General features: G+C 49.9%; 2 protein-coding genes and 2 long non-coding RNA genes across 6 annotated transcripts; all 4 read left to right on the forward strand.

The window, feature by feature from the left end:
• Positions 1-2,781: 2,781 nt before the first annotated feature.
• Positions 2,782-52,908, forward strand: GALNT13 (polypeptide N-acetylgalactosaminyltransferase 13). Of its 3 annotated transcripts, XR_011680459.1 has the most exons (14): positions 2,783-3,347; positions 11,819-11,918; positions 12,642-12,871; positions 15,110-15,278; positions 19,312-19,478; positions 21,180-21,387; positions 23,177-23,347; positions 29,714-29,831; positions 35,737-35,917; positions 38,016-38,155; positions 40,840-40,938; positions 42,850-42,984; positions 50,961-51,494; positions 51,550-52,908. XR_011680459.1 is itself a non-coding variant. In XM_071435529.1 (13 exons), exons 3-13 carry the CDS (start codon positions 12,730-12,732, stop codon positions 43,405-43,407), a joined length of 1,629 nt encoding a protein of 542 aa, XP_071291630.1. In that variant the 5' UTR covers positions 2,782-3,347; positions 11,819-11,918; positions 12,642-12,729; the 3' UTR covers positions 43,408-46,627. The 3 variants fall into 3 exon arrangements, 2 of the variants coding, with proteins under 2 accessions (XP_071291630.1, XP_071291629.1); XM_071435529.1 differs by lacking the exons at positions 50,961-51,494; positions 51,550-52,908 and adding an exon at positions 43,309-46,627 and having other exon boundaries at positions 2,782-3,347; XM_071435528.1 differs by having other exon boundaries at positions 50,961-52,908.
• Positions 52,909-56,483: 3,575 nt separating this feature from the next.
• On the forward strand, positions 56,484-92,373 carry KCNJ3 (potassium inwardly rectifying channel subfamily J member 3). Its single transcript, XM_071435531.1, has 3 exons — positions 56,484-57,742; positions 62,452-62,668; positions 88,612-92,373. Exons 1-3 carry the CDS (start codon positions 57,065-57,067, stop codon positions 89,196-89,198), a joined length of 1,482 nt encoding a protein of 493 aa, XP_071291632.1. The 5' UTR covers positions 56,484-57,064; the 3' UTR covers positions 89,199-92,373.
• LOC139593961 (uncharacterized) lies at positions 62,682-68,234 on the forward strand. Its single transcript, XR_011680460.1, has 2 exons — positions 62,682-63,796; positions 63,855-68,234. It is a non-coding gene; the product is annotated as an uncharacterized lncRNA (long non-coding RNA).
• A 17,952-nt stretch (positions 92,374-110,325) lies between the features above and the next one.
• On the forward strand, positions 110,326-123,351 carry LOC139593448 (uncharacterized). The gene is made up of 3 exons (XR_011680303.1): positions 110,326-110,456; positions 111,381-111,483; positions 122,248-123,351. It is a non-coding gene; the product is annotated as an uncharacterized lncRNA (long non-coding RNA).
• Positions 123,352-287,364: the final 164,013 nt, after the last annotated feature.

Below are 287,364 nucleotides of genomic sequence, written 5' to 3' on the forward strand. Positions count from 1 at the left end.
TTTCAACTCTCCAGCTGGGATTGGAAGTTCTCTTTGGGAGAGAGGAGGAAAAATTCCAAGGGAATATGAGGGGAAAGGGGAGGAACCTTTCCAGGGCTTGGACATCTCCTCCTCTCTCCCGATTTTCTCCTGCTTTCCTTTGCTGTGGATTGGCCAGGGATTCAGTGAGATCTGAAAAATGAATGAATCCTAAATCCTGGAATTATGTTGGAGCCTGGCACGTGGAAATCTGGAATTAGAGGAAAAGTTCTGGGACTGCCAGGCTTAAAATTTAGCATTTTAAATTAGTATTTTCAATTAGCATTTTCCAGCTAATTTTGGGGTTTGCTGTTCTCTCTCTGCTGTTTCCAAAGGCTCCATGGAATTTTCTTGCACACAATTATAAGAGAGCTTTTTGGGGAATATTTAATTTTATTTTGCCGTTTCCTGGAAGTTTTTAATTCCAGCAAAACTTGGATTTTTCTGTACAAAATCCACTCCCCCTCTCCACTCATCCAAGGCCTTTATAGGCGGGAAATTTCTTTTCCCAACTAAAACCCTCCTTTTTCCTTGCTGGGAAACCCAGGAATTTAAAGATCCCTTTGCTTTCGGGCACCAGGAGTGGTGTCCTGGTTCTCACCTCCCAAAATCCCGGAATGCTTTGGAAGGGCCCTCCCAGCTCAGCCATTCCAGGATTTTTCCATGAGTAAAAGGGAAGGATTTTCCTGCTGCTCTTCCAGAGGGCTGGGGTTGGGATGAAATCCACCATTCCCCCATGGAATTCTGCTGGTTTGCCCAAAGGCAGGGCAAAAACTCGGAGGAGTTTTTCAGGATGTGCTGGGGAGAGAGAGAGAGAGGTCCCTAAATAATTTATTAAATATTTTAATTAGTGGAAAATGCCTTTATTGCTTATTTTATAAGGGGGAAAAAAGCTTTTATTGCTTGTTATACAAGGGAAAAATGCTTTTATTGCTTATTTTACAAAGGGAAAAAACCTTTTATGAATTACTTTATGAAGAAGAAAAAAAGGATTTATTCCTTATTTTATTAAGGAAAAAATGCTTTTATTCCCTATTTTATAAAGGGAAAAATGCATTTATTGCTGACTTTATAAAGAAAAAAATCTTTTTATGACTTATTTTATAAGGAAAAAATCATTTTATCTCTTGTTTTATAAGGAAAAATGTTTTTATTGCTTACTTTATACACAAAAATGCTTTTATTGCTTTTTTTATAAGGACGAAAAGGTTTTTATTACTTAATTTTTAAGGGGAAAATGGTTTTTATTGCTTATTTCTTATGGTGGAAATATTTTAATTAATTTTTTTTTTTTAAGGAGAAATTTTTTTTTTAGCGCTTCTGTTTTTGGATGAGGAACAAAATCCCAAGTGCCAGGACGTTTCTTGTGTCAAATAATTTCTGTTTGGGCATTTGGTGTTCATTAAAAAGAAATATCTTTCCTAATTCTAACATAATTAAGAAATTATTATTATCAATAATAATAATAATAATAATAATAATAATAATAATAATAATAATAATGTTTTTATTTAATTCTCAGCAACCAAACATGGGGAATCTGGAGTTTCTGGCACTGCTGGACAGACAGGAGAGGGAGAGGAGGGCAGGGATCCCTGGAAAACCTCTCTGGAGCTGGGCTGGGAGAGCTGGGAATGCTCCCCTGGAGAAGGGAAGGATCCAGGCAGAGCTCAGAGCCCCTGGCAGGGCCTGAAGGGGCTCCAGGAGAGCTGCAGAGGGACTGGGGACAAGGGATGGAGGGACAGGAGCCAGGGAATGGCTGCCAGTGCCAGAGGGCAGGGCTGGATGGGACACTGGGAATTGGGAATTCCTGGCTGGGCTGGGATTGCCAGAGCAGCTGGGGCTGCCCCTGGATCCCTGGCAGTGCCCAAGGCCAGGCTGGAGCAGCCTGGGATGGGGAAGGTCTCCAAGTCCGTGACAGGATGGATTGGGATGGGCTTTAAGGTCCCTTCCCACCCAACCCATCCCGGGATTCTGGGATTTGTCCAGGAATCCCTGACAGAAACGCTCCGGTCTGGGCAGGCTTTGCCCCGCTCCTCCTGCACAGAGCGATGAGCAGCATTTATCATTTGGTTTTCTTTTCCTTGAGAGTGAATCTCCCTTCCAAAAAAAGTGAGGGAATTCCACCCAGATGCCGGCAGGAGAGCTGGAGCCCCTGGGCCTGAGGGTTGGGAATCCGGAATGGCCCCGCGGGACGGGAGCGGCCCTGGGGATGGAAACTGCTCTGGTGCGGGCCTGGAATCAGCAGATGTGCCCCAGCGCCCGTGCCTGCTCCCCTGGGCTCCCCATGGCACTCCCTGGGCTCCCCTCGGCCCCTCCAGCCTTCCCCATCTCTCCTCAGCACCCCATCCCAGCCTTCCCCATCTCTCCTCAGCACCCCATCCCACATTTCCCCATCCCAGCCTTCCCCATCTCTCCTCAGCACCCCATCCCACGTCCTCCTATCCCCTGCTCTTCTCACCCCTCCCTCACGCATCCCTCTGCTCTCCTCCTCACTGCTTCCCACACTGTCCCACCTCCCTCAGCGTCCCAACCTTTCCTCGCTCCCCTCGGCCCCCGATGCCCTCTCCATCCCAGCCCTTCCTCGCTCCCCTCGGCCCCCGATCCCCTCTCCATCCCAGCCTTTCCTCGGCCCCCACCCCGGCCCCCGATCCCCTCTCCATCCCCGCTGCCTCCTCTCCCTCCCCATCCCCGCCTCCCCGCCCGCGCCGCCTCCCCGCCCGCGCCGCCTCCGCCCCTTCCCTCCGTGCGCGATTCGTGAGGCCGGAGCCGCCCCCGGCACCTGCCCGGCCCTCCCTCCCCATCCCTCCCTCCTCCTCCTCATCCTCTCCCATCGCTCCCCGCTGCCCCCGGGCCCAGCCGCAGCATCGCGGGAGCCGCGGCCATTGCGGCCGAGGCGGGGCCGCTCCCGCTCTGCCCCGGCCATGAGGAGGAGGAGGAGGGCGGCGGCTCGGAGCTGAGCCCCCCGCGGGCCGAGCTGAGCCCCCGCCGGAGGCTGAGAGCCCCTGGACGCTGCTGAGAGCCCCTGGACGCTGCTGAGAGCCCCCAGAACTGGCGAGTCTGACCCCCCCGGACACTGCTGAGCCCCCGGGCTGGAGCTGCTGAACGTCTCCGGACACTGCTGAGACCCCTCGGACGCAGCTGAACCCCGGGACTGGAGGTGCTGGATCCCTCAGGACAGTGCTGAGAACCCCAGGATCCTGCTGACCCCTCGGACTCACGGGGCTGAGCCCCCCAGGATCCTGCTGACCCCTCGGACTCACGGGGCTGAGCCCCTCGGACACTGCTGAGCCCCCCGGGCCGGTTCTGAGCTCGGGGCTCCGCCGCAGGTGAGGCCGGGAGGGTCCGTGCCGGGCTCCCCTCGCTCCTTCAGCCCCGGCTCCGTTATCTCGAGGGCTCCCCTGGCTCCCGGCTCCGTTCTCCCGAGGGGTCCCCCGGCTCCGCTCCCCCCGCTGTCCCTGATCCCGGGACTGTCCCTGATCCCGGCTTTCCCGGGAGCTTTGGTTAATCCGGGCTCAGCCGGGCTGGGCCAGCGGAGTGTGAGCAGCCCTGAGCCAGCCCCGGCGCCGGGCTCTGCTCAGGAGCTCCCCAAGGAAGCTCCGCTGGGCCGCGAGGGAGCGTCCAAATATCCCTGGAAAACCGCGCGGAGGCTGCCGGAGCGGCGGGTTATCCATTTCATCCCTGGGTTTTCCTGGAACAGAGCTTAGGGATGCCAGGGTTCCCTGCAAGAACGTTTTGGGTTCTGGATTTCACCCCTAGGTTTCCCTGGAATCGTGTTTGGGGCTGCCAGGATTCCCTGGAATCGTGTTTGGGGCTGCTAGGATTCCCTGGAATAGCGCTCAGGGCTGTCGATTTCAGCTGTGGGTTTCCCTGGAATGATGTTTTGGGCTGTCAGGCTTCCCTGGAATAGCAATTTGGGCTGTCAGGATTCCATGGAGTAGCGCTCAGGGCTATGGATTTCAGCCGTAGGTTTCCCTGGAATGACGTTTTGGACTGTCAGATTTCTCTGCAATAGCAGTTTGGGCTGTCGATTTCAGCTGCTCGTTTCCCTGGAATCGCTTTTGGAGCTGTCAGGTTTTCTCTGGAATGATGTTTTGGACTGCCAGGATTCCCTGGAATCACATTTGGGGCTGTCGGGTCTCCCTGGAATGATGTTTTGGGCTGTCAGGATTCCCTGGAATCACATTTGGGGCTGTCAGGATTTCTCTGGAATGATGTTTTGGACTGTCAGGATTCCCTGGAATCACATTTGGGGCTGTCAGGATTTCTCTGGAATGATGTTTTGGACTGCCAGGATTCCCTGGAATCACATTTGGGGCTGTCAGGATTTCTCTGGAATGATGTTATGGGCTGCCAGGATTCCCTGGAATCGCGTTTGGGGCTGTCAGATTTCTCTGGAATGTCTTGTGATTTCTCTGGAATGATACCTGGGGCTGCCAGGATTCCCTGGAATCAGGGCTGTGGCTCTTCCAGCCGCAGGTTTCCCTGGAAGTGTCTCAGCCTGGCTGCTTCCCGGTTTTCCCGGTGGTTTTTCCCAGTGCTTGCACAGATCAAGATTCCGGGATGATTCCACTTAAATTCCATTTAAATTCCACTTAAATTCCTCCTGCGTGGAAATAAGGATAGAAACAGCCTGCACTGCTGGAAATGGGATTTGGCTCGGCTGTTAAAAGCTGGGATTTTCCCAGAAAATCCTAAAGTTGGGATGCCAGCTGCTTTCCCAGGAATTGGGGAAAAGCCCCTTCCGAGCTGACAGAAAATCGAGTTTATTTTCCATTTATTTTCCGCTTTTTTCATTAGAAATTGAGTCGGTCTGAATGGATAAAGAGAAAATAACTGGTAAAAGCTGTTTTTTGGTCAGAAAATAAGGGCTGGAATTTAATTGGGTGCTGGGAATAGGGGGAGGAAAGATTAACAGGAGATTAAGGCACGCTGGGAATGATGGAGGCAAAGATTATTTTAACTCTTGGTGGCTGCTGGGCTTTGAGGGGGGAGATGAGGCCTTAAAACTTGAGTTTTTAAGGTATTTTTAGGTTATATTTAGGTGGGTTTTATGTGTTTTTGGTATTTTTAAAATTTTCCTCTTGTGCTGCACATTTGGTGTTTTGTGTTACCAATGAAACCATGCTTTAGGAAAATACCAGTATAAAAATCTGTTTTTCTTGTTTAAAAAAATCTAATTTTCTTGAGTAAAACCTTCATTTTTTGGCTAAAAATCTGTTTTTCTTGTGTAAAAACCCCATTTTTTTTGAGTAAAACCCTCCTTTAATTGTGTAAAAAAACCTGCTTTTCTTGTGCAAAAAAATAAGGGGTTTTCTTGTCTAAAAATCTGCTTTGCTTGTGCAAAAAAAAAAAAGTGATATTATTATTTAAAAATCTGCTTTCCTTGTGCAAAAAAAAGTGATATTATTATTTAAAAATCTGCTTTACTTGTGCAACAAAAAAGTGATATTATTATTTAAAAATCTGCTTTCCTTGTGCAAAAAAAAGGTGATATTATTATTTAAAAATCTGCTTTCCTTGTGCAAAAAAGGGTGATATTATTGTTTAAAAATCTTTGGGGTTTTTTGGGTCAAAATCTGCTTTTCTTATGTAAAAAGCTGCTTTTTTTGAAGGAAAAAATCTGCTTTTTTTTTTTTTTTTCCTCCCAGTGAACGATCCCACACGGTTCTGGGGTTTTCTGGCTGTTCCCACCTTCTTCCCACCTGCTCCAGAAACAGCTCCTGGTTTTTAGGAATGAGAGCTGCCAGAGCTCTCCCCACCATCTGCACCCCCAGGGCCCCATTCCGTAGGAAATTTGGGCTGCTTCGAATGTGGGAATGTGTGGAGAGGGGTGGAGTTCCTTCCTCCTCATGTTCAGTGCGGTTTTGGGTTTGTAGGGGATGCAGGGATCAATCCCCACTGGTTTGGGAAATGACAAGAAAATCGTGGAGGAAAAGTGGAATTGCCTGCAAAGAAGGAATTGGGAATCTCTCCTTTATTTTTTTTAAATGTTAGGAAATTCCAGAGGTGGTTTGTCCATCGGGTGAATCCAAGGAAAACTTTGCCTGGGAATGTGGGAGATGGAGCTCCACATGCCTGCACCTTCATGGACATGGGAAAATATGTTTGGGTTTTTCGATGCTTTATTTTGAAGCCCCACAGAGTGAGAGCCGATCAATCCCAACAATTCTGCTTCCCTCAGGGAGCAGGAGATGAGGCAGGAATAAACCAGGGATGGACACAGGAGATCCCAGTCCTTTTGTGAGGATGAGTTTGGAGCGGGAGCCAGCGGGGTTTAAACAATTCCTTGCTTGTCATGGGGGCTTTTGGTGCTCAGAGATTTGGGGTCTCTCCCGATCTGTTGGATGGGAAAAAGGGAGGGAATTCTGCTTGGGCACAGCTTTGTGGGGCCATCCTGTGCTCCTCAGATCCCAGAATGCTGGAAAGGGACCCCCAGGATCACTGATGCACCCCCACAGTCCCTGACATTCCTGCCTGACATTCCTGCAGCTCCGGCAGCCTCGGGAATCTGCATTCCCTGATTTCCCTGCTCCTTGGGCCACTTGGGCTCTCTGCAGCATTTCCTGGGGCTGGAGGATCTGGAAAACCTCGCCGGGGGGATGTGCCTGATGCAGAATTCCCAGCTTTCCCTCTGATAAATTACAGGAATATTTCTCACAGATGTCCACAAAAAAATTTGGGTTCACAGTGGGGTGTGAATGGCAAAGCAGGAGATCCTTGTGTTGGAGGAGCTGGAAAACTCCTGCAGGGGGGATGTGCCAGTGCCACTCAGTGCTCTGCATTTCCCTGGAATGTGGGAGCTCTCCCAGCTCTGGAATGGGAACAAGCAGAGGCAGCTGATCAGCCTTGAGGAGGCTCCTGCAAAGGGACAAATCCTGGGAGAGGTGGAGGTTTGGGAGTGGGAGATGCCAGGACTGCCTGGGAACGAGGGATTTGGGAAGTTGGTGAGCAAAGTGCTGCAATTTGCTTTTCTAGGTGGGCTGTGTTTGAGGGAAAGATCTGGAAGAAGCAGTGGGAGGGGAATTTTGAGCTTTTAACATATAGGAAAGGGGGTTGTCCTCCAGTAGTTGGGAGTTAATTCCCAAATTTTTTGTTGTTCCAGAGGATGTGTGGCTGCTCCATCCCTGCAAGTGTCCAGGGCTGGGTTGGATGGGGCTTGGAGCACCCTGGGATAGCAAAAGCTGTCCCTGCCCATGGATTAATATCCCTTCCCATCCAAACCATTCCATGGCTCTGCGACATTCCATTAAGATTTAGGGGGTTTCAAATCTTTATTTGAATTTTCTGCAGCTTTTCGGTGCTTTGCACCTGCACAGCCCCAGGACTTTAAAGGAGGAATCAACCCAGGTGAGCTCTTCCCAAATTTCCCACCTTGTGGCTCTGGAGCTGCTGGGAATGTGGGAGGATGGAACTGGGGGAGCCTGGAATTGTGTGGCTGTGCCTGAACAAAGTCCCCCAGAGGTTTTCCTCCCCAGGTCTGGGATGAGAGGAATTAATGAGGCTTTTCCACTTCAATTCCTGAGTCACAGGAATGAATTCCCAAGGGAAGAATGGGGCTATTAATAAATTTCAGGAGAGGAGAGAGGCAGAAAAAATGGAATTCTTGAGACACAAAACACTGCGTGCCTCTGACTAAAGGTACCTGATTGCTTTTATTTCCTTTTCCCCCCCTATTTTTATTCCTTGCTAAATGTGCAAGAGCTTCCCTGATCTTGGAGTTTGACAGTTCTGCCATTAAAAGTTCTTCCTTATCCATGAATTAATGAGCTGCTCATGGAATTAAATGATGAGTTTTGGAGAGGGTGTTTTATTTTCAGGTTTGCTCAGAACAGTGTGGCCCCTAAAATCCAATTTTAAGTTGGAAAGGGGGAGTTTCAAACCTTCCTGGCCAAATTTTTTTGTGGTGAATCCCAGGACAGCTGTGAGAAATAATCTTTTAATTTATCAGAGGAGAAAGCTGGGAATTCTGCATCAGGATTCTGCCTTTCTTAGGTGGAAAAATGTATTTGTGAGTGATTTAATTCCCGCTTGGGAATTTCTCCTGGTGAGCTTCCTGAGCCCTGTGTGTCTCTGCCTGACCAGGGCAGCCTGGAAGCCTTAAACCCTTCTTGCTGTGGGGTTTTGGGGGAGTTTCCCCCCAGATTTCCTAAAAATTCCAGGAAAAATTCAAATTCTGCTGCTGTGGGCTGGGTGCTCATGGGCAGGAGCATCCCTGAGTGTCAGGTGCTGCTTTAGATTTGCCAGCAGGGATTGAAAGCTGGCTGAGCTGCTCCTAAACCTCTGGAATTCTGCTCTCTGGGATCCATGGCAGCAGGGGTTGAAACCTGGAATAAATGCTCCCAAATCTCAGGAATTCTGCTCTTTGGGATCCATGGCAGCAGGGGTTGAAACCTGGCTGAGCTGCTCCCAAACCTCTGGAATTTTGCTCTCTGGGATCCATGGCAGCAGGGGTTGAAACTTGGATTAAATGCTTCTAAACCTCTGGAATTCTGCTCTCTGGGATCCATGGCAGCAGGGGTTGAAACCTGGATTTAAGTGCTCCTAAATCTCTGGAATTCTGCTCTCTGGGATCCATGGCAGCAGGGGTTGAAACCTGGATTTAAGTGCTCCTAAATCTCTGGAATTCTGCTCTCTGGGATCCATGGCAGCAGGGGTTGAAACCTGGGTTAAGTGCTCCCAAACCTCTGGAATTCTGCTCTCCGGGATCCATGGCAGAGCAGTATCCAAGACCATCCCAAGGATCCAATTCCTGCTTCCAGCCCAGATCCTTTTGGTGGGAGAGGAGCTGTGGGTGAGGTGAGAGCTGCTGGATTTGGGCTCTCAGTGGGCTGTGAAGGGCCCTCGTGGCAAATAGGAGATTCCCTGGAAAACTGACAGTGGAAAGGCAGGAATTCAGCTCTGGAGTGGGAGCAGGAGGTGGTTCCATCCATTCCCCAAACAGCACAAACAGGAGCAGATTCCCAGGGATGTTCTGGATTCCATTTCCATGGCTGAGCTGCAGAGAGAGCCCTGCTGAGCTCTCATCCCCTGGGAGAGCCAGGCTGGATTTTGGGATGATTTTACTCCTCTTCCTCCATCCTTTGGCTGTGAGCAGGGGACAGGAGGGGTGTCCTTGGCATTCTCCTGTGGGAATGGGTTCCTGGGGGAGCTGGGAGCCCCTTGGAGCAGGGAAAACAGATCCCTGAGCGTGATCCCAAAGCTCCTGCAGGCTGGGAGCTGGACAGACTGGGGGCACTGGGCAGCCTGGGGGCTTGGGCAGACCCTGGTACCCAGGGCAGCATCCCCTCTGTTGCCAGGCAACCGCTGGGATGTGCAGCTGGCTGGAGCTGCTGCAGATGTGGCCACATCTGGCAAGGGAGCAGGGGAAATCCCTGTCCCATCCTGAGCCTGCTCCTGTCTCAGGCCTTGGGTTAAGCTGAGCTTTACCAGGCCCAGCTCATGGAATCCCTCCTTAGGGCTTAGGGTGGCGTTAAAAGCAGTTTTGGCTCTGGTTTTGGCTCTGGTTTGGGTTTCATTCCATGAAAATGGGAATATTTAGGTTGGGAACAATGCTTCCCTGGTAATAACATGGATTTTGTGTCCTTCCTTATCCAAGCACAGGGGTGTGGGCACTTAGGTTTGGTATTCCTGGGAATGCAGGTGGCCAAGGAAGGTTGGAGTCTTGCAGGTTTGTGAGGTGACACTGGGCTCAGAGCAGTTCTGGGGTTAATGAGGAAGATTTAATCACATGTCAGGGATGCAGCTGAACTCTGAAATTCCAACTCTGCTGAATCAGTCAAGGAGCTGGGTGAGAAACTGGCCAACTCCTCTGCTTTGCTTTGGGATTTTCTTTGGGAATTTCCACGGCCAGGTCATTCCTGTCCTGCTGAGGATTAGGACACTTCATCCGTGATGAGCCTGAGGAGTGCCAGAGGATTAAGGAGCAGCTCAGGGCTCAGCTGAGCCGGATTTACAGCAAGTGCCCATTTGGGAATGAAGGGCTTTGACCTCCTGGAATGAGGTCAGAAGGGCTGGGAGAGCTGGGAATGTTCCCCTGGAGAAGGGAAGGCTCCAGGCAGAGCTCAGAGCCCCTGGCAGGGCCTGAAGGGGCTCCAGGAGAGCTGGAGAGGGACTGGGGACAAGGGATGGAGGGACAGGAGCCAGGGAATGGCTGCCAGTGCCAGAGGGCAGGGATGGATGGGACATTGGGAATTGGGAATTCCTGGCTGGGCTGGGATTCCCAGAGCAGCTGGGGCTGCCCCTGGATCCCTGGCAGTGCCCAAGGCCAGGTTGGAGCAGCCTGGGACAGTGGGAGGTGGCCCTGGGGGTGGAATGGGATAATCCTTAATGCCCCTTTCCACCTAAACCAGTCTGGAATTCTGTGATTCCCCAAAATTCTGCTGAGTTTCTTCTGAACACACTTTTATTTCCTACCCCCACTCTGTGCTGCTGTAATTTCCACATTTTCAGCCCATGAGAGAGTCAGAAATTACCCCAAGTTTCACTAAAGAATTGAATCACCAGAAATGGTGGGAAAATACAGCTCAAGGATTTTTTTTTGAGCTGTATTTTTGGGGACTTTTGCTGTATCCATGTTTATTTTACCTTGCAGGGGTATTGGGAATGGGAATGAAGAGATTTTCAGGGAGCAGTGATGGATTCTGTGTCTCTGAGCCTCAAAAAATTCAATATTGGTCATTCTGGGCATGGCCTGGCTGTGGGGATAACCAGGGGCTGGGGGGGAGAAAATCCTGAACAATTTACAGGAGAAAATCCTGAACAATTTACAGGAGAAAATCCTGAACAATTGGTTTATACCCACAAAAATGTGAGGTTTTTAATCCAGGGTTGGAGTCTGGAATTGCCATCCACTTGGATTTGCAGCCTCCATAATTCCCCCCAGCACTGTGTGGGGTCAGCCCCAGGAAATGCTGGCAGGTTCCTCGGTTTGCCTCCTGTTTCCTATCCCCAAATCCTGCTTTTCCTGCTCCCAGCCCTGCAGGGTTTGGGGCAGGAATTTCCCTCTGCCTTGCTGCAGGATAATGGGGTAAAGTTGGGTTTATTCCAGGAAGAGGCAGCTCAGAACCTGTGGGTTTTTCCCTTCCTCCTCTTCCCGCAAACCTTGTTATGCTAAATTTCAGTTAAAATAAAACTTATTTTGGGGAACAGTCTTCCTTGTGGAGGTTTGGAGGAGGGGATTTGATGGAATCCCAGAATCTTGGGATGTTTTGGGGTAGAAGTGACCTTAAAGCTCATCCTGTTCCATGGGCAGGGAATCCTTCCCTGATCCCAAATTGCTCCAGGCCCTTCCAGCCTTGGACACTTCCCAGGATGGAGCATCCACAGTTTTGCTGGGAAATTTGGGTTTTTCTTCCTTGTTTTTTTCCTATAGTGAATCTGTTCTCTGTGACCACTGTGGAAATGGATTGTGTTGCCCTGGAACAGCAATTCCTGAAATTTTAAATCAGTGTCCTGGGAATCCCTCAGCAGGAAGAGCCATTGGTTGATATTTAGGACAGATGGAAATTGTTATTAATGAGGAGTCCATGCAGAAATGCTGCAAGAATAATTAAATAAATAATTTATTTAATTTATTTAAATCATTCCAGCTCTTCCATCCCTTTGGCTCAGATGAAAATGAATTAAAATGGGATGGAAAATGGAAAGATCCCACTTGGGAATGAGGAGCTGAGGTGGGGAGGATAAGGAAGTTAAAATGTGCATAAAACTGAGGAGGAATTTTTAATTATAAGAAATTTCTTTATGTTTTAGGAAATATGGAAAAGTGATGGGATATTCTTCTCTTTTTCTATTCCAGACACTTGGAGAATTATCCAGTGGTTCAGTGCTGAGGGAATTCTGTGGGAGCATGGCTGGAGCAGGACACGGAGTCTGGGCACGGAATGCAGGCAGTGATGGTGAGTGGGGGTCATTAATTACAGAGCTCTAATTACTGATTGCAGCCACAGTGGGGGGGGGAGGTGAGCATGGCATTCTGGAATGGTTTGGATGGGAAGGGACCTGAAATCCCATTTATCCCATCCACCCAGGGACACCTTCCCCATCCCAGGGTGCTCCAGCCTGGCCCTGAGCACTGCCAGGGATCCAGGGACAGCCCCAGCTGCTCTGGCAATCCCAGCCCAGGCAGGAATTCCCAATTCCCAATGTCCCATCCATCCCTGCCCTCTGGCACTGGCAGCCATTCCGTGGCTCCTGTCCCTCCATCCCTTGTCCCCAGTCCCTCTCCAGCTCTCCTGGAGCCCCTTCAGGCCCTGCCAGGGGCTCTGAGCTCTGCCTGGAGCCTTCCCTTCTCCAGGGGAACATTCCCAGCTCTCCCAGCCTGGCTCCACCCTTTGGAGAGCTGGGTATGGAGGCCTCACCTTTAGCTTTGTTTTCCAAACTCCCTAATTCAGGCAGGAGCCCAAACCCACCCTGGGTCAGTGACTCTGCTGCCTTTTCCAAGGGATCTTTGGTGCTCACCAGGTGGAGTCTGAAATATTTTGGCAGGACAAAAATTCAAATACTGAGAAATACAAAATCATTATTTGAGGCAAACAATCATTTCAGTGTCAAACAATGTTGAGTACAAGGATGAATATCCATGAATCCATGAGGATCTGCTGCCTTTCCTCTGCCTGCAGTGGGCAGCTGCTCCCTGCCTGCCTGGTGGGTCGGTGCCGTGGCACTGTGAGCCCGCTGTGCTGCTGCTGCTGCTGGGTGCCAGGAGCCATGAGGAGGTTTGGCTACTGCCGGGTGGTGCTGGCCACCTCGCTGCTCTGGGTGCTGCTGGACGTGTTCCTGCTGCTCTACTTCAGCGAGTGCAACAAGTGTGACGAGAGCAAGGAGCGCTCCCTGCTGCCCGCCCTGCGCGGTGAGTGCTGCGCCGGCCCCTCCCGCCTCATCCCTGTCACCATCCATCCATCCATCCATCCATCATCCATCTATCTATCCATCCATCTATCCATCTATCCATCTATCCATCCATCATCCATCCATCCATCATCCATCCATCCATCTATCCATCTATCCATCTATCCATCTATCCATCCATCATCCATCCATCATCCATCCATCATCCATCCATCATCCATCCATCATCCATCCATCCTCCATCCATCCATCCATCCATCATCCATCCATCATCCATCCATCCATCATCCATCATCCATCCATCCATCATCCATCCATCCATCCATCATCCATCCATCCATCATCCATCCATCCATCCATCCATCTATCCATCCATCATCCATCCATCCATCCATCATCCATCCATCCATCCATCATCCATCCATCCATCCATCCATCATCCATCCATCCATCCATCATCCATCCATCCATCCATCCATCCATCTATCCATCCATCATCCATCCATCCATCCATCCATCATCCATCCATCATCCATCTATCCATCCATCATCCATCCATCATCCATCCATCCATCCATCATCCATCCATCATCCATCCATCATCCATCCATCATCCATCCATCCATCCATCATCCATCCATCCATCCATCATCCATCCATCCATCCATCCATCCTCCATCCATCCTCCATCCATCCATCCATCCATCCATCCATCATCCATCCATCATCCATCCATCCATCCATCTATCTATCCATCCATCCATCATCCATCCATCCATCATCCATCCATCCATCCATCCATCATCCATCCATCCATCATCCATCCATCCATCATCCATCCATCCATCCATCCATCCATCCATCCATCATCCATCCATCATCCATCCATCATCCATCCATCATCCATCCATCCATCCATCATCCATCCATCATCCATCCATCCATCCATCTATCTATCCATCCATCCATCATCCATCCATCCATCATCCATCCATCCATCCATCCATCCATCATCCATCCATCCATCATCCATCCATCCATCATCCATCCATCCATCCATCCATCCATCCATCCATCATCCATCCATCATCCATCCATCATCCATCCATCATCCATCCATCATCCATCCATCATCCATCCATCCATCCATCCATCCATCCATCCATCATCCATCCATCATCCATCCATCATCCATCCATCCATCCATCCATCCATCCATCCATCCATCATCCATCCATCCATCATCCATCCATCCATCCATCCTCCAGGGGGGCATCTCGGGGTGCTAAAGGAACTGACACGGCTGATCCCTGTCACCATCCATCCATCATCCATCCATCCATCCATCCATCATCCATCCATCATCCATCCATCCATCATCCATCCATCCATCATCCATCCATCCATCCATCCATCCATCCATCATCCATCCATCATCCATCTATCCATCCATCATCCATCCATCCATCCATCCATCCATCCATCCTCCTCCAGGGGGGATATCGGGGTGCTAAAGGAACCGACACGGCACAGGGGATGTGCAGACATAATCAAAACAAATGCGCCTTTGTTGAATGACCACTGCAAAATGTGATAGAGGGATTAAGCTAGAGAGAAAGAGAGAGAAAGATAGAGAGAGAGAAAGATAAGATAGAGAAAGAGAGAGAGAGAGAAAGAGAAAGATAGAAAGAGAGAGAGAGAGAAAGAGAGAGATATGGGGCTCCCCTTTATCTTCAGGAGGCCTTTGCTGGCTCACAAGAACAGCACAGAATGCCTTTCCTACAAGGAAATCCCAGGATCTGCAGGATTTAGGGCTGCTTTGGTGTTGTCTGAGTTTGTGTTTTATGGGATGGTTGGGGTTAAATTGGACCTTAAATCCCATTCCAGGGGCAGGTATGCCTCCCACTAGCCCAGGTTGCTCCAAGCCCTGTCCAGCCTGGCTTGGGACATTGCAGGGATCCAGGAACAGCCTCAGCTTCTCTGAGAAACTGAGGCTGCCCCTGGGTCCATGGAAGTGTCCAAGGCCAGCTTGGAGCCACCTGGGATAGTGGAAGGGAACAAATCCAGGGGGTTCAGTCACCTTGGATGTTCTTGGATGCAGACAGGGATGAAAGCTCCCAGTGGAGCAGGGAGGATGGGGGTTGGATTTCCAGCATTGCTTGTGGAAAAGCAGCAGCTTCCCTAAGGATGAACCCAGTTCCCAGGGGCTCACAGCACCTTTTGCCCTTTGGTTTCCCAGCCGTTATTTCCCGGAACCAGGAGGGCCCAGGGGAGATGGGCAGGGCCGTGCTCATCCCCAAGGAGGAGCAGGAGAAGATGAAGGAGCTGTTCAAGATCAACCAGTTCAACCTGCTGGCCAGTGACCGCATCGCGCTGAACCGCAGCCTGCCCGACGTGCGGCTGGACGGGTGAGGGGCTGGGCTGGCAACGGGGTGGGACACCATTCTGGGGGGGAATGGGGCTGGGAACCCATTCTGGGCTGGGAACGGGGCTGGGACCCCATTCTGGGGGGGAACGGGGCTGGGAGCCCAGCCTGGGGGGGAACGGGGCTGGGAGCCCAGCCTGGGGGGGAATGGGGCTGGGACCCCATTCTGGGCTGGGAACGGGGCTGGGACCCCATTCTGGGCTGGGAATGGGGCTGGGAACCCATTCTGGGGGGGAACGGGGCTGGGACCCCATTCTGGGCTGGGAACGGGGCTGGGACCCCAGCCTGGGGGAGAACGGGGCTGGGACCCCATTCTGGGCTGGCAACGGGGTGGGACATCATTCTGGGGGGGAACGGGGCTGGGAGCCCATTCTGGGCTGGGAACAGGGCTGGGACCCCATTCTGGGCTGGGAACGGGGCTGGGACCCCATTCTGGGCTGGGAACGGGGCTGGGACCCCATTCTGGGCTGGGAACGGGGCTGGGACCCCAGCCTGGGGGGGAACGGGGCTGGGACCCCATTCTGGGCTGGGAACAGGGCTGGGACCCCAGCCTGGGGAAGGAGCAGGAGCTGGAGCCCGATCCTGGGCTGGGCTGGGGACTGGAACCCCCATCCTGGGAATGGGAGGACAGGGTGGAATGGGGGCTGAAATCCCATGCTGGCAATGAGGGGATTGGGGTGTTCGGGGAACATAAATCCCATCCCAGGAATGCCAGGTATTGAGATGGGCTGAGGGCTTGAAGTCCCATCCCAGGAATCCTGGGGATTGGGATGGGATGGGGCCTGAAATCCCATCCCAGGAATCCTGGGGATTGGGATGGGATGGGGCCTGAAATCCCATCCCAGGAATCCCAGGGATTGGGATGGGATGGGGGCTGAAATCCCATCCCTCCCAGCCCTGCCATGGCAAAGTCACCTCCCACCATCCCAGACTGCTCCAGCCTGGCCTTGGGCACTGCCAGGGATCCAGGGGCAGCCCCAGCTGCTCTGGGAATCCCAGCCCAGCCAGGAATTCCCAATTCCCAATGTCCCATCCATCCCTGCCCTCTGGCACTGGGAGCCATTCCCTGGCTCCTGTCCCTCCATCCCTTGTCCCCAGTCCCTCTGCAGCTCTCCTGGAGCCCCTTCAGGCCCTGCCAGGGGCTCTGAGCTCTGCCTGGATCCTTCCCTTCTCCAGGGGAGCATTCCCAGCTCTCCCAGCCTGGCTCCAGGGTCAGTGGGATTCTGTGGGAATGGGATTCCTCATCAGGACCCCCGGAATTCCCCATCCCATTGCTGCATCCAAGCAGGACTGGCTCCCATTGCACCCCTGCCCTGGGGCTGATGGTTTAATTCCAGCTGATCCATGGGATCTCACACACAGAGTTTCATTTCATTCCCTTTCCATCCTGGGTTTTCTGTCAGGGCATGTCCCTGGATTTCCAAGGTCCTGTTGGAAATGGCCAAGCTGGAGATTTTAATCAGAGGCAGCTCTAATTAGGAGCTATTGATAGACCTTAAACCCAGCTTAACTCACCAGGGAAATGCCTCATTTCATTCCCAAGGATTTTCTCCAGCGAGGGAAGAAATCCATCCTCAATCTCTTCTGGATGAGTGAGGCTGCAAGTGCTATTCCATGGATTGCTGGAGCATCCTAATTGGATTTTCTCCTGGAGATTGCAGCTGGAATTGGCTCCTGGGTGTGTTCAGTGCTTGGGAACATCCAGGGCTGAGCAGAAACTTTGGGATTTCTGGAACAGCTGCCAGGGTTAAACACGGAGCTGGAGTTTTGTGGGGATTCTCCAAAGGAAAAAACACTGGGATGTGATCCTGGGTGGGGGAAAGGGCTTGGGATGGAGCAGTGCAGGGGTGGCAGTGGATGTGTGGGAAAACTCCCTGTAACTGGGAAAATCCTTCCCTCAGATTCGTGTTTCAGGGCAGGAATTCTTGATTGGATTTTGAGGTGGGACCAAAATTTGTCATTCCTGAAATTCAGCCCTTAGGGGAGGGAAAACTGGTTTATTTTGGGATAGCCACACCTGATGCATTTGTTCTCCACCAGGAGCTGGGATTTTTGGATTTGGGATTTTTCCAGCTCTTTAGTCGTGGTGGATAAAAAATTCCTTCCTCAGAGAGTGGGGAGATGCTGGCCCAGCTTTCCCAGGAAAGCAGAGCCAAGGCCAGGCTGGAGCAGCCTGGGACAGAGGGAGGTGTCCCTGCCCCTTGCAGGACTGGGATTCCAGGTCCTTCCAGCCCATCCTGGGATTCCCTGATCTCATGGATCAGTGATGGCGTTTCTGGCACTCCATGGAATATCCCTGGAATGTTTTTCATGGGCATGGACACCCTGGGATTGTTGCAGTTCTCCTTTATTCTGAGAACATGTGAAAATTTCCCTTCCAGAAGCACAGTCCTTGCTCCCCCTCCCATGTTTTCCACGTGGGCTGCAGCTGCCTTTGGAGCAGCCGTTTGCATGGGAGATATAATTGGAAAAGAGGAGCTGTCAGCTCCTTAATTAGTGTGAAAATCACGGAAAACAGATTTTCCTCCCTGGCAGCCTCGGAGGGGCCCCCAAGACATCCCTGGATGGAGAAAAAAAAACAGGTTATATTTAAGGAAAATTGTTCCAAAGGGGATTTTTAAATTTCCTTTATTCCTGGTTTCAAGGGGCTTGGAATTGCAGGAAATGCTGGAGCAGTTTGGATAAAATTCCAGATAAACTCAGAGTTATTTTGCATGGATTTTTTTTTTCCAAGGGTGAATTTTCAGGCTGCCTTGGAAGGGCCCTCACCTCCTTCCCATGGTATCTTCTCTTAGAGAATCTGCAGGAAATCTGGGATCCCACCTTTCCCACAGGCCTCTGGAAATGGGGTTTGGGAGGGGGAATTTGAAGGCTTTGGTGTGCATGGATTAACTTTGAACATCCTTGGCTATTTCCCATTTTTAAAGGACGTGCAGGTGCCCCACGCTGCTGGCTTTCCCAGAAATACCCTCAAAAATGGAATGGTGCTTGGTTCAGCTGGCAGGGTTTGGTCCTCGAGTGGGAATTTGGGAAAGCAGGCGGGATTTAAACATTCCTAGGGATCAGTCCTGGGTCAGCTCTGCCTTTCCTTGGCAGTTCATGCCAGGCCATTCCCCGTGTGCTCCAAACCTCCCTGGGGCCAAATCCACCTGGGAATGGCTGTACCTGGAATTCCTGATCAAACAGCTCAGGGCTGGAGTCAGATCCCTGCGGTTGAGCTCGGTCCTTGCAGGGAATGTCAGGAATGGGAGAGTGAGATGAGCCCCTTCTCCAGCTGTGTCATGCTCAGAGCAGCTGGAATTCCAATCTCTGGGCCTCCAGTTTGTTCCTTAATTCATCCCATCAGCTTGAAATGTGGCAGGTTCCCCTTGGAGCAGAGCCATGGCTGCTTCCCGGGCCCTTTTCCATCCTGCCTCAGAGCCACTGGAATTCCAGTCTCTGGAGCTCCACTTTGCCTCCTTAATTCCTATAATTTCGAACCCCCTGGATGTGGAACCTCCCCCTTGGAGCAGAGCCATGGCTGCTTCCAGGGCCCTTTTCCATCCTGCTTCAGAGCATTTGGAATTCCAATCTCTGGAGCTCCACTTTTCCCCTTTAATTCCCCACCATCCTGAGCTGTCTGGATGTGGAAGGTCCCCCTTGGAGCAGAGCCATGGCTGCTTCCAGGGCCCTTTTCCATCCTGCCTCATCCTCAGAGCATTTGGAATTCCAGTCTCTGGATCTCCACTTTGCCCCTTTAATTCATTCCTATAATTTCGAACCCCCTGGATGTGGAACCTCCCCCTTGGAGCAGAGCCTTGGCTGCTTCCAAGCCCCTTTTCCATCCCCCCTCAGAGCCCCTGGCATTCCAGTTTCTGGGATTTTGCCCCTGTGATTCCTGCCCCATCCCCAGGAGTGGCAGCAGTGCCGCGGTGCCTCCCAAGCCCCGTTTCCATGCCGGGAGGGCAGGGATCCCCTCCGGGCTGTCCCTGCTGTGGGGCTGAGCCCTTTCCCTGTTCCCCGGGTGTTTCGGGCAGGTGCAAGAGCAAGGTGTACCCGGAGGAGCTGCCCAACACCAGCGTGGTGATCGTGTTCCACAACGAGGCGTGGAGCACGCTGCTCAGGACCATCCACAGCGTGCTGGAGCGCTCCCCGCCGCGCCTGCTGGCCGAGATCCTCCTGGTGGACGATGCCAGCGAGAGAGGTGGGGCTGCCACACCCCATCCCATCCCATCCCACAGCCCCATCCCATCCCACAGCCCATCCCATCCCATCCCACAGTCCAGCCCATCCCATCCCACAGCCCATCCCATCCCACTTCCCACAGCCCATCCCATCCCACAGCCCATCCCATCCCATCCCACAGCCCATCCCATCCCACAGCCCATCCCATCCCATCCCACAGCCCATCCCATCCCACAGCCCCCATCCCATCCCACAGCCCCCATCCCACAGCCCCCATCCCATCCCACAGCCCCCATCCCATCCCACAGCCCCCATCCCATCCCACAGCCCAGCCCATCCCACAGCCCAGCCCATCCCACAGCACACCTCATCCCACAGCCCATCCCATCCCACAGCCCCCATCCCATCCCACAGCCCATCCCATCACATACCCAATCCCATCCCATCCCATCCCACAGCCCACAGCCCATCCCCTGCTCCCAGGGTGGCTCCTGCAGCTCAGGCAGGGCTCAGAGTGTGGTTCTCACCCAGCTCGTCCCAGCAGTGGTGGGTTCTAGAGGGGGGGTGGAAAAAATTCATGGAATTTCCAGGGTGGTTTGGTTTGGAGGAGATCTTTAAAGGACACCTAATCCAGCCCCTCACCATGGCTGGGACATCTCCCACCATCCCAGGCTGCTCCAGCCGGGCCTTGGGCACTGCCAGGGATCCAGGGGCAGCCCCAGCTGCTCTGGGAATCCCAGCCCAGCCAGGAATTCCCAATTCCCAATGTCCCATCCATCCCTGCCCTCTGGCACTGGGAGCCATTCCCTGGCTCCTGTCCCTCCATCCCTTGTCCCCAGTCCCTCTCCAGCTCTTCTGGAGCCCCTCCAGGCCCTGGATCAGATCCAGCTCAGTAAATCTGATGTTTTTGGAAAGGCCAATCCTTTCCTTCCTGTCTCTCCACCCTCCTCATTCCATGCTTCAGATTTTCCTGAATATCCCCACTAAATCATTCCCATAGAATCCCAGAATGGTTTGGCTTGGAAGGGACCATCTCATTCTAACTCTGCCTTTATTGCTCCTCCTTGTGCTTTGTTTCCTTCATTCTTCACTTTTTTTTTTTTTTTTGCCTTTTCATTTCTGTTTTGACCCCAGACTTTAAAAAGCAAACTCTGCCTGTGGAACGGGGAGTCCCTGAAAAAGGAATCCCATCAAGTTCCTTAAAAGGAATCAGTGGAATGAGAAAGGATCCTGGAGCTGCCCAATGAGTGCTGATGGCAAACTCAACCCTGCAGCCACTCCATCCTTCAGTTCTGCCCCATGGAGCATTAATTGAACCCTAATTACTCCCTGGATTTCCCTGCTCATTAAGTGACTTAATGATTCCCCGTGCCAGAAGGTGGAGGAGGATTTGAGCCAAGTGATTCCTATTTTTCCTAAAAGCATGCAAAGAGCTCCAATGGGGAAATCCGTCAAAAAAAGCCAATTTTTTTTATTGAACCGGCAGCAAATTGCCGAAAATGTCTTTGTTTTGTGGTTGCTGGTTCATCCAAGGAACTGATTGTGCTTTACTTAAAATTCCTGAGCTATTATCCTGAAATCAGGGAATGCTTTGGCTTGGAAGCGACCTTAAAGCCCACCCCCACCTCAGGTGCTCCAAGCAGGGAGCTTCTGTGACCACCTCGGAATGAAACCTCCCTAAAAATCCCGTTTTCCTTCTGTCTGCCCCCAATTCTGGCAGAGTTTTTGAAGGCCTCCCTGGAGAATTACGTGAAGAAGCTGGGGGTGCCCGTCAGGATCCTGCGGATGGAGCAGAGGTCGGGGCTGATCCGGGCGCGGCTCCGAGGGGCGGCGGCTGCCAAGGGCCAGGTGATCACGTTCCTGGATGCCCACTGCGAGTGCACCCTGGGCTGGCTGGAGCCGCTGCTGGCCAGGATCAAGGAGGACAGGTGAGGGGTTCCCAGCTCCAGAGGCTGGGATCTGCTCCAGGCCCTTCCCTGGGGCAGATTAAAAAAAAAAACAAAAAAAACCCCAAAAACCAAAAAACCAAAAAAATATCAAAAAACCCCCAACAAACCAAAAACCAAAAACCAAACAAACAAACAAAAAAACAAACCAAAAAACAAAACAAAACAAAACAAAAAAACCCCCAAACCAAAAAACAAACAAAAAAAAAACCCCAAAAAAACAAAACAAAAAAAACCAAAAAAAACCAACCAAACAAAAAACCCCACCAGGAATTAAAAGGATTCCCTGAGCTGGAATGAACGTAACGTAATTGAATATTTTTCAAATTCGCTGCTGTTTGTATCAAAATCTCATTCCTGAGTAAATGTGGGAGCAGCTTTCCAAAGGTCTGGATCTCTCCCATTCAAAGGAAGCTTTCTCCCTGTTTTTTACCAGGAACAACTTCTCTCTCTGACCCCCTGAACTCATGGAAATTCGCACCCTTTTTATTCCTTCTCTTTTCTTGTTTTCCCTTTTTTCTCCTTTTTCCCCATCTTTTCTTCCCCCTTTCCCCTCTGTTCCTCCCCTTTTCCCTCCTTTTTTCCTTCTTCCCCTCCTTTTTCCTCTTCCTTATTTCCCTCCATTTCCCTCTTCCCCCTGATTTTCGGTATTATTCTCCTTTTCCTTTTTCCCCTTCCCTCCCTTTGCCTTCTTTCCCTTCTTCCTCCCCTTTGCTCCCTTTCCCCTTCTCCCTTTTTCTTCCTTGTTCTCCCTTTCCCCCCTTTTTTCCCTCCTTCCCCTACCTTTACTCTGTTTTCCCTCTCCTTTACCCCCTTTTCTTTCCCTTTCCCTCTTTTTCCCCTCCTATTTTCCCTCTTTCTTCTCCCTCCTCCTTCCCCTCTTTTCCCCTTTTCCCTCAGTTTATTTCCCCCTTTTTCTTCCCCTTTTTCTTTACTTCCCCCCTTTTTTCCTCCCATTCCTCCCTCTTTCCCACCTTTTTCCTTCTCTTTTTTCCCCTCCTTTTTCCCCTTTTCCCCTTCTCCCTCAATTTATCCCCCCCTTTTCCCCCCTTTTTCTCCCTCTTTTCCTTCTTTTCTCCCCTTTTCCTCCCATTCCTCCCCCTTTCCCACCTTTTCTCTTCTCTTTTTCCCCATCTATTTTTTCTCCCTTTTTTTCCCTCTTTTCCCCTTGTCCCTCAATTTATTCCCCCCTTTTTCTCCCCCCTTTTTCCTCCTTTTCTCCCCCTTTTCCCCCTCTTTTACTCCCATTCCTCTCCCTTTCCCACCTTTTTCCTTCTCTTTTTCCTCCTTTCTTTCCTGTCATCCCTCCCTCGTTTCCCCTTCTCCCTCATTCAATTCCCCCCTTTTCTCCCCCCTTTTCCCTCCTTTTCTTTCCCTTTTCCCCCTCTTTTCCTCCCATTCCTCACCCTTTCCCACTTTTTCCCTTCTCTTTTCCTCCTCCCATTTTTCCCCTTTCCCCCTCTTTTCCCCTTCTCCCTCATTCTCCCCTTTTTCTCCCTCCTTTTCTTTTACTCCCATTCCTCCCCCTTTCCCACCTTTTTCCGTCTTTTTCCTCTCCTATTTTCCCCCTTTCTTCCCCCTCTTTCCTCTCTCTTTTCCTCCCATTCCTCCCCCTTTCCCACCTTTTTCCTTCTCCTTTCCCTCTCCTATTTTCCCCCCTTTTTCCCCATCTTCTCCCCTTCTCCCTCATTCTATTCCCCCCTCTTTCCCCCTTCCCTCCCACCATGCCCAAACACCCCCATAACCCCCAAATTCCCATTTTTCCCCCCAGGAAAACAGTGGTGTGTCCCATCATCGACGTGATCAGCGACGACACCTTCGAGTACATGGCGGGCTCGGACATGACCTACGGGGGCTTCAACTGGAAGCTGAATTTCCGCTGGTACCCGGTGCCCCAGAGGGAGATGGACCGCAGGAAAGGGGACAGGACCCTGCCTGTCAGGTCAGTGCCCCCCTTCTCCCAAAAATCCCCACCCCAGATCCCAAAATTCCGCTGCAGGATCACAGGCAGAATGGCAGGGAAAGCCCAAACCCCAGCGTGGCCTTGCGAGCTTGGGCCAACCCCGTCCTGTCCTCTTCCCAAAGGATTCCAAAGATTTAGGAATTCCAAAGATTTAGGAATTCCAAAGATTCCTGCCTGCTCAGCTCCCCCTGTTCATTTGCTGCAAACAGGTTTTTAGTACCAGCAGATATTCCAAAGGATTTCGAGCATTATCGAGCTTTGAACCTCATTGATTTGCACTTAACCCGATCCCGACCTCTTCCACTTCCAAAGGTTCAGGAATTCCAAAGATTCCTGCCTGTTTAGCTCCCTCTGTTCATTTGCTGCAAACAGGTTTTTATTCCCATTTTTTGGGGGGGGGATTTAAGGCAGATATTCCAAAAGATTTCTAAGCATTTTTGAGCTTTGATTTGCCCTTAACTTCCATGCCATCCTCTTCCCAACAGTCAGGAATTCCAAAGATTTCTGCCTGTTCCTTTTGTTAATTTGCTGTTAATGGATTTTTATTCCTGTTTTTTGGAATTTAAGGCAGATATTCCAAAGGATTTCTGAGCATTTTTGAGCTTTGAACCTCAGTGTTTTGCACTTAACCCCATCCCATCCTCTTCCAAAGGTTCAGGAATTCCAAAGATTTCTGCCTGTTCCTTTTGTTAATTTGCTGTTAATTAAGGATTTTTATTCCTGTTTTTTGGGATTTAAGGTAGATATTCCAAAGGATTTCTGAGCATTTTTGAGCTTTGAACCTCAGTGTTTTGCACTTAACCCCATCCCATCCTCTTCCAAAGGTTCACGAATTCCAAAGATTTCTGCCTGTTCAGCTCCCTCTGTTCATTTGCTGCAAACAGATTTTTATTCCCATTTTTGAGAATTTAAGGCAGATATTCCAAAAGATTTCTGAGCATTTTTGAACTTTGAACCCCAGTGATTTGCACTTAACCCCATCCCGTCCTCTTCCAACAGTTAGGAATTCCAGAGATTTCTGCCTGTTGATCTCCTTTTGTTAATTTGCTGTTAATGGATTTTTATTCCTTTTTTTTTTTTTGGGGATTTAAGGCAGATATTCCAAAGAATTTCTGAGCATTTTTGAGTTTTGAACCTCATTGATTTGCATTTAACCCCATCCCGTCCTCTTCCACTTCCAAAGGTTCAGGAATTCCAAAGATTCCTGCCTGTTCAGCTCTCTCTGTTCATTTGCTGAAAACAGATTTTTATTCCCTTTTTTTTTTTGGAATTTAAGGCAGATTTTCCAAAATATTTCTGAGCATTTTTGAGTTTTGAACCTCAGTGATTTGCACTTAACTCCATCCCGTCCTCTTCCACTTCCAAATGTTCAGGAATTCCAGAGATTTCTCCCTGTTGATCTCCTTTTGTTAATTTGCTGTTAATGGATTTTTATTCCTGTTTTTTTGGGGATTTAAGGCAGATGTTCCAAAGGATTTCTGAGCATTTTTGAGTTTTGAACCTCATTGATTTGCACTTAACCCCATCCCATCCTCTTCCACTTCCCAATGTTCAGGAATTCCAAAGATTCCTGCCTGTTCAGCTCCCTCAGTTCATTTGCTGCAAACAGGTTTTTATTCCCATTTTTTTTTTGGAATTTAAGGCAAATATTCCAAAAGATTTCTGAGCATTTTTGAGCTTTGATTTGCCCTTACTTCCATGCCATCCTCTTCCCAACAGTCAGGAATTCCAAAGATTTCTGCCTGTTGATCTCCCTTTGTTAATTTGCTGTTAATGAATTTTTATTTGCATTTTTTTGGAATTTAAGGCAGATATTCCAAAGGATTTCTGAGCATTTTTGAGCTTTGAACCTCAGTGTTTTGCACTTAACCCCATCCCATCCTCTTCCAAAGGTTCAGAAATTCCAAAGATTCCTGCCTGTTCAGCTCCCTCTGTTAATTTGCTGCAAACAGATTTTTATTCCCATTTTTTCAGAATTTAAGGCAGATATTCCAAAAGATTTCTGAGCATTTTTGAGTTTTGAACCTCAGTGATTTGCACTTAACCCCATCCCGTCCTCTTCCCAATGTTCAGGAATTCCAAAGATTCCTGCCTGTTCAGTTCCCTCTGTTAAATTCCGAAAAAATGGGAATAAAAATCTGTTTGCAGCAAATTAAGGCAGATATTCCAAAGGATTTCTGAGCATTTTTGAGCTTTGAACCTCAGTGATCTGTGCTTAACCCCATCCCATCCTCTTCCAATGGTTCAGGAATTCCAAAGATTCCTGCCTGTTCAGCTCCCTCTGTTAATTTGCTGCAAACAGATTTTTATTCCCGTTTTTTCAGAATTTAAGGCAGATATTCCAAAGGATTTCTGAGCATTTTTGAGTTTTGAACCACAGTGTTTTGCACTTAACCCCATCCCATCCTCTTCCCAATGTTCAGGAATTCCAAAGATTTCTGCCTGTTCAGCTCCCTCTGTTAATTTGCTGCAAATGCATTTTATTCCTGTTTTTTTGGGATTTAAATGCCCATTTTTTTTTTTGGAATTTAAGGCAGATATTCTAAAGGATTTCTGAGCATTTTTGAGCACTGAACCCCAGTGAATTTGCAGTTAAATTCCTGGTTTATTGCTTGGAAAATGGGATTGATAACGGAGCAGCACCCTGAGGGAAAAATGATCCAAGAGCATGTCCTGACCTCTTCCATTTAATTGCTGGAATCACAGAGTGGAACAAAACCTCTTCCAAAATTGCAAATGGAGCTGAAAAGGGAACAAATGGAATAAATTCCTGGCCATGGGATGTTTGCTCAGCTTCCTGCAAAATTCCAAAGGAGACCAAAAAAGGGTTCCCGAGTGGATGGAATGGATTTAAATCTGGGGAGGGGGAAGAATTCCAGCCTGCAGGTGGAGGGAGGGACAGCTCAGGGATCAGTCCAGGCAAGGAAGGGATGGAAGGGCAGGAAAAACCTTCCAAAATTGCTTTCAAAATTCCCATTTCTGTCCCTGATTGTCCTGGCAAGGCTGGAATCGGGGAAGGGCGGATTTGGGGTTTATTCCCAGGATTTGGGGTTTGTTCCCAGGATTTGGGGTTTGTTCCCAGGAAAAGCCAGCAGGCCCTGGCTGTCAGAGCCAAGGGAATCGTTTTCCTCCTGATCCAAGATTTCCTTTCCAGGCCAGCAGCTCTTGATTAAAGCTCAGGTGTGCATGGAAATTGGGAAAATGAATTTTCCTAACGAGCTGCAGGGCCTGGCTGAGCTCCATCCATCCATCCTTATTTCCTTACCTTGAAATGGAGCTGGGCTCGAAATTCATCCCAGCTCAGACACTGAATTGACTCTTAAAACTGATAAAGAAAAAAAAAATGGGGTTTTTAAAATTCCTTTCTTTTTTCTCATCAGTTTTTTGGCTGGAATTTTGGGGGATTCTCTGGATAAAGTGGGAGCTGGGAAGCAAAGGAGGCAGAGGGACAAATGTCACCTGTGCCACAATGGTCACAAAGAACTGAGAGTGAAGGGTTGGTGCTTTAGGCTGGATTAAGTCCAAAATCTCAGGTTTTAGTCCAGGAATTTCAGTTTTGGTGTCAGAGAATCCCAAAATCGTGGGCATTTCCAGGCTCGGTGCAGCCCATTTTTGTGGGTATTTCCATGCTCTTCCCTCAGTTTTTGAAGCTGAAGGCACTCCAGGCTGGGATTAGAAATACTAAAAATACGGATTGTGGTGCAGGAAATGTTTTGTATAAATTAGGGATCAAATCCTAGGAAAAAGGCAAGATAAACAAATAGGGAAAAGGCAAGATGAAATATCAGGAATGTGTCCAGATCATGGCATTCCCTGGGCTGGAAGGGACCCTCGAGGACCATCAATCCAACCCCTGGCCCTGCAAGACATCTCCAAAATCCCCCCCTGTGCCTGGGAACATCTTCCAAATGCTCCTGGAACTCTGGATATTATAAATATGTTACTTATTATCTTGATATTATATTAATATCTTGATTGTGAATAATTAAACCCGGAGTTGATTGCAGTTAATTAGCCCTGCCTGGGTGATGAACAGCAGAGATTGATGTTGATCCTGGTGCCCATCCTTCATTCCCAGATATACCCACAGAGGTCTGGTTTAGTGGGATTTTGTGCTGCTGGAGCCTTTTGGATGCCCAGGATGGGATTCCTTGGGAAAAGCAGGATGAGGTGATGCCATGGGGAGCCCTTTGCCATCCCTCTTCCTCTCCCATCATGAAATCCTGGCATGGGCTCTGGCTTGGCTGGGGTGCAGCAAACCTGGGATTGCTCCCATTTTTCTGTGCAGGAATGGGAATCCTGAGTCAATCACAGCAATTCCCAGGAGGAGCTGTCAGGTGATTCCACAGGGAAAAGATGCAGAACTGAGGAAAAAAATTTTATTTTTACAGTTTAAAAACCACTTTAAGGCCTTTGGCCTTCCCGATATTTTGATGGAGAGGGTTTTGGTGGAGGGGATTTTCCAAGGGAAGCTCTGCAGGTCTGGTTGTGTCCCATTAAATTCACATCCCAGGGAACAATCCTGCCTGCTGCATTCCCCTTATCCCAGGAGCTGGGCTGGGGATCGGGGCAGGAGTCACTGAATTTTCCAGGGTGAAACTCAGCACTCCCAGGTTTGTTAGGGAGGGGTTTGGGAGGTGTTTGGTTCCAGAAAGCAAAGGAGATTTGGGGTCCTTAGCAATGATCCAGGTCTGTGTGTCCAGTTCAGTTTCATCCTTCAAAACTTGCTCAAGGCTCAGTCTTGGAAAAAATGGGGAATTGTGTGTCAAGAAAAGAGTGTCTGCACCCATGGGAGGGAAGAAGGAGGAATGGGAATGTTTGGATTGGGAGGGACCTGAAATCCCATCCCATTTCACCCAGGGACACCTTCCCCATCCCAGATTGCTCCAGCCTGGCCTTGGGCACTGCCAGGGATCCAGGGGCAGCCCCAGCTGCTCTGGGAATCCCATCCCAGCCAGGAATTCCCAATTCCCAGTGTCCCATCCATCCCTGCCCTCTGGCACTGGGAGCCATTCCCTGGCTCCTGTCCCTCCATCCCTTGTCCCCAGTCCCTCTCCAGCTCTCCTGGAGCCCCTCCAGGCCCTGCCAGGGGCTCTGAGCTCTGCCTGGAGCCTTCCCTTCTCCAGGGGAACATTCCCAGCTCTCCCAGCCTGGCTCCAGCCCTGCAGCAGCTCCAGAGCCTCGTCCCAAGGGTCACTGCCCCAAATCCCACAGGTTTAGGGCTGCTGGGACCCAGCAGAGGGGCTGGGATGGGCAGAGCCCCCACACCCCTTTGGCTGTGCTGGGACATCTCAGAGGAAAGCTGGGTTTGGGATTGAGCTGGGCTGGGCATTCCCTGGCATTCCCATTTCCAGGGAAATTCAGCCGTCCCCTGGGATTGCCTGTTTGTAAGGATTTCTAATCCTCTTAGCTGAGATTTTCCTGCTCCTTTGATGCCGTTTTGGGCTCCCCCTGAGGCAAAGCCCAGCCGTGAAACTCCTCCCAAATCCATTCCCGATTGGATTCGAGCTGCTGCTCACTCAGGAGGCCCAAATCCCACCCAATTTACCCTCACAGTTCTCCTGAAATAATGCATGGAAGTGGGAGTGTGGCTGGGCTGGGGTCCGTGGATGCTAGGGAAGAACAGGAAAATCTCGTCAGAATTTTCTTTATTTCTCCCTGCAGTGTGGCTGGGCCTGCACTCCATGGATTTTGGAGAAGAGCAGGAAAAATCCATTCCAAATTATCTTTATTGCTCCTGGGAGTGTAGCTGAGCCCAAGGCTCCATGGATTTTGGGGAAGAGCAGGGAAATCCAGTCAAAATTCTCTTTTCATAGCTCCTATTTGTTTTCCATAGAATTCCTGTGTGGTAAAATGGGCTGCAAATTCCACAGTGTCCTTCAAAAAGTATTTTTTCCCCCCATTTAACTCCTCCCAAGCATTCCTGATTGGATTTGAGCTGCTGCTCACTCAGGATGCCCAAACCTCACCCAATTTTCCCTCACAATTCCCCTGAAATAATCCATGGAAATGGGAGTAGTGTGGCTGGGCCCAGCTCCATGGATTTTGGGGAAGAGCAGAGAAATCCAGTTAAAATTGTATTTATTTTTCCTTGGGGTGTGGCTGGGCCTGAGATCCATGGATTTGGGGGATGAGCAGGGAAAATCCAGTTAAAATTCTCCTTTTCTACTTGTTTTCAGTAGAATTCCTGTGTAGTGAAATGTGCTGTAAATTCCAGAGTGTCCTTTAAAAGGTCTTTTTTTCTTTTTTCTTTTCTCTTTCCTTTCTCCCTTTTTTTTTCTTTTTTAATTTCCTTTTCTTTTCTGTTTTCCTTTGTTTTTTTTTTCCTGTTTGTTTCCCACCCAGGACCCCAACTATGGCTGGTGGCCTGTTTTCTATTGACAGGAACTACTTTGAAGAGATAGGAACTTACGATGCAGGAATGGATATCTGGGGTGGCGAGAATCTTGAAATGTCCTTTAGGGTAATTCCTGTTTTCCTTCCTTTTCTTCCCACCCCCAACCCCAAAAATCCTCCTTTTGTGCTCTCATTTCTTCAGGGAGCTCCTGCTTTAGCTGGCCTGCAAGTCATGAGCTAAATGGAATTTTTAAAATTCGGGGGAGCCTCATTGGGTGTTTTGGGATTTTTTTGCTGCGTGGAATATTTTAGCATTGAGGGTTTTAATCCCTCCAAAATTCCATATATTTTGGTCATTCCTTCATGGAAGAAATGAGGTGCCCAGCGGAAATTTGATATGAATTTACATTGAAAAATAAAATTAAAAATACGTTTTAAGACACTTTGGGAACGGTGACATCATGGACTTGCAAGTTCCAGCTGGAATTCTGGGTCTGTGCCAGGGAAATTCCTATCCTGCAGAAAATGCTGATATTCCTGCTGGGGTAGGGGTGAGCCACACCCCAGGGAAATGCATCCAGTCACTGCCCTTGGGATAGAAAAATGGGAAACTGAGGCTTGGCTGAGGAATGGTTGGGAGGGATGGTGGGAATGGCTTGGAACTCCTGGGATGTGTCCCAGTTTCTGGATTTGGTGATGGGAATAACGCCCAGGATCCCTCTGGTGCCCACAGCACATCCTGGCAATGCCCTTTCCCCCCTTTTCCTGTCTTTTCCATTCAGCCAGGAATGTTTTCCTTGCCAGGGACCCCTTGAAGTTTTTTAGGGAACAGACTTTTCCAGGGAAGATCAGCTGGGACTTTGAAAGCTTTCCCAGGCCATTCCTCTGAACTTCAATTGTTCCCTTTGCAGGAAAATCAAAGGGTTCCGTTCCTCCCCTGAGCCTGGATGGTTCCAATGAGGAGATTCCCACTTTTTTTGCTGTTTTAAATCCTAAAATTCCTCCTGGGGTGTGCCAAGGCCCCTGTGCAGGAATTCTTTTCCATGGTTTTCCATGTTCCACAGGAGATCCCTGCAGCAGGGAGTGCCAGGCACTGTTAAACCATTCCAAATGTGCCTTTCCACCCTAAACCAGTGAATCAATGGGGGCAGGGATAGGAATAAATGGAGATATTGCCATGGGAAGGCCAGGGAATCACCTGGTGCTGTTCATTTGGATTAATTAGATTAATTCCTAATTAATTGGGATTAATTCCTTTTCTGGAAGGAAAACCAACTGAAAATCCAGGGATATTTTGTGTGACTTTGTCAGGGACATGAAAGGGTTCAAATCCCAGCTGAGGGAACAAATCCATGGGAGAATGAGGGCCAGGAGAGCTGAAGGATCAGGGAGGTTCCTCCAGCTCCAAAGCTTTTTGCAGCTTTTCCCTTTTCCAGTGGGGTTTGGGAATTTCTCCTGTCAGGAGAGCTCTGGGGGCAATTCCTGCTGTGGGACAGGGCTGGGATTGCAGGGAGGCACAGGGGAGTTCCTGGAGCTGTTCCTGCACCCAGGATTGTGTCACCAAAGGGAGAGGGGAAATCTGCGACTGGTTCAGAGTAATAAAATAAATCCCCAAAAAATAAATCCCCAAAAATAAAATAAACCCAGCCATTCCCCCCATGTTTTGTGAATTCCTGAATCTTCATAAATGTCACCCAGTGCCTTTGCTTGCCCTGGATCGTGTCTGTCTCATCTGCATCCAGCTCCAACATTATCCCAAAGAATAATTAAGATTTCCAGCTTTTTTTGCTCTCAGGGGCATTTCCAGGAGGAGCATCCATGGGGTATAATTTGATTATTTTGGGAAGATCCATGTTTTTTCTTTTAGCTGCTTCTTGTTGCTGATGGGTCTTTAATGAGTCCTTTTAGGAATGTCTTTTAATTGGGGGAAGAATGATGACAATTCCTGGCAGGAATCTCTTACAGCTCCAGGGGTTTGCTTTAGTCAAGGAAAATCTGATTTATTCCTAAACTTTATTTTTATTTCTGGAATTACTGAAATTTTTAGTTTCCTGTTAAATTCTCCAAGTGGTTTTATCCCACTTGGAGAATGCCCTGAAAACTTGATGCTCTGAAAGGATTTCCTATGGGAAATATTTTACTATTGATGATCTGTCCATCAGAAAAAAAAATAAAAATCCTATGAGATTATTCCTTAGGATTCCTTAGGTTGGGAAAGGGAATGTGAGCTCTGGGTGGGGTAGGATGGGGTTTATTTGGGATTTCTGGCACTGCTGGAAGTGCAGGAAGGACAGGGGAAAAGGGATTTCTCTGGATTTTCCTGCTGGAGCAGCCTGGGACAGTGGGAGTGTCCCTGGATGGGTTGGGATGGGATTTAATGTCCCTTCCCACCCAAACCATTCCAGAATTCCCTGGCTCCCTGGGGTCACCACAGCAAGGGGTGAACGCATCCCATAGCCTGTGAGGGGAGCAGATCCCCGAAACCCCACAATTCTTAGGCAGGATGGGAACTTTTGGGAAGCAGTCACATTCCCAGGGAGTGTCCCAGAAAGGTTGGTTTGTTGGGATTTAAAAAAAATATTGAAAAATATCCCTTTTCCTAAGAAAAAAAAAAGGGATATTTTCCTTTCCCCCACATCCCATCCCAGCTGGCACAGGGAGCAGATTGCTCCAAGGAGAGCCAAAAACGGGCTGGAAAAGTGTCCAGGAGCAGAGATTTTTAAAAGTGGTGCTGTGGGAGGAATTCCCTGCCAGCTGGAATGGGAGACCAGCAGGGGAATGCTGGGATTTGGGATGGAGGGTGCCTCAAATTGGGTGCCCAGTTATCCCCAGGTTGCTCCAGGGGCATATCCGTGGTGAATATTTGGGATTTATTCCCTGGTGTGTATTTGGGGTTATTCTCAGATTTCTCCATGAACGCATCCTTGGGGTATATTTGGGATTTATTCCACACTCCCAGGTTGCTCTGGGAATACATCCCTGGAGTATATTTGGGGTTATCCCATGGTATTATTTGGGGTTGTTCCATGGAATTATTTGGGGTTGTTCTGTGCTCCCAGGTTGCTCCATGAGGTGAATATTTGGGATTTATTCCCTGGTGTGTATTTGGGGTTATTCCCTGGTGTGTATTTGGGGTTATTCCCTGGAGTTATTTGGGGTTATTCCATGGTATTATTTGGGGTTATTCCATGAGCACATCCCTGGAGTTTATTTGGGGTTATTCCATGCTCCCAGGTTGCTCCATGAGCACATGCTAGGTGAATATTTGGGATTTATTCTCTGGGGTGTATTTGGGGTTATTCCCTGGAGTTATTTGGGGTTATTCCCTGGAATTATTTGGGGTTATTCCATGGAGTCATTTGGGGTTATTCCATGGAGTTATTTGGGATTATTCCCTGGTGTATATTTGGGGTTATTCCCTGGAATTATTTGGGGTTATTCCCTGGGGTTATTCCCTGGTGTATATTTGGGGTTATTCCATGGAGTTATTTGGGGTTATTCCATGGTATTATTTGGGATTATTCCATGAGCACATCCCTGGAGTTTATTTGGTGTTATTCCATGCTCCCAGGTTGCTCCATGAGCACATGCTGGGTGAATATTTGGGATTTATTCTCTGGGGTGTATTTGGGGTTATTCCATGGAGTTATTTGGGGTTATTCCCTGGAATTATTTGGGGTTATTCCATGGAGTCATTTGGGGTTATTCCGTGCTCCCAGGTTGCTCCATAGGCACATCCCAGGTGTATATTTGGGATTTTTCCATGTTCCCTCTGGAATTCCTTGGCACCCCTGATCCTGAAGTTCCCCCTGAGTCCCTGAGCAGTTAACACAGGGATGTTTCACTGCTGATCCCACAGATCCCATCCCTCCTCATTCCCATGGAATTCTGGAAATGGAGGGAGCCCTAATTAGCTAAATCTGCCTTGGTTGCCATGGGAACTCGGGTCTGTGTCAAGGAGCTTTAATTCCAAGATTCCACCGGAGCTCCTGTTCAAAACTCCCTAAAAACTCAGAGATTTAACACCAGGAGGAGCCTGGAAGCGAAAGAATTGTAATAAAATAATTGAAATGAAAAGTTGAAATAATTAAAATATTTGAAATGAATAATTGAAATTTAAAAATGGAAAGAAATACTTGAAATAAGTAATTGAAATAAAAAAAACCAACTAAAATGAACTAGATAATTGAAATAATTAAAATAAAATATTTAAATTAATTAAAATAAAGAATTAAATAATTTGGGTCCTTCTGGCTCCTTAGGAGGGGACTAAAACCCCGCCAGAGGTGGAGTCCCATCCCCAAGGATTTAAAAGCTGTGGAATGAGGACATGGATCAGTGTGGATGTGGTTAACATTGGACTCAATGTTCTTGGAAGTCTTTTCCAAGCTAAATAATTCCAGGATTCCCAGCATTTCTCACTCCGTAGGGATCCAGCAGCAGAATTCGTTACTTTATTTAACCCCAAAGTTCCAAATTCCAGCATTCCAGCACGTTTTAGATTATCCCTAGCATGGATTTCCCTTGGAGAGGGAAAATTTCCATCTGGGAAAAGTCCCCCACATTGCCTTCTTCATTTATTATGGAATTCACCAGCACGTGAGGTGGAGGGCACACCCTGAATTCCTGGGTTTCATCTCTGGGGGGTCTGGGATGTGCTTCCTTGTGTCCCTGGGTGTCCCAGCATTCCTGGGAATGCTGGGGCTTTCCTCAGGATGGCCATGGATGGGATTCTGCCTGGAAAAATTTCTGTAAATATATATATAAAACGTAATTATATAAAAATAGAAATCTATTATAATATATAGTCTATGTTTATATATACATGTATAATATGTATACCTAACTGTATATCAAAATAGATGGAAAGATGATATATTTGAGTGTGTAGGTAGAAGTTCTGCTCTGTTCCTTTGGATATTATGGAATCCTGGAAAATCCACGCCCTCCATGAATCCATTAGGGAATGACGCCTTTCCCAGCAGGATGTGCTCCAAGGGACAAATCCAAGTGACCCATTCCCAGCATTTCCACTCTGGGAGCTCTGGGGAAGAGCAGGAAAAATCCAGTCAAAATTGTCTTTATTGCTCCTTGGAGTGGGGCTGGGCCCGAGCTCTGTGGATTTTGGGGAAGAGCAGGAAAACCCAGTTAAAATTCTCCTTTTCTAGTTGTTTTCCATAGAATTCCTGTGTGGAGGAATCTGGGTGTGTCCTGTCCTTCTCCTTCTTCTTCTTGGCCTCCATTTTCTGGGTGATGTTGGCACTTTTGGATTGGTTTAGAGTAGAAGCTCAGTGTCTAACACAGGTGATGGGTATTGGGAAGTCATTGTAAATATTGTACAGGTAGTTTTTAGTATAAAAAGATAACACAGCCCCAGGGCAGGCAGAGTGCCTCTGTCTGTCCTGCTGAGCAGACCTGGGCAGGTCAGAGAAAGAATTTTATAGATAAGGAACAATAACCAACCTTGAGACCGAGAACTGAAGAGCTCTGACTCCTTCTTGGAGCACCAGGCTGGGAAAAGAGAATTTCTGACACATCTGGGGGTCCCTGGGAGCAGCCAGAGCCCTGAGAATCTACGTGTGCTTTATTTATAATATTTTCCAGTACCCATCACCTATGGTAGACACTCTGTCTCTACTCTTAAACCAATCTTGAAGTGTCACCATCACAGCAGAAGATGGAGGACAAGAAGAAGAAGGACAGGACACACCCAGATTCCTCCATCTTGCCTCTTGAACCCCCATTCTAAATCCCCAAAATTCTTGGAAGTCTTTCGAGTAGAGTGATAGTTCATTTGTCACTTTTTCACCCTGTGACAAATTCACTATCATTCTACTCAAACCCTTGTGGCTTGTAACTCCTCACACAAAGTTGGGAATTGTTTCCATGGGTTAAAATCCAAGGCACAGGTGTCTGTGACTCCGTGCCAAGGTCTCTGAGCCCCTGCTGGGGTCTGGAGCCCTCCAGGGCAGCCAGAGGGATGTCCTGGGCCCTGCCCAGTGTCCTGCAGGCTGGCCCCATTCCCGTTGCAGATCTGGCAGTGTGGAGGCTCCCTGGAGATCGTCACCTGCTCCCACGTGGGACACGTGTTCCGCAAGGCCACCCCCTACACCTTCCCCGGGGGCACCGGCCACGTCATCAACAAGAACAACCGCAGGCTGGCCGAGGTCTGGATGGACGAGTTCAAGGATTTCTTCTACATCATCTCCCCGGGTACGGCTGGGTTTGGGGTCCTCTGGAGGTCTGGAGGGCTTCCTGAAAAAAGGGAGCTGGGAATGGGAGGTGTCATGGAGTTGTCTGGGTTGGAAAAGTTCTCTGAGGTCTTTGAGTCCAACCATCCCCAGCACTGCCCCATGTCCCCAGTGCCACATGCACAGGGCCCTGAAATCCCTGCAGGGATGGGGGCTCCACCTGAGCACCTTTTCCTGAAGGAATTGCCCCAAAATCCACCCTGAGCTGCCCTGGGCCAGCCTGAGGCCGTTCCCTCTGCTCCTGTCCCTGTGCCCTGGGAGCAGAGCCCGACCCCCCCGGCTGTGCCCTCCTGGCAGGGAATTCCAGAGAGGGAAAAGATCCCTGGGGATCCTCCTTGGCTCCAGCCTGAGCCCCTGCCCAGCTCCCTCAGGGATTCTGCAGCCCCTGCCCAGCTCCCTCAGGGATTCTGCAGCCCCTTCCCAGCTCCCTCAGGGATTCTGCAGCCCCTGCCCAGCTCCCTCAGGGATTCTGCAGCCCCTTCCCAGCTCCCTCAGGGATTCTGCAGCCCCTGCCCAACTCCCTCAGGGATTCTGCAGCCCCTGCCCAGCTCCCTCAGGGATTCTGCAGCCCCTGCCCAGCTCCCTCAGGGATTCTGCAGCCCCTGCCCAGCTCCCTCAGGGATTCTGCAGCCCCTGCCCAGCTCCCTCAGGGATTCTGCAGCCCCTGCCCAGCTCCGTTCCCTTCCCTGGCCCCGCTCCAGCCCCTCAGGGTCTCCCTTGCCGTGAGGGGAAAACCAAAAAGTGGGAGAAAAATGTGAGGGGAAAAAAAAGTGTGGGAAGTTTATGGAGGGCTCTGCTGCTGAGCTTTTCCCTCCTAGATCCTCCTTTGCTCCAGGCTGAGCCCCTTCCCAGCTCCCTCAGGGATTCTGCAGCCCCTTCCCAGCTCCATTCCTTTCCCTGGACATGCTCCAGCCCCTGATCTCTTTCCATGTTATTAATATCTGCATTAATTAATAGATAAAATATAATGAGGTTTTTCCCCGGCGTTGAGAAGCAAATGGAGGAGAAAGGGAAATAAAATGAAAGTTTTCATGGAAATTCTCCATAAAAAGAAGTAGGAAATCACAGATTTTTTTTTTTTTTAATAGGGCCTTCCTAAATATAAAAGATATTTTAAAATATTTTTAATCTGCTTTTTGATCCTTTTCCTTTCCTATTAATGAAGAAAATGGAGATCTCTGGATAATTCTCTGAGAGAACAAAGGAATTTGCTTGTTGGTAATGAGGGCTCTGTTGTCTGGCACAGCCTCATCCCCCAGCTCCTCTGGGAGCTGATTCATCCCATTCCTGAGCTGAGATCCCAGGAGAGAGGAGCCAGGGGCTGCTCCCTGTGGGAAGTAGACTTCTCAGCATAATTAGGGGCACACCTCACAATTACATCCAAAATTAAATGTCTGGAGAGATCTGATTCCCTGGGAAAACAGAATTCTGCTGGAGGAGAGCTCAGCTCTAATTTTTAGGATATTGAGCCTATTTTTAATTGGTGCCTACTCCTGTTTTTGTGTGGATAACAGGAAAATCTTTATTTGTGCTGAGATGAGTCAGGAGCCAGAGTTTTTAATAAAGCCAAGCTGGATTTATGAAAACCATTCCAGGGGGTGGTGAAGGTGGATTGTGGAGATGTTTCCATCAGGAAAGCCCTGCAGGGGAGCTGGGGATGGGTCTGGGATTTTCCCCAGATGTTTTATGGGCTCTTGTGTCACCATTCCAGGGGGTGGTGAAGGTGGATCATGGAGACATTTCCTTCAGGAAAGCCCTGCAGGGAAGCTGGGGCAGCTCTGGGATTTTCCCCAAATGTTTGGTGGGCTCTTGTCTCCCTATTTCAGGATTGGTGAAGGTGGATCGTGGAGACGTTTCCATCAGGAAAGCCCTGTAGGGGAGCTGGGGCAGCTCTGGGATTTTGCCCAAATGTTTGGTGGGCTCTTGTCTCCCTATTTCAGGATTGGTGAAGGTGGATTATGGGGACGTTTCCTTCAGGAAAGCCCCGCAGTGGAGCTGGGGCAGCTCTGGGATTTTCCCCAAGCTGGGATGTTTGATGGGCTGTTCTCTCCCCATTCCAGGGGTGGTGAAGGTGGATTATGGGGACGTTTCTGTCAGGAAAGCCCTGCGGGAGAGGCTGGGCTGCAAACCCTTCTCCTGGTACCTGGAGAACGTGTACCCCGACTCGCAGATCCCGCGGCGCTACTACTCCCTGGGAGAGGTACTGGAACTCACTGTGGGATGGGATGGGATGGGATGGGATGGGATGGGATGGGATGGGATGGGATGGGATGGGATGGGAATGGAGGGTAACGGGCAGGGCAGCCATCCAGGAGGCAGGAAAGCAGGAAAGAAAGGAAAGCAGGAAAGAAAAGAAAGCAGGGTTTGCACGAAACCAGGAGTGGAGGAAACCAGGAATGAAAGGAAATCAATCCGTGCAGGAAGACAGGAATGAAAGGAAATTAATCTATACAGGAAAACAGGAGTAGAGGAAACCAGGAATTAAAAGAAATCAATCCATGCAGGAAGCCAGGAATAGAGGAAACCAGGAATTAAAGGAAATCAATCCATGCAGGAAACCAGGAATGAAAGGAAATCAATCTGTACAGGAAACCAGGAGTAGAGGAAAACAGGAATTAAAAGAAATCAGTCCATGCAGGAAACCAGGAATAGAGGAAACCAGGAATGAAAGTAAATCAATCCATGCAGGAAACCAGGAATGAAAGGAAATCAATCCGTACAGGAAACCAGGAATAGAGGAAACCAGGAATGAAAGGAAATCAATCCATGCAGGAAACCAGGAATGAAAGGAAATAAATCCATGCAGGAAACCAGGAATGAAAGGAAATCAATCCATGTAGGAAACCCTAAATGGGTCCCACAAACCCTCCATGGGTCCCACAAACCAGTAAGTAAAGCAGGAACTGGAAACCAGTAAGGGAAGGAAACCAGTAACTACAACAGAGCAGGAAGTCTAGGAAAGCAGGAAAACCAAGAAATAAAGGAAACCAGTCAGAACTGGAAACCAGTAAGGAAAGGAAAGGAACCTTACAGGTAACCAGTGACTGCAGCAAACCAGCAAGTAAAGAAAACCAGTAAATCCAGGACACCAAGAAGTGCAGCAAACCAGTAGTACTGGAAACCAGTAAGTAAAAGAATTCAGGAAAGCAGGAAACCAGCAAACAAAGGGAGCAAGGAGTACAGGAAAGCAGTGAGTAAAGGAAAACCCGGTAGTACAGGAAACAGTAAGAACTGGAAAGCTGTTAGTAAGGAATACTAACAGATACCAAAAACCAGCAAGTGCAGGAATCCAGTAAGTGCCACAAACCAGTAAGGAAAGAAACCAGTAAGTGCAGGAATCCAGTAATGTAGAAAATCAGTAAAACCAGGAGGTGTCCAGAGCCAATGGATCCATTCCCAAGGAGATGAGGTGGCTTTGGAGCCAAGACTCAGGTCCTGGAGTTCCCTCTTATTCCTCTCAATTTCTTATTTCTCTTTATTTCCATTTTTTAAAGTCCTTTTTAAGGAGAAGTTGCTGTTCCAAACATATTCCCTCTCCTTAAAAATCTCCCTTTAAATCAAGTGTCTATTCCAAATGTTCACGAGGCGAATTTATCTCCCAAGTGGAGCAGGAGATTGGAAAAGTGAAGTTTGGAATTAATATTTTGACACAATGAATATGCAGCCCTTGAGGGAAACCTTCCATCATCATTAATTGCTTTGAAAGAGACTAGAAATGGCTTTTTTTGAAATTTTTTTAAAGAAATGTTTGTTCACTGAATGTTTTCCAGCCTGGAGCTGAGGGTCACAGTCATTCCTGGTAATCACCAGGTTCTGGGACCACCAGGAGCTGGAATTTCTTTGAAATTCAACAAATTCACGGTTAAAAACATTACATTGAGTTGTGCCTGCACTGCCTTTTAAAAGCTCTGGAATGGGTTGATTTGAGATGATGGAATAACAATCAAAGGATTTGGTGATGGAATAACAATGCTGGAATAACGCTCTGAGGAACAAATGGCTTTTTTTGACATCCAGGGAAGTGATTTCCCTCTGAAATTTGCCACTGTAGGCAGGAATAAAAGGCACTGGAGGATTCCAGGTTTAATCCTGCCAAAATAAAGGGAAACGGGGGTTTCCAGCAAGGAAAGGACTTGTCTAAGGAATGTCAAACAAAGTGGGATTGTGGCACATTGTCAGGCTGGAAAATGGGATGAGAAAGGCAGAAAGAAGTGATTAAAACACCTGATGTGTGCAGTGTGGCCTCAGTTCCCATGGAAACAGCAGCTCAGGCAGGAGCTGGGAATTAAAGCCCTGCTTGGCTGTTCCAGTGGAGCAGGAAAAGGGAATTGCAGCCTTAAAGCCCAGGGAGCAGCAGAGAAATGGGGGATTTTTAAGGCATTGGAAGTGCGTTTTTTGGACATTTTCCTGCCTTGCCGAAGAGATTTGGGCAGGATTTGATCCATCCAAGCTGGAGCAGCATCATTAGGCCATAAATGATCCACATCCTGCCCTGGATGGCTCCTCCTGGGCTCAAATCCAAGGGAAAATGGTATAAATCAAAGGTGAGGAGCACCAGGCCTCAAAGGGCATTCCCCAAGTGGATGTTTTGTTGTTTTCTGGGACAAACTGGGAGAAAAAGAGTGGAGATTTTGACAGACTTGGGATAATCACCCTGAATTCCCTCATGGCTAAACATGGAATAGTGAGAGGTGTCCCTGGCCATGGATGAGCTTTGGGGCTGTTTCCAACCCAGACCATTCCCTGACTATTTGGGAATGTGATCTGTTCACAAATTGCCATTTTCCGCACAAATCTGGCGGGTTCCAGGAAATATTTTAAGGAATATTTCACCTCTTTAAGGAATTCCTCTTTAAGGAATTTTCACCTCTTTCCTTTTTCCAGATTAGGAATGTTGAAACCAACCAGTGCTTGGACAACATGGGCCGCAAGGAGAATGAGAAAGTGGGATTTTTCAACTGCCATGGCATGGGAGGGAACCAGGTAAATAAAACCAGGGAAAAGTGGCTTATTTGTCCAAGAATTCCTTTGGAATATTTTAAATATCTGTTTCAATTCTATTTTAGATTTTGTGTGAAAGTAATAGCGAAATAATCAATGAAAATTCCAAAATACATTCAGTTTCGAGCTGAAGGATTTTAAGAGGACTCAGCCCCTTTTTTTTTCAGTTTTAGCTCCAGATTTTGGGGGAATATTGGTGCACATCCATGGGAAGTCTCCCAGTGAATATATTGAATAGAATCCTGCTGTCATTTAATAATAAATTAAACATTCCAGACATGAACTTCAGGAAGTGTGATCAGGAATTTGAATTTATTTTCATAAAAATGAAATGGGCATAATCCATAAACGTAGCTGAATCCATCTGTTCTGAACGTGTGCAGGAAAATAAATATCCAGGATATTCATGGAAGTTCTTTAGTGGAATTCCAATGGTGGGGGCCTGGGGAGTTTCATTTGGAGGAACTGGAAAGGGAGTAGAAGAGTGGATGGAATTCTTGGTCTTGTGACCAACAACTCTGGGTTAATTAGAACAAAATTTGCATATTCCAGTGGATATTCAAATTAGCATGGCTGCTCCAGATGGGGTTTGGGATGTAAATTATAATTAAGGGACTTCTAAGCATATTTTAAATTAACTCTATTTTAATTAATTAGAGTTTATTATTTATGTATAGAATTTTCCAGGGGTGGTGCCAGCCTGGCACGGTCACAATTCCCTGGTAGCCCTGGTGTTCCAGACACCTGCTCCTGGCCACATTCCTGCTGGGAAAGGCTGGGATGCTCCGTGTTCCCATCCCTGATTTATCCTGAAGGTTCATCCCAGCTCCTGCCATCTCCTCCTGTCACTTCCTCCATCCTCACTGGAGCTTGGCCTCATTTCCCTGCTTTTTGGCTGGGAGAACCTTTCCCATCCCCTGACTTCCCATGGATTTCTCCAAGGGAGACCCTTTCTCTTCCCCTGAATTCCTGTGGATTTCTCCAGGGGAAAACCTTTCCCTTCCCTTGAATTCTGATGGATTCCTCTAGTGGAAAACCTTTCCCTTCCTCTGAATTCCCATGGATTTCTCCAATGGAGACCCTTTCCTTTCCCCTGAATTCCCATGGATTTCTCCAAGGGAGAACCTTTCCCTTCCCATGAATTCCCATGGAATTCTCTAAGGGAGAACGTTTCCCTGAATTCCCATGGATTCCTCCAGTGGAAAACCTTTCCCTTCCCCCGGATTCCCATGGATTTCTCCAAGGGAGAACCTTTCCCTGAATTCCCGTGGATTTCTCCAGTGCAAAATCTTTCCCTGAATTCCCATGGATTCCTCCAGTGGAAAACCTTTCCCTTCCCATGAATTCCTTTGGATTCCTCCAGTGGAAAACCTTTCCCTTCCCATGAGTTTTCTTGGATTCCTCCAGTGGAAAACCTTTCCCTTCCCCTGAACTCCCATGGATTTCTCCAGGGGAAAACCTTTCCCTTCCTCTGGATTCCCATGGATTTCTCCAAGGAAGAACCTTTCCCTTCCCATGAATTCCCAGGGAATTCTCTAAGGGAGAATGTTCCCCTGAATTCCCGTGGATTTCTCCAGTGGAAAACCTTTCCCTTTCCCTGAACTCCCATGGATTCCTCCAGTGGAAAACCTTTCCCTTCCCATGAATTCCCTTGGATTCCTCCAGTGGAAAACCTTTCCCTTCCTCTGAATTCCCATGGATTTCTCCAGGGGAAAACCTTCCCCTTCCCATGGATTCCCATGGATTTCTCCAGTGGAGAATCTTTCTCTTCCCCTGAATTCCCATGGATTCTCCGATGAAAGGCTCCAACTTTCCAGCCCGGGCTCCCTCCCAGGGCTGGGCTTGGGGTTCCCAGCCCTTTCCCAGCCCTTTCCCAGCCCCTCTGTGTTCCAGGTGTTTTCCTACACGGCGGACAAGGAGATCCGCACGGACGACCTGTGCCTGGACGTGTCGCGGCTCAACGGCCCCGTCCTCATGCTCAAGTGCCACCACCTGAGGGGCAACCAGCTCTGGGAGTACGATGCTGAGGTACCCGGGCCTGGGGGTGGTTCTGGCACAATCCCAGCATCCCTGGGGCTGGAAAAGCATTCCAGGGTCATGGTGTCTCCCAAGCTGTGCCCACCCTGTCCCCAGCCCAGAGCCCTGAGTGCCACCTCCAGGAATTCCTGGGACACCTGCAGGGATGGGCACTGCAAACCTCCCTGGGCAGCTGCAATCCCTGAGCCCCCTTTGCATGGGGAAATTCCTGCTGGTGTCCACTCACACGGAGGTTCCAATTCCCAGCCAGCTCCTGGGGAAATCCTCCTGGGATTCACCCAATTCCATCTCACTTTGACCAATTCCCATTCACAGGGATTTCCATTCACACCGAGTGCCACCTCCAGGAATTCCTGGGACACCTGCAGGGATGGGCACTGCAAACCCCCCTGGGCAGCCCCTGCCAAGGCCTGAACCCCCTTCCTGTGGTATTTGTGGGGTTCCCCAGATGGAGGAGGAAAGAATGAATCCGACTCCGTGTTCTTAGAAGGCTAATTTATTATTTTATGTTATTTATATTGATGTTATTTATGTAATTTATATTATATAAAGGAACACTATACTAAAACTGTACAAAACTACACTAAAGAATGCAGAAAGGATACAGACAGAAGGCTGAAAAGATAATAATGATAATAAAAGGCTGAAAAGATAATAAAGATAATAATAAAGATAATAATAATAATAATAATGATAAAAGATAATAATGAAAAGATAATAATAATGGAAACTGGTGACTCTCTCCAGAGCCCTGACACAGCTGGGCCATAATTGGCCAATAAATAAAAACAATTCACATGGAACCAAGGAAACAATGACCATTTGGTAGACAGTGTCCAACCCACATCCCAAAGCAGCAAAACACGGGAGAAGCAAATCAGATAATTATTGTTTTCATTTTTTCTCCGAGGCTTCTCAGCTTCCCAGGAGAAAATCGGGGGCAAAGAGATTTTTCCAGAAAATATGACAGTGTCACCCTTTCCATGGGGAAATTCCTGCTGGTGTCCACCCTGAGGCTGGAAAAGCCCTCCCAGGTCATCAGGTCCAAGCTGTGCCCCATCCCCACCTTGTCCCCAGCCCAGCTACATCCAGGAATTCCTTGGGCACCTCCACCCTTCCTGCATGGAAGGCTGGAATTCTTCCAATAAAATACACACAGGGAATGTGCTGGTTTTTCCCTTAAACTGAGCAGAATTTCCCAGGAATTGTGTAAATCCCAGCTCGGCCATGAGGTGGAGCTCCTAAAACAGGAATACTCCATGGTTTTATGGCATCTCCAAGGACTGGCTGCTTGTTCTCCTGGAAAACATCCCATTGCATTCCCTGTCCCTGGATTTACTGAGCAAAGCTTTTTATTGCCAATTTTCCTTGGAATATTCAGATTTCAGCTGCCCATTTTCCCTTTCATTTCATTATTGCCATTATTATATATTTGTTAGTGTATTATTAACCTCCAAACATTCCTAATATCCAGGAATTTTTTCCCAAGAAAACAACCAGTTGTGATATTCCAATTTTTTTTCCCAAGAGAAACAATTACAGGGTATTTCCTGGATCCCTTGTATTCATTAATTTAATTTTCCAGTGGAATTACACTGATTTTTCCTTACCTTGCTTATTTAGGCATTGCATGGAGGAATTTTGAGTGGTTTTTAGGAATTTTTAGGAATTCTGGCTTGGCAATGGACAACATGGCCACAGCTGGACATGAAATAATCCTAAAAAGGGGTTTCTCTGACGGATTTTCATGGAATTTTCTATGATTTCCTGCTACTATTTTTATAATTTTCTAATTTAATTTGTGGTATTTAAATACTGAATAGATTCCAGGCTCCCACACCTGGTGATTCCCATTGTGACATCTGGAGAAACCTCTGGATGTGGAGAAGGATGAGATCCTGGGACGTGACATGCACGAAGGGATCCAGGGAAAAAATGAAGTTGGAAATGTGTCACAGCTGATGGGAAAGGAGTTTAATTCCTTGTGGAAGGGTGGTGATGTCAGAGTTTGTTCCTGAAAAGCTCCTCAGCATTTATTCCTGACAGATCCCTCAGGGTTTATTCCAAGGCTGCCGGAGCTCCAGGAGTGTTTGGACAAGGCTCTCAGGGACAGGATGGGCTTGTGGGATATCCTGGCAGGGCCAAGGTTTGGATCTGTGATCCCTGTGGATCCCTCCCCGCTCAGAATTCCATGATTTTTTTTCCTGGATAATTGCCACTGTTTGTCCCCAGTCGCGGTGTCCCTGCAAAGTTGTGGAATTTCCATCCAGGGAGAGCTGAGGGGCTGCACAAAAAATGTTCCTTGGATCACTGACTCCGCTTTCCTTCTGTCTTCCCTTCCCTCAGTATTTTGGGAAATGGGAGTATAGCTTTGAGGTAAGTCTGGTGCAATCCCTGTGCCAAATCCCAATCCCTGGAATAGCTCCTGTAGCAGTTCCCTCACTCAGAGCTTCTCCATAGCTGCTGCTCCAACATTCCAGAGCTTCCCTCTCCCTGAGCCAGCCTGGGAGAGCTGGGAATGTTCCCCTGGAGAAAAGAAGGATGCAGGAAAACCTCAGAGCCCCTGGCAGGGCCTGAAGGGGCTCCAGGAGAGCTGGAGAGGGACTGGGGACAAGGGATGGAGGGACAGGAGCCAGGGAATGGCTGCCAGTGCCAGAGGGCAGGCATGGATGGAACACTGGGAATTGGGAATTCCTGGCTGGGCTGGGATTCCCAGGGAAGCTGGGGCTGTCCCTGGATCCCTGGAGGTGTCCCAGGTCAGGTTGGACACTGGGGCTCGGAGCAGCCATGGCAGGGGTGGATGGGATGGGATTTAAGGTCTTTCCACCCAAACCATCCCATGAATCCACATACCAAGAAAAGCCTGCTCAGATTCCCACACTGATGTTTATCCCCATGTGAGGAATCTGCCACCTTTGGATATTTCATATCCTGTGAACAGCAGAGAGAGAATTCCAAGTCCTGTACTGATGGACCTGTGCTCTCCCTGGAAGGGCTGATGGACAGCAGGGAACAGGGAGTGCTGTCCCTGCCCGTGACTCCAAGTGACATTTTAGGGACACTGGGCTCTGGTATTTTTAGTGGCTCCTTTATCTTCATGTCACTTTTTCCATTCCCAAGCCAAAAACATGGAAAAGGAACGGGGGAGGGATGTGGGAAGCGCATTCCACCTTTAGAGAATTTAGAGAAGTGTAAGCTCCCCTTCATCTCACCCCACCTGGAATTGGCACTGGAAAGGAACAGCTGGAATTGTGGGGAAAAAAACCAAAAAAAACCACAAAAACAAACCACAAAAACAAACCCCAATGTTTAATGAATTCTGGTTTTAATTGGATAATTCCCAAATGGGGTTTAGGGTGGTTTGTGCAGGAAAAACCCCATCTGTGCTCATATTTTTCCAGTGGGGAATCACAGCCATCCAAGGGGCTGGAGAGGCAGGATTGAGAGCTGTGTTCCAACATGGATCTTGGGAATGGGCTCAAGAGCAGGGAGGAAATTTTGGGATATTTGTGCAGAACAAAACCCAACTCTCCCTGGATCTTCCCAATGGGGAATTGCAGCAATCCAAGGTTAGGGAGAAGAGGACTGGGAGCCACAATCCACTCTGGATCATGGGAATGCTCTCAAAAGCAAGGTGGAAGTTTTGGGATATTTCTGCTGGGAAAACCCCATCTGTGGATCTTTCCAGCAGGGAATAGCAATCCAAGTGTAGGGAGAAGGGGATTGGGAGCCACCATCTGGATCATGGGAATGCTCTCAAGAGCATGGTGGAAGTTTTGGGATATTTCTAGGAAAACCCCATCTATGCCTGGGTCTTCCCAGCAGGGAGCAGTCCCAATCCAAGGGGTTGGAGGAGCAGGACTGGGAGCCACAATCTGGTCTGGATCATGGGAATGCTCTCAAGAGCAAGGTGGAAGTTCTGGGATATTTCTATCCAATAGAAAATTGGATAGAAATATCCCAAATATGTGGATCTGTGGATTGCAAGAGGGTCTTCTCAGCAGGGAATTGCAGCAATCCAAGGGTAGGGAGAATGAGCTACAGTGCACTCTGGATCATGGGAATTGCTCTCAAGAGCAAGGTGGAAGTTTGGGGATATTTCTTGGAAAACCCCATCTGTGGATCTTCCCAGCAGGGAATTGCAGCAATCCAAGGGCAGGGAGAAGGGGATTGGGAGCCACAGTCTGGATCATGGGAATGCTCTCAAAAGCAAGGTGGAAGTTTTGGGATATTTCTAGGAAAACCCCATCTGTGGATCTTTCCAGCAGGGAATAGCAATCCAAGGGTAGGGAGAAGGGGATTTGGAGCCACAGTCTGGATCATGGGAATGCTGTCAAGAGCAAGGTGGAAGTTTGGGGATATTTCTAGGAAAACGCCATCTGTGGATCTTCCCAGTGGGGAATAGCAATCCAAGGGTAGGGAGAAAGGGATTGGGAGCTACAGTCTGGATCACGGGAACGCTCTCCAGAGCAGGGAGGAGATTTTGTGTGCCATTCAACCCCACGAATTCCCCTCCGCCCATCCCCGCCTGTCCCCGGCGCGTTCCCATCCCGCTCTCCGTGAACAATTCCCGGTTTTCCGCGCCGCTCCCGCTTTTCCAGAGGCGCACGTTCCTGCACATCATCACGCAGTCGTGCCTGACGCTGGGCAGGGTGGAGGACGGCTCCCAGGGCCCCACGGTGGAGGCCTGCGACGGGAGCGCCCTGCAGACCTGGAGCCTCAGGAATTACTCCCGCCTGGAAGTCTTTAGGAAGGTTTACTCCAGCCCCACTGATTACTTCCTGTAGGGCCGTCGGGACTGGGAGGAGAGCTGGGATGTGGTAAGGAATTGCCAGGGAATCTTCCTGCTCCAGGCTCTGCTGGAGGAGCCCGGTGGAGTTTCTGTCTTGTTTTAGTTTTGGGTGGAATTTTTTGCACTTTTGAAATTTTTTTTTTTTTTTTTTTGGCGGTTTCGCCGCTGTTCGTTTTTCATGGAATTCATAGATCTTCATGGAATGTTTCGAGGGAATTTTACGAGAATTTTTGAAACGCTTTTTCACACAGTTTTTCATCGTTCCATGCGATATTCCATGGAATTTTCCATTAAATTTTCATGGATCTTTTGTAGAATTTTCATATAATTTTCTAACACTTTTTTCATATAATTGTCGTACAATTATTTCATAGAATTTTCATACAATTATTTCATAGAATTTTCTTACAATTATTTCACAGAATTTTCATACAGTTATTTCATAAAACTTTCTTACAATTATTTCATAGAATTTTCATACAATTATTTCATAAAATTTTCTTACAATTATTTCACAGAATTTTCATACAGTTATTTCGTATAGTTTTTCATGGAGTTTTCATAGAATGTTGATATAATTTTTTGTAGAATTTTAATATAATTTTGATAGAATTTTCATAAAATCTCATGTTTTTCCCATCGAATTTTCATATAATTTAATATAATTTTTCATATCGATTTTTTCCTATAAAACAAGACAGAAGAGGATTTTATAGCTGTATGATAGAAAAGATGCTTAGTGTTAGCTCTTGTAGTTTTTAATAGTTATTAGTTACTAGTAATTATTAGTCTTAGTTATTGTTAGTTTTAATTGATTTTGGATGAATTAAACTCCCTTGATCTCTTGCTGTCACCATGATTGTTCCAATCTGCAGGAGCTGAAGATTTGGTTCCTATTCCAGGACATAAAACTAATTCCAGTTGCAAAATATTTTCTCAAAAAGGTTCCACTTTTCCTAGGATTATCCACAGACTTTTCCTAGAATTTTCCTAGAATTTGGTTTTTTAATAGATTTTTTTTCCTGTACTTTTCATGGAATTCTTCCCATTCAGTGGAGTAGCACAAGGAGATGGGTGGTAGGAAAACCAAATTCCTTGTTGGAATTTCCCACCAGTTTAGTTGGAACACTAGGAAAAAGGTCTTTCTTTATATCTATATATATTTAATTTTTTATATATATGTGTATTTATTTTGTAATTTTTTATTTCTATATAAAATTAAAATATATAGAACTATAATAGTTATAAATTTACACTCGTAAACACCCATATATTTATTATGTAATGTATAAGCATAACGCTGTATTTTTCAGTAAATATAACATTATATAGAAATATCATAAATAATGAACATAAATGGTGTTTATGAGCCCTGAGAGCATCAGACTCTTCTGAAAATAATTCCTGATTTTCCTTCAGTTAGGAGTATTATTATTTTATTTTATTTTAATTTATATTTTATATTATTGGGTGCTATATTATTAGTATATTATTTTATAAATCACATCTTTTATATTATTCTAGATTATATTATATAATCTATTTTTAGTCCCTTAAATTTTGTATTCTATACTATTTTTTATATTTGGTTATATTGTACATAACATATAGTAATCTATATTATTTAATATTTTTATATTCTTTATAATCTTATATTTTATATTAATTTATATCATTTTTTCTATAATTTATTTAATTTATATATTTTTTTTAATATTATATCAATATTTATCCTCCTGGGTGAGCCCAAGACCTCAAGCATCTCCCACCATTCCAGCCCCTCTATCCCTGAGGAGATCCCAAGGTTTGACATCAGCCTGGGCTGTTTGGGATGAATTTTGGGATTAATTCTTCCTTTCCTGAGAGCTCCAGGATTTTCCTGCCCAGCCTGGTTTTCCCTGTTTGTTCCCTTGCCATAAAATCAAGCTCTGCTCCAGTGGATGATCTGCAGACAGGATTTCCACCCTGAAGCTCCCCATTCCCAGGGTTCTTGGGAGAGCTGGGAATGCTCCCCTGGAGAAGGGAAGGATCCAGGCAGAGCTCAGAGCCCCTGGCAGGGCCTGAAGGGGCTCCAGGAGAGCTGGAGAGGGACTGGGGACAAGGGATGGAGGGACAGGAGCCAGGGAATGGCTGCCAGTGCCAGAGGGCAGGCATGGATGGGACATTGGGAATTGGGAATTCCCAGCTGGGAGGGTGGGGAAGCCCTGGCACAATCCCAGGGGATGGTGGTGGGAACGCTCCCAGCAGCTCAGCTGGGACTGAACCTCTCTGGTGTTACTTAAGGACAGAGTTTCCTGTTTAACTTCCTGGGATTTCTCTGGGAATTTGTTCTCCCTGTGGAAAAGGTGGTGTTTTATTCCCTCCTGTTCGTTTTGTGTCTTCCTAATTCTCCCATCCCACAGAAATGGGGTGGGATCAGAGGAGGTGTCCCAAGAAGGGAACAGCAGCATTTCCGTGGAATACTGAGCAAATACGTTTCCATCAGCAACAAAAAATTCCTGCTGTGGTCCCAGACATTCCACGTATCCATGGCTGTGGAGACCAAACTCCTCCATCCAGCAGCTGTGCCTTGGGAATACAAGATTTCCTTGGAATTCCCTTCCCTTTGCTGAGGGGTTTGTTGGGGCTGTCCTGAGGGGTGGTGGGGCTGTCCTGGAGCTCCAGCAGATTTGCTCCAGTGGCCAAACCTGGCCTGGAATGCCGGGAAATTGCAATTTCCCAGGTGGAATTCTGTGGTGGTGTTCACAGGGGTCCCATGATGAGGAAAGAGATGAGAATCTTGACTCTGTGTTTCAGAAGCGATTGATTATTTTATGATAAATATTATATTAAAATGATATATTAAAAGTATACTAAAAGAATAGAAGAAAGGATTGCATCAGAAAGCTTGCAAGGAAAGGAATGGAACGATAATAAAATCTTGTGACTGACCAGAGAGTCCGAGACAGCTGGGCTGTGATTGGCCATGAATTAGAAACAACCACATGAGCCCAATCCCAGATGCACCTGTTGCACTCCACAGCAGCAGATAATTTTGTTTTTCTTTTCCTCTGAGGCCTCTCAGCTTCTCAGGAGAAAAATCCCGGCAAAGGGATTTTTCGGAAAACATGGCGGCTGCAGAATTCCAGTGGGACGCTGTGTTTTCAGCAGGAATTCTCTGTCCCCCCTCTTGCAGAAGCTCACCCTGAGGCACCTGAACAGCAACCAGTGCCTGGCGGAGCCGTCGGACGAGGACCGGCTGGTGCCCACCGTGCGCGACTGCGGCGGCGGCCGCGCCCAGCAGTGGCTGCTGCGCAACATGACCCTGCCGGCGTGATTCCCACCGCATCCCGCTGCTCCCGCTGCTCCCGGCAGAGTCACCGGGGGCTCCTGGGGCCGCCCTGCCCTTGGGACTCTCCAGGGGATCCAGGATCTGCTGGGGCCGATGGCAGCGGGCTCCAGGTCCCAGAGGCAGCAGCTGGCCCTGGAGAAGCTGGGGTAGGGAGGCGTTGCTGTCACTGCAGAGATTCCAGAGCCATCAGCTGACCTGGGAGGAGTTGGGATATGGAGGCATTGCTGTTACTGCAGAGACATCATCTGACCTTGGAGAAGTCGGAATAGGGAGGTTTTGCGTCACTCCACAGGCACCAGTTAACCTTGGAGAAGCTGGGATAGGGAGGCGTTGCTGTTACTGCAGAGATTCCAGAGACATCATCTGACCCTAGAGAAGGTGGGGTAGGGAGGCATTGCTGTCACTCCAGAGCCATCATCTGACCTTGGAGAAGGTGGGGTAGGGAGGTGTCGCTGTTACTCCAGAGATTCCAGAGGTATCAGCTGACCTTGGAGAAGGTGGGGTAGGGAGGTGTCGCTGTCACTCCAGAGATTCCAGAGGTATCAGTTGACCTTGGAGGAGGTGGGATATGGAGGCATTGCTGTCACTCCAGAGATTCCAGAGCCATCAGCTGACCTGGGAGAAGCTGGGATAGGGAGGTGTCACTGTTACTCCAGAGGCAGCAGCTGGCCCTGGAGAAGGTGGATAGGGTGGTGTCACTGTCACTCCAGAGATTCCAGAGGTATCAGCTGACCTGGGAGGAGTTGGGATATGGAGGTGTTGCTGTCACTCCAGAGACATCATCTGACCTTGGAGAAGTCAGGATAGGGAGGTTTTGCTGTCACTCCAGAGGCACCAGTTGACCTTGGAGAAGTTGGGATATGGAGGCGTTGCTGTCACTCCAGAGATTCCAGAGGCACCTTGGAGAAGCTGGGCTATGGAGGTGTCGCTGTCCCACGTCCCCAGGGAGAGGTGGCCCAGCCTGAGGGCCCTGTGGCCCCAGCTGGCACTGGGAGCCATCCGGGGAGGTGTGGTCCGAGCTGCTGGGATGTGCTGGGCTCTCCTGGAGGAAATCCTGGGGGATCTCGGCTGTTCTCTCGTGCCCAGTGGGATTTGACAGCACCAGAGCGTCCTGGGTTGTGCTGGGATAAAACAGGACCCAGCGTTGGGAAAACCAGGCCAAGAGTGCACCTCAGCAGGAATTCCAAGAGATGAGGCCGCAGGAGACGCGCGGATGCCGAGGGGAAGGAGTGACACCCGTGGGACCTCAGGGTGGCATGGGGGGAGCTGTCCCCTCCTTCCATGGGAATGGAGCTGGACCTGGGGCTCGGGGGACACCTGGAAGGACCAAAACTGAGACCTCTGGAGCTCGGAGGGTCTCCATCCCTCCATGCCAACACATCCATGAGTCCCTGCACCCAGCTCTGTCCCCGGATCCGCTCCCAGCTCTGCCTCCAGGCGTTCCCTGGAATCACAGGGGCTCCTTTCTGGTTTCAGGAATTTGGGGGCTCAGTCCTTGCGTGGGTGTGGCTGTTCCCAATGTTCCCAAAGCGCTGCTGGCCCTCAGGAGCTGCTCCCTGCTGGCATGTGGGGACAGGGACATTCCTGTGGGAGCCACCCCAAATGCGGCTGTGGCCCTCTGGGCTGGGATTTTGGGAATTCTCACTGCCCAGAGGGTTCAGGAGACTGAAATCCCAGGGCAGCGGGATCCCAGCACGGGTAAGTGGGGAAATGTTTCCCAGGATTTCCCTCACAATTCCCCAGAAATCTCTGTAAATGCACTGGGTCATTAAAAATGCTGGTATTTTCTGTATCTGCTCTGCTGGTTCTGGATTCATCCTGGGGTTTATGGATGGTGTAAATGACAGAGGAGATTTGCTGGACACTGAGCATTAAAGGGGAAGCAGGAAGGGAGTTCAGCTGGGACAGGGATTGCTGGGCATTCATGGAGCTGGAATATCCTGGATTAACTTGTATTGGGGTTCATCTCTAGCCTCCTGCTCATCCCCCAAAAATACAAAATGTGGTTTAAAAGATCCCCCAAAAAGGGAGAGGTTCTGTTCTGCTTCGTTAAAAGAGCAGGAAAACGTCAGGATGAAGTTTAAACAGGAATTTCCATGCAGGGGAAGAGGAATCCATTATTTATTTCACCTCCTTCCCGAGGGCTTTGGCCACAGCGCAGCCCTGGGTGGTTCTGGGGTGGGAAGGAGGAGGTGGGGAATGAGCTGGGGACAGGGACAGGGCGGTGCCACCTCCCTGTGGAGCACCCCTGGCTCCAGAGGGGGACAGCTCCACATTCCCAGCGCTGCCCTGTCCCTTCCCAAGGCTCCTTGACATCAGAGCTGGAGCTGTTCACAAAACCAGGATTTTATAAATAGAATTTCTATATTAATACATAATTCTGTAATTCATCCTACACTGCTGCAGTGCCCTTCAATCAACCAAATCACAAAAGGACTAATTAACGACTCATTTAATGAGATTCCCCACATCCAGAGTTGCTTCCTTGTCCAAAAACCATGGAAAAAGCCCAACTAAAATCCCTTTTCTCAGTAATTCCCTGCTCCAGGTTGTCCCTGCAGGTGTCTGGGGGGTTGGAGCTGCAGGTGACACCAAACCCTGGTGCGGCCCAGCCTCCCCTGCTGGTAATTAAAGCCTTTAGAGGTAATTAACTGTTCCTGTTAATGATGGGCTGCGGAGCCTGGGAATGAATCACCCAATAATCCCTTTGGGAGGGATGAATGCAGGCATGGAGGTATTTCCCCTTTTTTTTTGGAATTTCTCAGAAATGTTAATAATTAGGATTGACAGAAAATTACAGTGAGGGAACCAACCTCCATCTCATTTCCCTGATTTATCCCTTTCTTTTTTTGGGCATTTATTTAAGGGATTTAGGGATTCATCCAGAGGGATATTAGGATATTTTTTAGGTCAGGAATATCCTGGTGCTGGTGCCGTGACTGCCTGCTCCAACTCCCATTTCAAACTGGAAATGATTTTTCCAAGGAAAAACAGCAGGATCTGCCCTCAGATCCACATCCAAGCAGTGGGATTGGCAGAGACAGGTTTGGGAATGTATCTGTTCATTCAGGGAACACATCATGAATTTCATCATTTCATTTGTCATCGTCCCCACATCAGCTAAAGCCTGGGAAAGCCTCCAGGTGCTGAAATCAGGGAATTGCAGGTAAGAAATGGAATTACAGGGAAAGGAGCCCCAGAGGGAGCTCCTGCCCAGGTGAGTTTAAATGGATCTAAACACAAACCTCGGGCCTGGGATGGGAAAGCTGGGATGGCAGCAGGCAGGGGAAGGTTGGGTTTGTGGGATAATCGGCACAGGGAGGACGTGGAGCTGCTGGAGAGTCCAGAGGAGCCATGGAGCCAGGCTGGGAGAGCTGGGAATGCTCCCGTGGAGAAGGGAAGGGTCCAGGCAGAGCTCAGAGCCCCTGGCAGGGCCTGAAGGGGCTCCAGGAGAGCTGGAGAGGGACTGGGGACAAGGCATGGAGGGACAGGAGCCAGGGAATGGCTGCCAGTGCCAGAGGGCAGGGATGGGTGGGACATTGGGAATTGGGAATTCCTCCCTGGGCTGGGATTGCCAGAGCAGCTGTGGCTGCCCCTGCATCCCTGGCAGTGCCCAAGGCCAGGCTGGAACACCCTGGGATGGTGGAAATGTCCCTGCCATGGCAGGATCAGCTGGGAATTCCATCATTCCAGGGGAACGGCTCTGCCAGGGCTGCCTGGAGCAGCCTCCTGTCCCCAGGACCCTCTGGGGGACGCTGTTCCATGTCCACCACTCCTTTCCCACTGCCACTATTCCCTCATCCCACCCTGGCTGGCAGAACATGCTGGCAGTGCTGGGAATCTGCTCATGCCCCTAAAAGCAAGGAGGATTTTAATTGCAGTAATTACAGGGAATGGCTCCCCTTGGATTGTCACTGTCACATTGGGATGGATCACAGGGAATCTTTGCCCAATTCCAGCTCAGGGAGAGGCCTCTGGGAAGACAGGAGGGATGGAGGAAGGAGAAATAGGAGAGGGGAAGCTGGCAGGGCTGCTGGATCTGTGAGCCAGGAGGGTTCTGGCAGCATGGCCAGAGTTTGGGATGAATTCCATGCAAAATTTCCTTTAATTGGGTGGGAAAATTAACAGGCATTGTGTCAATCACAGGAAAAAAGGCTGGGGAACAGGAGAAGTTGGGAATAGAAAACAGAAAAGTGAGAAACTAAAAAACTAAATTAATTTTCTGAAAAAAAAAACAAAAACCAAACAGCTTGAATGGAAATGCAGTGGCCAGAAAAAGTCCTTGGGAATCTGTTCTAAGGAAGATGAAGGGATAATAGTTAAAATATGAGGTGTGGCTGGGCTTTATCCCATGGTCAAAGTTGCCGATCCAAGTTTTTTCTGGAGCTGCTGGCAGCAGTCCTGGAGCAGGAGTGGGTGAGGAGCACCCTTGGATCCAGCCTGGCCCTTTGGAGCATCAGCAGCCCCCTTCCCACCCAAACTGCTCCATGATTCCCTGGATTTATCCACATTTTGGGGCTGGTTTCCTGCTTCCCACCGGTCCTGGATCAGGGCTGAGCTCTGTGGCTTCTCTCAGGGGAATTTTTCCCAGGTGGAAGGGGCTGTGTCCCCTCTGTGTCCTGCAGTGCTGCCTGGCTGCTGTGGGGATCTAAACAGCTCAAAAACTTAAAATCAAATGTAATGAAGGTAAAAATGGGATGGGATGGAATGGAATAGAATGGAATAGAATAGAATAAAATAGAATAGAATGAAGAATAAAAGGAAGAATAAGAATTAAAATGGAATAGAAAACAAAAATAAATGAATAGAATAGAATAGAATAGAATAGAATAGAATAGAATAGAATAGAATAGAATAGAATAGAAGTGCCCGACCTCCTCGGCCCCTCCTGGTTGGTTCTGTGGGATCTGGAGCCGCTCCGAGGGAGGAGGAGGGATGGAGGCCGGGGGAGGATGCTGGGGAGAGAGGAAGATGCGGAGGAGGAGGAGGAGGATGATGCCGGGGGAAGTGAAGGATGCTGAGGATGAAGATGCGGAGCGCACCGAGGCTGCGGAGGGCGGGGTGTACGCGGGGTCGCTGAGGCGCGCAGGGGCACGGGGGGTGCGGGCGGGCGCAGGGGCGGTGCGGAGGGCGGTGCTCGGGGGGTGTCGCTGCGCGGGGCGGTGCGGAGGGCGGTGCGGGATCCAGGGGCGGTGCGCGGGGCGGTGCTCGGGGGGTGTCGCTGCGCGGGGCGGTGCGGAGGGCGGTGCGGGATCCAGGGGCGGTGCTCGGGGCGGTGCTCGGGGCGGTGCTCGGGGCGGTGCTCGGGGCGGTGCTCGGGGCGGTGCTCGGGGCGGTGCTCGGGGCGGTGCTCGGGGGGTGTCGCTGCGCGGGGCGGTGCCGCCCTGCCCGGGGCCGCTGCCGGCGGCTCCGCGTGGGAGGCGGCGGCGCCGGGCGGAGGCTCCGCGGCCGCGGCGCGGCGGGGCCGGGCGGGCTGCGCGGGGCTGCGCGGGGGATGCGGAGCTGAGCGGGGCTGCGCGGAGCTGCGCGGGTGTTGTGGCTGCGCGGATCTTGCCGGCTGAGCGGGGTGTTGTGGCTGCGCGGAGCTGTGCGGGTGTTGTGGCTGCGCGGGTTTTGCCGGCTGCGCGGATCTTTCCGGCTGCGCGGGGTGTCGGTGTCGGTGTCTGCGCGGGTTTTGCCGGCTGTGCGGATCTTTCCGGCTGCGCGGGGTGTCGGTGTCGGTGGCTGTGCGGATCTTTCCGGCTGCGCGGGGTGTCGGTGTCGGTGTCTGCGCGGATCTTTCCGGCTGCGCGGGGTGTCGGTGTCGGTGTCTGCGCGGGTTTTGCCGGCTGTGCGGATCTTTCCGGCTGCGCGGGGTGTCGGTGTCGGTGGCTGCGCGGGTTTTGCCGGCTGTGCGGAGCTGCGCGGACCGTGCGGGCTGCGCGGCGCTGCGCGGGGCTGCGCGGAGCATGTCGGCGCTGCGGCGCAAGCTGGGCGATGAGTACCAGGTGGTGAGCACCTCGGCCAGCGGCGGAGGCCTCCCGCCCCCGCGCAGCGCCCCGCGCGGGAAGCGCCAGCGCTTCGTGGACAAGAACGGGCGCTGCAACGTGCAGCACGGCAACCTGGGCGGCGAGACCAGCCGCTACCTGTCCGACCTCTTCACCACGCTGGTGGACCTCAAGTGGCGCTGGAACCTGTTCATCTTCATCCTCACCTACACCGTGGCCTGGCTCTTCATGGCCTCCATGTGGTGGGTGATCGCCTACATGCGCGGGGACCTCAACAAGGCGCACGACGACAGCTACACCCCGTGCGTGGCCAACGTGTACAACTTCCCCTCCGCCTTCCTCTTCTTCATCGAGACCGAGGCCACCATCGGCTACGGCTACCGCTACATCACCGACAAGTGCCCCGAGGGCATCATCCTCTTCCTCTTCCAGTCCATCCTGGGCTCCATCGTGGACGCCTTCCTGATCGGCTGCATGTTCATCAAGATGTCCCAGCCCAAGAAGAGGGCGGAGACGCTGATGTTCAGCGAGCACGCCGCCATCTCCATGCGCGACGGAAAGCTCACGCTCATGTTCCGCGTGGGCAACCTCCGCAACAGCCACATGGTGTCCGCCCAGATCCGCTGCAAGCTGCTCAAGGTGGGTGCTCCGGGGGCACCGGGGGGAAATTCCCTCCTGGAAAGGCGCCCGGGGCAGTGGGGGAGTCCCCATCCCACGTGGAGGTGGCGCTTGGGGATGTGGGGGTCTTGGTAGTGCTGGGAATGGTTGGGGTGGTTGGACTCGATGGTCTTGGGTGGCTTTTCCAGCCTCAGTAATTCCATGGAGGCTCAGGAAGTGCTGGGTATGGTTGGGTTCCATGGTCCTGGGTGGCTTTTCCAACCTCAGTAATTCCATGGAGGCTCAGGAAGTGCTGGGTATGGTTGGGTTCCATGGCCTTGGGTGGCTTTTCCATCCTCAATGATTTCATGGGTTCCCTGGCAGTGCTGGGAATTGTTGGATTCCTTGCTCTTGGGGGGGGCTTTTCCAACCTCAGTAATTCCATGGAGGCCCAGGTACTGCTGGGAATGGTCGGATTCCATGGTCCGGGGGGGGTTTTCCAACCTCAGTAATTCTGTGAGGGTTTTGGCAGTGCTGGGGATGATTGGACTCCGTGGTCCTGGGGGGCTTTTCCCACCTAAATTCCATGGTTCTGTGACAGAACCGTGGCCCCACTGCCGCTTCCCCGGGGACATCCCAGCCCCTCTCCGTGTCCCTTGGAGGTCCCTCGCTCCTGCCCGTGGCTGTCCCCTCGTCCCGGGGGCTTGGAGCAGCCCGGTCCATGGAATGTGGCCCTGCCTGTGGCCGGGGGTCGGACTGGCTGATCCCAGATCGTGTTTTGGGTCCTGCCGCTGTCCCAGCATCCCTGCCCTGTTTTCCTGGCGCAGGGAACATCTCCTGGAGCCTCGGGCTGCGGGCTCAGCCATCAGCAGCGCATTCCCAGCCTCCTCGGAGATAATTCCTACATTCAGCGCAGGATTGGGATGGGTATTTATAGATTCCTATAAAATGCTCCGTTTCCCTGACAAGGAAATCAAATCCTTTATAGCTCCGAGCCTTCCGTGAGCCGGGAAGGAGAAAGCTCCGGGCATAATCCAGAGCTTTTTGGGCAGGCTGAACTTTATTGACGTGAGCTCCAAGGAAAGCGGAGTGCCAGGGTTAAAGCTGGAGCATCCCTGACCCCGGAGCATCCCTGCCCCGGAGCATCCCTGCCCCGGAGGGCTGGGAGAGCCGGCGCTGGTCCGAGGCTCGCCCGGCGGCCGCGGATCCAGAGGGGATCGGGAATGGGAGTCGGGAATGGGGATGGGGATGGGGATGGAGCCGGTGGGAGGAAGGAGCCGGCTCGGGGGGGGTTTGGTGCACGCGGAGCATCCCACAGGGACCCCCGGGAATCGGGATACCTGCAGGGGGGCTGGGCAGGGAATGGGGAGTCCTGTCCTTGGGATGGGTGTCCTGCAGGGAATGGGGAGTCCTGTCCTTGGGATGGGTGTCCTGCAAGGAATGGGGGTGTCCTGTCCTTGGGATGGGTGTCCTGCAGGGAATGGGGGTGTCCTGTCCTGTCCTTGGGATGGGTGTCCTGCAGGGAATGGGGAGTCCTGTCCTTGGGATGGGTGTCCTGCAGGGAATGGGGGTATCCTGTCCTGTCCTTGGGATGGGTGTCCTGCAGGGAATGGGGGTGTCCTTCAGGGAATGGGGTGTCCTGCAAGGAATGGGGAGTCCTGTCCTTGGGATGGGTGTCCTGCAAGGAATGGGGGTGTCCTGTCCTTGGGATGGGTGTCCTGCAGGGAATGGGGAGTCCTGTCCTTGGGATGGGTGTCCTGCAGGGAATGGGGGTGTCCTGTCCTGTCCTTGGGATGGGTGTCCTGCAGGGAATGGGGGTGTCCTGTCCTGTCCTTGGGATGGGTGTCCTGCAGGGAATGGGGGTGTCCTTCAGGGAATGGGGTGTCCTGCAGGGAATTGAGGTATCCTGTCCTTTGGGGCAATGTCCTCCAGGGAATAGGGTGTCCTGCAGGGAATGGGGAGTCCTGTCCTTGGGATGGGTGTCCTGTCCATTGGAAGGGTGTCCTGCAGGGATTTAGGGTGTCCTGCAGGGATTTAGGATATCCTTCAGGGAATGGGAGTGTCCTGGTGGGATTTAGGATATCCTGGTGAGATTGGGGCTGTCCTGCAGGGATTTAGGATATCCTGTAGGGAATGGGGATGTCCTGTCCTTGGGATGAGTGTCCCGTGTCCTCCCAGATCCCCGTGTCCTGTTCTCCCAAATCCCTGTGTCCTGTTCTCCCAAATCCCTGTGTCCTGTTCTCCCAAATCCCTGTTTCCCGTGTGATTTCAGGATCAGGACTGGCCCAGTGTTGGGGTCCCCTGAACCTTGAGGGAGTCTGTGCCTCAAAGAGGGAAAGAATTCCTAAAAATCTCCCCAAATAACCCTTTAATACCTTTAAAATGATGGAATATAATTTATAAATATTATAAATATTACTTATAAATATTATTTATAAGGATAAATGTATAAAATAGCATTAAAACATAATAGCATGGATTTATGTAATATGCAATCATAAATATTTATATTTAACAATATATAATTCATACGGTTTATTTTAAAGTATTTAATAATGTGTAAATATATATTTGCATACTCTACCAATATATTTAAATAATTTCATATGTTTCAAGCTATAAAAGATCAAAAATGAGTAATTTCCAGTTCAGCATTTGAAAATTGCTCCTTTTTTTTCGGCTCTGGAAGTCCCAGAGGAGGAATTTTAAAAGATGGAGATTTAAACTTAGTGTGGCTCCAAAAGAATTGCCTGGATTTGAATTATGGGAAAAGAAAGGTTTGTGCTTGGAAGGGAAGCAGAGCCAGGCCAGGTCTCCTGGGGAAAAAAAAAAGGAAGGGGGAAAAAATGAAAAAAGGGATAATTAGAAGGAAAAAATGGGGGAAGAGCAAAATAAAAGGGAAAAGTAAAATGAAAAAAGCAGGGGAAAGGAAAATGGAAGGGAAAATAAGATTAAAAATAAAACTAAAAAGGGGAAAAAGGGAAATAAAAGGAAAAAATCAAAGAAAAAAGGAAAATAAAAGGCATGGGAAAATAAAAGGGGGAAAGGGTAAAAAAAATACAAAAAAATGTAATAAAAGAAAAAGGGATGTAGAGGAGAAAGGGAAAATAAAAGGGACCCACAAGGGGGAGAATAAGAGGAAAACTAAAAAAAAATGAGGGAAAGGGAAAATAAACGGAACAAATTAAAAGGAAATAAAAGGAAAAAAGGGAAAAGGAAAACAAAAAAAGAAGGGGAAGGGGAGAAAAGGAAAAAGGGGAGGGGGGGGAAGAAAACCAATAAATTGGAAAACAAGGAGGGAAAAGGAGGAACAAAGAGGAGCCAGGGGCTGCAGCAGGGAGAGCCAGGCCTGGCCGGTGTTCCCAGCTTTGGGGCACAGGGATGTGGAATTCAGGAATTCAGGAATTCCTCCCAGAGCTCCTGCCAGGCTGGCTCCCACCTGTGCCAGCCCCCGGGGTCAGGTCTCCTTTGGGAAGGGTTTTTGTTATGGAAAAGGTGCTTTTCCTGCAGAGCTGGGGGGAACTGGCAATCCCAGTCCATAGGGGAAATATTCCTTCATTTTTCCTGCTGAGCTCAGGCCAGGAGCAAAAGCAACCCCACAGCCTCAAAGTGGGAAATCTGTGCCAAGCCTCTTTGGATGTAATAGGAGTTTTGGGATGGATTTTTGGGATCCGAAGGAGCTTGGATGTCACTCAGAATTCCTGAGCTTTTCCCCCCTTGTCAGTTGGAGCAAAAGAGTCGCTCTGGGTTCATTCCTTAGCAAAATGTTCCCTCTGGAATTGCCTGGGGTTGGATTCTTCCCGGGGCTTGGGGAGGTGTAAAATTAAACTTGGTTTCTCTGGATTTGAGCTCTGGAATTCCATCTGAATTCCCTGGGAGCAGCTGGGAGTGTGTGACATCCCAGCTGGATCTGGGAACACCTGGATCCCTGCAGCTGTCCCACAGCAGGGCTGGGAGGGATGTGCTGGATCCCTGGGAATTCCAGGGACAGGGAGGGCAGCGCTGGTGCTGTGGGAATTTAACCTGCAGCTGGGAAAGGTATTTGCTAATATTCCTAATATTTCGTAATATTGCATATTAGGAAAGATTTATCCATGGGAAGGGAAAGGAAGGTCAGGCACTGGCACAGCTGCCCAGGGCAGGGGTGGAGCCCCATTCCTGCAGGGATTGTAAAGCCTGGGATGGAGCCCCATTCCTGCAGGGATTGCAGAGCCTGGGATGGAGCCCCATTCCTGCAGGGATTGTGGAACCTGGGATGGAGCCCCATTCCTGCAGGGATTGTGGAACCTGGGATGGAGCCCCATTCCTGCAGGGATTGTGGAACCTGGGATGGAGCCCCATTCCTGCAGGGATTGTAAAGCCTGGGATGGAGCCCCATTCCTGCAGGGATTGCAGAGCCTGGGATGGAGCCCCATTCCTGCAGGGATTGTAAAGCCATGGATGTGGCACCTGGGGACCTGGGGCAGTGCTGGGAATGGTTGGGAATTGATCTTGGAGGCCTTTTCCAACCCAGACTTTCTGGGATTGCACCATTTCCTTCCCTCCCCCTGAAGCTCACCCCATTTCCCTGGGGGTCCCCAAACTCCCGATTCCACCTGGTGAAATCCCGGAATCCTGGAACGTTCAGGCAGGAAGGGCTCTCGATCCCATCCCATGTGCAGGGACTCTGCTCTCCCAGGCTGCCCCAAGCCCTGTCCCAGCTCCCCTGGGCACTCCCAGCAGCTCCAATGTCCCCTCCTTGTCCCCCGCAGTCCCGGCAGACCCCGGAGGGAGAATTCCTGCCCCTGGACCAGCTGGAGCTGGACGTGGGCTTCAGCACGGGGGCTGACCAGCTCTTCCTGGTGTCCCCCCTGACCATCTGCCACGTCATCGACTCCAAGAGCCCCTTCTACGACCTGTCCCAGCGCAGCATGCACACGGAGCAGTTCGAGATCGTCGTCATCCTCGAGGGCATCGTGGAGACCACGGGTGAGTGCGCCCGGCCTGGCTGGGGTTCCCTGCAGGACCCGCACAACTCGGGGTTCCCCTGGCTCCTGGCATGGCTGGAGAGCTGGGGGGCAGCTGGAGATGGGCTTTGCTGCAGAGGGGTGTTGGTGTTGGGGTGTCTCTCCAGAGGGATGGATTTTGGCACTGGGGCTCTCTCCAGGGGGATGGATTTTGGTGTTCTCTCAAAGGAGATGGATTTTGGGGCTCTCTCCAAGGGGATGGATTTTGGGGCTCTCTCCAAGGAGATGGATTTTTGGGGCTCTCTCCAAGGAGATGGATTTTGGGGCTCTCTCCAAGAGGATGGATTTTGGTGCTAGGGCTCTCTCCAAGGAGTTGGATTTTGGTGTTCTCTCAAAGGAGATGGATTTTGGGGCTCTCTCCAAGGAGATGGATTTTGGTGCTGGACTCTCTCCAGGGTAATGGATTTTGGGGGTCTCTCCAGGGTAATGAATTTTGAGGCTCTCTCCAGGGGGATGCATTTTGGCACTGGTGCTCTGTCCAAGAGGATGGCTTTTGGGGCTCTCTCCAAGGAGATGGATTTTGGCACTGGTGCTCTGGGTTTGGATTTTGGTGTTCTCTCAGAGGAGATGGATTTTGGGGCTCTCTCCAAGGAGATGGATTTTGGCACTGGGGCTCTCTCCAAGGAGATGGATTTTGGGGCTCTCTCCAAGGAGATGGATTTTGGCACTGGTGCTCTGGGTTTGGATTTTGGTGTTCTCTCAGAGGAGATGGATTTTGGGGCTCTCTCCAAGGAGATGGATTTTGGCACTGGGGCTCTCTCCAAGGAGATGGATTTTGGGGCTCTCTCCAAGGAGATGGATTTTGGCACTGGGGCTCTCTCCAAGGGGATGGATTTTTGGGGTTCTCTCCAGGGTAATGAATTTTGGGGCTCTCTCCAGGGGATGGATTTTGGCACTGGTGCTCTGGAGATGGATTTTGGTGCTCTGCAGGTGGAGGGATTTTGGCACTGGTGCTCTGAGGATGGATTTTGGTGCTCTCTCCAACGAGATGGATTTTTTTGCTCTCCAGGGGGATGGATTTTGGCACTGGGGCTCTCTCCAAGAGGATGGATTTTGGGGCTCTCTCCAGGGCATGGACTTTGGTGCTGAGGTCTCTCCAAGGGGATGGATTTTGGGGCTCTCTCCAGGGCATGGATTTTGGTGCTGAGGTCTCTCCAGGGGGATGGATTTTGGGGCTCTCCCAGGATGTGGGGTTGGGGATGTGGAGCTCCTGGCTGGGATGTGGTGCTCCTGCACTTCCCAGCTGCTGCCAGGCACAGGGAATGTCCAGGACAGGGAATGTCCAGGGTACCTTTGATCCATCTGGGGCCGTGTTGTGGAGTCTCAGTGTTCCCACCCTGCTCCCCCAGGACAGGAGACCAGAGCCCAGAGAGAGGAAGGTGAACCCTCTGTATGCTTCCCTAAAAACTCCTTGATATTCCTCTAAAAACTCCCTGATGTTTCCCTAAAACCCCCCAGATACTTCCCTAAAAACCCCAGATCTTTGCCTACCAACCCCCTGATAGTTCCCTAAAATCTCTTTGAAATTCCTCTAAAAACTCCTTGGTGTTTTCATAAAGACTCCCTGATGTCTCTATGAAAAATTCCTGACATTTCCCTAAAAAACTCCCTGATGTTTCCCTAAAAAACTGATATTTCTCAAAGAAATTCCTGATATTTCCATAAAAACTCCCTGAGATTTCCCCTGAACCGCCCTGATATTTCCCTAAAAATTTCCTGATACTTCCTTAAAAACCTCCTGGTATTTCCCTCAAAACTCCTTGATACTTCCCTAAAAAAAAAAACCCTGATATTTTCATAAAGACTTCCTGATATTTTCCCAGAACTCCTGGATACTTCCCTAAAAGCTCCCTGATATTTCCCTATAAACTCCCTGACATTTCCCTAAATCCCCCTTGCACTTCCCTAAAGTCTCCTTGATATTTCCCTCTAAACTCCCTGCTATTTCCCTAAAAATTTTGTGATATTGCCATAAAAATTCCCTGGAAAAGCTCATGGAAAACTTCCAGGCCTGACCTGCAGACCAGACCTTGTTTTAATTCCTCAAAAAATTAATTCCAAAAAAAATGAGGGAAGAAAAGCTCTTTTGTAAATAACTCTTGGAATTTTAAACCCCGGCTTTGTTTTGGGAAATATTATTAACCTGGAAATTATACAGGGAATGGGAAAAAAAACCAAAAAAAACAAAAAAAAACAAAAAAAAAAAGGCAATTTCTGAGTCTTTAAAGCATAACTGGGATAAGGTTCCAAATGTTGTGACCTACTTTTGGGAGCTGAGCTGAAAATTGGGCAAAATAGAGCAAAATGTGCTGGATCTGGATAACACAGGAGGGAATGAAAGGGTTGGGAAAATCTTCCAGAGGGAGCAAAGGGAGGAGGAGGAGGAGAGGGCAGGGCTGGGTTTGAGGGATGGGAGAACTCATCCAGGGATGCTGGGGTTTTTAGGGAAGAGGGGACACCCCTGTGGGTTTAAACCCTGCAGAAATTCCAGATTCTCCTCTCGGTTCCAGGCTTTTCCCAGCAAATGCTGCATTTCCCCTCCCATCCTTCCCCTGGCAGCCCAAAGCTCTGGAAAAGCAGAGGTTTTCCTGTGGGAACCTGCAGTGATCCACGAGCAAACTCTGGCATCCTTGCACATAAATGGGCATTAAATGTTGGGAATAACGGGATGCATTTTGTATGGGCCACATCCCTGGATGCCTCTGGGAAGGGAAAAATGGTATTAATTTGGGGATTTGGAGAGGTTGAGTGTGGTACTGGGAATGTGACCCTGGAGCTGGGATGAAGGCCTGGGAGGATCAGCCTCAGCTTTGACAGGATCTGTAAAAAGCTTAAAAATTTACAAATCCCATTTTTTCTCTCTCTTTGTGGAATAATTTGGAGGGAATTCAGCTGGAGCACCTTGTCCAGACCCTGCTGTGGGCAGGAAAGGTTGGAGCAGATGATCCATGAGGTCAGCCTGGCCTTGGTCACTTCAGGGGTGGGATAAGAGATGGGAATTAAAGGGAATTAAAGGCACTGGCAGGACCAGCATTCAGGGATGTGTTTCTCCCTCTCCATTTTACATTATTTCTAATAATCAAGGATTTAGGAATCCAAATATCCATGGTTTGAGTTGGCTTTGCTGTGGATTTGGAGCCTCCAGGTTGGCTCCAGCAGGTGCTTGTAAGGAATTTTTTCCTGTTAACTTTCCTTCCTTTAATCACTGAAGGATCCCATTTCCTTCCCATTTCCCAGGTCATTCCCATTCCATTCCTCCTTTAATCATATAAAGATCATGTTTCCTTCCATTTCCCAGGTTATCCCCATTCCATTCCTCCTTTAGTCATGGAAGGATCCTGTTCCCTTCCCATTTCCCAGGTCATTCCCATTCCATTCCTCCTTTAATCATGGAAGGATCCTGTTTCCTTCCCATTTCCCAGGTTATTCCCATTCCATTCCTCTCCCTTCTCCCTGTGCTGCAAATCCCTTCCAGATTACAGCCAGGGTCAGAAGTGCTGGGTGTTTCTTCTTCCAATATTTACCATAATCAAGGATTTAGGAATGTGAATATCCATGGTTTGAGTTGGCTTTGCTGTGGATTTGGAGCCTCCAGGTTGGCTCCAGCAGGTGCTTGTGAGCAATTTTTTCCTGTTAACTTTCCTTCCTTTAATCACTGAAGGATCCTCTTTCCTTCCATTTCCCAGGTCATTCCCATTCCATTCCTCCTTTAATCATGGAAGGATCCTGTTTCCTTCCCATTTCCCAGGTCATCCCCATTCCATTCCTCTCCCTTCTCCCTGTGCTGCAAATCCCTCCCAGATTACAGCCAGGGTCAGAAGTGCTGGGTGTTTCTGCCTCCAATATTGACCATAAACAGGGATTTAGGAATGTGAATATCCATGGTTTGAGTTGGCTTTGCTGTGGATTTGGAGCCTCCAGGTTGGCTCCAGCAGGTGCTTGTGAGGAATTTTTTCCTGTTAACTTTCCTTCCTTTAATCACTGAAGGATCCCATTTCCTTCCCATTTCCCAGGTCATTCCCATTCCATTCCTCCTTTAATCACTGAAGGATCCTGTTTCCTTCCATTTTCCCAGGTCATTCCCATTCCATTCCTCCTTTAATCATATAAAGATCCTGTTTCCTTCCATTTTCCCAGGTCATTCCCATTCCATTCCTCCTTTAATCATATAAAGATCCTGTTTCCTTCCCGTTTCCCAGGTCATTCCCATTCCATTCCTCCTTTAATCATGGAAGGATCCTGTTTCCTTCCCATTTCCCAGGTTATTCCCATTCCATTCCTCCTTTAATCACTGAAGGATCCCATTTCCTTCCCATTTCCCAGATCATTCCCATTCCATTCCTCCTTTAATCATGGAAGGATCCTGTTTCCTTCCCATTTCCCAGGTCATTCCCATTCCATTCCTCTCCCTTCTCCCTGTGCTGCAAATCCCTCCCAGGTTACAGCCAGGATCAGAAGTGCTGGGTGTTTCTCCCTCCAATATTGACCATAAGCAGGGATTTAGGAATGGGAGTACCCATGGTTTGAGGCCCCTCTCTCTTTTCCTGTGGATTTGCAGCCTCCTGGTTGGCTCCAGCTTGGGAGGAGTTTTTTTTTCCTTTCCCTGCTTTAATCCTTGCCTTGGATCAGCTCCAGCCCTGGGGGGTTTGGCCAATGAGGAAATATTCCCAATAAATCTGGGTGCAGAGGCACTGGAGGGGTTTGGGGAGATTCCTGCTGCTCAGTGCCACCTGCCTGATGGAAATTCCCATTTCTGACACGGGATCCAGACAGTTTCATCCTGCCTGGATGGAGCTCAGTGCAACTGGAATTTTGGGAAACATCCACATCCCTTCCTGCTGTCCTTACACTCGCTGGTCCCAGGCTTTGGGCTGTTGGGAGGAAAATATTTGGAGGAAAACACGTGGGAAGTGGATCCAGCCAATTCCTGCAGGGAGGAGGGAAGCTGGGAGCTCCTGAATTCCCTGAGAGCTCCTGGTCCTTCCTGAATTCCCTGGGAGCTCCTGATCCTTTCTGGAATTCCTTGGGAGTCCTGATCCTTCCTGAATTCCCTGAGAGCTCCTGAACCCTTCTGGAGTTCCCTGAGAGCTCCTGATCCTTTCTGGAATTCCTTGGGAGCTCCTGGTCCTTACTGAAATTCCCTGAGAGCTCCTGAACCTTCCTGGAGTTCCCTGAGAGCTCCTGGTCCTTCCTGAATTCCCTGGGAGCTTCCTGGAGTTCCTCCCTGGTTTAGGGAAGTGTCTCCTCTGGGATTTTTTAGGAGGGGTCCCGGCCCAGGATGGTGGAGGTGATTCCTTGGGATGGTTTTAACTAAAGGTGGGAATATTTAGATGGATATTGGGGGGAAGGAATTCCTGGCTGGGAGGGTGGGGAGGGCTAGGCTGGAATTCCCAGAGCAGCTGTGGGATCCAGGGAAAAGGAAAGAAAAAAGGGAAAGGGAAAGAAAAAATGGAAAGGGGAAAGAAAAAAGGGAAAGGGGGAATAGGGAAAGGGGAAAGGAAAAGGAAAAGGGAAGGGAAAAGGAAAAAGGGAAGAGGGAAAGGAGCTCACTGGCATCACCCATGGGGAAAGGGAGAAGGGAGCCCTGGATCCCTGGCAGTGCCCAGGGCCAGGCTGGAGCAGCCTGGGACAGTGGGAAGCGTTGGGGATGGGATGGGATGGGATGGGATGGGATGGGATGGGATTTTAGGTCCCTTCCAACCCAAACCATTCCATGGTTCCATGACCTCAAATTCCTGCATGGGGAGTGCCCTGAGTTGCTGCCAGCCCCCAGGAGCTGGAGGAGCCCCACTCTGCACTGGGATTGTTCCCAGGTTTTGGAGCCTTTCCCAGTGGAGATGCTCCAATGGAGCTGGTGACAATTCCTGAGGGTCAGTGCTGATCGTTCCAGGTTTTTTTTTGGATATCTCTTCCACCCCTACATTTTGGATATTTGGATATCCCATTCCACCCTACAATTACTAGGATAACCTGGAATTGGGAAGAACATCCCAAGGGTTTATTTCCCAAACCTTTTGTCCTCCTTTCCCATTGCTGGCATGGAGAATTGGAAGCTCCTTTGTCAGCAGAGCCTTCCTGGTGCCGTTCCTGTGCAGAATTTGACTTTCATCCTGGATTTTCCTGCTGGGATTTGCCTCTGGATGTGTTTGGGATTATGTAACCCTTTATAATTTTGTGTTATCCTGCAATTTATTGATAAGCTGCTAAAACTCCTGAAAAAATGAGCCATTAATAGGAATCTGAAGCAGACAAAACCCTGCAGGAATGGTTTGTGCATCCGTTTTCCAAACCCATTAAATTTATTTTGGAAACCTCTTCCCGTGATTTGCTGATTAAAGGAACTCCACAGCCTGCCAGGCTTTTTAATTAAAGAAATAGGGATGGCATCAAAGGCCTTTTCCTCTGGTTTTGCTTTTAAAAACATGAAAAAACTGGAATTCTGGAATCACAGGAAGGGTTCTCTGAGATCCATGGGGGTGAGCTCAGAACGCAGCAACTTGAGGGAACAAAGAGCTGGGACAGCTCTGAAAATTACCAGGATTCTGATGATTCCATTGAAAATGGGATTTTTTTTTTCTTGGATGTCTGTTCTGAGGGTCAGTGAGAAACCTCAATACAAATTCAGCACCTTTAAAGAACATAAAATATGGGAATTCTGGAATGGTTTGGGTTGGAAGGGACCTTTAAAGGTCAATTTATTTGTGTTTTTTAATCTTTCCATTCAGATTTTGGGATTTTTTTGTGTGTGTGTTGGATGGGAGGGCGACAGGAAAAGAGGACTCAGCACTTCACATGTTGACAGCAGCTTTGAAATTGCATTTATTTTATTTTAAACATTTTTAAGCCCAGCCTGAGCATGGTAAAATATCCCTTTAAAACTCTCAGGGCCGAACATCCCTCAGATCTTTTCCCAGTGCTGCCGTTATAGGAAATCTGTCAGTGGAAAATCCAATATTTTTTGGTCATGTGGACAGACACGTTTGGCCCTGGCAGAGCTGGGATTTCCTGGGATTGGGACCTTCAGCTCCAGCTTCCCTCTGCCCCCCTGGAGCTGCTGGGCTGGGAAAGGGGGGAAAAGGGATTTTTACAGCTGAGGAATGTGCTGGGGAAATGCAGGGATGTGTTTGGTGGGAGAGGAGAGTTTGGAACAACAAATCCCCGGTGTCAGTGTAGGACACGAAACAACACACCATGGACATGCTGCTCTTTTCAAGGTAAAAGGGACTTTTTAATTTCTGACTCCAACATTTATGGATTTCCAAAAGCACCAGTGGATTGGAGGGTGACAGTGGCACCTCTCCAATGACACTGGACAAACCAACAGCCCATCACATTTCTCCTCCTCCATGAAAGAATGCCAAACAATGAGTTATTTACATAAAGTGTGTGAGAAAGTTCATGACAAAAATATAAACACCAGCAGGCTCAGAAAATCCTAAAGAATCCAAACACACCCTGGAGGTGTCCCGGGCCAGTCTGGAGCCCTGGGACAGTGGGAGGTGTCCCTGCCATGGCAGGGCTGGGATGGGGTGGGATTTGGGGTCCCTCCCAAGCCAGAGCAGCCTGGGAGCCTGGGATCCATCCCTTACATCACTTTTGTCTGGGGTAACGCTGGCTCCTCCTGCCTGAGGCACAATTCCCCAAATCCCCCTGCATCAGGCCTTCCTGCCCCTCTTCTTCTCCCTCAGATCTCTCTGGAGGCCCAGGAGAGAAAACTGGGAGTGATTTTCACCTGGAGCTGGGCAGGAGCTTCCCTCTTCCCTTTTATCCCTTTTCCCTTTTTCTTCCCTTTTTCCTTTTTTTTCCCTTTTTCCTTTTTTTTTTTCCCTTTTTTCTCTTTTCCCTTTTTTCCCTCTTCCCTTTTCTTCCCTTTTTCCTTATTTTTCCTTATTTTTCCCTTATTTTTCCTTTTTTTCCCCCTTTTTCCCCTTTTTCCCCCTTTTTCCCCTTTTCCCCCTTTTCCCCCCTTTTCCCCCTTTTCCCCCTTTTCCCCCTTTTCCCCCTTTTTCCCCTTTTTCCCCCTTTTTCCCCTTTTTCCCCCTTTTTCCCCTTTTTCCCCTTTTTCCCCTTTTTCCCCCTTCTTCCCCTTCTTCCCCTTCTTCCCCTTCTTCCCTTCTTCCCCTTCTTCCCCTTCTTCCCCTTCTTCCCCTTCTTCCCCTTCTTCCCCTTTCACATTTTCTTCCCCTTTCCCCTTGTTTTCCTCTCCCCTTTTTTTCCTCTCCCCTTTTTTTCCTCTCCCTTTTTTTTTCTCTCCCTTTTTTCCCTTTTCCCTTTTTTTCCCTTTTCCCTTTTTTTCCCTTTTCCCTTTTTTCCCTTTCCCTCTCCCCGTGGATGATCCCTGCGAGCAGGGGCTGAGCTGAAATCACAGCAGTCTCTGCCAAAATTCCCCCGCTCACAGCCTGATCAGGCAGGATTCCTTCTGCTCGAGCAGCCTCCTTGTGCTGAGCTGCTGCTCCCACAGCCTCTGGAGCTCCCTGTGGAGCCCCATTTTTCCAGGGATTGCTGTGGGAGGCTGAGCTGGAATGATGATTTTGGGAGCACCAAAACTCCATCTCTGCTGAGGCTCTGCACCTGCTGCCAGGAGCTGGGGAGCAGAGCAGGAAAAGGGGAATATTCCAGCTCCTGCTGGAGCGGGGGTTTGGGAATGCTGGGGTGGGGAAAGGGGAAGGCAGAGGGCTGGGATTTGTCCTGGAGCGCGGGGATGTGGGGATGCTGCTGGCTGAATACAGCCCCAGGCTGCTCCTCCTGGAGAAACTGATGGACAGATAAAACCCTCAGGGCTCCAGTGGGCTGATTCACAGCATCCTGGAATGCCTTGGCATGGAAGGACTCAAATCCCATCCCATTCCATGGCCAGGGACACCTCCCACTATCCCAGGTCACCCAGCCTGGCCTTGGGCACTGCCAGGGATCCAGGGGCAGCCCCAGCTGCTCTGGGAATGTGACCCAGGGCCTGCCCACCCTCCCAGCCAGGAATTCCTTCCCAATATCCCACCTAAATCTTCCTAAATCCTTCCATGTGAAGCCATTCCCTCCCGTCCCTGTCCCTGAATCCTTCACTGTACTGTACTGCAATCCGAGCCATTTTTTCTCTGTAGCACCTCCTGCCCACTCCTTATTTACCTCCTGGATCCTCTGGCAGTGCAGCTTTCCCTGGATATTTGCCCTCAGTGAGTTATGGCTGCTGCTGCCAGAGGTTTTTGCAGCAGCCCACGGGTCCCTGCTCAGTGTTTTTTATTTATTTATTGTTTCAATGGCCCTGCAGCAGCTCCGTGCCTCGGGCAGGTGTGCTGCTCCAGGAATGCCCAGCTGCCTTTTCCATGGATACCTGTTCCTTGGCCTGGATATTCTGCTGTTTGTTATTCTTTATTTCCAGCTCTGCACAACAGGGCGGGGGGGAGGGTGTTAAATATTAAATATTCCAGCTCCCTCCCACCTCCTCCTCACAGGCTCGCTCTCCTGAGGGATCCTGGCTTGGGAATGACCTTGAGCTGCTCCAGGGGAGGTTTGGGTTGGATATTTGGGAACATTTCTTCATGGGTAGGGCTGTCCAGGCCTGGCACACAGTCCCCATCCCTGGGGGGGTTTCACAGCCCCTGGACGTTGGCACAGGGGCAGTGCTGGGGATGGTTGGGCTCAATGCTCTGAGAGGCTTTTCCAGCCTAAACCCCTTCTGGAACTCCACAATTCCAGCTGAACTGGCCTTCCCAGGGGCACTTGGTGCAATCCCTGAGCAGCCATGCTCAATGTCTCCTTTTGGAAAGGCACAGACCCCTGAGCTCTCTTCCAGGTTAACTCTGGCTTTCTTCTGCCTTTGGAGGGTTTGGAACCCCTGGAATTCTCTGGGGAGCAGGATGTGCTGTGGGGCAAGGAGCACAAGAAACTCCCTGCAGGGGTGGGGGCTCCACCTGAGCACCTTTTCCTGCAGGAATCGCCCCCAAAATCCACCCTGAGCTGCCCTGGGCCAGCCTGAGGCCGTTCCCTCTGCTCCTGTCCCTGTGCCCTGGGAGCAGAGCCCGACCCCCCCGGCTGTGCCCTCCTGGCAGGGAATTCCAGAGAGGGAAAAGATCCCTGGGGATCCTCCTTGGCTCCAGCCTGAGCCCCTGCCCAGCTCCCTCAGGGATTCTGCAGCCCCTGCCCAGCTCCCTCAGGGATTCTGCAGCCCCTGCCCAGCTCCCTCAGGGATTCTGCAGCCCCTTTCCAGCCCCCATTTCCCCTCCAGCCCCTGCCCAGCTCCCTCAGGGATTCTCCAGCCCCTTCCCAGCCCCATTTCCCCTCCAGCCCCTCTCTCCCATCCCACCCCAGCCCTTCCTGGGGGCTCATCCTAAGGGAAGAACCCAAGCCTGGCCTTGTTGTTTTCCCAGTCTGACACTTTGCAGCCAGGTTTGTCCCAGCTGGGCACTCCCAGTTTACAGGTGACATAAACCAGTTGTAGTTCAGGCCTTGCTTTGCACCTGCTGTTGGTTCTTGGGGTGATTTGAAGGTGAGGTTTAAGAGGAAAGTGCTGGTTTAGCTGCTGGTGTGTTACACAATCCAGGCTGCACCGAGGCTGCTGTGAGCTCAGTGATGATAAAAGTGGTTGGCAGGAGAAGGGGGAGAGGCCTGGCGTGGGTAAAACGCTGGGACATTCCAGGACAGTCATCAAAAACGTCAGGAGGGAATTGGGAATTCATGGAGGGGAAAGCTGTGCTCGGGCTGGAGAGAGCCTGGAGGGCTGGGGGCTGCCTCTGCCTCCCTTCCCTGTGCTCCAGGCTGGTTTTGGGGGGGTTTGTGGGGTTTAGGGAGCAGGGGCAGGAGCAAGGGGTGAGGGGCAGCAGCCCTGCCCACTACTGGCTGATCCTTCCTGGGGAATGGAGACAGAGCCTGCCTGTCACAGGCATCTTTTAGGAGAAATCCTTTCCTTAGGGATTTTTCCTCCTGGGAAGCTGAGAGGCCTCAGGAACAAAATGTACCCAATGGTTATCTGCTGCTGTGGGATGCAACAGGAACAAAATGCAAACAATGGTTATCTGCTGCTGTGGGATGCAACAGGTGCATCTGGGATTGGGCTCATGGGGTTGTTTCTAATTCATGGCCAATCACAGTCTGTCTGAGCCACAAGCTTTTGTTATCATTCCTATTCTATTCTTAGCCAGCCTTCTGATGAAATCCTTTCTTCTATTCTTTTAGTACAGTTTTAATGTAATATATATCATAAAATAATGTATCAAGCCTTCTGAAACATGGAGTCAGATCCTCGTCTCTTCCCTCATCCTGGCTCCCCTGTGAGCACCACCACAGCTGCCCCTTTTTATTGAGCCCCGAGTGCCCTTGGAGGCAGCCAGGGGGGATCATCGTGTGCTGTGCCCTGAGTGCATCTGGGAGCCCAAACCAAGCCCATTAGTGACCTTAGTGACAGGGCTCCAAAGGTTTGGAGCTGTCTGTGCCATTCCAGCACCGGGAGAGGCTCTGGCGATGCTGGGAACAGCTCCCTCCTCTAATTGCAATATTTATTACAGGCTCCTTGTCCTTGCTTTCCAGCCTTAGTGACTCTCTGCAGCTCCTGAGCAAATCCCAGAGCTCCCAGCAGGGCAGGCTCAGCCCCTGTGCTGGGGATGAACCCCAAATCTGGATTTCACACCCAGTCTGGGATGGGGCTCCAGGAGCAGGCAACTGGATCAGGTGTCCAGGTGCCTCTGGAGTCAGGGACCTGCAGGAAAGGGGGGGTTCTGCCCCTCTGCCCCTGTGCTCAGGTGAGAGCCCACCTGCAGAGCTGCCCCAGCCCTGGGCTCCCACAGCAGAGGGACCTGGAGCTGCTGCAGAGAGCCCAGAGGAGCCATGGAGCTGCTGCAGGGCTGGAGCCCCTCTGCTCTGGGGCCAGGCTGGGAGAGCTGGGAATGCTCCCCTGGAGAAGGGAAGGATCCAGGGAGGGCTCAGAGCCCCTGGCAGGGCCCAAAGGGGCTCCAGGAGAGCTGGAGAGGGACTGGGGACAAGGGATGGAGGGACAGGAGCCAGGGAATGGCTCCCAGTGCCAGAGGGCAGGGATGGATGGGACACTGGGAATTGGGAATTCCTGGCTGGGAGTGAGGAGAGGCCCTGGCCCAGGTGCCCAGGGAAGCTGTGGCTGCCCCTGCATTCAGCACTGACAGGATTAAAACAAGAAAAACAACAAGGAAACAAACAATTGTGCCCCCAGACAGGCAAATGCTCCATGGAGTCAATTTTATGCAGAGATTTATTGGCTGTGGTCAGCCCTCACCTGTGTGAGTGCAGCCCGGGCTGGAATCACCCTGTGCTTACCCAGCCCCTGGATCTGCTCTGTGCCTCTGCCCTGCCCCTCCTGCTGGAATTCCTGCTGTTGTTATGCATTTATTCCATTTATTGCCTGCAAGGATTCGTTCTGCTCAGGCTTTGTCAGAAGGGATAATGATTCAAGGAGCCACTGTGTGACAAGGACAAGAGGGAATGGCTTTTAACTGCAGGACTGGGTGGGGGGGATTTAGCTGGGATATTGGGAAGGAATTCCTGGCTGGGAGGGTGGGGAGGCCCTGACACACATTCCCAGAGCAGCTGGGGCTGCCCCTGGAAGTGTCCAAGGCACCCTGGGACAATGGGAGGTGTCCAGAGGTGGATGGGATGGGATTTAGGGCTCCTTCCCAGCCCATACCATGTTCTGGGATTGGTGGCAGTGATGACTTCGGGATGCTGAGAGGTCCCACAGCTGCTCTGGGGTGGGTCAGGCAGCCCAATCCCCTCAGGAATCACCTCCTGCTGCTGCACTGGGGAAAGCTGAGCCCGAGGTGCAGAGATGAATGGAGCAGCAATGTTCCTGCTGAGGTTTCCTCTGCTCGTTAAGATATTGATCTGTGGCTGCAGGCCCTCCCCCGGGCCACAGCTCCGGGATAAATAACCCGGGACAGGCGGCACTGATTGTGATGTAGGAGCTGGCTCTGTGGCCCAGGGAGGGTCTCTCCATCCTCCTGCTCTCTGTGCCCCGGGTTTGGCTCCCCAGGGGCTGGAGTTGGGCACGTGTGGGGCTGGCCGTGGCTTCTGGATGTTTTTTGGATCGCTGTAAGTAAGAATAAGAATGTTTGGATTGTTAGGAATAGAAATGTTTAAATTGAAAATATGTTGTGAGTGCAAGGGTAACAAAGATCAGGGAATCAGGATCATGGGTTGGGTTGGAAGGACCTTAAAGCCCCTCCAGTGCCACCCCTGCCATGGCAGGGACACCTCCCACTGTCCCAGGTGCTCCCAGCCCCAGTGTCCAGCCTGGCCTGGGGCACTGCCAGGGATCCAGGGGCAGCCCCAGCTGCTCTGGGAATCCCAGCCCAGGATCCCTGTGAGTGATCCATCCCTTTTCATCCCACAGCATTACTCTGCCCATCTTTTTCCCCGTGGTGCTGAGCACATTCCCCGTATCCCTCTGGAGCCTTTGCTGCTCCTCCTCGTGCTCCAGACACTTTAAATTCCCGGGGCAGGGAGCTGGGGGTGGGATTTCCCCCAGTGGAACATTGCTGACTCCGTGTTCAGAGCTCTGTGTGATGGAGGAGCTGGCATTTCTATTGAATATTGCCCACGATTTCCCTGCCCGTGGCTGCTGCTCAGCAGCCAGACCCGCGCAGGGCTGGGAAAATAGGAAAAAATCGTGGAAAACTCGGAAAAATTCATGGAAAACTCGGAAAAATCCAGGGAGTGCTTTGTGTCAAGGACCTCAGCCAGAAAAAAAAAGGGGATTTTGCCTTTTTTTTTTTTTTTAAACTGGAAGAGGTTAAGAATTTAAAAGCTGCATGAAAAACATGCCTGGAGTTGTGGCCTGGTCCATGATGGCTGTGAAAGCATCCCAGATTTGCACTGTAGGTGGGATATTGGGAAGGACTTCCTGGCTCTGAGGATGCTGGAGCCCTGGAATAGAATTCCCAGGGAAGCTGTGGCTGCCCCTGGATCCCTGGAATGGTCCAAAGCTGGGCCGGAGCAGCCTGGGAGGATGGGAGGTGTCCCTGCCATGGCAGGGGTGGCCTGGGATGGGATTTGGGGTCCCTGCCCACGCTGGGGTTGGTGTCCGTGTGTCTGTACTGCCCCGGTGGGAAGGTGTCTGCAGGAGCAGCGCTTGGGGAATGCATTCCCTGGCTGCTGGGGCGCTGAGGCAGCAGCTGAGCTCACCTGGTAATTAATTCATCAGCAGAACTGCCTGGAATTAGAGCCGTGCTCTGAGAGAGGCTCCTAATTGGGAGTTAATGGCTCATTAGTGCTGAGCAGATCAGCCTGAGCACCCCGACAACACAAACAAAGCAATTAATGATGTTCGGGGAGTGGGCTCCACCCTGGCAGCGCCGCTGCTGGCCCCGGGAGCACCGAGGTGGGGCTGGGCTCTGGGGGTGCTGCTGCCGAGGGAATTCCCTTTGGAATGCCCTTTGGAATTCCCTTTGGAACGCCCTTTGGGGCTGTGGGAGGGCTGGGATGGTGCCGTGGGGTGGCTCTGGCTTCCTGCTTTGGGGCTTGCTCAGCCCAAACTGGCACCTGGGAATGATGAGGTTGGGAAAAGATGGGGAAATGAGCAGCAGGGGCTCCTACTCGGAAAGCTTTAAGAATGGAAATCACGGAATTTCAGGTTGGGTTGGGTGGGAAGGGATCTTAGAGCCCACCCCTGACCCTTCCCACTATCCCAGGGTGCTCCAAGTGCTGTCCAGCCTGGTCTTGGACACTTGCAGAGAGGAAAAGGGGCTCCAGGAGAGCTGGAGAGGGACCTGGGACAAGAAGGGACAGGAGCCAGGGAATGGCTGCCAGTGCCAGAGGGCAGGGATGGATGGGACATTGGGAATTGGGAATTCCTGGCTGGGAGGGGGGATGCCCTGGCACAGGTGATTCCATGGGTGGCCCTGGATCCCTGGCAGTGTCCAGGGCCAGGCTGGGTCTGGAGCAGCCTGGGACAGTGGAGGGTCCCTGCCACGGCAGGGCTGGAATGGGATGGGGTTTAAGGTCCCTTCCCACCCAAACCGGGCTGTGAAGGTGTGGCAGCACCTCTGCAGCCCACCGGGATTTTTCCTGGAAGCAAAGCAGGGCCCTGACATGTGGGATGGGAAAAGGCAAAGAGCCCTAGCCAGAACTGCCAGTGTCATAAACACCAAACGCTTCTGAAACCTGCAGGAAATAAAAGGAATCGTTTTCCCTAAAATGGCAAAAATGCTCCAGACTTGGAGGCTTTTAAGCCAGCCTGGGGAGAGCTAAATCAGCACGATGGGGATGGCAGGCAAGGCTGGGATGTAAAATTAGAAACCCCTGGCAGGCATGTGGGTATTTGTGCAGCTCAGGCTGGGATGTGGCAGATTGATCCTCCTGGGAATAAGGAGCTGCTGGATGGTATCACATCCTTGGGGATGGGGGCCCTAATGAATGCAGGGTTTGGGATCAGATTGATCCTCCTGGGAATAAGGAGCTGCTGGATGGTATCACATCCCAGGAATGGGAACCCTAATGAATGCAGGGTTTGGGATCAGATTGATCCTCCTGGGAATAAGGAGCTGCTGGATGGTATCACACCCTCAGGAATGGGGGCCCTAATTCACCCCCTGACTGTGGGCTGGGGTTGGGATCGCTTCCCTCTCTCCCTCCCTCCTGCAGGAAATGATCTCCCTGTGCCACCCTGGGATCTGAACCACGGGGAGGGAGCAGCACCCAGCCCCTCTGAGCCTCCCCTTCCTCTGCTGCAAGAGGTGTAGGGTCTGTGGGATTTGGGGATCCTTGTCCCAGGTGTTCTGGGATGTGGGCTCCCCTCGGGAGAGGTGTGAGGGTGCTGAGGATGGAGGAGCAGCTGGGAGGTGCTGAGCACCTGGGGGGGCAGGAAAATGTGTCACCAAGGGGGAGAATCCAACATGGAACTGCTGAGGGTGTGGAGGGGCTGTTGGGGAGTTTTTTTCCTAGGGGAAAAGGTTTTCCAGGTTTTCCAAGTGGGGGAGGTCCCAGTGAGATCCCTGCTCACTGCAGGGGAAGGGGGTACTGCCCCAGCCCTGGGAGTGTTCCAGGCCAGGCTGGAGCAGCCTGGGACAGAGGGAGGTGTCCCTGCCCATGGCAGGGGGTGGGATGGGATGGGATTTACTGTCCTTCCCGACCCAAACCACGCTGGGAGTCTGTCGTTCCATGGTATTTGCATAGATTTGTATATCTATGGCCCAGCAAGCAGTGTGTGGATTCCTGAAGAGCCTCTTGCAGCCCCAAATCCCAGCTGGCAGGGCTGACAGCGCTGATCCTCCCTTTCCTGGGAGTCTGTGTGCTCCTGGTGTCGGGCAGGGAGTGTTTGCCAGCCCCTCCTGCCAGCTGTGTGCCACAATCCGTGTTTGGTTCACAGATGTGGTGTTCCAGCTGTGCACAGCTCTGAGGCACGGGACAGGAGCTGTTCCAGCCTGGGAGGTGCTGGGGATGGCAACGGGGATGTTCCCAGTGCCAGACAGATGGATGCAGGTGAGGAGCTGGGAAAGATGCTCAGAGCCAGCCTCAGCAGCTGTCTGGGCATAGAGGAGCGGAAGGATCCCCCAGAACAGGAGTTTGGGGTTGGCAGGGCTGCTGATCCCTTTGGCAGGCTCTGGGAGGGGTTATCCCCTGCATCCAGCCCTGGGAATGCAGGAGTGCAGCCTCTGCTCTCCAGGGGTTTTGGGTATTGGGGGATGTTGGTTTATAAATATTGGGTTTAAATATGAGGGGCTGCTGAGTGAGGTTTGCATGGAATTGTGGAGTATCAGAGCTGGGAGGGAGCCACAGCATCATGGATCCAACCCCTGTCCCTGCACAGACACCCCAAAATCCCACCCTGGCATCCCTGGAGTGCTGTCCCAAGCCTCCTGGAGCTGTTGGGAATGTGCCCATTCCCTGGGGAGCCTGGGCAGTGCCAGCACCCTCTGGGGAAGAGCCTTGCCCTGATCTCCATGCCAGCCCCCTCTGGCACAGCCCCAGCTGTTTTCCCTCTCCCATGATGGATTTGGGGGGGTCTCCCCCTGAATTCCTTGGCCAAGCTGAGGCTGGAGGAGAGGAGCAGGAATCACAGAGCAGCTGTGTTGGAAGCAGTTCTGGGCATGAATTGATGGCCTCAAAATGTTTTAAGAGACTCAACAAATCCATCCCTGTGTTAAACCAGCAGCACTAAATCCTGAGAGGTTATTCCCAAACACAGCTCCATGCTGCCTTCTGTAAATCATGAAATCCCAGACTGGTTTGGGTGGAAAGGGACCCTAAACTCACCCTGCAGGGACACCTTCCCCTGTCCCAGGGTGCTCCAAGCCCCATCCAACCCTGGACACTGCCAGGGGTGGGGATTCCACACCTTCTCTGGGCGATCAGAGGCAGATGATCCCTCTCTGTACCAGCCCTGACGTTGTTACAGATTATTTTCAGCTCAGAAAGTGGCTGCTGACTCTGTGTTCTATTTAAATCAGTCTCCCAGCCATCCTTTTGCCATGGGGTGGCTGCAGGCAGGGATGCTGGCGTGGAGCAGCAGAGCTGCCTCTGGCAGCACTCAGGCATCATCCCCAGATCCTGGAGCCCAGGAATGCTCTGCCTGTGTGGCCCTGTGTCCAGCCCAGTGAATTGTCCCTTTCCACGTGAGGAGAGCTGGATTTTCCATCCAGGAAGGCGTCTCTGGATCCCTCAGGGTGTTTTTGGGGCTGCAGAGGGAAGCTCTATTTTGGTGCTGAGCCCATATGGCCGGGTGGGTGTTTGGAGGAGTGGCTGTGAGAGGGGAGGGCTGGGCTCAGCCTCACAATGAAAATGTTCTCGTCTGGAGAGCAGAAATTATTGTAAATATCTTTTTTTTTCCCCCCCCTTTTCTCACTGGTCCCCAGACTTCCCTCAGCTGTTGCTCTGACCTCCCAGTCTCCTGGGATTTAACAGAACATTCCTTTCTCCCCGTGCCTCTTCCCCACCATTCCCAACATCGAGCTACAAATGAATCCCCTCATTTCCAGCTGCACTTTGGAGCCCAAATTCCATGAAAAGCAGAACCAGCTCTTTTTTTTTTTTTTTTTAGGAAAATCCCTGTGAGACCATGGAGCCCAAGCATTCCCAGACTGCCCAGGCCACCACTGCCCCATGTCCCCACATCCACAGGGCTTTGGAATTCCTCCAGGGATGGGGACTGCCAGGCTGGACAGCCCTTTCCATGAAGGAGTTTTTCCCTTGCACAGATTCCCAGAGAAGCTGTGGCTGTCCTTGGATCCCTGGAATTAACCCAGGCCAGGTTGGACAGTCTTGGAGCAGCCTGGGACAGTGGAAGGTGTCCCTGCCCCTGGCAGGGGTGGATTGGGATCATCCTTAATGTCCCTTCCCACCCAAAGCAGTCTGGAATTATCTGTCTAGCATAAGGAATGTTTCCATAGGAATGTTTCCATAGGGCTGTGCTGTCAGGAAAATCTGGGGATATTTGGGGCTGACGGGAGCTCTGGAGAGCATCCACTGCATTTTTCCAGGGCATGGATGGGCAATTCCAGCTTTTATGCAAACCCCACTTTACCCATGTGCCCAGCTGCTGGGAATATCCCCAGCCAAGGAGAGGGGATCCATTCCCATCCCATTCCCGCCCCTTTCCCCTGCCCTTGCTGTCAGGAGCTGCGTGGGGCAGGCAGTGAAATGCTGCCCTTCTGGTGCTGCTGAGTCAGTCCCAGGCGGGTGGGAGGCAGTGATGCAGACCTGGGAGGGTGGCAGATGGCTCTGGGAAAGGAGCCTGCTCCCAGGAAGGAGCTGCAGGGGCTGGCATGGCCCTGACGCATTCCGGGGAACGGGAGCGGAGCCTGGGCTTGGGATTAAAAAAAAAAAAAAAAAAAAAAATCAGGAGGGGCTAAAAATAGCAGGGCAGATTTCTCAGCCAGGATTAATTATTGCGTGGAATGTGTGTTATTGCAGGGAATGTCTGATCCAGATAACTGCTCCTGCCTCTGCTTTTCCAAAAGGATCAACAGCCCTGCTCCAGGCCTGGAGGCTGCCAAACTTTCATTTTCCCCTCTTGTTTTGGTACCAAATTAAGGAGGTTCCTGACATGCCAGTATCCCCTTGCATCCCTGGATGTGGGAGCAGGAGCAGGACATGCTTTCCTGTGCTGCTTCCATGGGATTTTGGAAACCTGCTGTGATTTGGGCGAAGGATGGTCCTGGCAAACACCAGGATGAGCTGCTGAGGGTGCCAGGGAAATCTAGGGGTGTGAGGATCAAAAAGTGCTCCTGGAAGAGGCCTGGCTGATAAGGAGAATACCTTTAGTGTCATGGCTCTTGTTTAAATGTCAGGAATGCTCCGTGAGGACAGTGGGAATAACGCAGGAGGTATTTATGGAACGGAGATAAACAACGTGGCTGGACTGAGGAGCAGGGCAGGAGCCTGGATTGCTCCCCAGGGTGAGGAGAAATAAAGTATTTGGGATAAAACCATGTCTGACTGACAGGAGTGTGGTCTGGAGCCACGGGAGCATGGGATCATGGAATGGTTTGGGTTGGAAGGGATCTTGGAGATCATCTTGGCTCCCTTTTGCACACAGACTTTGTGTGTTAAATCTGTGTGTGTTGGAATTCCCAGGGATTCAAATTCCCAGAGCAGCTGGGGCTGCCCCTGGATCCCTGGAAGTGTCCAAGGCCAGGCTGGACAGGGCTTGGGACAATGGAAGGTGTCCCTGCCCATGGGTTGGAATTAGATGGGCTTTAATCATCTTCCAACCCAGATAATCCTGGGATTCTGTGGTATTTGCATGGATTTATAAAGGGTTTTTGTGGTTGGTACCTTTAGGATGCATTTTGTGTCTTCCATTTCAGGAAATGCTGTATTTTTTTTCCTCTTTAACCAAAGTGAGTTTTTATGAAAAAATTCCCTCAGCATCCTCACAGGGAGCAATTCCCAGTTCCCAATGTCCCATCCATCCCTGCCCTCTGGCACTGGGAGCCATTCCCTGGCTCCTGTCCCTCCATCCCTTGTCCCCAGTCCCTCTGCAGCTCTCCTGGAGCCCCTTCAGGCCCTGCCAGGGGCTCTGAGCTCTGCCTGGATCCTTCCCTTCTCCAGGGGAACATCCCCAGCTCCCTGGCCACGACTGCCAGAACATTCTGGAGCACTCCAAGCCATCATCACTTTAATCAGGGACCAGCCTTGCGCTGGTGCTGGGGAAATGTGAGTGCCAGAAATAGCTGCTGCTGCTGCTGTTCCCAGGGAGCTGGAGGTGCTGGAGCTGCAGCCCCACGCTGTCTGTGCTGCTCAGGAGCTCTCCCAAAGGGCTGTGCCCTTCCCAGTCTGCCAGCTGAACTGCCATGGAAAAGCAGGGGGACAGGGAGAGCCTGGGAGCTGAAACCCTCCTGGGTTTGGGGGCTGAGCCCCACTGGTGCCCCCATTTTCTGGCTGATTGCAGATCTCAGCCATCTGTTGAGGTGTTGGGAGAGGGTCCCCAGGACGAGGTGAGAGATGAGAATTTGACTTCATGGTCTCAGAAGGCTGATTATTAGATTATATTATATTATATTATATTATATTATATTATATTATATTATATTATATTATATTATATTATATTATATTATATTATATTTATTATATCATATCTTATTATATCATATCTTATTATATCATATCTTATTATATCATATCTTATTATATCATATCTTATTATATCATCTCTTATTATATCATATCAATCATATAAATGCTATACTAAAACTATACTAAACTATAGAGGAAGGATACATCAGAAAGCTAGAAAGGAATGAATAATAAAAACCTGTGACTGACCAGAGTCCCTACTGGGGTCTGGCATTGGTCATTAATTAAAAGCAATTCACATGGAACCAATCAAAGACGCACTTGTTGGTGAGCAACCTCCAGATCACATTCCAAAAGCAATCAGATAATTGTTGTTTACATTTCTTTTCTGAGGCTTCTCAGGAGAAAAATCCTGGGCAAAGAAGATTTTTCAGAAAATATCATGGTAACAATCTGTCACCGTTGCAGATGTGCATATCAGGATATCCTGTTTATCAGTTACCCCATTTATCAGTTTTCCTCAGATAAATGGGATGAACCAGCTGCTGTCCCTGTATTTGGGGTGAAGCTGTGGCTGCCCCTGCATCCCTGGAACCATCCCAGGCCAGGCTGGATGGGGCTTGGAGCAGCCTGGGATGGTGTCCCTGCCCATGGCAGGGGTGGGATGAATCCTGATTTCTGATCCTTGATTTCCCCTCTGACCCAGACCATGCCAAGATTCCATCATTTCCCCTGCTCTCCTGGAAGAGGAGAGGTTGCTGTGGGAATCCTTTTCCCTGCAGCAGCAAGTCCTCCCTCAGTCCTACAAGAGCAAAGGGCAAATGTTGTATGTCTCTATATCAAGTCCCAACCAGGCTTTACTCTTCCCTTCATGGGCCTTAAATTACAGTTCTGAATTAGCTCAGTTATCGGGAATTCATCAGACTTTGCAGTGTGATTAATTTTTCACTGGTATTTTGGAAGTTTTACAGGTAGGCTGCAGGTTTAAGGCAGATCATCAGCACAAAGTGCACAGGGAGGAGCCCCTGGCTCAGCTCTGGGGGTTTTAACCTGCAGGACAGGAGCTCTTCCTAAGGAAAAAGGTAAAAACCTGACAAAAAGAAGGATGCTTGTGCCTTTTGGCCAGGAATTCCTGCTGGAATTCCTTCCTCTTCCTCCCAATGCTAGGACACAGAGATGCCCTTTTGTGACCCCGTGCTGCTGAGTCGCTGTAATTCCCAATTAATGCCCCCTTTCCCCACTGATGAGGATGAACTTTTCCCCATTGGGAAGGACAGCCGGCGTGTCCCTGTGTCCAGCTAACTGCATTCCAACGGCTGAAGGTGACATTTCTGGCATTCCTTTGGAGAGGGAAAGAGCCAGGGAACCTTTGGGTGCCAGAATTGCCTCTGCAGCCTCTCCCAGGGCAGGGGGAAGCTGTTAAAAGCTGATTAATGATCTGTGATTTCCCAGGCAGCGGCCAACCTCGGGGATCAAATGGGATAAATAACAGGGCTGGGATTCTTTTCAAGACAATTTATGATGAGCTCTAGAAAACAGCCAGCTCCATCTGGGCCCTTTAGAAATTTGGAAGTAATTGGAGGATTATTAGAGGGTGGAATTAGTCGAAGCATTTATTTACGGCTTTTTTTTTTTGGCCTCCATCTGCCCCCTCATTAATCTGGGAATGCAGCAATGAGCTGGGCTGACAGCGAGTCACAGAATCGTGGAATGGCTTGGGAATGCCAAATCCCCATTTTAGGGATGGGGCAGCCACAGCTCCTCTGGGTTCCCCACATGCACAAAAAGCATTCCCTGGTTTTGAAGCTATGGAGAAGGGGTTTATTTGATATAATAATATTTATTATTTTGGGGTATTTCTACTGGAATTGTTGTACCTGCTCAGGTGGGATGTGTGTGCAGGCAGAGCTTTGCTGGTTCCCTGAGCCCTGAGCCCTCGGTGAGGGGGGCTGAGCTGGGAGCAGGGAACAAAACACTCCAAAGCCTTTTCCTTTGACAAACACTGCTTAATTCCATAATAAATAATTCCACTGCAGGCAGCTCCCAAGCTGGAGCTGGGAATTTATCCTGCAAATGGATATTAATCCTGGGGAGAACTTGGGAAGATGGGAGCAGGCCCGTGGTCGGGGTGGAGGCCTCAGAGCAGCGCAGGCCGCGGGCCCTGCTGAGGGGGAACTCCTGAGGGGAAAAAGCTCAAAAAATGAAAACCCTTCCATGCCCACAGCAGGAATGGAACACTGGGAGCCAGGAGGGAGAGATATCCATGAGGAAAATTCATGGACAATAATCCTGAGGTGGTTAGCAGAAGGGTTGGCAGAGGTGGGGCGCATGCAACTGATCCTACTCTCTCTGTGGGAAAACATGGAAATGTTCTTGGATTTGGGCTTGGATGGAGCCCCTCTGCTCCCTGAGCCAGGCTGGGAGAGCTGGGAATGCTCCCCTGGAGAGGGGAAGGCTCCAGGCAGAGCTCAGAGCCCCTGGCAGGGCCTGAAGGGGCTCCAGGAGAGCTGGAGAGGGACTGGGGACAAGGGATGGAGGGACAGGAGCCAGGGAATGGCTCCCAGTGCCAGAGGGCAGGGATGGGTGGGACATTGGGAATTGGGAATTCCTGGCTGGGCTGGGATTGCCAGAGCAGCTGGGGCTGCCCCTGGATCCCTGGCAGTGCCCAAGGCCAGGATGGCACCCTGGGATGGTGGGAGGTGTCCCTGCCCATGCCAGGGATGGGATGGGATGGGATGGTTTTGTTTTTAAGATCCCTTCCCACCCAAACCATTGTGGGGTTCTGTTGTTGCTGGAATACAAGTGTGGAACAGCAGAACAACAGTGAGAGCTCAGAGCTGGGGCTGAGGCGTTGCTGAGAGAACAGAACACAAAGGAAAAGCTGGAAAATGCAGCAGAGCTGGAAGAAAAGCTGGGAATTGATTTCCCGTCCTGGCCTTGGTAGCAAGTCTCAGCACTGTCTGCTGGCTGACACGTATTCTCAAGAACGTTGGGAATATTGGCTGCTGCTCTTCACCCTGAGAGGCTCTTAAATAATTTGTGCCCTTGGGTTTGTTGGGAAGGAGATAAATGGATCTGAAAGACAAATGATATTCCTGCAGAGATTTGCCCCTCCAGTGAGCTGGTATGGGAATGAGACAGAATTTGTGGCTGATTTTCCTGAGATTCTGCTGATGAATTTTTCCATGGTAATAGTGGGTACAGAATTCCTCCTTGGAAAGCCTGCTGGGAGAGGCAGGACCATGGGGCAGGAGGTGGAAATAGCCCTTGGGACATTGCCATGGGATTGCCTGGGATGGGAATGGGGATGCACATGGGACAGGGGATGGGAATGCTGGTGCAGATGATGATGGGGATTGGGATTTGAATGGGAATTTGGGTGGGGATGAGAATGGGAATGCAGGTGGATCTGGGTCTGGAGATGTGGGTGCAGAAGGGGATGGGAATGTGGATGTGGATGCAGACACAGAAGGGGATGGGAATGCAGATGCTGACAGGGGTGTGGATGCAGACTGGGATGGGAATTTGGATGGGAATGTGAGTGTGAATGGATCTCTGTCTGGAGATGTGGATCTGATAGGGGATAAGGATGTGGATGGGATGGGAATGCTGACAGGGATGGGAATGCAGATGTGGATATGAAAATAGGTGTGAATGGGAATTGGGATGGGGATGGGATTGCAGATAGGTCTGGAGATGCAGATGCAGATGTGGATGGGGATGCAGATGTGGATGGGGATGCAGATGTGGATGGGGATACAGATGTGGAATCCCACGTTCAATCCCTAAGGAAGACCTAGTCAGAGTCAGGGCTGAGGCTCAGGAGGGGAAGCTCTGGGATCTGCTGCTGAAGCTGCTGCTGAGCAGCTGCAGAGCGAGGGGCACAGGTGGAAGAGGAACTCACTCAAATTGCCATTTCTCTCAGAATTGCAGGTTTTTCCTAAGCCTTTTAGGAATGGGTTTGCTTCCACTCCACTTCATAAACAGGAGCACCTGGGCTCTGGGTGAAAATTCACTGGGAAGTACAAAATATGTCCTGGGTGAGGCTGTGGGATGGCTCTGGCTGTGCTCCTGCAGATGGGAGGCCTCCCTGGCAGTGGGAGCAGCATCCAGTGCTAAAACCCCTGGATTCATATTTTCCTCCCAAGAGATAAAGTGGAAAACAGAGTTTTGTCTTGTGATCAGCAGCAAGACCAGCACTGATTCCATCAGCAGTAGCATGAGGTGGGATAAACTGGAATTTTCCTGGCCGTGTGTCACATTCCATCCCACTCCCCCCGCTGCAGCCCCGCTGTTGTTTTTCCTGTGCCTTCCCAAGTTCCTTTCCTTTTCTCCTGGCTCCTGGTGAGCCAGGCAGGGGATGTGTTTGCAGAGGTGGATGGAGCTTCCTGAAATCCAAATGTCACATTTCCACTTGGCTGCGTGAGGAGCAAATGGCAGCGTAAATCTATTTGCAGATTTCTACAGAGAGTGGTTAAAAATAATAACAATAATAATAATGATAATACTAATCATGATGAAAAAAAGCAGGATTTCTTCTGGAAGCCTCCAGCAATCCATGAGCATCATCTCCCTCTGATTTCCAGGGGTCACCAGGGTGGCCAGGTCTGGTGCTTGGGGGGACTTTACTCCGTGGTGGGAGGAAGAGGAAGGGCAGTGTTGTGCCTATTAGTCATGGATTTTATTCCCTGTTAATCTTTTGGAGCTGGATCCCAGCCTGGCCGCGATGGATGTGGGAGCAGGTTGCTGGTGAGGCCTTTGAGGAGGAATAAATGTATTTTGTGGGACTTGTTGATGGGTTGGAGTGTGCTGATGAGGGGCTGGTTTTGTGTGCGTTCATGGATATGAGGGAAATGTGGAATGACTTGGGAAGACTTTAGGATCTGACAAGTCCCATTTGCCCTTGCAGCTCCTGCTGCTTCAGTCCCAGGGTTCTCAGGTAGCCCTGATGCCCCTTTGGCAGCAGCACCTTCAGAAAGGGTCTGTAAATGTAGGTGGAATTCTTCAGTTCTGCCCCATCCACTGGTGTTGGATCCTTTCCCCTTGGGAATGACAATTTAACAGCTGTAGAATCCTAAAATCATGGAATCCTTAGGGTTAGAAAAGACCTTTAAAGACATCAAGTCCAACCATCATGCCACTGGCCCACCTGCCCAGGTGCCACATCCACAGGGCTTTGAAATCCCTCCAGGGATGGGGACTCCACTGCTGCCTTGGACAACCCTTTCCATGAAGGAATTTTCCCTAATATCCAACCAAACCTCCCCTGGTGCATCATTTCCTCCAAACAAGGACAGGCCAATCCTTTTTTTTTTTTATTTTTAAATACATTTAAACCCCTAAAATCCATTTCATGGAATTGCTGAAGGATTTCTTTGCATCCCCAGTTTCCTGGGACTGCTGGAAGCTTTTCCTCCCTTCTCCTTGCAGGGATGACGTGCCAAGCCAGGACATCCTACACGGAGGACGAGGTGCTCTGGGGCCACCGCTTCTTCCCGGTGATCTCCTTGGAGGAAGGGTTCTTCAAGGTGGATTATTCCCAGTTCCACGCCACCTTCGAGGTGCCCACCCCGCCCTACAGCGTGAAGGAGCAGGAGGAGATGCTCCTCATGTCCTCGCCCCTGATCCCGCCCGCCGTCAGCAACAGCAAGGAGAGGAACAACTCTGTGGAGTGCCTGGATGGGCTCGACGAGGTGGGCACAAAGCTGCCCTCAAAACTGCAGAAAATCACCGGGAGGGACGACTTCCCAAAAAAACTGCTCAGGATGAGCTCCACCACCTCGGAGAAGGCCTACAGCATGGGCGACCTGCCCATGAAACTCCAGCGCATCAGCTCGGTGCCCGGCAACTCCGAGGAGAAACTGGGCTCTAAGACCACGAAGATGATGTCGGATCCCATGAGCCAGTCGGTGGCAGAGCTGCCCCCCAAGCTGCAGAAGCTCTCGGGGGGCGGCGGCAGGATGGAGGGGAACCTCCCGCCCAAACTGCGCAAAATGAATTCCGACCGCTTCACATAACACGGCCGGGACTGCCAGGAGGGCAGCGGGGGCTGCCGGGGGCTCGGGGCCGCCCAGGGGCCGGGGTGGGCTCGGGGGAGCCGGGGTGGGCTCGGGGCTCCAGGAGCTGGGGGCGTCCCGCGGGCTTCCGAGCGAGGGCCGCGTCCTCGGCGCGTCCGGTCCCAGCGCATGCAATAACCGTGTGCAATCTCTGCATCTAGTCCGTGGCATGACCTCTCCTGTATTTATACTCTGTACCCCGAAAAACACCCAGAGGGGCCTCCCTGCCCCTGCATTCCCCAGGGAATAGGGACAACACGGAGTGGGGAACGTGCAGGGGGAGCCGAACTTGAGTTGAAAGCGTTTGGGGTTTGTTTTTTCCCCTGCCGTGGGTCGTGATTTGCTCACCCAAGTTGTTTGCTGCATGTGGGTTTTTTTCCTCCAAGGAGGTGTTTTAGTTCACCTTTCACATCAAATCTGCTTGCCTTAAATCCACTGCTGGTTTCTAGTTTGCTTTCAGGTTTTTTTTTTGGGGGGGGGTGATTGTTCCCTGTGTCAAACCCACAAGGAAAAATACTGGGGGGAAAAAATAAAAATCTGTATTTCATCAGGCTTTGTTTAGAAAAGAAACTTGTGTTTTTAAGCCTGGGGCAAAGTGATAAATAAATTACTCGAGTTCACACTTTAGGTACAATTAGTAATGTTTTTATAAAATCTTTGTGATTTATACGTGGAAGAAAATCAGCAGGATGTACTTGATTTCTCTGGTTGCTGAAACAGCCTACCATGAAAAAAGCTGAATGTACCCGTGGTGCCAAGCAGGCTCTTCTCTTGGAAAAACTGCACCCCAAAAGCAGAGCCCCAGTTCCCCAAGTCCCTCTGGGCCTGGATTTCCCTGCCAGGCAGGGCAGGGTGCTCCCAAGCCTTGTTCCTCACTGCTTTTTGTGGTGAAAGTGCTGTTTGACCTTGTTTGAGCTGCAGGTCACCCCTGGGGCTCCAGAGTGAGCCAAAGCTTGGATGAATGTTGAAGTGCTGGGGTTGATCCCTCGGTGCCTGTGTTTGGGTTTCCTCTGTCCACTGGATCAAGGCAGGGTGGGCCCTGTGATGAGGCCTGGAGGTGATGGAGAACCTCCCCAAAATCCAGAGGGTTGAGGTGCCCGTGGAGCCCTGGGCTGTATTTGGGGCCTTTCCAGAGGCTGCTTGGAGGAGGTTTGGGATAGATGGAGGGATGGGTGGGACAGGCACCCCAGCAGGAGCAGGGCTCTGAGTGCCATCCCCTGGGTGAAACCCTTGGGATCACATCCAGGTGCTCCCGGGTGTGGCAGGGGAACGTCCCTGATTGGGCACCTCTGGCTCCCCCTGCAGCCATGCCAGCATTGCTGGATAATTAATGACAGAGCTGATGGGTTTTGAGGAAAAAATTGGGATTTTAGAGATGCTGGCATGGAATGAGGACTTGGAAGCCCAGCACTGCTGGAGCTGGCTCAGCCACCAGTGTCCCTGGAAGTGTCAATGTGTGACTGTCACTGTATTCCTGAGGATGCTGCACAATTCCCAGAGTTCCTTCCCATAGTTATCCTGAGCTTACTCTTATTCTTTTCTTATTCTGTTCTAATTCTATTGTTTTCCTTAAGCTAGTTTGTTTCTTAATTCTTATTCTTATTCTTATTCTAATCTGTTCTTATTCTTCCTCCTATTCTATTCTACTATTCTATTCTATTCTATTCTATTCTATTCTATTCTATTCTATTCTATTCTATTCTATTCATTTTTGTTTTCTATCCCATTTTAATTCTTATTCTTCCTTTTATTCTTCCTCCTATTCTATTCTATTCTATTCTATTCTATTCTATTCTATTCTATTCTATTCTATTCTATTCTATTCATTTTTGCTTTCTATTCCATTTTAATTCTTTTTCTTCCTTTTATTCTTCCTCCTATTCTATTCTATTCTATTCTATTCTATTCTATTCTATTCTATTCATTTTTGTTTTCTATTCCATTTTAATTCTTATTCTTCCTTTTATTCTTCATTCTATTCTATTCTATTCTATTCTATTCTATTCATTTATTTTTGTTTTCTATTCCATTCTAATTCTCATTCTTCCTTTTATTCTTCCTTCTATTCTATTCTATTCTATTCTATTCTATTCTATTCTATTCTAATTATTTTTCTTTATTCTATTATTATTCTTAACCCATTACTATTCCATCCTTTATTCTGTTCTTACTCTATTCTTTATTCCTATTCCATTCTTTTTCTGTCCTATTTTATTCTATTTTCTATCCTACTTTATTTTATTCTAATCTCTTACTCTATTCTATTTCCTATTCTTATTCTAGATCTATTTTTATTCTTATTCTCTTCTTAATATATTCTATTTCCTATTCTTATTCTTGAGGTAGCCTTGTTCTAGTCTATATTAATTCTAATTCTATTTTGGTTTTAATTTCTAATTTGAATTCTGTTCTATTTTCTCTATTCTATTCTATTCTATCCTATCCTATCCTATTCATTTTCTCTTTTCCATATCCTATCCCATTTTATTCCATTGTATTTCCTGACTCTGGCACAGCAGCCCAGGTGCAATTTGGGGTTCCCCAGGGGTTTCTCCACAAATGGAAAACATCCCAGGGAGAAGAGCTGGAGGTGGGAAAAACCCTCCAAAAACCCCCTGGAAGTGGGGCAAAAACTGGAAAAGGAGCCCCCTTTAATGCAATAAAAACATCAAGTTGGGATCAACTGGAAAATTCTGATTTTTAAATGAAAATGTGCCAAAAAAGCAAATATTAAGGGAATTATTGCAGTGGTAAAACCCAGTCTGGGTGCTGGGGGAGCCAGGGTTGTTGGATTTTCAATCCATCCCTGCTGGATGCAGAATTCCCAAAGTTTGTGGCCGGGATTGAGGTACAAGAACAGACACCTGTCCATATTTATTTATTTTAGGGATTTCCTCGTGTTCATACTTCATTTTTATGGTGTGCTCACTTTATTTTAATTTATTTATGAACATCTGAACCCAGCCCTTGCTTCTGCTCATTAAAAAGGACTGTAATTAACAATGATTGATTGATTGGTTGATTGGTTGATTGCACAGCCGGTCTGTGTTCTCTCCTGCTGAATTCCCGCTTGGATTCTCCTGGAAATTGTAAATATTTCAATTACAATTAAAGAAATAAAAGAAATAAAAGCGTTTTTGGGCATGAAGTGTCTCTCTGGATAAATGTTCAAGTCTGGTTTGAGTTCTACAGTGAAACCAAGTCTTGGATGAAGGCTGCAAAGCTCGGCTTTATCTCCAGCTTTGTTAAACTGGCCCAAACTGGGGTGGTTTTAAGGCATTTGTCACTTGTCCCCCCCTTTTGTCACTTTAATAAAATTACCAATAATAAACTCCTCAATTTCCTCCTCTCACCTTTGGGGCAGGGCAAAAATCAAAGTCTCTCTGCTCTAAAAAGTAGCAAAAAATAAAAATTGGGTTGGGTTGAGCTGCATTTTGAGGTCTTTGAATTCCTTTGGGAAAGGCCTTTCCCTGTCCATGGAAAAGTGGGAATTTTCCTTAGGATCATCCACATTCAGCCCCAGGAATCAACCAGAGCTGGCAGATCCCGGCCAGACAATCCTCTGGGCTTTTCAGGGAAATTCAGGGTCAAAGTTGGGGCTTGAGGGGAAATTTCAGTGCTGGGCACCAGCACTTGGGGAGCAAAATAAGAATAATAAAAATAAATTGAATAAACTATTAAATAGAAATAGAAATAGAATACTGTATAAATATAAATATAATTTATTAATAATATAACATATAATATCTATATATAGTAGTAATAATAATACAATAATAATACAATAACAAACATTAGAAACACCCAATAATAATAATGCTAATACATAATCAGGTACATTAGAAAATATGTTAAATATAATAAAATATATATAAAAATATTAAAGTCATAAATATAAAATAAAAATATAAATAATATATATAAAATAATAATATATAACAATTCTGTAATCTAGGATATTAATAAATATATAATAAAATGTATTAGTAAATTATTAATAATAAAATTTACTTTATATAATATATATTATATATGAAATTATACATTTACTATATTATTAGATTATTATTAAAATATTATTCATAAAATATGTTAGTAAATCTAAAATGAAACATATTTAAATATGTAATAAAATATAGATAATAATAGATATAATGAATAATATGTAATAAATATATAGAAAAATAAATATATGAGACTGTATTAATAGATACTAAAATATATTAGTAAATATATAATGAAATATATTAACAATGTATAGAATGTATATAATAAAGTATATTAGTAAATATATAATGAAATTGAATAATACATATGTAATAAAATATAAGAAAATATATACAAGAGTATATGAAGTAAAATATAAATATGAAAAATTATATAATAGACTATATTAATACATTAATTAAAATATATAATTAAACATATAACAAAACATTATTAAATATTTAATAAAATACTGATAATATATAAAATAGATATAATAATATATATAATAAATGTAAATGTAATAAATATACAGAAAAATAAATATAATAATATATAAAACTATTCCTCCCATTTTTTAATTTTTCCCTCAGAGCAAAAGCACAAAACTCACAGGGATATTATTGACTTGCCAGGGAAAACTGATTCTGCTGCCACAGAATTTCACTGGGATGGAAGTTGGAAGATGGGAAAAAGGGAAAATGATCCCACCATAAAATAGCAACGACACTGGGCAGGGGCTCAGGCTGGAGCCAAGGAGGATCCCCAGGGATCTTTTCCCTCTCTGGAATTCCCTGCCAGGAGGGCACAGCCGGGGGGTCGGGCTCTGCTCCCAGGGCACAGGGACAGGAGCAGAGGGAACGGCCTCAGGCTGGCCCAGGGCAGCTCAGGGTGGATTTTGGGGCGATTCCTGCAGGAAAAGGTGCTCAGGTGGAGCCCCCATCCCTGCATGGATGTCACAGCCCTGTGCATGTGGCACTGGGGACAGGGGCAGTGCTGGGGATGGTTGGGCTCTGTGGTCTTGGAAGGCTTTCCCAGCCTAAACCCTGCATGTGGGGTTCTCTCTGTGGGATCTCCTCAGGGATTTTCCTTGTCCTTAATTTACTAAAAAATATGGATATTGATCTAGTACCGATACCCAGCTGTGACGGTCAGAAACTCTCTAACAGTTTAAAGTTAGAAAGTGAATGTTTATTGTGGGATAGCTCCCAAATACACAGCACAATTTACAGGTGATCACAGAGCCCTTTTATCTATACAAGTATTGAATGCCCAAAATACAAACATATATTAATAACGTTGGTACATCCCATTCCAATGGTAATTAGTTCAAAAGCCATTAAGCATGCCTAGTTTGTTCCTTGAAATGGGTCAGTGGTCCCTTTCATGGGGAGGGGTCCCAAAATGAGGAAGTAAATGAAGTCTTCCTCATTCTGACCTTTCTACATTTTCAATACAAATATGAGAAATGAACCCTTGGTAGAACTCCCATTCCTGTCCTCAGTTGGTTTCAGAACAGAGGAATTTGTCTTATGTTCCTACAATTGTCTGATGTTCCTAAAAGCCATTTATCAGTTCCTGTATTCTTCATTATAAACCCTGCTAACCAAACATTGTGCTGACAAGCAATCAATTATTAGTTAACTACTAACTCTTAACTTCATTAAGGCCTCCCCATTTATTTCAATTAACTCCAATAAAGCTTATCTCTAAATAAAATCCTAGCTCCTCTAAAATCTGTAATCCCTTAAAGTTTATGTCTCATCCTTGCCCTCACCAACTGACAACAAAATCCTCCTGCTCCATCCCACAGCTCAGCTGCATCACCCACCAGGAATGCTGGGGTGAGCTGCAGATGGAAACACCTTTTCCCAATTTTCCCCACCTTTTCCCAATTTTCCCAACCTTTTCCCACCTTTCCCCGCCTTTCCCCTCGGTGCTGCTCACAGGGGCTGCTCCAGGGCTGCAATGCGCGGTATCCAGGGCCCGTGCGCGGATCTCTGTTTCCATGGCGATGGAGCACGGGAGCCGTTCGGGTCCCGGTGCCTCCCGCTCCTCCTTTCCCGCAGGTCTCCCTCATCCACGCTGAAAATCCAACACCCAATTCCCCACAGGTCACTGTAGGACACGGAACAGCACAATGTGGACTCGCTGCTCTTCCTAAGGTTAAAAAGGGAAGTTTATTTTTTTACTCTGACATTTATAGGTTTCCAAAAGCGCCTGTGGATTGGAGGGTGACAGTGGCACCTCTCCAATGACACTGGACAAACCATCAGTCCATCACATTTCTCCTCCTCCATAAAAGAATGCCAAACAATGAGTTATTTACATAGAGTGTGTGAGAACTTTGTTACAAGAATGGAAAACATCAGAAGGCTCAGAAAATCTCAAAAAAACAGGGCAGCACCCACAGATCACCTGCGGAGATCCATGGAGGAAACCATGGGATGCATCCATGGAAAATCCCTCTGGCAGCACCTCATGAGGAAGCTCTGGGCTGTGCCAGCACAGAGAACAGTTCCCCAGTCCTGGTGGCAGGAATTCCTGTGAGGAATAGGGAACAAAGGAAAGCCAAGGTGTTTTCCAATGTTAGTCCTGTGGAACAAGAATGATCCCATTACCAGGGACAGATCAGGAGCTGGAAAATCCAGAGGTGCCCTAGGCAGCCAGGAAAGGAGGCTAGGGAGGCAGGAGGCTCCAAACCTGGAATATTATTTGGGAGAGAATTGAATTTAAAAAAGGATGTATTTCCAAAATATTGCCCTTTTGTCCTCAGCTCCAGGATCCCCCAGTTCTGGTTTGGCTCCCATATCCATGGGAGAGCCCAGTGGGAGCTCTGCACCCACCAGGAGAGCTCTGGAGTCAGGAGATGGTGAAATGGGAATATTATCAAACCCTTCCACCTGGAACCACTGCTGGGAGCTGAAGTCATTCCCAGCATCCAAAATCCTGGAACAGAAATTTTTCTCCAATAAAATCCAAATTATCATCCTCTTACCATGCCACGATTCACACCCCAGCTGACAGGGCCTCATCACCCCTCTCCTGAACCTTTAACATCCCAAACTCCTGTTTGGGTGCCTCTTTCCCCGTGGGGAGTTTGGGATCAGTCACTCCCAGGGGCTGAGAATTGTGAGGGATGAGGGGACCCCACCCCAGGGCTGCCCACGGTTCCTCCCGGCTCCGTTTGCTTTTAAAGTCTTCAAACAGCAACACCCGATCCCCAAGGATCTGGGAAGGCCAAAGCTGGGGACAAACTGCTTAGTCCCAGCAATTCTAAAATGTTCCTGCTCCCATGGGGTGCTCTGGATGGAACCTGCCCCGTCCTGAAGATTCCAGAGCATCATTCCAAATAAAACAGACCACAAGGGATGACTTCAGGTTGTCATTCCTCCCCAGAGTGACCTCGAGCTGAACATCTGAAATATTTATCCTGCTTTACCTGAGACATTCTTGCCAAATCCTGAAAACCTGATGGAAAATCCTGCTTCCAGCAGGAGACAATGCTTGGGAAAGGTGTTTTGATTCCTTTTTTTTTTAATTAGTCATTTCCAGCAGTACAAACCTCCTGGGTTTTATTCCCCTTTTCCCCTCCATTCAGGAGTGGCTCTGTTTCTGTACAACACTTCCCACACAGCCCTGCTCCTGGCAGAGCTGGGATGCTGCATTGCATTCCAGGCTTTTTCCAGGATATTTTGGAAGTGGAGGCTGTACGAGCGCGGAGGAGAATTTCCAGCACTTGCTAAATCACGCACTAAAAAAAGATGAATCCAGCCCAAAGTCACCCTTTGGAATGAGATCCTTGGGATTTCAACCAGAGGAACGGACATTCATATGGAATCTGCTCCCAAAGGAGGAAGAAATGAGGGAACAGTCATGTGTTACCCTGGGAGCTCTGTGGAATTGTGATCCAACTCCCCATGGAATGCAGCCCTTCCTGGGAGTGGGGCAGGGATTCTGGCATGGATGGTTCTCCAAACAACCTGTGGGATAATAAACCTTAAATAATAACAAATGCATCAGAAATCGAGGATTTCACCAAAGAAACCTTTGGGTTTTGTCTTCAGAGAGAGGAAAACTCCGACAGCAGGGAGGCCAATCTGTCTGGGACTGATATTCCTAAACAAATAAATTTGTGTTTATTTTCCACCCAGCTCTGGTTCTTTGACCCATTTTTGGGTGAAAAAGCAATTTGAATACTCCCATTCTTCCACATATATTAAACATCAATTCAATCTATAGAACTCATCATATTTCTCCTCCTTTCCCCTCCCTCTTAGGGCAAAACAACCCCCAGTTTGTACATTTGATCTCTTCCCAACTGCTCCTTCCCTATCCCTCATTTTCTCCTCCTCCTGCCGTTAATTTTCCGAGCGTTTCTGCAATGGAGCCCTGGAGAAGCGGCTGCAGCAGAGCCCGGGTCCCGTTTCTATAGAGACAGAGCTGCCTGCATCCCGGGAAGCCTTGGGAAAACAGGGAAAAGGAGCAGGACAACGGCAGCGCCACCCAAAGCTCCTCCGGGGCCCCTCCAGCCTTGATTAAATCCGCTGGATAATTGGAACCCACGGCCATTTGGGGCTTGGAGCCGGCTCGAATTAGGGAATGAGGGTTTGGAAAGGGGATTTGCTGCTGGACTCCCACTGCTCCCAGCACAGAGGCACCGCGTCCCAGCTTTCCCCTCCTCCTCCTTCCCTGGCCCCGATCCCAGGTTTTCTGTCCTGCTGTTCCCTCCATCCCTTATCCCAGGTTTTCTGTCCTGCTGTTCCCTCCATCCCATATCCCAGGTTTCTGTCCTGCTGTTCCCTCCATCCCTTATCCCAGGTTTTCTGTCCTGCTGTTCCCTCCATCCCCTATCCCAGGTTTTCTGTCTTGCTGTTCCCTCCATCCCTTATCCCAGGTTTTCTGTCTTGCTGTTCCCTCCATCCCCTATCCCAGGTTTTCTGTCCTGCTGTTCCCTCCATCCCTTATCCCAGGTTTTCCCCTCTGCTGTTCCCTGGATCCCCTATCCCAGGTTTTCTGTCCTGCTGTTCCCTCCATCCCTTATCCCAGGTTTTCTGTCCTGCTGTTCCCTCCATCCCCTATCCCAGGTTTTCCCTCCTGCTGTTCCCTCCATCCCTTATCCCAGGTTTTCTGTCCTGCTGTTCCCTCCATCCCCTATCCCAGGTTTTCCCTCCTGCTGTTCCCTCCATCCCTTATCCCAGGTTTTCCCCTCTGCTGTTCCCTGGATCCCCTATCCCAGGTTTTCTGTCCTGCTGTTCCCTCCATCCCCTATCCCAGGTTTTCCCCTCTGCTGTTCCCTGGATCCCCTATCCCAGATTTTCCCTCCTGCTGTTCCCTCCATCCCTTATCCCAGATTTTCCCTCCTGCTGTTCCCTCCATCCCTTATCCCAGATTTTCCCTCCTGCTGTTCCCTCCATCCCCTATCCCAGGTTTTCTGTCCTGCTGTTCCCTCTATCCCCTATCCCAGGTTTTCTGTCCTGCTGTTCCCTCCATCCCCTATCCCAGGTTTTCCCTCCTGCTGTTCCCTCCATCCCCATATCCCAGGTTTTCTGTCCTGCTGCTCCCTCTATCCCATATCCCAGGTTTCTGTCCTGCTGTGCCCTCTGTCCCATAGATCTGTAGCCATGATCTTTTATGGAAAATCCTTTCCTTAGGATTTTTCCTCCTGAGAAGCTGAGAGGCCTCAGGAGCAAAATGTAATCAATGGTTATCTGCTGCTGTGGAATGCAACAGGTGCAGCTGGGATTGGGCTCATGGGGTTGTTTCTAATTCATGGCCAATCACAGCCCAGCTGGCTCAGGCTCTCTGTCTGAGCCACAAACCTTTGTTATTCATTCTTTCCTTTTCTATTCTTAGGCAGCCTTCTGATGGAATCCTTTCTTCTATCCTTTTAGTATAGTTTTAATATAATATATATCATAAAATAATCAATCATCCTTGTGAAACATGGGGTCAGATCCTCGTCTCTCCCCTCACCCTGGGACCCCTGTGAGCACCACCATAGGCAGGGATTTCTGGGTTGGGGCTCAGCAGGATCCCAAATCCAGGCTGGCTCTTGCATCCCAAGCCAGGGTTTCCATCCACAGTTTCATGGACACACCAGGACAAAGGAATTCCCAGGGATGGTTCAGCAGCAGAGCCTAAGGAAAGGGAATATGGGATCCAGCTGGATCAGGAGACTCCCCTGGAACCCACTGGAATTAGAACCCAGGGATGGAGAGTAGCACTGGCTGTGACCACCACCAGAAATGCATTTACCCACAAAATCCCAAAATGTCACCAAAAAACCTGTGTGTGGAATCCCAGACTGGTTTGGGTTGAAAAGAGCCTGAAACCTCTACCCATATCAACCCCAGCACCTCCCACTGCCCCAGGCTGCTCCAGCCTGGCCTTGGATAATCCCAGGGATCCAGGGGCAGCCACAGCTGCTCTGGGAATTCCAGCCCAGCCAGGAATTCCCAATTCCCATTGAGAGGAATGGTGGATTTGTCTTTCCAAAGCAGCTCTGGGGCTGCTGGCAGGTAAAACCAGCACTGAGGGATAAAGGAAACCATGGGAAGGATTCCACTGATTGACGAATGGGAAAAAAAAGAGATTTGCTTTTACAAATAAAACCTAGGTTGGCTGATAAATTAAATTGGATATTGAGAGGTTAAAGAAACAATGGAGATAAAGACCCCCTAAATTCCATAAGAACTAAAGATGAAAAGGGAGGGTTGTACATTAGAGGGGAATCTCTGGGATCAGGTGTTCTGGGAAGTCTGAACCTCTCAGGTACCTCAGAAATGGGGAAAGAGAGAAGGGAAATGCAGCTGGGAAATTGGGATAAACAGGAGGCTGCACCCTCCAAAAATGTGAGAGACCCCAGGGGATGCCCCATGGCCTCTCCCTTGATTGGAATAAAGCCAGAAAGGGGCTCCTCTCTCTCCTTTTTGGACACAAACCTCTGGTGTTTGTGGATTGATTTTCCCAACAAAAGTGAGAGGAATGGTGGATTTGCCTTTCCAAAGCAGCTGTGGGGCTGCTGGGAGGTAAAACCAGCACTGAGGGATAAAGAAAACCATGGGAAGGATTCCACTGATTGATAAATGGGAAAAGAGATATTTGCTTTTACAAATAAACTTTAGGTTTGCTGATAAATGAAATTGGATATTGAAAGACGAAAAAAACAATGGAGAAGGAAAACGCCTAAATTCCATAAGAATTAAAAATGAAAAGGGAGGGTTATACATTAGAGGGAAATCTCTGGGATCAGGTGTTCTGGGAAGTCTGAACCTCTCAGGTACCTCAGAAATGGGGAAAGAGAGAGGGAAATTCGGATAAAAAGGGAGGCTGTGTCCTCCAGAAATTGGAGAGACCCCAGGGGTACCCCATGGCCTCTCCCTTTACTGGAATAAAGCCAGAAAGGGGCTCCTCTCTCTCCTGTTTGGGCACAAACCTCTGGTGTTTGTGGATTGATTTTCCTGACACCAATATCTCCCTCCCTATCCCCCTGGCAGTTCAAGGCCATTACTGTGGAACGGGAGAGGAAATCCACCCCAGGCAAACCAGCTCACCTTTGCCACCTGCAATTCCCACAAATCACCTGAGCCCAGACGGCACCGAGTGGGGGCTTGGATGGAGAGCCTTGAATGTGAGAGCTCCTGGAGACCCCTAAATCCCGCCCTGTGGCAAAGATTTACTTCCCAGGGCTCTGCCAGAGCCCGGCTGAGGCTCAGCAGGGATTTGCAGGTGATTCACCTCCTCCATAGAGTCTGCCCTGGGGAATGCGGTCACACCCCTGCAGTTCCCTTGCAGAGCAAGGATTTATCAGGGAATGGCTCCGGATCCCCAATTCCCCGGCAGGGATGGGATGTGGTTTATGGGCAGCACTTCAGCAAGCCCGGTTCAAGGATATTTCAAAAGCCACGGGCAGCAGGGGAGTGTCTTTCCCACAGCCAAGGAGCTGCTGTGGCCATAATTCAGATTATTGTTTAGAAAAGAGCAGAGGAGGCAGTGCTGGGGTCACTGTGGCACTGCCACACCCCCGAAACGTCATTGAAATCCTTCTGTAAGGGACAATAAATGCCAGAGTTGGTGCGGGCTGCCCACACGGATACAGCTCCCACTAATTAGCTGCCACCAATCAGCAGCACGTGCCCTTTAATGAGTGCTGGCCCTTCCCCTGCGCCTCCAGCGCCCACCTGCAGCCAGCAGAGCTTTGCCACCTGTCTGGGGAAAAAAAGCACAAAACTACCCTGCAAGGAGGTGGGAATTGGCAGGGATGGTGCAGGGATCACCAGGGATATTGCAGGAATTGCCAGGGATGGTGCAGGAACTGCCAGGGATGGTGCAGGAATGCCCAGGGACGGTGCAGGAATGGCCAGGGATGGTGCAGGAATGGCCAGGGATGGTGCAGGAACTGCCAGGGATGGTGCAGGAATGCCCAGGGATGGTGCAGGAATGGCCAGGGACGGTGCAGGAATGCCCAGGGGTTTTCAGGAATTGCCAGGGATGGTGCAGGAATTGCCAGGGATGGTGCAGGAATTGCCAGGGATGGTGCAGGAACGGCCAGGGATGGTGCAGGAATGCCCAGGGATGGTGCAGGAATGCCCAGGGATGGTGCAGGAGTTCAGTCCAGCTCTGGCCTCAGGGTGTTCTGGAGGCTGGAATGGGCAGGAACAGCCCCAGGGGCTGAGATTTGCAGCTGGAGGGAGCAGCTGGGAAAATGGATGAACCCAGGAATGGGGTGGGTTGGGAGGGATCTTAAATCCCATCCCACCCCACTGTCCCAGCCTGCTCCAGCCTGGTCTGGGACACTTCCAGGGATCCAGGGGCATCCATGGAATGACCTGGGCCAGGGCCTGCCCACCCTCCCAGCCAGGAATTCCCAATTCCCAATGTCCCACCCATCCCTGCCCTCTGGCACTGGCAGCCATTCCCTGGCTCCTGTCCCTCCATCCCTTGTCCCCAGTCCCTCTGCAGCTCTCCTGGAGCCCCTTCAGGCCCTGCCAGGGGCTCTGAGCTCTGCCTGGAGCCTTCCCTTCTCCAGGGGAGCATTCCCAGCTCTCCCAGGCTATTCCACAGCCATCCCATGGAAAGCTGCAGCAGACACCTCCAAGCTCGGGAACGGGGCCGCAGCTTTTCCATCCAAAATCCCAGCAATTTTCTCCCAGGCCAGCGGCCAGGGCACGTGGGAGGGAAGTTCTGGAGCTGCAGGGTTATTCGCAGCCCCGGCCCCGCTCTGCTGTTCCTGGGGAAGGGAGCGGAGCAGAATTCCCGGCGCTGGCAGCGGAGCCGTTCCCGGAGATCCCGTCCGGTTGCCATGGAAACAACCTTGCCTGGAAAGGGCATCTCCGCATCCCGGAGCCACTGCAGAGGCCTTGGGAAGCCCTGCCCGGGCGGGCACAGCAGCGTCCCCGACCCCTGCCCCAAAACCTGCCTCGAAATCCTCTGCTGGGCCCCATCGCTGGCACCCCTGGTGCTCCTGTACCTTCCCAGGATCCCAAATCCCCACCAGAGCAGGGCTGGCAGTGCCTCTGTCCCTTCCCAGGATCCCAAATCCCTCTCAGAGCAGGGCTGGCAGTGCCTCTGTCCCTTCCCAGGATCCCAAACCCCCCAAATCCCTCCCAGAGCAGGGCTGGCAGTGCCTCTGTGCCTTCCCAGGATCCCAAATCCCCCAAATCCCTCCCAGGGCAGGGCTGGCAGCGCCTCTGTCCCTTCCCAGGATCCCAAATCCCCCAAATCCCCACCAGGGCAGGGCTGGCAGTGCCTCTGTGCCTTCCCAAGATCCCAAATCCCCCAAATCCCTCCCAGGGCAGGGCTGGCAGTGCCTCTGTCCCTTCCCAGGTGCCCAAATCCCCCAGAGCAGCCCCGGGAAGCCCGGCTCCATCTGGCACAGGTGGGAATGTTTAATGAAGGATTTTTTTAGCTGCTCCACACACCTTGGAGCAGGTGGGCAGGGATGGGCTCCAGGCCCGGGGCCCTGCAGGATGGGCTGCATTCCATGGACACCTTCTGGAAAAGGGCAGGAAATGTCTGCACTCAGCATTCCCAGGCTCCCTGGCAGCTTTCATCCCAAACATCCCCACTAATTTATATTGTCAGGAAATCAATCCACAAACACCAGAGGTTTGTGCCCAAACAGGAGCCAGAGGAGTCCTTTGGCTTTATTCCAATCAAGGCAGAGGCCATGGGGCATCCCCTGGGGTCTCCCACATTTTTGGAGGGTGCAGCCTCCTGTTTATCCCAATTTCCCAGCTGCATTTCCCTTCTCTCTTTCCCCATTTCTGAGGTACCTGAGAGGTTCAGACTTCCCAAAACACCTGATCCCAGAGATTTCCCAAAGATTCCCCTCTAATGTACAACCCTCCCTTTTCATTTTTAATTCTTATGGAATTTAGGGGGTCTTCTCCATTCTTTCTTTCATCTCTCAATGTCCAATTTCATTTATCAGCAAACTTAAAGTTTATTTGTAAAGGCAAATCTCTTTTTCCATGCATCAATCAGTGGAATCCTTCCCATGGTTTCCTTTATCCCTCAGTGCTGGTTTTACCTCCCAGCAGCCCCACAGCTGCTTTGGAAAGGCAAATCCACCATTCCTCTCAATATTAACTCATGCCATTGTTCCTGGGTGTTTATGCAGAGATGTACAAAAATGTCACCTTAAAGCTCTCTCTGTTTCTGAGGCTGGTGTGTTTTTAAAACAAGGTTTTTAAGGAAATGACATTAAATAAATGGGAAGGGCTGTCAGAGGCAGCAAAGCTCCAGCCTTGCTCTGCTCCCATTGCTCAGCCTTGGGTGGATCCATTTGTTCTGCCCTGCCCTTTCCAGGCTGTGGTGAGGAACAGGGAGCTGCCCTTGGAACTGGGATTCACTGTAATCCCCTGGCAGGATCACAGGACATTCCCTGAGAACCTCACTGCTGAGAGGAATGGTGGATTTGCCTTTCCAAAGCAGCTCTGGGGCTGCTGGGAGGTGAAACCAGCACTGGGAGATGAAAGAAACCATGGGAAGGATTCCACTGATTGATGCATGGAAAAAGAGATTTGCTTTTACAAATAAACTCTAGATTGCTGATAAACGAAATTGGACATTGAGAGATGAAAGAAACAATGGGGAAAACCCCTAAATTCCATAAGAATTAAAAATGAAAAGGGAGGGTTGTACATTAGAGGGGAATCTCTGGGATCAGGTGTTCTGGGAAGTCTGAACCTCTCAGGTACCTCAGAAATGGGGAAAGTGAGAGGGAAATGCAGCTGGGAAATTGGGATAAACAGGAGGCTGCACCCTCCAAAAATGTGAGAGACCCCAGTGGAAATGCCCCATGGCCTCTCCCTTGATTGGAATAAAGTTCCAGGACTCCTCTGGCTCCTTTTTGGGCACAAACCTCTGGTGTTTGTGGATTGATTTTCCCAGCACTGGGGACATCTGGGAGTCATCACTGGAAGAGCCCCGAGTGCCACCACTGCTGCTCCCCAGAGAGCCCCAAATGTGGCCAGGAAAGTTCCTCCTCCCCAGGGCCATGCCTCAGACTCTGGGATCATTAGGGCAAGGTGCTAAAAAACAAACCAGGAAGCAGAAAAAACACTCAGCAGCCCTTAAATGAGAGTGCCTTAATTAAGCAAAGAAAGCGATTATTATTAGAAGCTCGTTTCTTATTTATAAGCAGCAGCAAATGTTAATAAGGGGAAAGTCAGCAGTTGCTTAATGAAACCCAAAGCAGCTGGGTCAAAGCACAGAGTGCAAGGAAAAATAAAACTCCAGCAGCTCCTGAACAGCAGGGATTTCAAATTTGGCTTGCAACGAGGAGGAGGCAAAGCTGCAGAGCTCAGAAGGGCGAGATGGCCACCCCAGGAAGGGCTGGGATCTGCTGGGAGAGCCAGGCTGGAGCCACTGCTGGGCTCACACCCAGCAGCCCTGAGGCTGGAAAATTCCAGAATCCCTGAGGCTGGAAAAGCCCTCCAGGGTCACCAAACCCATCCTGAGCCCCTGCAGGAACACCAAACCCATCCTGTGCCCCCTCTCCAGGGTCTCCAAACCCATCCTGTGCCCCCTCCCCAGCCCAGAGCACCAAGTGACTCCATTCTCAGACTCCACTCTCAGTTTTTTGCTGCTTTTCTATTTCCAGTTGTCAAAACTTTTAGGGAAATGTGTTTTTAGGAATTACCAAATCTAAAGATTATTTTTTCCCCCCCTCCCCAAACCAGAAATACCTGGATCAGCTGAGGGGGAGCTGGGAAGGGGCTGCAGAATCCCTGAGGGAGCTGGGCAGGGGCTCGGCCTGGAGCAAAGGAGGATCCAGGAGGGAAAAGCTCAGCAGCAGAGCCCTCCATAAACTTCCCACACTTTTTTTTCCCCTCATATTTTCTCCCACTTTTTGATTTTCCCCTCACGGCAAGGGAGACCCTGAGGGGCTGGAGCGGGGCCAGGGAAGGGAACGGAGCTGGGAAGGGGCTGCAGAATCCCTGAGGGAGCTGGGAAGGGGCTGCAGAATCCCTGAGGGAGCTGGGCAGGGGCTGCAGAATCCCTGAGGGAGCTGGGAAGGGGCTCGGCCTGGAGAAAAGGAGGATCCAAAGGGAAAAGCTCTGCAGTGGAACCTTCCCCAAACTTCCCACACTTTTTTTCCTCTCACATTTTCTCCCACTTTTTGATTTTCCCCTCATGGCAAGGGAGATCCTGAGGGGCTGGAGCGGGGCCAGGGAAGGGAACAGAGCTGGGAAGGGGTTGGAGAATCCCTGAGGGAGCTGGGAAGGGGCTGCAGAATCCCTGAGGGAGCTGGGCAGGGGCTGCAGAATCCCTGAGGGAGCTGGGAAGGGGCTCAGGCCGGGGCAGGGGCTCAGGCCAGCACTGAGGTCACCCCCAGAGTGTCCCCAGAGCCCTGCAGGGCAGCCAGGCTGGAGCAGGGATGGGGAGAGGCCTCTGCCCTCAAAGCTGATCTCCAGTAAGGCAGATTTTCCCTGCTTTGTGCAGGGCTGGCAATTATCTGCTTGACCACGAAATTACAGGCTGTTAGGGATCATTTTATTCATCTGATAATTACAAGATTAACCAAAGCTCTCTGTCTAGCAAGGGTTCATCTTGCACATGGGGTGGGCTGGAGCTCATTAGCTGGAACTGGCTGGTGTTAATTTAAAGGACAATAGCCCTGTACACCCTGAAAAAAAAAAAAGCCCAAATTTTCTCTCCAGCACCCATTACCTGCATTTTTCCATGGCAAAGTGGCTCTGCCCGGGGTAAATACCAGCCCAGGGTTTGAGCTGAGCTCTGTGCAGCCCCTGCAGGCTTGGGGAGCCTCAAAACACAAACCCTAAATGGGGAAGGGCACAGAAACCCTACAGGAGGAAGGACACACAGAAACCCTACAGGGGGAAGGGCACACACAAACCCTAAATGGAGAAGGCACAGAAACCCTACAGGAGGAAGGGCACAGAAATCCTTAATGGGGAAGGGCACAGAGAAACCCTACAGGGGGAAGGGCACAGAAATCCTACATGGGGAAGGGCACAGAAATCCTACATGGGGAAGGGCACAGAAATCCTACATGGGGAAGGGCACAGAAATCCTACATGGGGAAGGGCACAGAAATCCTACATGGGGAAGGGCACAGAAATCCTACATGGGGAAGGGCACAGAAATCCTACATGGGGAAGGGCACAGAAATCCTACATGGGGAAGGGCACAGAAATCCTACATGGGGAAGGGCACAGAAATCCTACATGGGGAAGGGCACAGAAATCCTACATGGGGAAGGGCACAGAAATCCTACATGGGGAAGGGCACAGAAATCCTACATGGGGAAGGGCACAGAAATCCTACATGGGGAAGGGCACAGAAATCCTACATGGGGAAGGGCACAGAAATCCTACATGGGGAAGGGCACAGAAATCCTACATGGGGAAGGGCACAGAAATCCTACATGGGGAAGGGCACAGAAATCCTACATGGGGAAGGGCACAGAAATCCTACATGGGGAAGGGCACAGAAATCCTACATGGGGAAGGCACAGAAATCCTACATGGGGAAGGGCACAGAAATCCTACATGGGGAAGGGCACAGAAATCCTACATGGGGAAGGGCACAGAAATCCTACATGGGGAAGGGCACAGAAATCCTACATGGGGAAGGGCACAGAAATCCTACATGGGGAAGGGCACAGAAATCCTACATGGGGAAGGGCACAGAAATCCTACATGGGGAAGGGCACAGAAATCCTACATGGGGAAGGGCACAGAAATCCTACATGGGGAAGGCACAGAAATCCTACATGGGGAAGGGCACAGAAATCCTACATGGGGAAGGGCACAGAAATCCTACATGGGGAAGGGCACAGAAATCCTACATGGGGAAGGGCACAGAAATCCTACATGGGGAAGGGCACAGAAATCCTACATGGGGAAGGGCACAGAAATCCTACATGGGGAAGGGCACAGAAATCCTACATGGGGAAGGCACAGAAATCCTAAATGGGGAAGGCACACAGAAACCCTACAGGGGGAAGACACACACACAAACCCTACAGGGGGAAGACACACACAGAAATCCTAAATGGGGAAGACACACACAAACCCTACAGGGGGAAGGGCACACACAAACCCTACATGGGGAAGGGCACACACAAACCCTACATGGGGAAGGGCACACAGAAATCCTAAATGGGGAAGACACACACAAACCCTACAGGGGGAAGGGCACAGAAATCCTAAATGGGGAAGACACAGACAAACCCTACATGGGGAAGGGCACACACAAACCCTACACGGGGAAGGGCACAGCGTGGAAAGCTGTGGATTTCCAAGGTGATGGAGGAGGAGGAGGAGGGCTCTGCCCTGTGTTTTCCAAGAGTGTCCAGAGCACTCCTGTCCCCACCGCCAGGGCCCTGCAGCTCCATCAGCCCCTGCTCCCCTCCCATTCCTTCCAGGTGAGCCCAAGGTGAGCAGGATGGGGCTCAGCAGGACAGGGAACACCTGGGGACACCAGCAGAGCCTCAGGAGCTCTGGGAGGCTGCCCTGGAGGGTCCCTGCAGGCTGGGATGGGCAGGAGGATCCCAGCCCAGTCCCAGAGCCAGCACCCAGCTGGGGATGCAGCTGCAGGAGCTCTGAGCATCCCATGGGATCAGAATTGTTTGGGTTCTCAGCCCAGCCTGCTGATTGTGGCTCCCACTTGCACCTGGGCCTGGCAGCAGATATTCCAGAGAAGCTGTTTTGGCTTGGAGTGCTTCCATGTGCTACAAAATGACAAGGCTGGGCCGTTTTTAGGAGCTCTGCATGGGCAGAGTTGTGATGGTGTTCCCAGGGGTCCCAGGGTGAGGGGAGAGACGAGGATCTGACTCCATGTTTCACAAGGCTGATTCATTATTTTATGATATATATTATATTAAAACTATACTAAAAGAATAGAAGAAAGGATTCCATCAGAAGGCTGCCTAAGAATAGAAAAGGAAAGAATGAGTAACAAAGGCTTGTGGCTCGGCTCTCTGTCCAAGCCAGCTGGGCTGTGATTGGCCATTAATTAGAAACAACCCCATGAGCCCAATCCCAGACCCACCTGTTGCATTCCACAGCAGCAGATAACCATTGGGTACATTTTGTTCCTGAGGCCTCTCAGCTTCTCAGGAGGAAAAATCCTAAGGAAAGGATTTTCCATAAAAGATGTCTGTGACACAGAGCGAGCCATTCGTCACCACAGGCTGGGGGATTGACAGGGCCAGGCACATTTTCCTGGTCCCAGAGGCTGGGGATGCTCAGGGGTTTGAATCATCCCCCCTGGCCTGGCTGTCCCTGCCTCTCCAGCGCTGCTGAAGCCGTCCCCAGGCAGGGTGGCTGCACCAGGAGCCTGGCACACGCACATCCCATCCCAGGGGTGGGAAGGGACAGGGCTGGGCTCAAACCCTGCCCGGGCAGCCCTGCCCGGCCCTCCCGGGGCTGTGGGACCGGCAGGGACATCCCGGGGCTGTGGGACAGCCCCCAGGAGCTGCAGATCACAGCCCAGCTCCAGCCCCGCCCCGGGCACACAAACCCGTTCCCAAAACACCAGTGCCACATCCCTGTGTCCCACAGGGACCCCACACATCCCACAGATAACCCCACAGACATCCCAGATATCCCACACATCCCTGCACCCCACAGGCACCCCACAGATCCCTGCACCCCACAGATAACCCCACACATCCTACAGATACCCCAGACATCCCTGCATCCCACAGGCACCCCACACATCCCACAGATAACCCCACAGACATCCCAGATATCCCACAGGCACCCCACAGATCCCTGCACCCCACAGATAACCCCACACATCCTACAGATACCCCACACATCCCTGCATCCCATGGGCACCCCACAGATACCCCACAGATCTCTGCCCCCCACACCCACCTGTGTCCCAGGCCAGCAGCAAGGACAATTCCCAAAGGGAGCCGGGGCCATCCCAAACCTCCCTCCCAGGACAGCTCCCCCTGGGCCTCCTAATGAGGAGCAGGGTGCCCCTAATTAGCACTCCAGCTAATTAGCCCATGAGCTGTAAGCCTTTCCTGGCCTGGCAGGAGGAGTTTGGGTACTGGGGTACACAAAGCTTTGGGACCAGAAGAGATTTGATAAACAAAGTGCCTTGGCAAGAGCAAACAGAACTTGGAGGATTAAATCAAGATTCAGAGAAGATTCAATCACACAGATTTACCTGAAAAAGAAAATGGCATCAAACTCTGCAAGCAAGAGATGTTGTAAAATGCATAAGTTTGTTTCTTAACCCAGTCACTGTGGTAAAACATTACTGGCCTCCCTAAAATACAACATATGCATTTGTATCCCACGATAAATGGGATTCTCTGACCCTCTCAGCGAGTCCTGGTCTCTCTCCATCACCAACACCTGGGGTGGTGCTGTCACTGCAGCCCTGCCCACCCTTCCCCCGGGCAGGTTCTGCACCATCCCAAATGATTTCCCTGGCCCTGCTCTCCTTCTGTCCCCAGAGCAGCTGCATGTGCCAGCCCAGCCCCAGGGAACAGCGCCAGGAGCCTGGCACACACACACAGCACACAGCCCACATCCAAAATCCCACAGCCCAGGAGATGGAAACACAACAGGCTGGGCTGGGAGGAGGAGGGAGGTGGAGAGAGATGGAAGGAGGAAGGAACTGGAAGGAGGAACAAGGTGGAAGGAGGTGGAATGAGGATGCTCAGTGGAAGGAGATAGAAGGAGGAGGGAAGGAGATGGAAGGAGATGAAAGGAGGAGGAAGATGGAAGGAGGAACAAGGTGGAAGGAGATGGAGGGAGGTGGAGGGAGATGGAGGGAGACGGAGGGAGACAGAGGGAGATGGAAGGAGGTGGAAGGAGGTGGAAGGAGGTGGAGGGAGGTGGAGGGAGGTGGAGGGAGATGGAAGGAGATGGAGGGAGATGGAGGGAGATGGAAGGAGATGGAGGGAGGTGGAGGGAGGTGGAAGGAGACGGAGGGAGACGGAGGGAGACGGAGGGAGATGATGGAGGGAGGTGGAGGGAGGTGGAGGGAGGTGGAGGGAGGTGGAGGGAGGTGGAAGGAGGTGGAGGGAGATGGAGGGAGGTGGAGGGAGATGGAGGGAGGTGGAAGGAGATGGAAGGAGATGGAAGGAGATGGAGGGAGATGGAAGGAGGAACAAGGTGGAGGGAGATGGAGGGAGGTGGAAGGAGATGCTCGGTGCTCTCTGGCTGAAGGTGGGCAGGGCCTGACCCCTCCCTGGTGCCAGGGTCTGTCCCCACCCTGCAGGGCCTCCCGGGTCACACACGTGTGGCACTTGGGGCCATGGAGAGCAGGGATTCAGGGGGAGCTGGGTGCATCCCTGCCCTCAGAATGTTCTGGAACAATCCAGCCCGCTGGATCCATCGCTGCTGGGAGCCAGGGGATGGCTGGCCTTGGGGCCAGCCTGAACGATGCCATCCCTGCTGTGTTCCCTGCACTCCTGCTGTGGGAAGCTGATTGCTGAGCTGCACCTCGGAGCTCAGGCAGGGGAGGGGTGTGCAGTGCTCCTGACGTGCTTTTCCTGCCGGGCCACAGCTCCATTCTGCTCCATGAAGCATCCCTGGGTGACTCAGCTGTTCAGGCCTCTGCTGCCAGCCCCTCCGCGTGCACACACCAATTAAACAGCCTCCTGAGCACTCCTTTGGAGCTGACAAGTCATTAATGAAACACTTTCCTGTCTCCAAGTGTTCCCTCCAGGGAGAACAGCCTGGGATGGGGCTGGCAGGAGAAAATTCGAGCCCTGAGAAGAGCTAAGCCACGAACTTGTGAAAGATCTAAACACCATCAGGTATTTATAACTCTGTCCCTCATTACCTATGGATGAGCATAAAAGGTTTTTACCTCCAGAGAGGGGCTTTGCATATGGATGAAGCACAGAGAAAGGAGCCAAGCCCTGTTCCCTCAGGAGAGCAGCACTGCGAGTGCCTTTCCGTGTTAGGGCTGCTGTGACGTGTGCCCTCATACATAATGCACATCATTCCCACCCTAAATATAGCCCTGCTCCCTGGGAGCTGCCACGGGACTGAGATCCAGGGGTGCCAGGGTGGCCTCTCCTGGAGCTGCTGCCCCCTGGGCTGGGCTGGGGGTCCTGGGGCCATTGGGATGTGGAGCTGCAGCCCCCCCTGGGCTGGGCTGGGGGTCCTGGGGCCATTGGGATGTGGAGCTGCACTCCCTGGGCTGGGCTGGGATGGGCTGGGGGTCCTGGGGCCATTGGGATGTGGAGCTGCAGCCCCCTGGAGCAGCCCTGCCCGGGGTGGAGGTCCCAGAGCTGCAGGGGCTGGGACACTGAGGGTCCCACTGGGCCCCCTTCACTGGAGGCACAGGGTGGGAAGGAGCTGAAGGACAGCCTGGGGGTCCCATCCCATCCCATCCCATCCCATCCCATCCCATCCCATCCCATCCCATCCCATCCCATCCCATCCCATCCCATCCCATCCCATCCCATCCCATCCCATCCTGCTGCTGCATTCCCACCCCTGCCACACCAGGGATGCAGCTGTGGGGTTCAAGGACCCTTTTTGCCCTCTATCCCAGACTGGATTGGGTTGGAAGGGGCATTAAACACATCTCCTTCCACCCCTCCATGGGCAGGGAAAGGAACCTTCCAGCCACGCTGGAAAGCACCTTTAATTGGGCTTTCTCTGCCCCTTTAATTGGGCTTTTTGTGCCCCTTTAATTGGGCTTTCTCTGCCCCTTAAATTGGGCTTTTTGTGCCCCTTAAATTCGGCTTTCTCTGCCCCTTAAATTGGGCTTTTTGTGCCCCTTAAATCAGGCTTTCTGTGCCCCTCAAATCAGGCTTTCTGTGCCCTCCAAATTGGGCTTTTTGTGCCCCTTAAATTTGGCTTTCTGTGCCCCCCAAATTGGGCTTTCTGTGCCCTTTAAATTGGGCTTTTTGTGCCCCTTAAATTGGGCTTTCTGTGCCCCCCAAATTGGGCTTTCTGTGCCCCTTAAATCGGGCTTTTTGTGCCCCTTAAATCGGGCTTTCTGTGCCCCTCAAATCGGGCTTTCTGTGCCCCCCAAATTGGGCTTTCTGTGCCCCCAAATTGGGCTTTCTGTGCCCCCAAATTGGGCTTTCTGTGCTCCCCAAATCGGGCTTTCTGTGCTCCCCAAATCGGGCTTTCTCTGCCCCTCAAATTGGGCTTTCTGTGCCCCTCAAATTGGGCTTTCTGTGCCCCTCAAATCGGGCTTTCTGTGCCCCCCAAATCGGGCTTTCTCTGCCCCTCAAATCGGGCTCTCTGTGCCCCCCAAACTGGGCTTTCTGTGCCCCGAAATGGGAGAGCAGGACCCAGAGCAAGGCGAGCCTGCTGAGAGCTGCCAGCCCAGGGGATGGTGCCCTCCTGGGGCAGCCTGGGCTCTGCTCTGGCTGAGCCCCAAGGCCCTGGCACAGCTCCCAGGCGCTCTTTGCCAGGAGCAGCAGCCGTGCTGGGCCCTGTTTCCCTCCCCAGCAGCTCCCCCGAGCAGCCCCAGCCCAGGTGCTGGAGGTTCCTCAGCCTGGGGGAGCCTCCAGCTCTGCACAGGAGGGACACAGAGCTCAGGGAAATGCTGGATTTTCACCTGTGCCATGGAAGGGTTTGCTCTTCCTCTCTGCGCTGGGAAGAAGTTATTTAATTATTTAAATATTTAAGTGTTTAAACGAAATTAAATTAATTATCCAATTAATTAAATTTTATTAATAATTGTTTAATATGGTAAAATCTTCCTGCTCTGAAACAACTCTTGGGGTTGGTTTGGGAAAAGCTCCTCTTGTGCTGAGGGAGCTGAGCAGATCCCAATCCCATTTTCACCCTGCTAACTCCTTGTTCCTGTTTATCACCAGCCCTGGCATTAACCAGGTGATGGATGAGCACACTCTGCTCTTCGGTGGGAATATGTGCAGGGAATGCTTGGATAATTACCTGTGAGAAGAGCAGAGCCTCCTGAGCTGGGCTTTAAACGAGCTGAGGGACTGGAACGGTTCTCTCTTTAATTAAACTCCTGACAGATCCCATATTTCACCTCTCTGTTAGCCTTGGCCCTCTCCAAGCTTGTCAGGAGCCCCTGATTCCAAGGGCTGAGGAACAAGAACATCCTGGGTGGAGCTGCGGCCTTGTGACCCTCCAGTGACTCCATTTTCCTCCCAAAATCAGGGAATTGCAGAGCCCAGCTTCCCCAGGGAGCAGTGGGAGGTGATCCCTCCCAGCCTGGATCCACCCCAGCAGGGAAATCATTCCCCAGTTTCAGAGGCCCAGGGAACGCTGGTTTTCACAGGGAATTTTCACAGGATCCCCTGTGCATTGGGATTCCCTTCATTCTCCAGCCTCCCCATCCTCTTCCAGGAGAAGGAAATCAGCTGCTGATGGTTTGCTCCTCCTCCTCCTCTTAAAATGTTTCCTGAGGCTCCCAGATATTTGGGAGGCAACATGACTAAAAATGGAAGCAAGGTTGCTCCTCCAGGTGTTGTTCTCAGTCCCACCAAAATCTTAAATAAGCAGAGGAAAATTTATCCATACACATTCCATAGAATCCTAAAACCTCAGGATGTTTGGGTTGGAAAGGACCTTAAACCTCATCCAGTGCCACTCCTGCCATGGCTGGGACACCTCCCACTGTCCCAGGCTGCTCCAAGCCCTGTCCAGCCTGCCCTGGGACACTGCCAGGGATGGGGAATCCTCCCAAAGCTCTCCTAAATCCTATCAAAAGTGATTTTCCGTAATTAAAATATTTAAGTGGTTTTCCATAATTTAAATATTAAAGGGGTTTCCCATAATTTAAATATTAAAGGGATTTTCAATAATTTAATTATTAAACTGTCCTCTTCAGCCTCATGGTGGGTGCATCAGTAGAACACCTTCCACTGTCCCAGGCTGCTCCAAGCCCTGTCCAGCCTGGCCTTGGGCACTGACAGGGAATGGGGAATCCTCCCAAAGCTCTCCTAAAACCTATCAAAAGTGAATTTCCATAATTTAGATATTAATGGGGTTTCCCATAATTTAAATATTAAAGGGATTTCCCATAATTATAATTTTAAAGTGGTTTTCCATAATTTAAATATTAAAGGGGTTTTCCATAATTTAAATATTAAAGGGATTTCCCACAATTAAAATATTAAAGGGATTTCCATAATTAATTAAAATATTAAAGGTATTTTCCATAATTTAAATATTTAAGGGGTTTCCCACAATTTAAATATTAAAGAAAATTTCCATAATTAAAATATTAAAGGGATTTTCCATAATTTAAATATTAAAGAGATTTTCCATAATTAAAATATTAAAGCAATTTTCCATAATTAAAATATTAAAGATGTTTTCCATAATTTAAATATTAAAGGGATTTCCCATAATTTAAAGTGTCCTCTTCAGCTTCATGGTGGCTGCATCAGTAGAACATCAACAGGTCTGGCCTTGGCTCCCTTTGCTGAGCAGCAGGGTGATGGACAGCACAGCAAACACGTTTTCCTTGGCTGGGGGAATCCCTGCTTTCCTTGCACTCCCTGCAATCAGTGGGGTCTGTTTAAGGAGCAGAACCATCCCTGATGATGCCCTTGCCTTGCTTGGGGTGTCATCAATGGCAGGGCCAGAGAGCCAAGGCCAGACCTAAACCATCCCTGGCCTGTGCCAAACCCAGCTCAGCCATTGCTGGGCAGAGCAATCAGAGCCTCATTTTTCCAGGGGAAAACCAGCTCCAGGTTTTTCTGCTTCCCTTTAAGCAAAACAGCCCAGCCTGGAATGGGGCCAGGCAGAGGGACCCGGTGCCAGCAGCGAGAGCCAGGCACAGGGTGGGGCTGTGCCTCCCAATCTGGAGAGCACCAATTAGCACTCCAAACACGCTAATGAGGCAATTCATGGAGGAAAAGCAATAATCAATCAAGTCCCAATCACAGAGAGATTGCTCTGCTGAATAACAGCAAAGTTCCATATGCAGGTGGAAAAACTGAGGGGAAAAAACTGAGGGGAAAAACTGAGGAGGTTGGAGTCGGGCTGGGAGAGCTGGGAATGTTCCCCTGGAGAGGGAAAAGGATCCAGGGAAACCTCAGAGACCTTCCAGGGCCCAAAGGGGCTCCAGGAGAGCTGGAGAGGGGCTGGGGACAAGGGATGGAGGGACAGGAGCCAGGGAATGGCACAGGCAGGAGGAGCAGAATCCGAGCCTGGGATGTTCCTGGGATCTGCTCCCACCCCCTGCTCTGCCCTGTCCCCAGGTCTGGAACTTCCTCTCCCAGAGAAGGAGTAGTTTTCCTGTAGTGAGGAATATCGATGGATCTCATCTGACTGTGCCCAAAATAACCTCTCCAATGTGCTGAGCGTGGATTTTCTGTCAGGAACTGGAGCAGGGATTGCACTGAGCCCCACTTTGGGCACAGGGAACTCACAGCTCACCCCAATCCCATGGGCAGGGCTGGATCCCAGGGTCCCAGCTGGCTCCAGGCCACCCAACCCAGTGTGGAACCCCCCAGGGCAGGCACAGGCACAGCCTGGGGCCAGGAGTGCTCCAGAAACCCCTTTGAATCCCGGCTGAAATCCACATTTCCCCATGACAGGGAGTGTGGGGAAGCTCTCAGTCAGGATTTCCCTCCCAAGCCAGGCTCCAGGGTGCAGCTTTCACTGCCTAAGCCAAGCTTTGGGTGCTGCATCCATTGGAATGAGGCCTCAGAGGCTCAGGGAAGAAGGGGGAGATCCCATTTTTTATGGGGTGGTGGCAGAGCAGGAGGTGTTTGATTGCTGGGTTTGTCACATCCAGCTGATCTCCTTTTCCACAGGGATTGTTTCCAGGGAGGGCCCAGGGATGCACAGGCCCAGCTATTGTCTCCTCAAACCAGAATCCTGGAGTGATTGGGGTGGAAGGGACCTAAAATCCCATCCCATTCCATGGGCAGGACAACTCCCAAAGTGTCCCAGGCTGCTCCAAACCATGGCCAGCCTGGCCTTGGGCACTGCCAGGCAGGGATGGGACAGAAAATCTGGAATTTTGCTGTGTAATAAACACTCCTGATAGGGAACAGCCCTTCCAGCACCACTGAATCCCTCAGGTGGCTGGAGAAAACCAGGGTAAAACACAAACCTGACTGAAGCCTCCCCTCTGGAAGGCCTCTGCCACCATTCGTGGGTTTTTTCTTGAAGAGAAGGGGAGAAAACCAGGGTAAAATACAAACCTGACAGAACCCCCTCTCTCTGAAAGGCTTTGCCACCATTCCTGGGTTTTTTCCTGGAGAAAAGCAGGGAAAAACACAAACCTGACAGAACCCAATCTCTGAAAGGCTCTGCCACCATTCATGGGGTTTTTTCCTGAAGGGGAGAAAACCAAGGTAAAATACAAACCTGACAGAATCCCCCTCTCTGAAAGGCTCTGCCACCATTCCTGGGGTTTTTTTCCAGGAGAAAACCAGGGTAAAACACAAACCTGACAGAACCCACTCCTCTTAAAGGCTCTGCCACCATTCCTGGGGTTTTTTCCTGGAGAAAACCAGGGTAAAACACAAACCTGACTGAAGCCCCCTCTGAAAGGACTCTGCCACCATTCCTGGTTTTTTTCCCTGAAGGGAAGGGGAGAAAATCAGGGTAAAACACAAACCTGACTGAACCCACTCCTCTTAAAGGCTCTGCCGCCATTCCTGGTTTTTTTTTTCCTGGAGAAAACCAGGATAAAACACAAACCTGACAGAACCCAATCTCTGAAAGGCCTTGCCACCATTCCTGGGTTTTTTTCCTGGAGAAAACCAGGGTAAAACACAAACCTGACAGAACCCACTCCTCTTAAAGGCTCTGCCGCCATTCCTGGGTTTTTTTTCCTGGAGAAAACCAGGATAAAACACAAACCTGACAGAACCCAATCTCTGAAAGGCCTTGCCACCATTCCTGGGGTTTTTTCCTGCAGGGAAGGGGGACAAAAATCTGGTTTTGTTCTCGCTGGCTGTCCCACGTGCTGGAGGAGCAGCTGACCCTAAGGCACGGAGGCAGCTATTTCTGGGCTGTAATTAAACATGGGCAGAGGGGGAGGCACAAAAGCAGCACCATCTGCCACCCTCGTGGCACGGAAATAGAGCTGGAGCTGCCGCCCCTTTTGTCCTTCCCACAGGATTTTGTCCTTCCCCAGGATCCCAAGGGTTTCTGGAGCACTCCTGTGTTACTGTTATGTTTCTTGGAAAAATCTCTTTGCTAAGATTTCTCCTTTTGGGAAGCTGAGAAACTTCAGGGGAAAAGGAAAACAATATCATCTCGTTTATTTCTCTTGTGTTTTACTGCTTTAAACTGTGGTTTAGAGATTGTTTATTCAGCAGGTAATTGTTTTATTGGTTTCATGTGAATTTGTTTTTACTCATTGGCCAATAACAGCCAAGCTGTGTCAGACTCTAAAAAAAAAGTCACGAGTTTTTCATTAATGTCTTTCTAACCTTCTTTTGGTATCCTTTCTGTATTCTTTAGTACAGTTAATTTAGTATTATTTAATATAATATAAATCATATTTTAAAAATATTTAAAATAATTATTTAAATAATATTTATAAGCAATTATAATTTAATAAATAAATTAATTAAATAAATAATTAATAATTTACATTTATAAATAATTAAATTATAAATAATTTAATTAATTTTTTATAATATAAAATATATTTATAATAATTTAAATAAACAATTAAATAAATAAATAGTAAATTCTTAATTATTCAATAAATAAATACTATTTAATGAATAAAATAAATTTAAATATAATAATATTTAAATTAATATTTTAAAATAATAAATTAATTTTTTAAAATTAATATAATAATATATTATTTACATATAATATAAATAATATATATTATTATATACTTAAGCATATTATCAATATAAAAATAATGGATATAATTATATATTATATATAATTTAAATAATATATAATTATATATATATTTAATAATTTGAATAATTATATATTAGTATTTATTTAAATAATTAAATTAGCCTTCTAAGAACATAAAGTAAAATTCACCACTTCCTTCCTAGCACGAGGCACCTCTCAAATACCACACTCCTGGCCCCAGGCTGTGCCTGTGCCTGCCCTGGGGAGTTCACACTGGGTTGGGTGGCCTGGAGCCAGCTGGGACCCTGGGATCCAGCCCTGCCCATGGGATTGGGGTGAGCTTTGCCCACAGTGGGGCTCAGTGAAATCCCTGCTCCAGTTCCTGACAGAAAATCCATGCTCAGCACATTGGAGAGGTTATTTTGGGCACAGTCAGATGAGATCCATCGATATTCCTCACTACAGGAAAGCTATATTTGGCCAACTACAACACTGCAGAGCAGACTCAAATCCCAGGATTTTGGGGTGTTTTCGGGTTGAGGTGCTGGCTCTGCTCCCCTCCCATCCCAGGCAGAGGGAGGGCTGTGAGTCCTTGCTCCAGGTGGGACAGGACTGAGCAGGGACTGTCCCAGCTCCCACAGCCCTGCTGCCTGCCTTTGGCATTGTCTTTCCCATTTCCCCATCCCGGATTGCTCTGAATTCCAGCAGGATGGGGCAGTGCCCTGGGACAAGGGAGCTGGGATGGGAGCGTGCCATGAGCTGGGCACTGCTCTCCAAGATCTCTGTTCTCCTGGTGGAAATAAAATAAAACCACATTAAAGTGGTTTCCAGCAAAGGATCCTCCTTAAAGTGCCCTCTGGGACCAGAGCAGCTTCCAAGGGGAAACTCCTGATTTTGGGACAAAGGGGCTGGAGAGGGGAGGGCACTGCGCCACCCCCAGCACCTGTGGAGTGCCCAGGGAAGGGGGTCCAGATTCAGGGAAGGGTCTGGATGGTCAGAGAAGGGTCTGGTTTCAGGGAAGGGTCTGGATGGTCAGAGAAGGGTCTGGATTCAGGGAAGGGTCTGGATTGGTCAGGGAAGGGTCTGGATTCAGGGAAGGGGCTGGATTCAGGGAAGGGGCTGGATTGCCCAGGGAAGGGTTTGGATTGCCCAGGGAAGGGTCTGGGAGCTGGAGCAGCCTTCCATGAGGCTGGGCTTGAGGGCAGAGGAGGCAGAGCCTCCACTCCCCATAAATTCCTTTGGAGAGTCACTGGAAGGTCCTGCAGGAGCTGGAAAAGCAGAGCTGGGGCTGGGCTCATCAGCTGATGGATGAGGTGCATCCCATGGATATCCCCACACCAGGACACAGATCCCCCATGGAAGAAATGTCCCCAGATTCATGAAATGCCCTGCTGGAGTCCCTGCCAGGCCCTGGGGGTGCTCCTGACTGCCTTGGCACCTCTGCTGTGCCCGTCCCTGCCACCCATCCACTGCCACCCTGGAGCTGGGACTGCTGGCCACGGATAAGGATCCAGAAATAGCCCAGCACCAAGCATGTGATGGCCACAAATCATTGCAGAGCTGCTCTTGAGCACCTCAGATAAAGGAGCTGCCAGGAAATGTGGGGCTGCTGCAATTCCATCCAATAATGGAGGGAAAATTAACCTTTAATGTGGGGTAAGGCCAATACCCCACAGCCAAGGCACGCCTTAGGTGCTTCCAGGGGAAGATTTGTCCTGGGTGATGTTTTTGCCACCCTGGGCTGTCAGCAGGGGCTCTGGGAATGGGGTGACGTTCCCTGGGCTTGTGTTTCTGCTCTGGAGGAGCACAGCTGTTTTCAAATGTCAGAGAAAACCTGAAAATGTAGAACTGGAAGGCAGCCTGAGAAGAGAGGAGTTACCTGGGGTTAAATGTGGTTTCCACCCTTCAGACAGGTCCTGGTGAGGCCAGGGGGCCTTGGTGGGGCCAAATCCATGTGGAGTCAATGGAAACTGAGTGGTTTGCAGAGAACAAGAACTGTTCTTGCTTTTTAGAAAGTCTGGAGTCACAGATGGGTTTTGTTTGGGGTGACCTTCAAAATCACCCCAATTCCCCCCTGCCATGGCTGGGACACCTTCCACCATCCCAGGGTGTTCCAGCCTGGCCTTGGGCACTGCCAGGGATCCAGGGGCAGCCCCAGCTGCTCTGGGAATCCCAGCCCAGCCAGGAATTCCCAATTCCCAATGTCCCATCCATGCCTGCCCTCTGGCACTGGCAGCCATTCCCTGGCTCCTGTCCCTCCATCCCTTGTCCCCAGTCCCTCTCCAGCTCTCCTGGAGCCCCTTCAGGCCCTGCCAGGGGCTCTGAGCTCTGCCTGGAGAGACCCTGCAGAACAAAAATCCCATTTTTAGGACACCTAGAGGGAGGAATATGCCATTTTTAAGTTGTTCCAACAGAACAAATGTAACTTTCAGCTACAACCACTAAAACTATTTATTGTGCCAAGGAGTTCCCCACCAGGACCAGGTTTCCAAGGGGCTGGCACAGAATTCCCAGCTCTGGAACCCCCCTGGAACTCAGGGTACCCAACCCAGCCCAGGAGAGTCCCAGCCCCACACCCAGCATCCTCTGGAAGGGCTGGACAAATCCCAGCCCCTGCACACCAAGGGCTGCTGGAGTTCGTTCTGTGGCTGCTGGAATTGAGGACATCCAGCACTGTGTGCCAGGTTCCTCCTGCCAGGAATTCCATAATCGCTGTCACCAGGCACTGGTGGCATTGAGGGGACACCAAGGGGACACCAAGGGGACAATGTCCCTGTGAAGGCAGAGTGGATTGTTCTGGGAATTATTTATAGAAATATATTCTTATATGTATCTATAAATAACATCATATTATATTAATATATAGCATATATTATATAAACACATAATATAAAAATAATATATAATAATATACAAAATAATAGAATTATACAAAATATTTATATTTATATTCATATTCATATTTATAGAAATAATTATATTTATAATAATTATTATAATAATATTCAACATGTATATTTTAATAATTATTAATCTTATTAAATAATTAATAATAATTAATACAAAACCATATGTTTGTACTATATTTATATTTTATAATTATATATTTATACTATATTAATATTAACATTAATATGTATGCTATATTTATATTTATATTTATATTCATATTTATAGAAATAATTATATTTATAATAATTATTATTATTATATTCAACCATGTATATTTTAATAATTATTAATCTTATTACCTATAATTAATAAGAATTAATACAATAACATATATTTGTACTATATTTATATTTATATTTCTATATTTATACTATATTCATCATTATATTTATAGTTATAGGTATACTATATTTATATTTATATTAATATTCATTGTCGGGGCAGAGACAGACAGCTGGCATCTCTGGACATCGGGAACGATGTGCTGAGTTCCCACAATTCATATTTATAGAAATAATTATATTTATAATAATTATTATAATAATATTCAACCATGTATATTTTAATAATTATTATTCTTATTACTTGTAATTAATAATAATTAATACAATAACATATATTTGTACTATATTTATATTTATATTTTATATTTATACTATATTTATACTATATTTATACTATATTTATATTTATATTTATATTTATGTTTATGTTTATTTAAGTTTATAGTCACATTTATATTTATGTTTATGTTCATATTTATATTTATGTTTATGCTCATATTATATTATATAAATCCTAGACGGAAAAACCCCACAAAATTAAATTTCTTCTATCAGGTAACCCAAGAGGCTTCCAAGGACTGACAGAACAAACCCAGGCACCAGAGATTCACAGGAATGATTGTAGGGCACAGAATGGGTTGTGTTGGAAGGGACACTGAGAATTACCCAGTGCCACCCTGGGGACATCTCCCGCTGTCCCAGGCGCTCCAAGCCCCAGTGTCCAGCCTGGCCTTGGGCACTGCCAGGGATCCAGGGGCAGCCCCAGCTGCTCTGGGCATCCCAGCCCAGCCAGGAGTTCCCAGTTCCCAAATCCCATCCATCCCTGCCCTCTGGCACTTTCAGACCATCAGCCCCGGTCCCGTTGCCACAGGAAATAACGATAAAAATGACAAATAAGGATCAAAGTGGTAAATGGTGAGCCCGGGCAGGCTGAGCGCTCATTGCTGGGATTAGAGCTCCCCTCAGTGGGATGCAGGGAGGGCACAGCCCCAGTCACCGTCCGGCCCGGCCTCGGACACCTCCGGGGATGGCACAGCTTCCTCCAGGGCGCACTCCGTGAAAATTCCTGTTGGGAATAGCCTGTGGAATGCACCCCGAGCATCCCCGTGCGGATTCCTGCTGGGAGACACAAGATTCAGGGGGAGAAAAGTGTCTAACAGCCAATATTGCAAAGAGGGAGATCAGTCAGGGAGGAATCCAGCGGTGCCAGGAGCTGCTCCCGGCCTGGAGCTGGGCTGGAACCCCGGGAATGGAGCCTGGAGTCCTGGAGCAGCTCAGAGCCACACAAAACAGCAGTCAAGGAAATCTGGGAAAAGCCTGATCTGGGTGCTCCGAGTGCAGTTCTCCAGCTCTGGGTGGATGTCACCCTGATTTTTTAAGATTTTCTGAGCCTTCTGATGTTTCCATTCTTGTAACGAACTTTGTCACACACTTTATGTAAATAACTTATTGTTTCACATTCTTTTATGGAATTAAAAAAATGATAAACTGTTGGTTTGTCCAGTGTCATTGGAGAGGTGGCACTTCCACCCTCCAATCCACTGGCACTTTTAGAAATCTGTAAATGTTAAAGTCAAAAAACAAACTTCCCTTTTTACCTTAAAAACAGCAGCGTGTCCACATTGTGTTGTTTCGTGTGAGAGGTGGATGTTGGCCTCCACAAACCTGTACCCGGGGGGTTTAGGGTGGATATGAGGAAAGGAGTTTCCATGGGAAGGGCTGGAAGGCACTGCAAGGCAGTGGGAACATTCAGGGAATGTGTGGATGTGACACCTGGGGACACGGGGCAGTGGTGAATGCTGCGGGCGGTGGCTGCACTTGATGGCCCCAAAAGGCTTCTCCAACCTGAGCAATTCCCTGATTTTGTAATGCAGCATTTTCCAAGGAAGCCTCAAGCAAGGAACCTGTCCCAGCTGTGCTCGTGTTTCCTCCACCCTTCTGAGCAGATCCATCCCCTCCTGGGCAGGAATATCCCCAGGCAGGAGCTTCTCCATAAACCAGGTGCAGGCAGGTGGCACAGGAGCAAACCCAGAGCTGCCAGCAGGGCCCAGTCTGTGTGTCCTGCTACCCTGTCCCAGCCACATTCCCATCAGGAACGTTCCTGGGCAAAGCCAGCAGGACAGAGCCAATCCTGAGCTGGACAGAGCCAGTGCCAGAGCTGGACAGAGCTAATCCTGAGCTGGACAGAGCTGGACAGAGCCAATCCTGATCTGGACAGAGCCAATCCTGAGCTGGACAGAGCTGGACAGAGCCAATCCTGAGCTGGACAGAGCCAGTGCCAGAGCTGGACAAAGACAAAGGCAGAGATGGACAGAGACAATCCCAGAGCTGGACAAAGACAAAGGCAGAGCTGGACAAAGCCAATCCTGAGCTGGACAGAGCCAGTCCTGAGCTGGACAAAGGCAATGCCAGAGCTTTGCCACATCTTTGGCTGAGGGCAGGCAATTCCCAGCCTGGGGTCTGGGTGGGCTCAGCCCCCAGGGCCCCTCCTTGCTGTTCCCCTGCCCTGCATCCATCACTGTTGGTTCTTGGTTATTAATTACACGATAACACCCAAACCCGTGGAGAAGAGGAAGGAGAAGGAGAAGGAGGAGAAGGAGCAGCCTCCACCCAAAAACCTCCACCTTGCTCTCTATCTATTCCTGTATTCCAAACCCTTAAACTCTGAGTTTCCCACCCTGTGATATCACACACTTCTATCCAAACTGCACACCCACAATCCCAGTTCCACCATTCCATTTTGGAAGCTTCCCCACGGCCTCAGGTCAATGCAGTGTTCTCCTGGGGGGCAGTGCCTGCCAGCACAGAGAGGCTGAAATTCCCAGCACAGAAAATCTGAAATTCCCAGCACAGAGAGTCTGAAATTCCCAGCATCCAGAACTCCAACATATCACCTTCCATGGATCAGGAGCTGTTTGTGGCCTCTGACAGGTGGCTCCTGCAGGTCCCATCCCAGGTTTTTGTTATCCTGGCAGTCCCTGGGCACACATTCATTGGGATTTCCACCTGGGCCACCCCAGCCCAGGGGAGTTTCCTCACCTGCTTGTCCCAGCACTCACCTGAGCTCTGGGCCTGTGTCACTGCAGCTGCAGCTCAGGGCTTGCCTCCAAACTGCAGCAGGGAGCTCAGCATCCCCAGCCATGCAGTCCCAGGCAGTTTTGGTGACAATTTCTTGGATATTCTTTTAATTCTGGCTGAACAGTTCCTTCTAAATGAGCAGAAGAGGCCTGAGAGTGAGCAGGGCAGGAGGAGGAGGAGGAGAGAGGAGTTAATTCAGGGCAGTAATGAGACATCCCTGGGCTAATCACAAACGTGGGGATGTCCCTGCCCCATGTGCTGGAGTGGGATCACTCTAATGTCCCTCACAGGTCACTCCATGGCTGCTTTCCCAGAGGTCTGTCCCTCCTGTCCCCCTCCCTGGGGTCTCCAAGGGTTCTTACTGGGATTGAACAAATCCAAGGTTTTGTTTCCTTTCCCTGGGGAAAGGAAATTGCTGCCCAGGGGAGAGGAGGTGGGAGAGTGAAGGGAAAAACTGCCCCAGCCCTAGGGGAGCCAAGAGCAGGACAGGGACAGAGCCCAGAGGAGCCAGGAGCTGTTCCAGGGCTGGAGCCCCTCTGGAGCCAGGCTGGGAGAGCTGGGAATGTTCCCCTGGAGAAGGGAAGGATCCAGGCAGAGCTCAGAGCCCCTGGCAGGGCCTGAAGGGGCTCCAGGAGAGCTGGAGAGGGACTGGGGACAAGGGATGGAGGGACAGGAGCCAGGGAATGGCTGCCAGTGCCAGAGGGCAGGGATGGGTGGGACATTGGGAATTGGGAATTCCTGGCTGGGCTGGGATTCCCAGAGCAGCTGGGGCTGCCCCTGGATCCCTGGCAGTGCCCCGGGCCAGGCTGGAGCACCCTGGGACAGTGGGAGGTGTCACTGCCATGGCAAGGGTGGATGGGATGGGATTTAAGGTCCTTCCAACCCAAACCACTCTGAGATTCCAGACTTTCTCCTGTAATTGATTTTTTTCTCTAAGGAAAGCCCAACAAGCAGCTTAGGAAGAATCCATGAGTGGCTGGACACAGCCATTCCCACCTTTAAAACAATTTCCTGTTGTCACATCCCCCTCAAAACTCCCCAGCAAGCTGCTGAATGAGACCAAAAACTTTTCCAGACAATGCCTCTGAGATGATCAAATTAGAGCAGGAGAAAATATTTTCCCTGGCGAACAAATATTGAAATTTGTTTGAAATACACCATTTCCACAACGATGCCATTTGAGTTAATTACTTTACTGTAAATGTACCTCTTAAATAATTGCTAAACCTCAAGAAATGCTTTCAATAATTGACGGAGTTTTCCGAGGGAAAAATGGTGTTATTAAATCCAAATTAAATGCACATTTGAGACACTTCAGTAGAGTGCTGCCAGAGCAGAGCTTTTCATGCTGTATGAGGAATAACTTTGGGAATTAATGGCAGGAAACCTTCACTCTGCAGCCATCCATGAGCATCTCCTTCCCCGTTTTTCCTAATTCCCACGCAAATCCCAGCATTTTGGGGAATACCCGGAGGTCTGGGAGCAGTCCCAGGTGTGGATGTTCAGCACCACCTCAGGGGGGTCAAACCCTGCCCTGGGCTGGGTTTTTAGGGGTTGTTTCCATCCAGAACTGGGTGGAAATTCGGGAGAGCCAGTGTCCCTCCGAGGGGAGCCCTGGTGGGGCAGCAGGAGCCCCCAGCCCCAGGGCCAGCCCTGTGTCCCCTCCCAGCCGGGTCCCAAATGAGACAGAGCAAAAACTCTCCAGAGTAGAAATCTGTTTTAAGTGAAATGTACATTTTTGAGTTAAGTCTGTAGTTTGAAGCCTGTAGTCTGTAACCTGATGCAAGGCCAAGGCTCAGGGATTCAATGAAGGACAGAGATAAGGGGGGCAGACAGAGGGTGATAGAGAGAGACAGAGACTGCTGTGAGAGCAGGCCAAGCTGACCTAGGAGTTCTTTCTGATAAAGAAGAACTAGAGGCAAATGTCACACAAAATTCATAACAATGAATATGTATGAACCTATTTTGAAATTGTATGCATTTGTATTTGAGAGGGGGATAAAAAGGGACCCAAAGTTCCCCAAGGTACACATGTCATTTTAGGGGAACGATTCCCACCTGCATCCAGCGCTGTAATGAATATACCGGCTTTACAACTTTCACCAAAGTTGTGGAGTTTTGATTATGTCCCCAAAACACCAAGGAGAAGCTGAGCTGTAACTGAGCTCATCTGGAGCAGAGCAGCGATTTCCACAGCCCAGATTTCCCCTGCCCATCCCTGCAGGACGAGGGGTTCGCTCCAAGGAGCCCCAGCCCTCCCAGGGCATCCCCAGCTGATCAGAGCCCGACCTTGGCCTTGTCCCCGAGCACTGCAGGATGGTCAGGATAGCTCAGTCCCTGTGGGAGACAGAGTGCCCAATACCCCCTCAGCTCTCAGCCGTGGCCACCCTTGGCAAGCTCAGTGATTCCAGCTCTTTAGTGATTCCAGCTCTCTCAGGATTCCAGCTCTTTAGTGATTCCAGCTCTTTAGTGACTCCCAGCTCTTTAGTGATTCCAGCTCTTTAGTGATTCCCAGCTCTCTCAGGGTTCCAGCTCTTTAGTGATTCCCAGCTCTTTAGTGATTCTCAGCTCTCTCAGGGTTCCAGCTCTTTAGTGATTCCAGCTCTTTAGTGATTCCCAGCTCTCTCAGGATTCCAGCTCTTTAGTGATTCTCAGCTCTCTCAGGATTCCAGCTCTTTAGTGATTCCAGCTCTTTAGTGATTCCCAGCTCTCTCAGGGTTCCAGCTCTTTAGTGATTCCCAGCTCTTTAGTGATTCTCAGCTCTTTAGTGATTCCAGCTCTTTAGTGATTCCCAGCTCTCTCAGGGTTCCAGCTCTTTAGTGATTCCAGCTCTTTAGTGATTCCCAGCTCTCTCAGGATTCCAGCTCTTTAGTGATTCCCAGCTCTCTCAGGATTCCAGCTCTTTAGTGATTCCAGCTCTTTAGTGATTCCCAGCTCTCTCAGGATTCCAGCTCTTTAGTGATTCCCAGCTCTCTCAGGATTCCAGCTCTTTAGTGATTCCCAGCTCTCTCAGGATTCCAGCTCTTTAGTGATTCTCAGCTCCCTCAGGATTCCAGCTCTTTAGTGATTCCCAGCTCTCTCAGGATTCCAGCTCTTTAGTGATTCCCAGCTCTTTAGTGATTCCAGCTCTTTAGTGATTCCCAGCTCTCTCAGGATTCCAGCTCTTTAGTGATTCCAGCTCTTTAGTGATTCCCAGCTCTCTCAGGATTCCAGCTCTTTAGTGATTCCAGCTCTTTAGTGATTCCCAGCTCTCTCAGGATTCCAGCTCTTTAGTGATTCTCAGCTCTCTCAGGGTTCCAGCTCTTTGTTGCTCGCTGGGGCGCCTTTGGCTGGGGCAGAAGCAGACAGGAGAGAGGAGAAGGAGAGGTCCTGGCGTTCCACAGCCATGGTTTATTGAGGGATCTGTGAAGGGTTCCATGACAGCTCTTCTCCTGCCAAATGGGCTCAAACAGCCCCTTTTTATAGGGTATAGGGGGATCCAAACTTGTCCAATAGTGAGGGTCAGGGAAAAGGTGACTTATGGGGTTACAGAGATAAGCTATGGGGCGAGACAGAAGACAGGAGCTTATTTTGCTGCCTCATCATCACTCAGCAGTTCCTGCTGTTGAGTCTCAATCCTCCATGGAGCTCTGGAAACACCCAACCCCACCCAGCACCCCCCAAATCACCCCGAAGCGATCCCTATGCCTTGGCAGAGGCGCGATGTTTAATTCCAGGCACAGCCCAGCCAGCAGCACTAGAGGGAAGCATTTCCCCACGCTGCCGGGACCCGGAGCTGCTGGAACCAGCAAACCCCAGCAGCAGAAAGGTCCCCGTGCTATCAAACTCTGCTAATCAACGGCAATTAACGAGCGAGCCGCAATCAGCCGCCCCCGACAAAGGCAGCGAGCGGATAACGAGCGGATATTTGGCTGAAATTCGGTGTGCGGAGGGTGGCAGCGCCTCCCCGAGCCGGCCTTACTCCAAAGGGGACACGGAGTGCCGAGCTCGGCCGGGTCAGGCTGTCCTTCAGCCCCCGAAATGCGGGGCTCTGTTACCTCCATCGAGCCGCTGGGGATCCGCTCCAGCCGCTAATTACGGCCGTTAATTACATCACCAGAGAGAGACAGCACTCGGCGCTTCTGATGGGGAGGAAAAAGGGCTTTGAACGCCTCTTCCCACAGGCGGGACGAAAACCCTTCCGAAATTCCTTAGCAAAGGTCCAGCGGCTCGGTCCTGCCCAGCACAACCTGGTGCGCCAGAAAACGGGGATAGAGTTGGAAAAGGGCTAAAGAAAGGAGATCTCCATTAATTCGAGGCGTTTGTGGCCACAGAGGGGCGGGTGATGAGCTCTGCAGGGAGGGGGATGGAGGTGGAGGTGCGCTGGGGTGGCGCGGCTGCATCCCATATCCCACATGCCACATCCCGTATCCCATATCCCGCATTCCATATCCTGCATCCCATATCCCGCATCCCATATCCCACATGCCACATCCCGTATCCCATATCCCGCATTCCATATCCTGTATCCCACATCCCACATGCCACATCCCGTATCCCATATCCCGCATTCCATATCCTGCATCCCATATCCCACATGCCACATCCCATATCCCATATCCCGCATTCCATATCCTGTATCCCATATCCCACATGCCACATCCCATATCCCATATCCCGCATTCCATATCCTGTATCCCATAGCTCACATGCAGCATCCCATATCCTGCATCCCACATCCCACATCCCACATGCCACATCCCGTATCCCATATCCCACATTCCATATCCTGTATCCCATATCCCACATGCAACATCCCATATCCCATATCCCGCATTCCATATCCTGTATCCCATATCCCACATGCAACATCCCATATCCCATATCCCACATCCCATATCCTGCATCCCATATCCCACATGCCACATCCCATATCCCATATCCCGCATCTTGCACGCCACATCCCATATCCTGCATCCCATATCCTGCATCCCCTATCCCACACCTTGCATGCCACACCCCATATCCTGCATCCCATATCCCACATGCCACATCCCATATCCTGCATCCCATATCCCGTATCCTATATCCTGCATCCCATACTCCACATCCCGCATCCCATATCCCACATATCTCGTATCCTGTATCCTGCATCCCATATCCCACATGTGACATCCCATATCCCGTATCCCACATCTTGTATCCTGCATCCCATATCCCACATGCCATGTCCCATATCTCACATCTCACATCCCGTATTCCACATCCCACATCTCATATCCTGCATCCCACATCCCATATCCCACATTCCACATCCTATATCACTCATCCCACATCCCATATCTTCTATGCCACATCCTGCATCTCCTATCCCATATCCCACATCCCATATAACATATCCCACATGCCATATAACATATCCCATATAACATATCCTACAGTCCATATCCCACATCCCATATCCCACATCCCATATCCCACATTCCATATCCCACATCCCATATAACATATCTTACATTCCATATCCCACATTCCATATCCCACATCCCATATAACATATCCATATAACATATCCCATATCCCATATAACATATCCCACATCCTATATCCGGCATTCCATATCCCACATCCCACATTTCACATTCCGCATCCCATATCCCACAGCCCATATCCCGCATCCCATATCCCGCATCCCATATCTCATCTCCTATATCCCGCACCCAGGCCGTTCCCGGAGCCGCTGGTAGATGGAGCTGCAGCCCCAGGAATGCGGGCTCGGGCTCAGCCCCGCTCCCTGCAGCCCGAGCGTCCTTCAGGATCGCTTTTATGGGAATTCATGGAGGCCCGGGAGAGATATCCCTACAGGGAAAAGCGGGGCTGCTCCCCGGAGTTCAATAATGCCTGGGGGCAGATACCCCGGGATGGGGGCAGATACCCCGGGATGGGGGCAGATACCCCGGGATGGGGGCAGCGTTCCTGGGAAGTGCCCACCCCATCCCACAGCAGCCTCCCCAGCCCACCCTGACCCTGTGATCCCAGTGCTGGGCATCACTGCCATCCCAAAGGAAGGAATTGCAGACCCGGCTCTCCCAGCACTGGGCGCGTGGAATTTGTGGATCCCCCAGAATCAGTGAATTCACAAATCCCCAGGAATCAATAAATTCATGGATCTCCAGTTATCAGGGAATTCATGGATCCCAGCAATCAATAAATTCATGGATCCCCAGTTATCAGTGAATTCATGGATCTCCAGGAATCAATAAATTCATGGATCCCAGGAATAAGTAAATTCACAAATCCCCAGGAATCAATACATTCATGGATCCCAGCAATCAGTGAATTCATGGATCTCCAGGAATCAATAAATTCATGGATCCCCAGTTATCAGTAAATCCATGGATCCCAGCAATCAGTGAATTCACAAATCCCCAGGAATCAATAAATCCATGGATCCCAGCAATCAGTGAATTCACAAATCCCCAGGAATCAATAAATCCATGGATCCCCCAGAATCAGTGAATGCACAAATCCCCAGGAATCAATAAATTCATGGATCCCCAGCAATCATTGAATTCACAGGCCTGCTGGGATCAGTGAATTCACAGATCCAGAGGGAGAGATGGAATTTTGGGAAGGAATCCTTCCCTGTGAGGGAGATGAGGCCCCGGCACAGATTCCCAGAGCAGCTGGGGCTGCCCCTGGATCCCTGGAGTGCCCAAGGCCAGGCTGGAGCACCCAGGGACAGTGGGAGGTGTCCCTGCCATGGCAGGGCTGGGTGGGGTGGGATGATCCTTCCTGTCCCTTCCACCCCAAACCATTCCAGGATTTGATCATCCTTCCCTCTCCGAGGAAGCAGCACCTCAGGACTTCTCCATGAATGAATAAAAAATAGCAACACAAACCCTGATTCCTGGCTCTTCCCAGCTCCTCCAAGCTAAAAATTCTCCGGAGCCCCCCAGACAGGCTGGGATGGATCCAGAGCACCCAGGATTCGTTCCTGCCGGGAATATCCCTTTGAACACAGCCCTAATTGTGAACAATTCCCAGTTTCCCCTGCCAGAGCTCGGCAGCAGCAGCAGCAGCTCCGGGGAGCTCGGGAATGCTGCTCGGCACAGGGCTCGTCAGATTTTTAATTATTATTAATTTTTTAAACGGGTCCTTTTGGCTATCAGAAAGAGCCAGCTGGGTGGGGTAAACCCGCGCTGCAAGGACCTGCTGGGTTTTTGTTGCTCTTTCTGACAAAAGCCAGGCAGGTTTCCCAGGAAAACCTTCCGAGCTCTGCCCCTAAACCTGGAGCATCCCTGGATTTGTGTCCCAGGCCCAAAATGTGCAGGGAGAGGGAAACAGCACCAAAAAAAAAAAAAAAAATCCCAAATAAATGCCCCTGTTTCCTCTGTATAGAAAAGTGCTGGGGTGTAAAACCCTTCCCGAGATCCATGATGTATTTCTGATGGAATATTTGCTTCAGATGCTACAGATTTAAGAAAAAAAAACAACAAAAAAAACCCCCAAACAAAACAAAAACCAAACCAACCAACAAAACAAAAAAAAAAACAAACACACACACACACAAAAAAAACCAACCAAAAAAGCTCCTTCTAAAAGAGCAAAACAAATCCAAAGTTGTAAAGTTGTTTTGCAGATTTTCAAGGCATTTGAGAATCACGACTTCTGTGCAAAAACTGAAAATGAAAAAATGACTGAAAGCTCGGAGTTTCAGCACTGGACTGGGAGCTCTGCTCCCAAAATCCACCCTGGAGGAAGGGCATGGAGGCCCCGCATGTCGGATCCTGGCTCCCCACCTGCACCCAGGTTCACTTTGGGAATATTTCCCTGGAATTTTCTGACCCAGGGATGGGGGTTAATGCTCCTCCTTGGAGGCACAGGAGCTTCTCCATTTCCCCCAGGGGCTCATTGCTGGTTTCCAGCTCTGTGGAGCCTGCGTGTTTTAGCCGAAAGTTTCCAGCACTGAGTGGGAGCAAATAAATTAAAAAAATAAAAATTAAAAAAAAAAGGGTGAAATCAGATAATTTAAGCTAATTTTAAAAAAATAATGAGAAATATAAACCGAAGCTGCCCAGCCCTGTGCAGCTCTCGGGCTGCAGCCTGCCTGTCCTTACTCCTGTGGTAATTCCTTCCTTCCTGCCAGCCCCAGATCAAGGGGAGCAGCCACCCCAGAGACACCTGAGCCATCCTCATCCCTCCTTTGGAGCCTCCCAGCCCCGGGGAGCCCCGATCCCACCCGCGCCCGGCCCCAAGGGAAGCCCCAAGGGCGGCTTTAACAGCCCCGTGCGGGGCAGGTTTGTCCTGCAGCCCGGGAAGGGCAGGGGGGCAGATCCCAGCCTGGGCTCGGGGCTGGGATCTGGGGACAGGTCCCGATTTTGGGGTCAGGGCTGGGATCTGGGGACAGGTCCCAATTTTGGAGTTGGGGTTGGACTCTGGGATCAGGTCCTGATTTTGGGATCGGGACCGGGTTTTGGGGACCCGGGGCCAGGTCCCGATTTTGGGGTTGGCATTGGGATTTGTGGACCCGGGGCCAGGTCCCGGTTTTGGGGTCGGCGTTGGGATTTGTGGAGCCGGGGCCAGGTCCCGGTTTTGGGGTCGGGCCGGGCTCTGGGGAGCCGGCCAGCAGCACTAGGTGGCATTGTGAGACCGGCGGCCGCCCAGCCCCAAATTAGTGACAATTATCCCTCCTGCGCCGCTCTCTGCCATGGAACCGGTTCCTTATAGCCTGCAGGATAAATTCTATAGGGTGCCTGCCTCAGTCAGGGCTGTTCCTTCCCAGGCTCTCCCTTCCCAGCTTTCACCTCAATCTGTCATCCAGATTTGACACTGCCTCGTTCCAACAGTGCTCAGGAATGACATGTATATAATGTGGAATATTGTGCACATTTACAGCCAGCGCTTTTGCCCCTTCAAACATTGCTCATTGCTGGGTTCTGGCAGCCGCCGTGCTGGAGAGAAAATAAAATTACCGGGGAAAAAAAAAATAAAAATAAAACCAACCAAACAAACCGAACCCGCCACAACAGAGGGTTCTGTTCTGATCATCGGGAAGGAAAACTTTGATTTGGGTGCTGGGCAGAGCGGGGTTGGATTTTCGGGGCTTTGGGGCTCGGAATGGTCCGGCAGCTCGGGGCTAATTAAAGAGGAGCTGCACGGCGCTCGGCGAGCTCCCCGAGCTGGCTGCTTTACGATTCTCTTCCATTAACACTCCGGATTATAAATCAAATTAACTGGCATTTCTATTAATAATAAAAAAAAGAAAGAAAGAAAGAAAAGGAATCCTTTCAGGAGAGCGCCCAGCCCGGCGGGCCGAGCCCCTTTTCCCGGGGAGGATGAATCCCATTCCAGCTTTGTTGCCACCAGCACCCTCCTCCCACCCTCTCGGAGCAATCAGGGAGGACGGGCGATTTCTCCCTTGAAGAAAACAAAACAAAAAAGTCCCAATTACTCGGGGATGACTTCCCGGCTGGGCTCAGGGAGCCCCGCGCTGATCCCGGCTGCTTCCAGCGGGAATTCGGCAGCAGCAGCAGCAGCAGTCCCTGCCTGCCCGAGCCGGACGCACGAAAACACACAAATATCCCTGAGCACACAGCGCTCCCAAAGCCTCTCGCCGCCCCAGCCCTGCGGCTTCACGGGGATTTTAAATCAAGGCTCTTTTCCCCTTCTCCCCCATCCCGGAGCCGCTCAGCCGCGTTCGCGGGCTGTGGATTCCTTTGGGATGGGTTTTCTTTCCTTTGTGTGTTTTGGGCTGGAATTTGGGATCTGATCCCGCAAGCACTGCCGCTTGGAGCTGGGAAATGGGACGGGGGACAACGCGGAGTTAAATCTTTGGAATAAACTTGGGAGCGATGGAGCTGGAGTGGGGAGAGAGAAATTCCTGCCTAAGGCTGCTCCCGTGAAGGAAAACCCGGGCTAGAGCCGAGCTCCTGGCACAGGGAGCACATCCAGCCCGGATTCGGGAGGAATTATCGGAGGAAAACCCCCGGAGCTCAGATTTATTGTCACTGTCTGAGAGCAAAACGGCAAAAGCAGATTGTCACTGGGCTAACGACTGCACTGCCAGGAGAAATAAAGATCCCTCTTCCAGGGACGCTTGTTTTTGCTGGGTATGTCCCCGCAGAGCTCAGCACGGCGAGGGAGATTTCAAACGGAAATCTCTGCCTAAATTCTGCCTAAATCCCCTCTTTTAGTCATGAATGTGAATTCTCAGGGCCGCAGGCCGGGAAGCGGCGGCGGGAGCGCTGCTCCAGCCCCGCAGGCGCTGCCTCGGCCGGATCCCCCCGGGAACACCGAACCCGGGGCTCCCCGCCCTCCCCGCTGCTCCCGGACCCGCGGTCCCATCCGAACCCAGCCCACCCCCAGCTCGGGGGATTCGCTTTCTGTTCCAGAGGATCCGCGAGCATTTCAGCCCTGGCTGGGCAAGAGAGCCCGGCCAGAACTTTCCCCCTTTTCCCAGCACGGCTGGCGCTCTCCCTGCAGGGAAAAACGATCCAGCGCCTCTCGAACCCCCCCAGCCCAGCTCTTGAAAATCGGACAATAAAATTTGCGTTGTTTATGGAAAATAAACAACCTCTCGGACAATAAAAATTGGGTTGTTTATGGAAAATAAACAACCTCTCAGGGAGGGGTGTGTGCCAGGCCAGGGCTGCTCCTGCGGGATCCCGATCCCAGCCCCGAACAGCCCCAAAAGGGCTCAGCAGCTGCCCCTGCTCCAGTGGCCCTTCCCCAGCGCCTGATTTTCCAAGGAATTGCCGCGGCCGGGACTATTATCAGGACTATTATCAGGACTATTATCAGGACTATTATCAGGACTATTATCAGGACTATTATCAGGACTATTATCAGGACTATTATCAGGACTATTATCAGCCGGGCACGTGGCTCTCCCGGCTGGCCAGAGCTTCCCGGGGAGCCAGGGAGGGAAAAGGGAGCGGGAGCGGCTCCGCAGGGCCCCGGGGACGGGGCTGGATCCAGCCCATCATCCTGGAAACCCGGGAGAAGGGGTGGGGGACAGGACCCTTCCCGCTCGGGGCTCATCGGCGGCTGTTGCTGGCCACAGCACGGATGGATCGGCTGTGACTGCCCGAGCTCCGGGAGCGCTGCACATCCGAGTCCCCTCCTGCTGCCTTCGGAGAGCAGCGCCAGGCACGGGCATCTCATCCCTCCCAAATTATTTCTTTTTTCCTCCCCCACCTGCTCTGGGCTGCAGGGAAGGAGCGGGCACGGGTGGATTGGTCCCGGCTGAGCTGGGCAGGGAATTATTGGCACTGCGAGCGTGGAAGGGCCCTCTGGCAGCTCTGCGCTCTCCGTTAGAAACTTTGTTCTGCTTCAAAATAACAGGGGGGGCTCAGGGAGGGATGGAGGGGGGTGGGACACAGGAATCCTCACTTAGGAAAAGCCACAGATCCTTGAGAACTTCCCCAAATTGTCCTTTTAGTGTAAAAGCTTGAAATTCCCGAAGACTCCTCCACAACAGGAATACCTGAGCTGGAATCCTTCAAAAACAAACCCCGAGGAAGGCAGGGATGTGCAGCTTGCAATTCCTTATTCCAGGAATGCTACTGCTAAAAATCCCAAATTAGCTCCTAAAAATCCCAAATCCCATCTCCCCTCTGGATCAGCCGGGAAATCATTCCTACAGATGCCAATTATGTCCCACCACCCTTCACCAGTGCCACTTTTGGGACCCCTTGGGGAGAGGGTGGCCGGAGCCACAGCAGAGGTTCAGCCACAGCAATAAATACACCCGGAATATCTATGGAATATCTATGAAATATCCATGGGATATCTATGGAATATCCATGGGATATCCACGGAATATCCGTGTCTTGCCACAGGCAGCACATCCCCAGATCCAGGCACAGAGTTTAAGGGAAAAAGGGATTTTTGTTTTTTTTTTTTTTTTTATTTGCAGGGCCGCCGCCCTCCAGGAATGAGGATCCAGGGAGGATCCAGGGAACAAACCCCCCTCGCCCGTGGCAGCCCCGGCGGAGCGCCCTGCCATCACCATGGCAACCGCGAGCCAATTACAGCAATTAACATTCCCGCGGAGCTGGCCCTCATCAGCGGCAGCCGCGCTCCTCCATCTCCTCATTTCTCCCTCCAAGCTGGCTCTGGAGCTGCAGCAGCACCGAGCCTGGGATGGTCCCAAAAGGGAACCAGGAATGGCCCCAAAAGGGAACGAGGATGGTCCCAAATGGGCACTGGAGATGCTCCCAAAAGAGCCCCGGGGACGGTCCCAAAAGGGAGCAGGGGTGGCCCCAAAAGGGCCCTGGGGACGGTCCCAAAAGGGAGCAGGGATGGTCCCAAAGGTGCACCAGGGATGGCCCCAAATGGACCCTGGGGATGGTCCCAAAAGGGCACCAGGGATGGCCCCAAATGGACCCTGGGGATGGTCCCAAAAGGGCACCAGGGATGGTCCCAAAAGGGCCCCGGGGATGGCCCTAAAGGGGCACCAGGGATGGTCTTAAATAGGAGCAGGGATGGTCCCAAAAGGGCACCAGGGATGGCCCCAAATGGGAGCAGGGATGGTCCCACCTGGACACAGGCACAGTCCCAAAAGGGTGCAGGATTCCATCCCAAATTCTTCAAACTCATCCCCACGGTGCCAGTCAGTGCAGCTGCATTGCTCACAAAATCACAGAATAAGAAATTATAACAATTATTTTCAGCTGTTTTTTTTTTCTGGAATATTTGGGGGTGGTATCAAGACACTGAGGCTCAGTGCTTGAGCCCATTTTCTGTCCCTGGAAATGAATTAGAAATGGGGATAAACCAGAAAAATGCAGTGACTGCCTAGGTGTTTTAAAAACTTCTGCTCCATTTTCAGTCTCATGTGAAGGGTGGGACAATACAGATGTTATAATTCACACCACCACAAGCAGAAGCCAAATATTTCCTAATCACAATACACTGTAAGCATTTTTTGGCCCATCAGCTTTTGCCACACCACAGTGTAAATGCCTTAAAGCCAATCATCTAAAACTTCAAAAACAATCCTGCAGTTCAACCCCAGCTCCCTTTCAGTGTTTCTCAGCAAACTCCAGGCCCAAGCTCACTGTCCGCAGCCAGAGGATGGTTTGTTTATTTATTTAATTTAAAGAAACCTTTCCTGCCAACTCATCTCAAATCACCGAGGCTGTTTTCAGTTTTGTCTGAGCCTGTGACTGCAGAGGTGCCAGAGACAAGAGCAGCAGCTGTGCCTTGACTTCAGCACCTCAGCTGAAGGGCTGGAAGTGAAGCCAGCTGCAGGTTTGGAGTTGTCGTTTCAAGTTCAACCACAATTCAAGGAAAGATTGTAAAGAGGAAAAAAACCCCTCAAAACCCAAAATACTCAAACAAACAAACAAAAAAACAAAGCAAAACAAACTAACAAAAACAAAAAAAAACCTCACAAAAAAAGGAAGAAAACCCAGCACACACATCCCCCTACAATGCAACTCCTATTTCTTTACCTTAATAAAAATGTGGGATTTTTTGATTACTTGGTTACTCTGTAGCAGTAATAAATATTAAAAATCTGAAGCAGTAATAAATATTAAAAACCATGCAACTCCTTCCACACCCTGTGGCCCAAGCAGGGACTCACAGCACTGCCCCTGCTCAGGTCCAGACCTCCTGTGTGCACTCAGTTCACACTTTTGGGACAAATTATCCTAAACTTCCCTAAAAAGAAAGTCCAAGGGAGCTGTTTCCCTTCAGAGAGGAAATAACAGCAAGTACCACTGAACCCAGGAGTATTTCCAGAGCCAGAGCAGAGTTCCAAACCACCAGCTCCAGAATCATTCCCATTCCCTTTGCCATTCCCTTTCCCAGATTTAGGGAGCTCAGGAAGGGGTTACCCAGCTCCAGGGGCACAACTCCCAGTGAATTCCCTGCCCGGGAATGTTAAAAAGAAAAAATAAAATAGGGATAAGAAGCACCTGAGCTGGGTCAGCCCCACCCAGACCGGGTCAGCCACACCTGGGCAGCTGCAGATCCTCAGGGCTGGGACTTGGGATTCCCTCTGCCATTCCCAGAATCCCTGACAGATCCTCAGGGCTGGGATTTGGGATTCCCTCTGCCATGCCCAGAATCCCTGACAGATCCTCAGGGCTGGGATTTGGGATTCCCTCTGCCATGCCCAGAATCCCTGACAGATCCTCAGGGCTGGGATTTGGGATTCCCTCTGCCATTCCCAGAATCCCTGACAGATCCTCAGGGCTGGGATTTGGGATTCCCGGAATCCCTGACAGGTACAGGAATTTTTGGTTTATAGGAGGAGCTGCAGATCCTCAGTGCTGTGCTTTGATCTCTCATTCCTGGAGGTCCCTGACAGGTGCAGGAAGTTTTAAGGTCCAGCCACAAAGTTCATCTGGTAATAATGAATGGTTTGGACTCTCCTAAACCCACCTGAAAATATTAAAAAAAAAAAATTAGGGATAAGAACCACAGAATCCTAAAATAGTTTGGGTTGAAAGGCTGAAAGCCCATCCCATCCCATCCCATCCCATCCCATCCCATCCCATCCCATCCCTCCTATGGGCTGGGACATCTCCCACTGCCCCAGGCTGCTCCATCCAGCCTGGCCTGGGACACTTCCAATCATTTTTGGCTGGGTTTTTCCCAGCTCCAGGTGTGATGGACATTCCTGATCTCCTGGAACGTGGAAGTTGTTCCCAGAAGTTGCCAGCTCATTGCACAGAGTCTCTGTGCCGTGGCCAGGACAGCCCAGGGACAGCCCAGGGACAGCCCAGGGACACTTTGGCCACTTTGGGAGCTCCATTTGTCCCCAGCAGTTGTGAGGCAGCTGCTGAGTGCAATCTGTGCCCGCACTGAGCCACGTCAGAGCGGATTAAAGCAGCTCAGGGCTGGCTCAGGCCCTTCCTGAGCAGCAGCCTCGCTCTTCACAGCGATTTTTCCCCAGCCCCAAAATAATCTGTGTGGAAAAGGTTGTGGAGCCCGGGCAGCCTGGAGTGAGTGCAATAAATGCCAGGGCTGCTCACACAGCCCAACGTGTCTGCCCGTCCCACAGGCTCACATCTCAGCAGCTTGATTTGATTATCTTGATGATCAGCATCTGCTTTGGAGCCTGCTGCCATCAGAGAGGAGGCTTCAGCTCGAATCAGGGCTGCTGTCTGTCCCCTGTGACAGAGCTGTCAGGGCCAGGCTCAGAGAGCAAACCCCAGAGCCTGGGGATGGCTGGGGACGTCCTTGCTGCAGGGACAGGGGAGAGATCCTGGAGAAAAGGGGGATCAGAGGGGACCCTGTGGCTCTGCACAGCTCCTGCCAGGAGGGCACAGCCGGGGGATTTGGGATCATCCCAGGGCACAGGGACAGGAGCAGAGGGAACGGCCTCAGGCTGGCCCAGGGCAGCTCAGGGTGGGCACAGCAGGAATTTCCCCATGCAAAGGGGGCTCAGGGATTGCAGCTGCCCAGGGAGGTTTGCAGTGCCCATCCCTGGAGGTGTCCCAGGAATTCTGGAGGTGGCACTCAGGGCTCTGGGCTGGGGACAGGGTGGGCATGGGCACAGCTGGGACTCCGTGACCTTGGAGAACTCTTCCAACCTCAGGGATTCTGTGATTCTTTTTTCAGCCCATCTGTGGGGCCAATTTTTTTCCTTTTCCTTTTTCCCCTTTGTGGATTGGAATTGGAAGCAGGAGGTGCTTGCAAAACTTTCCTGCAAAATTAGTCTGACCCTGAAAAAATGCACTTTCTTTGGTAAACCAATCTATCCTTAAAAATGCATTTACCTGAAAAAAAAATAGATGTAGCCTAAGGAAATGAACTTAGCCTAAAAACAAAATAAAAGAAATGCACTCACACCAAAAAACCCTCACATTTATCCTAAAAATTAAACTTAAAAAAATACACCTCACCTGAAACATTGCATTCACCTTAAAAATGCAACTTATCTAAAAAAGGAACCTGCCCCAGAAATTGAACTTATCCTAAAAATTCAAAACTTATCTTAAAAAACAAGACTTATCCTAAGCAATTATACCTACCCTAAAAAATACCCTAAAAGGTAAACTTAGGCTAAAAATTAAACTTGCCCTAAGAATACCCTAAAAAATGTACATACCATAAAAAAAGCTGGGGTTGAGTTCCATCTTTTCCTGACCCCCACCCTGTCCCCAGCCCAGAGCCCTGAGTGCCACCTCCAGAATTCCTGGGACACCTGCAGGGATGGGCACTGCAAACCTCCCTGGGCAGCTGCAATCCCTGAGCCCCCTTTGCATGGGGAAATTCCTGCTGTGCCCACCCTGAGCTGCCCTGGTGCAGAAGTTCCATCATTTCCCCCCAAACACACAGGGAAGCAGTTGGGAGAGCTCCACCTTTTCTGGAAAGCTGGCTGAGACATCACTGGGGTGCTTCCAACGCTGGATTTTATCCCTTTTCCAATCCCTGCTCCTGCAGGATCCTTCCAGTGATATTGATATTTTGGCATTGAAAGCAGAGTCAACTTTCCATATCTCATAATTATTATTATTGATGTTATTATTATTAAGACAAAAATGTATCCAATATTAATTTATACATTATCTATTTATGTAGAATGTAGATATTATATACATTATATAAGATGGTATAGAAAAATTATTATTATTGCTGTTACTATTATTAACATAAAAATCCATCCAATAATAATTTGTAATATAGACATTATATACATTATATAAGATGGTATAGAAAAATTATTATTGTTGTTGCTATTAACATAAAAATTATCCAGTAATAAAAATTTTTACATGATAGATTTTTATCTAATATAGATATTATATACATTATATTGAATTGTATGTAAAATTATTATTATAACTGTTATTATTATTAACATAAAAGTTTATCCAATAATAATAATTTATACAGAATATATTTTTATTTAACATAGATATTATATACATTATATATAATGGTATAGAAAAATTATTATTATTATTATTGCTGTTATTATTAACATAAAAGTTTATGTTATATACACAATATATAGTGGTATGTAAAATTTATTTACATTATATATTATATACATTATATATATTATTTATTTACATTATATATAGTGGTATGTAAAATTTATTATTATTGATGCTATTATTATTAACATAAAAATTTATGGAATAATAATTTATACACTATATATTTATATATTATATATATATTATATGCATTGATGCATTATATATTTATATATAATATAGATATTATATGCATCTATAATATAGATATCATACAATGGTATAAATTATTATTATTATTATTATTATTATTATTATTATTATTATTATTATTATTATTATTATTACTCCCGGGAGCTTCCAGCTTTCCCTGTCCCAATGTTTGGGCTGGCAGCCCCCATCCATTCCCGAGGGAATTCCCCGTTCCCGGTTGCAGCTCCCGTCCATTCCTGAGGGAATTCTCCCTGGAGCCTTTCCCAGTGGGGTTTTGGGATGGGAATTCCCATCCATTCCCGAGGGAATTCCTCACAGAGCCTTTCCCAGAGGGGTTTTGGGACAGGGATTCCCATCCATTCCCGAGGGAATTCCTCACAGAGCCTTTCCCAGTGGGGTTTTGGGACAGGGATTCCCATCAATTCCTGAGGGAATTCTCCCCGGAGCCTTTCCCAGCGGGGTTTTGGGATGGGAATTCCCATCCATTCCCGAGGGAATTCCTCACAGAGCCTTTCCCAGAGAGGTTTTGGGACGGGAATTCCCATCCATTCCCGAGGGAATTCCTCCTGGAGCCTTTCCCATCGGGGTTTTGGGATGGGGATTCCCATCCATTCCCGAGGGAATTCCTCGGGGAGCCTTTCCCAGCGGGGTTTTGGGACAGGGATTCCCATCCATTCCCGAGGGAATTCCTTGGGGAGCCTTTCCCAGAGGGGTTTTGGGACCGGGATTCCCATCCGTTCCCGAGGGAATTCTCCGTTCCCCGTTGCAGCCCCCATCCATTCCCGAGGGAATTCTCCCCAGAGCCTCTCCCAGAGGGGTTTTGGGACAGGGATTCCCATCCATTCCCGAGGGAATTCCCCGTTCCCGGTTGCAGCCCCCATCCATTCCTGAGGGAATTCCTCCCCGAGCCCTTCCCAGAGGGGTTTTGGGATGGGAATTCCTCCCGGAGCCTTTCCCAGCGGGGTTTTGGGACCGGGATCTGCCCCGCCGCGCGGCCCGGCAGCACTAGGTGGTGTTGCAGGGTAGTTTTGTGGGGAATTGGGGAAAAGGCAGGAATTCTCCGCTGTTCACCCTTTCCCAAAGCTCCAGAAGCTCGTCCCGAAGGTGCCTCTGGCCAGAGGGAGGTTCGGGATCCGTTTTCCAGTGCCCTCTCCACGGGAGGAGGTGGTACCTGGGCACCCCTCGCCCCCCACACCTGGAAATCCAGGTTCAGACATCCCTGGAGATCACTCACCCCTCCAGTAAATCAGAGTCCCTACAGCCTCACAGGGGTTCTGATCAGGTGTTCCCACATCCAGGGCAGAAAAAAAAATCCTGGGACCATTCCTATCACTCCAGGATATCCTTAAATCTCCAAATTTCACTTTATTTTCTCAGTGGATGGATAAAAAATTGGATGCAATTTCCAACCTGGATTGTCACTGTCGGAACTCAACCCCCTGAAAGAAAGAAAGGAAATTTTCAATTTCGAGATTTTTTGGTTCAACATCAAAATATTTCGAACATCGAAATATTTCAAATAAGAAAATACTTCAATCATCAAAAACATTTCAAATAGAAGTATTTCAAGCATCAAAACATTTCGAGCATTCAAAATACTTCAAATATCCAAATATTTCAAAATAATTCGGCTATTCTGGAAGCTAGAAACACTGCCAGCTTTGCAGGGGAATTTGTGTTTGGATGGATCTGGAAGGAATATAAACAGATAAGGGAAGTTTGTGGTTATTCCATGTTGCACACGAGTAGAGACATCATAAGAGAAGGGCTCTATAAAATATGGTTTAGGCCCTGCTGCTCTGGCTAAGCCAGCATCAGCTTGGAACTTCCCGTGTGAGAAGCGCTAAGAGTGAGAGCAGTTAGCACAACAAACTGCTCTGGGAAGGAAACCATGTGCACCTGCAATAATCAGGAAATCTGTCCCCTGGGAATGGGGGAACAAAACGTGTGAAGGAACCAAGGACAGAGAGAATGGACAGACACACACCCGGGCCATTTACAGAGCACCAAACTGGGTGTCAGGGCGTTGCTGGCCACGGTGCCTTCTGGTATTTCCTAGAAATAGGAGCTTTGTGAATAAAGAATAAAGAATTGGCTTTTCTGCCTGGAGGACCTGAGTCCTGTCAGCTTCCCTGCATCGTCCCCAGCCCCTGCTCCTGCTCAGAGCCCACAGAGACCAAACAGGGCCAAGAATTCCAGGGCCAGGGGCTGGTGAACATTGGCAGGGGAGGTTTGCAGTGCCCATCCCTGGGGTGGCACTCAGGGCTCTGGGCTGGGGACAGGGTGGGATCTGATGACCCCAGAGGGCTTTTCCAGCCTCAGGGATGCTGGGATTCTGTGCCTGAGCCAGATCCAGTCCTCCAGGTGTAAAATCCCCCATGAACCCCAGCGTTCCCAGCCCTGTCCCCCTCCCAGTCCCAGGAATTCACCCCCATGCCAAAGTGCTGCTCCTGCCACCCCCCACCCCGTGTGCCAGAGGTTCTCCTGCATTTTTCATTATTCCAGCCCTGAACGAGCCGGGAAATCCTTAATGAGACATTTCCCCAGCCTCTGTTTTACATTCTGCCCATGGCATAATGAGGCTGGGCTGGGAGGAAACATCCCCAGCACTTCCAGCACCTCCCAAGCCCCACTTCCAGCCTTGCTGCTGGGATTTTTCCCGGCTGGATGTTGGGAATTTATCACAGCTACCAATAACCCCTGTGGCAAAGGCAACTCTGCCACGCTGCTTTTTATTTTGGCTGGAAAGGATTCCTGCCCATTCATCCTCAGGAATATTGGGGGATGATTGCAGCCTGATAAATCCAGCAGCAATTTCTCCTTCCCTCCCAGCCCCTCCTGCTGATCTTTCCCACTTTGGAGTTCCTCAAACCTTCATCAGAGCGATTCCAAACGCATTCCAAACCTTCCCAGGGAGGTTTTCCAGCCTGGCTCTGCTTCCCACAGAACCCAGCCCTGGAAGTTTCGTGCTTTCAGCTTTCCAGTGATGTCCTAATTAAAGAGAAGTGAGATTTATGGGGAGATGCAGCTTATTAGGCAATTTGGGCAGCTGAGAGGCAGCCAGCGCGTGGGGCTTGTTTAAATCCCGGGAGCTGATGGCTCTGCCTGGGAATTTGTCTCTCACCTGACTGCTTTTAATGGCATTGCTATGGCCTGTGCCAGGTGCTCGTGGTGCACTGAGGAAGGTCAGGGGATGTCCATGGATCCATAGATTTCCCTTCCAGGACACCCCCACCTGCACAAAGAGCGCTGGCATTTTCCTCCCAGTGAAAAATGGCTCTGGGCGCTCACAGCTGGCTCTGAATCCTTCTCAAAATAGCAGAATTTTTCAAAATGTGCCCCCAAATCCTCTTTTTTTCAGCCTGTTTTCCTGTTGCATTTTTGTTTGGGATGGATTCTGACCCCAGAATTTGCTGGGGTCATGGAGAACTCTCTGTGTGCCCTGCAAACCTCAGGGATTTATTCTGCATTTCACAATCTCTGCTCAGTTGTTTGCAGCCCTCCTGAACTTCCAGCACATTTTTAGGGTATCTCAGCTATTATTTAGGAATTTTTTTCCCTGACAGATCATTCATTTCTGTGGCTGAGACCCAAAATCAGGCTCCCAAGTGTGGCTAAGGCAACCAGAGGCACCAGGAGGGTGAAAATCCTTTTTCTCCTTGCACTGACAGGAGCAAAACTTCCCCTCTGCCCTAATTCCAACACAAATGGGAGCTGCTCCCCCGTTACAAATAAATATTCCCCACCCTTCAAACCCACTGGGAGAGCATAAGGAAGGATTCACACCCACTGGAGTCCGTGTATTAAAAAAAGTCCAATTCTCTATGGAAAATAAGGGAGATTTTAGCATTTACCGATTTTTGTTCCTGCATTCCTCCTGCACAGCAATATTCACACGAAACTCCTCCTCTCTTTGGAAATTCTTGGGAGAAAAGAACTTTTTAAAAAGGGGAGAGGTGCCTGATTAGCAGAACTGAACTCCTCTAACATCCCACTTCTTTTCCATTCTCCTGCCCTTTGGGAATGTGTTCCCAGCCTCCTCTCCCCCTCTCCTGAGTCTCCCTTTCTTTTCCCAAACATCTGCTACAAATGTCAGACATTTTTAGTCCTCGCTTTCCCCGTGGGAATCCTTCCTAAGCCTGGGGCAGCCTCGGGGTGCCCCTGTCCCGGTGTAATCCCATCCATCCATGAAGTTCATCCCGTTAATCCCATCCCATCCAGAGCAGGAGGGGAGGGGTTTGGGAGGAGCTGCCGAGCCCTGGCAGGATCCTGGGAATGGGATAGTCCGGGAAACTCCGAGTCGGGAATGAAGGAAAACCTCATTGCCATCCCAAGGGGAGCACTGGGTGATGGAGGAAGCGACTGCTTAAAGCTGCTGGGAGGCACTGAGCACTGCCAGGGCAGGGATAAAAATAAATAAAATAAAATCAAATAAAAATAAAATAAAATAAAATAGAGTTAAAATAAAATAAAATAAAATAAAATACACTAAAATAAAATAAAATAGAATTAAAATAAAATAAAATAGAATACACTAAAATAAAATAAAATAATAAAAACAAGATATAAAATAAAATAAATAAAATAAATAAAAAATTTAAAATAAAATATAAAATAAGATATAAAAATAATTAAACAAAATTTAAAATAAAATAAATATATATAAGATTAAAACAAAATATAAAATAAAAATATAAAGGAATATAAATAAAGTATAAATATACATAGAATAAAATAAAATAAAATATAAAAATAATTAAACAAAAACTAAACTAAAATAAAAATCTATAAAATTAAAACAAAACATAAAATAAAAATAAAATAAATAAAAATATAAATAAATATGAATAAAATATAAATATACATAGAATAAAATAAAATATAAAATTAATTAAACAAAAATTATAACATAAAATAAAATAAAAATATAAAAATCAATAAAATAAAATATCAAAATAAAATAAAAAAATATTAAAACAAAACATACAAACAAAGAAAACACACACAAAAACCTCCTAAAGCAATAAACAAAAAAACCCCACCAAACAATATAAATCCCCAAACCAAAACTAAACTAACAAACAAAAAACCCCCAAACAAACCAACAAATTCCCCCCAACAAAAGCCCCTGAAGCAATGAAAAAATCTAAAACCCTTCAAAGCTGAGAGGCAGTGCAGAATCCCAGGAAAACAGAGTGGCTGGGATTGAAGGCTCCTCTGGAGAGCATCTCAGCCAGGCTGGATCACCGGGAGCCCAGGATCCCAGCAGGGGTTGGGCATCTCTGGAGAAGGAGACCCCAGAGCAGCTGGCAAAGCTTCCCCAGCCCCATCAGCAGCGCCCCAGGGCTCTCCATCCTCACCTCCAGGAGACCATTCCATGGGTGGCTCTGGCAGGAAGCTGATCCCAGAGAGCTGTGGGATGGCTTGGGCTGGAAGGGACCTTTAGGGACCACAGGACCTGAGCTGGGCCCAGCTCTGCTGCTCTGGGAGTGCTGGGAAAGGTCAAATCCTCTGGATGGACGAGGCTGCCTTGGGAATGTCCCAGGTCACCTCTGGGGGAGGCTGGGATTTGTCACCTCAGGTGTCCCTGCATAGTGACACAACCTCTAAATGTTGGCACTTCTTCAACACTTCCCTCAAACAGATTTTCCTGGTTTTCTCATTATCCATTTACCATGGAGTAATGGATCTGTGGCTGTAACCCCATCCCATCCCATGGATCCCATCCCATTGATCCCAGTGTTCCCATTGATCCCATCCCATCCCATGGATCCCATCCTATCCCATCCCGTGGATCCCATCCTATCCCATCCCATGGATCCCATCCTATCCCATCCCATCGATTCCATTCCATTGATCCCATCCTATCCCATGAATCCCATCCCATCCCATTCCATTGATCCTATCCCATCCCATGGATCTCATCCTATCCCATCCCATGGATCCCATCCCATTGATCCCATTGTTCCCATTAATCCCATCCCATCCCATGGATCCCATCCCATTGATCCCATTGTTCCCATTGATCCCATCCCATCCCATGGATCCCATCCTATCCCATCCCATCGATTCCATTCCATTGATCCCATCCTACCCCATGGATCCCATCCCATCTCATTCCATTGATCCCATTCCATTTTCCCACCCCATCCCATTCTCCCACCCCATCCCATTCTCCCACCCCATCCCATTCCATTGATCCCATCCCATCCCATGGATCTCATTCCATCCCATCCCATGGATCCCATCCTATCCCATCCCATGGATCCCATCCCATGGATCCCATCCCACCCCATCCCATCCCATCGATCTCATCCCATTATCCCATCCCACTGGCAGACAAGGAAGAGCTTTGGGACCCTGCTGGGGATAAGCTCCCCTCCAATGAATTCCCAATCCCAGCACCCCCAGAGATCCCAGCCCCCCTGGGCTGTGCTGATACAAGCAGGAATTCCTCTGCTGGACGCGGGGATTTAGGAGCAGTGCTCCCGTTCCCTTGGGTGCCACACCCCAATACCTGCGGTCCCCGAGCCCGGTGGCACAGGGACAGCAGCAGTGGCACAGGGACAGCAGCAGTGGCACAGGGATGGCAGCAGCAGTGGCATAGGGACAGCAGTGGCACAGGGATGGCAGATGCCACAGGGACAGCAGCAGTAGCACTGGGACAGCAGCAGTGGCACAGTGGTGGCAGATGCCACAGGGACAGCAGCAGTGGCACAGGGGCAGCAGCAGTGGCACAGGGGTAGCAGCAGTGGCACAGGGGTGGTAGCAGCAGTGGCACAGTGGTGGCAGATGCCACAGGGACAGCAGCAGTGGCACAGGGACGGCAGCAGCAGTGGCACAGGGATGGCAGCAGCAGTGGCACAGTGGTGCCAGATGCCACAGGGACAGCAGCAGTGGCACAGGGACAGCAGTGGCACAGGGATGGCAGCAGCAGTGGCACAGGGACGGCAGCAGTGGCACAGGGACGGCAGCAGTGGCACAGGGATGGCAGCAGCAGTGGCACAGTGGTGGCAGATGCCACAGGGACAGCAGCAGTGCCACAGGGTCAGCAGCAGTGCCACAGGGATGGCAGCAGCAGTGCCACAGGGATGGCAGATGCCACACGATGTCCCCTCCTGCTCCTCCCCGTTGCCCGCCCGCTCCCCTCCCAGCCCGGCCGTGCCTCGCAGCGTTTGTGCTGCTCCAATATTTGCCTCTCCCGGCTGTGTTTGCCTCATTCCCGAGCGGTTCCATCCTCTTTGCTCCTCTCCGGCTCCTTCCCTTGTAAACGCCGGGCACTCGGGATGTGCGGCACCCAAAATCCCGGAATTCTGAAAACCAGGGAATTCCGCAGCTCCCCTCTGACCGCAGAGCCCACAGCGCCAACAATTCCCTCCCCAAATCCAAGGGGGAAGGGGCTGGAGGGATTTGGGAAGTGTTTTAGCACCATTCCCAATGCCAGGGCTGTCCTCTCCATCCTGATCCTGAGCAATTCCACTGAGGAAGGGACAAACAGCATCCCAAACATGGGATGGGGGCGGAAGGGACCTCTGGGGACACTGGGCAAGGAAGGAAGAGGGAAGGAGGGAAAAGGGAAGGAGGGAAAAGAAGGGGAAAAGAGCAGGGAAAAGGGAAAGGGAGAGGAGGATGCAGGAAGGGAAAGAAAGGGGGGAAAAACGGGGGGGGGAAAGGAGGAGAAAAAGAGGGGGAAAGAAGAAAGAAAGGAGGGGGGAAAGAGGGGGAAAGGAGGAGGGAAAGAGGGGGGAAAAGAGGGGGAATAGAGGAGGAATACAGGGGGAATAGAGAGGGAATAGAGGGGGAATAGAGAGGGAAAGGAGGGGGAAAAGAGGGGAAAAGGAGGAGAAAAAGAGGGGGAAAGGAGGAGGAAAAGAGGAGGAAAAGAGGAGGAAAAGAGGAGGAAAAGAGGAGGAAAAGAGGAGGAAAAGAGGGAGGAAGAAGAAGGAAAATAAGGAGGAAAATAAGGGGAGAAAAACCAGGATTTCCCCCTTTGGGTGTCATTAAACACCTTTTACTCTCTCTTTCCCTTCCTCTCATGTCTGTTACTACAAATCATGGCTTGCCTTTCACGCTGAGGACCAGACTGGAAGGTGGCAGGGAGAATTCATGGGCAGAGATGACAAAAAGCTTCTCTCTGGATATCTAAAATACTCCACAATGTTCCCGAGCTGGAAGTTCTTTCTGGAGTTTTGCTTTAAATAAAAAAATATATTTAAAAAAATTAAAAACTGTTCAAATTCAGCAGTGACCTTAAACCAAGGAAATTGTGCCCATCCCTCCCTCTCCTGCTAGGGAGGAGCAGCCCTGGCAGCACGGAGCCCAGGACGTCAGGAATTCACAGGCACCAGCACTTCCAGAAGCCTTCTTGGACAAGGTTTCTGTTTAATTGGCTTAAAAAGCCACTCTTCTCCCACACAGGCTCCTGCAGAGCCATCTGTGCAGGGAATTGGCAATCTGGAGAAGGAGTCTGTGAAGGAATTCGCCCTGCTTGGCACTGCTGGATGCTGGGGGGAGGAGAATTCCAGAGGTGCTGCCCAGCCGGGACAGCCAGGGCAGAGCTGGGGCTCCAAGGGGCTCTGGGAAATCCAGGGACACTGGGAATTTTAGGGGGAATGGGAATTCCAGGGGCACTGGGAAATCCAGGGGCTCTGGGAATTTCAGGGGCATTGGGAATTTTAGGGGGAATGGGAATGCCAGGGGCATTGGAAAATCCAGGGGCTCTGGGAAATCCAGGGGCATTGGGAATTCCAGGGGCACTGGGAAATCCAGGGACACTGGGAATTTTAGGGGGAATGGGAATGCCAGGGGCATTGGAAAATCCAGGGGCTCTGGGAAATCCAGGGACACTGGGAATTTTAGGGGGAATGGGAATTCCAGGGGCACTGGGAAATCTGGGGGCACTGGGAATTCCAGGGGCTCTGAGAATTCCAGGGGCTCTGAGAATTCCAGGGGCATTGGGAATTCCAGGGGCACTGGGAATTCCAGGGGCATTGGGAATTCCAGGGGCATTGGGAAATCCAGGGGCACTGGGAATTCCAGGGGCACTGGAAAAGGCCTGGCCCATGGACCAGGACAGAGAGGAAACCCACGGGGATGGAGGAGTTGGGCCCTTTCAGGGTAATTGTGGTGAGGAGGTGAAAATTTGAGTTCCTCGTTTTCTCTGGAGAGAAGGAACCTGGGAAGAACAATGAGGAACTCGGGAATTACGGATGAAATGGGGAGAGGAGCACGGAGAGTTGAAGGAAATGCTGCTGGAGGGCTCTGCCTCACAACTGCTTCATTCCCAACATTCCCAGGTGCAAATCTCTGCCAAGCAACCACAACCTGCTTGGGTTGTTGTGGGAATTGTGACAGGAAAAGGTGAGGAGCAGGAAGGGTGAATTCCTTTAGAACCCAGTCAGAATCTTGCCTCAGGAGCCAGGCTGGGAATGTTCCCCTGGAGAAGGGAAGGATCCAGGGAGAGCTCAGAGCCCCTGGCAAGGCCTGAAGGGGCTCCAGGAGAGCTGGAGAGGGACTGGGGACAAGGGATGGAGGGACAGGAGCCAGGGAATGGCTGCCAGTGCCAGAGGGCAGGGATGGATGGGACATTGGGAATTGGGAATTCCTGGCTGGGCTGGGATTCCCAGAGCAGCTGGGGCTGCCCCTGGATCCCTGGCAGTGCCCAAGGCCAGGCTGGAGCAGCCTGGGACAGAGGAAGCCATGGAGTCCCAGCTGTGGCCATGCCCACCCTGTCCCCAGCCCAGAGCCCTGAGTGCCACCTCCAGAATTCCTGAGACACCTCCAGGGATGGGCACTGCAAACCTCCCTGGGCAGCTGCAATCCCTGAGCCCCCTTTGCATGGGGAAATTCCTGCTGTGCCCACCCTGAGCTGCCCTGGGCCAGCCTGAGGCCGTTCCCTCTGCTCCTGTCCCTGTGCCCTGGGAGCAGAGCCCGACCCCCCGGCTGTGCCCTCCTGGCAGGGAATTCCAGAGAGGGAAAAGATCCCTGGGGATCCTCCTTGGCTCCAGCCTGAGCCCCTGCCCAGCTCCCTCAGGGATTCTGCAGCCCCTGCCCAGCTCCCTCAGGGATTCTGCAGCCCCTGCCCAGCTCCCTCAGGGATTCTCCAGCCCCTTCCCAGCTCCCTCAGGGATTCTCCAGCCCCTGCCCAGCTCCCTCAGCCACTCTAATCCCCACTGACCCTCTCAGGGATTGCTGGCAGTGTCCTGGATCAGCACCCCAGGCTGGCCAAACCCCCTGAACACAAACCTTGAGCCACAGGGGACAAATCCCAAAGACCGGGGAGCTGATGTTCCCTGGAGCTGGTGGCTCCTGCTCCTAAATCAGGGCAGGTCCAGCCCCAGCTCTGACTGTGGCTTTACAGGACAGCTGAGCTCTATTTTCCTCAGGTGCCACATTTTTGCAAAACCCCAACCAGGAGATAAATAAACCCCCATTAGTGGCAGGCTCAGCCCCTGGATGAGCACAGGTTGAAGCGCCCGAGTTCTGAGGAGATAACAATTACCAGCAAGTCATTACTTACCAACAGGATAATTTTTCAAGCAAGCCTGAATGAATCTGCACATTCCCAGCCAGCAAATAGCCTTGAGAACCCTCTGAGCTGGAAAAAACCATTGTGCATCCCCAGCATCTGCTCTGCTCTAAGTGTATTTTAAAAAATATTTGTTTAGGCCGATAATGTGGAGAGGGAACCGCGGCTCTGAGTGTGGCTGAGATGTTTAGCCCGTGGCTAAACAGGATTTTCCTGTTCACAGTTATGATTTCGTGTTTGGCCATAATAAAAAGCCTTGATGAAAAATATAGATGTTCCCAGCGTGAGCACTGTCACATCACTGGTTTATAAATAAACATGGATTATGTTCAAAAGCCTCCCTAAGCACAGTGACCTGGCAGTGCAACACCTCCCCCAGCATCCCTGAGCTCCCAGGGGATGCTGCAGCTGCTCCAGGGAACCCCAGGCTCCCCTGCCCACAGCAGGGGCTTGCAACTGTGGGGTCCTTATGGTCCCTTCCACCCCAAACCCTTCTGGGATTCTGCTGGGGAGGGGAGCAGCGTTTCTTCCCAAAGCTCAGGAGGAGGTTCTGGGAATAAAACCCAGGGGATTGGGAGGCTTTGGGGAGGACAGAGCACCAGGAATGGTGGAGCTGTCCCAGACTCTGCAGCCTTGAGTGTGCTCCCACAGGAATAAAAAATGGGGCTGATGGAAAACAGGGGAGTGACTTTATATGGGCAGAGGGTGATGGGACAAGGGGGAATGGTTATAGGGTGGAAGAGGGCAGGGATGGATTTTTGGGAACAATTCCTGGCTGGGATGGGATTCCCAGAGCAGCTGGGGCTGTCCTGGATCCCTGGCAGTGCCAAGGCCAGGCTGGAGCACCTGGGGCAGTGAAAAGTGTCCCTGCCATGGCAGGGCTGGCACAGGCTGGGATTTCTGCTCCCTCCCAGCCCAAACCCCTCTGCAGCCCCTGTGCCTGTGGCATTTTGCTGCCTTCCCTGCACAGCCCAGGGAGCACAGCACAGCTTCCCCCTCGCTCCTGGAGGAGAACTCCCAGCTCTGGAGGAGAATTCCCAGCTCTGGAGGAGAATTCTCAGCTCTGGAGGAGAATTCTCAGCTCTGGAGGAAGGAATCCCAGCTCTGGAGGAGAATTCCCAGCTCTGGAGGAAGGAATCCCAGCTCTGGAGGAGAATTCCCAGCTCTGGAGGAAGGAATCCCAGCTCTTCCTTGCCCTCCCTCCTTCCACCTCCCACAGCTGCCCTGGCCCAGCTCTGTCCCCACCAGGGCTCATTCCCCCATCTCCCATCCCAAATCCCGCCTCCCACCCCGTTTCCCCTCCTCCTTCAGGGCGGCTGCTCTCTGCTTGTCACTTCTTTTGCTGGAAGTGTCATTTGTTTACCTTTCTTTTTTTCCCCCCAGTGCTGTGAAATGATGGCTGCAGCACCAAGGTGCTGGTAAATGACAACCTAATGGCCAAGCTGAGTGCGCTCTAACAGTAAAAGAAAGAAATCACTAATCAAAGTCTCTCAAATTATATGGAATACTGACAGCTTTTTATGCTGTTTTAATTAAGTACACTGTAATTTAAACCACTGAACCATAACAACCCAACGTTTAGTGTTATATCCCTGGGAGAACTTTAAAAATATGCATAATTCTGCCTGCGAGGTAATTGAGGGATATTTTTGGGGTGGTGGGGGTAATTAAAGGTTATACAGGAGAGTAATAGGAATTTTACTCGGGTGCTGATGGTGTCAGCAGCTGTGCTGAAAGCTCCTCGGGAAGGTGATTCCTGTGCCCAGCTGAGGCTCCCTCTGGGCGTTTTGGGGGCTCCCAAGGGCCCTGGCAGCTTCTGGATGCCAGGAAGGTGCTGAGGGGCCCCTCCCGTGGCATTGTCACCTCCCCTGGCATTGCCACCTCCCCTGGCCCCAGGAGCAGGGAGAGGAGGCCAAGGGATGGATTTATCCCCAGGGCAAGGTCAGGGATGGCTCTGCCCTGGCTCAGGGCCCTGTGCTGGGGCACGGGCGGCGGGGTTGGGAGGATGAGGATGGAGGAGCAGGAGGGGAGGAAGGCAGCCCTCAGTTCTCCCAGAGCAGGATGGGTCTGCCAAGCCCTGGTGAAGCATCCTGGGGGATTCCAGAGCCACCTGGAGAGCTCTGGGTGCAGAGGAGCCTCCTGGGGAGGGAGGGAGGGACAGCAGGGCTGTGCTGATGAGGATGGTGAGGAAGGAAATCAGCCCCGGCTATCCCAGAGCAGCAAAGAATGATCCAAGGACTGGTGGGGAGGTCTGGGACATTCCAGAGGCACACGGGGACCCTGCCTGGGTGCAGGGGAGCCAGGCCAGCCCTGCTGCCCCCGGGCAGGAAGGATGAGGAGCTCCAAGCCGGGCAGCCCTGCAGGGGCAGCGTTTGCCCCCGGAGCTGCCGGGCTGCAGAGCTGCAGCTGCCACGGGATGTACGGGGAGATTCAATGTGAAAAGTGGAAGATAATGTGCTCACACACTAATGGGCACTGAACTAGACACAGGCTCATTTTTCACATCATGTCATCTCTAAGGTTTGAATAAAAAGCAATGGCGAGAATGAGCCTGGATCTATCTCAGACATTATCATTTGCCTCCTCAGTTTTATTTGTGTTGACTTGTACAGTCTCCGGAGCTGACAGAGCGCGGGCCCCCGGATCAGAGTGAGTGATAATACACAGCACATTACACTGCTGGTGACAGCTCCTGTTCCCCGCGCTGGCATCCGAGCGCGCGCATCTCCCTCCGTCAGCGCCGCTGCCAGCTGACAGCAGACAGCCCTCACCGAGGGGACAGCACAAACCCTGCCTCTTATCATCTCACCACATAAACTGCACTTTCCAGGGGATCTTGTTCGGGAAATTAGTGTCAGTCAAACTTTGGGGGATTTTTTTTATTTTTTTTTTTCCTCTCTCTCCCTCTCTCTTTTCTTTCCTGTTCCTTTTATTTATTTATTTATTTATTTATTCAGATTTTTTTTTTTTTTCCTTTCAGAAGATAAATAGCTCCGGCAGAGGGGCTCTGTTTGTGCTGCTGCACAATCAAAGCCTAATTTGAAATTGTGGAGCGGGGTGGGGGGAAGGAAAGAAAAAAAAAATCACCATTTTAAAAATAATAATCCTCTTTTTGTGGCGAGGATAAAGGCAACACTTCAGCCTTCATCTGAGCATGACTAAACAGCCCCGTGGCTCGCAGCACTTTCAACGCAGCAATACAATAATTTTTTACATCAGATCAGTCATTTTTTCCCCTCTCAAAACATCTTAGATTTCCTCACCAGCCAACAGCCTGAATCCAAAAAGTTGCTGAAGCCGTCGCATTCAAGGATAAATTCCCATAACCTGAGACTTCTCAGCTGAACCCTGCACGCTCGGCCCCACAGGCACAATGCTTAATTAAGTGTAATATCCTTATTTAAGGCAGGCAGTCTCTGTAAGCCTGGTAAGTGTTCCAGAAATTATTTTCAGAGATTTCTCAGCTACAGGAATGTACAGGGGAGGAAAAAATATTACCAAGATAATCTACAGTCTCCAGAGGATCCCCACCTTCCCGAGATATGCAAAAAGGCCCAATTCTTTTGTTTAACCTGGGAGATAATTTGAAACCTGCAGCTAATGAATCCCAGGGGGTCACAGGGGGTTTGGATTAAGCTCCAATTTGCTAATCCTGCTGCTGGAGGTGGGGGAGGATCCTGGCAGCCCATCCATCCATCCATCCATCCCTCCATCCATCCATCCCCCTGGACTGGAGCACACTGGAGCTGCTGCTGCTGCTGGGGGGTCCTGCCCGGGCCCTTGGGATGGGGCAGCAGCAGGGCAGCTCCAGTGCCAGCCTGTGACAGCCCAGTGCCAGCCCAGTGCCGGCCTGTGCTATCCCAGTGCCATCCCAGTGACAGCCTGTGATATCCCAGTGCCAGCCAGTGCCAGCCTGTGATATCCCAGTGCCAGCCTGTGACACCCCAGTGCCAGCCCAGTGCCAGCCTGTGCTATCCCAGTGCCATCCCAGTGCCAGCCTGTGACACCCCAGTGCCAGCCCAGTGCCAGCCTGTGATATCCCAGTGCCATCCCAGTGACAGCCTGTGATATCCCAGTGCCAGCCGGTGCCAGCCCAGAGCCAGCCTGTGACACCCCAGTGACACCCCAGTGACATCCCAGTGATATCCTAGAGATATCCCAGTGCCAGCCTGTGACAGCCCAGTGCCATCCCAGTGTCAGCCTGTGACAGCCCAGTGCCTGCCCAGTGCCAGCCTGTGATATCCCAGTGCCATCCCAGTGACAGTCTATGACAGCCCAGTGCCTGCCCAGTGACAGCCCAGTGCCATCCCAGTGCCAGCCTGTGACACCCCAGTGACAGCCTGTGCTATCCCAGTGTCAGCCCAGTGCCAGCCAGTGCCAGCCCAGTGCCTGCCTAGTGACATCCCAGTGACATCCCAGTGCCTGCCCAGTGACATCCCAGTGCCAGCCCAGTGCCAGCCTGTGCTATCCCAGTGCCAGCCTGTGCTATCCCAGTGCCAGCCAGTGACATCCCAGTGCCATCCCAGTCCCTCCCAGTGCCAGGGATGGAGTGGGGCTGTTCCCAGCTGGCTGCCAGCCCTCAGCACTGCCGTTCCCAAAGCTGCTGCAGTTCCCCAAACCCACTGAGCTGTTTGCCTTGCACATCTCACAAATGCCCCTTGCAGAACCACCACTATTCCCAGGCCTTGGACCACAATCTGCCAGTCCTGGCAGCTGTTTCCCCAGAATTTCAGCTGCTGTTTCCCCTGGAATTTTGGCTGCTCCTGCTGTAATGAAGGTGCCTCAGTTGGCTGAAGTTGCTGGGAGGGTTTAACCCCCAGGGTCCTGTTCAGACCCTTTGCCTGCTCTGAATTCCCTCTGTTCCCTGTGTGAGAAGATGCCACGAGCCATGAAAAATGGGAGACATCCAAGATTCACTCCTGGCTCTGCTTTAGTGGGATTTCTCCCTCAAAGCTGCTCCCAGGCAGCTCCCCCAGCCTAAGTTCCTGGCTCCCACTGCCAGAGGGCAGGGATAGGTGGGACATTGGGAATTGGGAATTGTTCCCTGCAGGGCGGGCAGGCCCTGGCACAGCTGTGGCTGCCCCTGGATCCCTGGCAGTGCCCAAGGCCAGGCTGGACACTGGGGCTGGGAGCAGCCTGGGACAGTGGGAGGTGTGGGATTCATCCAGCCCAATCCATTCAGGATTCCATGCCTGTGAGTGTTTGGACGAGCTGCCACAATCTGTGCCCACGCAGGGACACGGTGACAGACAGGACAAGGACATCAAATCCAAATCACTCAGAACCACTTGTTCTGCCTCTGGCTTCCCTCATTCGGCTCCTTCACCCATCCTGCCTCCAGCTCCTCTTTCCCACCAGGCTCACCCAGACAAAGAGGGAGAAGCCCCAAACAACCCGGAGTGGGATTCCACGAGTCCCTGTCCCTGGGGGAAGCTCTGCTGCTATTTAGCTGATTGCAATTTCTCATCACAGCAATTCTCCCCATCATCATTATCAGTACAGCAATCAAACACAAACAGGAGCTGGGGCTAAATGAGACAGGGCTGGGTAATGAAATAATTGCTGTGCTCGGCAGCCCAGGGACACTCCCAGCCCCCAGACCCCTCCCTGCTCCCGGTGCCAGGGACACGGAGCTTCCCTGTTTTACACCAGCCTGGACACTCTGCAGCCACCAGTCCTGCCCTGCCCACGGCACTGGGGAGATCCCAGCTCCTCTCACACAGAATTGCCTTTGGAGTCTTCAGTTTGGAAATATCCACCAGCCAAAACCTATTATTATTATTATTATTATTATTATTATTATTATTATTATTATTATTATTGCCATTATTATTACTGTTATTCTCTGTCTCACCTGATTAGGGAACTCCCTTCCCCCCCGAGGGAGAAGCCCTCCTGGACAATGCTCATACCCAAATGTCTTGGAAGTGGGATAAATGTGGAAAAGAATTGTTTGTATTTCTGGAGGGTTTCAGGCAACACAGGATTCAGCATTGCAGCTGATTTTTAATTTGATATATTTGCATATATATAAGTATATATCTGTCATATATTTATATTTGCAGTGGTCCCCCTGTTCATTCCCTGCTCTTCTCAAGGAGTTTGTTCCTCCCAATCTCCTGGGGTGTTCAGTGCCCACATAAACTATTTTTATAAATTAAACGTTTTTGACCCAAGTGGGATCCACTGGGATCTCTGGAATCTCCCTGGTGCTGTTTATCCTGGTGCATCCCAACATTTCCATCCCCATCCCTACCTCAAACACCCCAGAGCCCCTGAGGCTCCCAGGGTGAGGGATTAAGGTGGATTTGGCTCTGATCAACAGAGCACTCGAGGAAATGCTTCCCTTCCCAGAGGGGGCATCTCTCTGCAGGAAAATGGGGAATTGTTGGGGGTTTGGCTTTTTGGGGTGCTGGGAAGCACCAAGTGGTTCTCTCTGTGTGTATCCACAGAGATATGTAGGGATAGATAATTCCTGGAGATGAGAGGCAATTGAGAGGCTGATGAGAGATAATTGAAAGATCAATGAGAGCTAATTGATAGATTGATGATAGAGTACTGATAGGTCATCAGCTGTCTATCAATTGTGCATCAGTTGATAGATAGACAACCAATCCACGATTGATAGATGGCTAATCTTCCCTCACAGTGTGTGATTTTCCTCCCACCTTTGAGAAGAAATTCCCCAAATTCACAGTGAACTCTCAAACCCACATCCCAGTTTAACAGGAGAGAAAAGGCTCCTATTTCCAGAATTCCTGTTTTGCTGCCAGCTGGGATCCTGCCCCCCAGCACAGCACCTCAACGAGGTGGTTTGGGAACAAAGCCACCCTGGTGCTCCTCTGACCCAGCCAGGCAAAGGTCAGCATGAATTCCCAGGAGCTGAGCTGCAGGACTGTGCTGGGACACGGATGGGTCAGGAATGGAGCACCTGGAGAGCACCTGGAGAGCACCTGGAGAGCCCCCGGCCCGTGGCTGCACCTCTGGGCACAGGCAGGGACACGAGGGGTGCTCATGGCACAGGCAGGTGGTGCCCTGGGTGATTCAGCAATGAAAACATCCTAAAACAGCAAAACAGACACATGTCCACAGCAATACAGACACGTGTCCTGGAGGACAAAGCACTTGGACAAGACCCATGTCACAAACCCGCCCTCTGTCCCTCCTGCCGGGAATTCTCCAGCCCCAGATTCGCTGGGAACACCCAGCCCTCAGAACGGGGCTGGAAATCAAGGCTTGAGGCAGAACTTCCCACCCCGAGGGGCCTTTCCTCCCCGGGCAGCGTGGGTAAACACGGGCGGCGTTGGCGCCCCGGCGCTGACAGCGTCATTTCCAGAGGCAGCACGGCTCAATCAAAGCTCAAAGCCCAGCACCGCCGCGCCGAGCCCGGCCCTAAACCCCCAAAATTATATAACACACATGTTTTTATGCTTTGCCAATTACAGCTGGAATAGGGACTGTTTGTTTCAGCTCCTCTCAAAATGAGGCGAGGATGGGAAAACAACCTATTTTCCTTATTAGGTTCAGGAGTCAAAGGACTCAGCCAGGAGCCGCAGGCTTCAAGAGCATAGAAGATTAAGACATATATTGGATTCATGATGGAGGGCACAAAGTTCATTTTCAAAATAAAACAGAATTTTATTCATATTCCTTTTAAAATTCAGATTGCCATTTGCCAGCTGACCTGTGACATGGCAGCAGTGTATTACATTTTCAATGAGCAGCCTGTCTGGAGCTGGCAGGAGAGGAAACTGCTTCCTGGTGGAGTTTTTTCACCACCCTTAAATAGTAAGAATTTGTCGGGATTGTTGTCAGTAATGGGAGACGGTGCAAACAGGGACAGGGCAGCATATTTATTTTTAATAAGGCAACATGCAGAATAGCAAAGTCCCTGGCATTATGCACCGAAGAGGGCTGAAAAAATAGAAAGAAAGGAGAAACCAGAGCTCGGTTGCAATTTGTATGTGGAAATCAGGGGTGGAAATACTTGGCAGATACATTGAAAATCAAAACAAAAGCAGAGCAGGGGGGAAAAAAATCCGCATCTATATTAAAAACTGAAATGCAAACGCAGTCGGCAGCGAGTTTGCGGAGAGCGCGAGTCAAGCCAAGGGTTTCTCTAGCGAGGAGCGAGATTTATGGAGCTCGCCATCTGTCAAAATTAGATTACAAAAGGCACATATGCAAAGATACACCACGCCTGATTTTCATATATATTAAACCCTGCAACTCCTGCGGAAAAATGAGGCTCCGCACGCGGCGGCGCCCGAAAGCTCCCGCGGCCAACTTCGGGGCTTGGCTGGGCTTGTGCCTCTGCAGGGACAGAGGGGGATGTCCTGCGGGGTCTGGACATCCAGCCCCACGTGGGCCTGGCTGTGCAGCTCCAGGAACACCCGAAATGCAGCACCTGGGCTGGAAGGTGCTCACGTGGAGGGAGGGATGGGAAGGGGACGTGGCGCACGTTCAGCCCAGCCAGGTGGTGACGCCGCTTTGGGGTGTGAGCCAACGGAGAGAAGGATGACACAGAACCCTCTTCCAACCCATTTTCTAACTCATTTTCCTTCATGGCAGGCTCCAAGCCCCCATTTCTGGGTGACACAGCAGGATTCCCAGTCCCACACCAATTATTTGTGTATGAGGTGCCTTTTGTCCCTGCAATCAAAGCCCGAGTACAAACCACGCCGCTCTCCTGATAACTTAATCAAGGACTCTCTGCTCCAATCTACCTGTAGATAAAACCCAGGGTGTATTTTGACACGGAGAAACAAATCCACTTAGGGCAGGTGAATTAGCTAATCATCATCTCAGCCCCGGCACGGCTCGCGCTCGGCGCTGCTGCTGAATATCAATTCTGCCCGCGCCGGATCGCAGCCCGGCCCTGCCCCGGCTCTCTCATGTGAGCCATGTTAACCCGCACTGGGGAAATCCTCTCCTGTTGACAATGGAGGAGCAGGAGAAGCAATTTTGTTGGCAATCTATTTCACTTTGGAACAGCTGAGCTCCGAGGCGGAGCGCTCTGGAGAGAGCCGGGGTGCAGGGCAGGGCAGGGATGCTCAGCCCTGCTCCTGGGTGTGGGCAGAGCTGGCATCGGTGCCCAAGCCGTGCCAGGGTGCTCAGCAGGGGTTTTCCATCGGGGACAACACATGGCTGTGACATTTCCCATGGATTTTACCCCAATATCTATTTTCACTCCACTCAAGGGGGTTTAATTGACCACAGCGTCACCTCACAGCCGCCCATGAGCTCCACGAGCAGGTAGAAACACCGAGTTCTAAGGATGTCAAAAATATAAAAGGAAAAAACGCCCCTTCTCTTTTTTTCTGCAGGATCACTGCATTTCAGATCCCAATATTTTTTAATTCTGGTTGGTTCTCATTTCACATTTAGTCTCAATTTAGAACATAAAACATTTTGAACCACCAACCCTCAAAGCCATGCGTTTACTTTGTACCTTAATTTATGAAACTGCCTGCTGCAAGGTGCTGAGGCTGGTTGGATATTAAAATAATAATTAATATTAACATTGTTACACCACTGCTCAATGCCACGGCCACTCTTTGCATTAATCATAAGAAGAAATCCAGGCTGCTTGGGCCATTCCCAGCATTTCAATGGATAACGCTGTGCAGGAAGGGCCCCGGGCTCTGCGAACACCCCACACACATGCATATCACACACGGGTGATGCCACCACCGTGCCTGCTCCTCCTGGGAGGAGCCACACCTTGGGGACGTGGAGGAGAGGATCCCAAACCCCAGAGAGGAGCCTGAGCAGCCGCCAGGGCTGAGCGAGGAGCGGAGCCGCCGCTCGCTCGGCTCTCGCTCCCAAACCCGCTCCTCGTTGGGCATAAAATACAGGCTCCTTAATTGGTGTGTGCTTCTCCAACATGTTTTTAATGAAAAGGCGGCACATAACTCTCGGTTTGTTGGCTGGCAGAGCCCAATTTACAAAAGTGGGAGTGCGAGATAAGAACAGAGTACATCTGCAGCGCAGGCTGTGCAATGAATCACGCCGTGCCAGAGTTGAGCAGAATATAATTGAGTCCAACATCTCTGAGCACTTTCACCATAATTAATGATAATCTGTAACAGAGGAATCTGAGATTCCAGTTCAGAGAACTGTTTAATTAGGCCAAGTAATGAAAGCAGCAGCAGTACAAGAATATGGCCTGCCTCATGATTAATGATTCATGCTAGCGAACACAAAAGTGCCGCGCCGTTAACTCCAGCGGGGCTGCGGCGCCCTGGCATTTACCGAGCGGGGCTGGGATGGAGCTGCCACGGCCCTGCCCCGCCTGGCACAGCACAAACAGGGCTGCAGAGGCAGCAAACAGCCTCCCCTGGCCACCTTGGTTCAGGGGCTCAGCCTGGGCATCAGTGTCAGGGCAGATCTCCCTGGCCAAGAATGGATATCCTCGCTCCTGGAGTTGGGCACACAGCGCTGCTTTCCCTTCCTGCATGGCCCACACAGACAGGCCGTGCTCTGGGTGCAGCTCCAGACACACTCACAGACAGATCCATAAAGTGACACACTCTGCTCGTGGGGAGGAAAAAGAGTTCAGTTCACAAAGCATGAGAAGGGAAAGGGAAAAGGGGAAGGGAAATGGGGAAAGGAACAAGGGGAAGGGAAAAGGGGGAAAGGGAAATGGGGAAAGGAACAAGGGGAAGGGAAAAGGCGGAAAAGAAGGGGGAAGGGAGAAGGGGGAAGGGAGAAGGGGGAAAAAGGAAGAAGGGGGAAAAGAAGGGGGAAGGGAGAAGGGGGAAAAAGGAAGAAGGGGGAAAAAGGAAGAAGGGGGAAAAAGGAAGAAGGGGGAAAAAGGAAGAAGGGGGAAAAAGGAAGAAGGGGGAAAAAGGAAGAAGGGGGAAAAAGGAAGAAGGGGGAAAAAGGAAGAAGGGGGAAAAAGGAAGAAGGGGGAAAAAGGAAGAAGGGGGAAAAAGGAAAAATGAAGAGTGGTAAGTTTTCTGCAGGCTTCCACTTTTGCTGGGTCAGGGTGCAAAATGTAGAGCAATTTGACACTGGAATTGCCCTGGAAGTGTAAGGGACATGACAAAAGAAGTGATAAGACTGCCTGGGGCTTTAACTTACAAGCCAGCAAATTATATGGGTTTTATGTGACTATTTACTGCTCCTTTCAGTGAAACAAGGAGCCCTACTTATCGTGGGCCCTGCAGAAGGGCCGGTACATATGCAAGGTGTGAGATGAGGCCATTTTCCAGAGGGCCATGTTCCCTAATGTCTCCATTCCCCCCAGATTAGGGCTCCTTGGGTGCCTCTTCAGCGCTGCCACGGCTCAGCACCCATGGTGACAAATGCCCCTGCAGGGACATTATCTGCTCTCTGCCATAATGGGCCAGCATTTCCACCATCCTCCCTGCCTGGGCACCCCCTGCCCTGCCCCTCAGCTTCCCCTCTCCCCTCCCTGGCACACACAGGCTCCTTCAGCTCCATCCTGGCCACAGACTGGGGCCATTGGGGGTCTAGGGGGGCTTCAAAGGGGGGTGAGACTGCTGGGGGAAATCAGGGTTGGAATCACAGCATCCAGAGCTGCAAGGGAGCCACAGGATCATGGATCCCTGCACAGACATCCCAAAATCCCACCCTGGGCATCCCTGGTGTCCAAACCTTCCTGGGGCTCTGGCAGCCTAGGGGCTGTGCCCATTCCCTGGGGAGCCTGGGCAGTGCCAGCACCCTCTGGGGGGAAGAACCTTTCCCAAAATCCAGCTTGACCCTGCCCTGGTGCAACCTCACACCAGTGACCACTACAAGATTTTATCAGCACATTTCCCTGAAGAAAAAAAAAGCTTAAAGAAAAAGCTTAAAGAAAACGCCACCTAAAAATGGAGGAGAACAGAGGTGCTTGAATTATAGTGTCAAATGATGAGCGTGGCAACTTGTGAATCTTTAATGGACATTTTAAAGAGCTCATAAACTTCGGGGCGAGATTCCAGAGGCTCTGGAGCTGTCAAACAGCCCTCAGCTGCTTTACACAGGCACACTGGGAACCTCAGAGCAGGGAGCTCCTTATCTGTGGAAGGAAAATCCCAAGGGAAGCAGGAGGAGGAGGAGGCTGACTGGGGACAGCAGCTCCACTGATCCCTGGGGTTCTTTGAAGGTGTTACTGCCACAACAGAGAAGGGAAAATCAGCAGAGGCTAAACTAAAGTTGAATTTTCCAAAAGACACTTGAGGAGGTTTCACTGAGCACAGATCTGCAGATACATCCAGGGCCAGCCCAACCTGGGAAATTCAGGTGATGCCAAGCAGGGCAGCTCTGGACAGCAGAGGGGCAGCTCCCAAATCCCAGAGGCGCTGCCTGCAGAGCCAGCAGGGGCACAGGGACACCAGGAAGGGCTCCAGTGAGGGGACAGTGCCATGAACACCAGGCAAGGTCCCATCAAAGTGCTCAGTGGCTGCTCAGCCCTGCCCTGGATGGCACCTCCTCCATTCCTGCAGCAGCACAAGGGGATTTTTGAAGAATTTCTCTCTTTTCCCGTTCAGTACTCCAGGGCACAGGGAATGCAGCCCATTTGTAGCTCCTGTTTCCCTACTGCTAATTAAAGCAGGGATCAGCATCACAAGAGATCAGAAATGAAGCAGCAGCACCATCCTGGAATGTTCAAAGCTGCCACAATCTACCCCGTTTTACAACCTCCCCTGCACTTCATTAGCAAATGATTTTAATATTTAAATTAGAGGGGCTTTTCCCCCTCATGGAAATATCCCTGTGCTGCTCATCATGGTCAGCACCAATCCCTGCACTCCCTGCAAGTTTGCCATGGACATTTCTGCAGATGGAGCTCAGCTGCTCCAGGGTTCAGGAGGGAAATGTGGAGATGATATTGCTGCAGGAAGATTTGTCAGCTAAAGTTAGCATCCCTAATTTTTTCCCGTCATCAGCCCAAGAAAAATTAGCCTGGTGACGTCTGGCCCCGCTGAGGAAATAAACAGGGAAGGAAGTGTTGAAATCAGACAGTGCTTTCCATGCCCTGAGCCAAACACTGATTTATTTTAGGGCTCTCCAGAAGTCTCAAGCAGAGTTTGAGGCTTAGGCCAGTGGGAGATGGGGACAGGGAACCTGGCTGGGCCCTGGGTGGAATTCCAAACGTGGCCAGGGCTTTTTCTTTGGAGTTCCTTTAAAAGTTATGCAGAGAGGGGAAAAAACTCCACAAAACCTAATGGCTGGAAATGTTATCCCAAAGCTCTGGCACATGAGGAGGGAGGGAATGAGATCCTGCTCTCCCTAAATACCAGCAAGGGCTGCTCCAGAAATGGGAATTACAGCAGAGAGAGAGGCTGAGGAGCATTAAAATGCTGAGCAAACCTTGAGGCTGCACCTGAAAGCTGGGACAAGAGAGACCCAGGGAAGGGAAGGGAGCTGGGCAGGGGCTGCAGAATCCCTGAGGGAGCTGGGCAGGGTCTGCAGAATCCCTGAGGGAGCTGGGCAGGGGCTGCAGAATCCCTGAGGGAGCTGGGAAGGGGCTGCAGAATCCCTGAGGGAGCTGGGAAGGGGCTGGAGAATCCCTGAGGGAGCTGGGCAGGGGCTGCAGAATCCCTGAGGGAGCTGGGCAGGGGCTGCAGAATCCCTGAGGGAGCTGGGCAGGGGCTGCAGAATCCCTGAGGGAGCTGGGAAGGGGCTGCAGAATCCCTGAGGGAGCTGGGCAGGGGCTCAGGCTGGAGCCAAGGAGGATCCCCAGGGATCTTTTCCCTCTCTGGAATTCCCTGCCAGGAGGGCACAGCCGGGGGGGTCGGGCTCTGCTCCCAGGGCACAGGGACAGGAGCAGAGGGAACGGCCTCAGGCTGGCCCAGGGCAGCTCAGGGTGGATTTTGGGGCAATTCCTGCAGGAAAAGGTGCTCAGGTGGAGCCCCCATCCCTGCAGGGATTTCAGGATGTGGCACTGGGGACAGGGCAGTGCTGGCTGAAGGAACTGTTTGGACTCAATGGTCTGAGAGACTTTTCCAACCCAATCCATGCCACAGTCTCACTCCCCGCTCTGGGTGTTCCTCCAGCCTGTCCCACCTGAGCCTCACCAGCAGCTCCAGGAGAGCCCAACCAGGGAATTCTGCACTGGGCCCAAGCAAGGGAGACCCTGGAGCCAGGATTCCATCGGGGCTGGTGGGATCCTGATGCAGGGAGGGCACAGCCCAGGGCAGCTCCTCCTCTCCTGCCTGGCTGGGGGAGCAGCAGGGGCTGCAGATCCATCTGCAGGAGCCAAACAAACTCCAGCAGTGCCTGGGACTGACTAATGCCACCCTCGGAACAGCTGGATTTATTGACTTTGCAGAATCAATAGCTATTTTTATTAATCATCTTTAGATAGCAGGATGCTCCTACTATATCTCTTTCAGTGACTAATACAATAAATTTCCCCTTTTGATGTTCCCTGACATTTGAGCAAATTAAATGGAGCATTAAATATGATCCTCTTTGGGACAAAAGTGGGCAGAATCATTTGTGACTACTTTATTAACTGTTCTGAGAGCACTGGCAGCACCTTCCAAAGTGCTGTTCAGCATACCATGTTTATTATTATTTAAATTTTCCCCAGCACTGCTATATTACTATGGATCAAATGGTTTTAAGTTGGGTGAAATGGAAATATTTCCATATTTTCTTTTATTTTGAACATGGTGCCAGCTGAAGGACAGGAGTCCATCTTTGCTTGGTGCATTACAAGCAATATTTAGGGTATTTTTGCTCTTAAAATGGATTATAACCCTTAAAAAGTTTACACTTAAGTAATCTTGCTGTGAAATAGTGAAAATAATCTTTTAAAGAGGTGATTACATAAGAATTATTATTTTATGGTGAAAAAGTGAGCCCAGCTTTCATGTTTAGTGAAATAATCAATTCAATGGTGCAGTTTGGAAAGCTGAACAGGGGAACCCCCCAGAGTGGGGGTCCCTGAGCCCCACCCAGACCCCAGGAAGGTCCCTGTAGCTCCTGGGGTGTTTTCCATGTGCAGACAATGCTTTGGCAGTGATTATCAGCCATTCCAGCATCCAAATCTCCAAAGAACAGTAAAACTAAACCAGCCCAATGGCCCCACCTGGACATTCCCTGGATCCATCCATTCCAGGGGAGGCATTCCAGGAAGAGGAGGGGAGGGAAGAGGCCAATTGCTGAGCCCAGGGTCCCTCCTGTCCCTCAGCTGGTGATGAATTCCTGCTCAAACCATCCCTGCACTGCCTCCCTTCTGTCCTGGGGCCAGACTGGTGCTGCCCAGCCCTCCCTGCCTCCCAAACTGGGAGCCCAGCAAACACTGGATTTTCAGATGAAGGAGATCAGAAGAACCAATTGACACAAAATAAGAACCACCCAGAATTTGACAGCCAGGCCCTGGATGGAGCCAGGCAGGACCTCGGGTTGGAGCTGGAATATGAGGAGGAATTGCAGCTCCCCCCTCCCCAGCGATGCAGGTGAGTTAGCACAGCGCTCAGCTCCTAATTAGCCCTGCAGAGGAGCTAATTAACCCAGGCTGAGCCTTGTCTCAACACAGCTCTGCCTTTGCCAGCACCCAGGAGTGCACAAGGGGAGCAGGAGGTGGATGGGTGCCCCGAGGGCTCAGCTGGGGTGGCACGGGGCACTCCTGGTGCCGTCCCTGTCTCAGCCTCTGCCTTTGGGGAGCACCCAGAAGCATTTCTGGGAAGAGATGTCCCACAGCAGAACCCCAGGATTGCTGGAAAAGCCCACCCAGCCCATGGAGTCCAGCCTGTTTCAAATCCCCACCCTGTCCCCAGCCCAGAGCCCTGAGTGCCACCTCCAGGGATGGGCCCTGCAAACCTTCCTGGGCATCCCTTTCCAGTTTTTACCAACCTTTTCCATGGGGAAATGCTCACCCTGAGCTGCCCTGGCCCAGATCAGGCCATTCCCTCTCACCCTGCCCACAGCAGGCCACAAACCAATTTTTCTACACATTCCCCACTGATGAAATATTATTGCAGGAAACAGATAATTATAATAATAAAAATAATAAAAATAATAAAAATAATAATAATAATAATAATAATAATAATAATAATAATAATAATGGATTTGCCAAGATTTATTCCTTATTGGGAAAAAATTCTGAGGGAAAAAAAAAGTCCCAAGCTAATGGGAATTAGCTATGCAGGTCCCATTTTTTTTTAAATGAAGCAATGTTACTTTTCCCAAGTATGTCCTTTTATTACCCCCTTCATAATGTAATTTAAAAGAAAAGAATCAGGTATTTGGATGATAAAATAACAGGTTGAAACCTCTACTCTTGCCTGCTGCAGTTTCCTTCCCTAGCACAGACCCTGAGCCAAGTGGTCCCAAGGATGCTCTGAACTGGTGAGGAGAGCAGCAGCCACATCCAGTGCCCTGAGAAGGTAAAAGTGCTCAGACACTCCAAGAGTTTTCATTTCCATGTAATTTTTCATATTTTAGCATTGGGAAAGGCAAAAAAAGAGAGGAAGAACTCATTTCTGCCTGTTGGAAGAGGATGGGGAGAAGGACCTGAGGCTCTTCCCAATATCAGAGTGCCTGAAATGAGCTTTGTGCAATAAGCCCAGCCATGTCACCAGGCTCCTCTCAGACCATCTAAAGATTAAAGGCTCTATTCCTGGAGGGCTCCCGTGGCATTTACTCAGGGATTTTGATCAAGCTTTATGTGATGGGCTACCTAACACACCTCTCCCAGCCCTAAGAGCTAACAGGAATTTGGTATCTCTCAACATGGATTTCTTGCTGTACTGGGGGATATTTGGCAAACATCTCGAGACTGTAGCCAGGCACAGGCAGGAGGGAAAATGAAAGAAGGGGAGAAAAGTGGCCAAAGAGTCAGAGCAAACACTGAGATTTGGAGGCAAAGTCTGTGTTAATACAGAGCACGGGTGGCTCTTAAATCCCCAGTTTAACTGAGGGGGTGGAATTTTCCAGGCAGGGGAAGATTTTCCATGGCTCGTGTCCATGGTGTGCCCGGCCTGGGCACCAAAGCAGCCCCAGAGGCACTGCAGGGCCATGGCAAGGCTGGGACGTGGTGGAAATCCAGCAGTGGGCTCAGACATCCCTGAGCCACAAAACTCCACAGAAATCTACCAGGAAATAGAGGTGGGACAAAGAGTTGAGGTTACCAGAGCATCAAATGCTTGTCCCAGCCTCACCCAGCCCTGCACAGGGCCCACAGCAGCCCCAGAAACTCCTCTTCATGTTGGGGTGATCAGAACCAACCCAAAGTCCAAACCCACTCCAGGGGTTTGGATCGAGATGCTCCCAAAGATCCTTCCCAACCCAAACCATCTGTTTCCATGAACCTCCCCAAAAGAGCAACAGCACCCCAACACAAACCCCAAACCAAAACAACCAACGCCACAGGAACAACAATCCATCATCTGACACACTGGTGCACAAGGAAGACAATCCAAAGGATGCTGAATAAAGAACCAAGACCATTTTAGCAGCAGGAAAAGAGATTTCCTGGCAGTGACATTTTCCTGCCTCTGTGCCAGGAGCCACCACGGCCTCTGTGTCACCAGAGCTGCTGTCTGCAGGTAAATACTCAGATTTTTTGGGCTTCTCAGCACAGCTGTGAACCACAGGTGGGTATGGGCAGGCTTGGGGCACAGTCCCCTCCTAAAGAGAGCAAAAACCCTTCCCAGCACAGGCACAACCATCCTAAAGGCCTAAAACCCAGAGCAGTTACAAACCCATTGACTCATTTTCCTACACCCAGGAAAACGCAGCAGAGGAACTTTTACCTTCTCCCTTGGAGCAGGCTCAGGAAGCAGCAGAGGAGCCAGGGCTGTGCTCACCTGGCAGCTCCAGGAGGCAGAGATGGAGCAGCTCCTGCTGCTGGAAAAGCCCTGGGAAGGGCAGCACCAAACCCCCAAGAGAGTGGGCAGGGATGAGAGGGAAAAATGTCAGAGCTCATCAGAGGGAATCCAGGGGCAGGTGATCCCTGGGAGGGTGGGGAAACAGGAATCTCCCCCACCTGTGACTGAGAGATGCTCTGGGGTCACCCCAGCTGGAGAGGGGAGAAGGGGGAAACTGCAAAGGGTTGGGGGAGAGCTCCTGGCAGAGGAAGAAGAGAGGAGAAAGGGATGGGAAAGGATGGGAGAGAGCAGGGGAAGGAAGAGCTGGGCCACATCAAAGGGAAGCACCGGCCCCTGGGGACTCGTGTGAGGTTTTATTCAAGTCCCTGCTAAAAAGAAAAAAAAAAAATCAATTAAATTAACAAAATGGTTTGCATTAGAATTCATCAAAAACACCCTGGAAAGAACAAAACAAGCTTAAAGCAGGGTGCTGTTTCTGTGACTCTGGCTGCCGTGCCCGATGCCCAAGGACTGAGCCCATGCCCAGGAAACGCTCCCTGCAATGTCTGGGAGCCTCTGGAACCCACAGGGAATCACACCCAAGGTTTGGGGGCACCTGCCTCCTCCCATGCGCCCAATCCCCTTCTTTTAACACCCCAGATGAAACTGAAGCCTCATTTTGTAAAGTTCTAATTTATTTTTCCCAATAAAGGTTTTCACAGCAAAAAAAAATCGGGTTTTGTTTTTTTTTTTGCCTCAGAAATTTTCAGCTTCAGGACAGGCTTAAATTGAGGGGCAGCTTCCCAAAATGTGTGTCCTCATGGAATCCCAGGGTTTGAGTTGGGAGGAGCCCTAAGGATCCTCTCGTTCCCACTGTGTGCTTGCCCACTGTGGCTGGGGATGGGAGAGAGAGGAGAAACCCCACTGCTCCCACCAGAGAGAGCTTTTCACTGCCTCTTCTATTAATGCAGGTGTTAAACCAGACCACACATTCCTGACAATTTACATTCCCCTGCCTGAGCTGCATGGACAGGTGGACAGGGAACAGGGAATTAAACCAGAGGACACCGTGCTTGAACATGCACCGGCGTTTGTGTCCGTGTACGCCTAAAACACAGGGCTGGCAGCTAAAAATACCCAGGCAAGAGTGTTTCCTCACATCCCAGCCTGGTATTTCGTGGCAGAAATGTGAGAAAATAGATTTTTTTTTTTTTATTGACTCGGAAGAAAGTTGTTTATTTAAAAATCTGGCTGTGTAGGGGATGGCACAATCTGTCCAAAGCAGTGATTCTCTCTGGGATCACCTTCCTCCAGGGAGAGCCTCTGGGTTTGGGGAGCACCTGGAGGCATTCCTGGGAAGAGATGTCCCACAGCAGAATCCCAGGATCAAGGTTGGAAAAGCCCTCCCAGCCCATGGAGTCCCAGCTGTGGCCATGCCCACCCTGTCCCCAGCCCAGAGCCCTGAGTGCCACCTCCAGAATTCCTGGGACACCTACAGGGATGGGCACTGCAAACCTCCCTGGGTAGCTGCAATCCCTGAGCCCCCTTTGCATGGGGAAATTCCTGCTGTGCCCACCCTGAGCTGCCCTGGGCCAGCCTGAGGCCGTTCCCTCTGCTCCTGTCCCTGTGCCCTGGGAGCAGAGCCCGACCCCCCCGGCTGTGCCCTCCTGGCAGGGAATTCCAGAGAGGGAAAAGATCCCTGGGGATCCTCCTTGGCTCCAGCCTGAGCCCCTGCCCAGCTCCCTCAGGGATTCTGCAGCCCCTGCCCAGCTCCCTCAGGGATTCTGCAGCCCCTGCCCAGCTCCCTCAGGGATTCTGCAGCCCCTGCCCAGCTCCCTCAGGGATTCTGCAGCCCCTGCCCAGCTCCCTCAGGGATTCTGCAGCCCCTGCCCAGTTCTGTTCCCTTCTGTGGACACTCTCCAGCCCCTCAGGGTCCCTCTTGTCCTGAGGGTCCCAGATCTGTCCCCAGCCCTGGAGGTGTGAGCCCAGCAGTGCCAGCACAGGAGGAAGTCAGTGCCCTTGATCCAGCAGGGGGAAGAGAAGGATCTGGGGTGAAAACAGGGACCTGGGATGAAAACAGGGACCTTGGGATGGAGAGAGGGACCTGGGATGGAGATCAGCATCTCAGCTGGAGAGGCTGAGGAACAGCAGGAATGTTTTCCCATATCCAAATGCACAGACTGACGAATCCCAGCCCTGAACCTTTCCTCAGGAAGTGGCAGCTGCCCCCAAGCCCTGACACAGCCCCACTGTGGTGCTCCCCTCTCTCGTGCCCTGCATGGAAGAGAATCGGTGGCTGTGGCCGGGCTCGGCAGCGCCGCAGCATTTGTCATTGCCACGGCAGCGGGGTTTAATTAAGTGCTGTGAGCAGCCTAGTGAGAAACACGCTTTAAATTAAACCCCGCGCGGCGGCTCCGTCCCTGCGGAACGCTCGGGGCCGGGCAGGGGTGCCCGGGAGCGCTGTGCCCGCCCTGATGGCCCGGGGACAGCGACACCAGCGACACCAGCCCTGCCTGGAAACGGAACGCTCATCGCCGTGCCAGCACCCAGCTTGGCACCCACCATGGGTACAGAGACATATTAGAATACTGGGCTGTCGCAAATATTAAAAATGTTAAAAATATGTAAAATATAATATAATAAATATAATAAATACAACAAAAATAATATAATAAATATAATATAACATAATATAATAAATATAATAAATATTATATATGATAAATATATAATAATATATAAAATAATTTATATAAATTATATTTTTATATAATAAATAATTTCTATATAATAAAGATAATATAATATAATAAATATAATATATAGTATTACAGTATATTAATTATTAATTATAATTTTATTATTTATAATTAAAGTATACCAGTCATTATTATAATATTATATTAATATTATATTGATTGATTATTGTATTAACTTATTATCTATAATATATAAAATATATTATATTATATTACATTATATATAATGATATAGAAAATAATATAATGTATAATGATGTACTTTATACTACATTAAATAATATAATATATATTATATATTATACATTATATATAAGATATAATATAATATAATATATATTATTATTATACATTATATATATTATATACTATATATTACATTATATATTATCTATATTATATTATATATTATCTATATTATATTATATATATTATATAATATATAATATATATTATGTATCATGTAATAATGTGTAGTGTTAAAGAAACTTTGCTATAAATATATAATTATTTCTGTTGTTAATTAAGCTTAGGCACAGTAGTAAAATAACTGATATAAGTATACTTGTTTCACAATACCTACTTAGATAACATCCAATAATCATATCACAAAACCACCTACTGCAAATATACCAACTATCAACACCCACTGTCTAAAGGCAGTGTAGACCAAACCCCAAAAACTAGAAGTAATAAAGTACAACCACAACCAGGAATACACATACTCTAAAAAAGTAAAAACCGAAGAAGAATCACACTAAACAGTACTTAGAATATATAAACTAGTTTAGGAAAAAAGCTTACTATACATAATTACTTATAAATATATAATAAGCTAATATAGTAAAAATAGTATATAAGTAGTTTTTCCAAAACAACGTGTAGTCTTAGCTGAGTGCCAAGGTGCAATTGTCTCCTATGGTCCTTCATTAAACTTTTTACATTTTCACAAGAGCCTGGACGTGTTTTTCCCACTCTCCACGTGTTGATGTATCACTGGGAAAATGCCCCAGGGTTCTGGGTTTAACCAAATCACCTGGCAAATTCTCTCTGGGTGCATCAGGAACTCGTTAGGATAATGGGATCAATTATTTTAACCCCTCACTAGTAACCAGTGGGCACAGGTGCATCAAGATTTGGGCTTTTAAAATGTTTGTACAATTTCTTTTTTACCATCTTAGATTAAGGGAGATATTTAAATTAATGATGCAGGAGTGAGAAATAAGATGGAAAAATATCCCAGACTGAAAAGGATTTAGTTGTGGGTTTTCCATGGGAAAGAGCTATTTCAACCTGCCTGGTCTTTCCAGGAAAATGACCCCCAAAAATCAGAATTGTGAGTGGCAGGTAAGAAATATCCCGCTGACATTCGGGCCAGCTGCAAACACTGATTTATTTCCTGGAAATTCAACCTGGGATCGAGGCTTCTGAGGACAAATCCACGTTTCCCTCACAAATATTGTGTCTCTGAATGTGTGAGGAGAGGGAAAGCGTTTGAGCCTGTGGGTGCCATGGAACGATGCTCCAAAAACATCCAGGGTGACCCTGGCCCTGTCCCTGAACGGAGCCACCCCTGGCAGGGCTGCCCACGGACTCCCAGCCCCTTTGTGCTCAAACTTGGCCTTTCAAGAAAGGAAAACTGATGCCTTTTTTCACCCCACACAGCATTGCCAGAGGTATTTTTATCACCCCTTTGATGCCTTTTTCTGGGCGACGAAAGCACGATTTCCCACCAAAATGAAGTTTTGGTAGCAAAAATATTTTCGGAATTATCCCCGTAAATAAGTCAGGGGCACTTTGTTATATTAATTCACGGAAATCTTGAGATTTGAAAGTTAAAATAAGGATCTTGGCTTTTCTGGGCCCAGGGGGTGAGATCCAGACTTGGAAATGAGCGTGGAGTTGAAGCTCAGCCCCGTGTGCTCACCCTGGGCAGGATCAGAGGTTTTGGGTGGGGAGAGCTGAGCCTGCAGAGCCCACCCTGAGCCCTCTGCCCCTGTCCCTGCCCTGCTCAGCCCGGGGTGTCCCCAAAATGTGACAATTCCTCTGAAGTGCCCCTCAGAGCCTTGGAATTGTTTCCAGGATGTCCCAAGGCCGGGCAGCAGGAACTCGAGCTCCTCTGATTGAGTTTTCCACCTGTAAACAGAAATATTTGTGGTCACACGTTTTCTGGCTATTCCAAGTCATCTCAAGATAAATGTCCAAGTTGTTGCTCCCTGGGGGTGTCCCTGCCCAGGATGGGAGGGGATTTAAGGTCCCTTACACCCAAATCTGGGGTTGATGTGCACAAAGGGGTCTTGGCTGTGAGGTTTTCTCCAAATTCCAGGCACATCAGGGATCCCTGTCCCTCATTTCAGTCCATGTGCTCCCCGGAGCCTCAGGAACATCCGAGAGGAAAACCAATGAAACCATAAAAATGAACCAATTTGGTATTCTTCAAGGGCTGGCTGCAAACAGAGCTGGAAGAAAAACAGAGGGAACCAAAGTACTTCCAACAATGGGAAGACTCAGAGGAAGAGATGCAGGGGCAGGAATCCATCCCTGGATCTTAGTAATAAAATAAAATAAAATAAAATAAAATAAAATAATATTTAGATCCTAAAATAAATAAATGAACAAACAAATAATTAATTCAATAAATAAAATCTCTGCTCTGCAGAGCCAGCCAAGCCAACACTCGAGCAAAATGCTATTTTAAAAAGCACTGAAGCATTTTCTAACTTATCCCCAGGGATTCACACTTAAAAAATAAAAAAAAAAAAAATCACATAATTCAGTGGTTTTCTTTGGATGCTCGCAGCAAAGCCCAGCTCTGTGGAAAACAGGGCCAGGAGGAGAATGCTGGGCTCTGCCTGCCCACCAGGATGGGCCTGCAGCTCCTCCTCTCCCAGCAGCAGAGGGAACATCACCTGGCTGGGTTTGGTATTAGGGAATATTTGATATTGTTGAAGGGGAAAGTAGCTCCAGTGAGTGGAGAAAATCAAAGTGATTGTTTGATTCTCTGAGCATTTGTGTGAAGAGGGGGTGATTTCTGTCTGCTGGCCACTTTGTTTGGGCACTTATATCTATATTTCCTCTTATTGTGGCTCTGTCAAGTGTTTGATAGACTAAGATGGAGGCATTAATTGAATTCAAGTGTAGACACCTGAAGTATTTTTATTTTTATTTTTAGTTCTCTCACCTTTTATTTCCATTAGCACAGCAACGTGGTCGCGGTGGGGATTTCTGCCTGAAGGACACAAACAGAGCTGCTTGCAGTTATTAAAATAAAACTACTTTACCTGGGAAAGAAAAATAGTTCCCAAACCACTTAAGCTGGAAAAAAATTTAAAAACGAGAACAAACCCTCTGCATTTTCCCATCTTTCAGAGGTGCCAGTGTTCCCAGTGCATCCTGCAGTGTTGTACCAGACAAAATCCCAGCCCTGTAGGAACCCCTGGATGTGGCACTCAGGGCTGACCAAGGGAGTCGGTCCCAGCTTGGATCCAGTGATCCTGGAGGGTTTTCCAGCCTCTGTGATCCTGGGATTTGGTGGTCAGGGCAGGGCTCAGGCAGCTTTGCCTTTCAGGGATTGAATTCCCCCATTGGGAGGGAGAGGTGAGGCACAAAGGGTTCCCCAGAGCAGCCCCAGAGGCTCCTGCTCCCCACACACCCGGAGTGGGGACACAGACCCTGGAATTCCATCTTCCCATGCCTCAAACAGAGCTCCACGCTCTGGGAGGATGCACAGGACAAGGCACTGTCAGTGGGAGAGGGGAAAAGGGAAAGATGGAATAAATATGTGTGTGTGTGTGTGTGTCCCTGTGCAGGGCAGGGCTGCACCCCGAGCTCTGACACCAGGCACTTCTGCTCTGCCCTGGGGCATCAGCAAAGTGAGAAAACCAGCACAGGAAATCTGGAAAGGGAAATATCAGGCAGAAAAGGGAGGAAGAGTTAAGGGAGATTAGAATCAAGTACTTGGAACCCCACAACTTGTCAGATTTAAACATGGACCCATTATTAGATGAAAAATCAGTTGAGTGACCAAGAACTCTCTGCCCTGCTGTGGGATCTCATTTTCTGACATTCTGGGCCAGTTCTGGAAATGCTCTGTGTCCCAAAATCTCAATCAATTGAGCAACATGTCATAAACATGAAAATCTAAATATGAAAATCAGGGCACAAGAGCCCTGTGTCCTCTCTGAAGGGAACAATATGCAACTCTCCTAAATATAAATGTTCTACACCTACAGGCTGACATTTTCTGCATTTCTGCAGAGCATTCCTCATCTGATCATTTTTCCCTATCCCAAATCTCCCAAACAGCATCGCCCTGGATGCTCCTGAACATCCCAGAGCTCCCTGAGCTCTCTGCAGAGCAAAGCTGCTCACTCCTGGGGCTGGGCACCACCACCTTCCCAGCACCAGCAGGAAATCTGGGATGTGGCCCTGGAATGGGATCTCAGGTTCCTCCCACCCTCACTCACGGGATCACCTCCCAAACCAGCTCCATGCAAATCAGTGAGGCTTTGGTGGAAGAAAAGCAAAAAAAACCCTAAACAACCACGCTGAGCCCCTGTTCTGTATTCAGAAATTAAATATTTGGTGTTAATTGATATAAAACTCTGTTTCCCCAGCTCTCTTCCCAGGCTGGGGCCAGGTTGCAGAGCAGGAGTGGGAATTTGAGCACCACAAGCAGAAGGCAGCGATGGACACTGAAAAATGGCTGCAATTCCTGCTGCACACACTGCACCCTCAGCCTGGGTGAGGGCTGCATTCTCTTATCATCTCTTTTATTGCCTATTCCTTCTAGGAAGACACTGGGGGTTTTTCCCTGCAGATATTTTAAAAAGAGAGAAAAAAAGAATGTAGCATAGATCAGGTAATATTGTCACATTGAGCAATTTAGCTTCACACTGCAATAATTTGTATTGCTCCTAACTTAGGTTTGTGTAAGTGATGAAAGGATAGCCTTAAAAAAAGTAAAAATACCCCCTTAATTTTACTATTTGCATGCGTGCACATATATACATACATATATATATATATATATGCATACACACATATATTATGACACCACAGAAAACCAGGTCAGAACAGGACCCTTTGGGAGGGGTTTTATACCACAATGCACAGACACAGGCTGTGGGGGGAATGGGAATTCCAATGGAGTTCTGAGCTCCTGCGAGATTTCCAAGGAGAAGACACGAGGAGCATTTCCCAGCCCAGCCCCCAAGTGCAGCCCCTTGTGCTGATGCCAGTTTGGGGATTCAGAGAGCAGACAGGAGTCCCCAGAGGGCCAGCCCCAGAATCCAACCCAGAGAGCCCCACTTTGGCTGTTCAGGGGGTGGGAATCCACGGCATGGGAAGGAAAACTCCAGCACCTGTGTGAATTCCATGCCTTAGCTGAAAAAATGATCCATTCTGCTCCTATATTTCTATTATTTAGCATTAATAATTTCCCTCAGCCTCTAGTTGTTTTTTTTTTTTTTTTTCTGAGTTTAGGGTTTAACCAGGAGGTTGCCTGGATTTTTATTTTCTTGAGATTTTTTTCACCTCTTGGGGTGAGCTTTGCACCCTTTCCTGGGCCAAATAAGTCGCCAATTTAAGACTACTTCAACTTTTACCAAAAAAATGCTGAATTGGCAGCTTCACTACAGGGTATTTTCAGCTACAGCTCCTGAAACAGGATTTCTTTATGGAGACTTTATCAAAAAGAGGGGAAAAAAGTGTTTGGGATGGGAGGGGGAAAGGAGTAGAACAACGAGAATTAGGGCCAGATTATGAGACTGGCCACATCCCAACAATAAAGATCTAGAAAAGACTTGGTGTAGTAGGAAAGCCCTGATTTTTTCTTACCAGAAGAAGCCAGATTTTGCTGCACTGACAGGAAAATATCCCAAATCCAGGGTGGCTGGGATGGGCTGGTGGGAGAGGAACATCAGGCACAAGTTATTGGGAAAATTGTAGAACTCAATCACAGAATTCCAGGCTGGCTTGGGTTGGAAGGGACCTTAAAGCTCATCTCATTGCACCTCTTTCCATGGGCAGGGACACCTCCCTGGTCCAGGCTGCCCAAATGCTATGCATGAGTTCAGGGTGAGGGAAATGAGCCCCATCACCTCTGCCTCCTGTCCCCTGGCCCTGCTCTGCTCTGTGGGGATGCTGCTGACTGCGGCCCCAAAGGTCCAAACCCATTCCAGAGCCACACACTTCATTTCTAGAGGTTGCTGAGGCATAATCCCACCCCTTCTCACCTTCCCTCAAGGAAATAAATTGGGAATGAAATAAAAATATAGGTAAAAGGCTTCCATGTAAACGGAGAGAAATAATCCAGCAGGGAACAGCTGGCCCTGGCATTTCCCTCCATATGCATGGGAAGGGTGTGCAGGACATCTCCCATCCCACAGGACACAGCTGTGGGCTGAACAATACCAGAAATGACAAATGACAGGGTCTCCCCACCTCCCTCCTTCCATCCAAACCCTTCCTGAGCTTTCCCACAGAAGGAGCTCCCAGCTCCCAGCCCAGATGGGCTCCCTCAGACTTGTACAGCTCCAAGGGAGATGCCCAGGGGGCCCTTCCAGCCCCTCCACAGTCCCATTCCCAGGGATGCTCCATCCCAGGAGCAGCAGAGGGGTGGAAGGTGTCCCAGGTGGGGTGTGCAGAGCGCAGGTTCTGCTGCAGCAGATCCAGGGAACTCAGCCTCTGACCCCGGGGCGCCTCAAGGCCCCGTCCGCGTCTCTCCCTCGTTCACCTGCTCAGCGTCCGAGCCCCTCCGCAGCGGCTGCTCTCTGTTTATTTCTCTCTTTCCCTCATTAACATGCCAGCGCTGCTAATTACTGCTGCTGAGGCCCAGTCCACATTGCCAGCTCGATTACCCACGCTGCCCTTCCCTTCCCCACAATGAGTTGTGCCACGGCACTTAAGAAGTCGCGAGCGCTCGCCCTCCGCGGTGGCGCTTGGCAAATGTGAAGTGACACCAGGACTTGGCTCGACAAGGCCACCGCGGCGATGGGGAGGGACAGGCAGAGTCTTGGTGGCAGCTGACAAAGCCCAGCCCAGTCCGGCCCGGCCCGAGCTGCCGGGGCCGCGGCAGAGCCGGGGTTAACGCGGGAGCGCAGCCGTGGCCGTGAACCTTAAACAAACTTCCAGCAGCATTTTCCTCGCAGCCGCCTGACATTTTTCTTTATGTTTCGTCAGTCATATCTGAGCGATCAGACAGCCGCCACACGTGGTACACCCACCAGGATTATTATCTCGAGCAGAGGCCCAGAGCTCATTGTAGCAGGCATGTAATTCTTTACAATGTATGCCACGTTAAGTGTGTTGGGTTATCTATTCAACAGCTGACTGAGCCGGGCTCTCAGCTCTCCTCAACAACCATGTAAGAAGCGATGACAATTGTACTACTTCATAAGGGCTGCATGCAACTCTGACACACACTTCACAGCAACCAGTCATCTATATAAACCAATTTCAAGAGCAAAATTGCATGGTGCCTCCACTCTGTTATAAACACAATGATATCCACTCAGAGCTGATAAATGCGCTGCATTTCTGGCCAGCTTTAAAGAACCGCTTCCCTCCGCTCCCGGCGGCGCGCGGGGACAGAGAGGCACGGGCACCTTCCCCTCCTCAGAGCCCGCATCTGAGGAGCTGGGAGAGAAAACAAGGGTGGGCCTGATTAAGGTCTTTAAATACTTCTCGACTCCGGAGCAATTTTCAAATTAATTATGGTATCTTTTTGTAGGATTAATGCAATGTAATCCTTGTTACGGAGAAAAAATATCTATAGCAACCACCAAGTCCTTGAAAAAATACTTCAACACCAAAGGCTCCAGCAAAGGGGGAGATTAAAGACTGTCAGACAAATTAAAGCCACTTTTCCTGGCTGTTATGGCTGGGTAAAAGGGTGCGTGGAACCAGTGATCCCAGTTATGGATGTACTGGCAACATGTGAGGTTCTAATTTTGGGAATTCTGGAAATTCCCACCAGTTTGAGGTGGCAAATGTCATTTCTGGACTGCAAGCAACAACTGAGCCTCCTGCACCGAGCATGGAACCCCCCTCAGTGTCGCAGTGCAATGAAAAGATGAAATATGGCTACAGCGATCTTGATTTAATGAACCCTGTAATTGAATACCCAGCCAAATAGACATCCTGATAAAACACAACAAGGAGTGTTGTTTTTTTAATTTAGATAAAGAATAGGATCCATCTCTGTTTGTTTGCATTGTTCAGCAGTCCTACAGGAGAGTTACAAAAGTGATCAAGGACCATCCAGAGGTGGTCCTGTCTTGCTGTGTGCTGTGGAATAATTTAAATATAATAAAAACTGACAAACACATTTAAAAATTAACATTTCTGCATTGCTCTCACACTGCCTTTTTTATTGGTCCTGATCATTGAAAAACAACCCAAGGTTCATCCCAAGCCTGTGGTGCTGACTCCAAAGGGTGCTGAAGGTGAGCCCCAGCCAAGGCTGTCCCTCGGAGCTGGGATGCTCGGGGACAAATTCCCAGCACTGTGCCTGGAAATGGTGGCAGGGAATGGTGGCAGGGTGGAGAAATGGGCCCAGAGGACTCCCTGGGGCTGTGACCATGGGCACAGGACAGTGGCACACAGGGGCACAGGACAGTGACACTCAGGGACACAGGACAGTGACACACAGGGACACAGGACAGTGACAGACAGGGACACAGGACAGTGACACACAGGGCACAGGACAGTGACACATGGGGACATAGGACAGTGACACACTGGGCATGGGCACAGGACAGTGACACATGGGGACACAGGACAGTGACACACAGGGACACAGGACAGTGACAGACAGGGGCACAGGACAGTGGCACACTGGGGCACAGAACAGTGATACAAAGGGCCAGGGACACAGGACAGTGACACTCAGGGACACAGGACAGTGACACACAGGGGCACAGGACAGTGACACTCAGGGACACAGGACAGTGACACATGGGGACATAGGACAGTGGCACACAGGGGCACAGGACAGTGACACACTGGGACACAGGACAGTGACACTCAGGGACACAGGACAGTGACACACAGGGGCACAGGACAGTGACACTCAGGGACACAGGACAGTGACACATGGGGCATAGGACAGTGGCACACAGGGGCACAGGACAGTGACACACTGGGACACAGGACAGTGACACACAGGGGCACAGGACAGTGACACATGGGGACATAGGACAGTGACACACTGGGACACAGGACAGTGACACAAAGGGCCATGGGCACAGGACAGTGACACACGGGGGCACAGAACAGTGACACATGGGGACACAGGACAGTGACACAAAGGGCCATGGGCACAGAACAGTGACACACGGGGGCACAGGACAGTGACACATGGGGACACAGGACAGTGACACATGGGGACATAGGACAGTGACACACAGGGGCACAGGACAGTGGCACACTGCGCATGGGCACAGGACTGTGGCACACAGGATCACAGGACAGTGACAGACAGGGACACAGGACAGTGACAGACAGGGACATAGGGCAGTGACACACTGGGACACAGGACAGTGACACAAAGGGCCATGGGCACAGGACAGTGACACATGGGAGCACCGGACAGTGGCACACAGGGACACAGGCACAGGCTGAAGGTCCAGGTGGCTGCACAGAGTCCCCCTCTGTCCCTTTGCCTCCTCTGCTCTGCTCCACTCAGAGCCCTCCCAATGTTTGTTCCCTTCGCTTTCTGCAAATCCCCCAAATTCCACCTTCCTGCACCGCTCAGAAAATAAAATTTTGTGCAAGCCTCGCACTGTCCTCCCTGAGAGTTCCCAGCCCTGACTCGTCTCCCCACATCCGAATTTATTTTCCAGGAAACAATTAATGGTGATCCCCATGGAAAAGCTTCCCAATCCCGAGCTCTCCGTGCAGTCACGGCTGAGAACGGCGGGCAGAACAGGCACCGGCTCAGAACTGACTTTGCTTCCTAGATTGGTCTACAATCCTCATTTTACTCTAATTTAACCTTTCCTAGTTAATTTATATCGGTTCAGCTTGCCAGCCTGTACCTGCCAGAGTGATCATCTCCCATCAAGGGGCTGGGCGTGGACAGGGCTGCTCTCTGTCGGCTCCCTAACCACCACACCTAATTAAAGTCCTTAAAAACCTTTAATGTGACAAGACGAGACAGGAACGGGCAGGAAAAATAAGAGAGGATCTTTCAATTACTTTAATCACGCTGACTTTCAAATCCCTATCAAAACACGGCGCGGGCTGAAACTTTGTGCACTTCTGCCTTTTCCAGGAGGCTCCCGGTGCCCGTCCCGACCGAATCCCTTTTCCCTCTCCCTTAATGAGAGGGAAGGGAGAGGGAAAGGGAAAGTAAATACAGCGAGCGCTTGTAATAAATGATTAAATTGTCCTCCAGGCACGTTTTGCATATGAATATAAAAGTTGTGATTAATAGGTTATCTCGCACATTACCCAAGGCTGCGGCAAACACCGCGCAGCTCGGGCTTTGCCAGCCCTTTCTGCTTTCAAAGGAGCTGCGGCGGGGCGTTCGCTGGAGTCCCAAATTCCGGCCAACAAGGCCATCAAAGCCGGCCAGATTGCGGCTTTTCCACCCCGGGGGCTCCCTGCCCATTGTGAGCCTCAATGCCCCCACCGGGCCGGCGATTAAGAGCGATTTGACCAAAAACCGACGGAAAACAATGCGGCGTGCCGGGGGGAGCGGGAATGGCTCGGTGCGGGGACAAAGGGGACATCTGGAGCACGGGCCCGCCTGCCCCGCGCTGCTCCATCCCTGCCCCGCGGTGCCCGAGCTGCCCTGCCCGGGCTCAGGGACGGGTTTTGCACCCCAGAGCAGGCATTGCCCGCTGCCCAGCCGGCGCTGGGGCGGCACCGGCCACGGTTCCTGCCACCGACCCGTGCCAGGCCGCCCCGAGCAGCGGCAGTGCCCAGGGAAGGGCGGCAGGGCCTTTCCCACTGAAAGGACTCCCGAGGAAACGAAGACGGAACGCGATTTTGGCCACCAAAAAATCCACTGCCGCAACAAATGTTTCGTATCCATCCCATTTCTTCCCGCACGCAGATTTTTAATCCTCTCTTAAGCACTTTTAAAGTGCCCAATTTTTGTCTAATTTGAATTTAAATCAGCTTGCATGGAGAACTTGGAGAACTTTTTTTTTAAGCGAGCTTGTTTGGCAGGTATATTTTCCCAAGATCACCCAGCTTTAATTTTAAATTTCAAAAGCCTTGCGTTTAATCCCCTGAGCTGGCCTGGTACCTTGCACCATCTGTTCTGGGGTTTTGTTATAACCGAGAGCACCTGCAGAGTTTTGCAACATTTCAAGCTGTCTGTGGACTAAAATCAAAATAATTATAATTTTCATAAACGAAAGACGGCGATTCAGGTGCTGCAGCCCCGATTTTCCACACCAGGCCTCTGCGCTGGGAGCGTTTCTCCTGCACGAGGGGGTTTTGCCTCTGCTGCCACCAGGCCCAGGGACAGGTAGGGTGTCCCTGAGCACACGGAGCCATCCCACCCCACCCCTGCTCCCTGCTCCAGGCTGGGAGAAGCTCCCACAGGTGGGACGGACCCAGAAGGAGCAGGAAATGGCCTTTCCCAGCTGCTCAGGGAGGTGCTGACAAGGGTTAAGGCCATCCCTGCCCACCCCTGTGTGCTCCAAAGGCATTCGCGTGTTTGGTGGGTAGGGGAGGTTTTCTGCTTCACTGGGCAAACTGAAAATCCTTGCAGGAGGAGGAGTGAGTTTGGGCTTCATTGCCCAGAGCTCTTCACTGGGGATAAACCCGTCCTCAGGCAATGCTGGATGAGTTCATGTGGAGCAGGGACCATCCTTGTGAGGATGGGGAGGGCACATCCCAGACTGCCCAGAGCGGATCCGTGGTGGATCTGCAGCGCTGCCTCCCACAGAGGCTGAGCAGGACCTTGTGGAAAAGGGAGGAGAGCCCAAATCCCTGCTGGCCGTGTCCCCCAGGCCCTCTGGTGGTGCCCCTGTCTGAGGCAAGGTGTGAGCTCCTCATTCTCACCTTCATCTCCCTGCTGAGGGGGGAAAGCTCAGCCTGAGCTGGGAGTCCTTGGGTGCTTGGTCCCTGCTAAGAAATGGATGGATAAAAAAGGTGGAAAAGGGTTTTTATAGCATCCTGGAATACCCTGAGTGGAATAGCCAGATGTGGACTTCTCCTCTTGCAGAAGCACCTGAGCCAAAGCCCAGCTTTGAGAAAACAGCCCCTCCTCCTGCACTCACACCTGGAGCCTTTCTCCTCTGGCAGCTGGGTTTGCTCAGGGAGGCCCAGGCAGGAAGGGCAGACCCTGCTGGAACGGGAAAACCCTTTAAAGAGAAGGTGTTTGTTTGTTTGTTTGTTTGTTCCCTTGCCCTCATCCCGCATCTCCACCTTCCTGTTTCCATGAAAATGAAACACAATGAAACAAAATGATGTCTATATATAAAAATAAACTCCTGGCCATGGTGGGAGCCCCAGGAGCTGAGGCAGGAGTGGCTCCCCCTCTGCAGTTTGGGCTTGCAGCCAGGCCTGGGCTGTGTCCCCACGGAGCAGCACCCACAGCCTGTTCCCACCTCCCATCCCCAGGAAAAGCCACCAGGCTGTGCCTGCCCCAGGAGTGGCTTTGGCTGAGGCCCCCACTGATGGGGGATGGCAGTGAAACCCAAGGAAACCAGTGGAGTTCTGGGCAGGGGAGGGTTCCTGATAGTGGAGCCCTGGAAAATGTTAAAGATGGACTTTGAAAATGTTAGGCCTTGTGTTTTCTAAGGTCACTGCACCTGCGTAAGCAGTATGATAAATGATATAATTGTCAGATGTGGTGATTGTTTAGTAATTAAATATAATTATTATATAACCATAAGAATTATCATGAGAAACTATGTTGGAAATTTAAAGGGGGCTATGTTTAGCTGAAATCTGTGTATACAATAGAACAATATAAGTTTAATAATTAACATGAAAGTTATGTAACGATAGAGTATAAAACACGATCATCTCGAATGTATGGTCAGAATCAGATTTGGGTGGAAACTACCCCGATTCCCAGAGCTCTTGAATAAAAAGCACCACACATAATGGCTTATGTGATTTTATGTGTTTTTGAACGCTAACATTCCCAGGAAATGGAACACTCCCTCACATCCAGGGGCACCCACTGCAAACCCAGGGCAGGAGTGGAAGAGCTTGGACTCACCAGGAGCCAGCAGGGAGCTGCCCCATGGCTTTGGGATTCCTGAGACCATGGAATGCTTAGCAGGGGGGAGAGGGAGCAAACCCTACAAAATCCTATCAAAAACCCACAAACCCCCTACAAAACCTTAAAAAAACCCACAAAACCCCACAAAACCCCATAAAAACCTGACAGAAACCCCACTAAAACCAACCCCTCACTGCTGGGCTAAAGAAAACCACAAACCCAAACTCTCCACAATTCCCTGCCAGGAGGGCACAGCCGGGGGGATTTGGGATCATCCCAGGGCACAGGGACAGGAGCAGAGGGAACGGCCTCAGGCTGGCCCAGGGCAGCTCAGGGTGGGCACAGCAGGAATTTCCCCATGCAAAGGGGGCTCAGGGATTGCAGCTGCCCAGGGAGGTTTGCAGTGCCCATCCCTGCAGGTGTCCCAGGAATTCTGGAGGTGGCACTGAGGGCTCTGGGCTGGGGGCAGGGTGGGCATGGGCACAGCTGGGACTCCATGATCCTGGAGGGATTTCCCAACCTAAAAAGATTCTGGGATTCTGTGGAAATTCCAGAAGGTTCTGGGTTGAGGCAGCACGGGAAGAGGGGATGAGGCCTCCTGGGGCCAGCTGGGACCCAGTGCTGGGACCAAACACTGTGGTGGCATCAATTGTCACCTGTGGTTGGCACATGGAGTGGAGGGGACTAAGGGTCCCCTGAGCAATGGTTCCACAGGGGAGATAAATATATATATATATATACACACATTAGTATTGTTTATCTTCTAAATCCTGCTGGAAAATAAAATTAAATACAGCCCAAGAGCCCAGGAATATTTTAAACCCGGTAACAGTTGTGCGGTTCTGAGCTACAGAGTCAACGCTTCGGATTTTCTTTTTTATGCTCCCAGAAAATCAATTTATATTTTCTTTATCTCTTTTATTTGTATTTTATATATTTCCACAGATTCTTTATTTCTCTATTTTGCTTTTATCCCTTCATTATTTCCTTTCTGAATACAAGGGAGAAATTTCAAAATTTTAAAGACTAAAATCTGTTTTGCTTTTCTAGATAACTCCCTAAGCCTATGGTGCATAAAACTGGGATTTTAATATTTTTAAATCAATAACCGAATACTGAAAAATACAAAAAAATCTATTAAAAAGAACAAATAATCTCATTTTTATATTCTCATGAAAGGCACTGTGTGCTGTATTATCCCTCTTGCAATTTTGTGATTTATTTCTGGCCACTCTGGGCTGCTGGAAAGAGAAGCAAATGGGATTAGGATATCAAATGTTGGGATGTTTGCTCCATTTATCTGCCTGGCAAGGGGCTGGAGCCGAGCAGGGGCTAATGGAAACCGTGCACCCCAAACCCAGCGCAGCGGCTTCAAAGGGAAACCCTTTTGCTACATGGATCCCATTTGTGTGGGGAAACCCAATTACTGCGGGGTTCTTGTACCTCCCTCGTGCCTTTTATGCTGCTGTTTGCTCCAAGTGCTTATTCTGATTTGATAACCCCGGCACAAATAAAGTGTCACCCCCGGCTCTTATCTCCCAACTCGCAGCTTTCCAATTTGTCTCAGTTAGTTCAGAACTTGACTCCTTATTAATTACCCCCACGGGGTCCTGGGGCTGAGCATCAGCTCTGCCCCCGGCAGGTATCAGGGAAGGGCTTGGAAACCAAATCTCAGAGAGACAAAAAACCCAGCAGAACAACCCAAAACCTCATAAAAAAAACCCCATAAAAATATCAGCAATAACAACAACAACCAAAAAAAAAAACCCAAAAAAACCAACCAAACAAACAAAAAAAAAAACAGGAAAAAAGAAGCCAAAACAACAATAAAAACAAACCAAGCAAAAGAAACCCCACAAAAATACCACTAGCTACCAAAAAAAAAAAACCTCAGAAAGAAAAACTCAGAACAGCAACAAGATAAAAACAAACCAAGTAAAAAAACCCCACAAAAATACAACCAGCAACCAAAAAAAAAAAAAAAACCCACAGAAAAAAGAACCCAAAATAACAAAATAAAAACAAACCAAACAAAACATGAACAGCAAAAACCAAACAAACAAAACAAAAGAAAACAAACAAAAAAGCCCCTCAAAACCACCACCAAATGCAAGGAAAAAAAAACCACAAAAAAACCACCCCATAACAAAAAACAAACCCAGGAAAAAAGAACTCAAAACAACAATAAAAACCTCAAATATTGTGGCTGTAATTATCCTGACTAGATTGGAACAGCAGACCAAAGGTGAAAAGATCTCTCAGGCATCACCAGATATTTCATCCCCAGCTTTTTCCAGAGCAGTTTTGGGTTCATCCTTCCATGCCCTGCCCATTCCAGGACATCCTTTGGGGTCACTGCTCTGCACCCCAGGAATTTGGTCCCTGTGATTTCTGGTGCTGGAAAATCCTGTACATTCCCAGAGCACATCCCAGCCCTGAGGAGCTGCTGCAGTTTCTCCAGCTCCAGAACCCAAATCCAGAGTGGCACAGAGAATGAAACTGAGGGTGAATTCCTGGTTTGGTTGTGCCCAGCTGGCTGCCCCTGCCTGTCCCAAAAAGGAGTGAAAATGGGCATCCCAATCCCATATTCCCTGACATCTGACCTCTCAAAGTCCCCTTCAATATAGGAACTTTGGAAGCCCTCCCTGCTCAGGAATCTGCTGTCCCTATCCAGGGATATCCCCTGGCTCTGGGAACACACATACCCCAAGGGGGCAGGGAAGGGGGAAGCACCATTTCTGGATGAATCAGACATTTACCCTCAGGTGTTTCATAAAAAAATTACTGAAACAATACAGTAAAAACTGCCCCAAGTCTTCTAATGAGAGAGCCTGGCAAAGGAATCCCAGGGATTATTCCTGGCATCCATTAATTAGGAGCCACATTTCCACAGCCCAGTGAGAGAGGATAAATACTCAGCCAGCGCCTAATCTGAGTGACCCAGCCCCAGTTCCCGAGTTAAACAAATAGAATCTGATTTGCAAAGTACATTATTCAATATTTTAGCCATTAACTGCTGCTGAAATAATTCAGGGCTCCAATTGGAGCTGTCTTTATTTGGATTATTTCCAGCACAGTCAGAGAACAGCACTCAGCATCAATTAATGCCCAGTTCTCATCCTGAACTTCCAGCAGGAATTTGTGATGCCCAAACCAGCCCTCCCTGTATGAGGGATGAACTCATCCCAACCCGGGTAAATGTGGCTGCTTTATTCTGGGCATTTCCTTATATTTTTATTAATGTCATCAAGAAGAATCTATTGATTTTCTAAGCTGGTTTTTAATGAATTATCACACCTGGAGCCTGTGGCTTTTGAAAAATCTTTGCTGCCGTGTGCAGGAGGGCTTTGAAAGCTTAGGAAAAAAAAAATCAGCTAGAATAAGAAAAGAGAAAGCAAAAGGAACGTTTCACCCAGTCCTAAGGCTCCCAAAGCCCCGAGTAGTTAATTTATGGAATCTCCTGTTAGTGAGTGAACAAAGGTAAAAATAACAGGCCAGTTATAAACTGGTGCTGTGATGACATCGTGAATTATTTAAAAAGGGCACGTTGAGTGTGACCAGCGAGCCATCAATCAGAGCAGACAGTGATGAGAAAAAGAGGTTTCAGTCACTTCCTCTCTGGCAGCAGAACAATCCCCTCGCAGGTACCGCGGCGCCGCTGACCCGGTGTCACAGCATTGTCACCGTCCCCTTTGAAGGGCCGGAGCGGCTCCTCTCAATATTGGAACGCGAGGAGTAAATAAATCCCGGGCTGGGCTCTGCCTTCCCTGCACACTTCAATTTGTCTGACAATGGGCAGGACACGGACGCACAAATCTCTTCAAGCCCCGATGAATTTTTTATGGCAGCTCCAGTCCAGCAGCAAAGGACGGGCTTTAAATGGGAGCAGCACTGCTGGGAGCGGGAGCCCCCGGAGACAGAGCCCTGGCAAGGGTTTTGTGTGGGGTTTGTGTGGGATGAGCCCTGGGAAGGGTTTTGTGTGGGATGAGCCCTGGGAAGGGTTTTGTGTGGGGTTCAGTCCTTCAGCTTCTCGGGTCTGCCTTGCTCCCAGGGCTGCCAAAGCGCTCTGGGGTGGAGCTCATCTCATAGGGAATGGAAACCCATCCTATAGGGAATGGAAACTCATCTTATAGGGCATGGAAACCCATCCCATGGGGCATGGAAACTCATCTTATAGGAAATGGAAACCCATCCCATAGGGCATGGAAACTCATCCTATAGGGAATGGAAACCCATCCCATAGGGCATGGAAACCAATCCAATAGGGAATGGACATCCATCCTATAGGGAATGGAAACCCATCCCATAGGGAATGGAAATCCCCCCAGCTGCCACTGCTGCCAGCCACTAGAGGAGCAGAAAATGCCACTGAAAACCTGGCTTAATCACTCAAATCCCAAACCTGGCTCAATCAGCGCAAATCCAAAACCTGGCTTAATCACTCAAATCCCAAACCTGGCTCAATCAGTACAAATCCAAAACCTGGTTTAATCACTTGAATCCCAAACCTGGCTCAATCAGTACAAATCCAAAACCTGGCTTAATCAAATCAAACCCAAAGCCTGGCCTAATAAAATGAAACCCAAAACCTGGCTTTATCACCCAAATCCCAAACCTGGCTTAACCAACACACTCTCTGCTGTCTTTCCAAGGAAGCAAACCTTGCAGCTGAGCAACTGAGTGTGGAGGAAGCAGGGCACTCCAAGTTTGAATTTGTGCTGGATTAACATAGGAGAGGCTCCTTCACCTGATGCCCCCTGGAACTGTATCCCAAACCTTCCCTCAGATCCCAGTTCAGGTGCTGGATACTCCCAAGGAGCCCCCGGACTCCTGCAGCTGCAAGGACAACACCAGGAGGAATAAACTGCACACAATTCCAGATTGGAAGAACAGAGCTGCTCCCAGCAGCCCAGGGATGCAGGGATGAGAGGATGAGAGGATCCAGGGGTGTAGGGATTTGAGCATGAGGGGATGCAGGGATGTAGGAATTTAGGGATGAGGGGACACAGGGATAAAAGGATAGAGGGACACAGGAATACAGAGATATAGGGATACAGGGACAAAGGGGATGCAGGGACACAGGAATAGAGGGATGCAGGGATAAAAGGATAAAGGGACTCAGGGATGAGAGGATACAGTGACAAAGGGACACAGGGATGAGGGGACACAAGGATAAAAGGACAAAGGGACACAGGGATGAGGGGACACAAGGATAATAGGATAGAGGGACACAGGGATGAGGGGACACAAGGATAATAGGATAGAGGGACACAGGGATGAGGGGACACAGGAACACAGGGATAGAGGGACACAGGGATAGAAGTATAAAGGGACACAGGGACACAGGAATAGAGGGACACGGGGATAAAGGGACACAAGGATGAGGGGATACAGGGAACAGGGATAGAGGGACACAAGGATAAAAGGATAAAGGGACACAGGGAAGAAGGGCTGTGTCCCCTCCCACCCTGGCCCCTCTCAGCCCTGAGCCCCCCAGAGCCCCCAGCCCTTCACCCACTGCTGCTCCTCAGCCCCACTCCAGCAGCACTTCCCGGGAATCCATTCATCTCCAGGGAACCTCGTACCACTCCAAACCTCTACTCTGCCACTTAATTGTTCCTAACAGGTAAATCAAAGGTAAAAGAGAACTAATTAATTTTCCAGCTTGGTTTTATTTTACTGTTACTGTTTGGAGAAAATAGAACTAAACCCCATTAGTGTTAAGGTAAGACCATGAAACAACATAATATAATGCAAGAAAGACATTTAATAGCGTGGAGGAATGTTAAATTACTAATTAACTCCAAGTTCCTGGATAAAAAAGCCGAGTAATTTACAGGATTATTGCAACGTGCAGCTCAGATTGCCACGAGGGTCAGCTCGGGAGCATTTCCTGCTATTTCCTTCACCGGGGTGGTTATTGTAGAATTCCTCTCACATTAAAATCCACTGTCCTTACCCACAGTTCAGTGCTGCTAATTAGCAGCCGCTCAGCTTCCCCAGCAGTCATTTTTTTCCGTGTGAAGCTGCCAAATGTTCCCAACTGCTCAAGATGCTCCCCAGCCCCACTCGGAGTGTCCGGAGCCCGCCCGGCCCAGCCCTGCTGCCCTCTGGGCTCAGCCCCGGCCGAGGCACAGCCCGGGCAGGTCCCTGGTCCTGCTCTTTGTGTCAGCCAGGCGGGCTGGCAGAACCTTCCCGGTGCCTTTGGCTGAGCGACAGAACTTGGGAATGTCTATTTTTTCCCTCCTCTCTCTTCCCAAAGACGCAAATCCTGCTCAGGCGCTCGACACCGCGAGCTCTCCAAGCTGTGGGATTTTTTCCCTTCAAAAGCGACTGTTTCCACATTCTATTTAAACTTTTATTCAAACAAGAAAGCCAGGAAAGGCATCTTTTAGTTTTTCCCTAAATATATAAGAAGAATGCCCGAACTTTGATGAATAATTGATTAAATAAAGCATCGCCCATCAAAGGCAGGAAGAGGAGCTGCTCCACAGAAAGGCTCCACTATCAAACGGCACTTTGTTGTCTTAAACACTGCTCAGATCTGCAGCACTAGAGAGCTCATGGCACATTAATGCTGGAGGTTAGAAATGGCAGCAAAGAGATTATTATTATTATTATTATTATTATTATTATTATTATTATTGTTATTATTTGAAAGGGGAATTAGAATTCAGCTTTTCTTGGTTCTCATTATCCCCCAGCAGTTCGAAAAGGGAGAAATTTGGCTGAGAATTGCTGAGCCTCCTCCTTTCCTCTCCCTTTTGTTGGCTTTATGACTAATTTATGTTTAACCTTCTGGAGAATCCATGGTCACAAGACACTTTCTGAAAAAATTCAAAGCAACTTTGGCTGTGTCCAATAGGAGGGCAAAAGGTCTGGGGAGCTGGGGAAGGGCTGGGAATTGAAAGAGGCGGCACGATCTTCTTCACCTCCTCTTCACGGCTCTGAGAGCAATCAGGAAACAGCCACTAATTGCTTCATCAAAATTATGCTTCTCCAGCTTCATACCAATTATTTCCCGTGGCTGTTTAGAGTTTCGTGTGCCTCCCATCCACACGAAGGGGGGAACAAATAAACCAGGGATGTCAATGGCAGCGCGTTTCCCTGGATGGTGAGAGTGGGATCAGGATTCCAGGGCTCACCTATGGAATTCCTTCTGTAAATTCCCAAAGCTGCTCGGAACATGAAGCACCTGAACGTTCTGGGGATGCATTTCCACATGAGAAAGGGCTGTAGAATTTACTTAGGACGAGAGTGTGAAATTCCTTGTGCTGACAGGGATAAATCCATTCAGTCGAGGATCAAAACAGTAGCCCAAGGGTAACAAAGAAAAAGTGTCAACCACATTTGCTCTGAGTGCCACAAAAATCCCCCCTGGGAATTTCACTCATGATGCTCTAGAACTATATTTATATAAGGTTTTTTTTTTAAAAAAGGGAACATAAAGGGCAAAAGGGCTACATTAGGAGGATGAAGGACTTTTAAATTGGTTTAATCTTTTCTTCCAAATATGATGATGGAGTATTTAAACATGAATTTGGAAAGTATTTTAAAATATTTAAATATTTACTCAGTGCTCAAAAAGACCTTTCTTATCCTATGAGGTGTGCAGGGATCAGCATTTAATACCTATTAGTGGATATAGACAAATATATAGATATTATATACATGATAGATTTATAAATACACTAACATAACACACATATATGTATAATATAAACACACACACACATATATGTTATTTTTTATTGTGTGTTTCTGCTGTGATTTGAGTGATAATGCTGGAATTCTGTTTCTTTTTGGGAGCAAGATGCTCTCGGTGCTCCTTAGGGATGACAAACACCTCCGTGCACATCCCACAGGAGCAGCATTCCCTTCCTAATCCCGGCCTTGGGACTTCCCAGAGCCCCTGAATGTGTTTAACAGGGAGCTGCTTGAGCACATTTTATCTGACAGGAATGGCACTGACCCTTCCATGGGTGCTGGAGCCAGGGGAGCCCAGCCCAGGTTTCTGCTCATGGGGTTTGGGGTTGCTCTGACTTTATTGTGCTCTTTCACTGCTTTGGTTCCATCCACTAATTATTCCAACATCATTCTCACTCCATCCTTTGCAGTATCTTGGCAGAGAGCAGAGTGATGGGAGTTTGCCACAGAAATATCCAGATATATTTTTAATATGAGCCTCATATTTCTGTGTCATTGGGGAAGTTAAACTGCAGATGGGCAGAGGAGTTCTCCCCACGAGACTCCAAAAAGTCCTGGGTGCAGCTGAGAAAGCTGAGAATCTTTGGTTATTTTTCCAGAAATGGGATTTTTTTTTCCTGCAAGCTTGCAGAGGCAGCCCATGAGGAGCCTATTTCCATACTGGCAAGGGCTCCTAGCACTGGGAATTATTAAATCAGCCCACGTTAAACACAGATCCTGTGTGTGCTCCTCACACCCCCAGGCACAGACTCCCCATGGGTCTGAAAAGTGACGCAGAAGGATAAAAAAGACCAGTGGGCAAAAATAAAGTATTTAGCTGCTACTTTTCATGTCGAGGGAGTACAACAGGCCACAGTTCTCCACTTTTTCCCCACTTTAAAATAAACTCAGTTTAAAAGACAGTAATACTGATTTCCTAGAGTTCTGTGCAGCTTCAGCTATTTGTTCAATTTATGAACTCAGATCATCCCAAAGTACCCTAAGGCAGCATCACCAGGGTTGTGTGAGCCAGGAAACACGGAAAAAACACCACTAAATGCTGCTTAAATCTTGGTTGGGCTGGTTTTCCCCTACATTTCACAACCTGAAATGCTGAATTTCCACAGAGTTCTGCCCATCCTGCGGGGCTCCATCCCTGGGGATGCCCACACCGTGGGCTCCAGGAGAGAATCCTGGACTTTCCCTGGCACTGGGCACATCAGGGCTCATTCCTGTGACACATCCCAGCCTTTCCCTGGCACTGGGCACAGCCAGGCTCATTCCTGTGACACATCCCAGCCTTTCCCTGGCACTGGGCACAGCCAGGCTCATTCTCAGAACACATCCCTGCCCCTTTCCCTGGCACTGGGCACAGCAGGGCTCATTCCCAGGACACATCCCAGCCTTTCCCTGGCACTGGGCACAGCCAGGCTCATTCCCAGGACACATCCCAGCCTTTCCCTGGCACTGGGCACAGCCAGGCTCATTCCTGTGACACATCCCAGCCTTTCCCTGGCACTGGGCACTGTAGGGCTCATTCCTGTGACACATCCCAGCCTTTCCCTGGCACTGGGCATGGCCGGGCTCATTCCTGTGACACATCCCGGCCTTTCCCTGGCACTGGGCATGGCCGGGCTCATTCCTGTGACACATCCCAGCCTTTCCCTGGCACTGGGCATGGCCGGGCTCATTCCTGTGACACATCCCTGCCCCTTTCCCTGGCACTGGGCACTGTAGGGCTCATTCCTGTGACACATCCCAGCCTTTCCCTGGCACTGGGCATGGCCGGGCTCCTGCCCAGGGCCGTGCCCCTGCCGAGCCTGCTCCGCTCGGCTCCCGGAGCGGGATGCGCGGGATGCTCGGGATGCGCAGAGCCGGGAGCGGCTCTAATCGAAGTGGCAGAGCCGTCACCGTCCGTGTATCGCCTGCCGCGCCGGGAAGTGCCGAGATAATCACCCCGAAGCCGCTGAGAGCTGCCCCGACCATCACCCCGGTGCCGCGCACCGCTCCCTCCGTCGCGTCCCGCCGTTCCAGCCCAGCGTTCCCTAAACAAGCCCTGGCAAACAGCTCTGCCCGCAGCTCTCCTCTGCTCCCCGCGATCCACCCCGGTTCCCGCATGGAAAACCCACAAAGGGAAAGGCGACACCGACGGCGAGGCTTCAGTGCGAGCGGCATTGTTATTCCCACATTCCTCATTAACGCTCGCATTCCAGGAGTGGGAAGCAAATCAAGCGCCGGCTCCAAAGGCAGCGACCCTGCCTGCAGCCCCGGAGAAAGCAGGAATCCATCCTGCCCATAACCTGGAGAAGGCAGGAATCCATCCTGCCCATAACCCGGGAGAAAGCAGGAATCCATCCTGCCCATAACCCGGGAGAAAGCAGGAATCCATCATGCCCAAAGCCTGGAGAAAGCAGGAATCCATCCTGCCCATAGCCTGGAGAAAGCAGGAATCCATCCTGTCCATAACCCGGGAGAAGGCAGGAATCCATCCTGCCCATAACCCGGGAGAAAGCAGGAATCCATCATGCTCAAAGCCTGGGAGAAGGCAGGAATCCATCCTGCCCATAACCTGGGAGAAGGCAGGAATCCTGCCCATTACTCAGGAGAAGGCAGGAATCCTGCCCATAACTTGGGAGAAGGCAGGAATCCTGCCCATAACCTGGAAAAGGCAGAAATCCAGCCTGCCCATAACCTGGAGAAGGCAGGAATCCTGCCCAAAGGCAGCAGGAATTGCTGCAGAGATGATCTGGTTAACAGTGATTCCATCCAACAGGGCAGGAATCACCTCCCCAAAGGAAAAGTCAACCAAGGGGCTGTGGGCAGAGCTGGATGTGCATTTATTGCAGGGCAAGGATGCTTTGGTTTGAAATTTCTGCTGAAATGCTGCATTCAAACAACACCCAGAAATCCAAAGCATCCATTTCTCTGTTTTGTTCACTAAATTTAGCTCAGTGTTTTTGAAAACATCTTTGCTCTAAAATGTATTTATTTGCAACACGAGCAAAGTGTTTCCTTCCTGTAACGAAAATCCAGATAAAATTTATCAAACTGGAAAAGCCCCTGGTGAAGGTGAAGCCTGTGTGTCATGGGGAGGGATTCTCTAACCCAGGGCACCATTTATGTTGATTTTTAGAAATGTTCAAATAGCAGATAAACCTCGATAACTCCAAACTTCCACACACTCTTCTGGAAGGAAAAGGAAAACTTCTGGAAGTTTTACAGACTATGTTTCCTGCCTATGGATTCTTTGTGGGAAAAGATGCTGTGAGTGTATTTCTGAGCTCTGTCATTCCCTGAATGTGAAGAGCCACACTTGCAGGAACACACTACCAGAGCCCGCAGGAAAACAGGGAAATGCAGGGAAATGAGCTAATCCGGTTCAGGTTGGAATCACATAATTATATATCACATTAAATAGAAAAATGCAACTAATTAGGTTTTAAGCAAATAACCTGTTGTGCCTTGTAAAGTTAAAAATTCCATTGCTTGTTCGATTTGAACATACTGAGATAATCCGAGCACTTCAAGGAGAATTCCTGGTATTTCATGACTTAACAGCAACCGAGAACCACGAGAACCACGCTTGAATCACGAGCAGCTCAAGTTGGAGAGGACACTGATCTCCAACTCCAGCAGCTGCTGCCTTTGGGAGCTGAAGGATTTTAATTTCCCTGCTGAATCAGAGCCCCAGACGCCTGCACTCGTTTCACCACTAATTAATGCACTCGTGGAGCTGCGCTAACTAGACCAGGACATATTTTTTGGGTTGCCTGGGTTGTCTGCACTGCAGCAATTTTCCTCTCTGACTGTCTGTAATTATCGGAGCTCAACTCCTCTGCTTCCTGAAACCCTCATTTGGGGATTGTGGGGAACCAGGGTTACTCCAGTCCAGCCTACCAACCACGGGGGACACCCAGTTCCTTCCTCTGCCGGGCTCAGGGTCTGCTGGTCACACCTGGCACATCACTGGTCACACCTGGCCACAGGGCTGGTCACATCTGGCCACTGCTCTTCCAAGAGAAGTCATGAAACCTCTCACTGAGGGTGTGCACAATTTGTGCTTTGAGCCTTCCTTCCTTCCTTCCTTCCTTCCTTCCTTCCTTCCTTCCTTCCTTCCTTCCTTCCTTCCTTCCTTCCTTCCTTCCTTCCTTCCTTCCTTCCTTCCTTCCTTCCTTCCTTCCTTCCTTCCTTCCTTCCTTCCTTCCTTCCTTCCTTCCTTCCTTCCTTCCTTCCTTCCTTCCTTCCTTCCTTCCTTCCTTCCTTCCTTCCTTCCTTCCTTCCTTCCTTCCTTCCTTCCCTCCCTCCCTCCCTCCCTCCCTCCCTCCTTCCCGTTGTTGCCACAATTAATCCTTTATTCATGAATTGCCAGGTCATTTTCCCTCTGAACCTTTATTTCAATCTTCAGCATTTCCTTCAGCTCAGCATCACTGTTCTTATCAACCTGCCCGGGACACGCTCCACTAAAATGTATTTTAGTTTGTTATCAGGTGTTGCAGCCTTGGGACACATCTGGGATGCAGTTCAGTCCCTTTTACTATATCTCACTTTTTTTTGTCCTGTGGGAAATGGATATCCCAGGATTTTTAGCCAACAGTTGCTGTCCAAAAGCTGAGGACAGGAAGGTTTTTATCAATGCATGTAAAAGATAATTATTGCTTTCTTCAGCAATGAAATCAACTGGTCTGAATGTCTCTATCCAATGCACTCCAAGCCCTGTCAACATTTTTGCTGCTGGATTAGAGTTTTGGTAGTCCTTTATATAAATGATATGTAAATTATCAAACCACAGCCAAATACCCGGGCCTTTCAAACCCATCCTGGCTCCCAGAGTGATCCACACATACCCCTTGTTAATGATAATGAGGCCTCCTCTGCAACGCTGCACGTTGAAGAAGAAGAATCTGCACGTTGAAATCTGATGGAAATGAAAACTCATCACACCTTTCTAGGAAGGGCCTTTTCTCCAAGAACACCACACACCATACTCTGGATTCCTGCCTGGGCTGCCCCTGAAATCCCAACCCAAACTCCTGCTGCCCCTCCTCGTGGGCTGTGGCACAGCATCCCCAGCCCAAAGTTATCCCTCAGCCCTTCCCTTCCCCGTCAGCTCCATCCTCGGCTCGGATAACTCATCCAGCTCTCCTGAAATCTCACAAACAACACCCAGAGCTGCTGTTCTGCCAGGCTGGCAGAGGCACTGGTGAGGACTACCCAAACCTGCTCCTTCTGCACCATCCAGCCACTGCCGGGAGCTGAAATGGACCCTCCCAGACTCACCTTATGGGCTCTGCTGATGGTCCTGTCCCGTGGGAGCCTTCCTGGAGAGAAGGGAAGGTCCCACCCATGGGTTGCTCCTTCCCCAAGCCCAACACCGAGGTCTCTCTGAGCCTGGGACACCCCAGATCCTGCAGTTCCTGCCCAGAGCTGCAATCAGAAACACCCACGTGGACAATTCCCACCTGGTTACCAAACCCAGCTCCACTGCAGCAAATCTGGGGCTTGTCACCCTTTAGGCTTGCCCAGGTCTGGCCTGGCTTCAGCCACACTGAAGGTCCCAAGCCCAATGGCCGACCCCAGATTATTTTGATTTATTCCACCCCTGACAACCAGCTCCTGCTCCACATTTTAATCCTCTTTATGCCCAAATCACCATTATTTTGGTGCATATGAGCAATGAATTTCAAGTATTACATTTTAACTCTTGTCTCTCCCCGAGAAACCTGAGAAATGTCATGTTCTGAGTTCCTTCTAAAAACAGGAGAGCAGAGAAGGACCTGGTGTTTTAATTCCCTTTATCTGTGACTGGGAGTTTCTCTGCTCCAGAAAACCCCTCCCAAACTCCCAGGCAGCACAGGTAGCTTTGCAGCCCAGCAGCTTCTGCGGAGTGTCATAAATAGAAGGGAAAAGAGCAGGGAAGAAGGGAAAAACGCCCCCAAAGGGCCGGGCCCGCTCCCCCTGCGCTGCCTCAGCTGCACATCAGACATGCGGAACATTGAACCGTCCTCTTAAATATTATGACATGGAGAAAATCACATTGTGCTTTAACCTATCAACAAAGGAGCAAAGCAATTACACGGCTAAACACAGTCGAGGAAGACCCAATAAAGAGAAATCCAAGAAAATTTGGTGAAAATTCTTAAGGGGCCTTACAATGTTTAATCATGCTTCAGGCCTAAATTAATATTCTGCTTCTAATTCAAAAGCCTGAACCACCAAGGTACATCTTTTGGGTATTTTTAATAACCAGAGTACAACACTCGGTGAATTAGCAGCTGCTCTGACTGGTATTTTACTTTTTCTTTGCTTGCTCAAGTAAAGCAGTTAATATTGGTATAATCATCAAACTAACATTAGTCAGACAGAAGGACAGATCTTTTCCGTATTGTAATGCAGAACACAAAAAAAAAATTAAACCAAGATTTAGAAATTCCTTTGTGTATTAAATAATTTTTCTTAGGTGGTTTCAATAAAACAAAAAATTGTTATATTCACCCATTTTCTAAAACAAATAGTGGATTAAGAGTACATAAACACATGGAAGAGAGGGAAAAATCTCCTCATGTGCTGCTACCCACTGCTATCCAAGGGATGGGAGAAATATTTCTGGGAATAAATCCATCCTGTTGGAATTGGTGGGGAAATGCCCTCCATAAAGGTGAAAGCTTTGGTCAGCAGATTTAATTCTGTTGGGGTTTCTTTCCTTCAGGTATTTGCAAATGTGTCACTGGAGGAGATTCCAGCTTTACATCTGGTTTGTGGAATAACCCAGCCAACAATATTGATTTTCCCAATCTTGGAATAATCCCATTCAGTTGCCAGGGAGCATTTTCCCTCAGATAGATGAGAAGCAGAGCTTGGAAAGCTCAAAACTGTGAACAAAGGACATTTTAAGTGCCTCATTTGTTACTGCTGCTCTGGGGCTGAGGAACAGCCCAGGAGTTCCTGTCATGGGCACAGGGGATGTCACAGGGACAGGGGGGACAGGTGATGTCACAGGGACAAGGAATGTCACAGGGACAGGTGATGTCACAAGGACAGGTGATGTCACAGGCACAGGTGATGCCACAAGGACAGGTGGTGTCACAGGTACAGGTGATGTCACAGGGACAGGGGATGCTGTGGTGCAGTGGGTTTGAAAATGTCTTTTCTCCTGGGATGGTTTCAAGGCCTTCTTTGGTTCACTGTGATTTCTACATTTATTGGAGTTTATTTCATTGCAGAACCATCAATCTGCAACGAGCTGGGTGTGCAACAACAGTTCACCAGGAGTGGCTGAATCTGTTTATAAAAAGATTCTTGAGTGTTTCCCTGCCCCCTGTTCCTGCAAATGTTGAGATTGAAAAGAGAATAACCCTTGTATTTTTTCTCTCTTTCCTTCCCTTTTTCAGGAGATTTTGGAATCCCTTCCTTCCCTCACCCATTCCTGCATTTTCCCCACACAGACCCCGCTGAGCCAAGCTGACCTCAGCAACTCCTCCCCTCACCAGAGGCAGAACTATAAAAAACCCAGTGAGCCCCAGTTTTCCCAGCAATTCCAGCCCAACTATGCCCACATCACCCTGGGGAAATGAGCTGGAAAGCACCCTTGAAGTGGAAGAACTACAAACACCTGGCACATATTTTTACTGCGCTGATTGATCCCATAGAACTCCAGAATGAGTTGGGGTGGGAGAGACCTTCAAGCTCATACCATTCCATGGGCAGGACATTTTGCCCTGGCCCAGGGTGCTGGTGTGACTCACAGCGGGTTGTAGGAGCAGAAAGGGCTGGATTTGGAACCCCCAAAACCCTTCTTTGCTCTGGACTGAGCAGCTCAGGAACCCTGCCCAGCTCTGCAGCAGCAGTTGATAAACCTGAGAGTCATTAAAAGATATTTCCAGAGATTCCCAGGCTTTGATCTCCCATGGGACAGCACAGGACCCTGACGGTGCCCAGGCCCCTGTGCTGGCTCCAGTGAATCCCAGCCCTCCCCAGTATTTTCCTTGGATAAGAGTATTTGTAAAACGCTCAAACCTTGCATATAATGCGTTATGCTATTAAGTAGAATATCTAAAGTACTTAAACTAATTATGCCTATTTTGTAAGATTAATTATAATTAATAATTTAACATATTTTATCATTTAAGTCAGTATCCGTTCTGATCTTTAACTTTAGAGAGCACACTGTATACGTACTACATAATTAGGGCTTATGTATCACATAATTAGGGCTAAATACTAGGAAATCAGGCTAATTAGACCAAATCAAACTGAATTATTTAAGCTTTTTTTTTTAATTTTAGATGTAGAATATTTAGTAATTAAATACTGATTTCATTTTCTCGTGCTGACACATGGCGCTTGTCTCTCAGCCGTGCACAATGGAGCATTATCCAAGTGTTTGTCACCCAGGGAGCGGGGACAGGGAGGGACTGGCCAGGGAGGGCTCTGAGCCAGGCACAATCCTGGAATTCAGGAGGAACGGAAGCATCACCCGAGGCACTGAGGGTGTTCTCACAGTTCTCGTTCCTCCCTGGGGATTGCGAGGAGAAGCTGCAGCACAGCCTCCCTCAGAACTTCCATCAGAGCTCCCTCAGAGCTTCCCTCAGAACTTCCATCATCAGAGCTCCCTCAGAGCTCCAACAGAGCTCCCTCAGAATCTCCTTCAAAGCTCCCTCAGAGCCTCCCTCAGAGCTCCCTCACGAACCCCCTCAGAGCTCCACCAGAGCTCCCTCAGAGCTCCCTCACAGCCTCCCTCAGAGCCTCCTTCAGAGCTCACTCACAAACTCCCTCAGAGCTCCACCAGAGCTCCCTCAGAGCTCCCTCACAAACTCCCTCAGAACCCCCCCCCCCAAAGCTCCCTCACAGCCTCCCTCAGGGCCTGGTCCCGGCTGGGCCGGGCCGGCAGAGCCCATGGGGTCACCGGTGCCACTCCAGAGCTCGGGGCACAGCAGTGTCCGGGCTGTGTCCGGCTGGCTCTGGGATGGCCCCGGGAGGAGACTCCGGCCCTGCCCGGGCTCTGCTCGGGGCAGGGGCTCTGCCTGCTGTGCCGGGAGCTCCGGGGTTCAGCCCTGCCCGCGGCTCTGGGGCCGGAGCTGGGCACGGAGCAGAGCCTGGGCCTGCTCCAACCTCCCTGCACATGGGGACAGACAGGGACAGACGGACACACGGGGACAGACGGACACACAGGGACAGACGGACACACAGGGACACACAGGGGCAGCCAGGGCCAGGCAGAGCTGAGGCCCCTCTCCCTGGGCTCCTCTCCAGGCTGAGCAGCCCCAGCTCCCTCAGCCTCTCCTGGGCTCTGAGATGCTCCAGGCCCCTGCTCAGCTGCAGGAGCTCCTGGCCCTGCTGTGCTGAGGAGCCAGAGCTGGACACAGCACCCAGAGGTGCCTCCCAGGGCAGGATCACCCCAGAGGCGCTTTGGAGGAGCAGGATCACCCCAGAGGTGCCTCAGAGCAGCAGGATCACCCCAGATGTGCCTCAGAGGGGCAGGAGCAGCTCCCTCAGGGGTCTGTACAGCAAAGCATCCCCGGTGTGTGGGGAAGCAGCGGCCTGCAGCAGCCTGTGCCTCCCCACAGCTCCCTTCCAATACTGAGCTGGATTAGTCAATACTAACCCTTGTAACACCCTGCTAACAACACCGAGAGATGGAACCCATCTTTTTGGCAGTGGCTCAAAATCTCCCTGCTAGGAAGCGCTCGGGACAGATGTTGTTGGCCATATGACATCCACACAAACATCAGAAAATAAAGTCTTTCCAACAAAGCCTGGTACTGGCAAGAGCAGCAGCGACATCACCGAACAGTAACAGGGCTGCAGGCAGAGCCCTCAGAGGGAGCAGCACCTGCTCCACCCCAGCCTCAGTGAATTTGCAGTTCATTTACAGATGTACATGTACAGCTACAAAACCTCCTGCTTTTCTGTGCAAACACATTCATTTCAGCATAATTCACCAAAAACCACAAGTTTTGTTATTTTGCATCCATCTTCTCTGCCAGAGCAGAGCCCATTTACCACAGCTGGTAGTGACAGCACAGGGAGCTTCAGACTGGAAGTGTGGGCTCAGATCATAGTTTAGGGTCCATCCTCCAACATCTCCAGCACTGGTACTGCCTGCACCAGCCCCCAGAGCAGAAATATTTAAATATGAACACGCCTCTGGTGCAAGACACCAGAAATACTACTCCTCTTTAGGTAAATGTTAAAGGAATCCACGGGAGATCAAGGGCCCTGCAATGGAAATCATCCCCATGCCAGGGGCTGGGTTCCCTGTGTGTGTGTGGCACTGGCTGATCCAAGCTCAGCCAAGTCAATAAAAGGAATCCCACGGACTTCCAGGGGCTCAGAGGGAACCCACAGCTCTGGCTCAGGGGCTTTGGGAAGGGAGTGCTCCTTGTGTTTACAGTGCTTCCTGTGAGATCTGAGCACTTTGGGTTTTGTCAACAGCGGCCCTCGGATCAGAACCAGCTGGTTTGGGGGTGATGGTTCTAAAATCCACCCAGCAATGGGCACAAGGGAATGGGGAATGTGGGCAGAGCCAGAGGAGCAGGAGGATCCCAGATCATCCAGTGAGACACAGGGGAATTGTCCCCGGGGCTGTGGCAGAGGGAGAAGTTCTTTGGGGAAAGCAGCAAATCAGAATTCAAATGTAAGGAAAGGCTGGGGACGTGGGGAGCAGCCCTGCAGCACCTCCAGGAGCATCCCTGTCCCTGCTCCATCCCCAGCTCACATCCATCATTCCCAGACTCCCAGCTGCCCGGTTTTTATAGACACAGCAGCAGAGCCCAGCCCGGCTGTGTGGGGCTGATGGACACTCTCAGCTTCATTTTCCTGGTGCCCTTTATGGTGCTCGTTAAAAGTACTTTTTTATCTGACCTTGTTCCACGCAAGGAATTAAAATTCTGAATGGAATCCTCTGCTCACACCAACTCCATGGTGAGTCTGTCCCAGCAGAGAGGCTCCTGCTCCTCTCACAGCACAACCTCCTCGCTTGGTAGTAAAGCACAGAAAATAAACAGAGCTCCGAGTGCAAATAAACAATTAATAAACATTGATTTTATGGATTTCTGTTCCTGTCCTAGCCCTGTGAACAATATCTGCCACATGCAATTCAGGAAGTGAAGCTGTTTTAGTTATTTTTTAAGTAGTGTTTTCTAAATGATTCTTTTATTTGTAATTTATTATACATTTGAATTGGCCTGGAGACATCAGCTCAGCATTAGCTGCACAGGAGTTGTTTTAAAAGTCAATTTTCATTTACTGCTAGGAAAGGAACAAGATTTTTTTTGTGTTTTTCTCTAACAAATTTTTTAATATTTGCCTTGATCGTACACAGAGATTGAGGCAAAAAGGCCCAATTTCAGCTCAAAAGAGGAATTATTCAGGAAACATCCAACATTTGCAAACAGGCAGCTGTCACTGAACCTGCAACAGAGAATTAGTCAGATTTGTGGCTATTAATGAATTTGGTAAATTGGTATCATATGGGGATGCTTAATGTGGAATTCTATAGGAATACCCTCAATCCACACACTCCATGCAAAAAAAATTAACCTACCTGATATAAGAAAAAAAGAGGCTTAATGAGCACAGAACTGTGAAATGCCACTACAAATTTTAATTTTTAATTAAACAGACCCCTCCCTGTTTCCAGCTCAGAAAATACAATAAATATTTGCAGGTTTCAGGCATTTCCCAGCCATTGCCATCCCAGTGGCAGCTCCAGAACTTCACGTGCAGCACAAAGAATAATTTAACACCCATTAATAAAGGAATTTTCAGGGGAGCTCGTGCTCAAATTATATCAATCTGCTACTGTTCCAAAATAAACGCATCAGGTGGCATTTAAATGCAGGTGGCTAACCATTTTATCAGTGCACATATTTAAGCTATTAGAAATATAATTAGAAAAATTAAATTAAACACACTTAATGCAGATTCTAATTCGAGCAACACTGTCCTTATCATTATGCCATTTTTATAGCAAATTATAAAGGATGTCTAAATTGTCCGGGTTTGTTGCTGACTGATAGCTGAACTCAGATAATTAAGTTGTTAACCAGGTACTTCAGTGGTCAACACGGTTATATATCTTTGTCTGATCACTCCCCCTCCTCCTGCGTGCGCCGAGCTCAGGGGAAGCAGATGGATGGCACTTGACACTGCCCACCTCCGCAGCGGCTGATTAGACACAGCCCCGTGCCACAGGTACACTCAATTATCCTGCCCGCACCCCGCGCTCCCCGCGGCCGGCAGCTCCGCATCTGCCGCATCTGCTGCATTTCCAGCCCGGGAGAACCGCACCGAGCCGTGCCGGCAGCTTCCCCGGCCGGCCGAGCTTCACCCCGAGCCTGCGGGCACGCCCTGCAGCCAGCGCTCCCTGCGATTGCACGGCAGGGAATCCTCTCTGCGCAAGGAGTCCAAGCTTTCCAGGGATTGTTCGTGTCCCTGCGCTGGCTCCTGGATGGGCCCGTGGCCCACCCTGCATCCCACAGGCACCAGGATCCTGCCAGAGGGATGCTTCAGCCCCACAGCTGCCTGGCTAACTAACAGCACTCCAGGGAAATCCCAATACCCATTCACCAATAAACAGCAGAACCTGGCCACGGGTAGGGGTGTGCCAAGGAAACCTGGGTGCAGCTCCTGGGGGAAAATGATGGATGCTCAGGTAACACAAACACATTGCAGCCCATGCTGAGGGCTGGGTTGGTGACAGCAGAAATGATCTGTAACGCGTTTGAGGTTAAAGATTTGGGGTACCCTGAGTGCTCTGGGGGCATCTCTGCAGCTGTGACTGTGTGTATACAAGCAGTCCCCAAATTTACTGGAAATCACTTGGCCTCAAGATCTCCCGGTATCCCATTTCCATCAAAATAACAGAAAATTTATAGAAAAACTTCCTGGCTTTCAAATTTCCTCTAAGTTTTAAGCATTCTAAACCAACTTTTGACAGTTGTCCTTGTCTCACTGGAAGTAAGGGGTACCACCAGCTGGTTTGATCCTTTTTCAGACATAATCCCCAGTGCAAACACCTGGAATGTTACAGAGAGAAGCAGCTCTGGCCATCACAGAGATGGGCATGAGCCACAGCTGGTTCATGTCACAAAACTGACTTTTTTCCACCAGATTGTTGCAGTCACTTCTTCTCCCACTTAAGCTGCACTGAGCAGCTGCGGAGTGGCCACAGACCTAATGGAGTTCCACTCCAGTGCTCCCAAATGATGACAAACTAAAAATCCTCATCACAACCAAAAATCCTGGTCACAAAGTACAGATCCTCATTGCAAAGAAAAAATCCTCATTACAAACTACTGATCCTCATCACAAACTAAAGATCCTGGTCACAAACTGAAGATTCTCATCACAAACTAAAAATCCTTGTCACAAATTACAGATCCTCATCACAAACTACAGATCCTCACTTCAGGACAAGAATGTATGGGGTTTTCCCATTTCCACATGAAGAAGTAATGCACAGGGTTATTCCTGCAATGTCACCAGTAAAGATTTTGACTTTGTAACTCAGTTACAAAAATTCCATTTTGTTGAGGGGTTTGGTTTCCCTCCTCCTGCTGCAATTTGGTGGAGAAATAAAAAAACTCCGCCGTGCTCTCCATATTTATTAACAAATTCTCTAGGATCTGGTGGCTCCCTTTTAAACTTCTGAGCGCAGGGAACATTTCAAAAGGCGCCTCCTGAAAGGGAAAGGAGCCACTCTGCCTGGTGGGGGGCATCCTCCTTCCCTGGAGATCGTTCCAGGAGAGCAAACCACACACATCCACACAGGCTGGGCAAGCAGGATTAAAGGAAATCCTTCCACAATGCATTTTCCTGCTTCTGCCCCTACGTGATCTGACTCCACTATCCTTTCCAACAAATATGTAATTATTAGCGTATAAATTTAACACCTAGCCATGCTATAACCACAATTCCTGCCTTTATTTCCTTTACTTACTTCATATGGAAAGTTATTTCTCTGGAATTATTGTTTTCTGGGGTTTTTATTGCAGAGTGTTATTTATTCCTCAGATTATCATTTGCTTTCATACACCTGTCAATGCTATTTTTTTGATCTCTTTAAAATAATATTCAAAGAATGAGGATAATTGTCCAAGTGATTCTTTTAATATCCTTCTGTATTTTAGTAGAATATTTGGGTCCTGCTTAATTGTTAACTCATGGGAACACAAATAAATTTAACTGAGTGTAGGTTTAGAGTAGAAACTGGGGACAAATCCTTCCCTGTGAGGGTGGGCAGGCCCTGGCACAGGTGCCCAGAGCAGCTGTGGCTGGTCCTGGATCCCTGGCAGTGCCCAAGACCAGGTTGGACAGGGCTTGGAGAAGCCTGGGACAGTGGAAGGTGTGGAATGGGATGGGATTTAGGCTCCTTTCCAACCCAAACCAGTCTGGGATTCTGTGATGATTCCATGAAATTCCATTTGCTGTCTGCAGGGACATCCCAGCCATGCTTAGATATGGAAGCTGCAGGTGCAGTACAAAGAAATAAGAGGAAGCTCAGTTTGGAAGTGGGAAGAGAACTCCAGCTACTGCTCCATGTCCATCCTGCCCTGCCAAGGAGAACTCTGTGGAAGTGTTACAACAAAACTTAATTTAATGAGTGGTGTAAGAGGCAGTGAATAAGCTACCTGCTGGGGCCACTCCTACCCTGGTTGTCCAAAACGAAGCTGGCAAAAAACTGGGGCTGTGGGAACAAGGAAAGCCCAGATGCTCTGGAGCCCCCAGGTGGATTCCCTCACTTTTGGTTAATTCAAAAGGCCCTGCTCTGCCTTTGTTCTGGATGGATGGATGGATGGATGGATGGATGGATGGATGGATGGATGGATGATGGATGGGGGATGGATGGATGATGGATGGATGGATGGATGGATGATGGATGGATGGATGATGGATGGATGGATGGATGGATGGATGGATGGATGATGGATGGATGGATGGATGATGGATGGATGGATGATGGATGGATGGATGGATGGATGGATGGATGGATGGATGGATGGGGGATGGATGGATGGATGGATGGATGGGGGATGGATGATGGATGGATGGATGGATGGATGATGGATGGATGATGGATGGATGGATGGATGGATGGATGGATGATGGATGGATGGATGATGGATGGATGGATGGATGGATGGATGGATGGATGGATGATGGATGGATGATGGATGGATGGATGGATGGATGGATGATGGATGGATGGATGGATGGATGGATGATGGATGGATGGATGGAGGGATGGATGATGGATGGATGGATGGATGGATGGATGGATGGATGGATGGATGGGGGATGGATGATGGATGGATGGATGGATGATGGATGGATGGATGATGGATGGATGGATGGATGGATGGGGGATGGATGGATGGATGGATGGATGGATGATGGATGGATGGATGATGGATGGATGGATGGATGATGGATGGATGGATGATGGATGGATGGATGGATGGATGGATGGATGATGGATGGAGGGATGGATGGGGGATGGATGGATGGATGGATGGATGGATGGATGGGGGATGGATGATGGATGGATGGATGGATGGATGATGGATGGATGATGGATGGATGATGGATGGATGGATGGATGATGGATGGATGGATGATGGATGGATGATGGATGGATGATGGATGGATGGATGGATGATGGATGGATGGATGATGGATGGATGGATGGATGGATGGATGGATGATGGATGGATGATGGATGGATGATGGATGGATGGATGATGGATGGATGGATGGATGGATGGATGGATGGGGGATGGATGGATGGATGGATGGATGGGGGATGGATGATGGATGGATGATGGATGGATGGATGATGGATGGATGATGGATGGATGGATGGATGATGGATGGATGGATGATGGATGGATGATGGATGGATGGATGGATGATGGATGGATGGATGGATGGATGGATGGATGATGGATGGATGGATGATGGATGGATGGATGATGGATGGATGGATGATGGATGATGGATGGATGGATGGATGGATGGATGGATGGATGGATGGATGGATGGATGATGGATGGATGGATGATGGATGGATGGATGGATGGATGGAGGGATGGATGATGGATGGATGATGGATGGATGGATGGATGGATGGATGGATGGATGGATGGATGGAGAACCCCCATGGATGAACTCCCCACCTGAACTGCACCAGGAACTGAGGGACAGCCCCAAGCTCCAGCAGCACATGGACACCATGGACACCTCAACATCTTTAATGGATCCCAGATTTCCAGACTGGTTTGGGTGGGAAGGGACCTTAAATCCCATCCAGTGCCACCCCTGCCATGGGCAGGGACACCTTCCTCTATCCCAGGGTGCTCCAAGCCCTGTCCAACCTGGCCTTGGACATTCTGAGGGATTCAGGGGCAGCCACAGCTTCTTTGGGAATTCCATTCCAGCCCCTCCCCACCCTGCCAGGGAAGAATTCCTACCTAGTATCCCATGGAAATCTCTTCCAGCCAGCACCAACACGTGATCCCCTCTGAGCAATGCAGACCTGCCGATCTCCAGGTGGAAATTCCCTGTTTCATGGAACACCACCTCAAACAAAGCACCTGCACCCCAAATGTCACATCCCACACACTCCACACTCCCAAACGGGACCATTGCCTCATGTTCAACACTTTGTGTGATCTGGACAACGGCCAGGGACAACTTTAGAGGTGGCAAATTAATTACTTTCTTTATATCAAAATGAAAACAAAGCCCACAATCACCACTAAGTGAAACCCTCTCCAAAACTCCCTCCGGTGTGAGGGACTTCTGCTCCACCACCTAAAGCATGTGGGCTACTGTCTACAACACGCAGTCTGATTTTACTTTAACTTTTATGAAGTCTTCAATATTTAAAGGTTCATTACTTGAATTTTTATACCAAGAGGAAAATAAAATAAAATACATCAACACGGGGAGGCAGGGTGATTCCAGCATTATTTTCTGGCATTATTTGCTCAGCAATCTCAGTTTATATTGCACTCATTGCCATAAAACACTGAGGAGAAATCTGCATAACAATGGAAGAGGCTGGACAACAGACACAGGCCAATATTGGCTTTTTATTCCCCGAGTAATCTGCATTTTACAACTGACTGTATATATAGAAAAAAAAAAAAGTTGCTTTATCTAAAGTTTCGAGGAAAGGAGACAATGAGCAACACTTGGGATTTTCTGTCAATTTGCCCTTTCAGAGAAACAATTGTGCTGTGGAATCCAGAGGAACAGCCTCTCTCTTTTCTGGGGGTAAAACCGCTGAGTTTTTATGGCTTTTAAGGTGCTGCACTTCAAGCAGGTCAGCAACAAAAGGTTACTCTGAAAAATTCTAAACATTAATTGGGAAGAAATAAAAATAAATAGTCCATGAAGACCCCTTCAATGTGATGATTTGGGGAAGGTCAGATAACCCTAAATGAAAGGAAGCAATAGAAGGAAAAACTGGGAAAGCCCTGGGTTTGCAGCCACGCTGATTTCCGTAATGCATTCACGATTGCCAACAAACAGAATTATTGCTGCACAGGAGAACCGTGTGGTCTCTACTCTATCACTACAGAGGGCAGCAACAGACAACAGAGCTCTTTAGCATGATAGAGGGAATGTTTAACATTCCCAGTAAACAAGGGAGCTGGAGAGGCTGGGATCTGCCTGTCCCACATTCCAGCCTCCTTGGGATGGGAACAGGAAGGCTGGGAAAGCCTTTGGGAAGCCTGGATGCTCAGCGAGCTGAGCCCATCTCCTGTCGATTCAGCAAGGGCAGATACTAAAAACTCCCCTAAACCGTGAGTCACAACATGAGGGTGGAGCACAGGGCCACGAGCTGGATCCTCTTGGTGCTCTCTGCCCCATTCATGCCCTCACACCCAGACTCCAGCTCCGGGGACATGGACCAGCAGAAAGCCAAGAGCTGGGAAGGGAGTCCTGTCCAGCCTGGAGACCAAGGCACAGCACAACATTCCCTGCGAGGACACAAGGACAGGCCTGGGGGGAAGTTGCTCATCTGGATGTATGTGAAGGACTTTCTGCAGGATTATTTTGAGCAGCAAAGCCGTGCTGGGGGCAGGGTGAGGCTCAGGCACAGCTCGAGCACTGGGCACAGCCTCCTCCAGCTCCGACTGCAGATGCAAAGGAGGGCAGCAAAGGTCTGATGATCAAACAGGGAGAAAATGACTGACAACACGGAGCCCGCTCAAAGGAACTAATGGAATAATTAGTTCCAAAAAGACTAAAAAGACTGAAGAATTCATGATGTCATAAAAAGCAGAGCTACTTAAATTGGATTAGAAAATAAAAATGACACGAACATTGTAAATATTCACAGATCACATCATTGACGTGTAATGTGCCGTTAAATGATGTCAAATTAAAGGGGAAATTACATGTGTAAGAACTAGGAAGAATAAAGGGAAGACATTTTAAAGATGCACAGTCCTTCAAGTGAAAATCCCTCTCGTATATCAGGGCTGATCACTGCGGGGATGGGGAAACTATGAGAGAAGAATAAAATAAAATATGGGAAAGAAAACAGAGGGTAAAAACATCTCAATTTAAGGCTGTGGTGAAAGGCTGTTAACTCCCGAGTGCTTCCCCTCCGCGTGGCCTTGCCAGGTGCTCCCAGCCACAGCCATGCCCAGGCTCCATGGCTGCTTAAACCCGACTAAAATCACTCCTAATTTATCCCAAGAAGCCAGCAGTCAAGTGTGCTTTCACATGGGAGAGCCCTGAGTGGGGCCAAGGGCCCGGCTCAAAGGGCACCTCGGAACTCTGTGAATTGGGGTGCAATTAACACCGAGCCGCTGGAGCCAGAGGCACAAGGCAGGGACGGCACTTGTGAATCCTCTCCTTCCCATGGGAAAAAGCCTTTCTGGATCCCCTCAATCACACACGGCACCCGGAGAGGCTCCCAGCCCCTCGGCCAGACTGAGATCTCATCTCAGCAGAGTTGTGGCAATTAATTTACCTCCAGTGTGCTCTTTCAAGTGAGCTGGGAGAGCAGGGGGGGCCCCCCAGCTTCTCCCCCTTCCCTCCGCGCGCGATCGGAATCTTCTGTTCCAAAGGTGGCATTTCGAGCTCCTGAAAATACCTGCATAATAAAGGGTAAGAGCTCCTCTGCACACAGATATATGTACATATCTTTCCCTGCCTCGTGGGCCCTTCCGCCTCCAAACTCCGCGAGGTGTTAGCAACACGTCGCGCGATGGGAACTCGAGATTATCGGCATTATCTCACCCACCCTGCTGATAAGATGGGCTGATGCCGGCGCTGCTGTGATAACGGAGCTGACTCTGCTCCTCAGCAGCACTGTCAGCCTGCTGGTGGCTTTTCCTCAGCACTGGGGCCTTTTCCACAAGACATTTTTGTGCCCCGGAGTTTGGAATGGGTTGGGTGGGAAGGACCCTAAAGCCCATCTCATCCCACCCCTGCCATGGTGAGACACCTTCCACTGTGTCAGGGTGTGCCAAGCCCAGTCCAGCCTGGCCTTGGGCACTGCCAGGGAGCCCACAATCCCTCTGGGCAGAGAGAGCATTTAGACTAAGCACACATTCACCATCCTGTTGGAGGGGATCACACCATTTGGGCTGAATCCCCCAGTGATGCTCTTCACTGTCCAGCAGGTCCAGCAGATCCTGGTGCTGTCATGGGATGGAGCACTGGGCACCATCAGGAAGCTCCTGGCACATCCCAGGATGGCTCATGCTGGAATTACCCTCGTGTGCCCCCAGTTCAGACATAAATATCAACACCTGCCCTGCTACAAAAACACCAGGAGATTCTTAATGATCCCCACATCAGCTGGGAGCCAAAAGAGGAATATTTACATCCCAGGGACTCTCACACTCAAGCACGTGGAAATGCAGAAAAAATTGCGTGAGAAAAAGAGCAACCTTTTCTTTTTTCCTTCTCTGAGTTGAAATAGCAGCACTTGAGTTCCTCAAGGCTTGAGTGATCTGTGTGCCCACACTGAGGCACTCGGCATCTCCCATCCCCACCTGCACTCCCCGGCTGAGCCAGGAACCTTCAGGGCTCTCCCTGCCAATGGCACAAAGCCTACGAGGGTGCTGTGAGTTCGGAGATCTGAGAGTGCAGAGAACAACTGAAACCTTTTCCTCGCTTTAAAACCCCAAATAAATGCCTTTTGATCACTTCTGAGAGCCTGTTTTAGTGCTGTCAATGCCCAGACATGAGGAAGGGCAGGTAGGACATGAGGCAGGAAGGCAAAGGAAGGGACAGCCCAGGACATTTAAAACTCTGGGATATTTAAGGTGGTTCAGCCCCCCGCCCTGCCTGGGGTGTCAGCAGCCCCCTGTGCCTGGGGGGCACAGAGGGGACAACGTCTCCTTGTCATTTATGTAACTCCAACCCACAGCCAGCAGTTTTTTCCGAAGTGGGGTTGTCTGAGCCCTGGGAGCAAACGAAAGTATTCCGAGGTCTTTATTTGTGCAATGGCATTTCCACTCTGACTGCAGGGATCTGCTGGGTGCACTGGCATTGTCTCTCTAACAATCTGAAAATTACACTGATAATTATCTCGGAGGTATTTTCCAGCCTTGATTGTTCTGTGAGTCTCAGCTGGAGAGGATGCATCACTCTTTTGTCCCACTGACTTTTCACATGTCCTAAGTGCACACATGGAACAGGTTCCCAATCCCAAAGGTACTGCCAGGGAGAGCTTTGCAGCCATGACCCAGAATCTCTCAGTCACGAGAAGCCCTGATCTAACAGGAGCTCTGTCAGGGCTGAGGATCCAATATATCACGAGTCTCCAGGAAAAATAGAGCCCGGCTAAATAACTTGGGAAATATTCTACTTGTAATGGCATTGCAGAGTCAATCAATTTAAACCTAATAAAGACGACGACAGACAATGAATAGAAAGTTCAAGGACTTTTCACCCAGGGCTTTGCTATGGCTGGAAGTCAACCTGCTGGGGTCTGGGGGACCCTACAGACCCTGGGAATCAGCTCCAGGGATCAGGATCATGAAAAAAAGACACCTCCCATTTCAGGGAACAATGCTCTAAAAGCCCTGGAAAAGCAGTGGGAATGGGAACACTTTTGGAGGCAAGGACAAATTTTCATATTTTTTTCAGCCATAACTCATCTTTTCATCCCCCAGCTTCATCTGTGAGCTTTATTACAGACCACCATCATGGGCAGGACGGAGTATTTGCCTTGACTTTGCTCTGTGCTTCCACCGGTACTGGGAGGTTAATGCAGCTCATTAGCTATGCATCTCATTCCAGGATTTATTCCTTTCTTCCACATTTATTTCCCTAACTACTGTTTGTTCTTCCACAGAACCCAGGGAAGGAGCAGTGCGGGAGGCGCGGTTTAACGGCAGCGCTGGTTTACAACACGCAGTCATGGAATCCATTAAGTGTTTAAAAACAGGTGACAGTTTTCACCCCTCCCTGCTCAGAGTGACAACTTCCCTGGGACACCGGGAGGAGCAGAGGCTCTCCGTGGAGATGCTGTTGTTTGCTGCCTTTGCTCCGGGTGTGGAGCGAGCTGCAGATTGCAATTGGGATTCAGCGCAAGATGAGCCTTGGAAGCGCGAGGTGGAAAAACTGCATCGCGTTTCTTCCTGCCAGGTGCTAAGAGACTGCCTTGGGATCCAGCAAAGTCGGAGACTTTGTCCCCATTTCAGCCCTTGGAACTGCAAAGCAAGCTTTGGTCGAGCTCCAGGAGTTCACAGGGATGGAGATGCAGGTCCAGGGGATGCCCAGAGGATGAGCTTAGGCCATGGCAAGGGCCAGGAGCTCCATGTGGTGACACAGCAGAGCAAAATTTGGGTAAAGAAAAGCAGGGCACAACCCACCTGCTCTGCAGGGAAAGAAAGGTGGGAAAGAAAAGTCTGGGGAAAAAAAACCACGTTTGAAAGAAAAGGGGGAAAACTCAAAGGTTCTGAAGAGGCTGTACGTGAGTGAAGATCTGAGGCTGATGAGGAAAGAGCAATCGCAGAATCATTAAGGTTGTAAAAGACCTTTAAATTCATTAAGGCCAACTCTCCCAGTGCTGGGCCTTTTCTCACACTGTCCATCACAGGCACCTTGGAGGAGAGAAGGGCCAGAATGTCCTGGGACAGTCAGGTCAGGGAGAGGGGCTACCAAGAAGACCAGTGCTAATTAATGGCCTGACCACACAGCTAGAGAGTGGGAGTGGGAAAATGAAGTAGTGGGAATTTGGAAAGCCTCATGGTGAGATAAAATTTCCAGAGAGATGCCTTGGTGAGCCCATGGACACAGTCATGCCAAATAAAATGCTCCTCACAAAAGCACCAAATAAACCCTGCAGCCTTTGCATCCCACAATACCAGGGGATCTTCTAGTTTTGGGAATTCCACAATCACCACAGGAGCTGACAACATCCTTTGCAACTGCACAGTGCCATCATTAATATTCCCAACGAGGGAAGCGCAGCAATGCCAGGGCTGGAGCGTTGATATCCCCGTGCAGAGTGATCCAGCACAGTTTAATTAAAATATGCACAGGGGTTTTGTTTATGGAAAGCAGGACAGAGGCCCAGGCATTGGTGCAGGCCCTGCCCCAAGGCCAGACCAGGAACTCGAGAGAACAGAGCCACTCCTGCCACACAACAGGCCAGTCATCCAAAACTGAGGGTCTCTCTTTTCCTGACATTCCTAACAGGGGCTAATTCCCAGGGAAAATCCCCTCCAGAGAGGTGGATCCCATTCCAGTGCAAACCATGGTGGTACCAGTGTGCTTTTAAAATAAAAGCTCTAACAACCCCAAACAACCCAAAACTCAAAGTTCTCATCTTTTCAGGCATTTCCTGAGCTCTGTTGCTGAGACATGGATGGGACACATCAACACCCAAACACTGATTTGCAGGGGCTGCAATCGTGGGGGTGTGGAATGAGAGCTCCAACCCAAACCATTCCATGACTCTGAGTGGGGAAGGAGGGATGAGAGCAACAAGGAGCTTCACACACTTCTATGTTATTGAAGGTAAAAACATTCTCCTTCTGGTCTTTACAATACCACAGAATCATGGAATATCCTGAGCTGGAAGGGATCATGGATCCAGCTCCTGGTCCTGCCCAGACACCCCAAAATCCCTCCCTGGGCATCCCTGGCAGCGCTGTCCAAACCCTCCTGGAGCTCTGGCAGCCTTGGGAATGTGCCCATTCCCTGGGCAGTGCCCAGCACCCTCTGGGGGAAGAGCCTTTCCCAAAATCCAACCTTAATCTGCCCTGGCCCAGCTCCAGCCATTCCCTTGGGGTTGGCCCTGTCACAGAGCAGAGACTGAAGCTGTCCCTGCACTTCCCCTCATAAGGATGTTGAACACCACCACGAGGTCTCCCCTCAGCCTCCTCCTTTCTGTGCTGAATGTAAAAGATTTGGATTCTCTAAACTTGAAACAGACCCCTTGTTCCCTCCATGCTGCAAACTCAGTCCCAGTATTTAATACCCACTCAGATCAAATATTGCTACCTGGAGGAATAAATTTCACCAGAATTAAACCATTAACTGCTAAATCAGCAGCTAAGGAGCCCATATTCCTTTTAATACTGGATTCTTCATGCTGGAATGAAAAAGCAGACATTTGACAAAGCTTATTCACCATACTGGAGTGACTGGAAGCACTGAGAGCTCCAGGCTGCTGCTCCCTGAAGTTTATCTGGGAGCCAGATCCAAACAAAGGCTGCAACAGGAGCCAGCTGTTGACACTCTGCGTCACGAGCTGCATATTAAATGATTCATCAAATGCTGTGTCACAACCTGGATAAAGTCCTTAAAGCACGGGGCCCTCCTCTGTTCCTTTTGTTTTTAGCAGCAAAGAATATCTGGGTAAACCTACACTTGCTGGAACAGCCTTCCCTTCCAGAAACCACTCCCCGTTTAATGCAAATATTCCACCTAAATTGTTATTCGGGGAAATGCCAGTTGCCAAATTTCAGTAAATAGTACTGAAATAAATAAGCAGAAATTGTTATTTATCCAGTGTAAAATTCAGTAAATAGGACTGAAATAAATAAATAAATAAATGAAATTAAATGCACCCAGAACATTTTGGAAAATGAAATAATAGATGAGTAAATAATTTCCCTGGCTGCTGTGGAACGGCAACGTGTTATTGTAACCTGCCTTGTATGCCCCGTGTAAAGCACTGTAAATTATGATTTGAAATTATCATGTTAGATTAGGTTTTCTGCAGCTTAATATATTGTAATATAATATAATTGCTCAATGCAAATGAGCTACTGTACAGCTTTGGCATGGGGCTGTTCTGGAGCCGAGCATTTTACACATTACGGTGAAGTGCGGGTTATTAAGAAACAAATTATAACGAAGCTAAATTTAGTTGGGAGCCAAGATCCTGTCACTGCCTGGCGCTGCCAGTGCCAGGAGGTGTCTCAGGGAGCTCTGACACCAACGCTGGGGCACCTCAAACAGTTACACACACACCTGCTCAGGTAAGAGCTCCCTGCCCACGAGTGCTCATGTTGGTCTCGTTACCTGGAAGTCAAGGATGCTGTAAAGTCACTGCTGTGGCTCCAGATCCCGACTGCCACATGCCCTTTCCAAAATAAATCACCCAGAGCTGACTGTGTTCCCACACTGCTCCCACAGAGGGAGGTTTGGGCTCACCTTGCCACTGCAGGAACAACGGGGGACATGGAGGTGACACAAGAGTTAAAAACAATAAAATGAGTTTGCACACCCTCCAGAATCAGCCACAGAGTCCTGGAATCATTTGGGCTGGAAGGAGCCTCTGGATCACCCAGTCCAAGCCCCCACCAAGGCAGGGTCACCCAGGGCAGGTGACACAGAAACACATCCAGGTGACTCTGGGGTGTCCCCAGAGACTCTCCACGGCCATCCTGGGCAACTGTTCCAGGGCTCTGCCACCCTCAGTGGGGTAGAACTTCTTGTGCTTTATTTTACGGGCATCACTCCTTGTCCTGTCACTGGGCAGCACCGGAAAGGCTCTGGCACCCTCCTGTGCCAGTGCTGGGAGTTATTTGTGCGGATTGATGAGATCCCCTCTCAGCCTTCCCTCCCCTGGATCCAGCCACCCTTCGTGCCCGTGACCCTGTGACCCACCCAACAGGCACGGCTTTCCCTCCTCATTTCCATCCACCAGGCACAAAAAACAAGAGTTGCCGGTAGATGTGCCAGGAGAATGCACTTCCTAAATAATACATTGGCTTGTAAATTGTCCATCCAACTGTAAATTCCAGAAGAAAAATTAAAATGTGTTTCTTCAGCCCTTTCCGCGCGGCGCTCGCTCCGCATGGCGGCATCCCCACGTCCCCCCAAAAGCATGGGCACCGATGGGTTGGGTCCAGAGCAGGAAAAACCTGCTCCAAAGCAATTTATTATTAATGCCAGAATATTCTTGCTAAACAGTTCTGATTATTTCACAAGAAAGAGGTCAAGGTATTGGAGAAAGGGATTTAATCAAATAAACTCTCAATCTCTCTCCAAATAGCATTTTCATCCGGCTGCATGTAAATTCATCAGCTGACTCGCCTCCCAATGCCCAGGCAAGGTTAATCTGCTATGACTGTTAAAACTTCTCAGAGACGCCTTTGGAATAACGATTTACACCGGGAGCAGCCGTGCCACTCACCCCAAACTAGTTCCTCATCCTGTTCCTCATCCTGCTCCTCCAAGTCTGGCCCGGCCCCGATGTCTCTGCTGGCAGAGCCGGAGCTGAACCCCCCTCTTGGGCTGCACATCGGGGACCCCACACGAGCGCCTCGTTTCTGCTCAGCTCCCCGGGTTCTGATGGCCATCAACAGCTCGTTCCAAGCTGCCCCACAGCAAATATCCTGCCCTAAACAGAGGGGGAATCGTGGATTTTCAGGAATATTTCCTGCATCGCCGAAGCACCCGTGCTGGGAAACAAAGCAGTGTGGGCATAGCCAGAGAGGAAATGGAATTTCTCTGGTATTCTGAATTCAATACTGCCCTGCTTTGCTTAAATAAGGAGCCAAGGAATTTATCCCAGCCGTATCCCAAGGTGAATTTCGTGGCAAACACTAATAATCCCTCCTGGCCACTCCACACTTATTAGGCAAACCCTGCCTCCTAGCAGTGCAAATCTATGTGTGTTTTTAAAAAGGATCTTTGTGAACTTCATGTTTAAACACAGGATTATGATATAGCTGTAAACTGCACATTTGGTCAGAAATGGAGATCTGCAATTTTGGGGTTTGTTTAAAAAAAAAAAAAAAAAATCCCAAATGCCTTTTGATCCAGAACTAAAAAGGAAACCGAAACACGGCAGGCAGGCAGGATTATTCTCACCCTTATTTTTTTGCTCTCTTCAGTCTAAGCCTGGCCACGGATTCTGCATTTGGTGGAATATTCTGTGGGTATCTTTGCAGGGCCAGGTCAGGTGTAGGAGGAGATGTTCCTGAGAGCCACAGCGTGGCTCAGAGAAGCTTCCCCAGCCTCCCACGGGCACACACAGCCCACGCTGCCCAGCAGCCCCCGGGCAAGCCCAGGCAAACCCTCCTCTAATTTTATTTCTCCTAAGTGGCCACTCTCATTTATTTGTGCCACGCACACCCCCGCACCTAAATCCCCCCCACCCTGCAGCCTCAGACAACATTCCCTGCTGGAAATCCAGGAGGATTCCTGCAATCCACGGTCTCCATCCCTCAACAAGGAGCCAGCAGCTGCAAACTCTGCCTCAGCCGGGGAGGAGGTGTTGTGATGCTGCTGCTCCGTGCCCCCGGTGCTCCCCGCACCTCTCTGGAAGCTCAGACACCATTTTACATGAGGATGCTTTCTAAAAAGCCCAGTGTAACTGTCTAATTAAGAGCGGAGTGATTGGCTGGTTCATGGACTCTGTGACAGTTCTGACAAATACACATATTGGCACAGCCCTAACCTCACTTCACAGTTTGCAACACAAAGATGGTATTTCCAGAAATGTGCAGAACACTCTGATACAAAGCTTCACCTTGTCTAGTGCTATTCCATTTAATTTTTTATTAACTGCCTGAACATATGCCATTCTAGGAGAGGGTAATAGTTACAAAATGTCAGCAGAAACATTTAAACTGCTCAAATGTAAATGATTTTATAAATTTGTAATGAAAGGTAATTGTCATGTGGGAAAAGTAACAGAAAAACAGATATGTGTAAATGTAAAACTGGCAAAAAATACATCTGACTGGTCGAAGGCAGCAAAATCTAAGTGTGTTTTAATGACCACTGTAAGGAGTATTTAAATAAAATTAGCTTCATGAGCAGAAAATGTGAATTCTATAATATTTTATTTTCTAACATTAGCAAAGTTCATAATAATGAAAAGACCTCATGGAACTTTAATGCGCCCAAATTCATTAAACAGTAGGACATTAAGATTCCTCACCTCATTTTAAAAAACAAATAAATCAAGTCAGATAACATAAATACAAAGCCGGCGCCGGCAGAGCCCGGCTTTAAAAGACCAATATTGGAGCGCGCTCAGTTTCTTTACTTTCCGCTAAAATGAGAAACAATTTGGTGATTAATCCCTTCAGCGATGCCGTGCTGGGTCAGTGCTCCCCGAGATGTCAGCCAGGAGAAGACTCGGGCGCAGAGGGGAGTTTTTCCTCAGCCACCACACAGAGCAACCACCTCCCAGTCAGGTTTGCGGGCAACCATCTTTAAATGCTTGAGCTGCTCTGCGTGGCCATGACAAGATTTGCAATTCCCCACGTTTATTTACACACCATCACCCCAAGTAGACATCACATGGAAGTGGCATGGTCGCGGCTGACCCCAGGGTAGCGGCTGTCTCTGCCGATCGCGCTCGCTGCTGCTCGGCGATTGAACCCCGCCGCCCGCCCCGGCTGCGTGCACGCTGCGCCGCGCCGCAATAAAATTAGCAGAAGCTTGTCAGGGGATATTTTCTACTTTTACGCTGACAGACTCTGGACAAACACGTCTGCGTTTCAGGGAGCCCGCTCTGCGGGAATGGACGGCGGTGGGAAGGAGCCGGGGGCCTAGGCCAGGCACCCCACCAAGGCCGCCTCGCTTCCCCTGCCTGGACCGGGCTGGAAAAACCCCAAAATTACCACTCGGTTTTATTTTTATTGTTTGCCTACATCCACCCCTGCGTAAGCCTGGACACGCAGGACGGGTTACTGAGCCAGAAATTAATAGAACGGGAATCCACCCTATTCCGAAGGCAGAAGTTGGGGGGAGGAAGGGCCCTTCGCAGCCTGTGGAGGATGCACAAATTGCCTGGTACCTGCAGCCCACGTCAGAGCTCACCTGCCACCCTGCTGCCCCCGCCAGCCGGAGCTGCATTAATTTTTTTAAGGGCTTTCGCAAATAAACGAAAGAAAACGCTCGTTTGTTTCGGAATCGGGAGCCCAGGGAGGCTAACGCGGTAAATAGGGGAAATTTACCAGCCGTAATGGGAACATTTTTAAATAAAACCACCTAATATGTTTAGTAATCTACACCAATGTAATTTTATTAGCTATTCAGTGCAGTTCTTACATCAAACAGCCTCAGAAGCCCCAGGATCATTTTATATTCACTGGAAGACAGAAAGAAATCCAAAACCTAGTTAAATAAATTGTTCATTTATTCCTTTCCTTTTATGCACCAAGATCTACATGTGGTCATTAATTATAAAGAGACTATTATAGCACCATATTTTCATTCAATACGATGTCCTGGTATATATCAAAGAAGTCCCATAATTAAAACAGAAGGGCCACAATGACAATTAAAATTACAATCTATATGGGGAAAGAAAGTACAGTTCTGCAATTTTTCACCCTGTCACTGTCAGCACCGGGGGATATTCCAGTCACGTCTCTTGTAAAGCAGCCTAAATTCTTCTTCACCAATGCAACCTCAAAAGCATTATCAGCACCTAAGCAAAAGCCTATGCAAGTATAATTTAATACCAAGCCACAGTTTGCAAGTAATAGCGTATAAAGTGATATTTAAGTGGTGTTTTAAGCACACTTCTGATGGCTACAGCCGCCTTTTACTGGTAAATGCGTTTTCCTTTGAGTAGTGATTATGAGTCCTGGGTGAAGAGGTCCTGTGTGCAGGTCTGCCTGTAAGCCTTACTTCCAGCTGCCAATCTTTACTTCACAGTGAAGAAAAAGCCACATAGCACCTTGTTCTTACTCTTGTAGGCTGTCATCCCCTGAGCCTGATAACTGCAAAATCATTTCCACATAACACTTTTCTGCTTCTGCCTCTTAAACCTCGAGACCTACACATTGTGCACGCACCCGCACCCCCGGCACTCGGCCCCCCAGAGCCGCCGCTGCTCCGGCCTCTCCCCCCAGCCTATTTTTAACACTTATCCCAGTAAATATCTGCATTAATGGAGTGCGGGGCCCTGCCGCAGCAATGTGTGTTTGCTACAATTTATTGTCTATAAAAGTCAGGAGCGGTGAGTTATTACGGCTAAAACTGTGTTTTTCTTTATAATAACTCCGAACCGAGCACTCACATATGAAGCATGCAATGGAGATGGAGAAGGTTTTGTATAATAAAACGGTGACATGGTCATTTTTCCCAGTTTTGCATTACACAGACACACTCATGCATGGTGCTTTTTAAATTCTTATTATATGGGAGGTCAGGAGGTCGAATGTCAGAAAGTACTGTTAATTTCACGGGGTTAGGGGAAAGTAAATTCACAGGGAATACAGATCACTTAGCACAGAAAAGCAGCTCCTCTGAAGTTTGGGCTTACATTTGTTAACCATATCCTTCAGCTGACGAACCATTGAGACCAGGGTGACATTGTGGGCCCCGCTGTAATGGCTTGACACGCCGCGGGGACAGCGGGATGCGGCGCGGGGCCGGAGCCGCCGGAGCACCGCGGCTCCAGGCAGCCGGAACCGAGCGGAGCGTGCTGCCATTTGGGCTGGATGCTGAAATTACACAGAAAGCGGGCGAGATGGCTTAAAGTTCAACCTGACAGGGAATGTAAAATATATTCCTGTCTCCGTTCGACGGGAAGGGAGAATCCTGCAGCTTCCCAGAGCCCTCTTAAAGCGCTTCCCAAATATCATCGGAGGCTGAAAGATGGGACGAGCACGCGGGCTTTGGTTTGCTACAGGATGCTCTGATGGTTCCTCTTTTCTCTATTTTTTTGCTGTTGATATTTCAGGGTTTGGTTTGGGTTTTGGTTTTTTTCCCCTCTCAGTGGCAAAATAAAACCGTGGAAAGCAGAAGAAAATTGAGAGGATCTTGGTTTTACAAATAACAGGGGAGTGGTGATAAAACACGGTGACGGAGCTGCTCTTTTGCCAAGACAAATTCAGAAGCTACTTTTCTTTTATAAAAAAAAAAAAAGCCATTTGCTTGATAAAATCCACCATCTTCACATGCAATTTAAAGTAAAAAACAATTTAAAAATGCAAGGATGTCTTCAATCAAAGGTGTTAAAGACCTAGGCATTGTCTCTGCTGAAAGTTCAACTCAAGAGTGCCATAAGGCCCATGCTGTACATCTATGCATGACACGTAAGAAAGGGAAAAATACAACAAAACGAACCAAAACCCCCCTAAATTGACTCAAATTACTAGAAGAGCCATTTCAGGAGACAGACAGGATTATTCCCTGCGAGGAATGTGCCAGGCCCACACCGGGCTGGGGCTGGGTTTCTGCGCTGGTGCCTTTTGCAAGATTCCTCTGAGTCAAAAGCGAGCCCAGGCTCAGCTGCCCCCTTGTAATTAGATTTTAATGAGTCAGGCTGGGTGTTTGTGTTTTGGCAGCGGGTTAATGGTGTTAACATTTCCCTGCTCACAACTGGCCCCGGCAGGGCAGAGCTGCCGGCTGAACTTCCCCCTCTGGAGCTCCCGGGAGCCGGGACAGGGCCCAGGAGGGGCCTTCCCCAAACCCTGCTCCAGCTGATGCAGCAGCGCTGGGGGAACGTTCCCAACCCATGGACCCGCTGGGTTTGGGTTTTCCTGAGGGTGGGAAGGGAGCAGCCTGCCCAGGCTCTCCCCCCTCCTCTGCACCCAGGGACGCCAACGCCGCCCAGCAAGTTCAGCACCATCGCTCCCTGCCAAACCAGCACTCCCCGAGCTCACCCAGGCAGGGCAGGCACAACAAACACACATGTATTATATATTATATCTATATTTTATTAAAGATGCATTATTGACTCTGCAGTGGTGTATTTCACTAGCTGCCTTCTATAATTAAAAACTTTTCTCTCCAATCCCCTTTTCCAGCGAGGAGCCTGTTGCCTGAAGATTTAATCCTTCATTACCAGTTAAAACAAAATCACCAATTAGGCACATGAACACGTCTGTATTAATCTCATTAAGGTGATGGCACCAAATAAATTGGAACTATTTTTGTGCTTTTACTGTGTTCCTACGGCTTTATCAGGCCCTGTGGTCATATACAAAGACCTTGCAGCTCAGTCATTTAGAGTCATTCGGTTGTGGACTAAATGTGGCATTACCATCTATGGCTGAAAATTGCTTTCAGCTTTTAAACTGCACTGACTAGTCTGTAGTTAATCTTAGATCATTCACTTGCAAAATTAAATGAGCCAGAACGATGGTCGTCTTTTTTTTTCTTTTTTTTTTTTTTTTGTAAAATAATACATCACAAAACACTTATTTGCCCTGCCCAAAAGAGAGATCAAATTCATTTAAAATCCCATAAACCAGAGTTGTGAATTTTTAATTTTATTTAGGAGCACAGGAATAGAGAGGGAGCTATCTTTGCACAGCACATCATGGCTATAAATTTACATACAGAACATAGTTTGATGCCTAACCAACCTTTAATCTACCTTTGATGTATACTCCTCCTTCAGTAGGCATCACGTGAGACACCTTATTAATGCAAATGTAAGAAGGATTGTTTGGGATCTCTGATGTAATTAGCCATAAACCACGTTTAAAAGGAAAGGGGGGAAAAAAAGCACTTCCTTTGTCACCACGGCTGAGCACAGAGGTGCACGTGGAGATGGAGATCACAGAATCAAAGACTCTTCCAGGCTGCAAAAGACCTTTAAGGACACCCAGTCCAAGCCAGGGATGCTCCAAAAAGAGCCACAGGCACGAACCCGTGGCAGGGCCCTCATCCCCGGCCTCCTGCTTTCCCTGAGCCCGGATTATCCCTCTGGCTCTATCAGTATTCCACCAGAAAAAAAACAAAAGTCAAGCACAGCCTGCTTAGTTCTTAACTTCCCAAACAGCACAAGTCAGGAAACAATTCCTGATCCTGCTGCCGGTGAAACCAATGACAATTCTGCATTTTAAATTAATATTCAGGCCACCTTCTCCAAGTTCCCCTTAGAGTCTGCTTGTGCCCTGCTGGACCACCACGGCTGCTGCTTCCACTTGGCACTGTTATTATTGTAATTATTATTATTATTATTCCTGTGCTGCAAATAACAGCCGGCTATAAGGACGAGGCTGGCAGAGGCTCTGAGCTGGCACAGATGCCGGGGCTGGGCTGGAGAAGGGGATGAAGGCTCCCAGGGTGGCTCCCCCAGCTCTGGGGTGACCCGGTGGGGATCGGGGTGAGGCTCCTCCGTCACCGCCGGACAGAGGCAGCCCCGGGCTCCGGGCAGAGAGAGGCACGGAATAATTAAATAAATAAGTCAGAGCCGAGCAGGCAGCTCGGGAACGGCCGGCACCGAGAGGCAGGGATGTGCGGGCACAGAGAGGCAGGGATGTGCAGGCACCGAGAGGCAGGGATGTGCGGGCACCGAGAGGCAGGGATGTGCAGGCACCGAGAGACAGGGATAGTGGGCACAGAGAGGCAGGGATAGCCGGCACCGAGAGGCAGGGAGGTGCGGGCACCGAGAGGCAGGGATAGCCGGCACCGAGAGGCAGCGATAGCGGGCACAGAGAGGCAGGGATAGCGGGCACCGAGAGGCAGCGATGTGCGGGCACCGGGAGGCAGGGATAGCGGGCACCGAGAGGCAGGGATGTGCGGGCACCGGGAGGCAGGGATAGCGGGCACCGAGAGGCAGGGATGTGCGGGCACCGAGAGGCAGGGATGTGCGGGCACAGAGAGACAGCGATATGCGGGCACCGGCGGGGCTGCAAAGCCCGGGCCGCTGTCGGGGTTTAATTCCCGAGGCGATAGCGCAGCCGCTCATCCCTGCCCGGTGCCATCGGCGAGATCCGAGCCCGCTGCGCCGCGGGGAGCGGCTCCCAGGCCGGGGAACCAGCCCAGCCTCAGCCCACACCGCCGGCTCTGCCGCTGCCCTAAGCCCCGATGCTCCCGGAGCACCGCGCTCCGCTCCGAGGGCGGCCGGAGCGGGGGAAGCAGAGAGCGGAACAAACCCCGAGAGCCCCGCCGCCTTCACCCCCCTGCGCAGCGCTCCCACACTTCCTCCCCAAAGTTTGTCCGGCTCTGGTTTCCCGGGAAGTGCCAGAGCCGGGCAGAACCGGGCACAAGCGGGGCAGAACCGGGGCAGAGCCGGGCACAAGCGGGGCAGAGCCGGGCACAACCAGGGCACAACAAGGGCAGAGCCGGGGCACAACCGGGGCACAACCGGGGCAGAGCCGGGCGCTCCCGGCTCGCTGCCGCCGGAGCCGCGTTTGCCTTTGCGGGATGCGGCTCCACGTCCGCCCGTGGCAGCGGCAGAGCAAAGCCGCGCTGCCGCTCAGCGAGCCTCGCCCGGCACAGAGCCACTGGGAAACAAATATTAAGAATGTATCTCTCAGTAATTTGTAATAGTGATTCCCGCCCCCGCCACCCTCCCCGCCAAGAAATCAAAGTTTACTCCAATCACGCTCTCGCAGGAAGGATATGTAGAAATGATAAATTTTTATATGCATGGAAAAATATTCTAAGATAAAGGTGCTATTCTCATGAAAATATATTTAGCTGGTACTTTTTACTCTTCAGAAGAAAATCTGCATATTTTGTTTATTCTGGAAAATATTCTTTTTTTTTTTTTAATAGCCTGAACCAAATAATTTCTCATTTTTACAGGCTTCACTTCACTTTTCTCACAGTGAATAAATTGCAACTTATTTCCATGAAATTCACAGATGACACAGATCTTTATTTTGCATAAAGGCATAGAGAAGTGTCTAATATCTTCAATATTCATCCGCTAAGTGGACATTTGCATTGGGTTAGCAGGGAGAAGGAGCCCCGGCCCTCCCGCGGTGACAGCTGTACGGAGGGATGACATCTGACAGCTGTGACAGTGCTGACGGGAGGCTGGGATGGCTCCCGCATCCCTGATCCAATTACGGCACACATCCCTCTGACAGGGCCGGCAGCCGCTCCCGCCCGGGAGGACAGTATTGATCTCTTGTCAGAGCCCCGCGCTCCGCTGCCCGAGCCGCAGCATCCCCGCCGGCCGCCGGGGGCCGGCCCGGGCTGCAGCTGCGGCCGGACGGGCCGGCCCCGGCCCTGCCACCCGGGCCTGGCACGGGCCTGGCACGGGGCAAGGCCCCCGCCAGCAGCCGGACCCGCGGGGCAGGGAGAGCAGCACGGAGCGGGCGGTGAAGCTGCCGATAACGCCAGAGCCCCAGAGCACACAGAGAGCCCGGGATGCTCTGCTCTGCTCCTCCCTCCAGCACCACACGAGGTACAGAGCCCGGGCCTCATCATCCTCATCATCATCATCCTCATCATCCCACAGCCCAGCCCAAACTCTGCCTCAGACATGAAGTGACACCAGTGTGACAGTGTTCACAGGGGTCTCAGGATGAGGGGAGAGACGAGGATCTGACTCCATGTTTCACAAGGCTGATTAATTATTTTATGATATATATTACATTAAAACTATACTAAAAGAATAGAAGAAAAGGTTTCATCTCAGAAGGTAGCTAAGCTAAGAATAGAATCAGAAAGAATGGTAACAAAGGCAGCTGGCTCAGACTCTCTGTCCGAGCCAGCTGACTGTGATTGGCCATTAATTAGAAACAACCCCATGAGCCCAATCCCAGATGCACCTGTTGCATCCCACAGCAGCAGATAACCATTGGGTACATTTTGTTCCTGTTGCATCCCACAGCAGCAGATAACCATTGGTTACATTTTGTTCCTGAGGCCTCTCAGCTTCTCAGGAGGAAAAAACCCTAAGGAAAGGCTTTTCCATAAAAGATGCCTGTGCCAGCCAGGAACAAACCCGCCCCCAGCACCCACAGCACATGGGCCAGCAGCCCCTCACACCTTGCATTTGGCTGAGTTTGTACCACACTGTCAATAAAAACCACCGAGTTTTTGGGCTTGTCACGCTGTTTACAAGTTTCTGTAAGATCTCCAACAGTTCAAAGCAGAATTCTTTTTAAAGAGCCCTATCATGCCACTGCTTTCTCCACAGAACACTCCCAAACATCTGTTCCAGCACCCTCACATATCCCAGACCAAGCTGAGGTGGGGATTTCAATCTGCTCCCAAAAACAGGCTGAGAAGAGCAGAGCAGAGGAGGCCCAGGAGCGAGTGGACACTTCAAAGCATTTTAACAACAACAGGCAAGAGCAGAGGAACTCCCTGTGAGCAACAAGGGAGCCTCCCTGGTCCTGGGGCTGCACTGCCGGGGTGAGGGGAGCCACAAACCCCACCAGCACAGGACAGGACAGGACAGGCTGCAATTCTTCAGAAACATCAAAAGCCACAAAACGATGCCCTTCTCTCCCAAGAAGGCCCTCACAGGTGGGCACCCTCCCTGCCTGTTCCCTCTCGGTCTGCTGGGGCACAGGCCGTGCCAGCCCCACGGTGAGCTCAGCATTGCCCTGCTCCCTCCAACTTCTGTCTGGCCAGGCTGCTCAGCAGCAGCCCCACGCTGCCAGCTAGATGTCATTATAAACAAAGTTATTGATTACCTCCCTCCAGCTGCACTGGAACCTGCAGACAAACTGTGACTTGCTCCCGTGCTGTAATTTTATTGATCAGAGCAATCCAGCTGCCAGTGCTTTCTGGAGAATAAAAAATAATAATAATAAAAAAAAATCCCAGCCTGGCTACATTTCCCTTTGCCCACACATGAAACAAAACACAATTTTTAAGGCTGAAAGACAATTTTGAATTTTTTTTCCCCTCTTCCAAAATCCTTTGATAATAAAATAAGTATTTCCTATCTTTCAAAAAAGCATTCCAGTCTGCCAGCTTTGGGATGAGACTGCAACCATCTCCTACCACACTGGGTCCAAATTCACCCATGGGCTCTGGCCCACGTTTCATTAAAAAAAAAAAAATTATCAGTTCTATTTCATTAAGTTCAGGGCTCCCTGGAAAGCAAGGTGTGCATTCACACACTTTGGTCACTGCTGCAAATCCAAACATTTGGTTACAGTTACTCAAATGCAAATTTGATTGTGGTCACTCAAATGCCAGTGTTGCTTCATGAAGGGTTTTGGTTCCATGCCCCAGCCAGGTCGTTCCATGGAATTTTGTGAGGTTGGAGCTGGGGAGGGTCGGGCTCTGCTCCAGGGCACAGGGACAGGAGCAGAGGGAACGGCCTCAGGCTGGCCCAGGGCAGCTCAGAGTGGGCACAGCAGGAATTTCCCCATGCAAAGGGGGCTCAGGGATTGCAGCTGCCCAGGGAGGTTTGCAGTGCCCATCCCTGGAGGTGTCCCAGGAATGAAACCCACGGCTCCCCTGGAGTGAAGATGCCCAAGCTGAGCCCAAGTCTGAGCCCTCCCTCCCATGGCTGTCTTGACCAGCATCACCCTCCCTCAGGAACTCAGCAGCACAGACCACAAAGCTGCCCACAAATTCACCAAACCAAGTTTTTCTGCCAGTAAAACCTCCCTGCCAGAGCTCAGTGACTCCCGAGAGCAACACTCACTGCCAGGACAAACACCTGAGAAATGCACAAACGGAGAGGACATGGAAAACTCTGCTCTGTGCTCATCAGGGAGCGTGGCAAAATGTGCAGGCAGGAATTTGAAAAGCAAATGGCTTCAAATGTGTTTGGAAATGCAGTCCACACCTTGCAGGAGAAGCAGGCGGGGCTTCTTCTTGTTGTTTGGGTTTTGGTGGGTGGTTTTTATTTTTTCTGACACAGTTTGACTCAAAACAAAACTATTTCAAGGCAGAAATTGCTGCTTGAGCAGCCTCCCAGAAGGAGTGGGATCTGAGTTCTGCTCATCAACAGTGCTGAGCAGAGCTGCTGGAATATCACATGCCATGGAAAAAAAAAAACCTCTAGAGTTTCCTTTGGTATTTTCTTAAATAAAAATAGGGATTAAGCTTTACACCTGAGTTACTGGAGTGCCACCTAAGGCAGAAGTGCCACACATTCAGTCCTGGGGCTGAGAACAGAGATCCCAATCTGTGCAGAAATTAGGGAGAGCACAGAGGCCAAATCCTGACTCTGAAGGAATCAATAGAACCACTGCACTGAGCATTTAGCCTTGAATGGCACCTTTGATTTGAATTTACTGATTGCTAGAGGTCTCTTAGGCAGGGAAGTGCCAGGGAAGCCCCTCAGGGACACCACAGCAGCAGGTTTGGGTGTTACACTCCAGATCTGTGACCCATATCCTGACTGCCAGCACACTGCCTCTGCTACTCTTCATCTTCAGAGCAAAAGCTGAATAATTCCATTTAAAACCATCAAGGGCAGCAGCAATGGCTACAGGTGGGCTCAGTGAGGAAGAGGGGAGAGAAGCATCTCCAGGAATGGAGCTTTCAGTGTACCTCATTAATTCTGCCTGGATTGCAGATACTCTCTGATTGTGATACTCTTTAATGGCAATTCTTAATTGTTGACATTAAAAAATCTGCTGAGCTGAGCAGCGAGCCCAAGGCTGGCTCAGGCACAGCCGCTGCTTCCCCTGCTCAGAAACCGAGCGGAGCGGGCACGGTGGCTTTAATCACCTCCCTCCAGAAGCAGAGTTCAGTCCCAGGTGCCAGCAGAAAGGTTAGGGGTGTAAATCTTGCCAAAGAGGCAGCTCAGGAATTCCAGGGCAGGCGGGCAGCTCGGCTCTGGGGCACAGGGGAAATGCAGAGAGGAAGAGGAGTCCTCTCCTGGAGGGGAAGATCTGACACAGATCAGCTGCTGGCAGCACCTGCATCCCACTGGAATTCCCATCCCATTCATCCCATCCCATCCCATCCCTGTGCTCTGGAAGCTCAGCCCAGTGCCCCGAGCACCTCGGGAGGAGCCCAGCTGCAACAGAGCAGCCCTGCCCTGGCCTCAGGGTGGGCACAGCAGGAATTTCCCCATGCAAAGGGGGCTCAGGGATTGCAGCTGCCCAGGGAGGTTTGCAGTGCCCATCTCTGCAGGTGTCCCAGCAATTCTGGAGGTGGCACTCAGGGCTCTGGGCTGGGGACAGGGTGGGCATGGGCACAGCTGGGACTTGGCCTCAGAAGCTTTTCCAGCCTCAGGGATCCTGGAATTCTGGGCTGGGCTGTCCCACAACAGCATGGAAAAGCCAAGACAGCTCCCTGGGCAGGTCCAGCTGTGCCTGCAGCATTCAGGAGCTGCTCAGTTAAAGTTCCACCCACAACCTTATCCTGGGCTTGAAAAATTGGAAGTTATAAACCAGTTCAGATCACGCTGTATAAATACCTCGGGTCTGAATTAATCTGCAAAGTTTGTTAGAAATGAAGGTCAGGACTTGAATTGGCAGCAATTAGAATCATTGATATTTTCATGGTATCAGCCTCCTGTTCCTGATTATCAACTTCCATGGTGCTGACACCTCAAAAGTTGGCCCCTCTGACCCTGCTTGGGTTCAGCTGTGGTTCTGTAATGTTGAGAATATGTTTCTGCATTACTTTTTGCAAGTCAGAGAAAATTTGTTCGAGAAAACATCACGGAGAGAAAATATATATGCAGAAATATATATTTTTATATATTTTAATTGAATATTGTGGCCAAGTAAAATACTGATTGGGATTCTGCCTTCTCCAACCTTTGCCTCAACACCTAATGCAATTTATTAATGGTGTTCTGACCTATGGAGGAACTAACTGGGAGATCAACTTCCAGCACAAACTTCTGGGAATGAGCTTGCCAGCCCTAAGCTTTTATTGAAAGCAAGGCCAGAGGGCTGAGCTGGCAGTGGAAAGAAGGACCATTCCCTGAGATGCCTTCAGACAGGAAGTTAGGGTGGCCAGGGGGGAAAACCCAATAAATCTTTGGTTAAAGCCTTCCTTTGATGCTTCTGCCAGCACAGAAAATATATATCCTTAATCACTGCTGCCAAATGTGCCATCCCTCTGCAGATCCAAGGCACTGAACATGAGAACTCACAGAGATCCCCAGGAGCAGAGGGAACAGGGACGGGCAGAGCTTTGCCTCAGTGATTCACACACCCAGGAGCCAATTCCCTCCTGTTTCCCCCCAGACAACTGCAGACACCACAGAACCCCAGGACAGTTCAGGCTGGAGAACTGGGATCTCTGGAGATCACCTGCTCCAGCCCCCAAATCAGGCTGAAATCAGGACTGGAAAATGGACTGAAAACTCAAAAACGTCACCTAATTTAGGCCAGCTCAGCAGAATGGTGGATAACAAAGCCCATCCCAGCCTTCCATGGCTTAGGAGCCTCCTTGTCTCTCCAGCGTGGTGGATTTGCTCCTGGGGGGAACAGTTTCCTCCCTTCTGCAATCTCCAATCCCTCTCTCAGCAGCTCAGCCCCCCACATTAAACAGAGCCAGGGTCCCCTGACTGCAGCCCCAAGAATCCCCCTGGGCAGAGCTGCCCAGGGAATGCTGAGGGAATGCAGGGCCAAAGGCCTCTCAGGACAACCCTTTCGCCTCAGGGGGAACTGCAGGTGTGTGCTTTCTTCTTCTCCCATGGCCAAAAATCACCCCAATTTAAAACACACAGGAGGGAAAAAACAAAACAGAGCCACAGAGGGAGTGGGAATTTTCCACCCTCTGGATGCACAGTAAAATGATGGAATGGTATAACCTTATTTTTTCTTGCTAATACACCTCAACTCTGACCTTCCTGAAAACCAGGACCTCCTGGGTAATATGGTAATTTAATGTGAGTGCTTATATGCTGATTTCTATGGAGTGGGCTGGCTTGGTGAAATACGACGTGGTTTACTTTTAAATAGAGCTCAGCTGAGACCTCAAAGGGAACTGGAAACAGGCTTCCAATGGAGAGAGATAAATGCCTAATTTACTGTCCCACTTAATCCAGAGCTTTTTCCTTAAGTCATTATCTCCCATCCCTCATTATTGTGGCAGCACAGCCATGAAAGACACGTGCAGTGAGACCATGATTGGAGCACTTCTGTTTACAGTGGCCACAATTTATCATTAAAACAACTGCAAAGCTGAGCCACGACGGGAAATATTAAAAATAAATAGGATAAAGCCTGGAAGTGCCTGCTCCAGCTCAGAGGTGCCTTTACCTGGAGAGCACCACACACACCTGCAGCTGGGAAATCTGCTGCCCAGAGCATCAGTCATACAGGAACGTGGTTATGGAGAAAACAAGAGCATCAAACACTTCAACATCCTTTTCTTATGGTTGTGTTTTTGGTATTCTAAGCAAGCAAAGCAACAGCCCCATTCCCTAGGAAGCTCTTGGGATGGTGCCACCCCCAGGAGACACCTCCCATGAGGAGCTGCTGCAGGGAGCTGCTGCCCAAGCCAGGGCCAGCTGGGCTTCAGCAGCCTGAACCCAAATCCCAGAATTCCATCATCCTTTGTGCTGGAAACTCCATCCAGGATGATCCAGTCCCAGCTGTGCCTGATGCCCCCAGCCCAGAGCCCTGAGTGCCACCTCCAGAATCCCTGGGACACCTGCAGGGATGGGCACTGCAAACCTCCCTGGGCAGCTGCAATCCCTGAGCCCCCTTTGCATGGGGAAATTCCTGCTGTGCCCACCCTGAGCTGCCCTGGGCCAGCCTGAGGCCGTTCCCTCTGCTCCTGTCCCTGTGCCCTGGGAGCAGAGCCCGACCCCCCCGGCTGTGCCCTCCTGGCAGGGAATTCCAGAGAGGGAAAAGATCCCTGGGGATCCTCCTTGGCTCCAGCCTGAGCCCCTGCCCAGCTCCCTCAGGGATTCTGCAGCCCCTTCCCAGCTCCCTCAGGGATTCTGCAGCCCCTGCCCAGCTCCCTCAGGGATTCTGCAGCCCCTGCCCAGCTCCCTCAGGGATTCTGCAGCCCCTGCCCAGCTCCCTCAGGGATTCTGCAGCCCCTGCCCAGCTCCCTCAGGGATTCTGCAGCCCCTGCCCAGCTCCCTCAGGGATTCTCCAGCCCCTGCCCAGCTCCCTCAGGGATTCTCCAGCCCCTGCCCGGCTCCGTTCCCTTCCCTGGCCCCGCTCCAGCCCCTCAGCGTCTCCCTTGCTGTGAGGGGAAAATCAAAAACCCTCAGGGTCTCCCTTGCTGTGGGAGAAAAACGTGAGAGGAAAAAAAAGTGTGGGAAGTTTATGGAGGGCTCTGCTGCTGAGCTTTTCCCTCCTGGATCCTCCTTTTCTCCAGGCCGAGCCCCTTCCCAGCTCCCTCAGGGATTCTCCAGCCCCATCCCAGCCCCGTTCCCTTCCCTGGCCCCGCTCCAGCCCCTTGGGGTGTCTCCCACTACGATGACCCAGAGCTGTCCCCAGCCCTGCAGGTGCCCCAGCAGTGCCAGCACAGGGGGACTGTCACTTCCAAGGGCACTGGAGCCTCTGGAGACAACGAGGTGAGGCTGCATCAAAACCCCTGAAGCCACTGGGGCTTCTCCCTCTTCCCACTGTCCCTCACACTTGGCACTAAAGGGAAGCCCAGAGGAGGAGATCATGTGTCCCAACGCTCCAAGTGTGCACATAAATCAAAATAACCTCAAATAAAAAAAATAAAATTGAAAGTAACTGTAAGTTTGGATCAGCTCAGGGCCACAGTAGCTGGGCTGTGATGTGGCCTTTCCATTTGGGATTCACTGGGGACAGGGACATTTCCGTGCAGCCTCTCCCTCCCTGCAGCACCACCCGGCCCCACAGATTTTCCCTCAACACGACTTCATTTACACCCCAGAAATTCCATCACTTTACACATTTCAAATGAGAAAGAAAAAAAGAGCACAGCTCTGTTTCCAAAGGGCTTTTCAAGATGCCAGGGTTGGAACCCTGGGAAATGTCTGGGAGTGCCCCCACGCTGCAGGAGGAGCTCTCTGGGATCACCTTCCCACCCGCACACAAACAACAGCCCCGCTCTGAAATGGCACAGCCTCAACATGCAAATGAGCCAGTTAATTTCTCACCAATTCCCCATTAATTATGACTCTTTATCAGTTTCACTGTTCGTGTCAGATGTACGATTCCAGGGCTACTCCTTCCAGCAGATGTTGTGAGAGAAGTGGAGTGTAAATATTTATGGGTTAAAAGGAGAGACTTTGGAGTTTGAAGATCTCTCCCCATGCTTCTCTCACGCTGCCTCACCCCATCCTTCTCTGGGGGCTTGTTTTGGAGACAGACAAATGCTTTATATGCACATGTATCAACTGCCACTTGCAAATTCGGCTTCTCCAGCTCAAAATATCAAATATTTAACACATGCACAGCTAGAACAGAAAATATTGTTTTCCAGAAAGAGTTTTGCTCTTCATTTCCTGCAAGTCTGGCATTTCATTTGCTCCTCTCCTGCTTTTTGCACAAGGCAGGCACTTGGCACCTTTCAAAGCCAGGCCCAAAATGGGAGAATGGAACCGAAGGCGTCCAAATGGGCTCTGCCTGGGTAACCATGGCTGGAGAGCTCATGAAATCCTAACCCAGCAGGAGAATTCCTCCTCCTGTCACCAGAGAGAGGAAACCCCAGCCTGTTGGGAGATTTGGGTGAAATTCCTGCCTGGGAGGGGCTGGGCTGGGATTCCCAGAGCAGCTGCGGCTGCCCCTGGATCCCAGGCCAGGCTGGACACTGGGGCTGGGAGCGCCTGGGAGGGGGGCACAGTGAGAGGCGTCCCTGCCATGGGCTTTGGGGTCCCTCCCAACCCAAACCATTCCATGATGCCGCCCCACAAACCACCCCTGCATGTGCAGGGAGGAAGAAAATGCTGAACTTACATAACAACAACAACAACAACAAAAATGTACTGCAGTACTTTACTCTGGTTCTAGCAAATATTTCAGTTCCAAGAAACAGAGAAATCACACCCAAGCATTTTATTTTAGCTCCTACTCCGTCTCGCTTCTCTCAGGTTTTTTCACTGATTTGGGGGGGAAAAAACAAACCCAACAACAAAAACATTCACCCACTGACTTTGCTCCTTGGTGTAACTGCGGTAGCTTTTTAAAATAACAAATTTCTAATGAATCCAAGAAAATCATTAAGGCTCCTGAAGTTACAGCTAAAATTTAAATTTAACTTTAAATTAAAATCCTAGATTCAGCTTTTGTCAGAACAGTGTACGAAGGGTATCAAAGAACAGAGTGCAGAAACTGCATCCAAGCCTCCCTCTCCTGTTCTGCCCCACCTCCTGTTGGAAAGCTCAAATATTTAAATTGGGTAAGTTAATCTCTAGGACATCACAGCAGGAAAATGCAGTTACCCTCTTTTCCTTTGAGAGAGAGGGAAACCTGCAATCCAAGAGCACTGGAGCTGCTTCCAGCGTGCCAGAGCAAGCACAGACCAGGTCTGTGGGCACAGAGCAGGGCAGCAGCTCCACCACTCTTTATGTTCATTATGGCAGGGGTTTGAAGGTACCAAATTTGCAATATTTGCAACTTGTTGGCCTTCAGCTGCCAGCCCTAGAGCAAGAGGAGGGAAGATGAGGGAGGAAGGCCGGGCAGTGGAGGGGTGTGTGATAATTTGCATTAATTACAGCACACCTCCAGAGCACCTGCAAACCTGCAGAGGCTCTCAACAAGACCTGCCCCAGCACCCACCACAATGCTGGCACAAACCCATTCATTTGGATCGAACTTCAAAACCCTTCCAGCTTCCCCAGGGTGAGCAAAGCTCCCTGCAGGCCAAGCCTGGGGGGCCTGAGCACCAGAACATGGCACAACTCCCCAGTTCCTCCCCGAGTTCAGGGATTTGCCCCTCCTGGGGTCACTCATTGGACACACCACGAGCAACAAGTGCCAAGGCTCCCTCCAAAGCTCTTGCTCAGGATTCATTCCCCCCTTTCCTGAGGCTCCTGGCGGGCTGGGCTGGTGATTAAATGAATAAATATCCGGCCACGGGTAGCAATGACCTATCCTGGGGGACAAGGGCCATTATTCACCCGGCATAATGCACCTCCAGCAACGCCACGGAATTAATCAGAGCCCTGCAAAACCTGACACCTGAGCAGAGATTAAAAGAATTGGGGTTGTTTATCCTAAAAAAAAAGAGCACTTAGGGGAGGACACGATAACAATTTTCAAGTGTGGCGACAGCTGTGGCGGAGACAGGAGGAAAATCAGTTTTTTTATGTATGTGGTGGAATTGGGGGGGAAAAAAAGGGATTTAAATTGCTACAAAGGAGATGCAGAAGGAAAAAAAACAAAAAACCAACACCAATATGGGAGAGTTAAGCACTGGATGAAGTTTCTTGGGAATTTCTAGGAGTGGGGAGTGGGGCAGGTCCAGCCCATCAGCAGCAGGAGCTGGGCTGGAACGTGGCCCCCACGACTTCCCCTGGTGCTTTTCCAGCCGGGTTTTCCTGTGAGCCACACAGAAGCTCACTCCATTGGAGAGGAGTAGAATGTCTTGCTAATTGAATGTCAAAGCAATTAAAGTGGGTATAGACTTCTCTCAACATTATCTTGACTTGATAAAATAAAGTTGTTTTGACAACGCTCACTGACAATTCCTGATTTTCAAGCGCAGCGATTTTTCTCCAGGCAAGACACGGCAAATGCTGAGACTTTGGAGTGAATCTTCCAAAGATATGCAGAACCATTATGCTCAGAATAAGCCTATTAGACAGAACTAATGGGCGATTTTCAAGGCATTGCCATGATCAGAGCCACCTGTACCTGCAGCTCCTTTCCCTCCCACCTCCCCACAAAGTGCACACAAACACTCCCGATGCTCTTTAACAGCTTTGCCTTCCACACACACTCAAGGAGTTCAAGGTCCAGCCCTCAGATGATCCCTACAGCCCTGAACCCTGGGATTCAAACCTGTCTTCAGTTCCTTGTGTTTTACAGTCACTCATATTTTAACCAATATGCATAAACAGAAACTAAAAACCCCCAATAAATATAATGTTGTCAGCGCTTCTTGCATTTCCTCCTCTCCAGCCCCATTCCAGCTCTTCCTCTGATCCAGGTGCCGTGGCTCATGATTTGAGTGAGCTCAGGAAAGCTGGCCTTGCTCAGGGAAAACTCCAGCAATGCCATGCAAAAAGAGAAGAAACGTGTGGTCAAACCACTCTGTCTCATCGAGGAAAATGAGGAATTCCTTGTGGAGCCCACAGCAGCTCAGCTTCGTTCCCACTGAGATCAGTGACCAGGAGCAGGCACACAAGCCTTGAGCAAAGCTCACCTGCAGCCATTCTCCTCCAAAATTGGGTGCAGGGAATTCCTGAACCCCTGGCCTTGATACCAACCCTCATCTCAGCAGCAAACTTGCCCAGCTGCCCTTTGAGCCACGAGAAACTCCTGGTGCCAAGGAAGTACAGCTTGGAATCAGACTCATTTGGGTTGGAAAATACCCCTAAAAGCATTGAAAGCAAGCACTGCCCAGGCCACCAGGATGATTTGTAACTCATCCTGTAACAAAAGGTGTTTATATCCCAAAACGTGTCCTCCCAAAGGCAGAAATCTGAGAAAAGGCTTCTCTAATAGGTACCAGTTTGTCTGACACGAGATGAGAAGTGTTTGGTAAGTTACTCATGAAGAGTAATTGGGCAGTTGCGTTAAGCAGGGGCATTTATGAATTCTGTGAGCAATCTTTGACCTTTGCAAATTCTATTCCCAGAGCTCTGGGCTCACACCTTTCCCCAGCATGGCCTGGGCAAGAGGAAAAATAAATGCTTGTATTTATTGTGCTGTTCTTTGCTGCCATTTGCATAAGTGCCCTGGTGAAGGCAGCTCGCTCTCTCTCTCCCAACAGCTGCACTCAGCAGCTCCAGGGCCAAGCCAGGGACCTGGGGCTGCTCCAGCCCTGGGACAGTGGGAGGTGGCCCTGCCATGGCAGGGGTGGCCCTGGTGGGATTTAAGGTCCCTTCCAACACAAGCCAGTCTGGGATTGCCAAAAAAACTCATCCAAGACATTACTGCACGTGACCATGCTCACAGGGGTTCTTGGATGAGGGGAGAGACGAGGATCTGACTCCATGTTTAACAAGGCTGATTGATTATTTTATGATATATATTACATTAAAACTATACTAAAAGAATAGAAGAAAGAATTCCATCAGAAGGCTGGCTAAGAATGGAATAGCAAAGAAAGAATGATAACAAAGGTTTGTGGCTCAGCTCTCTGTCCGAGCCAGCTGGGCTGTGATTGGCCATTAATTAGAAACAACCACATGAGCCCAATCCCAGATGCACCTGTTGCATCCCACAGCAGCAGATAACCATTGGGTACATTTTGTTCCTGAGGCCTCTCAGCTTCTCAGGAGGAAAAACCCTAAGGAAAGGATTTTCCATAAAAGATGTCTGTGACAATTGCGTTTCCACCATGCTCTTCCTCAGGCCCCCGTCACGACCTAAATTTGGGTCACAGTGATAAAACACTGCACCACGGTGTAATTTGTGTCACTTGGTGCCACTGAAAACACCAGGGACACTCCCTCAGCTGGAAAACACAGATAAACATTGCAAGGGTATGGGGCTGAGGGGAGGAAAGGGGAGAATGAGGAAAGGAGAACAGGGAACCATCCAGAGACACCTCAGCTCTGCAGCTGGGGGCAGGGAACATCACCAGTGCCACCCACACAACCCTTCACATCTGGCAAAGAAAAAACTCGGCTGCTTTTGGAAAATCTACATAGAAACCCAATATTTTATCCTTTATAAACTGTGAGGCCACACATTGTCACTCACAGGCTTTCTGCTTCCATGTCTTGGACTAGATATTGCCAAATACAACCCAAGATTTAAAAAACAAAACCAACAAACCCAAAAACAACAACTAAAAACCCCAAGCAAACAAAAAGCCAAACCAACAAAAAAATCCCCCCCCCAAAAAACCAAAAAAAAACACCCCAAAAAACCAACCCCCCCAAAAAAACCCCAATGAACAAAACCTCCCCACAAATCAGCTCCTCAGAAAGGCCCAGCCCAAGTGTAACTTCCATGCCCCTAAAACCAAACAAACCAAGGAAAGGTTCTCCCAGTTCCTCTCTCTGATAGGCACAGAGATAACACCAACTGCACATCACGAGTTTCAGAGACACCACTGATGCACAAACCGAATTCCTGCTGCTCCAGAGAAGTGACAGATCTTAAAACTGTAAGCACAAGACAGGGAAAAGCAGGCAGAGGGGAGGGAGAGCAGAACACAGAGGCTGCTGTGCCCAGCCCAGGGTGGGCTCCCAGACCCCTCTGCCTCGCCCAGTTTGCACCAGTTCCTGCTGCTTTCCCCCCTTTCTCTCCCCTGGGACTCCTGCCAGCAGTGGGTGAGCCCAAAACACCCCCAGGCATTCAGAGCACCATGGCCCTGCAGCACTGTGGGGCTGTCTGACACAGGGCAGAGCTAACAATTCAAGGGCAATTCATGTAAAATAAACTAGAATTTAAAACAGCACCCAAGACAGAGTTTTCCCCTGATCCTGTTTTCCCAGGATTGCCTGTTTTTCATTTAGCAGCCCCCCAGAGTGGTGCTGGTGAGGACCCTGTCCCTGCCCATGGATGGGGTGGCAATGGGATGCCCTTTCAGGACCCCTCCACCCCAGGAATTCTGTGTTTCCATGATCCCACAGACACCCCAAACCAAGGTTATTCCTGGCTCCATCCAGCCCCACCAGGACTCTGCTGTGCCCCACTGTGTGACCGTGCTCACAGGGGTTCTTGAATGAGGGGAGAGACGAGGATCTGACCCCATGTTTCACAAGGCTGATTGATTATTTTATGATGTATATTATATTAAAACTATACTAAAAGAATAGAAGAAAGGATTTCATCAGAAGGCTGGCTAAGAATAGAATCAGAAAGAATGATAACAAAGCTTCTGTCTCCGACAGAGAGTCTGAGCCAGCTGACTGTGATTGGCCATTAATTAGAAACAACCACATGAGCCCAATCCCAGATGCACCTGTTGCATCCCACAGCAGCAGATAACCATTGGGTACATTTTGTTCCTGAGGCCTCTCAGCTTCTCAGGAGGAGAAATCCCAAGGAGAGGATTTTCCATAAAAGATGCCTGCGACACCCCTGAGCCCCCGGCTGCTTCCCCTCTCTGTGCCCCAAACCTGCCCAGCTCTGAGGGGTCCCAGAGCCTCCCCTTGCCCAATTCAGCACAGGAGCTGAATCCCTGCACCTTCAGTGGCTGCAGCCATGCCCCAGCAGGGCTGGCTGTGCAGTCCCACAAATCCAGAGTGGCTGCACTGATATTAAAGGGGCTGGGCTGGACTTAGACCAGAGCAAACGAGAGCACAGCCTGACCTTTTCTCGCCTTCCTTTCACACCTCCTAATGGTTTTTTTATTAGAAAAGATAAAATATTTGTAAAACCAAGGAAATCCCTCAAATACCATGTAAATTCCCCTTCTAATTTTCCCAGATTCATTTTGAGACTCCTTAAAAAAAAAAAAAACCAAAAAGTAAACTGCAAAGAGAAACTTCTAGCACTTTCCCCCTCGGTCTCTACTTTTCTGTGGCCTTTCCAAAATGCCCCGTTTGGGGATCTGGGATGGGGATCCTGCTTTGGAATCATCCTTGTGTCCCAGCCAAGCCCTTCCCTTCCCACCTGAGCATTTCCTGCAGGCAGCGTGTGGATTCCTTTTGGTCACAGCTTCCCAGGATATTCAGGTGAAGAAAATTCCCTGTGTTTTTCTATTTCCTCTGTCCCCAGCTCTGTACTTTTAACTCCCTCCTCTCCCAAAGCTCCCAGGGCTTCTTGCTTGGCATTTGCTTTCCCATGTCCTTAGAAGAGCACTAAGTGGATTAATATTTCAGATTCATTGTGTCATTTAAAGTTATTAACAAGCCCAGCTCCTCTGAAATGAGTGAAAGCTAATGATAAAAAATACTTCTATTCTCTGCCTCAAACAAAGTCCTTCTGCTGGAATCAAAAAATCCCACTTTCATTTGTGTCATTTTTTTTAAGGCCAGTAATCACAGCAGAGCAGCATTTCTAACTTTTGAGTCATCAGCAGCACAAATAAAGCTTTCACAAATTGCAATAATTTCTCATCAAGGCTTCCCTACAGAGAAAAAGCCACAAATTAACACAGTGTCACGTATCAGAAATCTAACACTGCTACAGAACATTTTGGGGAATAAAAGAAATTGTGGAAAACAAAGCAGATCATCTGACAGAAAGAGGAGAGTGAAATGGAGCCACAATTCTGCAGCAGCTCCAGGCACTCCTGGAATTCTGCTGGAGCAGAATAAGCCTCCTCCATTCACAGGCTGCCAGCTTTTCCCTGGAAAAAACCTTGGGAAAAGCTGCTCCTTTGTAGGGGGCTCCAAATTTGTTCCTTTCTGAGTCTGAGGGAAAACTCTCCTCATTCTGCAGAGGCAGAGAATAAATTGGAGCCTCCCGTTTTGCACTGCAAATGTTTCTACACTTCCTCATTTTTTCCTCCCCCTAAAAACCTGTGTCCAGTCAGGGTTATAGGGCAGAGAGTGGGTTTTATTCATGATTACATTTTCTATGGGATGTGTAACTGGGAGTTAGTCAGATTTGAGTCTCACTGAGTGAGGAGCTCAGAATTTGAGGACCAGGATGGTTCTGTGGGAACCAAATTTCACAAATTTCCCCCAGAGCTGCCCCACAATTTCACACAAACTGAAACCCAGCAGCCTCATCACCTGTGTGATTCTCCATACAAACTGAAATGCAGCAGCCTCATCACTTGTGTGATTCTCCACACAAACCAAAATCCAGCAGCCTCATCACCTGTGTGATTCTCCACACAAACTGAAACCCAGCAGCCTCATCCCCTGTGTGATCCTCCACATGAACTGAAACCCAGCAGCCTCATCACCCAGGTGATTCTCACACAAACCAAAATCCAGCAGCCTCATCCCCTGTGTAATTCTCCACATAAACTGAAATCCAGCAGCCTCATCACCTGTGTGATTCTCACACAAACTGAAATGCAGCAGCCTCATCACCTGTGTGATTCTCACACAAACTGAAATGCAGCAGCCTCATCACCTGTGTGATTCTCACACAAACTGAAATGCAGCAGCCTCATCCCCTGTGTGATTCTCACACAAACTGAAATGCAGCAGCCTCATCACCTGTGTGATTCTCCATACAAACTGAAATCCAGCAGCCTCATCACTTGTGTGATTCTCACACAAACCAAAACCCAGCAGCCTCATCACCTGTGTGATTCTCACACAAACCAAAACCCAGCAGCCTCATCACCTGTGTGATTCTCCACACAAACCAAAATCCAGCAGCCTCATCCCCTGTGTGATTCTCCACACAAACCAAAATCCAGCAGCCTCATCACCCAGGTGATTCTCACACAAACCTGAAATCCAGCAGCCTCATCCCCTGTGTGATTTTCCACAAAACCTGAAATCCAGCAGCCTCATCCCCTGCGTGATTTTCCACAAAACCTGAAATCCAGCAGCCTCATCACCTGTGTGATTCTCCACACAAACTGAAATGCAGCAGCCTCATCACCTGTGTGATTCTCACACAAACCTGAAATCCAGCAGCCTCATCACCTGTGTGATTCTCACACAAACCTGAAATCCAGCAGCCTCATCACCTGGGTTTCCTTATTAAGGCCAGGGCTGCTTCTTTTCCTGCCAAACTTGCAGTTCCATGGGAGCACCACCACGGCAGGAGCAGGGAATCTGCTCCAAGAGCCCAGTGCAGGAAAAGCAAAGCAGCTGAGTGTCAAACCCTTGTCAGAGAGAAAAACCCCCAGAAATTCTTCACAAGTGGGTCCAGATAAATTCCCTTGGATTTACTCCCCCTTTGGCGACGCAAAATAGTGACAGAAAAGTCAGCATGGCTTAATTTTATTGCTTTTTTAATTCTAGAGCTACTCTGTCAATGCACACAGAAAGAAATCTAAAATTTAAAAAGTTTAGTATAAAATGAAAAGGAAATTGCCTCCAAAAGGCCAGGGCTTAAACAGAGACTTTTCAAGCAGATTCCAAGGGTGCTTCCAGCCCTGCATCCACTTTCTGGGCACCTACTCCCTTCCCAAAACCCCTGAACACAGCCCCCAAAACAGGAGTTAAGACCCAGAGCTCCACAACTACACACTGGTGCAACCCCACCAGAGCAGGGGATTTTTACAAATCAGTCACTAAGTTAACTAACAATATTGGGAAAAAATTAATTTTTTAAAATTCAATTTGTTTTAATTAATTTTAATGAAAAAATCCTATTCTTAATGATGGTGCAGCTCTATTTATCCTGATTCATTCAGTACTTTTGAATTCAAAGGGTGGTCAGAAAAACATGGAATTTTAGCAGTGTGAGAAGCAGATGCATTAATAAATTCTATAGAGAAATGGAGAGCAAATCCCCTTTTTGGGCACTTTGGTGAGTGCCTGCTGTCCCCTCAAAGTGTGTGTGGGAATATCCAACTATTTATAGCTGTGCACAGCTCAAGGGGGAAACCTCCAAATCCCCAGGAAGCAATAAAGTGTCACATTCCTGTTTTCTGAAAAATCCCCTTGCCCAGGATTCTTCTCCTGGGAAGCTGAGAAGCCTCAGAGCAAAAGGAAAACAATAATGATCTGATCAGTTTCTCCTGTGTTTTGCTGCTTTGGAAGGTGGTTGGAGATTGTTTATCCAACATGTGAATTGTTTTGACTTAATGGCCAATCACGGCCAGGCTGTGTCGAGGCTCTGGAAGGAGTCATGAGTTTTTCATTATTATCTTTTAGCCTTCTGTAAGTATCCTTTCTGTATTGTTTAGTATAGTTTAGTAGAGCATTCTTTAATATAATATAATATCATTTGACAGTAAATTAGCCTTCTAAGAACATAGAGTTGGATTCATCTTTCCTTCCAACAGCGGGGACCCCAGAAAATACCACAATGAAGAGCACACACACAGCATTCCAAACCTCAGGAACATTTCCAGCTTCAGGAAATGCCCCAGCAGGGACCCCAGGCCTGCTCCGAGGCACAGTGCAGAGGATTGCCCGTCCTGCACATGGGATGGGCCTGGGACAGCACTCAGCAGGTCCAGGAGTGACTCCAGCCCTGCGCGGGTCCTGTGCGCGCTCCGCGTGGAGCCACTGCCAGGAAAGGGACACGGCGGCCATGGAAAGGGAAAGGGACACGGCCACTGCCAGGAAAGGGACACGGCGGCCATGGAAAGGGAAAGGGACACAGCCAGGAAAGGGACACAGTGGCCATGGAAAGGGAAAGGGACACGGCCACTGCCAGGAAAGGGACACGGCGGCCATGGAAAGGGAAAGGGACACAGCCAGGAAAGGGACACAGTGGCCATGGAAAGGGAAAGGGACACGGCCACTGCCAGGAAAGGGACACGGCGGCCATGGAAAGGGAAAGGGACATGGCCAGGAAAGGGACACTGTGGCCATAGAAAGGGAAAGGGACACAGCCACTGCCAGGAAAGGGACACGGCGGCCATGGAAAGGGAAAGGGACACGGTGGCCATGGAAAGGGACACGACCACTGCCAGGAAAGGGACATGGTACCTATGGAGAGGGAAAGGGACACAGCCACTGCCAGGAATGGGACACGGTGGCTATGGAAAGGGACACGGCCACCACCAGGAAAGAGACACGGCAGCCATGGAAAGGGAAAGGGACACGGCCACTGCCAGGAAAGGGACACAGCACCACAGAAAGGGACATGGTGCCCACAGAAAGGGACACTGCCATCATCAGGAAAGGGACATGGTGCCCATGGAAAGGGACGCTGCCATTGCTAGGAAAGGGACACTGCCACTACCAGCAGGAAAGGGACACGGCGCTCATGGAAAGGGACACACGGCCATGGAAAGGGACACTGCCATTGCTAGGAAAGGGACACTGCCATCATCAGGAAAGGGACATGGTGCCCATGGAAAAGGACACTGCCATTGCTAGGAAAGGGACACTGCCACTACCAGCAGGAAAGGGACAGGGCGCTCATGGAAAGGGACACTGCCATTGCTAGGAAAGGGACACTGCCACTGCCAGGAAAGGGACACAGCACCACAGAAAAGGACATGGTGCCCACAGAAAGGGACACTGCCATCATCAGGAAAGGGACATGGTGCCCATGGAAAGGGACACTGCCATTGCTAGGAAAGGGACACTGCCATTGCTAGGAAAGGGACACGGCGCTCATGGAAAGGAACACGGTGTCCCTGGAGCCCCTCAGGATGCGGGGGCCACGCTCCCAGCCCCTGCCACAGCCCCTTGCTGCCCCCAATGTCATGGCAGGCAGTAATTACCGGAATTTCATTTTCATTAACTAATAAACCCAGGAAAACAATTTGAGTATCTGAATGTCATTTTTCAAAGGAAAATAAACTGTAAACATTTGAATAACATCACAGCAGGGATAATATACCTAAGGAAACCTATTGAAATATGCTGGAGAATTCCTCCTCTTTCATCACATTAAAACTGCAATTGACTGTAAACCTCCTACCACTCTCCGCTGAGACTTTAATTGTAAAGATTCCTGTTACACATCATATTAGAATTTAGTTAAAATTGTAGAACACATTATTTCCAATCAGACAGCCAACCATCACTCACAAAGATTTTTAAAAAGGTGATTAATAATTCATCTCAGATAAGGAAAAGATCTATATTTATACCATCTTCTCAGCCACCATAAACTACCTGACAATTGTTCAGTAATGATGCCCAGTAAATTCTTTAAAATGGTAATTTGTCATTCTGTCACTTCATTTGTGACCTAAAATTCCTCACTTGAGGCATCATCAAATAAATTAATCACTTTCCAGGATCCATTTCTCTGTTCTGCACGTTATTATGCCCAGGCTCTCTTGTGTTTCTCTTCATTTACATATATTTAATGGCTCAGCAGTGGTTCACTATGGCACATAACGCACACATCTCATTACAGGTGAAATATTCTAACTGCCACTATCACTGGGAAAGAAAATAACTCTCCCAATTTAATTTTCCTGATGTAACAAAACCATGATTCTTCACTATGAAATGTTGATGCCATCCATCAGTCACAATCAATAAAATCATCATGGAAGTACGCCTTCTCCAGCATCATCCCCTCAGCCTGGGATTATTTGAGGGAGGTAATTAAACTCATAATATGTAATGAATGTAAATGAAGAAAAAACCCCCGTGTTCTCCCTCTAACTACGCTTATTTTACTGCTTTGATTTAAAGTATTTTTACATCTCCCAATCTATGAAATACACAAAGCCCTGAAGGAAAGGCATCACAAGTACAGTAAGCATCAATCAATACATATAATGACTAATTAAAAAGGAACATATTTTAACATTAAAAACCCACCAAATGCTGTTATTTATCGATTTTTCATTTAAAATGATGCATTCCCCCTGGACTAATATATTTGCTGTCTTTCTGAAATATAGATTATAGGACACTAATTTTAGATACTGTTGCTTTGCTAAAAAAAAAAAAAAAAGAAAAAAGAAAACAAAAAAAAACCAACAACCAACCCCAAAGTGATTTTGTGTGTCCCTCATTCCCCAGAACCATTTAAAAAGCCCAGATGCCAGACATGCAAACTACTCCTGTGCTGGAGAGAAAACCTTAATCATTCCAGTCTCATCTCTGTGCCTGAGCTCATATAAGTCAAGAATGAAAACAGGCGCTTGGAAATGATAACTTTGAAAGAAGTCCACAAAAAAAAAAAAAAAAAAATAGGGTTTAGAGCAATGTTTTGCCATAAAGAGCAAAAAGGCATCATCTCTCTTGTAAACGTTCACACAATCTGGGTTTGATTTAAAAGCACAATGAGTAATGCTCCTCTTGTGATGGGGAATCCAAAAGGTACCAAAAGTCCAAGGTACCTGGAGCACAATCCCTCCCTTCTGCTCCCAGCCAGTGCTTCAGGGCTCATTTCAACACCCCACACACAGGAAATGGGATCCCTCACAATTCCCTGACACTGAGCACGGGGAAAAGGGGAATGGTGGAGAATTCCTGGGTCACCAGCCTGCCCTGGCTGAAGGGAATGCTGCTGTTTGCAATGAGGAGCTGTTTCCAAACCCTGAGCACCTCTGCCCAGCCCCTCAGAGGTGGGAGGTTTGCTGATCCAGCTCCAAGGGCGGCAGGGAAGGGGAGCAGCAAGTCCCCTTTGGAAGCATCACCATCCCCGGGGGACCCAGCCCTGCACAGCTCTTTGGAGCTGCTCCATCTCACCATGGAACAGGTGAAACATCTGGGAAGTTAAATTTAGAAAGGCTGGGAGAAAATTTGGGAAAAGAACACACACCAGGAAATAATTATTCTTAGTAACTATTAACCCACAGCTGTGCCCAAAACTTCTGCACCACATAAAGGAACTGGAGGCACAGAGATCTGGGGCTATAAACCCCCCAGATATTTCAGGGGTTATAAAGCCCCTAAGATCCATGATTTTATGTTCAAGGTTATTTCCCAGCTAGAAGGTGTGTCCAGGGAGCTGAGCAAAGGGCTGGGGCATCACAGCCAGCCCAGCACAGAGCAGCTGTACCAGGGTCCTGCAAAGAGCCAGCGAGGCACCAACAGCTGCAGGCTGCCAAACCCCTCAAAGGCACTCTTTGGAGAATATTCCCATTTGCTGTCCACTGCTTTGCTGGAAAGATTTGGAGAATATTCCCATTTGCTGTCCACTGCTTTGCTGGAAAGATTTGGAGAATATTCCCATTTGCTGTTCTCTGTGCACGCTGCAGCAGAGGAGCCCAGCCAGGGGTGCTGCTGCTGCTGGTCCCCTGCACCCCAGCCAGAGGGGATGGGAACCCCAAACCCTGAGAGCCACGGCGTGGCAAGGACATGAAAACCACCCCATTGCACCAGGGACACTGAAACCACCCCATTGCACCCCTCAGTGGGGCAGGGACACTGAAACCACCCCATTGCACCCCTCAGTGGGGCAGGGACACTGAAACCACCCCATTGCACCCCTCAGCGTGGCAGGGACACTGAAACCACCCCATTGCACCCCCAGTGTGGCAGGGACACTGAGACCACCCCATTGCACCCCTCAGTGTGGCAGGGACACTGAAACCACCCCATTGCACCCCAGCAGGGACACCAATTAGTGCAATTAGTGCCCAGAGCACTGTGCCCTCTGCCAGGGGATGGGATGGGATGGGAAGGAGGGGTTGCCCCCCGTGAGTGATGCTGCCCAGCAGCTCTGGGCACTTCAGCATTTCCCAGGTGAGCCCAGCACCACCTCTGAGCCCTGCCAGAGCCAGGAAAAGGGGAACAGGGAGAAGGGGGAGCCAGGAACCCCAACACTGCAGCACTGAGCCCCACTGGGCTCCCAGGTCAATAAGGGAGTAACTCCTCCGTGTCCTTTCCCTAACAGAGATGATCACATCAGGGCACCTTGCTCCCATTAACCTCTTGCTGCTGGCACAGGGAACAATCTCTCCAGCAGTTCACTGCCAGGAATGGGGGATTTCCCCAGGGAATCGTGTCCTGCAGCTGCCCTGGGCTCCAGGACTGTCCCACCTGCTGTGCATGGGCACAAACCCCAGAGCTCCTCTGGGAACCTGGCCAGCCCCTCGCCTCCAAACAGGGAAGAGCTTCTCCACACCACCCACCCCACCCTGCTCTGCCTTTGGAGCCATTCCCTGGGTTTTTCCCTTCTCCCCAGCAAGTGCTGGTGCGTGGGGGCTGTGAGAGACACCAGACCCAGCAGGTTCTCCTCTCAGCCAGGATGAACTTGCTCATAATGCCCTGTGAGAGCACCATGATTCATTTTTATGGCTCATGAGGTGGCTTTGTGATGAATATTGTGGTTTGTACACGAGGAGTCTGTTACCTGCAGTATTTGTACTCTTTAAATTCTTTAATTTTTCACCCAACAGGTGCCAGGGTGCACATGGGGGTGAAGATGTTGTGCAGCAGGATCAGCTTTAAGTTCAGTCTGGCTGCTCTGCTCTGCTGGTGGAAATTACTCTAACACCAATTAGGGGATGCATGTTTTAATTCTGATTCTTATTTCCCTGCACCACCCTGGAATTACACCAGCTTTCTGCTTAAAATAATTAATTCTGATAAGTTCATTTTTTTTATAAGGATTTGCCTGGTGAGAACTCCAAATGTGCTGGAGGCAAAAGCAACCTGACACAAGAGAGTGAAACAGCTGAGGGTGTGAAGTCACCTGGGATGGAAAGGTAACTGAGTAGAGCTCAGTGATGTGGGATTCTGTGGGCCTGGGCCCCCCCAGCTGCCCTGGGGTCTCACCCCCATCCTTCCCCAGCACCAGCCACACCCTGGCTCCCTTTAGCCCACGGCTCCTGCCCTGCACAGCCACAACAAAATCCTCCAACACATTTGTACCCAAGAGACCCAGCCCTGGTCATGTAACACCACCACCTCCTGCTGCTGCCCACCGAGGGTTTCCAGTAAATCCCACCCAAAATGAGCTTTTCTGCTGCCCTGCAGCTCCCTCCGGGGCAGAGAGAGCACCCACTGGGATGGCTGGGGCAAGGAACCCCCGAGGACCCCAGAGCTGTCCCACCTGTGTGTGAAGACCCTGCTGTGGCTCCTGGGGACAAGGGGGGGACACAGCAGAGGCTCCTGGGGACAGGGGGGGACACAGCAGAGGCTCCTGGGGACAGGGGGGGACACAGCAGAGGCTCCTGGGGACAGGGGGGGACACAGCAGAGGCTCCTGGGGACAGGGGGGGACACAGCAGAGGCTCCTGGGGACAGGGGGGGACACAGCAGAGGCTCCTGGGGACAGGGGGGACACAGCAGAGGCTCCTGGGGACAGGGGGGACACAGCAGAGGCTCCTGGGGACAGGGGGGACACAGCAGAGGCTCCTGGGGACAGAGGGGACACAGCAGAGGCTCCTGGGGACAGAGGGGACACAGCAGAGGCTCCTGGGGACAGAGGGGACACAGCAGAGGCTCCTGGGGACAGAGGGGGACACAGCAGCTCCTGGGGACAGGGGGGGACACAGCAGAGGCTACCGGGGACAGAGGGGACACAGCAGCAGCACAGCCCAGGGCTGGCAGCAGCCCCAGCCCATCGATCTGCCTGTTCCCCAGCAAAGCTGACTGCTACATCTGTTCTGTGAGAAAACATACATTCTGCCTCCAGTACAATCACTGTAATTAAAAATTAACATGCATTAATTGTTGGAGCTGATGTAAACAGCTGATGTTCCACTTAGCCCTGTCTTCTGTACATATCATTAGGCAAAGCCAAATATTGTTAAGTAAACAGGCAACACTTACAAGAAGAAATAGAAAACTAATTCCAACTAAATAAATTGACAACGCCGTGCGGGTCATATTAAAACAGTTGGGATAATTATTAGGCTACTGGACGAACAGAGGGAAAATCATGGAAGACACATTTAATTGTTTGAATCTCATCTCGCTGAACGTATTTAGGCACAGCGTGAAACACAATTTAACTGGAATGTGGAGGCAGCTTCTTCCCACAAGCGGGACGTGCAATATACTGGGGGAATAAAAACACAAGTTGGAGTTTGATGCGCAGGTAAAACAAACAACTTCTGAAACGCCGCAATTTCTGCCAACTGCTGCAGGAGCCGCGGCTCTCCAGAGAAATCCAGGCTGGTTATGCAACGCAAAAGGTTTTTCCTCCTCAGCCACATGTGCAGGAGCGGCGGCAGCGCCGGTGGGAGCCGCACGCAGCCGCCGGGAGAGGAGCGCGCTCCGAGGAGTCCCTGCCTCCTTTCCATGGCTGGTATTTAAATGTCAGAGCGGAGCCGGCTCTCCAATCTGCGCGCAGAGAGCAGCGGGCCCAGCCTGGGCTCGGCGCTGCACCCCCGAGCTGCTGCTCAGATCTGCATTGCCTGGGGGTGGCAGCTGTGGTACCCCCAGGCTGCTCCTGCTCTGGGTGCCGGCGCTGCCAATCCCAGCCTGGAGCCTAAAGGGCATTCCTGGGGAGGGGAACCCTGCAAACACAGCAGCAGCAGCATCCTGAACATCCCTGCCAGCCCAGAGCTCTCTGTACCCCACAAAGGCTGGGCAGGCTCAGTGCCACGGACACCCCATGTCCCTGCTCTGCATGGGGACAGTGCCCAGAGCACACAGAACAAAGCACACAGAACCCAGGAACAGCACACATCCTGCCATGGACACCCCAAACCCTGCCCTGCATGGGGACAGTGCCCAGGAGCACACAGAACAAAGCACACAGGGCTCAGCAGGAACAGCACAAATCCTGCCAGGGATACTCCAAATCCAGGGGCTCCCACCATCCAGCTGAGCCAGGAGTGAGGGGATTTCAGCTTGGTCTGAAAAACCCCAAAATTTCTGTTTGTTTGCAGAAATCAGCTTTGAGTGGAAATGCCATTTCTCTTTTAATAGATGAGGTAAATAGTGTCCAATGACTCCCACTGAGGAATCCTGCTCATCCTCTCCAGCACCACTTCCACACCATCCTGCCACATCCATGAATCCACCCCCAGCAATCCAACTTCTACCCCATCCCCAACTTACAGATCCACAGGAGCTGTGTCACTTTGGGTAATTCCAAACCCACAATCCCCCTCCTGTTTGCTTTGGGGTGTTTGGTTTTGTTTTTCTTGCCAGGGGTTGTGTGAAATGTAAGAGCCCAAGCCCAGCTCAGTTTGAAGGGCAGGCCCTGGGCCTCTCCTTCAGCTGCCCAAACCCAGCAAATGCCATCAGATCCCAGCATTTCCTCTCCTTCAGCTGCCCAAACCCAGCAAATGCCATCAGATCCCAGCATTTCTTCTCCTTCAGCTGCCCAAACCCAGCAAATGCCATCAGATCCCAGCCTTTCTCTGCCTCCTTGGGATGGAAAGGGCAGAGGGGATCAGAGAATAGCCTGAGCTGGAAGGCACCCACAAGGAGCATTGACAGGAAGGCTGGATGGGGTTGGAAAGGAGGCTCCTTGCAGCCCAGGAATGCCAGAATCATGGCCCAAAAGCCTCCCACAGCAGCACAAGGCTCACAGCTGGGTGTTACCCACGCATTTTCAGGAGCATTCAAGGAACAGCTGGAGAATCCCATGGGAGCTCAGGAAGTGGCCACATGGAAAGCACACGGGGGAAAGTCTCCTCAGGGACAGTGTCTGTGCCATTGGCTGGGGCAGCCCCAAAAGCCTTTGGGGCAAAACAAGGTGCTGCCTCCCCCACAATCAACCCATCATCACAAACAGCATCGAGTAAAGCTGGCTGCACTTTGTGTGAGCAGCAGAAATAAAATGCTGCCAACAGAGGCTGTAGAAGTTCCAACACCACATTTCAGTTTTGCTGGTCAGTTCACATTTGACTCAGTGCTGGTGAAACCTTTCAGTGCCTGTTGCAGACAGTCAGTTTTTAACCAAACCCCCCTGGTTTTCCAGTTTTCCAGGCCCACCACCCCTCACAGCTGAAGTTGCCTGCCCTGAAAGCCCTGGAAGGTTCACAGCACTGCTCAGCTGTTTCATAACAATATCAGGCTCATGATGAACCAAATGAGTTCTGATTTGTGCTATTTAATGTCCTAATGGCTTGACTAGCTAGGTAGATAATTACACAGTATGATTTATCCAACCCATTTATAAATATTTATAATAATGGATAGATTAACCTTTGGGATTTCTATCCTGCAGTCCCTCGGTGACGGGGATCTCTCCATGGCAGCAGCAATGGCAGAGCCTGGGAGGGAGCAGCGGGGTGGGGATGGGGCCCTGGGGACACAGGGGTGGGGACACAGGGACACGGGATCATGGGGACACAGGGATGGGAACGGGGCTGTGGGTTCATGGGAACACAGGGATGGGAACACAGGTTCAAGGGGCCATGGGGACATTAGGATGTGCATGGGATCAGGGCCATGGGGCACCAGGATAGGGATGGGGCCATGGGAACACAGGGATGGAGACACAGGGACACAGGATCATGGGGACAGGGATGGGAATGGGGCTGTGGGTTCATGGGAACACAGGGATGGAGACACAGGGACACAGGATCATGGGGACACAGGGATGGGAATGGGGCTGTGGGTTCATGGGAACACAGGGATGGGAACGGGGCTGTGGGTTCATGGGAACACAGGTTCATGGGGCCATGGGGACATTAGGATGTGGATGGGATCAGGGCCAAAGGGCACCAGGATAGGGATGGGGCCGTGGGGACACAGGGATGGGAACATGGGGACACAGGGATGGGGCCGTTGGTTCATGGGGACACAGGTTCATGGGGACACCAGGCTGGCAATGGGGCCAGGGCCATGGGGACACCAGGATGGGGATGGGGCCATGAGTTCATGGGGACACAGGGATGGGGCCATTGGGGACACAGGGATGGGGTTGTGGGTTTATGGGGACACAGGGATTGGGCCATGAGAGACAGGGATCGGGCCATGGGTTCATGGCCCACAGGGATAGGGCCATGGGGACGCCAGGATGGGGATGGGGCCATGAGTGCATGGGGACACAGGGATGGGGCTGTGGAGCCATTGGGACACCGGGATGGGGCCGTGGGGACAGTGGCCAAGACTCCAGGCCAAGGGTCCCCACTGGCACCTCCTGCTCCCCTCCAGGAGCTCTGTGGCAGACAAGAGGACCCCAATCCTATTTCCTGCCTCTGTTTCCCCAGGACAAGGACAGGCACGGGGCCAGCCCCTGCTGCTGGGCAGGTTGGCACCAGCCGTGCCACGGGACTGTCCCAAAGCAGCTGTGCCAGATCCCCTGGGCTGGTCCCTCCCCGCCAGCGCACACGGGGGTGGCACGGGCACACGGCAGCGGGCCCAGGCTGGCAGCTGGCGGGTGACACTGAGTCACAGGGCGCACAGGGGACTCATTGTGGCACTGCCACCGCCGCAGCGGGACAGACCGCCAACGCCGCGCCCCTGGACAAAGGGACAGTGTCTGCTGGGCCCCAGCAGCAGGGGCTGCGCTCCCAAACCAGCCCAGAGCGTCTGCTGAGAGCAGGGAAATGCGCTAAAAACACAGGAGGCAAACAAGGAGCACGGCCCCATGGGGGTGACCTGCCTGGATCTGGCCCCAGCCTGCTCCTGTCCCAGCCCTGAGCACAGAACAAACCTGCAGAGCTCCACACTCTGCACCCAACAGCCCAAAACGCCTCCCTGCTCCTCAGCCATCAGCAGGGAAAGCCAAGAGAAGATTCTTCCAGACACCATTAAAGTATTTTATCCTCATTATTACCATGTCCTGCTCTTGGGAGCAGTACCACAGTACTGGAAATGGTGATTTCCAATACTCTGCAGTGTCTGTTTCTTCACTCAGAAAGCGCAGCACTATGTTTAGATAGTCAGGACTCTGTTTATATAAAACTACATGGGAAAAAAAAAATAAAATACACAGTGATATGAAAATAATAAATAGCAGGAATACTCAGGTTTTATATTTCTGGGATTTCCCTGAAAGGCAAAAATCACTTTCATTCTCTGAGACTGAGCTGCAGCACTTATCTTTTCTATTGACTGCTTAAACAGAAATTCATTGTGTAAGCCATTAAATAAACTTTTTTAAAAGTACAGCACTCAAAGCAAAATCTTTTAAGATTTTTTATCAGAAAAATTTGACAGAATAAATGTGGGGCTCAAGAGCTCATATTTTCACAAGCAAGTCATCACGCCTATTAAAAAAAAAAACCCCAACAAAAAAAACAACAATTATTTGCAAAATTCATCTGTGTCCCAGAGCAGCAGGGAAATATGAAATAGGGATCTACCCCAGTCCCCCAGGAGGAAAATCCTGACTTCACGTGGGATAATTTCTCTGTTTGAAATCAGGGCTCAGCCCCTCCAAGGGCTGCCCAGCCACATCCACATCCACCACCTCCATCACTGGGGTTTGTGTGCAGCCAGAGCTGGGCAGGGAGGGGAAACCCAGAAACGCTGAGGGGAAGGGGAGAGGACACAGATGGCTTGGGAACTGCCAGGGATTCCATGATGAAGCTTTGGGGCCTCTTCCAGGGGTCAGAGCAGAGGGATTTACAGCAGCACAGAGCAGCCCCATTAGTGGGGACAGAGGGAAGAGCTGCTGACAGACATCCCCTCTCTCCAGGGTGGGGTCCAGCAGCCCCTCCCCAGGCGGACAATGCTGGAGCTGACAGAGCCCTGAGGGGGTTCTGTGGGTGTGAAACCCATGGTGGCAGGGCCTGTTCTGGGATTTCCCAAAGCCCTGCTGGAGAGGGCAGCCCCAGAGCCGGGCCCGGGGCTGGGCCCAGGGGAGCCAGCACCTGCTCCTGGCTGGGCAGGGGAGCCCAGAGCTGTGCCCAGGGCTGTGCCAGCACCTGCTCCTGTCAGGGGCTCTCCAGGAGACACCCAGGGCTCGCAGTCTGCACCAGCACAGTCTGTCCCAGCCTCGGTCAGACACTCACAGCTTCAAACACTCCGGTTTAGCTAGGCCTGAGCTTGGTCTGGAACCTGCCCTTGCAGAAATGCTTTTCTGGAGAGTCACAGAACACCCTGAGCCGGACAGGAGCCACAGAATCGCTGACCCAACCCTGTACCTGCACAGACACCCCAAGTTCCCACCCTGGCAGTGCTGCCCAAACCCTCCTGGAGCTCTGGCAGCCTCGGGGCTGTGCCCATTCCCTGGGGAGCCCAGGCAGTGCCCAGCACCCTTAAAGCCCAGACCCTCAAGAGTTCATAACTCCTCTAGAATTCATTTGCCTGGCTATTGACAAAGTTAATAATTAATAGCAACCCCAACATCCTAAGAGATGAGGACAGCTCTCTCAGGGAACGGGTCCAGCGCGATGCTGAAGAGGAGGAGCAGCAGCCAAAGCCTTCCTCTCCCAGTTCCCTGCTCCCTTCCAGGGCAGCCAAACCCTTCCTCTTCCAATTCCCTGCTCCCTTCCAGGGCAGCCAAACCCTTCCTCTCGCAATCCCCACCTCCCCTGCCGGGTCCAGGGGAGCTCCAGCCGGACCAGCAGCCCCGGGGGGACCCGTTCGGGACTGGCGGTGCGCGGTGATGCGGGGCATCCTCCCGAGCCCGGCTGAGCCGTGTCCTGTCCTGTCCTCTCCTCCGGTCCCTGCCAGCCCCGGGCTCCGCAGCCCGCCCGGGATGCGGGGATGGCCCCGGGACCGCTCGGGGATGGCTCGGGGAGCCGGGAGCAGCAGCAGCATCAGCGCGGGGACCTCTCCAGCTGTGCCGCCGCTGCCTTTGTGCCCGGCTGCCCGCAGGCAAGAGCGCTGCCAGCCCCGGGGCCAGGCGACATTTCCAGAAACCCCGCGGGGGTGGCCCGCGACACGCACCGGGCACAGCGGGCAGGGACACCGGGCACGGCGGGCAGGGACACCGGGCACAGCGGGCAGGGACACCGGGCACGGCGGGCAGGGACACCGGGCACGGGCCCAAAGGGACAAGGGAAGAACAGCAGTTAGTGCACATTGCACCTGTAGCCAGCAATCCGGGATGAAATCCGCGGGATAAAGGCAAAGAATACTCAGTGAAGGAACACACATCTCCACAGAGTCACAGAATCCTGGAATGGGGTGGGTGGGAAGGGACCTTAGAGCTCATCCATCCCCACCCTGCCATGGCAGGGACACCTTCCCCACTGTCCCAGGCTGCTCCAGCCTGGCCTTGGGCACTGCCAGGGATCCAGGGCAGCCCCAGCTGCTCTGGGAATCCCAGCCCAGGCAGGAATTCCCAATTCCCAATGTCCCATCCATCCCTGCCCTCTGGCACTGGCAGCCATTCCCTGGCTCCTGTCCCTCCATCCCTTGTCCCCAGTCTCTCCCTGCAGAGCCTGCCCATCCCTCGCTGCTGTCCCTGGGCTCGGTCCCATCCCTGCCCACAGAGCAATAAAACCCAGCTCAAGGGGAGGCCGTGGCACTGCCCAGCCCCTGCCCCTTCCCACGGGGACATCCCAATGTCCCCATCCCAATGGGATTGTCCCCGTGTGTCAGTGGACACACCCCAATATGAACAATATCCCACCTCAGTGCTCCTTGCCCTGGGCAGTGAGGTCCCACTCACACTCCCAGGGCTGAGGGACACCTCTGGCCTCTCAGAGTAAATAAATCCTTGCCACTGCAATATCCTCAATGTGACCAAATTCCCCACTAAAGCTGCAAATGAAACACACCACTCCCAGGACAAATAATTGCCTTTGTTTTCATCATTTTGTCTGTGCATCGCAGGAGGCTGGAGAACAGTGTGAGTTTTCCTGATCTATAATCAGACAGTTCATAAAAATCCTAATGGAAATGAAGATTTTGCTATTTGGAGTGGTCAAATTTCCATTTTCAAACACATCACATTTTAAAACCCAGGTTGGCATTTTGGTTTGCTGAGAGTTTTAGGATAATAGCAAATTACACAGAAAATCTACCAATTCTTTGTCAAGTGAACTATGCAAAAAGGAACCATTAGTTCATAGTTCACCTGTGAGATGGGAAGACATCCTGAATAATAATTTTGCCAGACTACCAAGGGCACTTATTCACAAATAACGCTCCCATCTACAGGACTCAGACTGCCCTGCTGCCTGTGAAACCTCTGTGCTCAGTTTCCACCAAAGGCAGGCTTCAATAGATTTGTTTTCCTTGCTGGAAGGAAACCCAACCATCATGTATGAGGTTGGCTTAGACCAAACATACCCAGGCCTGGCTCCTGGCTGGAGAATGGGATGGGCACCTGAGAGCCCTCAGGGCAGCAGAGAGCCCATCCTGCCTGGGCAATGGGAGCTCCTGCCACCCTCCATCCTGCTAACCCCACACCAGGGCTGTGGGACAGAGCCCGTGCTCCCTTCCTGCTCTGGATATCCCATAATCTCACAAACAGGCTGACCACAGGTGTCAGAACACAGCTCTCACTCAGATCTCCTCCCTCACCCACCTCCCCACTCTGCTTCTCCTTTTTAAAAGCACCCCACACCAGCTGAAGCACTGCCTACCAACAGAAAGGGGTTTTATTGTGTGCAAAATTACAAACTCTGCAGCACTGAGGAAGCTCCCAAGGCAGAGCTCTGGGTCCTGGTATTTAGGAAATGAAAACTCCACCTAGAGCAGGCTCAGGAGGGGAGCTCTGGAAGCCTGGTGAGGTGAATTAATCCACTTTTCCTCCCCTCCAACAACAGTGCCCGAGGCACAACCCGAGCACAGAAGTGTCTGTGCCTCAGCTTTGAAGGCAGTGTGAAAAGGGAGCCCCACGGGGATGTGCTGCATTTGTTACAGCCCTGGGACAGACTCAGCCATAAATACATTTACTGGGGCTTTGGGGAGCTCCAGGGATCTGAAATGCTTGTAACAAAACTCCGTTCCTGTGGGGCAGGGCTGGGGGTGAGCTCTGACTCACTCTCCTGGAGTTTGGTGTAGAACAGGAGAGCACTTTTGGTGTTGCCTGAGGACACACCCCAGGAACCTGCACGCTTTTCCATTTGCTTGCCTGTAACTGTGAGGAAAACACTGAATTCCCAGGGATAACCTCCCTGGGGGTCTCCTCAAGCTCCCAGAGGCTGCCAGCCCTGAATGGGTGTCCTTGGACCAGGGGAGGCTGAGCTGTGCAGAGCAGGCTCCCCTGGGAAATTCCTCCAGGATCACAGAGCCCAACCATCCCCAGCACTGCCCCGTGTCCCCAGGGACACATCCACAGGGCTGGGGATCCCTGATTTCCAGCCTAAAGCTCCCCTGTCCCTTGGGAGAAGAGAATGGGAGCTCACCCCCTGGAGAAGCCACCTCACTCACTGCACTGCAGCTCTTAGACAGGCAAGGCACAGAGGGAAAACCAGCGTGTGACTGCACAAACCAGAGAGAAATTGTAAACCAGCCCTTTATTTCTGCCCCCTCTGCTTAGGCTGCACTGCTCAGAATGTTCCCTAGCAGTGAACCCAGCCACCAGGGCTGCCAGCTCTGAGCCTGTGCTGCAGCTGAGGCTCCAAACACCAGCTCTGGCCAACCATCACACCTGTGCTGATGTTTTACCAGGGGCACAGACTACAGATAAATCACAGATTAAGTAGATTACCTTCCCTCTGCAGCCCAAACCCCATGAGAAAAGGCCAACCCAGAGCAGGCCTTCAGTTTACAATCTTACTGCAGCCTGAAAAAGCAGCATCCTGGACAGTGTGAGCTGCTCCTTAACTTCACAGCAGCATCCAAGAGTCCCAGCCAGCACCAGGCTCAGGGACCTGACCCTAAAACACAACCTCAGAGCCCCAAAGGAGCAGCCAATAACCCAGTGATGAAAGCACCCAGGAATTGTCACGTACAAAAGGAGCACCAGCTCAGTCTGCAGCTCGCACAGAGTGGGGAAAACAGAACAGATGAAGTTCTACAAATCTCATTTTGCTGCTACCAGGGCTCCAAACCATCTCAGCCTGCAGCAAAGCAGAGCCAGAGTCCCCCAGGCCTGTCCCCAGAGCAGAGCTTCAGCACCCAGCAGTGACAATTCCTGCAAGGCAGGACCTGAGACCCTGCCCAGGTGTGCCCAGGGCAGCACAGCCCTGACCCTGCTCCCGCAGGGGCCTCTGGCTGCTGCAGAGAAACTGGGACCAAAACAACCCAACTCTGCTTTGCTTTCACACGAGCTCCCAAAACCCACACATCTCTACACAAAAATCAGCTTTCAGACTTCTCGACCGTTGCTTCCAAAAAACAACCCACAAATAACAACAAACATTCCATAGCAAAAAAACCACGAGCTTACCTGGATCCTCCTGTCCCCAGGCTGCCCCTCACACACTGAACTGTGCCCTCCTGGGAGCTGCTCTGCTGCTGATAGAGGGAATTTATTGTGGCTCCCTCCTGCCCACGGGCACCTCCTGCTCCTCCTCCTCACAGGTGGCCCCACTCAGGTGGGCAGGGGGTGGCCCTGCCACCACCTGTGGGCAGCCCTGGGCTCAGCTGGGGCACAGCAGCTGCCCCCAGAGCCGCCTGATGGGGCTGCCTGCAAACAGGCACGGCCCTGTAAAAGCCCTTAAAAGCCTCCCAAACTGTGACCCACGTCAGGAGCCCCAGAGAAATCAATACAGCTTAATGCTTCATTGCTGAGCAGTGGATTGCACCAAAAAAATAAAAATAAAGTCCAATTTTGCATCTCCTAAAGTTCTCGAACAAACACAATTCTGTGCAATTTAAATAAATGTTTGAAATTCTGATCTTTGGTGGTTCTGTTGTTGTTGGGTTTTTTTGTTTGTGTTTTTCTCACAATGCCCAATCCCTAGGAAGTGTAGGGTTTGAAATAACCCTTTTCCCAGGGTAGTTTAGGGTTTAACTGGTGCTATTGCCATGGAAAAGCTGAGTTCAGGGTTTAACTGGTGCCATTCCCACAGGCAGGCTGGGTTTAGGTTTTAACTGGTGCTATTCCCAGGGAAAAGCTGAGTTCAGGGTTTAACTGATGCCATTCCTAGGGAAAAGCTGGATTTAGGGTTTAACTGGTGCCATTGCCATGAGCAGGATGGGTTTAGGCTTTAACTGGTGCCATTCCCACAGGCAGGCTGTGTTTTGGCTTTAACTGATGCTGTTCCCATGGGCAGGCTGTGTTTGGGGTTTAACTGGTGCCATTCCCAGGGGGAAGCTGAGTTTAGGGCTTAACTGGTGCCATTCCCAGGGAAAAGCTTGTTTTAGGGTTTAACTGATGCCATTCCCAGAGGCAGGCTGTGTTTGGGGTTTAACTGGTGCCATTCCCATGGGCAGGCCGGGTTCAGGGTTTAACTGGTGCCATTCCCAGGGGAAAGCTGAGTTCAGGGTTTAACTGGTGCCATTGCTGTGGAAAAGCCGGATTTAGGGTTTAACTGGTGCCATTGCCATGGGCAGGCTGAGTTCAGGGTTTAACTGGTGCCATTCCCATGGAAAAGCCGGATTTAGGGTTTAACTGGTGCCATTCCCAGGGGAAAGCTGAGTTCAGGGTTTAACTGGTGCCATTCCCACACTTCATAGGGACAGGATCCAGTGGGGAATGTGAATCCCTGAACCCCTCAGCCCTGAGCAGCAGTGTTTGGGTTTCCCCCCCTCCCCGCTGAAGTCGATTTAAAGCTGGGTTTGTATTTCAGTGCAGAGCCCTGGTTTGGCTCGGGAGGGGGGTGAGAAGTGGCTAATTTCAGGCTGTAGCTCAAGCCCTTTAATCCCCAAACCAGCGAGTGCCGTTATCTCCTCCGCAGCCTTTGTCTGCTCGCTCATCCCCACCTGGCCCCAGGTGAGACCAAGGGGGCTCACCCGGCAAAGCTCGGCTTAGCGGGGCTTTCCTGCCTAAATCCCGCCCCGTGCCCCCGGCAAACAGCGGCCAGGCGCTCGTTTGGGCGCAATAAATAACGGGATATCATTAAAATTCCACCCCGGCGTCGGGAGCGGCGTGATAAACTGTTTGTGAATCGGTAATTCTATTTATTAAAAACAGGGGCATTAATTCTGACACGTTGAATTATAACGCAGACAAACAGATCTTGTGTTTTAATTAAATGCTTCTGTTTGATGAGGTGGTTTTATATTAAGATTTAATACCAGATTCTGCTATTCCTGCCTTGGGTGCTGGGGCAGGGCTCCCACGGGAGCGGGAGAATTCCCATCCCTGGGAATTTGGGAGCTCTGGCAGAGCCGCCCTGGACAGACAGCGCACACAAGGAGGCTCTGACCTCCCTTCTCCAGCACCTTCTCCTGCTTTTCCTCCTTTTCCCATGTTCCAGGACGTTTCCAGGCTCCTGCCACGTTTATTTCCTGCTGCAGAAACAGCTGAATATTTTTTTTTTTAAAAAAAACCAACAAAAAAACCCGACAAAAAACAACCGTACTGCTTTGAGGCTTCTTTCACATTAAGCTACATTTAATATTCATTTCACTTTTTTTTCCTATTAATTAAAAGTAAACCGTGTATTGTATGGTACATTATCCCTCTAACAGCCCCATGTGGAGATCATGAAGTGGAAGACTAATGGTGTAGACTTTAGCATTTAGTTTTAACCAGGATAATTTACATATCTGTGAGAAGAGTCCGAGGCATGTGTAAATAAGCAGAACTCGGAGATATCAGCCCCGTGCTCTGCTCTGGACTGGAGAGCCACGGGCTGTGCATTTATTCCATCACTCAGCTAATTTAATGAGACTTTATCCAGCATCCATTTCTGCAGAAGACACAAAACTTATTATTAAGGAGAGGCATGTGGCAGTAAGAAAAATGTGTTTGTTTGCTTTTTTATTCTATTACCCCCAAGTAGCAAAGGTGATCCCATTCACTGTTCATTAAAGTTTACCTTTATAATTTATCAAAGGAGCCCGATATCAAGAGCTTTATGCTGAGATTTCAAAATTCGAGACTGATTAAAATTTAATGGAAAAGGCCAACGTTTTGGGGTGGGTTGGCAAGAAAAATCGCTTCCCAACCTGCGAGGAGAGATTTCATTAATGTGCACCTCTATTAGAAGGCACCATAAAAGACATTAGAGGCATGAAAATGGCATTTTCACTTCAAAAATCTCTCTGGCTTTTTCAGCATAAGTTTCAAGGGAAAGAAAGTTGGGTTGGAATTCCAGGAGAGCAGCACTGGCTGGGCTGGGCCTTTTGCACTGGGAGGTTGCACTCAGTGATCCCGGGGGTCTTTTCCAACCTTTAGGATTTTGGGATTTTGGGATTTAGGCGTCCCAGCCATCCCTGGCAGACAGGGACACAGCCAGTTCCTCTGAAGTTCACATCAAGAAGAGCAGGAATTACCAAGAATAAATGTTAAACATCTGTGTGTGATGGTTGGTCTGGTCTTATTATGGAAGAAAACCAAAACCAGCCAAATTCACAGTTTTGGCAAACTGAAGAGTAAGGTGCAATGTGGGGAAAAAATCAAATATGAAATCTATTTCAAAGCCAGACAAAGAAGGATTTTCACCATTGAAAACCATGTTTTCCTTCCCAATCTGCCTATTGGTGCAATCTCAAAAATCTTACAAACAGGGAAGAAGAATTCCCACTAAAGTGATATAATTGAAGTGGTTTCTCTTTTTGAGTTTGCTCAGTGGGTTGAGAAATCCAGCACAGACATCACTCGCTGGCTTCTTCCAGCAGCTGGGCCCAGCCCAGAATTCCCCCACATCTGTGGTGCAAATGCTCCTCAGGAAGACCCACAACAGATCCTGCTCCAGGTTCTGTGGAAAAGGGTTTGGGGCTTTCCTTGCCCCCAGGCTGAGACCACCAGAACATCCCCACAAATCCATTTTCCACCTGGGCTTGCTTTCATTTTACCTCCTCACCGGTGTTTTTGGAGAGCCCTCAGAGCCCTCTGGATGTGGCACTTGGGGACACGGGGTGGCCTTGGCAATGCTGGCAATGGTTGGGCTCAATGTTCTCCAGGGGCTTTCCCAGCCCAGAGGAATCTGGGATTTGCCAAAACCCCAGATTTTGGCAATTTCCCCCAAAGCTCTGAGCACATTTCTGGGTCTGGCTGTCCTCCTGTTGTCCCTGAGCAAGAGGAGAGGCAGCAGAGGTTCCAGGGCTATCTGTGGGATGTGATTAGTCCCAGGAATGTCATTAGAATAACAAAAATATGGTCTGGTTATGGCTCCAATTAAAGGTTTCCTCAGTGAGAAATAATTAAGGGTTGCAGGATCTGATCTCTGCCCAAACTAAACCAGCAAACCCCGGGCTCTCTGTGCTGAGGTGAGCAAGGATACCCCAGGACCCCAAATCCCTGAAATCAGCCCTCAGATACAATTTTCCACAGGTAATATAAAAACAGGGTTTAAAACCGCCAGAGTGAATTCTAAAAAATTGTGTGTCTCACTTATTGCAGGGACACTTGGTTGGTTTGCAGCATTGTGCAGTAAATCCCTTGCAAACTGAGATGATGATACCAATAAGATAAACAAATTAAAATTAAAAAATAATTAGAAGGGTGAGTGAATTTTGAGGGGGGGGGAAGGGGTATTTAGATGGAAAGGAAAAAAATACATCATTCGAAAAATAGTTAATAAATAGTTTTGACTGGCAGTGGCTGGGATCAGAAGGACAGTGTGAATCTCTGTCTGAGTGAGGACTGGGGTTGGTTTCTGGTCGTTTTTCCTGGGGCTTTGAGAGATGTGCAGGGTGGGCTGTTCTCCATGCACTCAGTGTGTGGACACACTCCTGCCAGTGCAGATTTTGGGCAGATGGGCCTCAGTTTATGGACACACTCCTGCCAGTGCAGATTTGGGGCAGTTCCTTTGCAGATGTGCCTCAGTCTATGGACACACTCCTGCCAGTGCAGAATTTGGGGCAGATCTTTGCCAGATGTGTTTCAGTTTATGGACACACTCCTGCCAGTGCAGATTTTGGGTGTTTCTTTGCAGATGTGTCTCAGTTTATGGACACACTCCTGCCAGTGCAGATTTTGGGGCAGGTCCTTTGCAGATGTGCCTCAGTTTATGGACACACTCCTGCCAGTGCAGATTTTGGCAGATGTGCCTCAGTTTATGGACACACTCCTGCCAGTGCAGATTTGGGGCAGATCCTTGGCAGATGTGCCTCAGTTTATGGACACACTCCTGCCAGTGCAGATTTTGGGCAGATCCTTGGCAGATGTGCCTCAGTTTATGGACACACTCCTGCCAGTGCAGATTTTGGGGCAGATGTGCCTCAGTTTATGGACACACTCCTGCCAGTGCAGATTTTGGGCAGTTCCTTTGCAGATGTGTCTCAGTCTATGGACACACTCCTGCCAGTGCAGATTTTGGGTGTTTCTTTGCAGATGTGCCTCAGTTTATGGACACACTCCTGCCAGTGCAGATTTGGGGCAGGTCCTTGCCAGATGTGCCTCAGTTTATGGACACACTCCTGCCAGTGCAGATTTTGGGTGTTCCTTTGCAGATGTGTCTCAGTTTATGGACACACTCCTGCCAGTGCAGATTTGGGGCAGGTCCTTGCCAGATGTGCCTCAGTTTATGGACACACTCCTGCCAGTGCAGATTTTGGGTGTTCCTTTGCAGATGTGTCTCAGTTTATGGACACACTCCTGCCAGTGCAGATTTTTGCAGATGTGTCTCAGTTTATGGACACACTCCTGCCAGTGCAGATTTGGGGCAGGTCCTTGCCAGATGTGCCCAGCTGTGCAGCACTGCCCCTCCCTGCTCCCCAGGGCACTGCTGGGTGTGCTCAGCGTGGGCAGAAGTCGCTGCCAGCTCCACTGAGCTGGATTACAGACCATGACCAGCGAGCCTTCACATGACAAAGCCTTTGTGTAATTAATATGCAGGGAAAAATGCTCCCTGGACGGCTGCTAAAGCGATTTAAATCATGCACATAAAAAATGTAATCACAAATTTAGCATGGTGGACATTGTAGTCACACTGTGCTTGATTGCATAGAAGGTTCCAAGTGTGTTTTAAATGTCCTTTAAGATTGAGATTAGGACTTGTACTTACAAGATGCATATTAATCTAAAACTCAACATTTTTCAGTGTGGGATCACAGTAGGAGAACATTATGGGCAATAGAGGTTCATTCTAATCCCAGTAGGTAATTACACTTTGAAATAATATTCTTTAATTAAATCTTGTTTGCAGTTGATTGATTTAAACACTAAATCTAAAAACCTAAATTTGAGTTTTTATCAATTTTTGATGCTTATTGCACAGAACTTGGGCTTTAATTGATGTTTCTGAAGTTTCTAAAGCTCTTGTCCACCGTATCCTGGATGAATTTATTGTAATTACCAGCACCATTCCTGGGCACTGCAGACGGCTCTCCCTGGATAATTTTAAGTCCTTTAAAGCATGAAATGCTCGTTTGGGTGTCAGAGCTCCTCCTGATCCCACAGAGGCCCTGCTCCAGCACAGAGGGCACTTCCTGAGCTCTGGGGAGGGAGGGGACTCTGCTGTCCCAACATCCATCCTCGGATGTGCTGCAGAGTGGCACTGACAGGACAGGGCTGGTGGCACCACAGGGACAACGGGGACATTTTAGGGACAATGGCACAGGATTAGGGGCTGGCCCGGGCTGGAAAGGACATTAAAGATTGTCCCACTCCTTCCACTGTCCCAGGGTGCTCCAAGCCCCTCCCAGGCTGGGGACAGGAGTGTGTCCATAGACTGAGACACATCTGCAAAGAAACACCCAAATTCTGCACTGGCAGGAGTGTGTCCATAAACTGAGACACATCTGCAAAGAAACACCCAAAATCTGCACTGGCAGGAGTGTGTCCATAGACTGAGGCACATCTGCAAAAATCTGCCTCAAAATCTGCACTGGCAGGAGTGTGTCCATAAACTGAGACACATGTGCCCCAAATTCTGCACTGGCAGGTGTGTGTCCATAAACTGAGACACATCTGCAAAGAACACCCAAAATCTGCACTGGCAGGAGTGTGTCCATAGACTGAGGGACATCTGCAAAAATCTGCCCCAAATCTGCACTGGCAGGAGTGTGTCCATAAACTGAGGCACATGTGCCCCAAATTCTGCACTGGCAGGAGTGTGTCCATAAACTGAGGGACATCTGCAAAGAAACACCCAAAATCTGCACTGGCAGGAGTGTGTCCATAAACTGAGACACATCTGTAAAGAAACACCCAAAATCTGCACCGGCAGGAGTGTGTCCATAAACTGAGACACATCTGGCAAAGATCTGCCCCAAAATCTGCACTGGCAGGAGTGTGTCCATAAACTGAGACACATCTGTAAAGAAACACCCAAAATCTGCACTGACAGGAGTGTGTCCATAAACTGAGGCCCATCTGCCCAAAATCTGCACTGACAGGAGTGTGTCCATAGACTGAGGCCCATCTGCCCCAAATCTGCACTGGCAGGAGTGTGTCCATAAACTGAGGGACATCTGCAAAGAAACACCCAAAATCTGCACTGGCAGGAGTGTGTCCATAAACTGAGGCACATCTGCAAAGAAACACTCAAAATCTGCACTGGCAGGAGTGTGCCCATAGACTGAGGCCCATCTGCCCCAAATCTGCACTGGCAGGAGTGTGTCCATAGACTGAGGCCCATCTGCCCCAAATCTGCACTGGCAGGAGTGTGTCCATAAACTGGGGACAGCCTGGGACAGTGGCAGGTGTCCTGTTTATGGCAGGGGTGGGACGAGAGGGCTGCAATGTCCTTTGCACCCCTGAGGTTCTAGAATTCTCTAATTCTGTTTGCACAAGCCCTGCCACTCCCTGAGCTTGCCCTGGCAGCAGCTCAGCCCTTGGGGCACCCAGCCCCACTTTGGGGACATCCCTGCAAGCCCCGTACAGATGGGAGCCCCAGGAGCAGCTCCTGCAGGATTTGGCCACGAGGGCTTTGGCAGCAATTAAAAAGTGCTGTGATTAAATGATTAGAACAGGAAACAGCCTCTCACACCTGGGGACATGCGTGGACCACGACAGGGATCCACCAATGATCTGGGGAAAGGTGATCTGGGGAAAAGCTCCCCTTGGCCACCTCTGTGAGGTCCCAATTCCATCTGGGAACGTTGCAGCTTCAGGAGCCTCCAGCTGGGCTGGGACCTGGGGCAGCAGGGCTGGAGGGGAAGGGTCAGGATGCATCCCTTCCCACCAGGGCTCACGGGGCCATTTGGGCTCTGGCAGGAGGGGGACGGGTCCCCAGCATGGAACGAGCCTGGCACAGGGGGGATCCAGAGCAGAGAGAACCCAGAGCAGAGAGACCCCAGAACAGAGGGACCCCAAAACAGAGAGATCCTGACACAGAGGGACCCCAGAACAGAGGGACAGTGGCACAGGGGGGCCCCAGAACAGAGGGACAGTGGCAGAGGGGGACCCTAACTCGGAAGGACCCTTACACAAAGGGACCCCAGAACAGAGAAACCTCAGAAGAGAGGGACAGTGGCACAGAGGGACCCCAGAACAGAGAGATCCTGGCACAGAGACACCCCAGAACAGAGGGACACTGGCACAAAGGGACCCTGGCACAAAGGGACCTCAGAACAAAGGGACCCTGGAGCAGAGGGACCCCAGAACAGGGTGACCCTGGCACAGGGGGACCTCAGTATAGAGGGACCCCAGAACAGAGAGATCCTGGCACAAAGGGACCCTGGCACAAAGGGACCCTGGCACACCCTGGGAGCAGGGAAGGCGATGCCACCATGCTGGGACACAGGACAGGTTCCAGGAGGGCGCCGAGCTCCGCGCTGCCTCACGTCCCTGGCAAATGACACCCATGAAAGTTTAACCACTCCTCCACAGGCCTGACCTTTTCCAGCGTGCAAAATTCCACATCCAGGCTCGGGGAGTGAGTCAGTGGTGCTGAGGAGTGAACTTTAAACACCCCCATATCACCGTGCTCCTGCAGGCAGCCAGGCTGGGCTGGAGTTAGAGGACACAGCCTCCAGCTACGGCAGGGAAGGTACAGGTTGGATATCAGGAAGAAATTCTTCACTGAAAGAATAACAAAGCACTGGAATGCTCTTGCCAGGGAGGTGGTAGAGAGAAAAAAAAAGAGAAAGGTGGTAGAGAGAAAAAGGACTGGACATGGCACTTGGTGCTATAGTTGAGGTGTTGGGGCACAGGTTGGACTCGATGATCTTAGAGGTCTCTTCCAACCTCATTATTGTGTGATTGTGTGATTGTGTGATTCTGGGATTCTGTGATTCTGGTATTGTGTGATTCTGTGATTCTGGGATTCTGGGATTCTCTGTGATTCTGGGATTCTGTGAGTTTGGGAATTCCGCCCCTGCTCCAGGAGGACATCATGGACGCGTGGCACAGGAAATTAAATCCACGATGCTGAATCCCTAATAACAGAAACTCCACGTCCTGCCGCAGCCACATTTGTCACATCTGAGCAAAAACAAACAGCCTGGTGGAATGTTTTATTAAGATGACTTCGGCGTGGTGAGAAATGATGAAGTCACTCTAAGAGCAAAGTAAGAGCACGGGACCTCATTCATTGTAACACTAATATTAATCACACAAATAATATAAGTGTCTTACAGTAATCCACATTCCCTTAAAATATACATTATATATCCTGGGGGCAAACAGCAGCATGAGGAACTTGGAATAAATCCCTCCAGCCATAGTGGCCAGCAGAAAGCCATTTATATTCTGACAGATTAATGTATATTTTGTTATGCGTAACAAATGAAAATATTTACAGCGCTATCAGAGAGAGCTCAAGAAAAATTAACTCGCACTAATCAATATGTTTCAAGCATGAATTCAAATTCTATCCAAACCCTACAATGTCCTCCAAAAATTGGCACCAAATAAACAGAGGCGTTTCTATCAGTTAAACTAATATTATTGTTGTATTTAATCCTAAAATTTTAACCTAAATTAAGTACTCTGACCATGGGCAAGCACTGACCAAAGGCCAGAAACGGGGAAATCAGCTGAGGTTTGGAACTGAACAGTTTGGAACTGACCTACCTGCAGGTCAGCAGGCAGTTAATCAGCAACAGCCATCACAATTATGAAATTAAAAAAAAAAAAATGGAATTACAGTTTTAAAAAATGGAGCAAAGGAGGCGCAGGGGGAGCTGAGCAATCTGAAAAATTCCTGATAGCAGGGGACAGCCAGGGGTTGGGAACAGAAAACAGGGACAGGGAACAGGGACGGGGAACAGGGACGGGAGAGGGAACAGGGACAGGGACAGGAGAGGGAACAGGGACAGAGAACAGGGAGGGGGACAGGGAACAGGGAACAGGGACAGGAGAGGGAACAGGGACAGACACAGGGACGGGGAACAGGACAGGGAACAGGGACAGGCACAGGGAACGGGACAGGGAACAGGGACAAGGACAGGGACAGGGAACAGGAGAGGGAACAGGAGAGGGAACAGGGACAGGGACAGGGAACAGGAGAGGGAACAGCCCCATGCAGGGGAGGTCGGGGTGGGCAGCAGGAGAGCAGCTCCAGCTCCATCCCTGGAGCTCTCTGACTCCTCCGGGCAGCCCCAGGGGGATGAACAGCCCCGAGCTGTGATTTTGGCACTGGCTGTCCAGGCAGTCCCTCCCTCAGAGCCCTGCCACACTCCCCTCTTGTATCTCAGGGAGGAGAGAACATTATCACTTCCAACACCACTAAAAATTGACTTTCCTTCTCCTTAACCTATTCATCCCCATCTCCTCCTCCCATTATTCCCAGGCAATTTTGTAAGATGACTATTATGCAAATGCTACAATAAAAATCTTATTTTCTGCTCCCTTTTCAGAGCCCTGCTCTGTTTACCTCCATTCTCTCTCCCTGATGGAGTTCTCGACAAAAAGGAGAGAATAAATGTGTCCATTATTGGCCCAAGTCTGAGGAAACTCAGCGGGAGGTCACCAACTGCAAAACAATTTACAAATCCCTTCCACCCAAGCTCCCAGTGCTGCAGGACTCCCAGAGCTCCAGAATTCCAGGCTCACTTTTCTTCCTCAGCAAGTTCTGCCATTGCCACTCTGGGTTTTCTCACTGAGCTTCCCTGAGCATCGCCCAAACCAGCCTTGTGCCAACCCCAGGCTTTGTCCCTTTTTAAGCTGGGGCAGCTCCCCAGGTGAGGAATGTTGTCCCCAGCTGTGGGAACCCAGGGAATTCCTCTGGCTGCCCTGGAGGGCTCGGGCCCCTGCCCAGGGGGCTCAGAGACCTCAGCACAGAGCCCCAGACCCTGTGCATTTGATTTAGCCCTTGGAAAAAACAATTGCCAACTTCATATGAAGGATTTACAAGCCACGAAAGTTTAAGCAGAATGATAGTGAATTTATCACAGGGTGAAAAATAGATTTTTGGGGTTTTTAGAATGGGGGTTCAGGGGCAAGATGGAGGAATATGGGCATGTCCAGCCTTTCTTCTTCTTCTTCTTCTTCTTCTTGGCCTCCATCTCCTGCTGTGATGGTGGCACTTTTGGATTGGTTTAGAGTAGAAGCTCAGTGTCTAACACAGGTGATGGGTATTGGGAAGTCATTGTAAATATTGCTGTGAGAGTCTGTCCGAAACACCCTTCATTTGCCTCAGGATTGTCATGGAGAGAGGCCACTGAAAAATTCAAAACCCCTTTTTGCTGAACCAGCGGGGGGAACGTGACGTGCCTGAGGCTTGAAGGTGCTGCTGGCTCACTGTGACCACAGGTGCTGTTTGCTGTGTGCTGCACTGAGCTCAGAGGGGCACCCTGCCCCTGGGCACAGCAGCCCCGGAATCCTCCCCACCTCTCGGCCTGGCTGCTTTGAGCTTTGGGGTGCTCCCTCCTCCAGGAGAAGACCCCCCTCGCCCGTCCTTAACCATCATGACAGACAGACTCTTCTCCCTTATTTTCTCCTCTTTTTTCCCGGGTCCCTCCCCAGTGCATTTCTGTTGTGGTTATTTCAATAAAATTGCACTTGTTTGATTACTACTGCAAATCCCCTGTGCCGTGTTGGTTTTTTGCACCCTGAGGTCACCCCACGAGCCATCACGACACCTGTTCATAAGGATGGATCGTGGCAATTGTACAGGTAGTTTTTAGTATAAAAAGATAACACAGCCCCAGGGCAGGCAGAGTGCCTCTGTCTGTCCTGCTGAGCAGACCTGGGCAGGTCAGAGAAAGAATTTTATAGATAAGGAGCAATAACCAACCTTGAGACCGAGAACTGAAGAGCTCTGACTCCTTCTTTGAGTGCCAGGCTGGGAAAAGAGAATTTCTGACACATCTGGGGGTCCCTGTGAGCAGCCAGAGTCCTGAGACCCAGCCTCTGCCAGGAGCAGAAATCAGTTTTCATGGCATTTCTGGGGTGTTGCATCGTTCATGAACAATCCTTTCTTAGGATTTTTCCTTGTGAGAAGCTGCAGTTTCAGCAACCAAAAGTAAACAATGGTTATCTGCTGCTGTGGAATGCAACAGGTAGGCCCGTGATTGGTCTCCTGTGGATGTTTGGATTTCCTGACCACTCATGGCAGAGCTGGCTCTTGCTCTGTCTGAGACACAGATCTTTGTTATTCATTTTTTTCTATTCTTAGCTTAGCTAGCTTCTGAAGAAACCTTTTCCTTTCTATTGCTTTTTAGTATAGTCTTAATGTAACATATATCATAAAACAATAAATCAAGCCTTCTGACCATGGAGTCAACATTCTCATCTCCTCTTCATCCTGAAAACCCTTGTGACCACGGTCACACTGGGGCTCTCTCATGGATGCCCAACGTGCAGGTCTCCCCAGGGGTGGCTGCTGCTCTCCAGAGCCTCCTCTGAGGCTGAGCTTGAAGGCAGCAGCACCCGAGGAGCAGCAGCCTCCCTCCCAGCCAGCCCCACCTGTACCCACCAAATGATAATTACAGCTAATTGCTGCAGCTCAGGATGCATTCATTAATGGAAATGAATGCACTAGCTGCTTTTAAACAGCACTTTGCTTAAACTTATGGCCAGCCTAAGGAACCATTTGCTGGAGCTGATGGCTCTGAGGTGACCACAGAGACAGAGGGGAGCAGGTCCTGAGCCCTCCCCATCCCTGCAAGCACAGGGCTGGTGTTGTTCTCCTGCTGCTCCTCTCCCTTGCTCTGGGCTCCAGCACCACCCCAGCAGGGCCCAGCACTGGGAGGGAGCCCTGGGAGGGCTGTGGAGGGATCGGTGTGAGAGCAGAACCTGTGGGACACACAGAGGGTCAGCAGGGCCCGGGACAGAGGCTGGGAGGATCTGTCAGCCCCATGGACAGGGCATGATGGGTTCCCCTAAATAAAGGAGAGTTCTATGGCCCAAACCCAGTGTGTCACAAAGATCAGACACAGCAGCAGGTGCCAGTTCAGGGCTGCAGAGCACGGGCAGGGCATTTCTGCTTTCCTCAATCCCACAGGAGATGGATGAGCAGCTGGAGCTCTGCTCACCTCCTGTCCCAGGGGAGGAAATCCCAAACCCAGCACCCTCAGCAGCGCCGGGGCTGCCCAAAGGTTGGGCTGGGTGTCCTGGAGCTCCTTCCCCACCTGAAGGACTCGGGAATTCTGTTCTGGAAGGGCCCAAGGCAAAAGGGCAGTGACAGCAGCTGCAGCACCGCTCCCTGCTCCTCAGCAGGGCTCGGCTGCTCCCATTCCCCAAGGTTTGGGGTTGGGTTGGGGTTTGTGGGTTGGGGTTTTCTTGGATTAGGGGGTTGTTTTGGAGGGTTTTTTGTTTGGGTTTTTTTCTTTGGTTTGGCTTGGGTTTGATTTTTGGGTTTGTTTGGCTGGTTGGTTTGGTTTTTGGCTTCGGTGTTTATTTTGGGTTTGATTGGTTGGTTTGGCTTGGGTTTTGGTTTTTGTTTCGGGTTTGTTTGTTTGGTTTTTGGTTTCAGTTTTTGGGTTTTTTTGTTTGTCTGGTTTGGTTTTGGGTTTTTTTGTTTGTCTGGTTTGGTTTTGGGTTTGGTTGGTTGGTTTGGTTTTGGTTTTTGGGATTTTTTGTTTGTTTTGGTTTGGTTTTTTGTTTTGGTTTTGGGTTTGTTTGGTTCGGTTTTGGGGGTGGTTGGTTGGTTTGGTGTTTGGTTTTGGGCTTTTTGTTTGTTTGTTTTGTTAGGTTGTTTTGGTTTTGGCAAAAAGGCAGAGCCGGGTTTAGGGCAGAGCCGGGCTCAGGGTTTAGGCAGGGCTCAGGGGAGCCACGGGGATCCCACTTAGGAGTGGTTTTAGGGACACAAAATTGCATATTCCCTGTCCATGCCTTCGCGCGCTCGCAGAGCAGCCCATTATTAAGCTATTAATCACCTCTCTCAATTAATTGTTCTAAAAGGAGCTGGGCTTTAGCAGTCGTGCTGCAATTGAAAAGCTCACTTATTTTTGGAAAGGTAAAGTTACAGGCAGTGGTAATTTGAGGGCGCCAAGCCATTAAGCCACTGTTTGGAATCTCAATTACTCTGCGGAAGGATAATTACAAATAAAACAAACTTGTGATCCCACATCAGTGAGAACACTTCTTCCCTGCTTTATGGAATATACAAGCAGTTTTTCATCCACCGGATTTAATTTCCACATGAAAAATTGACCTTAACAGTATGAAGTATGGCTACAAGTAAAAACTGTGTTTTCATTGAAGAGAATAAATGCATTTCCTGAACGCTGGCTGTTACAGCTAATTGATTTATTGGCTCTCTATATAGTGCACTATTGTCTTTGCACTCATGGGACAGGGAAGCTCTTGAGAACAGAACTAAATTCTGCCACAGCAACCTGACAGCTGGAGAGGGTTGGGTTCTATATTTTTAATATAACGTGCAAGTGTCTCGGAGCTGGAAGGAATCTGCCCTGCATTGGCACAAACTACCTGGACCCGTGGCTTCCTGAAGGATTTTTTTTAATCCCATAATATTTCTGGGAAGCTGACAGCACTGGGAGCAGGTAATTTTCTTTTAATCAGATTGTTTTTACTGTGAAATCAGTACATTTTAATCAAACGTTTTTACTGTGAAACGTTTATGTTCAAGCAAATGCACAATACTACCGAAGGAAAAGAGATAGGAAATTCCCTTTTTTAAAATTTTCCTTTAAGGCCAGCAGTCAAAAATTCAGTAGGAAATAAAGGCCCTGCAAAAGTATTTCTCCCTAGTAACGAAAACAATTTTAAAATTCATGAAATTGCCAAATATTTATTATTATCCCTTGCTTTTAGGTTTTATGCAAATGAGTGCCCATAAGATGAAAGCCAGTGCTTGGTAGCAGGTGGGAGCAAACTCACATAATCATACCAATAAAAAAGCCCTGAGGAAAAACAAACCAAAATGAAAAATCAATAGAGGATGTTGTTCTCCAGATATACTATTAAAATACAGTATTCCACAGCTGCACTGTTGTCCTAAATAACGGATGAGCCTCTCTCTGGGAGAAAAGCTGAGGCTCAGATTCTCCCCTTTTATCCAGTGGATAAAAATCCCACAGGGCCTGAGGGGATCCAGGTGGGGAAGCCCAGCCTGGGGATGGTGATGGGCTGTGCAGGGAACGGTTCCCAAACAGGGAACCAAAGCTGGGGTTTCCCAGTAAAACCCCCCTGTACCACTGGATTTCACAGCATCCATGAAAAACACCCCAAAAGTTTCCTGAGGTCTCCTAACTGCTGCAAAAGTGAAAACCAGAGCACGAATCTGGCAAGAAATGGGATTATATTCCATATTTCTGCAAGGATCCTCCTGTTCCAGTAACCAGCTGCTTGGACAGAAATTGTATTTTTCTCTTCTTTATTTTTGTCTCAGTTTGGTTCTTATTGCTAGCTGCAAGCACAAATGACACTGAGTACAAATTCCATGGATTAAAAGCCTTCAGGAGATGGAGAAACCCCTCTTTGCCAGGTGAGCACAGTTTCCCCCTAGGCCCAGGTGAGAAGCCAGCTCCTCAGTTATTGCAGGGGATGCTGAAAGCCATCACCTGCTCTTTATTATGAGGAAAAAACTAATGTGAACATATTTATCACCTCTCCCTGCGAGCAAATCACTACAAAACCCAAAAATGTCTCAATTTCTTAATTTTCTTAGCTTGTGTCCTCAGTGCAATCCCCTGCTCTCCTGCTGCTGGCTCCAAAGTGGCTTCTCCAGCTGCAGAGCCAGCACCCCCGAGGAGGAGAAGGGGAGGGGGCTCAGAGAGCAAAACCGGCCTGAAAAAGCCACATTTTATAGGCAATGAGAGAGTTCAGCAACAGGGATGGAAAGTGGTAACTGTAATCACAACAGCAAACAGAGGGGCTCCTTCAGGAATTAAAGTGGGCATTTAAAAATGGGAGGAGAGAAGGGAGGAGGCAGATTTTCACTTGAAAGGACCTTTAACATAATATTCTTTTAGAATGTGAGCAGCTTTAAATAACATTGTCCTGGCACAGCCAGAGCACCGTGAGAGGCATTCAGCAGAACCTGCATTTTCAGCTCCCAGAGTTTCCATGCCCAATTCCCTGTCCCACGACACTGGAGTGACCCAAAGGGGCCTGGGGAGGCCTGGAGGACCATCCCCCTGTATTCCCCATTCCATGCTGCCCATTCCTGGGGCTCTCCTCTGCCCACACCCGGGGTGTGCAGCTGCCACCTCCCCGTGGGGTCACCTGGACACCAGTTAATGACCTGGAACAATTAATGCATGTCCAGGCCATGGACTGCCGCAGCACCGCTGGTCCCGTAACCAGACCCAGTCTTGGCACTCGTGATGGGATCACTGCATCCCACACTGGGCTGGGTGGGAAGGGACCTTAAACCCCATCCAGTGCCACCCTGCCATGGCAGGGACACCTTCCCCTGTCCCAGGTGCTCCAAACCTGTCCAGGGACACTGCCAGGGATGGGGAGCCACAGCTGCTCTGGGCACCCTGTGCTGAACCAGGGATGTCACAGACAGCTTTTATGGAAAATCCTTTCCTTGGGATTTCTCCTCCTGAGAAGCTGAGAGGCCTCAGGAACAAAATGTACCCAATGGTTATCTGCTGCTGTGGGATGCAACAGGAACAAAATGTACCCAATGGTTATCTGCTGCTGTGGAATGCAACAGGTGCATCTGGGATTGGGCTCATGGGGTTGTTTCTAATTCATGGCCAATCACAGTCAGCTGGCTCGGACAGAGAGTCCAAGACAGAAGCTTTGTTATCATTCCTTTCCTATTCTATTCTTAGCCAGCCTTCTGATGAAATCCTTTCTTCTATTTTTTTAGTATAGTTTTAAGATATATATTATCATAAAATAATGAATCAGCCTTCTGAAACATGGAGTCTGATCCTCATCTCTCCCCTCATCCTGGGGCCCCTGTGAACACGGTCACACAGGGAGAGCAGAGACTGATGCAGAATCCCCAATTCCACCTGGCTCTCCGTGTCTGGCATTTGGAGGCAGTGAGGGGACATGGCTAAGCCGGGCCTGGGCAGGCTGGGCTTGCCTGGGCTGTGCTGGTGGCTCTGGGAAGGTGTCCCCATCAGTCTGAGCGCCGGCGCTGCTCAGCTGCAGTGACAAATGGCCAGGGGAGTACGGGGAGAGGCAGCAAATTAGGGAATGAATAATTAAACTGGGAGAGAAAGGTGAGCAGATCGGGAGGGAAGGGAAAGAGAAGGCTCAGTCAGAGAGGCTGGGAGCCAGCAGCTCTCAGGTGTTCCAAGGAAAGGTGTGGGGAGGGCTGGGAGCAGCCAGGACCTGCCCAGGCCATCCAGGAACCCAAAGGTCCAAGGAAAGAGGAAAATGTCACAAACAGGGGAGCTGTTCCCTCCTCCTGCCCGCTTCCCTGAGAGCCCCAGGCACCCCAGCCCTGCTCCCAAAGCCATTTCCATTTCTGCTGCACAAGGGTCCCTTCCCTCTGCCTCCTGCTGCCTTCCCCAGCAGCACCAACTGGAGCAGCAGTGCCACCAAACCAGTGATGACACTGGAGCAGCAGTGCCACCAAACCAGTGATGACACTGGGGCAGCAGTGCCACCAAACCAGTGATGACACTGGAGCAGCAGTGCCACCAAACCAGCACAGACACTGGAGCAGCAGTGCCACCAAACCAGCACAGACACTGGGGCGGCAGTGCCACCAAACCAGCACAGACACTGGGGCGGCAGTGCCACCAAACCAGCGGGGACACTGGAGCAGCAGTGCCACCAAACCAGTGATGACACTGGGGCGGCAGTGCCACCAAACCAGCGGGGACACTGGGGCGGCAGTGCCACCAAACCAGTGATGACACCGGGGCGGCAGTGCCACCAAACCAGTGATGACACCGGGGCGGCAGTGCCACCAAACCAGTGATGACACTGGGGCAGCAGTGCCACCAAACCAGCGATGACACTGGGGCGGCAGTGCCACCAAACCAGCAGGGACACTGGGGCAGCAGTGCCACCAAACCAGCAGGGACACTGGAGTGGCAGTGCCACCAAACCAGCAGGGACACTGGAGCGGCAGTGCCACCAATCCAGCGGGGACACTGGGGCGGCAGTGCCACCAAACCAGCAGGGACACTGGGGCAGCAGTGCCACCAAACCAGCCTGGACACCGGGGCAGCAGTGCCACCAAACCAGCAGGGACACTGGGGCGGCAGTGCCGCCAAACCAGCGATGACACCGGGGCAGCAGTGCCACCAAAGCAGCAGGGACACTGGTGCCAGTCCTCTCTGCAGCACACAGCACAGAGGGTTCCTCCACAAACCACCTCTTCTTTTAACTCCTAATGCTTTAAACCATCAGCACTTCATCAAACCCAAGTTCTAAAATCCTGACTCTTATCACAGCCGGTACTTATAATCCTTTTTTCCAGACTAGATGTTCCCAAATCATGTTACATCTTTCATCTTCCTTGTGATTAATTTCAAGGTTTTTACTGAGTCAAATGAGATATTTTTTAAATCTCTCTTGTTTTAGTTTTTCCAGCTTTTAGTCAATTCTGGCAGTTCAGAGGAGCCATCAAAATTACACGAGCGTTTTGTGCTCAGCCACTTCAGTGACTCCTGGGTTTAGGAGAATCCCATAAAGGCAACCACCTTATTATTTTAATGCATGCAATAATTTAAGTGATAACAACTGCAAAAGTCAGGCTGTTTTGTTTTATGGATTATCAACAGCCTTATGACCTTGAAAATAGTCGAGTTGACTCACTAATTTTTACAATTTAGCAAAATAGCACATGCAGCATAATTTTATCAACTTTGATGTGGTGAAAGTGCAGAGATCTCCAAACAGATGAATTCCCTTCCCAGAGCCACTCTACAGCACTGGGGAGCTTCAGGCTGGGGAACCAAGGAGAAGGGGGAGTTATTCCAGGGGAAAAGGAAGGGGAAATATTTGAGGGGAAAGCAAAAAGGGAATTATCCGAGCTGCAAATACAGCACATTAAAAACTTTCCAGCATCTGTTTTGTTTTGCTGCAATGCAGAGTGAAGTTCTCCAACACACAAATGGCAGGAGCAGCCCCGACCCCCATTTAATTCCTGCCTGGAAAAGGTGGAAGCAGCAAAGGTAAGGAGGAGGCACTTGCAACCTCTGGTGACCAAAGGTGCACTCGAGCTGTTATTTTGTATTCCATACTCTTCAAAGAGCAATATAAACAGAATTATTTATGCCCAGCAAAATGTTGCTTAATTACTTATGCACCACTGTTTGCTTGTATTTTAAGCTCTCTCTACCACCCACAGGCAGACGTTAAACAGCTGCTAAAAGCGAGCTTTAGTCTTGCCTGTTTGAAATTAGCATACTTGAGCTTTGAAAAAACTTTGTTGCCAATTTACATATGCATAGAGACTGATATTTAGACTCACCATATGATATGTCCCTCAAGAGCTTTTCTTATTGCCTCCATCCTCAGGTCTCAACCTAGAGACTGTAAATCTAGCAGGTGATTAATTCTATACCCTTGAGAAACTAGCAATTAGCACTTGCAACCAGTAAAAAATTGTCATTTCAAACCCCTGTTTACTATGCCCATGTATTTTCTATGAACTCACAGTTAACTCCACACAGAAATAGATGGCAATAGGTTTGCAGTCACTCCTGTCTCTTTATATAAAAATATATTATGGCTTCCAGCTAATCAACCTATTAAACACACTGGAAAAAAAAAAAAAAGAGATGAAATAATTGGCATTCCTTCTTTTCTACATAAATATATAGAAAACGGGAAGCTGGAGCAAGCATGAAAACATTCTACATGATGTTTTATGTTCCCAGACCTTAATCAGCTCATTTCAACATGATGACTTTGTAGGGTTTACCTGTTTTGTGTCAATTCTTATCTCTGATAGCCGAAATTACCGCACTTCCAGATGTTCTTATGCATTATTGAGGTCTTCTGCAGTAGATGCTGGAAAAGGTAAGATAAGGTTTTATTTCTTTGTAGTAGTCACAACACCCAGATCAAAGGCAGGAAAGTGCAGTGCTTAGTATTGAAAACTATGATGAACTTCACATTTATTTTCAAGTAGAAAATCTGTCATAAACCTGCTCATCAATCTTCAGTCACTGTTTCAAGTGTAATCCACTGGAGCAGGGCACGGGAGTTTAAAGGCTCGGGGCTGCTGTTCCTAAAAACTCTGGTTTAGTGTGTGCTGAGCAGGGTGTGCCTGGCACAGAATCCGTGTCTGAGGGACAGAGGGGTGGGTGTGAGGGGCTGGCACTGCCCTGGGCACTCTGAGACAGCAAAGCATGAAAACCTGGCTGCTCTCAGCAGGAATTGGCCAGCGACGGGAAAATGGGGACCCTCGTACTGCCACAGAACCGGCTCAGTAAACAGAACCAGGAGATTTGCACCTAGGTTTGAATCTGCTAACAATGGGGGTAAATCTAGGCACAGATTTAAATGGGTGTGCAGCAGGTTTAAATCCACCAGAATCAGTAGATTGCCCAGATTTGCCAGAATCAGATTTCCTAGATTTACCAATCAGATTTCCTACCTTTACCCGAATCAGATTTCCTAGCTTTACCAGAATCAGTAGAGATCCTAGATTTACCAATCAGATTTCCTAGGTTTACGAGACCCAGAGTTCCTAGATGTACCAATCAGATTTCCTACCTTTACCAGAATCAGTAGATTTCCTAACTTTACCAGAACCAGTAGATTTCCTAGCTTTACCAATCAGATTTCCTAGATTTACCAGAACCAGAGTTCCTAGCTTTACCAATCAGATTTCCTAGGTTTACCAGAATCAGTAGATTTCCTAGCTTTACCAGAACCAGTAGAGTTCCTAGCTTTACCAATCAGATTTTCTAGCTTTACCAGAATCAGATTTCCTAGCTTTACCAGAACCAATAGAGTTCCTAGACATACCAATCAGATTTCCTAGCTTTACCAGAACCAGTAGAGTTCCTAGATTTACCAATCAGATTTTCTAGCTTTACCAGAATCAGAAGATTTCCTAGCTTTACCAGAACCAGTAGAGTTCCTAGCTTTACCAATCAGATTTCCTAGCTTTACCAGCACCAGAGTTCCTAGATTCACCAGCACCAGTAGCTTTACACCCGGTGCCAGCCCTCGTGCAGGGGGGAAGCGCTGCTGCCCCACGCCAGTTTTGGGTGGAATTCTGAATGTTTTTGAAGCACCTCGAGGCAATCTGGGTGGAAAATGCCAGAAGCCATCTTTTTGCAAGCATCTCAGTGAAGCAGCGAGGGTTTAAGGGTAAATATAAAGGCAGTCAGCAATGCAAGGATATTTTTTCCTGCGTTGCACAGTCATTAAGGGGTCTGCTGCAAAAGCCTGCTTGACTTTCTTCCCACTAATTACATCATCAGATCATCACACTGCTAAAATCAGGCGCAGAGTACTTGCACACAACTAAATCCCTGCTTCTAATTACTATTTTAGTCTCTTTTTCCTCGTGACATGTTGGTGATAGATCATTATTTTTTCAGCAATTTGTTCGCATTTATATGCAATATAATTGGATCTGATTAATTATTATGATTAATGACTGCAGAATTTCCTTGCAAAGCTATTAATACTGGGAGTATCAAATGAAAGACATGGACAAATTAAAGCCAATGGAGTCCTGTTGCTTGTACTTACAATGCCTGGGCTCAAGTAACCCTTTGCTGCTCCAGCCCTGCAATAAATACCAGGGTTTATCTGGAATTTCCCCACGGATCTCTGCATTTTCCAGCGCTCTAAGTACATAAGTAATGGGGGAGAGATGCAGGTGGCATTCTTAGGTGGACTGCTGTAGTTAAAATTACATATATTTGGGTATATTTTAAACGAGCTCAGCAGCATAAATGCAGCTACATCCATTTAAAGTCATGAAACTGGCAAGAAAGAAAAGCCTGGGTGATACTTCTATGTATATGAAGTGGATTTACCCATTTTTCAGGTGGCAGTGCAACCAAACACCACAATAAAAGCAGTTAATTTCCATTAAATGTCACATTAGCCCATTTCTGAGGGATGTATTTACGTAGCGTGTGCTGTATTTGAAATTACAGCCCGGCTCAGCAATGGGATATTACATGTAAAAAAGCAAACAGTGAGGGAGTAGCTTAGGGGATCGACTTTCCTGCTGCCTCGGGGACCTGCCTTTAAATCTGCCTTTGAGCAAACTGAGGAAAAATCATTTCCCTCTAATGGCAGCAGCACAGGGGAAAAGCAGGAGCTGCAGGCAGGGGCAGAGAGCTGGGAGGAAAGGGCTGGAGCTGGGAAGGGGCTGGCTCTGCCTGCCCTGGGACAGCCCCAAACAGGGGCATTTTAATCTGGAATAAAGTGAGCAGCACTCAGCAAACCCAGGGGCTGCAGGGGGTTTTAATCTGAAATAAAGTGAGCAGCACTCAGCAAACCCAGGGGCTGCAGGGGGTTTTAATCTGGAATAAAGAGCCAGCAGTGCCCAGCAAACCCAGGGGCTGCAGGGGGTTTTAATCTGAAATAAAGCACCAGCAGCACTCAGCAAACCAGGGGCTGGAGGGGATTTTAATCTGGAATAAAGAGCCATTGGTGCTCGGCAAACCAGGGGCTGGAGGGGGTTTTAATCTGCAATAAAGTGAGGAGCACTCAGCAAACCCAGGGGCTGCAGGGGATTTTAATCTGGAATAAAGAGCCAGCAGTGCCCAGCAAACCCAGGGGCTGGAGGGGATTTTAATCTGCAATAAAGTGAGCAGCACTCAGCAAACCAGGGGCTGCAGGGGGTTTTAATCTGGAATAAAGAGCCATTGGTGCTCAGCAAACCCAGGGGCTGGAGGGGGTTTTAATCTGAAATAAAGCACCAGCAGCACTCAGCAAACCCAGCCTGGAGCAGGGCACGGAGATTGTCAGTGATTCCTGCTGAGGAATCCTGGAATTGTCCCTTGAGCCCAACCAGGAATAGGGAAATAGAGCCTGGAGCAGGAGTGGGATGGTATGGGGACCTGTGGGGTTGGAGCTCTTCACCCTCTGGGGGAACAGGGCAGCCCAGCCCTGGGGATTGGCCTCCAGATAAAATGTGAGAAGAAGATGGGGTAAGTATTGTGAAATGAGATGGGGGCCACAGAATATTTTGAAATAAGGGTCAGGAGGGCAAAAGTGTAACTCCAGTCAGGGTAATCAAGTTTGGAGACTTTGATTTTTTTTAATTTTGAATTTACATCTTAATACATTTTAAAGATTATTTGAATCCCATTATTTAGGATAAAATGATGGCCTAGGAGAGCTGGGGACAAGGGATGGAGGGACAGGAGCCAGGGAATGGCTCCCAGTGCCAGAGGGCAGGGATGGATGGGACATTGGGAATTGGGAATTCCTGGCTGGGCTGGGATTGCCAGAGCAGCTGGGGCTGCCCCTGGATCCCTGGCGGTGCCCAAGGCCAGGCTGGAGCAGCCTGGGACAGTGGGAGGTGTCCCTGCCATGGCAGGGTGGAATAAACGGGATTGAAGGTCCCAAACCTGCCCTAATCTCTGATATAATCACCCTGACCTTGCTCCATCCCAGTCCTGATGACCAAGCCCTGTATTTACCTCACAGCCAAAGCCACCTGCTCGCATTTACAGCCGATTTTCAGGTGTTGGGGTTTCTAACCCGCTCTCACCCCAGGGAGCTGAGGGGCATTAACCCTTTCCTGCCCAGTTAAAGGCCCCAGCTGGGCAGTGCCAGCCCCACACCTGCAGGGATGTGCTGAGTGAGCACCCCCCTCTCCTCTGAGATGAAAACCAGAGACCTGGGAGCCTCCAAAATGCCTCCCTGCAAAATGATGACTTCGAGATGATTTCACTCTTCTGTTTTCATTTTTCTTGGGGGGGGCTTTAATCATTTTTTTTTTTAATAAAGGCAGCTGAGATGAGTGAAATATCAGCCCAGGAGGAAACAACATTTAGAGCCCAGTAATGGAGCAGGCAAATGTGAGCGTCACAAGCCCTTAGCATCTCCTGCTCTGCATTAGCCCAGCTCGCTCCATCAATCTCCCCTGGCTGGGCTCACCTGCCTGCTCTGACAGTCACTGATTCACACACAGGGCCTGCCACAGGCAAGGCAGATGTTGGGGTGGGGTTTTTCTTTTTTTCCTCCCAAAACTTTCTGCAAGTTTCGTGCATTTTGGTTTTTTTTAAATCGTTGTCGCTTAATTTAAAATTTCGCATTCAAGTTGGCATAAAATTCTAATGGTGGCCTTGCAGTACCTGAAGGGGATGGCAAGAAAGGTGGAGAGAGAAAACTCACAGGGTCTGGAGGGACAGGAAAAGGAGAATGGCTTCACGTTGAAACAGAGTGGGGTCAGATGGGAGATTGGGAAGGAATTCAGGAATCCAGGCCAGGCTGGACACTGGGGCTTGGAGCACCTGGGACACTGGGAGGTGACCCTGCCATGGCAGGGTGGCACTGGATGGGATTTAAGGTCCCTTCCAGCCCAAACCATTCTGGGATTCTGAGATTATATGATTCTGAGTCTACACATAATGAATTTACCTCCTGAGTGCAAGCCTAAGTACTTTTTAATAATTCCAGTTTAATACAGAATAATTTAATAATTTAATTAATAAAATTAAATTAATTCATTATTAAATTAAAAGAACCTCTCTATGTATTTTTCTCAAGATGCAAAGGTACCTCTCTATATATTTTCCCTATGTATTTCAAAGCCAATCATGCCTGGAAGGACTGGATGGATGGAAGTGTTGTCTTATATGGTTTAGAGTTCTATGATCACTATAGTGCAAGAGTTCCATATCCCCAGAGATTCATACCTCCTTGATGGTTCTGTAAGCACTGACTGCTCCTGGTCCTTGCAGTAGCCATCTGACTCCTGGTCGCACCAATCCACTCTTTTATACCACTGTTCTTGTTGGCAACAGGTGTGGCCTGTTAAGATCAGGCCTGCTCCTCATTTTAGTAATTGGTTCAGCTGCAACTCTTTGGGGATGAGATTACATTCTGTACCACCTTCATAGTGTATCCCCATCATGGATGGATGGATGGATGGATGGATGGATGGATGGATGGATGGATGGATGGATGGATGGATGGATGGATGGATGGATGGATGGATGGATGGATGGATGGATGGAGAACACCCTGAGTGTGTGGGGGGAAATACCCCAGCCAGGACACATGGGCACATCCCTGTCCCATGTTGACCACATCCCCATCCTGACCACGTTCCCCGTGCTGACCACATTCCCCATCCTGACCACATTCCCCATGCTGACCACATTCCCCATCCTGACCACACTCCCCGTGCTGACCACACTCCCCATGCTGACCACGTTCCCTGTGCTGACCACATTCCCTGTGCTGACAACGCTCCCAGAGCTGACCACACTCCCTGTGCTGACAACGCTCCCTGTGCTGACCACACTCCCCACCCTGACCACATTCCCCATCCTGACCACGCTCCCCACCCTGACCACGTTCCCCATCCTGACCACGTTTCCTGTGCTGACCACACTCCCTCAGCCATCAGCAGGAGCAGGCCCAGGGGTTTCTGTGGGTGATGTTTGAACCACCCCAAGCAGCCTTGGCTGTGCACAGCCCCCAGTGCCCCCAGTGCAGCCCCAGCAGCTCTGCAGGGATACAAACCCCCCCCCAAAGCCCTGCCTGGGGCTGGGCTGGCCCTGCACAGGCACAGGGTGCTGGGTGGCTCCAGCAGAGCCTGGCAGTGCCAGCACAGGCAGCAGGACTGCAGCCAGGGGCACCCAGGGTCACTCTGTGTGCATTCCCAGCACGGGGGGCACTGCCTGCCTGGGACCCCCGCCCTGCAGGGCACAGGCAGGGGGGTTTCTCTGCATTTGATGTGTGCTGTGCCCCAGAGCACGGCGCTGGGGCAGGCTGGAGCTGCTCTGTGACACACAGCAGTGTCTTTGTGCTCTCCTCTGCCATGAG

Source organism: Agelaius tricolor, unplaced genomic scaffold (genome assembly GCF_023055355.1).
Source record: "Agelaius tricolor isolate 1412-34295 unplaced genomic scaffold, bAgeTri1.0.p SCAF_10, whole genome shotgun sequence".
In the NCBI taxonomy this organism is placed as follows: Eukaryota; Metazoa; Chordata; class Aves; order Passeriformes; family Icteridae; genus Agelaius; species Agelaius tricolor.

What these genes read in the sequence shown, in the direction of transcription:
- KCNJ3 (XM_071435531.1), top strand. Translation starts at nt 57,065, where the DNA reads ATGTCGGCGCTGCGGCGCAAGCTGGGCGATGAGTACCAGGTGGTGAGC. An exon ending in TCCGCTGCAAGCTGCTCAAG is followed by an intron (nt 57,743 to 62,451) that starts GTGGGTGCTCCG and finishes TGTCCCCCGCAG; the next exon opens with TCCCGGCAGACCCCGGAGGG. An exon ending in GGGCATCGTGGAGACCACGG is followed by an intron (nt 62,669 to 88,611) that starts GTGAGTGCGCCC and finishes TTCTCCTTGCAG; the next exon opens with GGATGACGTGCCAAGCCAGG.
- GALNT13 (XM_071435528.1), top strand. Translation starts at nt 12,730, where the DNA reads ATGAGGAGGTTTGGCTACTGCCGGGTGGTGCTGGCCACCTCGCTGCTC. An exon ending in GCTACTACTCCCTGGGAGAG is followed by an intron (nt 38,156 to 40,839) that starts GTACTGGAACTC and finishes TCCTTTTTCCAG; the next exon opens with ATTAGGAATGTTGAAACCAA. An exon ending in TCTGGGAGTACGATGCTGAG is followed by an intron (nt 42,985 to 50,960) that starts GTACCCGGGCCT and finishes CCCCTCTTGCAG; the next exon opens with AAGCTCACCCTGAGGCACCT.